The sequence below is a fragment of the Megalops cyprinoides genome, chromosome 2, assembly GCF_013368585.1.
Source record: "Megalops cyprinoides isolate fMegCyp1 chromosome 2, fMegCyp1.pri, whole genome shotgun sequence".
NCBI lineage: Eukaryota > Metazoa > Chordata > Actinopteri > Elopiformes > Megalopidae > Megalops > Megalops cyprinoides.
Genome location: NC_050584.1, coordinates 12792378 through 13080735, shown reverse-complemented (window position 1 = coordinate 13080735; position 288358 = coordinate 12792378). Strand labels below are relative to the sequence as shown.

Genomic DNA, 288358 nt, shown 5'->3' with positions numbered 1-288358 from the left:
TGAGCTTACATTCGATACGCTCTCACTGGTTTGCTTCTCGCGTGACTGGCTAGTTCTCGCCACCCATCCTGCTTATGTACCACAGTGGTGCGGATGTGTGCTAGCGGTGATTGGGGGACCGGTTTTTTCATGTACTTTCACAGTTGCACAGTAAGGTGCTATTGTATACGTTCCCCATACATGGTGATGTCCAGTGAACGACCGAATGGGAACGTCTAGGTTACGTACATACGTACCCTGAGGGAGGGAACAAGAATCACCAATCTCTGCCTTGCTGTGCCCCAACTAGGCGCTCAGTTGGCTCAGAGGAAGTGATAAGGTCACAGCTATTATAGTATTGGGGGCGGGGCCCAATCAGTTGCTGACACTTACCTAGCCATTCGGCCAGATTTTAAGGTGTCTTTGTGATTGGTCAAGCCCGGGTCGGGCTTCCCCCATAGGTTGTGATGTCTCGTTCCCTCCCTCAGGGACCCGGGGTTACGTACGTAACCTAAATGTTCTGCTAGGTGAAGACTGCAGTCTAAAAAGCTGGTTTGCTTTAATAGAATTTGCTTGCCATTTTTCAAAGAGCATATTGTGAAAAAAGTAAATATGCTTTGGTCACAAAAATGTCATATTCAGTATTTTTAGCAGTCTGTTTGAAAAATCGAAATATAATTGTTAATGACCCTTGTCAGACTGCAGTCTTTATCTAAGAGAGCAGTGAGTGGAACGTTTTGCTTTTCCTTGGCAATCACAGGTTTAATAAATTTTATTAATTATTAATTATTTATTAAGGACAATCACAGTTGAAATAGAAAGGGATTTGGTGTACGTAAGCACTAAGTTGACTTGCCTGTGAAATTAATATCGAATGAAATACACAATGCTAAATTGTTCTTGAATTTTGACTGAAGAATTGGTCAATATCCACTGGTTCTACATGTGGAGAAGGGTGAAACATAACAGGTGGCACCTTCATTAGGGTGTAGACAAGCTTTATCCCCTCAGGGATGTGACATGATTGGGGAAATTTCCAAATTAAGACCTTTCATTGGATTTTGCACTCACACCTTGGGTAAAAAAAAAAAATAATTAAATTGATGAAAGTCAACACAAGGACTCCATTACGGGCTGAAAAGAGTAACATCGGCACTGGAGCACAATGCTTGATTTGCCCAAAACTTGCTGTTGCCAAGACAACTGCTCAGGATGCTGCTTCTGGGTTCATTACAAAATGATTGCTGAACCACTATGCAGCAAAGGTAAGTAAGATTCATAGGGGGGTAAGTCACAGAAATGAAATGTTTGGATCCAGATCCGCAGTTCACTTCCGATACAGCAATTACTGGAATATCAGTTTAAAAAAAATGTCTACAATATGTACCCTTCATGTTGTGCAAGTTATGAATTTATATAATGCTGCCCATGAAACATTGTGTTTAAATTGTTTATTCATTCTGCAAGTCACCTAGAAAGGATTCCTGGCCTCCTAAATGGCCTCATAATATATGTAAAAATGTACTCTCTGCAGAGAGACGTGATGGAGCTGCAGAAAATATATCACTCTCCTCCGCTGTGAGACGATTGCTTTGGCTGTCCCTCTCCTGGCTCAAGTCATCTGTTATAATTTTGTCCTCCAGATCCTTTCAGAATGTGATGTAAAATTCTCAACACCAGGAACGTTATGTTAAAAAGGAACAAATGGGAGACAACCAAGAAATGTCTGTTGATTGCGTTCTGCACTCACATATAGAAAATGATTCCTGTATTAAGTTGGCTGTTTTATCAACATTGTTCTTATGAATTCCTTTTTAAATGTACTTTATTTTACTGAACCTTTTTCTAAGCGTGAGTGTTATCCTTATGTTAGTCTGAATTTGAGCACTTACAAATGTCACAATATTTTTTAATTAAGCTGAAACATAACATGGAGTAATTGTATTATGCATGTGGTAACTTCACCCAGTGACTTTGTAATTAAAATGTTCTTTCCAAATGTTTGTTAAAACTGTTCATATATTTTTTGTTCTCTCTTTAGACTGTGAGGACAGAAACATCAGAGGAAGTGTGTAACAGATCACCACATGAATATTTCTTGAAGGCACCATCTCACAGCTCAGACATTTCATGCAGCGGTGGCATGTCTTACTTGTACTTCATGTACATTTTAATTATTAGAATGTTTGGGATAAAATAGTCATCTGGTGTCATTACTGGGGAGAGTAATTAAACAAAATGTGAATTATACCCTGGCAAGTTCCATATATGTATTGAGTTATTGTATCCTCTGAGATATTGTGAAACCCCATCAAGACTACGTGAAAGTGGTCTGCCATTTTTGTATCCCTTTCTTCCTGGTGGCTATTGTTTTCACTAAGCTGGTTCATGGCAACCAGGAATGATTTGACTGCAGTTCTGCCTGAAGATAATTCAATATTGGATGTCCCTGGCTTCAGTGCTTCGCTTGCCTTGCTGCATTAACAAACAGGGGAACATCTTACACTTCTCCTGTCACAAATCCATCTCAGAATGCATATTCTCCCCCTTTGGTAAAATGGCAAAGTCGTTTTTTTTTTTGTTTTGTTTTTTTTTTTTTTTTTTTTTTTTTTTGCAAGGGCTGCTTTTATTCACAACACAGAAGGAAAAATGTGTTTGGTTATTTTATCTCCCTGCTGCTGTACTGTTACCCATCATTCCCCGGTTTATCATAGCAGGCATTGCTATCTCCTTTCATGCTGTCCTTTTTTCTCTTTTGTAATCCCCACACCCACTCATGACTTACGGCTGTTTTAATTCCCCCTCCTCCAACCACTGATCCAAATGTGCATGTGAAGTTATCCAGCACCCCTAACTGCCGGCTTCACTTATTACTCATGGGGGGAAAAGTTTACATGGATTAAACTAATTTAACAATCCTGTTTCCTATTTATAATGAACCACTTGGTTTTTTCCATGCCAAAAATCAAGATTTAGCTTCATAACATAGTGGGAATCAAAGCTGTGGCTGTTGCTGCCGCCAAACTGAATTTCCCTCTTCTGATTTTAAAAGGGAGAAAGAAAACAATTGCATCGCTTGAAAAAAAACTACGGTTCATTAAGGTGAAGGATTTCTGAAATTCCCATTAAAGAGCCATGCATCAACGCCAGCTTCAATTGATTGCATTTAATGAGTACAAATAAATAATGCAGGGATCTTACTTGCAATAGTTTGTGTGCTTTCAAAGTTCCATGTCCTTTAAATATACAGTACAAGCGTGTTACATATTTTTCTTCCTCAGCCAAGGTCCTTATTCATATTTGCTTCTTATTGCTTCATATGTATTGCTTAAAGCACAGTGTCACACATGACTACCAGCAGACATAATGTATATGCAATTTCGTTGCAAAATATGGGTGTCATTCCAAGCTGCCATTAGGTGAGTGGATACTGTGGCACAAAACACAGCTCAGTTGGAAATACTATTGCCTTTTTTTTCATTTTACACCAGTACAATTGGCCAAAATGGTAACAACGGTGAGATTGTGATTTTCCTCTTGACTGTGCTAGTGATTCGTCTAGTGTAGGAGGGTGAAAGGTGATGCAGAAAAATCTTAGGCCATTCCTGACTATGAAAATTCAGTGCACAGTGGTATTTTGGGCACAATACATTGTGTGCATTCTTTCACTGGCATTAGTAACGCGTCATAGCTGATGGAAAGCATGTTGCCATGTCTTCTCTTAGTTTATGATGGGCAGTGTTTGATTAACAATAATAAAGTATGAAAAAAATTGGAAATATATCTTGTGGTGGATACCAGTATTTAAATATCAACGTTTATCATTTCAAAGAGAGCCTTGGTTTGAAATGATCACGAATGGCAGTGAGAGTGTAGATTCTGGAATTAGTTCCCCTCAGTTTCAGAGGAGGAATGTCAAGAAGCAGCTTCACACATCTGAAAATGTGGTAGCCAAGATCTGGCATGCTTGATGTTCAAATCCATTCCAACTGATCCCCCATTCCTATCACTGTTGAAGTGGCTGCCTTTTCATTGTACGATGACACATAATTACAGCACAATGTGGGGTATTTCCCAATTGGCTGTTATTTCTACACTACATGGGTTTGCATTGGCACCCATATTTAAGTCCATGTACCCTGTAGTGGTGTGGGGTTCATTTTTTCAAAAGAATCTTCAGTGCCCTGCATACTGAGACCCCCCCCCCCCCCCCCCCCCCCCCCCCCGGTCTTTTCTCTGGCAGCTAAGAACAGAACCAGGTAAGAATCCACTGATCACACCGCTGGGTTAGAATCACCATCAAAAAGGGATAAAAAAACACTCAAGGTCTTCAACAGATGGTGCTGCTTGTCTCCTTTGGGGTGGAGCCTGCCCCTGTGTCCCCTCTGGTTTCTCCTGGCAGCACACTGGTTCCTGCCAACTGGTATATTCCTCAACTTCCCCAACTTCACCCCAGGTACCCATACAAACACCAGTCACCACAGAAATAAATAAATAATACATAATTAAAGAAACATCCCCAAGCACTGACCAGAACAGTCCCAAGTATACTGATTCACTCAATGCGTGAAGTTCCTTTGACCTTTGAGCTCATGCAATTCATGCAGGTCCGATGTAGTTCACTGACTCACTACTGATCGCTTCGGTCCTTCCACTTCATTCAAATCCTTCAGAACATGATAATATGAATCTCGCTCTAATTTTTGAGTGTGGTGCCTTCTCCAATCACAGTGTGACTCCATCCATAGAGCTACTGTGCTTACCATGTAAAAATGTGATACTTTAACCTTCAATAACTAAACCATATTGCCATATTGTTTAAGTTTAAGTAATTATTGAACTAATACCTTAGTGGTTAAGTTATTAACAATTATTATTAATCATTAATACCTAAGTTATTAAAAAATGTGTCACATTTTACTGAGGTCAATGCAGTTTGGTTATTGTTTGACTTATTGAAATTCTGAAGATTATGGAGGTGAACTTAAAGACAGTCCCTATGCAGTTGATGAAAAATAGACAAACTGGTCCCCACCAAGACTTTAAAATAGCACTTACCACTACATTTCCCCATTAGCTGTTCATGGCATCCCTCCTCCACCCCATCTCCCCCTTTCTTTTCCCTGATTATGATGTCCGCACAGGGGATCAACAACCCTGGCCTACGGCCAAGTGCAGTCCCTTCGTCAGATTCCACTAAAACCATATCAAAGGCAACCTTCATGCTTCATTTGTTTGGAAATTCATACCTACTGAATTATTATTAGGTACAGGCACAGTCAAAAATCCCAACAACCAAGACTGATAACTAAATAACTGCATTACAGTGATGAAGCTATTTACTTAGTGCATTTTGCAACATAGTCAACATGAGTATTGCACCAAACTGGCATAGTCATCACGAAAGAACTATACCAGTGTTATTCAACCCATGGTGAACTGCAGGGTGTTGTGGTGTGCCATTTATATTTACTAATATTACGAATGAGTTTATAATACAGGGAAAAAGTCTCAAACGCCAAAAATTGTTATTACATGTTGCTTGCACACACTCAAAACTTATTTTGCTGGGTATACTCATATAGTTACATAAAAAATCTATGTAAACCAGCAGTTGTCTGTAGCATCTCTGCAGCAATACAAATTAATGGTACTTTGAACATGAACATTGACAAGGAACTACCTAGCATATCTCTGAGACTCTCCTGGACTATATCCTTGTAAACCAACAAAGACAAAAAAAAATCACGTCTGTTTAGATTTTGGAAGGATTTATATGCACTTCCAAACTGGAGAGTGGGTAAGTGAGACTCACCCTTCAGTAATTTAATGCTGAATTTAATGTATTCATTTAATATACTGTCACCATTTGTAAGGACTGACTGGAGGAACCGAGCGAATGAAATACCATTTGAAATACAAGTTGAAGTTGAAATACCCATCACTAGCACCCTGTCATTCACATCCCCTTCAGGAGTCCACTACATCAACATTCAAGTAGTCTGGGGTGCCAACCATATCGATATGCATGTGTAAGCGTGCTGTCCTGTGTCACCTCATGACTCCTATGTCCCCACCTCCATATTGTGCCTACCACATAATGACAGTGATTTGCAGAACAAAATAACAACCCTGGTATGATAATTATCTGTAAACCTTCCTGTTGGTTGCAGTGTATGTGGCAGACAATTGATATAGCCAAGCGTCACTAGAACATCATCAGATGTGAATGAACCACTGTATATGATGTCCTTTAGTAATTTAATGGGTTTTGTCATCTTAGTGGATTTTGTAGTTTTTCTCCACCTGAAGTTCACATAATATAATGGTCTTTTGTTTTTTCCAAATATGCATTGCATAATATTTAGTATAAATATATATACTAGTCACATAAGTCCTACAAGAGACTACAGAAATCCTAGAACTGCCATAGTTCAGCCACAATGATGTGTTTATCTATATTATAAGACTTTAGGGCTATAGTGCAGTAATATTCTGGACTTTCTGGTACTTATTTTCTTTTATACAGAGGTCTTCATGATAAATGTTTAAAGCTGTTATTGATAGGTACATAAATTAGTGAAGTATTTTCAAATGCTAAATTTTATGATTGTGAAAAGCTCAATATTGATGTCATCATAGTCCTGCATACATTTATGGTGATGGCACCATTAACTTAAAATACTTAAAGACTTCAAAGTGTGGCTCCCAACCATCTTAGCACAAGCAGCGTCCATGAAGACAAGCCTCTGTGGCCTTAAAAATGACTCAGACTCAGGCTTCAGGGATATTGTCTAATTAACATTTTAATTAACCCAAAATATTGTTAACCATGGGCCATTCTGTGCGCTTCATCTCAGTCAGAATAATTATAGAGCAGTTAGCTCCTCTGACACGGCCTAAAAAGTGCAGCACTTCACAAAAATATGACCCCTCCCCTTACTGAGACAGCTAGTCATTTCCATCTTTCACTGATGTTCAGCACGGAACAGCCTTAGCCTCACTGTGTCAGAATTATTCTCTTAATTTGGGGCATCCAGAAATGACATATGCTACATTATTGCAAAGATCATTTATAGACTTTGTGATAGCTCGGCCAGTAAATATTTCATGTTGGTTTTCTTATAAACAGCAATTATCTGACCATGGCAAGCTTAATCCTTCAGAAAGGCATTCGTTTGGCAAGACTAGTTCTGGGGAAATTAAAAGGCTAAATATATTACATGCGAGCAGACCATGAGGCAATCAATGGTAAATCAATAGTGGCTGCAAGGATACCAACATCAGCAAATTATGTGAAATTTGTACATGGGTTTCTATTCCGTATAGCATTCATCATTCATTTCAGGAACCACTGAATCTAGTGTAGTGTAAGTAATATTTGCTTCATTTTGGCAATCAAAGTTCTTTCTCTGTATATGGGATGTTACTGCTTCAGGCAAAGAAGCATTTGGATGAGAAAACACCCTGTACTTTTCCCAAGATTTTACATTTACATTTTATGAGAACCCACAGTTTAAGGTTGCTTAAGATGAATGAAGATGCTTTTATTTTAAATGAATGTCATCAGTGCAAATATTAGTTTTGAAAACTCATAGGAGGGTAAATCTATGAAGGAAATACCTAACACCCGTTGAGAATCTAAAATATTGATTCTGAATGTAAACTGTTTTTTTTTTTTTCAGTATACACATTCTCGTCAAGATTCATTACTGACCCTTCATTTTAGGATGGCGAAGGAGCTTAATTAAATTGAATTACAATTCAATGCCCTCCATTTCATTGCAGTAGTAAGAGTAATAGAGGCCATGCTAGTACTGGAGGAGGTAACGCTGGTGGTAGTGGTTGTAGCAGCAGGAATTAGAGCATTAGCAACGGCAGAACAGGTGCTGGTACATTGCAATTATGTTCCGGCAGTAGTCACAGAAGTTGTGATAGCTGTAATAAGAGCACTTTTGCAAGAAAAGCCTGTGATAAACTAGTTTGGTCTCTGCTGAAAAGCTGAGAGGAGAATCAGCATGTTCAGTCAATTTCCTCTTTTCACATATTGTACAATGCCCCTCACTATGTCTCACTGGTGCACCTCCAGTGTCTCTGCTGGGATCACAGCTGCACTTCTGTATAATAAAGGGAGATGGGAATATTCTGCTAATTATGGTCTGAGGCAAACACTTTTGTCTGATGCAATCTCTTGATGAGTCATTATATTAGAATAAGTTTGGTTTTCTGTTTTTGTTTATGTTTTTTGTTATTGAAGGTGGTGGAAACGTGAAACAGCTGAAGAACTAGATTGCGCGCACACACTTTTTGATTGCTTTTAAAATAAAACTCTGTTGCATAAATTGAGCGTTGAAATTTGAGACTTTGCACTTTAAAATAACAGATGGTGAAGTAAGGAGAAGCCTTTAGCCAGTAATGAAGTGTGATATAAAATATGAATTGATACAAAGCTGTGTTAGTGTGCAGAGCACATCTTAATGAGATTGTAGTTAATGTTCTGATGCAGCCCCGTCTCCCATATGACAGAATATCTGTCAATTCTCTTTTGTTTTGCAGCAGAAGGGGCATTTTGTGTTATCAGAAAGTGTGGCCAGTGTGTGTGATTTAATTTTTCATACATTTTACTAGCCTAGAATTATAAATCTGAAAATTAACTTAAATTTCACCACTCAGTCACATTATTGGGCACAATATGTGTTCGTGGAGTTGTGGAGTTGTGGAGTTGGTGTGTGTGTGTGTGTGTGTGTGTGTGTGTGTGTGCGTGTGCGTGTGTGTGTGTGTGTTCATGTATATGTGTGTGTGTCTGTGTTTGCAAGCTGCAATACTTTAGAAGTGGCTAGAAATCTGATTATTGAAATTTCACTTCATTACATACTCATCATTTGATGCTGATTTTAGGCAAATTTTGCACAACTGCCATAAGAATATATTTCATATATATACAGCCCATTATATTTCAAGATCATTGTAAAGTTATTTTGGAGAAGTAGGTGGCTGTACAAACCAGTTGCAGAACATATATTACGTTTCCTACATAGCGGAATTGGTGTAAATTGTACAGCACTCTAGACTGATCAGAAAAGCTGCATAGCTTTCTGCACAGTATGTCCCTGCAATTTGTGGCCAGATTGCATTTGTAGCTGATTGCTTTGCTACTCCTATGAGAATCCATTCTCTGTAAATCACAATACGGCTCCTCAAGGTGTTTCTGAAGAATCCCTGGCGAAACGGATGGCTTTCAAGATCAAAGGGAAACACAGTCTATGCTGGAGCATTTATATTCACTCCAGCACTTTACCTCCGCCTCTCATGATTTCTCTTCAGCCATCATTTTATGGTGGTATTCCTTCATATGTGACATATGAATAAAGCTTTAACCCTTTACATCTTTCTGTAGCAACAATGCTACAAATCTATGTATGTCTTTATTAGCGCTTGAGGCATGAGATGGGGGATATCCATGCCAAGCATATGGACCTTGTGTCAAACATAAACTGCCAGTTGGCAAGTTATGCATGATTAATTAGATTTACAGTGTCTGTGTACAGCAATGGTTTCAATGAAATTTTGCTGGTACATTTCCATCTCATCATAAAGGGTTTCCTCTCTTCATGAACAGTCAGGCTGAATAAAAAAGCCTTTCAAAACACTTTCCAGTGTATTAAACAGTATTGTTTTGTAATTGATCATGTGCATAAAATAGAATTTTACACATAAAATCATAAACCATTTGCTTGGCATGAAAAGCAATAGACATTACAGCGTGATACAATGGTTTGATACAGGTGTCAATGATGAAATTACCATAATGCATGTGCTGTCACTAAAGGCCTTGGATTTATTCAATTTTACATCAAAAAAGTGGAATGAGAGCTTCACTCATCTGCCCATACAAATATACATACATACATACATACACACACACACAGGTATATATAAATAACTGGGGTTGACGTCTAGATTTTTTGTTAATACGTTAATATTTTATTGTTTTTGTTGCAGCTGTTTCCCTTTGTTCTTTGATTTGTTCGTGCTCCCTCTGCTTCATTACCTTTTTCCATTGAAGCATTGAAATTGTTTAAATAGCGAAACATGGTCATTTAATAACATGAAAGGCATCTATGAGAATACGTCACGCCAGTGGGTAGAGCCATTGAAAACGCAGACTTAACCATGGAGTTGTCCTTGTTACTTCGCGTCATTCATTTGCTTTGTGGATGTGTTTCAGCATTTTGCATATCACACATTTATTCATATTAACTGGAGTGCTTTTCCTAGAATTCATACCTGCATTCTTCTGATTGTAGGTCACATTCTCTAAAAATGACACCATGGTGATATGTGGTGGAATATTGTGAATTGGAATTGGAACTGTAATTCACAGGAGGATGTAAGACAGTTTTTATATGCCAAAGGCTCACCGTGACTGCCATGGAAACTGTTAGCCCACAGTGCTTCAGAGCCTAGACCACTGCAGACATCTCTTAGACTCTCTTAGACCCTCACAGCTCCAGCAGTGGTATTTACACTGCTTGCAGCTGGTGTGTCCGCTGTCAAGATCACAAACGTTTCCCCCATGAATGCAAAGGCCAACTATTTAGTCATGTGATGGTATATAATGATGGATTTCTTTTTAAATGTTCCAAAAATGTCCAACACTGTACTTTTTTGAGAAATAATCAAATAACCCTCTGGAAATATATGTAAATACTTTTTAAAAGTTTGCTGTGTGAGACAATGATTAATATTTACAGTGACAGTGAAACCAAAGAAAATGTTGCAGCATTTCATAAACATTTACACTCACAGAGGTTTATTGTATTTAGGCAGCAATGTAACTAACAGAATGGATTTCAAGTGAGCAGTGCCATTTATTACATATGTGTTACCCTTGTTGCTACTCATAACAGAATGCAAATGAAATCATATCAGTGATTCATAATATATTATGACACTTATTGTAATCACAATGACCCAAACAGTTTAATTGTTTTCTTCACTGACAGTAAAACCATTTAATATTTAAACATTAATGGTATCAAAATATCAAAAATATCATTCTGACAAAACCATATGCTAATCAAGACTGTTATGCAGTATTTGTACCCTGTCAACCAGATTTGCCACAAATAAGTTTGAGGAACTGGCTGTCTGGAGCTCATGGTTCATCAGGTACAGGTACATTTTGATTTTGTGCTGCAATAATTTATCATGGGAATTAACAGTCATTTTTGAGTACATGACCTTTGCTTCAGAACAAACTCCCAGTCATACTTGAGAACAATAACTGTAAAAGTAAAGACTACTATAAATGATTTCATTATGGTCACACCAAACAATGTTTTATCTTTCAACATAACTGTCAATCAGCTTCCCAGGCACTCTGGCTTAAGAAAAGAAACATGGAGAAGCAGGGCCGGCCCTGACAGTGTTGGAGCCCTAGGCGAGATTTTATATGCCCAACCCTAAACAGTAAAAAGCCACTTAATTTTCTAACTGAACACTTTAATGCAAGAAATTAAACATTGTAAAACAATATCAATAAGTACAGTAAAAGTAAAGTACAATATATATAATATTAATAAATAACATATTAATTATAAATAATAATAAATACTTCAAGAAACTTTTGAGAACTGTTAACAAGAATACATCAAAATGCAAATAGGCAAAAAAGTGCAATGGTAGACTTCCTTTACAAATCTTAACATGACTTGACTTCTTTGTGGCAGTCATCAATGACAGCATCAAATGAGATTTTCTGACACATCATGGTTGATGCTGATCACTGAGACGCTCTTGGGACATGGTAGACCTCAAGTATGTCTTAATCAGCTTGAGCTTTGAAAAACTCCTCTCTGCAGCCACAGTCACAGGGATAGTCACGGCTATATTGAGTGCCACCCACATGTTTGGGTAGATCTCCTGCAGTCGCTTCTAGTGCAAAAAGTCAAGAATCTCCATGGTGGTCATGTTGGTTGATGGTAGGTCTGGGAAACTTCTCATTTCCTGGGCGAGTTGTTTTCAATCTATGTCTGACTGTCCACTATAACTTAAAGTGCTGCTCAGTGCTTCACACCGCTGCATCAGTTCTACATTCATCATATTAGAGAAGTTCACAAGCACAGTAAACATCTCATTCACCTCGCCCAAGGTCTTGAGCCTCTCCTCCAGTGATATTATGGCCACATCCACCACTACATTAAAAAATGTAGTCTCCATCCTCCTAAGTGCATCGCTACTGGGCTCGTCTGGACATTCCTATGAGGACTGTCTACGTGTGGACCATAGTCTCTTCTCTTTCAGGACAACATCCACATTCATTCCCTCACACAACTCTCTTGCTAAAACGTGAGCTGAAGCAAAGCCAGGGTCTCTGTAGTGAGCCAGGAAAGTTTTTGTTTTTCCAAGCAGGTCCACCACCACATCCAGTTGCATAGAAACAGACTGCATCAGCTTGCTAACTTTTTTAGTGCTGTTGAGAATGTTACACCAGACACCCGAGCAGATGGAGAAACGAAAGGATCCAATTTCCTCTGCCAAAGACTGAGCCTCATTTCTTATGGCAGGATCTGTTGCTTTTTCTTTGACCTCCAGCAGAGCCGCTCTCACTTGTGGGGCCTGGTACCTTACTGCCTCCACACTGTTTACACGGCTCTCCCACCAAGTCTCTGACCATGACTTCAGTGAGATTTTGACATGGTCCTTCATGGCTCTTCTCCTGTTGAAGCTTCAGATTCAAGAAAGCCCATAAAGTGCTCCTTCACCTGTGGCTTGCTACAAACACAGTCCTGATGACAGCTGAGAGCTGCTCTGTGTGGCTTATGTCCGCGTTGGAATCCAGTATTATCAAAAAGTATTTGCAGAGTTTTATCTCACCTACCATTGCCTCCACGATCTTCCCACTAATGGCACTTACCAGTTCATTTTGTATGGTTTTTCCTTGGTAGGTTGACATGTTCCCTGCTCCACTCTCAACCCTCTCTATATGTTATTTTGACACAGGATCAAATTTGACCATTAGCTCCTCTTCTTTCAAGAAGTTGCCATTGTTGGGGTTGTAGAGTGAGTCTGTGGATCCTCTCAGGGCCATATTTCTCTCGGCAAGGGACTGGATTATCACCACTGTTCTTTTCAATACTGCACGCCACCTCTTCCTCTCTGTCTCAATGAGTGCCATTGCCTGGCTGTCTTTTGTTTGACTACTTTCAAGGCAAACCTCCAATTCTTTCCATATCTTCATAGCTTGGTGATGTTCTGGGCTATTTTCATGTAATTTCAAAACCTGAGTGGCATTCTTCCTTCACAAAACAGCTTAAAGTCCTTCTGTGAAAACAATTTACAGCTAAAGCAAAACAGACTGTTTTTTTCCTGGAGTAGATAAGCCAGCTTCTAATTATCTTCTCACCATTGACTAATTTTGAATAAAATTAATGATGATGGCAACTCTCTTTTAGGGAAAATATAATCCCTCTCAACCTGAGGGTGGCTAATTCAGTCCTCACTTTATCAGAGAGGGCAGGGCAGTCTGCAGGATCCAGAGGTGGTCGTTTGACAGACTCGCCAGCAACAGACATAGATTCACAAGTGGAAGAGGAAGAACCTGTGGTCTTCCTAGCAGCAATTGGTGGCTCTGTGGAGGTAGATGAGCAGCTAGCGGCCTCTTCAGCAGTAGTCAAAGTAGAAGTAGACAGAGAGCTTGAGGTCTTTTCAGAATAGAAGAGTAGAGAAGAGGTAGATGGAGAGGTTGGCTCACCTTGTTCACTGGGAGCTGGTTGAGATGAGGTGGATGGAGAGGTTGGGTCACCGTAGTCACTGGGAGCTGGTTGAGATGAGGTGGATGGAGAGGTTGGGTCACCGTAGTCACTGGGGGCTGGTTGAGATGAGGTGGATGGAGAGCCTGGAGTCCCTTATAAATACTTCATTAGAGAATATGTTAGAATATGGAAGACACTAGACATGAGCCCTTAACACAAATTAATACATGCACTGGCACACACCCACACACACAAACACTCACTCAATAGGTTACACTCACTAGTTAATAAAACAAAGGGTTAAAGAATTTTAAATTATGAAATATGTATCTAAAGTAACATATATACTGAATGTGTAGATGATACCTTACACATCATAATGCATTTGGTGTCTGCATTTTTAATCCAATATGAACAATAGGCTTGGCATATATGGATATGTAATACATGAGGAAATGCAATACATTCTATATTTCAAGTACTCTACATGTGTCAAATAGCCTACCACTCATTCCCAAGAACTCATGCACTGTGCACACACACACAGGCAGACAAAATTAAAAAGACATAAAAACCAATGTAAGCAGTAGGCCTATTATGGAATTAAACTGGCTGGCTCCTACCAGACGCAAATTCTATCAATCAGCTGATAACAGGTCTTCTGCTGACATTAGCCGACTAACTAGCTAGCTGGCTAGTTAATCTTTAGAAGAAAAGCTCATTGAAAATAACTAAACATTAATGATGCGCACAATCGTGGTGATTCTTACTTCTACATTGTTCTTTCTTCTGCTCCTATTCTTTGCGTTGCTTTCTGCCTTGTGCGCCTGATAATTTTCTCCTTTTTTTGACTCATTTTGCAACTGCAACTCAAAGGCAGACCTAGACGCTAGTCTTGGAGGATAGTGCGTAATATCATGCGTGCTATCATTGCACTGGTTACATGTATCACGTCATGATAGCAGGCAGTGTTTATTCCTTCATGTTGTCAACTTGTGACTGACAGTTCAGGGGGCGCAGTATGTTTACTATTTTAAGTAAAAGGCTTTTTTTTTTGTTGATAATGTTGTTACTGTATTAGTACAGTACACAAATAATTTATTAATGATTAATAAAATTATGTTTGTGGCATATTCCGCTGCACCAGAAAAGAAAAGCGACACTACTCTGTTGTTGCCATGAGAGGACGCACTTCCGGCCGCCCCCCGGACATTTTGCGCCCTGGGCAACTGCCTATGTCGCCTATGCCACGGGGCCGCCCCTGTGGAGAAGAACACAATGTGACACAAATGACTCATTTACTAGCTGCGTAGCTAGCTGCCATTCATTTCTAGGGAATAAGTAAATACCCTCCCACATGCCCCTGTTTTTTACAACAAGGGGGCTGGTTCTGTTCCATATGACAGCCATTACCCTAATATACCCTATATACTGTATGACAGTTTTTAATTTTTTATTTTTATTTTAAACAGCTATCAGCATGTGTGTAACAGCATGTGTAATGGTATATGAATATTTGTCTGGAGGTTTGGGAGTGAATTTTCAGTGATGAGGTGCTTGGCCCTTTATATTGGCTAGATGGCTTTGATTACTGAACTCTCTGGGAGAGAAGATTTATTTTTTCAATTAATGAATAATAGTCCCTTCAGCAATACATCACTCAAGCAAGGCAGAGAGATCCAAGGCTGCAGAGGCAGCTGTGATTGGATAAAGACAAAGAGGATCTATGCATAGAAGAATGTATGCCCATGAGAAGTGACCAGTGGACTGTTTTCGAAAAAAAATGTTCCCTAAAGTCCTGTTTTCCCCCATCAAATGCAATGATAATAAACATGTTTCTCGGTGACACTAACACTGAATGTTTAACATTGAAATAAATAGTGCATTGCAGGTGTGTTAGTATGTGACATTAAGAGTGTTGTAATATTAAAATTAAGAAGTACCTCCAGCGTTCCCCAATTCAGTGATCACGGCAAAGTCAGGATATGGAAACTAAATGATGAGCTGACTGCATAGACCTGCATGCTCACCACAAAAATTGAACAGAAAATGATGATCAAATAATATTTTGCTGTAGTGTAGCATAAGGAATATACTCACTGACTTCTGCAACATTGTAGTGTCACCCACCAATACAAAATCTGCCTCTGAATAAAGTACCAAAGACTGTACAAATAATTATACTGGAACACAAGCTAAAATATATGTGGACTCACATTTGATATCAACTAAGCATAGCAAGAGAAGTCAGAAGCATGTACAGAGGCAGACAACATTGACAGACACTATGCAATCAAAAACAGCTAAAAGTTCAGTAGGAAATAAGGTAAGATACAGAATAAACATTGTTTGTGTCTCAAACAGAAATGTCTCCCTCAGTTGCAGCTGATTAGCAAATGCCCTCTGTTCACATCAAAGATAGTTGTCTTACCGAACGATAATGAATGACAATAACAGACTTTATCTGTAGTATTGCTGCTGGCTAGCCTATCATTATCATGGTTATGTAAATTAAATATTACTTTTGATACGTTTTGGTAATTGTGTACTATAGAAGGCACTAAATATTTTTTATTTTAAAATGTTGCAGAATTTGTTGCATAATTTCATGAATGCCACCACAGAAATCAGTATATTACATCACAGTAAATATAGCCACAGACAGTGATACCGTGGTCCATACAGCAAGCACAACAAAGCGGAGTTAGCTGTGGCTATGAGCCCTGGCCTATGAATTTAACTTTCACAACAGAGACAGGTAACATGGCATAATGTCTAATCTCAAAATAAACCCACCAAATGTGAATGCAATACCATCATTTGTGTACATTCGCTCAACCACTGGTATTTTGGTATTACTTTTTGGTATTACTCAAAAAGAAGGATGTGAATGTGTGTTCATGTACCATTTGGACCTGTTTCTGACCTGCTCTAACGTTAACCAGGTATGCAAGCAGTTTAATCAGCTTTTGCATAAAACAGCTCACATATGCTACCCAGCTAAGATAGTCACTGACATGTCAGTTATTTCATAAGCAGCTACATCACACTGCTGCCCCTGTCAGAAGTGTTTCATGAGATTAATATCAAATAATGTATTTAATATGCACATTAAATGTGCTTAAAATTGTGCATTTTCAAGAGCTTGTACACTATGTGTTTTTCAGATTGCTTTCTAATTTGGAATATCATATGGGCATATGGGCATTGACATTGTTCACCTTTTCTTTTTTTTTTTTTAGAAAAAGCAGAGAAACACATATATTTTGGGGCCTAACCAGCAGAGAGATATCCCAGATAAATACAGCTATTCACATGCTTAGATTTCACCCTTACCCTAGAGATTTTACCTCAGCATCAGATTTCTTTATTTTGTGATGCGGCACAAAGCATTGAATATTTTCACTTTGGGGCCTGAACACTCAATCAGTTGCAATCACTGTTATGCATGAATATGTTTATTCTTATAGAAGATGGATAATGCTAAACAGATCCTCCTGAAGATCAAGAGCAGAATGGACTTTGTATTGCGTTTAATTATTGATTACTCACTTTGAGTCATTAATTTGATGGGATATTGAATTAACCGCTACCCCAGATGTTGTCGCAATTAACTGCTGATTAAAAGGTATCTATAAAATCTAAAAGATGCACATCTTCAGAGCTGAAATTGGCACACTTGTTGTATAACCTTGGCTGTCTGTGTAGAGGGCAATTAGTGAGTCAAGTTGTACGGTGATGTCAAGGTATCGTTTCCCATACAATCATAATAAGTTGAACCAAAGAGAGACCCTTAATCAATCAGAATAATCTGTGATCACTGTTTTCAGCACATTATGTAAGAATTTTTAATCCATTTGATGTATTCTTTACCAATCCATGGGAGATACAATGACAAAAATTAGCTTCATCTTAGTGCTGAATTTCCTAAGAGGACAAACAAGTTAAATGTGATAAATGTGGCTTTATTCACTGAGGTGAAGAAACCATTGCATGGAGCTGTTTAATTACAACAATGTCATTCAAAATTTACAAGCATGTCAACTTGTGGGATGGATACATGAGGCTTCTGGGAAAATATTTAATCAGTTATCATAGTTGATGGTGCGTAATTTCATATCAATGTATACAACACGCAGGGATTAAATGAGTTGTAATTAATGTAAACATGCTATCATACATCACAAACAATAGTTTGCGGGTGGCTTATTATTTATTAATAGAGGTTCCATGGCTCTGAAAAACAAAAAGTTCCATGTCTAGCTCTGAGCACTTGAATTCAAGCAACAGAGGTAGATTCTTCATTGCAGTAAACAAATCCAGTAATTATTATTCATAGATGAAACAATACAATTGCAGTACAATGACTGGCATCATTAGGAAGCAACAATGCTTCAGAGAAGGCAAACCTGCACAGTTCTGTGTCCAGCACATCATCAGTAGCAACTAATTGTAATTATATTAGATTTTCCCAGATTCGGGTCGCAAAGATGAGTCTGTTGCGTTACATCAATTCATTGCCTGGCACTCATTAATGAAAAGAGACTGAGACTGAAGGGAAAGTGGCTTATGTCTAAGACTGTCTAGGAGGTTTGCTTGCACATAAAGACTCTTCTCACCAATGAAATTAGGTGAAGTGAGGGATAAGCCCACTATGCAGAGGCTAGGCTCGGGCATGGTGTTTGTGCAGTACTATATATAGTACACTGTTATGGTAAACATTATATGGTATTACGGTCAAACACAATATCATGGTTTATTTAGCCATTGCTTTGTGTCTGTAACTGTCTCTAACATTGAGGAAATATAAACCCAGTTCTGATAACTTCACACTAAAGTAGTGTGCAAAACAATTACAATGGGTCCTAATTAAGTTGTCCTTGTTGGTTTTTAGGCTTATTTTAGGCTGCTAAATTTTGAGTATTTACGAGCAGAACAATACTCCTAGCTACATGGGCTCAACTGCAAGTTTTAATTTTAATGCATGATAGAACAGATATGATTGTTCTTAAGGGACTTCAGGTGTGTGTGTGTGGCGTGTATGTCTACGTGTGTGTGTGTTATTCTTGTTTATAATTGTGCATTTTATCAGTGTATTCATTCGTCTTCATTCACTTTCTCAGGATTTTCTGTTATAATATCTTCCAGTGATTGATAATTAATCTTGACTAATAAGTAAGTGCTTAACTGATAATATATTACTGGCATTTGGCAGGCACTTTTATCTAGAGGAACGTATATAGGGGTACAGTGTGATATAGGGGAACACTTAAAAACGATTTATGCTCTTTCCCTTTAAAATTGGCTGTTTCCTTTCACTGTATTCACCGTTAACACATACATTAACTGCATTGCCCATTTGAATTGCCTGCATAATGTTCTATCAAATGAGTATAATAAAATGTAATCTCAAGATGGAAAGATAATCATATTCATTCTTTCCAGTCATCACAGACAGGCTCATCAGAAAGATATCAGGTGAAAGTAGCAAGATCCTGTGGAAAGGTAATTACTGTTCAGCAGACATAATGGGGGCAATTGTGTGACGACACATGTTTAGACTTCTCAAACACTGTTCCTGATCGTTCAGTACACCCAACAGGATATTAGGTTAGCATGCACCTGACCTCAACAAGCATCGCACCCAGATGTGCTACGCACTAACAGTATTATGTTACTGTGTTTCACATATATAAACCTTTCATTTAGAGTGTTTTTTGTGTTATTTGTCAGTGCAGTAATATCAGTAGCACAAATAGAAACTGGTTAGGTTAAATGATAAACAAGGGAAACAAGATGAGAGGAGGTGCAAGAGCATTACCTGATCTGAGCGTTTAACAAACACAATCGCAGAAAATATAGGCAGACAATTTTATTACAGCTGTCTCTCATGTGGTTGCTATTCTCACGGTCTAACATGAACTTCACAAATAAGTTAAAAACCAAACATGAAAATTTACATCCAAAGGGGTGTGGTGTAGTCCAGCATATAAGCAAGCATGCTGTGTATACCTGTTGAATTCTGTTTATTTAGCATAGAGTCACTCATACATAAGACCGCCATCAGTATTTTAAAATGAGATATTGCAGTGTTGTGATCTAATGGTCTTTTGCGATATTATTTGTCATTGTGATATTATTTGTCATCATAAGTCAATAAGTCAATTATACATTTCTTATAATTTACTGCCAGTTTATTGTGGATCTACAGTGATTTCAGAGCAGTTGTTTTGTATACCTTTTTTAATGCTTTAATGTATTGTCTTTGCTGAGAGACAGACTTCCTCAATCTTTTCAATCAATGCAGTCAATACAACTCTGTTAAGCAGGGGATGATAAAAAGGTAATTACTGGGTTTCAATTACCCTGTATTAAGTTTTCCTCTTAAATATCCTCTTCAAACCAAAAGAAAATTCTACTATGTCAAGACCTGTGAGATTCATATCATTACATTGGCATTTTATATGTAAAAATCTAGGGTAATGTGTTGTACCAAAATATGTGAAGTTGTTAGCATAGTGAGAGAAATGTATTGAGAGAGCTCATTATTTTCTGCCTGAAACTGCAAGTACTTTATCTGGATGCAAAGGATGTTTAAAAATAGATTTCAAATGACCAGCCACAAGCAAATAGGTCAGTGTCAGTACAAATAAGACTGTACACTATCAAAGAAGAGCTGTAAAGATGTTTAACAACCTACAAATGTCAAAGTACCATTCCACATTCATGCATTCTTGACAGACATACATCTCTTACTATGTTAATTATGCATGCATGCCCCACTGTGGTTTCCTAATCACATTTTTATTATCTCTTAATTCAAACTCAGGCATGCCAGACCAAAAAAAAAAAAAAAAAATCATAGTCATTCCTTAAAAAAAGAAATGTTTGCAATGGCATTTCTCTGTTGGCTATAAGATATGTGGCATAAAATGGTGGCGTATATAAAGAAATAGCAATAATGAATGACAATTTCACAATAGGCACTTGGAATTCCTCACATCACTGTAAGCGTCTACTCAGTTATGGAATCAGTCCCGAATGTTTTATTCCTGAAGGAGCAGAATCTCATTTTGTATGTATAACTTTGAAAAGGTCAGGCACAGACCAGATGAACAGTGGCTGAACTCTCCTGAACTATTGGGAGACAGGCGAGCGACGGAGGGGGAGTTTTATGAAGAAGACGAGGCATCTTTTTTCCAGAAGGCCACTCGCGGAAGCAAGCTCCGGGACAGAATTAAATTAAGAACATGGCTGGAGGTGAGGGGGGAGGGGGGGGTGTGGGGCTCACTTATTTGAACAGAGACTGCCCATCGTGGTCTGCCCAAAGATCATGCCGCGGCACACTGACTCATAGCTCATCAGAAGTCACTGTATGCTGGTTTGTCCTATAAATTTCGATCAGGCTGCTGAATTGAATCATATATTTTTTATTTTTTTGGTCAGCAAGTCCATTTTGGATTATTTTCCTGCAGAGTCTTGCAGTGTTCCATGGTTTAACGAATGACATTAAAAAATGAAAAGCTTGAAGGTCTATTTAAATCTTGCATGTGACAACTCTTACTTCTTCTCTGAGATAATCACCTTATAAATCTAAGATGACGTTAATACAGTATTTGCCTGACCTCAACGGTATATTTTACCTTGACAAATTCAAAGGCATAGCATACAGTGTTTAGGGGTGTGTGTGTGTGTGTGTGTGTGTGTGTGTGTGTGTGTGTGTGTGTGTGTGTATAGGGGGGGGGGGGGGGTTCTTTATCAGGTGTTAATTTCTAAGTGTCGTAGTAATAACTTGTTACAAAATTGCTGATGTAACTAATCTCTGCAAGTTTGCACTAAGTGGTGAGAGAGATACAAGCACAAACAGTGGAGTTTGACTACTGTGTAACTCTGCAGATTGCACAACATTCGCTGCTCCCATATTATTCGTCTGGATTTAGTTCTTCTGTCATTACAGCTGTAAAAAGTATTTCTGTCACATCGCAAATGTCTGGGTGGCAGATAAAGCAAAGCAAATAGAGGGAGAGTTGATGAAAGTAAGGCATATCTGCCAGAGAGAGGTTAAGCCTTTCATAAATTGAAATCTAACTGAAAAGATAAGTCTGCTTTTTGTATGCAGGATTATCTCTGGAGTGGGTTTTTCATCATTCTTTTAAAGGAGCAGTACACTCAGACAAGGTCCTGAAAATCTTCAAAGTAAAGCTCCTTCTGAAATCGTACTGTTTGTAAGAGCACAGTGGACATGTGGACTTTCTGTTTTCTTTGGATGAGCTTCTGTGTATGATATACATATGATATACAAATTCTAATTGAAGACCCTCTCATTCTATATCAGTTTGCATGACTGAGGTACCATTCTGACCCATGATGGAAATATTTTACCAAAAAGATCTGTCCAGTGTCCTAGAAACATAGAAGTATTAACCCTTCTTTTAAATAACCAAAATGTGCCTTTTTATGTGTTACCAGGTTTTATGTCTTAATTCATACATAAATAAATCACCTATACACAGGCCTAAACTGGTTGCATAAAGTGGAATACACCAAGGGTGAAAAGAGAATTAAAATGCAATTCATGTGTTCATGAGTGTTACTACAAACAATATAACTATCAATGTTCTATTATATATAGTACAAAATAATATGAAAGCTCTTTATACAGTGTTCTATACAGTTTCAACTTCCCTGTTGTCAAGTAATTTGGAATGGCAACTTGTCTCTTGAAATGAAACACAATAAGTACAATGCAATGCAAACTGCAAATGCAAGAAATTTCTAGTCTAGCTAAACACCTGAAAGACAGCTGTATTGAAGGACATGGGAAAGAGTCATGATTTCTTGAATTGCAATTGTGGGTGTCTGTCTTTGTTGCTCCTTGAATATAATACATTAAAGACCTCTTTAACACAATGGCAGCAGTTGGATGCTACAGCTTTAATTAGTCACAATACAGAAACTGATAATATTATTTCAGCTGCTCTCTAACAAAACGTTTTTGAGGGGTTTTTTTTCATATGTAGCTGAATTAAATGGCAAGTGGTTGTACAGGTTGTTCATGAGTTAGAGTAGTACTTCAGGAGATTACATTGATATCCGAAATGTTGATGACATGACAAAGACTTAAAAAGGCACTGAGACACAGGCAAAATTTAAGATATCAGTGCAGCCCTCTCACATTCAATGATAAAAGGAAGTCAATAAAGACAGGAGCTATGATTTGAGTCATGATAATGAGTTGATATGGAGCAGGCATCTCAAAGCCTGTCAAAATCCTCAAGAGTAACTCTGTTAATTGAAATTCAAAAGAAAAGGTTGCAGCTGTATCCTTCACAGTGGTTTATATGGAAGCTCACCAACATAGCATGTATTAATTATGATATGGTTTAACCATGTGTTTGTTACACTATATAGTGGAGCTCAGTGTTCAAAAAGAAAAAGGTCATGACATGATATAAATCTCTGTTCTCTCAAGGTGCGTATGCTGTGCTTCGAGCACCACGTGTTATGAAGGTGCACAAAATCAAAAAAGCAGGGTGACCATGGTGGGTTGCAGAATCAGTGATATATCCTTGTCATGACATGATCAGTGCTTACATCAGTGATGACATTATGCTGTGCTTATAACTTGGTCATGAAGGCATTATAAACACCAAATACAGTGTTAGCAGTGAAACATACTTGAATGCCTTGAAGGATATCCATTCCCTGTGTCGAGCAACTCAAAACCTTCTATTGACAAAACAGACACCAAAAACTGTAGTATTGCTAATGGACGAAAGCCAGTTGGATAAAATGGTAGGGCATTGATTGGAATTAATGCTGATTTTTCATAGTAAAAGCATATTTATTCATTTGCCTGTGGCACTTCACAATTCTGGCATGCAAGTATATGTTTCATTTAAATTCTGGAGAAGATTATTTCTGTAATTTGCTACAGTGACAAGATCACATCATGGAGAAGTTGATTTCTGACAGATGTAATCTTAATCTAACAATTGAAACAAACAAAAAACAATGGCACACAGCGAAAGGTAATTGGTTTTGAGAAAAGAAATGAGCTCTTACACATAAATACAAATAGGGTAAAATGACCTATATGTAACTCACAGAATGTGCCAAATCAAATATTCTGATGAAAAAAAAAATCTTAGATGCTGGTACCATTCTATACTGTCTTTAAATCCATTAGTATCAGTTACTGGTTTTCAAAAGCATGATACAATCGACTGAATTCTAAAAAATAATTTAAAACCTTGTTGGAATATAAACTGACTCAAAGGCAAACTGTTGAACTGTTCATTCTACAGGTCATTTGAATAGAATAATTCATTTCATTCACATGCATTGTTTTATTTAACTATGGTTTAAAAATAAACCTGTGATGATAAGCTGTGATGAAAAAGGCATTATAAAATCATACCTCAGTCAAACCAATACACTTTTCTCATTAATGCTGTGCTAAGGCAAACAGGGGGAGATGACAAATTGTGCACAGGAAGGGGAGGGGGGCTGTCAAACACCAATAAATTCATTGATATATGGTTATACTTTTAGCTTGGGTCACAGAGACGAAATATTTCCCCAATCTGTTTCATTGCCCATTCTGATTTGTTTTCAGTATTGGGTGCCGAACTTATTGGTTAAGCGGCACAGGCATGTCTGTTTCAGGTGTCTTGTGTTCCGCAGGCCCCATTTAAGTAAAACCCTTGAATGTTGAGCTAAGTATTTTGAGTTCAAAAATTACTTTAAAATGCTTTAGGCTGACTGGTATCAATCAATGAGTGGTAAACCCATTAAAAAGGTGTCAGTTGCAAAATGAGATACATTGCCTTTTTCAGTCTACATATTGCAAGTATCAATCAATGATAATGAAGCAATTTGTCTGAACCTAAAAATCTCACAGAAAATGTGTCCATTAAAGTGTTCTGACTGAGGAAAGTTTTTTTTTAATCTAATCTAATATGACATTTTAAAGTGATGTTGGAGAGAGTGGAGAGTCAATGGAGACAGGGGCTGTGATGTGAGTCATATGTATTTGTATTTATTCCTATGAATAAATGCAAGGTTATGGTGAAAACATTTGTATCTAACATTTTCAAATAAATGGAATTTCATTGGTTTGAAAAACAATTTGTTGTTGGAATTTCACATTGGAACATCACATTCCAGACAAACAGAGCATAAAATAATTAAGATATTTTATGCTTTTATAATTTTCAATAAAAAGTACATTCCTATCTGTCTATTTTAATGAGAATTCAAACAGATCTCATTGTCAGTTTCAGGGCAGTGTATATTATTGATGCTGGGTTGAATAGTCTGTATGTAAATTACTACTTTTGATTCTGTAGCCGTGATGAATCCTCATAGTTGATCCCCCAGACAGAGGGTGAATCTTTTATCTTTAACTTTAATATCATCTTAAAACAACTTACACAACATAAGGTTGAAGTTAGCAAACTACTGACAAAAACCTGTGTTCTTTGTATATATCTTTACTCAATTATTTTGAGTCTGGCACCCTGAGGAGTGCTAGCTTAAGGCAATTTATTTCACTTATTTAATAAAAATATTATGAAAAGTGTGCTACATTTTCCATTTCTGTTCCATTGACTTAAGGTACGCTTACAGTGGGAACATAAATGCTTTATGACCAGGCAATACCAAGCTAAATTGATCAGTCACACCAGTCATGTTAACAATGGTGAAGGGTAGCTGGTGCAAGGTTTCAAATTAATGTCCCACCAAATGTATTACTTTAATTATAGTTTGTGTTACAGCATCCCTTTTTGCAACTGTGACGTGATTTCTTACAATTTCTTACAGTCTCTTATGATTTGCCCTGCATTGTACGGAGTGGATTTGGTGTCTCCAAGGAGCAACTCAAGATGTACATGGTCATCGCTAAACCCAAGGTCATAGAAAAAGAAAAGTACCTGATTGTTTCAAGCAGTTTCACCCACATTGTGAAGATCTTTGCAGTCCTGCTTGGCAAACGCTGTGCTGTGCTGCAAATGAGCCGCTCACGTACTGTACGCTGCCCTTAATTTCTGTATCTCGTTAACGTGATCACTGCACGCGCCCGCTTTATCTGGCTGTAACCTGTTGTGGGATTCGGAACAAGTGCGCGACACAAATTAAAGTGGTGTTCAGACTCCTCTGCAGCAGCTGTCAAGAGCCCGGTTACGCACAACACCTCCATAAGGGCAACAAATGACTCGACTCCAGGCGCAATGCACTGCTTATGGAGCTTCTACTGTAATATCATAATTTGTCTCACAGGTCACACGGGCACTTAAAGAAGATGAGTGTTTCTCGGGAGGACATGAAAGCTGTCGGCGGGTGAATAATGACAGACAGCATGCTCTCTGTGACTCGTGGATCACCGGGGGAGCCGCTGCTTCAATAAAATTAATACTTGACCCCTTGCTACTTAGTTGAGTGGAGAGAAATTGGATGTGGACTCTTTTCTGACAAATGGCAGAATGTGAAAAAGGACCAGGTGGCTCTCCAGGTCGGCATGCTTTTGGTTGACAATTCACATGTACCTTGAATGATCATGAAAAGCAGCATTCCTGTAGTGTAGACACGGTACCGGGTTGATGCCCTGAACGTGTTTGTCCCTGGGCCTCAGATTATCCCTTACCCCAAAATGAATTCTGAATGGCTGCCTCCTGGTGGTATCCCTTATGCTGTGCCCAGAGAGAAGGAATAATGTATCAGCATGCAAGTGATGATATCTCACCATTAAGTGGACCTACTTTTTATATGTGTCACTTCACTTTTATGAGTCATTTCAGTGATGGTGCTTTGGATTCTGAAGCAGTATACATTGGGATGTCTTCCCACAGATAGTAGGATTAGCATTTTATTGTGTTTTTTGTGGCTGATGTGTTTGCGGTATTGAGCATTCCTACACTGACAGCGGTAGCCAAGAACGCTGAAGCGATGCTGGATGCCATGCTTCCTCCCTGAATGCTGTGCTGCTAACCTGTACCTGCTGATTCCTTCCAGGATATATGGGAGGCGTTTGCCCCTTCTTCACCACCTGCTGTTCCCAGCTGCTGATCCAGGCCCCTGTGCATTCTCGCCTGGAACACTGTAAGTGCCTCCTGGCTCTTCTACAATTCATCCTTTTTGTGCTGCCTGTCTGGTCTCCTGCTTCTCCCTGATAGACCTTTAACTTTCCATTGTTTTCTAGAGTATTTATCAACAATTCTTTGACTGAATACAAGATGAATTTTAAGATACCTTCTGCATAACAATATGCGATAATAAAAATGATTTATGTTTGCAATTCTGTGTAAGTCAATCAATAAGACCTGCAATTGAAACATGGGTACTTTTCATCATTTACCACAAAGATGTAACAGAAAAGGGCTTTCTGTGCACGCTTAAAATAGCAGACCTGATCGGATTCAATAATCTTTGTTTTACTTGTCTTGATTAATAGCCATTATGCTGTTCTAAACAGTAGTGCAGTGTAGATGGCAAGCAGTAACCAAATTCAGCAGAGCTGAAATAATTCAACGGTCAAATGGTTGACAGTGAAATGACCTCTATTGGCAAAACACAGGTGGATTGAATCAAAACGTGGAATCTGAAAACTACCCATTTCTAAAATCTATCTCAAAATATTATTCCCTTCTTCACACTGATGTAATGTACTAATGTAATAGCAAAGTCTGCACATTGCTTATGCCTGCACAGTGCACTTACACTTTATACATTGACCATTGTCGCTGCCCACTCTGGCAGCAGCAGGAGTGTTTCTGCTGGATTTGATAAGCATATGCCGTTGACAAATAAGGAGTTTTGCATAAGACATAAACACAAAAATGCATAAACGCATCAGATCCCAAAGACGATAATTAATTTAGGAGAATCCAAAGATGTATTGAGCCAGGTTATTCATGCAGCCCTGGAATGACGTTCAGTAAGTAAAAAAAATTAATTACGGTTTCTTTTGTTCTGTGCGAACAATCTTCTCAAATTAATTGCAATGAAAACCATATGCTTTCAGGTAATGAACCATCCCTGTATGTGATATGTAAAACACTGCTGTTCAATGTTCCACGCATTTTAAATCCATTTACTGCTGTGTCTGATTGCTAATGATACATTCATTTTTTTTACAGTCATAGCTCCCCCTGTATAGTCATTTTCAGCAAATGAGTTTTTATTTGTTCTAACAGATATAAAGGTTGTCTGGATCTGTTTTCACTTGTAAATGTGAACCCAATTTTAAGCTGATTGTTTTTGAAAACATATACATTTGTCACTGTGCTTCATGCTTGTTAACAGCATTTCTGGTGAAAATGTTAAAATACAAACTCTAAAAAATGACAAATTAATGCTCAGTTATGGCTAATATTTGTAAGAGTGAATTCCGAATTTTGCTGTTCATACTCCTCTGGCCTTTAGCACTTAACTCTGAAGTATTAAGCATTTATATTCTATCACAGTGCAGTATGTGGTAAACTTTCAAGTGGTAATTTGAATTGCTGAGAAGTGCATTTTTCTAAAAGAACATTTCCTACGCCCTTCCTCTTAAGCCTGCTGTGAGAATGCCCCTGCCCCCTCCCCTCCCCTCCCCTCCTCCCCCCCATCCAGCAGCACTAATTTTTAGGATTTTTTTTTTTTTTTCTGGGTGTCAGCAAAGGATGTCTTAATGCAAGTTGCTACAGCCCATCCCAAGGCACATACACAAGCCCATCTGCAAGACAGTGTTTTTCCCAGGGTGATTTATTTTAGGACTCATTGCCAGCTCTCTCTGACACTCTGTTGCCACATTCAATTTAGCCAGCATCTAGGAAGACAACAGGGGCTGCATAATCGGATGCAGTGCTCTCTCTCTCTCTCTGTCTCTCTCTGTCTCTCGCTCTCTCTCTCTCTCTCTCTGTCTCTCTCTCTGTCTCTCTCTGTCTCTCTCTCTCTCTCTCTCTCTCTCTCTCTCTCTGATGTGCACTGACTTCCCAACCTTCCCAAGTTCTTTCAGACTCGCAGCGTGTATTCATGAAGCCTCAATTGTTGTTCATCGCTACGTGTATTTGTAATGCAAATGATGAAATTAATTAATTCGCTAAAGAGCATGCACACATGTAAGGCTCTGACACTCTTTTGATATTTTGCCAATGTTAAATCTCACATGGATGAGATTCTTGGTACTGGAAAAGGTAGCTAATTAAGCACTCAGCTCCCCAAAGTCAAAAATGCATAGTGTGACCTTAAGAGCCATCGTGATTTTAATTTTTTCTGGTGTGAACCCGATTATTTACTGATGCGCTCCTAAAACATTCGAGGAATTAGCAAATTAAGGCTCCAGCTGTGCCTCTGGTTTGTTTGTCCTTTTAGAACATGTAAACCAATGGTGATGGCTATTCAACAAAATTGTTCATTTACTTTTTAACTTCATTTACTTTTTATCTTTTTAACATACAAATTTAATTTTTAACATCAATACTTGAATATTAATGTGACTTTAAAAAGAAATGCTAATTTTGAAAGTGTATGATATGACATTTGCAATAATATTTCTGCTGTTACATATCTGAGAACAGCAGTTTTGTGTGTGTTGCATAGCAAGTGTTCCTTGCTATGAAAAAGTTTAATATATTGAGTTCATCTATCAGTTTTGCAAGGCTGTTGTAAGCTAATAAAGCCATTGTCATATCCTTGCAAAAAAGGCATTTGTAGCCTGTTGGTCTGTGTTTATATAGTAATGATAGACATTGTTACCTGTATATATGTAATCTTTGATTTCACACACAGACTTTGAGGAGCCCCTAGCAGCAAGTGCTGATCTGTAACTGTAAGTGGTTGCTATAACATAATAAATAAAAGAACACACAGATTTTCAGAGCTTTCAGTCTTGTCATAACCATGCAGCAGCAGTGAAAAAGCACCACACAGATTTTAACACAGTCAATGATTCTCAGTAAAACATGTCTGTTTTATCAACCTCCTTATTGTTTTTCCTGAAGCCAATCCTGTTATTTGTCCAGTTATGCAGCAATATTTACTCTTTCCAGCATAACTATATTCATTGCACTCTGGATGTGAGTTTTGCCTAGGCTGACTCATGTTTCTTTATTTTTTGAGAAGCATTCAGAGATGTGTTTCATACCACTCATCCTAGTTATAGTCCATGCCACATTTCAACCATAAAATATAAGCTTAAAACAAACATTCACAAAGCTATACCTTTTCGCACCACCTCCAGAAAAGCTTGCTTGCTTCAATCACTGGAAGGTTGCTGGATAAAAGAAACTCCACCCTAGTACTGGAGGGGATAGATCTGCTACAGAGGACAATTGGCTGCTCAGTACAAATGTACTGTCTGCTACAATATGAGTGAATTAGCTGTAACCTTAAAGTAAAGTACTATGCTTCCATATTATACACATCAGCCATATACCGCCAAGGGGATTTAGTTTGGTCATCCCAAATGGGTTTAATATGGGTGGCTAAAGGTAGGTACAAGATATGGCTTAATATTCACAGGTCTGCATGCATCACAACAGCTTCAAATGGGCATTAAATTTGTTGAGTCAGCTGAGTGACCAGACAACATGGTTAACACAACTTTAACTACAGTTAAAGACACTGAGAATCTTTCAAATGGATGGGTTATACTTTGTCAGGCTTCCTACTTGGTTGGGCTCAGCAGGAAGTGAGGTGTGGCTTTTCCCTGTCTGTGTGCTGTCTCTCTGGCCTGACTCTTATGTGTAGGCTGGAACAGGATACAGCTGGATCCCTTGTTCCATCTCTCTATACAGTTGGCCTGGTCCTTTCTTGTGTTGCTGCTTGTGTTCTCCTTAGTTGGACTCAGAGTCAGTGCCCTAGAGCTAAAGCCAAATTCTCTTAAATGTCAGTCTAACCGGGTTCCTCACTGAAGTTAGAATAGTGAACAGAGGTTGGCACAGGCTCACACGGAGTCTTCCATCACAAGCTACAAAGACTTGGATTCTGGCTACTTTGTTCACCACATGCCAGGTTACTGTTCAGGGGATAAAGGAAGCACTCACCATTTTATGAGGGCAAGGTCCATTGGTGGATCCAGTGGAAGAAGAGGAGACCTTTCTCTGCACATTTCCTGAATTTTTTTTTTTTTTTTACTCTTATCTCCCTGGTGGAAAGTTGTCAGACAAGGCCAGCGTGTATCAGGCAGCAACCACACACCACTAGTCATACCACAGAGAGTGGGATGTAACAGGGGGTGGGGTAGGTGGTCCTCATTTTATCACACTTTGTTAGGAATACTCTGATGTGGTGCACATAGGGAAGCTGTTAAGCTCAGACAAAGGCATTCCAAATGTCAGGTGTGCTACAAAGTCTATTCCACAAAGTGAGATTCCAACCATGAGTGGATGAGGCAGAGTACCCTAAGATGCACTCCCAGTTCAAATCAACTGCTACAATGGCAGTAAATACTGTGAGGCTTAGGAAATGCAATTCCAGATGGCAGTGGGGGCAAACAGCTGCTCCAAGACTAAAATAGAAGGCCAGGGTAAGGTTCTCCCTTCCCTGGGTGTTACACCAAAACAACACTATACTTTCGCCACACTGTCTGCCATATTAATGATGCAGGACAGAAAAAATGTACAGAAAGGCTGGCCAAGTGAAAGTGTTTACTGGCCGACGGGCTGGGCATTGGACCTGAGGACACCTTCTTTTCCCCAGGGAAGGCTGTTCCTAGTTCCCAACTGTCAATCAAGAAAAACTGGTGCTCCAAGGCCTGGCACTCCAAGTCTTTCCACAGGTGCTCAGTCCAGCAGTTCTGATGTATGCATATATACCCATGCATCTAGGAAGAAACAGACGTGGCTATGGAAAACACAGACACTGCTGCTAAAACAGAGAAGAAACAGCTCACATCTCCCTGGAGTTAGATGACAGTGCTGACCTCATTCAACACACCGTAAAGGTGGGCAGGACTTTGGAATTTTAGCTGTGTGAGCCTTATCAGTACTGTTCTTTGCAACGCTGGTAGTATCTAAAATGTGTATTTATCTGTGACTGTGGTGTGACAATCTTGCCCAGGATTGAAGTATTCCTGGACATTTATGTAACCAAAAAATGTAAAATTAAATGTCCTTGGGAGGATAGCCATCATGACAACAGACGGGTTATGTCAGCTGGGGTTTGCATAAGGGAAATTTCAAAGCAGCAATCACTGAACTGAACACAATCAGGCTCACTCTGTTATTCTTCTTTGATTTCCAAACTGTCATCGCTGTCATATGAGCACGGCAAAACCCACACACACACGTCTATGCCAATAATATCATAATCTTTCAAATAAACAGCACTGACTAAACTATTATTGTGCATGGGAGAAAATGATCTTACAATTCCATTTTAATAAGAGTTGCTTTATGATGCATAAATAATTACTGACACAAATGACCAGAGTTTATTTCCAAGCCAAGGAGTATGAGTCAACCACGGAGAAATTTGCATCACAAGTGCCAAAGGGGGGAGGGGGTGATGTGGGGTGGGGGGTGGGTGCTGATCTTTTACATGGCATGTTCGTTTTCCTGTGTGCTCTGACAGACAGCCACTTTCATTTTTTTGTCGCATTCCAACACCCCCCCCCCCCCAACCCCTCAAAAAACTTCCATTATTTACAAGTTCAAAGGAATATATCAATGGTATTTGTGTGCGTGAGTGAACACATACTGTACATTTATGACAGTATATGCTGCTGATAAAATAACTTATTAATTAGTGAGAGACTTGGTGTTAGCAACTTCTTTTTGCTCGTCTAATATCTCTGTGTCCCATCGAGCCCTACTTATAGAAAATATCATACACATCCTGCTTAATTCAAATCATCCACAGTCTCTCTCACATTCAGAATTGAATGTTTGGAAGACTTTGTCTTTGCAGTCAGTCACCAACATGATGGTACAGATGTACAATAGTATTAATAGTTGGGAACAGGGAGAGTTGGCTGAAGGCTTCCTCTGGCTTTCTCCAGACATAAACCCATTTAAATATATAAGAAAAAAGTAAAAGATGACTCATCAGACCATATTACTCTCTTCCACTGCTCAGAAGTCCAGGTTTTGTGTTCATTATACCAGGTTATCTACAGATCATTATGTGCATTGGCCATGGTTTCCAAATGGCAGCCCTACCATAAACATCAGCATTGTGGCACTCATAATGTACAAATTTTGAGACCGGGACACAGTGGTATACATTCAGTTCTGCAGTAATTTTTGAGGCCATTTTTTGTGGTTTTTAGCAACAACCCCCGTTAAGTGTCCATTTCCTCCCGTCAGAGAGCTTTGCAAACACTGTTCTTTGCTGACACAGTTTTTCCTTGTTTTGTGTATGCCCTAATGACACTGTTCCCCTTGACACATTTATTAATTTTGCCACTTCAGAGTGAGGTGAGTCAGGTGAGCTTATCAATAATACGAGACAACTGTACATTTTACATTGCAGTCTCTGATTGGTTCAGCTGCCTCACTAATGAGCCTGCCAGCTCTTTTTTCTTGGTAATTCGAGTGTAGTATTGACATCACACTTCTGAAGCTGGGCTGTTCTGTGCCACTGTACTGTGTCTTCCCAAAATATACATCCAAATGTATTAATATCTCCTTTAATCATGAAATTATGTCATTGTTTATAATTAATGCCCCTGAGAGAGCACAACCTATTTCTCAGAGGGATATCCATCAAATAAACTGTCCCCAAAAGGACTAAGCTACATAAAATACTTCTTAATGTAATGTAACATTTATCTTTAAAGAGCCTCAGAGCTTTGCCATGCAATACAAAAGGTTGTGATTTTTCTGTTGAAAGGGTTCATTTAATACAGAATTGTATGGAGAAAAAATGACATTTATAAACAGAAAATACAGGGATATACTGTGAGACCATATCTGAATCTTAGTTAAATTCTGTTTTATCTGCAGAAATTTTACCATTGCTCGGGTATCTTGTGTACATGTGTACTTGTCAAGGAAGCAGTCTGGGGAAATACAGATTGGACACAGTGTGGTACATTTCCTTCAGTCACGTGCAAAACAACCTGTATCACTACCGCCCGGATCCTGAGTAACCTCTAAAGCCAAACAGCCTGAATCCATTCTCACTTCCCTTTTATCAGACAAAGACCAGGAAAATTAGCTGAGAAAATAGAATTTGCTACTCCGAGTTGGACTCCAAATGGCCTTAAATACAATTTCCCAAGGTAATCAGAAAGAACCGGAACAATTTAATCCACAAATTCAATAAGAACCAATTGGACCTCTACAATTTAATCCACTGATGCCAGCCAGATGCTTTGACCTGCTCAAACTTAATCAGAGATGTAATCAAGACTAGCAGAAGTGGTAAAAGTCATTCATGAATCAAATGTGTGGCTCCAGAAGCTGCCAGCTCCAAATCCATTGGTAGATGCATTTGATAGAGTCCTCTGAAGTAGCTGTGAGTATGGTTGTGATTAAAATGTAAGACATAAATCATAATATCGGATTGCATGAATTATATAATGCTAATCATTTTAAATGTAAGATGTACTTGTTTCTTGGAGAGACAATTATAACATGAATTCAAATGCAAGACATAAATCATATGTACCCTCTACCCTCTTTTTTTTTTGGTTTAACATTTGTAATTTTGTTGCATGTTTGTCTCTGCATAAAAGGACATTTAAAATTTACATCTTTTTAAAATAGGAATTCACAACAAGAGTGTTTACAGGCCCTTTGATGTTGAAAGAGTCAAAAAAAAGGGGTGCTCGAGGGAAGACGGGGGCGTGATATTCTGAAATGATCAGCAAAATTTTAAAAATAATTTAGGATTCATGTGAGAATGAAAAATATTTTTACTTTAGATAAATAGTGGCTTTCATGATTGCGACTTTTCAGTTTTTTGCAACAAGCTGCCACCACAAATCGTTATAATTATCTCATAAGTACCATAAGGTGCATCACATGGGTCAATGCCATTCATATATTTTGAGTGTTCATTAAATGTATTTCCTTGCCCTGACTTCAGGACAAGACATACATAATTACCTACAATATTATCTTTATGTTTCATGATAAACAAAGAGCTTTTGGGCTGGTGAGTAAACATGGTTAGCCAACAGTGAAATGGAATGCTACCTCCAAAGGGGAACCCCACTGGGGAGGTTTAATGACAAAAAAACAAGCTGTTCAGCCCAGCAAAGCTTTTTGTTTTGCTTATAGCATAGAGTGTGTGTAGCATGTGTCGAGACTGTCTCCTAAAACACTCCAGAGTATCTTACGTCTCTCTTCGAAAAATTGTACGTTTGATAACTGGAACCAGTCTTGTTGCCCTTCTCAGTTCTGAAGAGTTTCTGAGCCAGTAGTATAAAGCAATGTACTGCAATGTGGCAGAAAATAATACAAGAAGCAGCATGCCACAGAAACGAAAGAATAGCACATATGATAAAGGAAGCTCTGAAAAGTTGTAAAATATACAATTTGAAAGTTACATTGTAGTAATCAAAACAATGAGCAACAAATTGTAACAGTATGCAATAACATATGTAATATGTATATTCATAAAGTATAGCATGTCTATAGCATGGTCCCAAATGGTCACTGCTGTTGTTGTTTTAGTGATAGAGAGCTACAGCACTGGAATATTTGGTCTGCAGACTTGCGTGGACTGCAGTAGTAGTTTCAAACAATGAAATGTTTTCTGTGGCACATGGATCCTTATGACTTTTTACAGTAATCTCTAATATGTTTCAAGAATACAATTTTTTTTATGTCCCACAGTCAGCAAATCCTAACATCATATTTCACATTTGAGATTAAACACAATGTGTGCAATGTACACATTTAAAATATAAATATAATGAATTTCAGCTCTCTGGGAAATTATAGCACAATTTTAATCATTTAAAGAAAATATTCTTGCATTACCAGAAATGAACTGACTGAATAATAGAGCACTACCACTAGAATGAACGTATAAATTGAAAGTTTGGTCTCTGAAATATTTATTGTGTAATAGGGGGCTTCATTTGTGCCCTGGCGTCCTGTGGTACATCAACTCAGTTCAGTCTGCAAAATCAGATTAAAAATGCAACTGTTGATAATCTTCCAAACTGATGGAATTCATCACTTATATCCAGTCAGTTCTTCAACTTACACATGAATGAATATTACCAAACCAGAAATACTACAACTACAAGGCATTCTATATATATTAATATATGTTTGCAAATTTTGATTCAAACCTCAGTATTAATGATTCATCCATGGTATGAATTTACCTATCTATTTATCCTTCTTATAATGTATTTTTGCTATGTCAGTACAGAACCTATTTTGCATGATTTGTAAGGTATGATATTGTGCTGATATTTTAATCATTTTGTCCAGTGTTTTATAGGAGTGGCAGGGCCAAATTGTAAGTGTGTATTCGCAAAGGAAAAGGTCAGTTTAAGCTTCAAGTGTGCCAAAATAATTTCCCTCTGCTTCATTTAACTTTTAAATGTCATTTGGGTAAGAGGAGAAGGAATGTGATGCTCAAGTAGAGAGACCTTAACCTTTAAATGCCACCAAACACCTTGTACACTTCTTTTCTATCACAATGTTATATTTGTTTTTCATTGCAAATTATTTTACACATGCTCTTGATAATAAAACAACAAACCTCAACTGAAATGTTTTGCACTCTTGACAACTGCATAAATGTAAGTCTGAATATAATTCTTTCAACATTCTATGAAGGTCATCATAGTTGTGGTTTTGTTGCTTAGCATGTGTAAACCTCAGGGCTGACTTGGGAGCAAATCAAATAAGCCCCACCATATATTACAGGATACAGAGCCAGAACTGAAATCCATAATTCCTTCAGGCCAAAAACAATGAACCATTGCTAAAGGGTCTCACATAATTTGCAAGGGTGAAAGGAAGATGGGCTGAAGAGATGCTTTCATTATTCACAACACAACTCTCAGTCCTTGTCCTCTGATACCATTGCAGCGCACAATGTGATAGCATTGCTATATGCAAAGATTGCGCTGTTTGTGCGGCACTCTCCTGACATGAGATCTACATCTGCTCTTCTTTGTGAGCTAAGGGTGTGATATTTTGAAAGCCTCTCTTCTCAAGTGCTGCTATTAATATTCAGAAAGTAACACTGTGGAGATGTTCTCTCTTTTTTCTGGAAAATTACAACATCTCAAGAGATGTGAAGAAGACCTTCAAATTCAAAATTCGCCCCTATGCTTGCATGAAAATCTCCCATTTATTTTACTAAGATTTGTAAAAATCCTGGATTATTTAGCAAAATAAACATAAACAGGGCCATTGAATAACTCCATATTCAATGGTATTGTCAGTGCTTCAGCTTGAGATGTCTTGCTTGTGTTGTGTTTCTCTGTCTTCCTGTCTGTCAGTGTGGGTGTGCTTTTGTTTTTGTTACAGCCCCATGTGCTCCATCATCCCACCTCCTGCCCCTCTGCCACACCCACCACCTGAAGCCCGTCCTGCTCACCTGTCCAATGTTAATTCGTCATTAGCCTGTGTTTAAATACCCCTCTGTTTTCTTTGTTCTCTGCCAGTTTGTCTCAGTGTGTTACCCTGTTTTGGTATTGCCTGTGGTAGCATAGCTGCTTGTGCTTGTGCTTGTGCTTGTGCTTGTGCTTGTGCTTGTGCTTGTGCTTGTGCTTGTGCTTGTGCTTGTGCTTGTGCTTGTGCTTGTGCTTGTGCTTGACTTCTTTTTTGCCCCTTGCATTACTCTTCCTGCCTGCCGATTTGGAACAATTCTCTGCCTGGTTAGTCTGACTGCTCTGCCTGTTTGGACCCTGATTTCTACCTGTGCCCCTCTGTTCCTGTTTACCCGTTTGATCTCCTCTGTATGACCTCCTCCTGTATTTTTGGATTTGTCTTTGCCTTGTGTCTTTTGGATATTCTGCCTGTTTTTGTGCATCTGTTTTGACTCGACTGTTTGACTACTGTTTTGTGGCTTGTGCTGTCAAATGCCTAGGTTTGCCATTCTGGTCTGCTCCTGGGTCCTTCCGCCTGAAAGCCTGACAAGTATGGACTGTAACATAGCCTATACTTACACATTCTAAGGTCAATGACTCATTACAGTACATAGGTACATTCACAGGTATGTAATGGTGATTACATATCATCCTAGTTTTACTCACTTTACACTTTTACATTACCAGATTTGTGCAAGTCTAAACATTAAAATCTACATGCAACATGAATATTATGATTCATTATGATAATTAAAGGTTTTGGAGAAATGCAATTAGTGCAACTGTTCAGACACAGCCTGCAGTAGCATTCTCAAGCATGCTTTTGTCTACTTGCAGCACACTTGCCAAATACTTAGCCACTGAAATGTTGTGCTCCTCAATCTCCCGCCAAGTGACATTTTATTTCTGCTAAACAATCCACAGGGACCTCCTGCAGATAATGTATAACTAGGGGATTTAGCTTGCAACATGGTGGTGAATGAGCAATGTATGCCCCCTCAAGTGCTGAAACTTTAAATACATTTTCAATGTTAATCTGATATGGGGTGGGGGTGGGGGTGGGAGTATTTCTCTGCTGGGAGTTTTCAGGAGTTTTCAAGGTCTGAAAGTGTGCATCAGGGCTGTGCTGAATGTATTCAATTCATTTTTGTAGTAGGAACTGTTGGAGGATACATTGGCTAGACAGATCATTCACTGTGTCTACATGGAAAAGATGCCTAGGCACTGTTGGATTGGAAAACCCATGGAATTCCTGCCCTAGTTGCTGGTGGAGATTTCCACCCAGAGGCTGTCAGAATCCACCAACAGCCATCCTTCCAGCCACATAATTTTCAGTTGAAGAGATGAATATTTTCATACTACCGTAAATGTCTCTTGTCCACATTGATTTTTGAGGAGTTTCTGCCTTTTCCTGTGGTCAAAGAATACATTTTCAGTTTTTTTCCCCAGTTAGGTCTGGGGTTTTTTTTCTTTTCTTTAAACTCCCTGGGCACTCTCTGCAGCAGTTTAACAATTCACTATATAACAAAACTGTAACAAAATACAATATAACCACTGCATTTTCCCCCCCACATACTTGGCCAGCCCTTTTCAGAGATATTAGCTGGATTGAATGCTCATCTGTTATCAATAAAAGCTGTGCTCCTGCTGTTAAAGCTTGGGGCAGAGCTTACCAAACATTGTTCAGCTGCCTCTGCTGTCTCCATTATGTCATTTGTATAGTTGCATTAGCATGGACAATGTTAAAAACATATTGCTTACACATTACCACTGCCCCCTTTTTGCAGTTGTAATTTCTCTTTGCACTGATCAAAAAATTATAAAGACACAAAACAAACCGTGAACAAAGGCCAAGGTTCAGTACATACAATAGTCCAATAAATAAAAACACAAACTGAAGATGCAATCTTCCCAATGGATATTTGTCCCTTCCTGTTTTTATTCATGAATTTGTATGAATGTGTTGTTTTAGGGCCCAGTGTGATGTTCATTAACAAACTTTGCAATAAAAACTTTGCTGCAGAAAGTTTTTTTTTTTTTTTTTTGTCATCAAGTCTGCAGCCAAGCAGTGAAAGCACGCCCACAAGATGCTACAAGCAAGGTAGGCTGAAAAAAGAAGGGAGGAAGCAAGGACAGAACTGGGGAGGGTTTGGGTTTAAGCCTTGTTTTCTTATATACATTTTAGTCCTTGTTTTACCCTTTTATGTTGGCCTATTTTACCAGTTTTATCTTTTTCTAATAAATGTGTCTTTTGCATATTCCCATTCATGTGTATTTAAAACAACTCTTTTTTTTTGGAAGAAGTATTAGCCAGCTTCACACCAATAGTAAAAAGGCTTGCAAAACAATTGTCAATAATGCACTTGCACTCAGTTTAAAACAGCTCTTTCAAACTTGAGGCTATTTCAGTTCAAGTGTGGACTGTAGATGGTTTAGCATTAACTCTTGCAGTGGTACATTCCAAGCAAGCTATATTATGGAAGTGTCTAGAATTGTTTAAAATGAATATCTGGTGTTATCTAAAATTGAAATTGTAGAGTTTAAGTGCAGTTCATAAGTCTTTTAATGCATGATTTTCACTATGTTGTCTTTGGAAAAAAGAACTATAGGCATGGAATTGTTTTTCTTTTTCAGCTACTTTGTATGAAATGTTCCCTTCTGACACAACCTGCTGTACATTAAATGTACTTGTGCCTTTTTGGCACTAAACTATAGTATTTATTGCTTTTGTTTTCTGTAGTTTTTTTTTTTTACTTTATTCAGTGAAGTTCAGATGTGTCAGTGTGGCAGTAAATATGTCTTCATAAGATTATATATGATATATAGCACTGCTTTTGACTCTGTTCTTTTTTTGGAAGCAGGATCAGTCTAAATGCTTTTTTTCAGAAAGCAATAACCATGATCATCACGTCATCACCTGTGGACCGCTGTGCACAAGCCCTGATTTTATATTTTACCTGTGTTTGAGAAATGTCCTGGAAATTTCCAGAACAGAGTCTGGTAAATGCGCAAGCCTCCTTCAAGTTCACACCTTCTGTTTTGATCAATTTAGATTTGCCTCCTGATTTATAATGACCTTAGGCCCGCAGTAAGAGCAGACATAATTCTTAACCTGCAACATATTGATTACGTCAAGAGTTTGAGGCAGTGGTTTTACAAAGATGGAAGCAGATATGGGGAATAAGTTGGCAGTGTTTATTATACAGCACTCAGCGCCAGATGAAATATGAGCCCTTTGGTTCATCAGCCCTCCGAGGTTTAGCCACCCAGATTTGTGATGCTGACTTCTCCTGCCGAAAGAGTCAACAGAGTCCTTACAAACTCTCAGAACTGTGGCCTTTTCCAGTGCTATTTCAGAAGACAGGTAAACTTTGTTCACTACATGAAACACTATACATTTTATGGGTATAATCCTACAGACAAAGGCTTTTATTGAAAGAGTACCACAGGTAGTGTTATGAAATAGTGGGGAAAGACATTAACTGTATATCCTTTCAATACTCCTACCAGGAGCTGGGAAAACAGTCTGTAATTAATTTGTGACAAGCTTTTTTGGGCAAGTTCTTAATGTTAGGGGAAGGTGTGAGAAAGGTTTTAAAGGTGGGCTCATAGTTTTGTTTAGCTGTCGTGGAGTTATCCTGTTGATACTATTCATGGCTACCTCATTAACAATATTTCTCTGCTGCAGCTTTAAATCAACATTGGTGTGAATTGTTCACATTGGTGAACGCATATCTATATTAAGATGGACACCAAGAATACAGAGTAAAACCGTTTCTGCTTGTCAATGAAGATGACCTTTGGTACCTGATGCTAACACAACAATTAAAGCACTGACAATCTTTATGGCATCTCCTTGGCCTCACTTTCCAAATTCTTGGTGTAACGAAGGTTAAGGCCCATTACCGATGCAAATTACCACTACCCATAAAAACATAAAATTTAGTATTAAATTTGAGGTAGCTAATTCACAGAAGTCAGGTACAGGAGGACTTCTAACAGAGCCTTGTTTGTTTCTGTGGAATCTATGGACGAGTTACGTCACGTCAATGAGTCACGTCAACAGTGCATTATGTATTTCCGAGCTATGTGTCACATAAAATTACATTTTCTTCTTAATGGAGTTTAATACATCCATGCCACTCCATTGCCAACATCCTTAATGTCTTTGTTCACCCTCTGTTTGTGACCTGCTCTGCTTTAAAAGCAGGGTTTGACTGACTGGTAATTAATACCATTTAAAAAGTCATGTTTAAATAGACATTGCTGCAGAGGGGCCAGAAGCTCTCAGATGAGGGTCACAAATTATTATACAGATCAAATAATGGATGCCATTAAACAAGTTACACAGAAAGTCTATTGACATAACTCTTGAGAAAATATTTTGTTGTGTTATATTGGCATAACTGTTGAGAGAATTGTTGTGAATTTACTTTCTTAATTCACATAGCAGGGAACCTCAGATGTTGAAGAATTTACCTTTAAGTATTAAATGTATGACTTGTTTATATGAAGAAAACCATCACATCAGTGACTATAGAGTCTTATTTACTCTGCAGTAACTGAAGCAAATAGATGTGTTCATGTCATTTTCTCTGAAAATAACATTTAAATGTGTACTTTTTTCTGTTGTCTCTGAAAGTAACATTGAAATATGGTCATTGTTATAAATATTTCATGTGCCATTAGTGTTTTTTTCTGGCAGTTTTAAGACTGCTTACATTCACCTATCTGTTGATGGTGTTTTGGACATTTGATTTCGTAAACAAAGCTTTAACATCTTAATGCTTACAATAATTTACAATCCATTCACAGAGATGGATGTCTAAATTCTTCTCCCAGGCAACATCACTGGTTTGCTTTAGACTTTGCTCACCAAGTTACAGCTGATTAATGGTGCAGTGCTGTACAACGTATTATTTTAAAGCTTTATTTTATTTATTTGCTTTACCTTGGGGTTCCATCTGTTAAGCATTCACTACTTACAATTCAATTCATTAGAATGCGTGTTTTATATCAGAAAAGCATCACAATGAGATTCAGAATTCTGAAAGAAATGCTAAAGACTTATTAATGTGCAGATGGTTGTAAAGTTTAGGCAGATGGCACATCAGATTGATTATTCACAGGACTGCCTGTTGATGAATATGATAGTAGGAACGGTTTACACATCCCTGCCACATATCACAATCAACAAAGTGTGTTGACTCGTCCTGGGTGAGATTTATTGCACGCGATCCCGGCAGATTGAACGTGGTCGCCTTGTAAGTTGATTTTTAAATGACAATTTAATTCACTCCGAAGGCATTGTATTTGGATCACCGTGTCCTGTTCATACACATCAAGGGGGGTGGGGGTATCATTAACCACATTTTACCACAAGAGGTTGAGGTTGAATCAAAGGGGCTGAAATCTCTCGTTTGTATCAGTTGTTACTTCGTGACATGGATGTGTTGTACACTTGCATTTAGGACCATTTGGCTGTCTCTTTACACACTTTGGTTTCCACTGACATCTTGAACATGAAATTACTTCAAAAATGTTAATGTAATGATAATGTAATGTTTAAAGCATAGAATGCACAATGTATTCACATGGATTTTTACATTTGCCTACTCTACGGAGCATATGGGTCATTGAAACTTGTTTGTCTTTTCCTTTTACAGAATGTTTGTGCTCAATAGAACTTGTGAAATACTGGAAATATGGAAATATTTATGAGTAGTTGAAGTTAAATTGGGTTAGGCTTGGCTATTACTTGGATGGGAGCCCTTGGGCTAAAATATTTCCAGTTTGCTTCTGGAGTTGGTGTTGCTGGGTCTGTAGGGGGCACCCTTTTCTCTAGGCAAATATATCAAAATGACAAAGTGTTAATGTCCCAGTTTGGATATAAATTCAATTACTTATTCCCAAACTTGAACATTATTCATTTTCCTCTGTGTCTTCATTGCCTATGCTCCTTTAAGTAAGAAATCGATATATCTTTAGTTTTTGTTGTCATTGTTTTTTGTTTGGTTGTTTTTGAAAAATAACATCCAAACTTATTCTAATGCAGGATGCATCTGATTATGTAAAAAGTTATATGTATATATATATATATATATATATATATATATATATATATATATATATATAAAATATTGTTTTAACAGACACTATATGCATACATATGATGCTAATCTTAGCAAATCACTGTGTCATAAAATATTCAGTAAAATCCTTGTCTGAGATTGCACTCTTTGAAAAGACCAGCTCCCATACCATGTTTTTTAAATCTTTTCGCACATGCATTTGTGGCATGGTGCTTGTTAGCATTGGCAGTGCAGAGAGAATTCCTAAAGGAATTTAACTGTTTTCACTAATGGCGGCAACAGAAAATACTCATACATAAAGATCTAATGGGTAGAGCTGGATTAAGTCTTGCAAAACAAGCAAATCATGAAATATTCAAGTATGTTTGTCTGCTGTACACCAATCTAACTACTGCTTAATCTCATGCACATGTTATCTAAGTGTCTGCATTGCAACCTGAATTGAAAAGGGATTACAGCATATAAGTGCCCCTGCTCTGTTTAATGTTTTCAATGTTGGTGCATGTTCTAAAATTATGAAGATCCTTTTTTTCAGCGGTTCCTTTTGCCAATGGACAACTCTTGATCCATCCAGTTTCCCCCAGGGCTGTCATTTTTAGCCACGAGGAAAAAAAATCCCCTGTTCTTTCATCTACAGAATCAGAACATCTATTTCAGTGTACAGTTTTCAATGGCACTAGAAGTGCAGAACTGTATGAGAAAAACAGATTGTTTTGTGAGTTGCAACATAAATCAACATGGCCAGAGCAACTAGGCAGAGAATACTTGTTTGTCCTAGACCTGTCTGTTAACAGCACGGTCGTTTGTGTTTCTTTCATTTGTAAATCTTCATGTTCTGTTCATCTTGATAGCTCGATGCCATTTATTATGAAGACAATAGGCCCAATTTTGATGGAAGAAAGAAACCTGCTGAAACAAACCTGTCAATTTTGTATATTTGTGCAACAAAAAGTTATTATTGTAGGAATATGAGTGTGTGATTATTTGTGGTTTGAAGAGAATTACTTCAGAACATTGTAGCGGGCAGCAAAGACCCCCAATCTTAACCCGATAGAACATGTTTGGGATAAATTGGAATGCAAGATTATGACCAGGCCAAGACAGCTCTCCTCAATAGTGGAGCTTATTTAATGCTTTGAAGGAGGTGTAGAGCACAATACACCTGCTTTCTACCACAAACTGAACACACTGAGGCAGTCATTAAGGCCAATACACTATTATTTTTGTGGAATGAAGTCATGTTTTATTTTTAATTACCCATGTCCCATGGCTTCTGGTGATACTACAAACTCACTTGTTTTATAACACATGTTCTACATTATTTTCATCACACTATGAAATAAAACAGTAAACATTTAATATATAGAGCTGAGGGTTTTGTTTCTTTGAATAGAAATTCAGTTATTTGCTTGAGTAATTTGTGTTACATATTAACAAGAACATGTAAGCATAGCAGCTGTAACAAGATAAAGTTTGCATTCCAAATGCTTGACCACTTATACAAGTCTTCGACAAGCTGTGTCTGTGGGCATAATATGATGGTGAGAATGAGGGAGTCGTGAGATTTGCTAGGGTAGTTTGAGTATATATTTGTCATAGTACAGATGGCACTGCAAAATACCTGGACATTGACTGAATGGACCCCTGACAGTGACATAAAGGACACTGTTGACCGATGATACTTGCAACAGCATGTCGGTAAAATTTATGTGATCTCAGCCAATTTGGAAATACCCCATGGTGTGCTGGAATGACCCAATGGCATACCTGAATAAAGAAACTGTCACATTTTCAACAATAGGTAGGGAGACTGGACAGTGAGAATAGGCTCAACGGATGTGGCAAATATCTGTCAAGCATTCCTAGACATTACAGCAATACAATAAATGGTTAGGGGAACACACATAATAAGTTGTATGTTCCTTTTTACACTTCAGATGTAACTGCTTGTTTTTGTTTGTATTTCTATTACATTCACTTTTGTTCATTTTTATTTCCTTTGATTTTCCTCTTTCCCTCTCTCATTGTGATTGGTAAGCCAGGTCTGACTGAATGATATTCACATTGTGCTTGCTTGTCAGTGCCTTTGTATTTGACCAATCCAGACCTGATTGATTATTGGACTTCATACAGAAGGCGGAATTAATTAGATGATGTGACAAGCCGTGCAAAACAGTTAATCTGCATATTTTTTTAATCAAATGCCCACTGACAAAGGCACTGTGTTTGGCTTCTCATCAGCTTCTATGTGGCGTAAACTCAAGTGCAAAAATGTCTACATTGTGCCCAAAATCACTGATCTGAATATCCAAATATTCACAACCATTCACAACCACGCTAGCCAAAAATGGTTCAAAAATTGCAGTTCTGGCACAGTTGTTATTTTTTCAGACTGCGTTGATGTCAGATTACCGAAACAATTGCACTGCTGGCTGTGGCACTTTTCTGCTCCATCAAAATCAGAGCCGTTATGTTCCTTCATACGGTGGTGCATTTTATTGGTCTTCAGATAAAATGGAGATTTTCATAAAGTCATAATTAAAAAGTGTTTGGTAATGGAAATGTTTCCATTCTATTATTAAACTTGCTGGTTTGTGAGAGTGGATGTATGATGTAAAATGTGAAAAAATAGAACTATGCAAAAATGTACACTATAGTATAAATAGTAGTCAGCAAAAGTAGAGCTATAATTATTTTTCGGAAACATGATGTATGCAAAACCCAAATGACCATGCTGAGAAGACAATCCAGAAAAAGTCTAATTTGCTTATTTTCTTCAAAGTAACCACAAGTGCAGATTGTTTGGAAATGCCCAAACAATACGTGCCCCATTAATTTCTACTAAGAATAAGCTGTTTAGATGCAGGAACCAAGCAATATGTTAATGTTCTGCTTTGTGTTCTGTAAACAGAAAGACCAGAAGACCATTCAAATCCTGTCTCATTTGCTCATATATCCGAAATACATGGATATGGAGAAATGGTCATATGGTAATTTATTCCACAATGTCATATGGTCAGATGAATCCCAGCCAAAACACAGATATATTTTGTTTAATGAATAAAAACACATGTAACACCAATTGCCAGTTTCAAACTGACCACAGCTTAAAAATATACAAATTTAAGCTTTTGTTTGTTTGATTTGGTTTGTTTGTTTGTTTTTATGTGTTTTTTAATCTTAAAGAATATTTTTAGTTCACCACAGTTTCTGCCTTACTCATGGTGTTGTGTAAGTATAGAGAAAAGTAACACTCAAGAGTAAGGAGTGTGCATTATGGCTAGACTAAATTGGGCTCAGCCTAACCACAGTCAAGTGTATGCACACACAGTCACACACACTACCTAATGCTTACTATTCATTCATAACCATTTCAGAGTCTAAAGCACCTCTGAAATGGTACTTGTTATTTAAAGGTGACCTATAAAATGTAGATTGAGTCAATTTTGAATTTCAATGCAATAACTCATTATACTCAGATAGCTGCTGGGAAAATTAAATGTTCTTCTTCACGTACTTCTGAGGGATTTTTATGCCCAATTATGAATCTCAACTTAGTAAGCCCCTTAGAAAAAAATCTTTTGTAATTGTTCAAATTTACATTACTGACTCATTATTGGCTTATTTCATTTGATACACCTCAAATCCAAGGAGTATGTCTGATAGAATAAGTACATCTTGGATACATACTGAAATGACAGAGTGCTGTGCATTTACTAGGTGTGTTGTACAAATAAGATAGAATAGAATAATATTTTTATTCTATTTATTATATACAACAACAACATCAACAAAAACAAGTCATAAAGTAAGAGGATAATAAGATCAAGTCAAGTCAAAAGCCATTGTTTTTAAGATTAAAAATGAATTTAAACTTGTCACAGACTCTGTGATTCATATGTAGAGAAGGCATTATTTATTTGAAGAGCAGCATAAATGAAAAGTAAAATTTTGTTTTGAGTTTGTTTGAGACCGTGCATTTATTGTCTTTAAAACGCAGGAAGGAGCATGCCCATGTTGAAGCTGATTGATGTGCAATTGAACAGAGCCATGAAGAGCCTTATACGTGAGCAGCAGAATAGTGTGGTTTACTCTCAGCCTAATAGGGAGCCAGTGAAGATTAAAAGGGACGACAGGAGTGGTGTGCTCAGGTAGGGCTTTGCTTGAGATATTTTGAAACTGAAGGGTGAGGCCAACATGGGGCTTCTAATAGAAGTACATTGCAGTGATCTAAGTGGGATGTGATGAAAGCATGGGCTGCCTTTTTAGGCTGAAGGATGGATAAAATCTGCTGAAGCCCAGCAATATATCTCAGATGGAAGATGCCTATCTTTCTGAAATGTCTTACTCAAGATACAGGGTGTCATCAAACAAAACTGATAAATTTCTCTCAATAAAAGATGCTTTTACTGAGACATTGTCAACTTCCAAGTGAAAATAGTACGCTTTTTTTTCTGCAAGAGCAGAAGAATGAGCTCAGTTTTGTCACAGCTTTGCCCATCCCTTTTATACCACTCAGGCGATCAATTATGAAAGAGATGGCTAAGACAGCATGAGGTTTTGCATAATGTAGATTTTTGGGCCCAGTACAGAATCCTGTGGGACACCCAGTGTGCAACTGCCGCAGTAACAATGAAGAGTATAGAATGTTTTTGTGTACTAAGGCCTCATTGAGATTTTTCAAAATGTGAATTCACAGAAACCCCACAGGCCTTATTGATTTCAAAGAGGTTTGTGACTGATGGTCATCTGTCAGGACACAGGCACAGAAAGATCCCTATGTTGATATAGCTACTGCAGATTCCCCTATGTTGGAATACATTACAGCACAGGAGGGTCCAGGTCATGAATTATCTGTATTTGTCATTGAAGTATCTGTGTCTGTATTCAAATCCTCAGATTTACGTATTATGAACTGGTAATTACATGTATTCATAATGCCAGCTCTTTGTTGTTTGACCTAAACTTCATGTATAATTATTTCTGCGTACCGCATGGACAGGACGAAAAAGGACAAAACACATGTTTACAATTAATTCAGTGTAGTGACTCAAACCCAAGACTGCATTTTAGTAACCATTTATTTTTCATCAGAATGAATCTTTCCACTAATTTAAAGTCCATATGCTCCTCCTTGTTAAACTTATCTGCTGGATATGAGCAGGATGCTGTATGGATCAGTATGGCAAAAAAACCTCCATCTGACCAAAAGTAACTTAACATTAAGGTTAATGCACATTGAAAATGTACACATGGTATAGGCATGTTGCTGGACATATGCAGTAAACACCAATTTTCTGAGAATGTATTATTTTTGCATATCTGAATAAATTATTTGGATTTAGGTACCTTGTATAGAAAACACTTTTTGTTCTGTCAAATCTCATTTTGTTTCAGTTATTTCAACCATCATGAGGTTAAGGTTTCACAAAGTCCTCAAGGGTAGATTCTGTCTGAGTGTCCCCAGAGGACATTCTGAACTATTTTGCATGCATCACATACAGAGCAACTCTTCTGGGAAGGGTTATAGTATTTTAACATCGTCCAATTATGTGGATAACTTAATAATAAGAAGAACTCTCTATCGAACTGAGAAAAACCTGAAAGAACACCTACTACAGAGCTGTGCCCTAAAAGTTAACATATGTATCTCATTTGGTTTGGAAATGAATTTTAAAATTTCTGGGAAAAAATTGACGTATACTTTAAAATGAATCACAGGGAAAGTGCTAAGGTAGACATACCACGCAAAATGCTGAGAAAAATGGCCCTTGACTGGATTTGTCAGTTCTGGGCTCTTCCAACACAACACTTTCCCTGAGGTTTATTTTCTCAGAGAATCACCCTTGGTGCCCTTTTCAGAAAGGCTGATCATAATCTGGTCCATAACTGTCCCAGCAGTAAAAGGCAAACGTGGAGTGTACTGTCATAACACAATCTAAAGCCTCATAATTATTATTTTGTCCGTGCTGTAGTTGACCAAACACTTGCATGTGTCAAAGTATAATAGATGCATTGTATAATAAGGTTCAAGTCTGGGTCAGATGCTTCTGCAATTTAGAAAATGGCTATGTTCTTGTTCATTTACCCAGCTTTTCCTGAACTCTGAACATCCATGCTATGTTGTATTCATCTGCTTTTTTATGGTTGTGCTTTGTTTGCTAAAAAGGCAGAACAGTGTTACTTATGAATTAACTGAATCTAAAGGAGGAATATGAGTTTTAGCAATTGGCCATTTTATCAGGAGTTAAGACGTTTGACATTGAGGGTGTCTGGTACAGTATATTCTCTCAAGTTCTCTCCAGATCTTTCAAAGACAATACCCTGTCAGTGTCAGTTGCCTGCAGGCACTTCTCTGGTTTCTGTGTAGCCCTTGATACAGTTTCAGTGACTCACAGTGTGAGCTACTTTTGAAACCACTTAAGTGCATATAAAGACATCTTCCTAGAAGCAGTAGCGGTAGTAGTAGTATTAGTATGTATGTATGTATAAATTTATTCAGTATAATTGTGAATCATTGTACTTACATTAAAACCTGGTCTTCAGTATGACTCTTCTTTTATTTAGGTACATGGACTACAGGAATGTTTAATGCAAATGCTAGTTTCAATCTATTCTGCAGGGTATAAAAGACCAAGAAACATGTACTATAGACAGTGATCATAAGACAGAAATGTAGGTATGCATCCATAAAAAAATAGCGTTGCCTAATTGTTTTTTTGTTTTTATTGACAAGTTCTCAGAATAATGTCAAAACATATTTTGGTGACATAGCCATCGTCAATGCGTTCAGGTCCCATAAATACCTCGGTAAACAACTAGCTGATAGCAGTGAACAGGTTTAATCCACACAGTGTCTGCACTCTTTGCTATAGTGTTGGGCACAACTGAGCTGGCTTGATCAGCTGAATTGCACCCACTCGCAATACTTAACACCCATTCAACACATACTAACCTAACACGTTCTAGCACAAACAACTATAGACAGTAATGCTCACACAACCGCCTCGTGACAGGCAGATGCCATGATGTGCAAAACATAATTTTTAATTGTCAGACTTTTAATGATTGGTGCTCTCATACTTTCTACAAAATGCACCCACGTACATTCACTTACCCAATCTTGTTTATCTCATGAATGCATAAATGCATAAATGTGTAATGTGCTGCGTTGAGTGAGTTACCATAACAAATCCACACGCAAAGCAAACATACAATGTTGTAATTTGGTTATAGCACTTTATTGCTGACAAGGGTCTGCTGGTTTTAACGGTGAAAGCATGAATAACATACGCAACACTGAATGCGATTTACATTTTTTAAAATGCACAATGCTTATCTTTTAAATAGAATTTTATTTATGATAGCAACAACAGTTTAGTAGACCTAGTTCCATGTAAACACGTAAAATGTTGAATGGTGATGCCATGGTGCTCTTTCGAGAGGACGTAGCAGGCTACCACCGAAAGTACAGTCTACAGTGGGATTTGTAATAGTTGGCTGCATCATCTAGAATTATCTGCTAATTGGCCTTATTTTGCCGTTAATTTGGTAATTTTAATTAAGTTATTATATAGTATCTTTTGTTAAACTTGATTTGAAGAAATTAATCTTAATTAATGTTAATATTAGTCTTTTTTTTAATTGATTACATTTTGGTTTATGCTTGTGGGCAGGGAAACAGCTACTAGAAGCTGTGTAGAGCTCCCAACTCTGGCACATATTCACGCCATCATATGAGCAAGTTTTCTGCCATAATTCTTTGTTTATTTATTGTCGGTTTGTCAGTTTTCCTGTTCACTGTTCTGTGCTGCTCATTGGAACTGGCACTTGTGAATAAGAATCACGTGTACCTCAGTATTTCACTGATGCACCCCACAGAGTAATGCACTGCAGCAGCTACAGAAGCATGTTCCCTGCGATGTTTCTTTGTGATGGAGCAATGCTGAAGAACACGATAATAACGGCAGCAGCACAATGGTCCGGTTTGTGTTGCTTTGCACTTGACGCTGAGCTCCATTTTGCTTTCAGCATTCCTTTTTCCAGATGAAGCTCTATAATTCTGAGAGAGAGGCATGGGGGAGGCCGAGAAATGAGGCAGTACGGGAGGGGGAGTGGCTCAGAGATGTTCACCCTGAGAAGGTAAATGCTGTGCTGTCCAGCAAGGGCATAAGCATCATCCTTTTTGCCCTGCAGCACAAGGTGTGGTGAGCGATATCATTCTTAGCTCGTTATCAGCATGGCTGGAAATGAACTGCATTTGCCCTGCATGTGAACTAACATCAAATCAGAAGCTGTATTTATCGAACACACAGGTGAAAGCATGGGAGCACAAGTAAGCTGCAATATTGTTTACAAGTATTTCAGTGAGGTGGTGGCCCAGTGGAAACTGTCAACGGGTCAGCTGGAGCTCAGGGTGGCATGAGTTCATTCTCTCCTTCCCTTGCATCAATAGAGTATATAGCAATTATTGCACCAAAAAGCAAGTGAACCATATGATCCTTACCCCTTTCAAGATGCCTGCCAAATAATAAAAAAAATCATTTCATTTTTTATCGTCATTGTTTCAAAAGATATACAGAGACAGAAGCAGCCTGTTTGCTGCTTTTTTGGAGGTGGTTCAGTGGACAACAGAGATAAAATCTTGTCCTAGTACAATAAAAGTAGCAATGACAACAGTTAGGCAGCACCGGTATCGGTGCTGTCTTCTGGAGGGCCATGTCAGGCCTGTCTGGAATAATATTTAGTTTTGCCACTGAGGTTTTCAGCGTGCGTGTTCACGATGAGCATGGGAGAGCTGACAGTCATGCCAGTGATAAAGTGCCATGCTCTTGTACAGACATTATTTCATTACATGTCATTAGTGTCACTTACCAATCAGCTACCTGCCTGTCATTTTCTTCATTTTTGAGGTATGAGCCTGCACAGCCCAACTGAATAATGAATGAAACCCAGGCTTCACCTGGCCACTTAGCTACATCATTTAATAGACGGAGTTAGGTGTCACATTTCGCTTGCGCACTGACTGAGCAGAGGTCCGTCCTGTCTACGAACTGGCATTCACTCAATGTCAGCCCGCAAATTGCCACGTGGTACAATCCACGGTATGGAAGGGGTTGCAGGACATGGCGACTGATTGAGGGCTAGGAGGAATGAGAAAAGCTATTATACTGAGGGCTGATGTCGTACATGCTCTGTAGCACTACTGTCCTTATTGGTTGGGTGCTAAACTGAGGGCATTTTTACCAAAAAAATAATGAATGATCAGTATAGTTTGCAAAATGCCACTTGTGACATGTTTCAGTGTTTGAATGTTAACTTTCAGCCCTCCAAACTAAACAAGTGATATGTTCATTTATGTGGCTGGGACAACATATCAAATTATTGATTATCAATAATGTTGTTGAGACTGCTGGCAAAAAGTGTTTATTGATATTTTCATACTGTGTTCTTAAAAATGTCCTTTCATCATTTGACTCGTTAGAATGCTTGTGATAGTTTTCGTTGATCAGAGGTTTCTGGAAGCTATAACTTGTGAGCTTTAAACAGAGGAAGCTAAAGTCTTACCTTTACATTTATCATTGCTCTCAACAAGTTTTTGTTCATTGGGCTTTGGCTTACAATCTAGCAGTTCATTATCAAAATAATCCATAACAGCTGGCAGCTATTTTAAATTTCTCTTAATTGTATCTTGTGTAAGCTTTCCTTTTTTCCTTAAGTAAGGATGTTGTGTAGAAATTTTGCAAAAATCTACAGATTACCTGTCCATATGTATAGATTTGCAAATAACCAGGGCATGTCAAGGATGTAAATATCACAGACACACAGATGCTGTACTGTTTTTAAATGGTCAGTGATGTTCAGAATGGGGTTTGTATATTTACCTTTTTGTAACATTTCCAAGTTTGTACAAAATACAGGTCTTTAGCTTTTTATTAAAATTGTAGTCTTTGTAATAATGACATAGATATTACTATGATTTAACTCTTTATCATTTAAACTCTCTAAATTGACATGGAGAAAAAAATGCTACAAGTAGGTTAATATACAACTAAGAGAAAGAGACTTTAATTGGTTATGGATCATCAAGCTGACTGATCTATTTGTTTATAAAGCAAAACACACAAAAGCATAGGTGAGTGCAATGATCAGTTTAAAGGTGATTATCCATTCAGTAAGTCAGGGCAGATTGGCAGCAGACTATGGAGTTGTCTAAAAGTGTACATGTGCTTCTGTTCTTGAGCTTTGACTACTACTTTGACTTTAGGTTTTTTGTCTTTTAGAGTGGAGAGTTTCCAGACATCAAAATGCATACGCCTGCTGTTGGACTAGAACAATTAAGCATGGAAGCTCACACTAGAATTTAAGAACTTCCTCAAATTTTACATCAAGGTGAGAGACTTTTTTGGTGCTCATGACAAAATTTTTGCTCTTGAGTGCTCCCATCCCCTCCCCCTACCCCTCCCAGGAGCTTGGGGAAAAGGAAGAAAATCAACACTGAAACGTACTGCACCCTGTGATAGGCAGTGCCCTAGGGACCTATACAGCTTACACCAAGGGTTGGCCCTGGCTATATATTAAAGGTCATTTACGGAATGAATTTGAAATTGAAATGTATATTTTCAAGTTCTTGTTATAAACACCTGACCATGCAAATACCTCAAAGGTTGACTGACCATTTGTTAAGTACCTCTGCATTGTCAAAATAATCTTGAGCTGGTGAAAATGTTGAATATGCATGTTTAACCTTTGTAGAGCCTCATAGTTTTCCTCAAAATACATCAGCAAGACCACTAAGTACACTTGAGGGATAAGAAAAAATACATATTATTATGACCACAGATAAGATGTATTCCTCACATGCATGGTTTTGCCCTCGAACTCAAGTTTCAAAGGAATGTAAAATGCCTTTCTAAATTCAGTTTAAAAAGGTTCCAGATGGACTGTGCTAACACATCACAATTTAATGAAAGGCAAGTGTTTATACTTTCACAAGCTGAAATGTCTTTTAAGATCTACATTTCCATTTTTATTTATTTGTTTGCAATTCAATGGAAAGGAAACTATTGACAACAGAAAGGTATGTAATATGCAGAATAAAATTAACATATTGTATAGGACTGCAGATGTTCTTATGAAAAAACTGTACAAATGTGAACTGCAAAGAATGAAATGTCAGTGTTTATCATACTGAGAAAGGTTTTTAAACACTGTTCTTATGGTCTTGTACACACTTATTTAAAACAGATATAACCCTCTTCACCCCTTTTGCAGTTCAATCCACACTCACTTGCAGCTGCAATTCACTTTAATTTAATTTGCACCTGGTTAATTACTGAATTCCAGTTCAACACCATTGTACTTTTAAAATGTAACTTACGTACAGGGATATGTTTCAAAATCACAGCAGCTGCACAGAACAATGCCAGTGAGAGAACATCTGTGTGTCGAACTGGTTTTCCAAAATTCAGCAGTCATCTCTGGTGGTGTCAGAAAACCAATTGCTTGAGCACTGCTCTTCCAGCCAAAAGTTTCCGCATTCATCAGTTTGATTCATTTTTGCAGCTGAATACATTATTGTCGGAAAGAGCAAGAAAACTGGCAAGCACAGAATTAGTGTTTATGTTGACAACTTCTTCCAGTTGAAAGGGATTTTGGGTAGCTTCGCGTTTTTCTAACTTTCTTGGTATTTAATATGGGGAGACCCATTTTATTGGTGGGGGTCAGATGGGGGTCACAGAATGAGGAAGAGTGCACAATTGGATGTGGACAGCGTGTAATTGTAATACTAAAGTAGCTGTATTAAGGACAGAAAGAAGACTCCATGAGAACACAATTCATTGTGCAGTGCTCTTCATAACAAGGAATGCAGCCTGCTATGGAGTTTTAAACGGATATCCTCCTTTTAATCACCAGACCTTGATGCATCGTTTTTTTCTGCTTTGATAAAAATACCCCAACCTTTCACCCTTAACACTTAGATGTTCTCAGCCCACAAGGTTCCTCTGCCAGCCTTGCATCTTGTTCAATCACCCTGATCGCTGTTCGGCTCCAGCTATCTACCTCAGAGAAGAAATTTGCAGGTGAAATCTTGGGCTAGACCGCTACCCCTCCAAAGCCTCTGGCTGTGTTTCCACTTTGTGTCAGCTTAAATCTGCAGTTATGTGCCATCCTCCACAAACACCTCACTCACCTGCCTGTCCACCAGTCTGCCAGGTCTTGTGCTCCAGATCCTCACACCCACCATAGCCAGCTATCTTCACCTGCTGGGCCTTGTCTCAGTGCTAATGTCAAAATGATTATCTTGTTCCCTTTTTAAGTAGCAGGTAAGTTTTTTCCAAGCACAATGAAACGTGCATGTGTTTTTCCCTCACACTGTTTTTTTTTTTTTTTTCCACTGTTACTTTATTGGGTTTATTTGACAAGTGCAGTGCATAGGCTATTGATCTTTTTGTATATGTGTCAGAATTGGCCAGAAAAGGCTAGTTTTCATCTGCAGTGATAAAAAAAAAGTTCAGAGGACAGGAACAGGATAACAAGCAGCAGAATGCAGACAAGGAAAACCTAACGGAATTAATGAACGACAATCAAAACCAAAAAAACAAATGTTACAAGACTGCATACAGTTAGATCTATGGCACAAAAAGTACAACAGACTACAAAAACAGTACAGTAATAGATCATATTCAAACAGGAGAGAGTGAAACAAATAAAACAACAAATGAAAGTGTTGGATAAAAAAAAACCTTCTATATTTTATAAATAGTTGCAATTATGATAAATTCTAAGCAGACATTATCATTTATCAAATGACCTCCAGACAACACCTCTGCAATATATGTATCTGTTTGGACAAATATAATAATGACCCATGCAGTTTGCAGTCCAGCTGAAAGCCTGAAAACAATAAAGCCAAGAAAGATTTTTGTAAATGGATGAGCAGGAAATTGGTCTGACAACCGCCGTGGCCCAAAGTGCTCGTCATGGTAACCTCTGTCCAGGTGCTGACAGGCTGCTGTGAGAGGGGGGTGTGAGCATTCAGTGGCAGCTGCTGCTCGCTTACAAAGCACCAGCTGCGAGGTGAAGCAAAGGTGCAGGTGGATGACTGAGTCTCAGTCTATTTCAAGACATTCCATGTTTAAGCTCATAGCTGCAATCTCTCTGTATCTTTTGGGCATTTGTCAAGGATCAAACAAAAAAGCTTTTTAGACATCATTTCCCAATGCCCTTGGTGGTGTGTTATAACCAAGAACCAGCTGTCAAAGGTCTTTGAACAGGCAAATCCATTTGCATTTCTCAGAATTTTATTTCTAAGTTGCACTACTTCTGTAACATAAACTTATTGTGAAGTGACAATGCAATAAAGGAAAGTACCAGCACACCAATACGGCACACAGAAACATGCCAATTCAGTACATAAGATGCTTGTGTCTAAAGAGCTCTCAGTGATGTAGGAACCTTCCTTGTGTATTTTCATAGAAAACCCAGAAGATACATTTAACTTCTCTTTTCTTATGTTTGTGTTAAAAACTATTTCTAGCAAGTGAGTTAAGCAAACCAAAAACCAAAAGTCCCTGAAGCAGGAAATAAATTTGCATTTTTCAGTCTTTTAAATGTTATAATTTTAGTGATTTCTTTCTTCTACCTGAGCAAGAATCACTGTAACTATGTCACATTCTTTCTTCATCTAAGGGCGAAAATAGTGGTTTTAGCTTTGTTTGAAGGAAAATTATAACAGAAATCCATAATTAAAGCAGAATATTGCCTTCGCTAAGTCAGCCCCAAATTGATGAGATTTAACTTCAAAATATTGCAGAGATATAACAATGAACAGAGTTCGAATTAATTAAAATAACAATAATTATTATACAACTTCCTGTCACAAAGTTGATGTAATTATAATAATAAATTCTGATACTCAACATGAATGATGTAACATAAACTATCATGCAGGATTTCATTTTGCCTCATTTGCCTAGTAATGATCATAGTAACAGTGAAGTTGCTATGGCTAAAAACTCCTAAATTTGTTTTAGAATAAATAAACTTGAAGTTCCAAAGAAATTTCAGCAGGACCATTTTCAATCTCTATGCAGCTAACAAAACCTAGACAAACTAGTCCCAACCCCTATACCTTTACCAACAGCAACCAGTACATTTTCATTGTGTGGTCTAAGAGACCAAAAATTGACATGAATTGTCTTTGGCAATGAATGATTGAACTATGTATATGTACAATTCAGTGGCGGCTCCTGCCAAATCTCTCAGGGAGGGCAATTGTTGTGATGATGGCTAAGGTGACCCGTACAATGGGTAAATTAACAGCTAGCTAACTTGACACTGTCATATTGCAAACAAAGCGTTAGCTACTTCGCAGCCTGCTAGCCACGTTTTCCACTCATACCAGCTCTGTGAAAATCCCCGGTTATACGATTTCTCCCCCTTTGTAGATACCTGATTGATGTTTAAATTTGGTCTGGGTGGTCCTAATTCTTTAGTTGACAATTTATTCTGATTACTACAATGACTGAATGGTATTTCTCTTAATGACACAATGGAGTTGCTCTGAGTTGAGGTAACATTAGCCATGTTGACCTTGAATGTGACAAGATCGCTGGTTGCCCTGGCGATCCCTACACCAGGTTACGTATGACAAAAGCACATTAGTGCTAGCCGCCCACTCGGAACCCATACAGATTGCATTGCAGTGCCTGCAGTTCGAAAAAAATTGCCTTACCATGACAGTCTATCACAGTGATCTGGGCAATTTTCAACCAGACTGAAATCGCCCGAAAGTTGTGGTACTCCACGGAACACGACTTGACACTGATTGGACTATGATATTCAGAGGCAGGACAAACTGTCTAGAACAGTCACAGCTAGTGTAACACTGTGGTAGGATGTGAAAGAAAAATTCCCTCCCTTTCCCCCTTCCCGCCCCTGGTACAATTGCAAAACAAAAACAATACAATTTTCAACAAGGAGAGATAGTAGAACGCAGCTATACTAGCGAAATAAGCATGTAATATCCTGGTAGATTTCATCACAGTCCCATGATGGTATCAAGACTTTTTTTACCGCAATATCGCGAAATTCGATATATCGTTACATCCCTAGACTGGTCATGCATATCTACTGAACTATAGTTGTAGTGGTGGGTTGGTTTGTTTTGTTTATTCAAACTTTGTGACTTATCTGAGTCCTATCTTACTGAATGGGGAACATTTTGATTTTGGGAGATCTGAATGTCAAGTATTGTTAGAGAAAAACGGATATTTAATTTAGTTGCCTTTTTAGATGGTTTTCCTTTAGGCAACTGTCAGATAAATCTGCACTGAAAGACGTCCCCTTTGTCTGAAAGTACTTTAAAAAAAACTGAAAACTATGTGTGGTGCATTTCTTACAAGTTTTTTATCTAAACGTCAGGGATATTTATAAAGGATGAGCTATACCACTTCAATTTAGCTTTCAGCCCGTCTTTAGAACTGAAAATACATATTATTAAATCTAAGTTCAATATTAAAACGTAAAGCCATGCAAAATTGACATTTAGATGGCTTCTCTTTTAATCACAGGTCTACACTATTGTGCACAGTTCCAGGGTTGATAGTGTCAGCTGGCTAACTAATATAGATCACTGTGAAATTCATTTTAAATTATAGGCCAGTTTTCCTCTTGCAAATCCGTGTGATTTCCCACCCAAGTAAAGTCAAGATCTAAGTGGGTTGTTCTCTGGTCTTCAAACAAATTTCATTACATTCGGGAGCATTTGTGATGTGCCTAAAGGTGCCCATTATTTATCCAAATGGGAGAGTCTTTGGCTTTTATTACAATTGCTGATGGATGACATGATCACTCCCTCAGGCAAGGAAAGATTTCCTTTCTCATAATGTTGTTCAGGCCTTTGAAGGTAAGGATTTTCTCCAGTTCACGTAAGCCACTGTTTTGTAATGGTTGGCGGGCTTTCGAGTGCCATCCATCCACAGGGATTCTGAGCTGGCGTGAGGTATTTACTCAAATAGATACCAGTCTTTATCAAGCTGTGCAAGACCTACAGGTTGTCAGAGGTTGAGTTATGCTTTAAGACAGTCTTGGCACAGCATGGCTCCTGCACTGTACTGGAGAGGTGTCTGTCAATACAACTCCACTTCATGCCCATGGAGTGAAGTGTTCCATCTCTCTCTCTCTCTCTCTGTTACACATGCATAATATTGTGAATGGACTTTTAAAGATACCAGGATTATGGAAAAAAATGACCATGACAAACAACAAATAGTAGTTAATACAGTAGTTTTCACAGACAGCACAAATATGTATTTTCATTGGTGCGAAACTATGCTCTCATACCAAAAAACCTACTGAACAGTTTACTACTGAACACTTTAAAATTTACAATGATTTATACTGTGAACAGTACCAGTGCCTTTTTCTAACTGAATAATTGTAGTGGCTGCAGTTTTACTAAAATGAAATGAAAGGTTGACTTTACTCCCCCATTGGATTTGATGGTGTTTGTATAGCAAAATGCTAACATGTCGTGGCACGGGGTCCTGCAGTATCAACCAAACCACCAGATGTAGCCCTGTTTTTCAGTCAGACGCAGCACCCCACCTCATGCCTGTCAGCAGCCTAGGCACCAGCCCCAGACTCACCAGGCCCTGACTGCCCTGCCTACACCATCACTTTTGCTTTGCAAGCCCCCAAGTAAGCCCCCTCTCCCCAAGTGTTCTCCCACAGAGCCAGGCAAAGCAACAAGGTGCAAATGGTCACCTCAAGGAGTACTGAGCCAACAGGTTTTCAATACACTGATCTGGGACATGCTATGATAATTTAGCTATATGGAGTAACTTCACATAACATGTATTCACCACTGGGCAGATTGCTAAAGACTCAAACCTGATCTCAAACAGCAAAATATATAGCCTTCAGTGGAATAAAGGAAATAACCACGTAAGAATTTGGTTGCTTTGTGTACACAGACATTAGTTGCTGCATATAATTGAACAGTTATGTGTATTGTTACTTTCTAGTATCTGCTTGGGTCATTAAATATAAACTTACTGGGCCAGTTTTATATCCCCAAATTAAGCCTACTCCTGGACTCAAAATCACTTGGAGTGAAAATCTTTTTTAATCAAACATTCATTCACTTGATGAATCTTTGGTTTGTGGGTAACTCTACAAACAAACAGGAACATCAAACAAAAATCCCAGACCATAAACTAGTTGTCGGCATGTGTTCTGCAATTGTTCAATTACTACATCAAACTTTTATCTTTTAACTTCATGTTTATCACTGACCTTGCTTGTTTTAGCTTTCATGTTCTGAGCTACATTTACTGCAGTTGGGTGATGTGCTGGGCTGGTGGTGTAATAAAAATATATTTCTTCTTCCATAGGAGGAGAAACTGTCCTTGACACTGTTCAAACTTTTTTTTACTAGTGATTTATGTTTATATTTTACATATTAATCATATTAATGGAATGGCTTACTATAGATAGTAAGCTACACTGTTCATGTTTTGAGAATCTCTTGACATTTAAGGTAAAGAAGAAACAAATCGCCTAACATATTCTTTGCAGAATTTCATCAGTGATGCAGGAAGCACTTTTTCTCTCTCCCTTGACTGGCCCAAATCCCATAATCAGCCACTGAAATGTTAAAATGCCAAGAATTACAAGAACAGCTTGATAAACGTGTCTTGGTTACCACTGCATCTCTGTTGCAAAAGCCTGTCAGAAAGTGGTGCAGATTTACACTGACAGTGTATTGAATACAAAAAGAAAGCCGTGCTGGTTTTCAAATCAGTTCCTTTTTTCCGGAAGAAATTATATAATTTCTGGCATCCATGTAAATTATGCAAATCTGTGAGACTCTGGCTGCTAACATAAGGTCTGGTGCACACAGTGGTAAAATGCAGTAATATACAATTTTAATATGAATTTCACATTCAAATGTCAAAATTTTCATCTGGCCATAGAAAGCATGATGCAATTGTCTAAGATGAATTTAATACACTGCCCTAGCTTAATGAAAACATCTTTACACAGTGAGTTTATGTACATTAGTAGTAGATATCAGTGCTTGTATTCCTTATCAGGTCAGGTAATATGCAAGATACATTTCAGCAGAATGGAGAATGAAGATGGATGAGAAAGATTAGAATAGACACTCTCCATTTGAAGCTCCAGAATCCAGTGCTATGGCTAGGTAATACTACCTCTTTAAAGTCTGTCATATTTTATATTATCATTGTTGTTATTACATTTAAAGTAATGTAAATAATGTACTAATATACACTAATGTAGTAAGGTTTACAGCCTTTAAGATTCAAATGATATTACTTCATTCATAATACATTTCATATTTTATTTCATTCATGATATGTCTTTTCTGTGGACCAAATTACCTGGTGAAAGACCACAAACCTGAAAGTGGGGAAAAAAAACTCATTGGCTTCTACTAAATTTTTCCTAAATAAATGATATATTAAATGAATATATAAATGAATAAATTATGCTATTTATGTTTTTTTTTCTTGCAGCATCATTAGCATAAGTCAAATGTCATTCAAAAAACTTCTGAAACCATCTGACACTCATTACACTCCACATGGGGCTTCTAATTCAAGCATGATCAAAGAGTGGAATTTTTTCTCAAAGTAAACTTTTTTGAAACAGGCTCCATCTTTGCATGTATCAGCAAAGTGGCCTGAAGAAAGGCATCCGCATTTGTTTGCAAATTCATCTGATAGTTGTTTTTGGTCTGAAAATAAGCACACCTTAACCTTCCAAATATAAGGAAGCCACTTGTAAAAGTGTGAAAGAGTCCTAAGATTTTCACAGTGTGCAATGTATGGTGTGTTTATACATAATGTAAATACAGTCTCAGCTGCATCTACCCAGTTAATTTGTGAAAGCATGCATTTTAAGTATAAATTTATATAGAAGGCCATATGGTGGTCACTTTGGACAGTTTCAGGACAAGACCTTTTTGCTGCATTATGGCTTGACTGTTCTCTCACTCTTGAAATTTCCCTTCACATTCCCTGCCTCATTTGGAAACTTCAGGCATGCTTTGCAGAATTCAGCCCATTATTAATAAACCTTGTGAAGGCAGCCTTTCTTTAATTCTTTATATTATTGCCACCTTATTAATTCTGTCCTTTCCCACATTAGTGATTCTTTCTGCCAGCAAATATCAGAGGAAACAATTCACCCACTGCCAGTTTATGATGAGTTGAACTTCATCTAAATTGTGTTGTTTTACTCAGAAGAACATTTTGGTGGCAAAGCCTGACCTCCCTTGAAAGTTGCTGCTCTGCAATCTCGCCTTTGTTGTTTGGCTAAAAGGGTGTTTGTGATTACGTTCTGTGCTTCATCTCTAATGTAACCAATTTTTCACCTAAATATGAGGCAAACAATATATTGTCTAATGCAATACTAAAAATGAGCAACTGTTACTGCCGCCTGGTATCCCAACCATTAATCCTTGTAGTAATAATGAATAATGAACTGACAAAGGCCATTATGACCTTCACTATGAATCTCGGCACTCGGAATATGACTATTAATAAATTGTTAGTCATTCCAATGGCACATCATTATCCACAATCTAAGCATATCATGCGTGTAAGTAAACAATGAAATATTTAAAAATCAAATCTACTTTCTAATTATCTTAGTTAATAAGATTTCTATTGCCATTTGACTGTAGACATCATAACTTTTTTCATGGCCTTTAATTCAAATGCACAGTGAATGTTCCTACATGTCTTCCCTAATGAAATATGTCAGCTACTCTAGGTAGAACAAGAGAATGAAATGACCTTGGGTTTTATTAGTTTCATATTTGGGTTTTGCAACCCTTTTTCTTTCTATGCAGACAAGAAAATAAGCTAAAATTTCAAGTGATGTAATGATTGCTCATAAAAGTTTGGCCCTAAGCATTATGTAATATCAGACACTGTTGCAAACTGACAGATTAGATAAGTTTCAAAAGTTAAAAACAGTCCTTGTAGTCCTTGTATTCTCTGATACTAATTTGGCATCAGTGCAACAGGATTGTAGGTGGCACAAAGGATGTGATGTAGCTAGCAAACTTGTTAGCAAAACATGAATAACTAAACTATATACACACACACCAGTATTTTCAGGTGCTTATGCTCTAAGAAAAATGTTCCTCTGTATAGCCATTTAAGGTTCTATCCTACTTCCAATAATACTCCTAAAGGTTCTCTCAAGCATTAAAGCATTTAATAAAAATCTTGGATACTATTTTATTGAACCAATTTGTTTCATGCATATCCATTGAATTTCAGTTCTAAAGATTTGCATATAATAGTTACAAGGCTGTATGAAATGGTGCGAAAAAGGCAGCATAATGATGCAATACAGGGAGCTAGTGCAATATCAGCATTATGACACAGCACAGATTGGTACTTGGATACTTGGATACTTTTTGGTTTCAGAGCTTGGCAATAGTAAATATATTCTCTTACAGTGCTGTGCTGGCAGTCTGGATAAGCCTCCTTTTCCATGTAAGGGCCAAGTGAAGAGCACCTACAAAGGAAAAACAGCTAGCTGCCTGATGCATGACCAGAGGACACTAACTCTGAAGATCTGTCCTTGTACAACCTCAAGGGTATTGATTATGCACAGTCCACTGCGGAAAGCTAAACCACAAAGTGAAACTGAAATTTGAAATAAATGACAAACGCACTGTCAGATGCTTTAAAATGTTCAAGACAAAATGGTTTCATGCCAGTTCTTAAGAGAACCATAAAATTGTAAAGATACAAAGCCACTGCTACAACCACTGCTTCTTTGATATGCTCAATTGAACCAATCCAGACATCAGATCACACAGCTGTGACATGGCATGGCATCCTCTCACTTCTGTTATGCCTTATCACTTCTGACATGGACAGTGATCTCATTCGGAGCTGGCAGTCTGTTAGCAAATAGGTGAAACAGTGGAGAATGCAGTTGTGACTGACAAGAAAAGACAAGTCTATTTTTATTTCTGAATGCTCTTTTCTCAAAGTTTTTTTTTTTTTGTTCATATAAATTAGCTATGGCTTCAAATAGCTGGCAGTTTTATTAATGACATATTTTTTTGATGAGTGAAAAATTCATTATCATCTATCATAATTAAATTCTTATACAATAAATTTTAGCATCTGAAAGATGAAAAATGATCACTGGCTGTCAACTGAACCTTTGTTATTCGTAGAACAGCAGTGTTCAGTGATTGCTGAATGGCATGGTGCACACATATACATGCTATCATCGGTGGAATTACAGGGTAAGATGGCATTGTTGCTACAGGAAAATGATGTACAGCATGCACGCCTATGACTACTTGGAAGGATGTTGGCCATCAAGGACTTGTGGACTGAATTATTTTGGTCTCTGAAAAACACTCTTAATTAAATTAACTGCTTGCAAAATCAGAAGCATGCCCCAAAAAAAGTTGCACCCTGACATTCCATTCCTTGGGAATTACATTCTGAAATCTTGCTCTCCCCAGCTGGCTTTGGCTTTTTTTTCATGAGGTCATTAATAGATGAGTTCCTTACACTGGCCAGCAGTTAGGGCATGCAATCGCATGTAAGTTTAGGGAGTGAAAAAGATTTTTCCAATACAAAGTAAAAGCTGTTTAGAAGGTGATAAAGCCATTTCTGTGGAAATCCCTATCTGTGTTTTTGTAGCTATTAAAGCTGTCAGACCCCTGCAGCAAGGTCCACTACACTTTGATTCTGAGTGCAATTAAAATTTTTAATCTAATGTCCATATAAACAAATGATGTAAAAAGAAGAGAATTGAAGGATTCACCCGCACAATTCATGTACACAGAGAGAAGAATAATTACACGTGCAATAACCCACATAAACTGTTACCTCTGGTTCTTTTGAATACTTGTCACTATACTATATCACCGTGATTATAATTATAAAAGATCTCTAAGATTTCTCATTGTCTACTTTCTGAGGTTCACTCCTTTTCTAGTGACTAGGTTGTCTCAAGAAGAAATTTAAGGAGGACTAAATTATGGTCAAGTGAAGCAAATTAAATGTGTTGTTGAGTATCCAGTTGGATTTGTTAATTTCAAGCAGTAAGCAAATGTAAGACCAAGCCTAAATTTGGTTAAACTATAAAGTTTAAACTTTTAAGGTCTTTGACGAAGAGCTTTCATAAAAGGTCACTTTGTCCAGCCGAAAGCACTGGAAATCCTATCTGTCAGCACCATACCACCTAAACGTGGCTCGGGATTCATTCATGCCTCACCCTCACGCTCTGCTAGCAGTGTCTCCATCGTCTACACCACCTTTGCTATTGCCAGAGAAAGGATGTAATGTTTTGCTTTCTGGACCTCTGACTAGGTAGCAAGCTGACAAAGCGGTCGGAGAAACTTTCTGACTGTGCAAGCTATTTCACAGTATCTTACTGTGCCCTGTGTAGAACTCACTGCCGTTTAAACCATAAGGAATGTTGTTGTCAAAGGGATGAAAAATCTTAAATGCTGATCCCTCCATTTAAATGCATTAAAGTACAATATGTGGTAAAATTATTTCCGTTTGTGTGTTGTATAAGTAGGGTTCACACACATGCGCATATCTCAAGTCTGCATTAGCCCCTATGTTAATAAGCTATAGGTGTTTACTAATGCCCTCAGCATCTGTTTGAAAACTTAAAACATAGAAATATCACTGTCATACCAACTACTATATGAAATCATAATCAACAATCAATGTGATGCTCTTACAAATTCAGTACTTGGAATTGGAAACTGAAACTTGCCATTTGTGAAGCTGGCTTGCTACTGTTTTTATTTTTATTGATACACTACTTGTATGTTTCACTACTTCAGGTTTCTGTAATGGGCATGAAAAATGAATTTTGAAAGAGTGCTTGATTAGCCTTGATCCTCATCCTTCTCTAAACATCCTAATACCCTACTACCATGCCAAAGTAGCATGTTTAGCGCCAGTGATTAAAGAAATGCCACCACATACATGCTGTTTATTCTCTTTTCTATTTTTTTGTTCAGTGAGGATCATCACTGAAATTCCATTCAGGAACTTTCCCACCTGAAGACTCACATTTTGCCTTCAAACCTTTCACCTCAACAAAATTGTCTTGTTATTTTCTTCATGTTTCCCTGCAGTTTCATCTGTATGGTTTTTTTAAAGAAATGCTGTGCCATTGGCATTCAGAATTTTTTCTATTTCAGAGAAGGGAAAAATAACTGAGGACTCATACAAACCTCCATAATAAATGCCCCTACAGAATCTTCCTCTATGTTGGAATGGTCTCAAAGTCTTCAGAAATGTAGAAAGAAGAAAAAAAAATTAACAATATCTGACCTTGAACCATTTGGATGACAAAACCAATTTAACTAACATGTCCATTTTATAAAGCAGCAGACCTTGCACCTGCCCATGATACCATTTAAAGAACTTGGCCAAAGACTTTTTAAGTATAAAATTCAGAAAACCTAAAGAATGAGAGAAATATCAGGAGGGTTATTGATCAATAATTCAACTGATATATTTTTGGGACCAGCACCAAAGGAGAATGTTTTCATTATTTTATTCAGTGGATGAGTTACCTCTATTATTTTCACACCTTGTAAAGTCATCAAATATGGCTCTGAATGGATGGCTCAGCAATCAAAGTGTCTGGGTGGCTCAGCCAGTAAAGGTCCTTGTTCCACAGAGTTTGGACCCTGATTGAGGTATGAGCTGCGAGATTCGCTGAGGATGACTGGAGTTCATAGCAGCAAAACACACAATGGGTTTTCATCCACCAGAGCGTGCCGTGTTCTGTTTATCTTGCCTCTGTGGCACTCTTTAGCGCCCTATAATGCACTTGCAAATCATTCGGATGACATCGGTGGAAATGACCTATCCTCTGACTGCCACTCAATTCACTGTGATGCACTGTGTCAAACAATGCGGGCATTCGTCTCACTCTAGTACTCATGCATGACTATAGAGTCAAGCTTACTGTAGTACAACTGGCTATTCCAAAAAATGGGGGAAGCAAAGAATGCAAACTGTTCAGATCAGCACCTCCTGGTCTGCTCCATTTGTTCATAGCTGCCTTTTCAGTAGTTGCACAGAAATCCCCATTCATAAGGTTATCTTTGCTCACAATGGACCCTTGACTTGCTTGTTCTGTTCTTTCCTATCACACCAACAATACAGACACAGAGCTGCATTTGTACGATATAGCCAAACATAGTCTGATCACTAGGGTATACTGACACTCATAGACAAGCGTTTTTTTTTGTTTGTTTGTTTTTTTATCTTATCATTTTGGTAATGTCCTCTCAACCTTCTAACTGTGAAGGCTCGGACAGCTGGATTACGACGATGATGACTACAAAGGTGGACCCTCTCCTATTCTCTTTGAAAGCGAAATCCCACCACGCACATCAAAAGTCAAGAGATCAAGAGGGAAATGATTAAGTTCATGACTTATTTATTTCATTTACGTTGACATTTGCTCTTTTGCCTACTGTGTGAGTATAGACCTATCTGTGAACTGCAGAGTCTCATCTGACAGTGTCAGACCACGTCGCTGATAATCTGTCACCTGGGTTCCAGGTCCAGGTTTTAATGATCGCGACTGAGGCAGAGGGAACTCTTTTATGCATGCAGCTTCACAGGCGTCATTGAATTAATTTTGTAGGAGATTTTCTTTGTTTTGGTATTGCTCTGAAGGGATAACCACACAATTAATGAGCATCCACATTTCGACCCAGTCCCACCAAGATCATTAGACCCTTTAATGATTTTTTTAAACATCCTGCCTGATTTTTTTTTTTTCTTTTGTTGCTTATGCTTAGTGTTTTGCCATGGCAATTACCCTGAAATATGTCAACTTATAAATGACGGCGTGGCATAATGTCACTTTATGACCTTAATCATTATTCTGAAGTCGGTTGATGTTCAGAGATGACCCCACTGCTTTTCCTTGATCGTTTGGGAGTGTTGGGTGGAGACTTGTGGACCAATAGGTGGATTGTTTGATTGTTTGCTGTGTCCATGGAATTATTTTGCAGATTACTCAATAGAAAACAGTGCAGCAAAATAAATGTCAAAAAATACCACTAAATTCTATGACATCGGCAAATTTCTTGAACACTATTTTAAAACTAAAGATATTACGATACGGCTAAAGAACAATGTGTTGTACGCATACATTGCACGTGTGCTCTGTCAATACATATTGATCCTATCATTCCTCATTGTCAAGCAAATCATCTGAATCTAGGAAACCACATTTAAAAACAGGGAAAACAAATTTCTGGGATGATTTTCACTTTTCAGCCATTGTGGACAGGACTTTCAATTGTTCAGTATTGCCCTTGTTCATGAATCTGAGCATCACCGTGATGATGTGGTTTAGCGTCGGCACCGTGACAGTGTACCTGAACTTTTAGCACCATTTCCCTCACTGTTAATACGTTACCGCACAAATGCTTTTATTAGTGCATTAGTTCATTTGCCTGTTTCACCATAAACCCACTTACTTTTGTATTCCATATTCGGTGGTGTAATATACACTACCATGTACATACATTCATAGCATCTAAATGCCTGTCAATGTCTGTCAGTTTTCAGTTTTATTTTTGGAATAAAGGCTTCATTTACAGCTTTATTAAGTAGACGGTAGATCAGTGTTAAATTCTATAGACGTGTGAAGCTGCTAGCTGGTATTATGGCACTACTCCAGTGTCATTTATTTTGTCTGAATTTTGACTGTTTGTTTTTGCAAATCCCTTTTTTGATGCTACTGTAAATACTTTGTCACCTCCTTAGGTCTACTGTATGCAATGTAAATAAACACCTATGTTTTTACAGATTCCAGTGTTTCTAAGCCTTCCAATCACATACTTTAGCCAAGCAAGTCCTCTGCCTTCTGATAGTTACAGATTGAATAAAAGCAAAGAAAAATCTTTCTACCATACCAATGCTATGGGTCTGTTTCTAAATATTGAATATTCCGTATGACCTTGTCACAAAATAAATAATCAACGTGAAACGGTACAGTCAATGATTGTAAAACAAAACTGAGTTCATTAAAGTGTGCAGCATCACGTTTTGTTGGAAATATTTCTCTAATTCAATGGTGACATGCATTCATAGTGAAATTACAGATAACATAAACATGATTCATGCATTTATTTGTGGGTACTGAAATTAAGCCCTTGCAATCCAAATTCAGGTCATTCATATATTAATTTTCCATTCTGTATAATGTTTAACAATAAACATACGCAAACAATCATTGCACTGAAAAGTATGGTGTCACTTTATCAGTACTACTTAATTCCAAGTCAGTGATGGCGAGTTACAAAACCACAGATACCAGTATATATTCACGTGAGGAATCAAACAAACCAAATCAAACTGGAATCTGGTCCAGTAGATTGTCTTATTTGTATTTTAGGCATTTCTGTAAATTATATCAAATATCTGAGAGTGTAATACAAGTTGCGCTTTATTTTGTTTACTTTATGCTGAAAGTTTAGATTAAAACTTTGGTAATGCTATGAAAACAGAAACACCCTCACTGAAATTATTTTGCCCATTTAGGTTTGACTTAGTAGGAATGGACCAGTAAGTAGATAACCATCTGTGATCTACAGTAAAAGTAAGGTTTGTGTTCCTGTACCAGGTTCCCAGCAAAGAAATTCAAATAAAGACCATTTAGTATGAGTGATATAAAAATAATTCCCTCTCTCTCTTACAGTTTGATCAAAAGGAACACACCTTGGGCCTCTTAGGTAAACGCTGTATGCACTACCACAGGTTCAAAAGGATTGTGGAAATTTGTGCACATTCTACCCTCCAGGTACCCAGGAGAACTTGTTGAGATCAAAGGTAAACAACCCTGAAAATCCTATGCGTATCTTGGGTATAGACTTTACATCCAGCTAAACAAATAAACAAAAATGTTTTTTTTTTTTTCATTGACGAGAATTTCTTTCCTTTTTGTTTGTATCAAAGTACAAGATGTTTTGATTAATTACCATTATAGTCATGGCACAGATACATTTCACAAAGCCATGTCCTTATTATTGTATGTATGTATATAGCTAGTGTTTTTTCCTCATTATGAAAATAACATGAAAACTATATGTTATTTTGCTGTGAATCTGCACACTTTGACTTCAATGTTATCCTTCCAGTCTGATACTAATTTAACTATTTAAGGGTTGAATTATAGAGTATATTACGTAACAATCTTCTTTTCATTGGCAGGTAGTCCTACAGTACATTTCACAGTGTTCATTAAGTGAAGTTGATTATTTTCATTTTGTACCCACTTCAGTGTTAATTCTAATCCCATAGGTTAAACATATAGCTAAAGTCACATGGCTGAGCATTTGACTAAGCATTTCATCATCGTCTAGTTTGTATTTTATATGACAGTTTTACCTTCCACAGGGCATATCTCATTTGCCTCTTTGCAGATGGCCTGAAGAATGAATTGCCTATATAATTTTCTTATATATTTGTCATCGTATTATATTGCCCTTGCCTCAATTTCATTTTGTGTGAACCTTAATATAAGATTGACTAAATTCAGAACAGCAGTGAAAAAGTATATAGTCAATCAGAAATAGTGGGGAAAAAATATGCACAGCTCCATAGCTGGCAGTGTTGTTGAGTTCTCACAGTAAAGCCTATAATCAATGTATATATGTTCACACAGAAACACACAGGATTGAGACAGGGGAGTGTGCACAGAGAAGAGAGTCTACCACTGTTGAATTGGTAAACACATCTGAGGGCTTAGTGAAAACCTTAAATGATGTGGAGTCTCATAGGCTAGCTGAGAGCTGCTTATCACAGTTGCTTGAAGCGGCAACATATGTGAGATCAGAGGGAGCTGCAGGGTGTGTGGTGAATGGAGAAAAGCAGAGGGAAAGTGGCCCTGACAGCAACTCGCGCTCGTGCCTTGTCTCTCAGAGGCACCAAACAAATCAGTACAAACTGGTATCACAAGGAAGTACATGCACGCATGCTCATTGAAACATGTATGAAATTTGTTCTCAGGGCTCTGCAAAGTCATGCTTCACGATATGATTGAAACTGGTGGTATTTTAGGCATCTGAATTCTAAAGATTCTACAAAAGGGAGGACAGTCATGTCAGAGAACTGTATTAACACGAGTATTTTTAGAAAAAAAATAATTACACGGATGTTTGGCATTGGGAATGGTTATATTGTAATATGTTGCATATGTTATGTTATTCAGCAGATCACTGGATAAGAAACTGTCGACACTGTAAAAAAAACTTTACTCTAGGTGTCTCAGAAAAGACAATGTTTAGGCATAACAGAGATGAAAAAGAAAAAGAAAGGGGCCAGATGAGATTTTACCATGTTCATGTGATGCCACTTAATTTGTGCATGAAATTATGGTCTGTGTGAGAATGGCCTACATATTCACTTAAACATGCAAAGAGGAATATGCTGGACTAGACTTTGTAATTTAAATACTGCATGTCATATGATGGGACTCAAAGATCACATAGACTTGCATGTCAGAAATTAGGCCAACGGTATAAATCACATCAAGTGTGGTTCTATGGGAGAATGAAACCCATGTAAAAAGCTTGGTCTGACATACCATGTATTTGTAAATGCCACTTATAAGTTCATTGGTGTGCTTTACCTCTTCTGCTGGAGTTTATTTTCAAAATACTCACTGACTGTTTCCAGAACATTTTAAATGAATGTCTCACTCTTACTGTAAGAGATGTACGTTTTAAATAATAGCTGTGAGGTTAACTACTTATCTTGTAGACTATGTGATTAGAGTTTACTGATTAATTAAGGACATTACAAGCTGCTTAGCTATTTCTTCAACTTCAGATATTTTAATATAAAACATTGAATGATTCAAAAATCTATTTCTCCCTTAGATGTAAAAATTGGGAATAGTCTATAGTGGTGGACATTTTGACAAAACCCATTACTTGGATGTCTGTTCTTTATACATTTTAATTCCTCAGTGGCCACTGAAAGTTGAGTTTTTAAACTAAAAGACCATGGCAACAGAGTACAGTGCATAATCCCACACATTGCACTCTTGACAGCTAAATCAATAGCTGAATTACGTTTCTAAAAACACCTTGAGAAAATTACTGACCCATACTGATCCAGGCACTTACTTTACATTTTTAATTTATCAAAGTTTGTATGGATTGCATGGGGGGTAGACAAACCTTAATTGAATGGCAGTATTAATACAAAGACCTTCAAAAAGAGCAATATATATTGCCCTTGATTAGAAATAGGAATGAAAAAAAAACAAAATATCAGCTGGCAAAATGGTCAGAATGCTCTAATAACATTTAAAACTAACTTTAAGAAGGGTGCTTGCTTTCAGCTGGGTATTATGGTGCTATAGTTTTAAGAACATCACATTGTATATTAATATACATTATTGTTGTAACTATTCAGTGACATCATATAAAATTATGCATATCAAACTTTGAAGGTGTTTATGGTGGCCTATGTGGCATATTCTCTGACAGCTCTTTCCATGCCACACAGCTTTGCTATCTGAGTATTAAACTGCGTATTCAACATGTATTCAACATTTGGAAGGTCAGTGGGTTGCTGTTTCAGACAGCTTCTTAAATAGCCTAATAGGTTCTAGACACTCCCATGGCATATGTGATGAATTGTAAAACTACAGCATAAATTACATTTTTTACAAGATATCTGCTAATCAGCATGCCCTTTCCCATCTCTCTTTTTTTACTGAGAAATTTATAGACCTCCAATCCAACAAAGACAAAGGTTTTTAATTGTGTCCCTGGTTGCCCCTCACTGTTTCTGCTGGTTCATGTTAAATTTATTTTATGCGCTTCACAGGCAACCTGATCAAAGCAGTTCAGACACATTATATCATACATTCACTCACACATCATTTTATAGAAGAAGTAAACACTAAAACAAAATATTCAGGGCCAGATTTTATGAGGCTTCGAATCACTGGCTCATCACTAAATTCAAATTCATTGCAAATAGTGCTGTTATATCACCATTTCTACCACGTTAATGATACCAGGTTTGCAGTATTAGTAGTAGATAATTAAAAGCTTTGATTTAATAACTGTTCTGGTCATTACATGGCTTCATCTTGATAAATGATGTAATTTGGAGTTATAAAACTCAGGTGCTGGTGAAAAGCTAATCTCACTGAACAGTTTTATTAATACAGAGCAATTAAAATGTTATGTTTTCAGTGGCATCTCTGAAAAGGTTTTGCGACAGGAAAAATGTTTCTTTGTACAAAAATGTTCAGTCATTTACATCAATGACAATTAATGTCAGAATCCCATAGTTCAGAATTGTAAATTATAGTTTATAGTTGATTCAAATAAGAGGGCTGGTGGTAAATTTCCTGTCTTCAGGATTTTTAGTTTAAAAACATGTAGTTTAAAAATTTAAAACATAATTTAAAAACTATGTTTAAAAACATAGTTTTTTGGGTTTAGTTAAACATAAACTGGAGTACCATAAATTGGTTATTCCGATATAGCCAATATTACAGATCACAAAGACACAGCCAACATACTTTAAATTGTAGCTTTCTTCAGCCCATCAATCTGTGCTGTGCAAATGAATGCAAACCAGAAAGTTTCAAAGCATCTGTTCTGCCATTTTAAGCACAACTGTCAGTGATTGCTGCACCTAAGAAAATCCCAATTTAAAGGTGTAATGAGCTGCTCTCCTCCTCTCCTTTTTGTTTCGTTCTGCTTGAATGTAAAGTGCCTTTTTGAGCTAAACAAAAACATGTCACTCCTCCACAGGAAGACGTTTTGGTGTTGAACATGGCTATGCATGCTCACATGCCCCCTTGTGTAATTAACTACAGCACAGACAAAATACACTTTCTCTTTACTGCCGTGGGCTGAGGTGTTAGAAATAATAAACTAATCTATATTTAAAGGCAACAAAATTTCACAAAGGATACAGATTCTTCTGTTGTTATAAATGAATTTGGATAAAATAAGATTTGACTGCATCACCTGAATAAATTTATTGTGTCAAGGTGTTTAATAATCTAAATGCTGATGCACTGAGTTTGAATGGATGGGTGTGTGTGTGTGTGTGTGTGTGTGTGTGTGTGTTTGTGTGTGTGTGTGTGTGTGTGTGTGTGTGTGTGTGTGTCTTCTGCTTGAAATGACTGGAAAATTTTGATTTTACTAGCAGTGGACTGTATTATGACAGATGTCCATAATAATGAGACCAGATCTGTCACATCCAAAACTTATGATGTTTTAACAAGAACAATTTAGAAGTACTGGCAACATACTGTGTTTAAAGTAATTTATTTAATTAACATACAGGCGACATCTAGCCTATAAAGGTATTTTTTAATGTCTACATTCATATAATGTGAATTGTTTCCTTAAAAGCAGGCCACATAAAATCATATTTAGAAACCTGCTAAAAAGAGTTCATAGCCTATTAAAAATCATATCAATTTTTATTCACCATGTGCACATATTTAGCTTCAGATAAAAAGGTTTATAATGTATAAATGTTTACCATAAATTAAACAGAACAATAATGATGTTTATTCAGCAGCTAACCTGAGAGCATCTAACACATGCAAATGTCTTAAGCTTCAGTGAGCCTTGAATGTTGCCACTTCCCACATTGTTCTGGCTGTGCTTCAAAAAAGAGAAAAAGTCAAATGACTGTCAAGTGACTGTCAACACTTCGTGCTATAAAGGGATAGAATGGCATTATGCGATAACAGAGAACATTTACATTTACATTTACATTTACATTTACATTTATTCATTTAGCAGACGCTTTTATCCAAAGTGACATACAAAAGTGCATATAGTGGGCAAACAGGCACAAGATGTGTACAGGTCATACAATGCAGATAGTGCTAAAGCTGAGCACAAGGTCGGTGTAGCAAGCCAGAACTAATCTGATCTAAGGTTACATATATCGAAATCAATCACTGGGACAATAAAGTACCGCTATACTACCTAGGCAAAAACGTGCTACAAATATAAGGTAAGAGATAGAGCTACAAGTACAAGCCAAGAATCTTAGATTTACAAGGTCAAAATGGCAAGGGTGTCAGCCCAGGTAGAGTCTGAAGAGGTGTGTCTTCAGCCCACTTCTGAAGGGTTAGAGTGAAGGAGCTGTTCTCAGGGGGGTGGGGAGTTCATTCCACCACTGGGGGGCGATGATGGAAAAGCGACGTTGTGAGGAGCGTGGGCCTTTCGTTCTGTTGGTGGGAGGAGTGAGGCGTCCGGATGTAGCAGAGCGAAGTTGTCGAGCGGGTGCGTAGGGTAGGATGAGGTCCTGGAGGTAGGTTGGCGCAGTCCTTTTTGCAGCAGAAAAGGTGAGAGTCAAGGTTTTGAAGTGGATCCTGGCTGCAATCGGGAGCCAGTGGAGGGATCTCAGTAAAGGGGTGACACGGGAGAACTTAGGTACATTGTAGATCAGCCTAGCAGCTGCATTTTGGATGAGCTGCAGTGGCTGAATGGTGCAGGCTGGGAGGCCTGCAAGGAGGGTGTTGCAGTAGTCCAAGCGGGAGAGCACAGTGGCCTAGACAAGCAGCTGGGTGGAGTAGGTGGTCAAAAAGGGCGAACCCTCCACATGTTGAAGAGGAGGAATCGACAGGAGCATGTTGTCTGCGAGATGTAATCAGTGAAGTCCAGCCTGTTATCGAGGGTGACACCCAGACTCTTCACAGAAGTGGAGGAAGTTACTGTGGTGCTGTCGACAGTAGTTGAGAGCTCTTGAAGAGGAGAGGGCTTGGCCGGGATGAACAGCAGATCAGTCCTGTCCAGGTTAAGCTTAAGATGGTTGGAGGCCATCCATCTGGAGATGTCAGCCAGGCATGCAGAGATCTTTTCATTGACCTGGGGGGTGGAGGGAGGAAAAGAAAAGATTAGTTGAGTGTCATCAGCATAGCAGTGATAGGAGAAACCATATGAGTTAATGACTGAACCAAGTGAGTTGGTGTAGATGGAGAAGAGGAGGGGTCTCAATGCAGAGCCCTGGGGGACACCTGTAGTGAGGGGAGTGGTTGTGGAGGTAGAGCCTCTCCAGTAGACCTGAGAAGATCTACCGCTTAGGTAGGACCTGAACCAAGAAAGGGCAGTCCCAGAGATGCCCATCTCCGAGAGCTTGGAGATGAGCAGCTGGTGATTGACAGTATCAAATGCAGAGGAGAGGTCGAGGAGGATTAGGACCGAGGATAGGTCAGAGGCTCTAGCTGTGTGGAGGGCCTCTGTCACCGCCAGGAGTGCCGTTTCAGTTGAGAACTTGGTAATCGTGCAGTTGTACAGTAATGCCTAACGTAAAGTAAGGGCTTTAACACTGCCATAGTAGCTACATGCATTAATATGCATATAAACATCCTTAATGAATTTTACAGACTTTGGCTATAGTAATATAGAAGTATGATCTTATTCCATATACTGCCTCTATATTGAATGCATTTAAAAGTATTGCTTGTTAGCAAGCATATTGATAAAAAAGTAGATTCTTAGTAATTGCCTATGGCCACTCCTATCTGCTTTGATATACATATTTTGTGGGGGTGTGGGGTCAGGCCAGGCAGGGGGTGGGGGCGAGTGTTGTTGAAAGCAACAGTGTGTGGGAAAACTGTGATTACAGCCTTGCGAGTCTTTATGGACTCTCCAGCAACATGTTTAGAGCTATAATTAACCGCAGATTCTCGGTCCTGAGATGGCAGTGCTTATTCACTGGTGACATTCAAGCGCAGTAAAATTAAAAGAAAATTTATAGCCCTTCAGAAGACTGTAGCAATGAAGCCCACGTGAAAAATGTTGATACAGTAGAGGAGAAAGCTAAAAACGTGTGCGATAACAAAGTACAGTGCATAACGTGGATGTAACAGCCTAACATTGTACCCACACAGATACAAACAGTGCATTAAAAAGGCATCAAATACTGTTTCCGAATGCACAGACAATTATCTGTGGTTTCAGGCTTCAATAAAAACAAATGGCTCTTTGCTTTGATTGTGCTGCAGTTTCAAATCAGTTGAGGGTTTGCGTTGGAGAGAGCAATTTATGATTGTCAGATCTGAGAGGATTATTTTGTTCCCCCCCAAAAAAGTCTGTTTGTTCACTGTAGTGATTAGAATGATAATCCAGAGCAATGCATGCTGCACACACTTAGCTGGTTTACAAGCCAAAATGAGCATTAATTTATGTAATGTGGATTTGGTAACAAGCTTGTTATTTCAAATTTTTTTATTGCTATGCATCAACAGTTTGCTGCACCTTGTGCTATTTTCTCCTATTGTGATAAGATAGCTAACACAGGAGATAAATCAACACTAAGGAAGCAAGTGAATATATATTTTTTACCTTATGTGTTTGCATTAGTTAAGGTACATGGTCTTACTATAAACTGCAATCCTACAGAGGAAGTACAGAGCCCACACCACAGACACTGGAATATTTCACATTTGGAATTTGTCCGTCAATTTTTATTTTTTAACACTGGAAAAAGTAAGGAAGTAAAAGATGACTCCCATTCTGTTTTATGCATGTGCTCAGTTTATTGAGTTATGTCATTGAATGTTTTACATTGTTCATTCCCCATTCCATTGCACTTAGCTCAAATAACCAATCAGTGAGATACTTCACTGAATAAATCAATCCCTCTCCCTGTCTCAGACGTTATATAAATAATTTTACTTAATCTTTTAAAGCACAGGTGGTGACACAGTAGAATATGTAATTTCTTGCCATTATAAATCAAACCACAAAAGGGAAGACAGTTGGGCAACAATGGCCCATTGGCCTCTCCTGTTTGTTCTGAAATGCTGGCCTTTGCCAAGTAAGCCAATGTGGAAGGGCATGCTCAGCTTCACACGGGACCCAGAAAAACGGATTACGGTTTATAATTGACAGAGGGCATCAGGATTTGGTTGGATTTGTAGCCATCTGAGAAATCCCTGGTCTGCTATCGTAAACTGACTGACCCGTCTGTCTCTTTGTTGGCCCACAATCAATGGAGGTCCCACCCATGAGAACGATTAGTGTGGCACTGCTCATACATATGTGTGCGTTTAACTGTTTCACTGTCTGGTGGGCAAATACTGTTGATCTTCTAGTTTATTTGTGCCGTGGTCCACAGGGGCACATTGTAAGTCATCAGGACACATTTTTGGCTACAGGCCCAAGTGGATTAAAAAAGTCAGCCCTGATCACATGCAAATTTTGCAAATCTGCCAAAAGACCTTTAAGTTTGTTAACAAATTAATTGATTTGTTCATTTAGATATTTATTGAACATTCATTTAACCAGGTAGGCTGGTTTTCATTTACAGTGGCAGCCTCTGCAAGCAGTAACAATGTAGGTTATGCAATAAAATTAGTGGGTGAAATTAGTCAACAGCATTAAAATTAGCAGCAGGCGATTACATGGAAGGGGTGTCAGACAGGAATAGGTTATTGTGGGTAGTGATAAGGACGACCACAATCACAGCCAAAATAAATTCAACAGTTGGAGGAGATTTGACCCCATTGTTAAAATCAGGGGTAGATGCAGGGCTCCAGTCCTTATCTGATCAATCAAAATTAGCACACACTCTGGTTAGATTTTTTTAAATACTGCAAAGCATTTAAGATTGTAGTGACAGAAGAGCTTTAAGAGGCTGGAGGTATACAATAGGGTGATTTTACATACTAATGGTTTTGTAAATCAGAGTGCACGAGTGTGATTATCAGCTGTGATGAATGCATATACAGCCTACACGTAAACACAGATTGCTGTGCAGGGTGTGGTAAGGTGCTCCCATGGCAGAATTAAGGGCAGAGCAATGTGAGCCATTATTGTTTCCCTGACATCATTTTATTTTAATCTGTGCAGTACTTCACTGTATTAACAAATAAGGGACACAGGTGTTTGGAGAAAATTGTGTGGAGGGAGGGGAAAACAGCAAGAAAAGAGAGAAAAAAACATTGTCTTTTGGAACTGCACAACAATTGCAATTTTCAATGGTACTGTGTAAATCTTGTTTCTCATCTTGATTAAGTAACCCATGACTGTAAAAGACATTACTTTGCAGAAGAACGTTAACACTCTCCTACTTTTCACTCATCAATAGAAAGATTGCATAGGTCCCTATAACCCAATTACATTGAACATTGTGTGTGTGTGTTTGTGTGTGTGTGTGTGTGTGTGTGTGTGTGCGTGTGTGTGTGTGTGTGTGCGTGGTGTTTTACGAAAAATGATGCCCAACAGATGCCCCACTTGTGCATGAAACCATAGTTCTGAGCTGATGACAGTGTGAAATACCAAAACATTTGCAGCTTGTGAGTATCTTGTATGTTGTATGTATCTTTCCGGACCATCAAAAATGTATGCCCAGTATTTTAACCCAACTTTATTTAAACAGATAAAAATTTTTATTTGACAGAAAACATGCACAAGAAGGCAAACATCACAATGCTCCTCAGTGATGTCTCAAGGCCATTTTTATCAGTTCAACACAGTAAAAAGAATAACACAATGTTGCTTAACAAGACAGATCTTTATTTATTACTTGCTATCAACATTTTTATTAGTTCCTGTTGCGGAGGAGAGGACTGCTGGTCTTTAATCATGTGCTCAGTTTACTGTATATGCTTCTGAATGGTGATTAAGGATTATTCACCTCAGGCGGTGGCAAAGATGATGGTGATGATGAGAGAGATGGAAAACCTTTAAACGCTGTGTATTAACATGTGTTGGGCCTGCTGGGTGTACAGGGGGGGATCAAAGGTGTGACAGATCTAAGGTTTCCAGGAAGAAGTGGAGGAGAAATGTACACGTGACCTGGGAATTAGACAAGTGGGAGTACTGTCTAGAAAATGAAGAAAGCCACCTCTTGGGAGCATCTGTGGTACAGAGCCGAATGCGATGCAGTATGGGAATTGCACCAGGGACTTTGGGAGAGCCTATCAGTGAGTTCACTGGCCCCACATTTGCCCAAAGGCTTTACTTGAAATATCTACCATGGAACTGAGCCAGAGAGGTGTAACACAAGATAAGGTATCCATTATCAGAAGTTTTGAGATCTGATCTATATCTGAGCAAATACTAATTATTTTTCATGACCCAATGCCAGCGCTACAAACATTGATGTATTCAGTTTGCATGCAAATTTGCAAATTAAACGACAAACATGAGATAACTGCTTTCCTTTAAAGAATAATATATTTAAATGACAGACAATAAATTAACATTACCGAATACAATTAAACAAAGTGCAAGTATGGAAATATCATTTAATAGCATGCGGTGGGGAAAGTTGGCAGAACACAATAAAAGTAATAATAATTGGAAATGAAACTACTGATGTGGAAAGAAATCAATCAAATCACCCGCTCCTGAAGCGCACAAAGAGAAAGGGGGGGGGGGGAGAGAAAAAACAATGAGAGACATCCATCAGCCGAATGTTTGAAAATTCAGCAATGATGAAAACAAAGCGCATCAGAGGCAGTGAAGCAGTGGTACATGTCAAGTGCTGTGCGAGGCCCGCTGTGGCAGACACATGGGGAGTGTTAATAAGGCCTAGGGTGACAGGGCTTGCTCTGGGTGAGTCTGCAGAAAACACCGCCATGCACAAGGATCCCGTGCAATGAAAAAACCTCCTCCCACTATGCGTGGCTATCACAGTACAGTTCACATTATTAATGAACCACCTTGCTGGCTCAACCGACCAACCAAATGGTAAAATATTCCACAAGCATGTGTGACGTTTGGGTATATAGTTACTTTGGGGCTGTAAGCATCAGCATCTAAGGCTCAAACGGTCTTTCAGCTGTGCCACTCTCAGTGCCGCCCTGGGAAGGGGAGTCATTTTCCATGGACACACTTGACACGGATTCTATCCTTGCGTGAAATTAAACAACAGTCAGTATCTGTCCTCCTGTGTGAAGCTCGCTTGTCCCCCGCCAGTCTGGATGCAGTTGTACTTTTTAGTATTCAGCATTTTTCCCTCCCGCCTGCCAACCTTCCTCTGTCATTAGCGTGTCCCCTTTTTTGCCAGGTTTCACCACTTTAAATGCCAGGGAATCAATATGAATAAGAGATAAAATGCCATGGACAGTGCACAGCGGTGGATCGTTACGCTGTGCAATCTGCAGGCAGGAATATTCCCCAGCTCCGGCTCCCGAGGAGGTAGGACGGAGCAGCGATGATTCAGTGCAGCGCATAAGCGCCGCTATGGCTTGCCTTAAACTGTATTGTTTTCCCCTTGAATGAGTTTGGAGTCTCCCTGATACATCTGAATCATTTTCGTACACATGTCTGCATTGATTTAAATGATGTGTAAAAGAGGGAAGGGGAAATCGGAGTGCACAGAGTGACATGCACAAAAGCCCGCCCACACACAAACACTGCGATTCGGCTCTGTGCTCCGGCTCTTTCATTTACATAATGTTGCTCCAGCTTGCCAGCGGAAAGCATATCCTGCACAGACTCAAAGTGACATGTCATTTGGATGGTTTTATATTTTGTAAGTGCATGTCGGTGTCATCCAGCACTGAGCGTATAGAACTGCTTAACATGAAAGTATAATTAATGGAAATGAGAGGCCTGAACTGAACCCTCCGAGTTAACTTTGAGAAGCATTAAACACGATACTCCGGACCAAAATAATCCCTGGTGACGCTCATCATTTGGATCTTGTGAAATCAACCTTTACGAAGAACAGTGTGTTTGTTTGCCTTTTTTTGACATTACTGTGTAATTTGATTTGAATTTTCAGTTTTGTTGCTAATCATTGACCTTTGATGAAGACTATTATTTTGATTTTGAGGATCTCTGTCCTATTTATGCTTCTTTTAATCTGGCACTTTTCTAAACAGTAATTTTGGAAATAGGAACACAATTTAGAGCTGCTTTGAAATGAATAATTGCAGCACACAGACCTTAATTGAACCACAAATCGTGTGATGCATAAAATGAAGAGCTGAGCATGATTATTCACACTCATAACACATGGAGTTTATTCTTGGAGAAAATGCAAACAAATAACCAGAATTTCTTTTCCCAGAATGGGCACTTAATCAATATGTCCCTGTTTTGAAAGGGCGCATATTTTCTGCATCACTAAGGTGGAAATGGACTTAGAGTCAACATGTTTGAATTTGTAAAGAACAACTCACCTGTGAGGATGGTGTTGCTAATAAGATTATTATGCCTGATTTGAATTGTAGCTGAGCAGCAATACTGTTGGAACATTATGCATGAAAGATCAGACCACTTTCTGCACTGGTCGAGGTGACTGTCTGGAGCAATGTTAACACCAGGGTGTAATGGATTTTTCTTTGTTTGCATCCCTAAAAACAGGTCGTCAGTCGGGGCCCTTGCATCCGGCTCACAGTTGTCACTTCAACATGAAAAATTCAGTTTTGTCTGTGGGCACTTTGTCAGTCACCTAGCCCTCCCTGGCAGACTGCTGTCCGCCGGGTGCAGGGACCTGTCAATGGGCGGACAGCTTGCAGCTGTCAGTCATCATTTCATAAATCATTCCCCAAACTGCCACAGGCCGATTTCACGGACCTCTCAATCAGCAGAGACTCACAACATGATACAGTGCTGCATACTGCTGAGCATGCCATAGGTGTGGTCAATGTGTGATTAAAACCATTTTATATATGTTTAATGCTACTAAATTTCATCATGACCCTTTTAAAGTTAATGTCACTGAGACTCAGCCGTGTGAACAGAGATGATTTTATCCATCTACCCTGTGTTATAAATCACTACTAACCAGTAACCTTAATATTAATGATTTTCCAGTTCTCATGAAAGTTTTTCTTGAACTTCAACTCCTTATTTATGCATGAGCTGCCATAGAAGCTTCCTGAAAGTTGCTGGTCTCAGTTAGTGTGTGCTTATTTACCATTTTTCAAATATAAATTTATAGTAGCATGTTAGTATGAGAAACTTAAATGGGAAAGTTTTTCACAGCACAGGTATCTGGAGACAAACATGTTCAACAGTACTCCCACAGCTTCTCAAGCAATCTTCCAGTCTATCATTATATAAACATGCAACATCATACATCAAAGTTATTTTAATGTTGACTACTTATGAATCTTAACAGACTTCAAGGCAGAAAAACTGGAAGGGTGTGAAATGCCACTGACTAAAAATAAGTTTTATCAACGAAAACAACCATTTAAAGTTATCAGCTACTGGAACAAATACACATCTCTCTGATGAATTTTGAATGAATTTCCAACTATTCCACGCTTGCGCAAACAATTAGCTGGGGTTAGTCTGGCACTGTGCGGTTTTAGTGTGCCCACCACAACAGAAAAAGTATGCTCTGTGTTTACTCGGCAGGTCCAGATTGCTCACAGCCCACTTAACATACCCAATGCAACTGGAACAATGGGATACTCCCTCCTACTGGACACTACCATATGCTTCTATTATTATCACAGTATTAACCTGCCTAAAAGATTTCCATATTCACCAGAAAATACCTAGCTCTCGTTTTACCTGTCCATTTATACAGCACTGTGTTTTACTGAAATAATTCAAATTAGGCACTTTTCACTACAACAGCAGCATTCAATGCTTGAGACCTTCATGTTATAATCACAGTTTCCCCAAGAAAGGGTTCCCTTAGATATTCCTCAGTGCTGCCTTTTTAACCCCAATGATGGGTTTAGATGGTCTGAGTGTGAAGGACACATATGAGACACCAGCACAGACAAACCCTGTGTCCTTCTTTCTATGCAGGGCTAACTGGCTGGTAAAAAGGCCACTTAAAAAAATGAAACCTTTACAGTGGTGCTCTCTAACTCTTAAGGTTTGGAGTGAAATTGCTCAAAGAAATATGTTTCGAGAGGCCCCCTGAACAGACATCTTTTCAACACAGCCCTGAGGCCAAGGACCATTTTTCAGTTTTTATTGATTTTACTTACCTTGCTTTTTGTTTGTATCCTCAAGAAACTTCCATGAGTGAAGACTGGGGACATTTGTTCCCTCTAATTGGCTGTCTTACACCTCAGCTGTCTTCAGATGCCCTGTTTTCTTGGTGCCAATCACACAGCCTTTTTAATAGCACTAACCAGGACGATTCACAGCAAGGGTGTGAATCAGTCGAAGGGGTGTCCCTCTCAACGCACGTTTGTCCTAAGTGAGGGAGTTAGAGCAAATTCCAACCTGGGGAACTTAAAGTGGAGCACGGGTGTGAGGCGTTTATAGATGTTTTGATACAATCTTCCTCAGAGAAAACACAACATAAAATGTGTTTCTGCGGAGGTTACATCCCCTACTTCCTTTCATGTGTCCACAGTTTAAACCCATGAAGAACACAGGAATTCTTTGTTCATAATCCATAGTATGCTCAGATTCATTAGCATGAAAAAATGCTTTGGATAAATATAAGTTGGCGTTGCTGCAACTGCTGCACGTAAATTCTGTCTACATAGTCTTTAAAAATCTCAATTACTTACTGATATATCCGCGTTCCAGCCTAAGTTCCCCCTCCTATATGGATGGAATATGGCTGGGCAAATATGAGCAAATCAGTATCAGTTCTTTCTCGTGTGAGACAGGCATTCATGAGGTGTATGGTGTCTACATGCTTAATGTATTGTGCAAAATACAAGGGTCAAGGGTCAATTCAGAATTGATAAGAGTCAATTCAGTCTTAAACTGCAGAATGTACCATTGTATGTTGCTACGTTTTCAAGAAAACAAGAATTTGTGTGTATAGGCCCATGAATTGAGTTCAAACAACAGCCAAGGTCATGTAATTCATTGGTCCTAATAATTATATGACATTGTATACAAGCTATTGTATTATGCCTTTTTCATTCAAGAATACAATAACTTTTATTGAGACCTGTCTGTTGATGGAATACTGCAGAACCACCAGTCTTTCAAAGACTGAATGCAAGATTTGAAGACGCTCATGTGGTAGAGTGTTGCATGTAAGAAACTGTTTCCAAAGCTTTTAGCTGATATGGGATATTAAGCCAGTTGAACTATAACCGAGATCTGTAAGCAGCTGCTGATATGTTACAGAAATAATGATCTGTAAGAGTTAATAATCCATAAAAACAAAATTACATTGTATTGTAATGTTTGAAAAATACCCAAACAGTGATCAATAAGAGAAACATTGCTGACCTACTCACAGTACCTAAAATGAACAATTATTACATTAACAATTACAATGAAGATTTTCATGTAGCGCCTTCAAAGTGAATAGTTCATTCTTCTTTGGTGCTTGTGTCAGTGGATATTTGTGGAATTGTATACGAGCAAAAAATCAATTTCACTATATAAAACTAATTGAGGGGAAATGACTAAACCTGCCATTTGTAATGAAAAGTATGAGTCTTGTTTACATTTCTTCTGTGTCATTGCAATGAAAAGGGGAAAAGCATCCCAGATAAATGAGACAGCCTTTTTAATAAAGTAGAATTTGCATCATAATTAGATCATTCCTTCGTCTTTTATTTTCAGAAGCGCATCCTAACAAAAACATTATTTTATTTTATTCATTATTTAGTTTTGAATCTAATGCTGTTTGCTTTGAAACATCCTCTTCAAACATTTTAAAGATGTGATTAAAAATGTGATCTGTTACAGTTAACTTTTTAATCAAAAGGTTAATGCAATCATTTTTTAATTGTGTGACAGCCTTGGTTATGTTTATTTCAAATCATTGAGATAATCCACTGTTCTTGTGTATATACACATGATATACATACAGCTATATAAAACATCTGTCTGTCAGATAGCCTAAGTTAAGCCGTGTTATTGGTCGATAGATTTCATTACAACAAAAATGTGATTGCCCAACCAGCCCAAGTCCAAGGGGTACCAGAAATTTCCTTGCATACATTGAAGCTCAAATAATCACACCAATTCCCAATACTCTTTCAGCAACAGCAACAAACAGAACATAAATGAAATACCCAAACATCCTTGTCCTTTGGCAGTAAGAACACTTTAAATGAAGTGTTCTGCTCCAAGTGTTCCACTCTAAAGACGGCATGTAGTTTTGCTTTGGTTCAACCAAAAGCAATGTCCCTGAAATGTCTACACCCTGTGATGCCCAGATATTTTTTGTTTTGTTTTGTTTTTAAACTTGATAGCCACTGTGAACATGTGAGTATGTACTGTCTTGATGAGATATTCTAAAGCTGACTGCACAGAAGTATCGGTTGTAAAGATGTGCAACTCCCAATGATGCTAACCTGAAGGTTATTCTGTCTGTGCCTGAAAGCATGTCTAGGAAATTAAGAAATGTCAGAAATTTGTTTATTTCTCCCCTCAAGAAGAACGCTGTGTCATCCTTACCTGTTTTATTCAGACCTTCGACTCCCAAAAAATACATGAGCTGTCCTGTCAAAAATGCCTTTCATGATTTCACTTAAACAATTGGTTTACAGAACATGTATAATCCTTCCACATTTTGATGCGGAAGCGACGTTTACTCATACAATACATTATGGCACATACTAGAAACAATCCAAATTCATATCATCATGAATTCAGCTGGAAGTGATGTCTACAAGGGAAATTAGCATGCAGTAAGTAATCAGTAAAGCAATTATAACATCTTTTCAGAATGGCTTAATGTGTGATTGCTTGACAGTGCTTTTAATTAGTGTAGTATTCATGGCCCCTTTTGTTTTAAAGCACTTGCACAGTAAGATTATCTGCTTCTTGTTTTAAACTGCAGTTGAATTGAACATGTCTGAGATAAGAAATTGATCAAAGTAATTCTTTCTTATGGTCAACTCAGAGAAAGTTCATTTCAGAACATGGCCTAGGGTAGATAAATATTTAGGTATAGTTTGGCATGATGTGCCTTTAATGTTTTATGGTAATACAACATTATCCATATCATTTTGAAAAATGCATCTGAACAGTATATACAGGGTAAAAATGCTGAATAAATACATCCTGAAAGAACACAATTCCTAAACATAGTTACTGTATGTTATTGACATTATACATGGTATTATACAGGGGTTTCGACATCCAGTTTTACAGTAAAAACTGTCTGGGTTTGGCTATAAATATTGAAAAACTGCTTTCAAGCAAGAATGTGACACCATCAAAAATGATACTTTGTGGAAAAACTAACCACTACAAAAGGTGAACTGATGGTGGTAGGGATTGTGTCATGATGTAAAATTAATAATGATGTAATTATTTGCCATAAAAATGCAAAAGTGCTGATTGTTAACAAGTTACTGTGTGTAGCAAAGGGCGAGAGCAGTCACCCCACCCAGCCTCGGACCCGGGTCTACAGGATAGCAAACTGCAGCTTTGACCGCAACGCCAAAGAGCCTGGCTCGTTGGTGTGGCAGTCAGAGCGCACACTCAACCTTAGTGACAGCACTCTGTCACATGTGCAAAACACAGTCTCACCACAATAGTAGTGGTAAACCATTTTTTTTCCTGGGAAACAATAGTGCTGTCAGTTTTCCATAGAGAAAAGTTTTACTTCTATAAGAAAGTCATTTTCAATGAATTATGCCATCCAGCTGGACTGCATCTTAAAGTGAAAACAAGTAGGACCGTTATGGGCTCTCCACTTTTGGCATTGTCCTTCATCACACTGAGAAAGGCTTATAATCACCCCTCTCTTTGTGCATGAATCACACCCAGGTTTATTGAAGCACTGTGACTCTCAAGCCAAATAAATTGTCATGGCATTAGAGGAAGTAATAAGCATGCAAATCTTCATTAAGCGCAGTCGATTTATCTCATGCCTTCATGCATGGTGGTTGCTCACACTGCCGAATGCTCTGTTTTTATTAGTAGTGGAGCCAAAATGGTCACAGAAATATTCCAGAAATACTCACTTCCCTGTGTCCATCATTCTAGCAACTGGTATTTTACCCTGAAACTCGACACTCCAAAACAAGTATGTTGTAATTTTAAAATGCCAGAATTTATGGACTTCAAAATCTGGGCTGAATTAAATGTCATATTCACTTAACCTAAACTGTTAAGGCTTTTTATTGCAAACAATCCCCAAGTGAATGTAAGAAACAAATAGGTTTAAAAGTAATGTTCTGGCACCTTTCTTTTTCAAACTTTCAGTGAGAGAGAGCATAAAATACATCTGCTGCAAGAGAAGCAAAAACATAATGATAACAGACTCACTGGTTTCATTTGTTTTGCTTTTCTAAGGATGTGATTTTATGCTTTATGTATTACAGCAATTTCACACAACTTTCTCAAGGACAAGTCATATAAGGCAATGTAGCATAAAACAATTTCCAGTAAATGACTAAATGATTTTGGTAAAAACAAAAATTTTCTCTTTATTAATAATGGAACTCTGGTTATGTTAACTGATTATGTTTATTAACTTTGCAGCAGCAGTTGTTTTTCCAAACACCTACGACTGGAGAATATGAAGTCGGCAGTGAAAAATTCACTTAAATTGGCCTAGAATTGGGCTGCATGCCTTTTTAAACCTTCCTGAGGGTGAAAGTTAGAGAGTACACTGAACAAAAGCAGATTGCTACAGATATTTTGACAAAATGTTTTAATTCAACCTTCCAGGGCACCTACTCATCTTTGGAATTCTCTTGTGGTTTTGCAAATGTATTTCCCAGAATCAAAACAACATTTCCCTTTATTGTCTAGAGTAAGCAGTAAAGTAAGGGTAAAAGTGGATTGTGGTATCTGTTTGAATAAAAATAATTTAATTGGCAAAGTTGATACACAAATGCAAACTTGCTGTGAGGTTGCCTAAGGACAGCCTTGTCAGGTACAGATCTATAGATTAGACATGCATTTTCTGTGATTGATAAAAACTCTGGGATCTGGGGAGGGTTGTCAGTGGTGGAAAGAAGTCTTTACATGACCATTCCAAAACATCCAGGTACTTGTTAACACTCTCTCACTTCTTAATCAATGAAAAATTGATTATCACTGTTCGGACATGGAGGACAATGGGAAATTTTACCATTATATCATTACCTTAAGTGATTAAGAGAAGGATGAAAATGGAGACTACATTTGTCAGTTTGAAAGATTTCCTTCAGCCAGAATATGTTCTCACCAGCTAATACATGGATACAAAAAGGGCTCATGTTACACCTCTCAGTCTCACTCCACTGGCTCCCTGTAGCTGCCCGAATCAAGTTCAAGGCCTTGATGCTCGCGTACAGGGTGACCAACAAAACTGCACCTAAGTACCTGAACTCACTGCTGCAACCCTATCCTGACTTGGTCATGATTATGTTCAAAAGGCCAGAGAGGATCAAACCAGTGGCAGCAAATGATTCATCGTTTCCATTTATGCACAACACAGCACACTGTCTCCCTGTCCTAGATCTCCAGCGGTGTGTTTCATGATGTTTGCCATTTGGGACAATTGTTCTCCAACTGGCAATGTTGCCTGTTTCACATCCTAGAGCTTACACAACACAGGGCTGTCACTCTTTCTTGCTTGTACCCCTCTCAAAGGCCTCTGCTTGATACAGTTTCGGCATTAGGGACTTGCACCCTTCTCCGTGACGCGTGTTTTATGGATGAGTCTGGTGAATATTAAAATATGTATCTGGGTGAAAATATGATATGATAGAGAAGGAAGTGGTTAGGAGGTGAGTGAGAGACTTGTGCCCCACCTGAGAATCGTTCATCAAGACACGTTCATCAAAGAAAGAAAGTTTTCAACAGTACACAAGCTCAAATACCCAAAGGTAAAGAACCTCCATGTATGTGCTAACACAGCAAGTTTGTGTATCTACAGCACATGCCACATATGTAAATCAACATATATGTATCTATCACTCACATACCTGGGGTGTCACTGCAAGTATTAAGTCACCGTCTCTGTCAGTTTAAGCTTTTCCTTCTGGAATTGCTTCAATCAAGAATGCATCATGCATGTATTAGTTCACCTGATTGAGTCTGACCAGTCATAGAAAGGTAAAGAGCTTAAAAAATAGCATCTTAGGAGTTAGAATGCAAAAATATGCCTTCAATAATAAATGTAAGACCATCATTTTTCTTAAATTAAATTTCCTGTACTTGAATTGAATCTATGAAGTGAAATATCTACCTTATTTTGTCAGTTGTTATGTTACAAAAAGATGTAGAGCCTACTTTTCAAAATAATGTGAAAATATTACTTGTAGAACATACTCAGCAGCTGCCCACCAAACTAATAACAGTCATAAAAAATATTGTAGTGTAACTCTCGCCAATGATGTAATCCATCTGAAAAGAAATGTGTGTCATGGATAGTTTTGTCATTATTAAGAAATGCCTAAATAAAATTAAATGAAAAAAGCACACTAATGCCCTCTCATGGTGTATATTCTCATGCTGAAGATCATAACTCACAGACAGTGGAAGGCTACAATGATTTAAGAAGAGATTTCAATATAAGCACTATGGCACTTTATCCTTAAGTCTTAAATTAATCAAGACACTTTTAGTTAGTTACTGCACGAACAAAAACACATTTACATTGAAATATAGCTCAATAAGTTCAGTGTTAGAAAAAGGCTGTTTTAAAAGAGAAATCTCTCTGGTGAGGGGGTTTTAAACAGCACTGAATGTTATCATATGTTACAAATCTGTTTCTGACATGAACTAATCATCCCTGTTGCTTGAAATTATTTTTGTTAGATTTTTTTGTCCTATTTCTTTCCTTTTCCTCATCTACCTACACCTGACTAACTAAAAGAAATGTATTTCTATTATGTAGAGTTTCTTCTTGGAGCACCTGCTTTGTGTCATATGTGGTGATTGTCATTTAAATTGTGTTTCTGACCACAGCAATGCTGCTTATAAATGTTCAAAGCCTGAGTTGCCATAGCAATATGCCTCTGTGCAATTGAGAGGGAAGTGATGTAGTACTGCAATAGACCAAAGTGAAAGCCATACTAAGAAAAGCAGGATTAATGTCTGGGTATAAAGGGAATAATTTCATGATTTTTGTATTCATTGTATGTGTGTGTGCGTGTGTGTGTGTGTGTCTGTGTGTGTGTGTGTGTGTGTGTGCGTGTGTGTGTGTGTGTGTGCGTGTGTGTGTGCTTGCATGTGTGGACAACAACACGTAAGCCTTCTGTCAGTTCTCTTATTAATGTTTGCCTTCTTTGTTGTGCTTACAGATATTATCTTCAAGTATTGCTCACTTTTAGACAGATATTGTGAGTTTTCCAGTCTAGGATTTGGCAATCAAAGATGAAGCTTCTTTGTATTTGTTGATTGCTGATTACGCTTTTGACACCACACCTTGGAAAACAGAGGACTGAAAGCTGTGTGTGACAGAGTTCTGTGTGATCTGTGAGACGGTTCTGTACTTCTTACAGAAATATCTTGGTCCTGACCTTAAATCACCAAGCACAGACATTTTTTTCTTCTCACCTCAATTCTGCCACGCTGCAGAGCAGCTGGGTGACTCACTACGTAATGTATACTATGGGCTAAAACCTCATTTAAGACTCGGGTCTGATTTATATTTGGGGAATTCAGGCTGACAGGGAAGTGATTTATCCAGCTCTACATATTCACAGACCTCCTTGAAAGTATCTGCAGCTGTCAAGTAGCACACAAGTCCACACTTCAGCACAGCCGAAACGTTTGGCTTCTTTTTTCGTCATGTGGGATGTTTCATGTGGGCGGATGAAACTGTAGCTGAAATTCAGGTGATGGTGGGGGTGTGAGCAAATTCTACCAGTTCTCTTCAGGTGTGCCCTTCAAAGGGGATGCTGGAGTTTGGCAGTGCTCGACGCTCCTTGATCTTCAAAAAACGACAGGGTTTCCTGGAATGATGCTGCACTTTCCGAAAATTGAATATCATTTGGCTGACAGCCACTCCATATTTTCCCATCATTATTAATTACATTCATAACTGCTGATCTATTGGGGGTGAGTGGCGCTTTAAATTGTTGCCAAAAGAATTTCTTGGACAGAATTGCCCTACACCCTTGACAAAAATAATATTTTATGACATATTTAATTTTTAGTTCATGATGTCAGTATTAATCATTTCCATCAAAAGCCAATCACTGACTGAATGGTATACTCCTGTAAGTTTTGTATTATATATATATGTTGGTACCATCACCAAGTTGAGACATTACGGTTGAATGGTTAATGGTTAATTCATAGGCAGTATAATAGTATAATAAAACTTATTTGTTGAAATTTGAATTTGTTAAAAAATTACCCAAAATATACAGTTTAATTATTCCACAATGTAGTCCTAATCTAATATAATTAATCCAATGAACAGTGCCTGAATTGATTCCAGTATTGTGTTAGGGAATTAAGAGTGTCACTAGTGCTGTCAAAATAAATGTTTTATTGTCTGCCTTGGTTCAGGAGTTTGATTGATCATTGATTCCCATCCTTAATACAACCAATACAGCCAGTCATTCTGCATATTCAATGAACACACACAGTGCACCTTTCAACAGTTTGAAATGAAAGATCTGTCTTTTGCTGTGGTCATGTGAATTTATAGCAATAATGAGAGCATACTGAGACCCACTGATGGAAGACCTCCCTGTCACCATCACTTCTAAAATAATTTGCATGCTTAAAAAAAAACTCTACATTAGCAAAAATAAAACATAAAAAAACAAAAACAAAACTATTTAACAAGAAAAGGTAGCTCAGATAGATCCAATAATAGTGCCTGGTGGGGGATAGATTGCTTTCTTTAAGTAGGTTAACTAAAAGGACATCTCAGGACTTAAGCATGATTTATGGATTCAGGAGAGAAGCCTCAGGAGAGACATACCTTCTGATTTGCCAAAGTAAACTTAGTAGGCAGTCAATGGAGTGTAGGAGAGGAGACGAGACAGCCGCGCTCTTGTACTTCTGTAACTGGACAGAGCAGCCTTAGTCAGCCTTAGTGCCCTCTTGGAGTGAAAATCATTGGTTGCGTGTGACCAAGAAAACCAGGGTGGTGCTCAGTTATCAAAATATGCTACTTTTGTGTGCTATCCAATATTAAGCCCAAAACACAACTATATGTAATACAGCAAAATAAGGCAGAAAAACTTTATTATTATTATTATTATTATTATTAAGTATATCCACATTGCCATGCTATTTTGTTATTCTAATAGCTAGCTCAATGAACATAAACTCACAAATATATGTGGACTATTTTCATGTTATGTACAGTACTTTACAAAACCCAATCTTTCCTGTGAGATTAAGCGAGGTATTAACATGATGACCTTGTGTAAGGGGAACATTACCCAGTGAGGCCAATGAACACTTTTTATGCGGTGAAAGGAACGAGTGCAATTGTTATGGGTTTTTGTTTCGGAAACAAAAAAAAATGCGGTTGTTTCAATGCGCCTTGACCCTCATAGAGAGAATCTATGAAGAGAAAAGCTGAAGACCAAAAGCAAACGACACTCTCACTAGAGAACACTCGCTGCTCAGTGAGCCCAAGATTGACAGCTTGGGCAAATGCAATTCCTGCACAAACTCAAAAGGGCAGGACTGTGAACGACAAGCAAGTCCCCTACATTTCAGCGAAGGAGAAAAACACATTAAGAGGACGTCAGAGTGAGTGACGTGCTACCCTCCCCCTAGTGGAACATTGAAAAATGACATCTTCCTCCCCGAAAATGACATGTCAAATGCCACTGTGGAATATCAAATGCCAATTAAATTGGAGACAATTGAGAGGACTGACATTTAACTCACCCTCTGTCCAGCAAGAGAGAAATGGAGATAAAAAAAAACACCCGCGGTTAAAAGTGAGGTTCCATCTACACTGTACTGAGGTTATAGAAATGACTTGTGCTGTTGATCTGACAGCTGAAGTTTCATTGTGCCTTGAGGTAATAGAAAGTTGCAGTGCTACTGAAAGAAGTTCCGCAGACAAACTTTTCGAAAAACTGAAATCCTATGGGTATAGCAAGGAAAGGACCATTCATGTGGCAAGAAAATCAAGAGGAGATACTGTTACCCACTGCATATCCTCACAGCCTTATAGAGAAATCTGGGGAAATTATCTGTTACTTTTACAAATGTATGTACCATTTTTGAAAATGCTCATTGTTTGTTTCAGTAACTAAGCTGGGTTACCTTGAAATCCTTTTGAGGTTAACTTATCAATAAAATTTACATTGTGGTTCAGGACAGTGGTTCAGGTCAGCTCTCTGTACATGCTTTGAAGCCTCAAGAAGAGATCAAGAAAGAACTGTTTATTCTTCACACATGCATTAGAGATGGGGGACAATATGCGCTGACATCAGAGAATAACATTTTGTGTGGAAAGAAATTGACGTTTCTCAGCTACATAGCTGTTGATTTTGTTTTCAATATGCATACCTACTGCATATTAAATTTTAGATTATGGAGGCTTTATTTATTACTCTTAAGAACAGCAATGCTATTAAAACAATTTTTTTAGACAATGCTGTTCAATCTCAGACAATCTCAGCATAGTACACAGTACAGCTTTGCTTGACAATCCAAACAGAGGGCTTTGTATTATTATTATGTGTGGTTTATTAGGTATAGGTTAACTGGATAAAGCTGAATCTGTCAGTGCTCCCGCCCCCTAGCTATTGTGTTTTGTTTTTCCCTGTCCATGTGCTTTTGTTTTCCTTGTGTTCTAGCACTGCCCCACTCTCCGCCCTGTCTCCGCCCACCCGATCATCCCCTCCTGCCTGCTTACACACCTGCTTCCCATCTCCTCATCAGCCCAGCCCTATATCTACCCTGCTTGTCTCTGTCTTGTTGCCAGTTCGTTGCAGTGTGCCTTTACCTGTCTCGTTCCCGCTGTGGTTTCTGCCTGATCGCTATTCCCCGAATCGACCCTGCCTGTTTTGGACTGCCTGCGTGTTCTGCGATTTTGTTAATAAACGCCTGGACTCTGGAGTTCTTGTGGTCCGCGCCTGAGTCCTTGCCTGTGCCTTGTCAGTATCTATGTACAGAATGATACTTCATACTGTAGATCAAGAAATGTAATTATTTCAATTACATTTTAAATATGTTCAAAAAGTCAATTTGCATTACTTTCTAATTAAATTCAATATGTGAACAAAACTTCCCCAATAATTGCTTCATGGATAACCACATCATGTTTTTGAACATCACCAACATCCACTATATTCTTTAAAATGCAATTTCTCTCCAATCAGGGTGATATTGTTCCATTCTGTTGTCAGAGGCACGCACTCTTGGGATTCTGCAGCTAATTTCTGAAGTGTTCAGCACTGCTGGTCCACATAGCTGTTTCAGAGGAGGGCTCCTCAGCAGCACACAGCTGCAGATGAGGCTTCTTTAGACGATCTTCAATTAGGCTTATGAGTGGGAATCAAGCACCGGCAAAGTATTTGAGAAGGAAATACAAAATCGAAAGTAATCTTGATGGCTAATGTGATTTAAGAGATACAATCTGATTGATATTCAAAATGAAAAAATGAAGGCAGCTTTCACAGTAACAAAAAAATTTTTTGGATGCAGATTCCATTACAATAAGGAAGCTAATAACTGATTGACTGAATGGGCATTTTAGTCAATCAGTTATTAGTTATAAACTACATATAGCTCAGTTTTTCCTTGTGTTGCTCAGAAATATCACCAATAGCTGTGAAGAATGGAGGAATGGAGAAAAATCCATGATAATGCATTGAGACAGTTCACCCTTACACTGGACAGTTGTAAAGATTTCCAGCATAATGAGTCATCCTATGTAGGGTAGTGTAGTCGCTGTAGGATGGAATACGTATGACAGCAAGCTGCTAGTCTGCCATTGCTTAAATCTAGTCCAAATAGGTCTGGAACTACTCAGTGACTTGCCTCATAATACACAGTCATTTGGTATCAATTTGGCGAAATCAATGAAGCTTGCTTATTAGGGGAGATGAAAAACGTTTTTACTGTATGCGCAGTGAAATGTAAAAATAAATTAAAAAGCCACTTGAGAACAAATAAGTAATAATGAAACAGTGTAGGGTTTAATAACTTTTTGGTGAAGGCTGTTCAGTGCTGTGTGATGTGAATTAATTGGACTGGGAGTACAGACCAAAATGAGAAAGGATAACAGAATTCTGTAAGGCTTCACTGTGATCACAGGATGGATGTGATATGTATGAAAATCACTGGAATGAACACATAATCACTCAGCTTGCATTCATATACAGCATAAGCCTTCACCAGAGATTTTCTTATTGTGCTGCATGCTTTAAAGACCTGTTTTCAAGAATGACCTTCATACTGTTGACGGATGGACAAAAACACCTGAGTTCCTTGCCAGCGCTATTGTCAGTTCAGTGCTTGCCTTCTGTACATTCCTTAAGGATATTATCTTCAAGTAGTGGTCATTTTTCTTAGACAGCTTTCTTCAGAGGTTTTTTTTTGTTGTTGTTTTTTTTCCCAGGCTGGGTTTGTCAATTACAGATGATGCTTCTCTGTTCTTGTTGGTTATTCTTCAGACACCGCACCATAAAAATCAAGCAATGCAAGCTCTTTCTCCCTCTCTGCATGCCTGTCTGTCTGTCTGTCTGTCTCTCTCTCTCTCTCTCTCTCTCTCTCTCTCTCTCTCTCTCTCTGTGTAAAATAAATGCAAAATGTGCAGTACTCGCTGCCATAGCCACAGGGAAGAACACAAATCTCCTTCCCTGCATTTAGAAAACCAACCCCAACATATCTTTGAGTGTGCACTGGATTTAGATTCTGTCTTTTGTGAGTGTCAGAAACATTGAATGAGGAAGGAAATTCAAAGGTTAGACAGAGAATTTTCCAGCATAATGTGGAGCAATTTATGTAGCTTGGAGAGGGGCTCTGTTTCTTCTTTGTCCTTTGTAAGATGTGCACTGTCTTTTTCGGTGAAGCACCTGTCACCAGGCACAAAAGATGTGGCACAGAGTGGTGATTATTTGCCTTGAAAACATGATAGCTGCGGATAGGAAGTGACGAGGTCCTCAGAGCTCCTTTCTGAGAGAAAACCTAGGAGGTGACATTAGGTTACTTCAGGTTCTGATGTGTAATGTCAAGCTCAAACATTTTGCTCCAGTTTTCAATGACTTCCTCCTGTCACAGTTGAACATCACAGATGACAGGTTTCCTGGCCTAATGTGACTTTAGGCTGTCGTCTTGCAGTAATCTGCATCAATTTAACAAGCAAAAACATCATCCTTATAAACCTGCCCAGTTTCAACAGGTAATCTTGCTAAAGGGAATCTTTAGGCAAGACAATTTTCCAAAATGTTGTTTAGTGTACTAAACAAGTTAGGTTGTGCATTGTAATATTTGTGGACTTTTCTCATGAGGTAGACATTGTTGAGGTACAGTGTGCTGTCAAGACCCTTCACGTATGGGCTGGCTGCCATTGTTGTTGGATTCCTGGCTAATTTCTCAGACAGATATCACGTCAAGTTTTGCATTTAACACATGCCAACAAAGAGTAAACAATGTGGCAAAATGAATGCGATTCAAGGTTTCACGGGCACAGTAGGTGCTCTTGACCTTCAGTCAATAACAAACAGTCATTTCAAGCAATCTAGTTTGCTGTCATTTAGATCAGATTAGATATAACAGCTCTAGGTGCTGAATGACTGATAACCTCTACTAAATAGAAGCAGTTTCCTGCTTGGAATGTTGATACAGGTACATTTACCAGTTATAATGTGCTTCTTGTTTGACAGAAGTTAGAGAGAGACTAAATAACCTTAAATATATACAGTATGTTTACTTGCTTGCTTGCTTCCTTGCAGTGATTTTTAAATAAAACTGATTTTCATATTAAAAAACCTTCACCTCTATTTTTTCATGCAGGTACTTGTGCAGTACTAGTCTCTGTTGTGCAACTGGCTGATGCTTCAGACAACAAGAAGTTTTGAAATTGACGACAGCAGTTTCGAACTTGCTTAGAAGTGTGAAATGTGTATTTAAAACAAGTCAAAAATAGCTAATGAACTAAATATAGAAAAAGGTAATGAAAGAGGAAATGTTCATCCCGTTTAGGGCACAGTATCAAGGGAGATTCAGGTGCTCACATTCAGTCAAGTTATTATCCAATTATTCACTCTTTAATTAAGATTACCCGTTTCACATTTAACAAGCAAATGCTGAATGCTAAATGCTGAAAATCCTCATAACATTGACGGGCAGTTAGTCTCTGCCTTTTGTCCAATCTTGCCCCGGAATCCTATGATGAGTGCTTGCCTTTTCTTCGTTATCCTTCACAGCGTTCCATGTGGACTACTGAAATAAAAAGCTTCCAGAGACTTTCAAATAGAGCAAAAAAAAAAAAAAAAAAACCAAACCAAATATTACCATCCTTCGGGTCCTGCAGAGGGCCTTTAGGACAGCATTAGTGTTGCTTCAACAATGTTTCCTCAGCAAGTTCAGTGTGAGCGTTAAGCTCTGGGTGAGATGTCTCTTGTGGTCTTTCGCTCCATAAAGCATCCGTTTCCAAGAAAACACTGAAAGTTTCATGACTCACCTTAATGCTACCCAATTAAAATCTAACACTAGTTGAAGTTCAAGTGGTAGATTTACGGAAACGGGAGAGGCTGACTCTTGAGGACGCCTAAATAGTTAGCTGACAATGTCTTCTCAAAGGCTGCAGCCTGTGATTCAAATGTTCTGTGGGCCATGGGCTCTAATAAAAGAAAACAGAACAGTGCACTCTGTCTCTGTCACATTAGAAGTAAATAAGACCAATGGTGTTGAGCAGGAGGCTCAGGAGAGGAGCAGGCCAGCCAGTTGCTGGAGTGATAGTTAGAATGTGTTTGTGCGCTAACTGCCTCTCGCCTGAACAGAATTTTTTTTCTTCTTCTTCTTAAAAAAGAACTCAACCTTTAATACCTGTTGCATGTTTTACAGGGTGATGATGATGGCTTTATCTAAATTAATAAATACAGGCTAAAACGAAGCCAGGAGAGAAATTAGGGCTGAGAGAAGCATATGGTAGCACTATTAAATGCCACTTCACTATCTTTTTATATCTTTTCTTCCTTGTTTACTTTGCATGCCGGGTCTCAGTGCCAAGTGCCATGATATATCATCTCTGAGGTCGGTACTTGCAAAAGAAAAAGTGGAATGCTTAGCTCTGCAACAATGTATACACTGAGCTCAAGAACACCATCGGACGCGGGCGTATAAAAACAAGCGGGCATGCAGTGTAGTCAAGGTTTCATGGATATTAAAATTTCATGGGGTCACTCATGAAAAATCACATCATTATACTCCACAGACTCATTACGGGAGACGGAAAACTGCACGCTTGCAGTTGCGGTTGCGCGTTTGTGCAAGTCGGCCGGCGAGGTTGCGCGCCTCCTGTTGCAATAAAGCAAACCATCCCTTTCGTCAGGAGTTGGTGAGAGTATAGATAACCGTCTACTAAATGAGCTCTTATTACGGAGCGAGTGGGGAAGTTCATCTCAGGCCCCGCGGTCTGAGGCTGACGGCCGTGCAGTAAATAAAGGAAGTGTTGACTGTAAGTGAAGGTTTTCTGTTTGAAGGAGAGCAAGCCGATGCGGTTCGCTGTCAGTGTGATTCTTTTTCCTGCAGGCAACGTGAACACATCTCAGCCTTTCCTGGGAGCAACATATGGTGCAGATGGTTTTCTGAATATAAAAAAGGGACTGGGTCCCTGGTGAGACGAGATTATTCAGGGCAGTTTAGGACCGCCAGTGTTGGATCCCATGTACAGAATAGAGTGCTTAAGTGCCCTAGAAAGTGTTCAGGGTGTTGCCTTCACACTAGAACTGGTAAACTGTAGTGTGTTCATACTTCACACTCATTCACACTCATGCCTCATGCAATCATTCACAGATATTTGTAGCGGTTTTCACACTTTCACAATGCTTTTTTTCATATGGGATCCATGTGGATTAGACTTAAATGATCAACAGAGTGTGACTTGTCCTGAATATTTCAAACAAATGTGCTGGTGGCATTTCAGGCCAGGAATGACTAATATCATGAATTTAAAATATAGTTACCTGTAAGCTGCCATGCGTCAGGGGCATATCTCTCTAGGCTTAGCTTGAAATATATAGATTTGTCCTTAATTTATAGTACAGCTGACCATGGTGACCACTGACCTCTGATCTCCACTACACACACACACACACACACACACACTCAAATGCAAAACATTTCTCTTTTCCTACTGATACATGCGCACCTGAATATTGGGCAATTCCAATAATGATTTCATTGTTTCATATTATACCATGAATGAACAAAAACTGCTGAATTGCAGTTAGAAACGAACACAAAAGAATTCCACTGTCGTCTGAGAATGCATTTAAATATCTAGCACTAAATATTTAACATTAGCATTAATAACATCAGAATATCAGAAAACAGCTGTCACACAAGGTAAATTCAAAAAACACATTGACTGCCAAAGATAGCATGATCGTCTGTGAAAGGCTTTAGTCACATTCCCAGCAGTAGCCTACTGTATTTTCAAAAAGCACCATCAACATGGTCAGACATATAGCTGTTCTATTTATTTCTGTTTATTGTACTATTGTAGCTAAACTGCAAATTAGTTTGTTTCAGAATCTAGTATGCGCAAGATGACTAATGTGAGATCCAGGTTTTACTGTTCACAAATTATTTTTCTTGTTACCTGCACTTGATTGAGTATTGCATTGTATATTGCTGTAAGTCCAAAAGGATTAAACGGCACATAAAAGAAGAATATTTTAACAATGCTACTGTAGGAATGATTCCGTCCCAGTGTTTTTGATCATTGTTGTTTTTGATGATTTTCACGCAATGAGCGCTTCATTGGCTAGAGTAGACAGACATTTTGGCCTGGGCAATAGTCTGAGAATGATAGTCGTTGTGAGATCATTTATTTTCAATTTCTTCGCATTGCTCAAGAACAAGGAATAAATGATTTCCTGCATATTTGCCCTTTGTGCTAGCAACTTCCTCCTGCAAACCCAAAGCTACAAGGGCTTTTTAACCCTGTTATGGTTATCCATAGTATCCATACTAAAGCAGTTGTGGTGAAATACTGTGTTCAGAGGCACAAGGGGAGTTCCCCACCTGGAATTCAAATCAGGCAGTCCACTACTCACCATAATGTCTCTAACAAGTCAGATATACTGTAATTACCACGTAGTGATGTGTCCCTGTACAACACCAAGGTGGCCGAGAGATAAGAATGTATATGTACTGAGATTTCTATCTAAAGTCAAGGAAATTAGAGGAAAGGGACAATATTGGGCAACAGTTCACTCCGAAAATAGAAGAAAAAATCCATATAACAGATTGATGCATGTGCCAGGGACACCATTTCACAGGATAAACTTCAAATAGATGCATAGTCTCTACAGTGACTCTCAGGAAGTCTAAAGTGGTATCTCAGAGTAAAACTGTACATCCCAGTGTAATACCTTTTTTGTTTTAATTAACACTAATCTAATATAATGGTTTAATTAAACTTAGTCTCAAATATTTCTAATTTCTACAAAAACATCTAGAAATGAAATGTACCTTGACTTTGTAATATTTTTTCAGAAATTGTATATTTCCGTTCCCTTGCAGAATGTTTCAGTTATATCCTCATGCGGTGTTTTCTCATATTTTGAATTAATGATCTGGTGAAGCATCTTAGTAAATAGAAAAGTTAATATGTGTGTAGTTAGTCTGCTATTGTTAACTGTTGTTGGGTTTATCAGGATTTCAATATGGCAATACAATACCGTATATTCCCATCATTAACCAACCCAGCTATGCATTAAACAAATGCAAATGAGTGTAGTTCATGTGAGCTAAATGAAGCCATTGAAGCAGATATGCATTTGTAAAAGAGAAGGCAGCACAGCAGGTGGTGCTCTGAATACGTCAGGCTGATTCCCCTTGCAGCTCAAGATAAACATTACACACACCTCTCTGTTGACTGAGTTAGACAGCTCAGCGTTTCCCCCCACAAAAAAAAATAATAACTCTGACTGTGGGAACTTTTTTCCATTTAATTTTTTTCCACTGCAAGCAATGCTGTCTTCAGTAGACAAACACCTATGGCTGTGGTGTACCTATGTGTCTGTGACTATATCTAAACCAATGATATGTGCCCCCAGGGCAGCACACTGTCGAAGTGCAGCAAAAGTGATGTAGGCCGGAATGTTACAGAATGTTCGGAGCTGAAAAGAATGGCAACAGCATGTGATCAACAAACTAGCCATGGTCTTTATTTTTATAACACATTAGTTTCATGTCCACAGCATGGAAAAGGCTGACAGTCACCACCAGCTGACAATTGGCAAGGCCAAAACAGTGACATGATGTGATGTTCAGCAACAAGTAAAGGCTGATTCATATACAGTAGTATCCCCTTCTCAGTAACTCTGATAGCCTTAATGGATTCAATCTGTCCAATGTGGGGGAAACAATTAATGGTGATTGATATGAATAATAAAGACAGAGCAATCCAGATGGAGCTGTATCTTTGAAAAAAGAAATGGCTTGCAGATAGGTACAACAATTATCCTCGCTTTCTCTCCACAGCGAGGGCACCCGGGCTCATATGGCATTGATGAGCCAGTCACTGTGATCTAATATCTTGGGACAAGTAAACGGTCTCCAGGCGTAGATCCATCATGCACTCTAACGGTTATAGTGGGCCAGAGCTGCTCTATACACTGGCTCCAGGGACTGACAAAGCAGGCATTTGTGCTGAAACAGTAGGCCTGTAGTAATCAGTTGATCTCACAGCTCCCCTCAGAAGGGGATGTCAAGCTTTTCTAGTTTTTTTTTTTTTCCAGAAATACTTATGTTTCAGTAGTTTGAGAATCTGTTCATTCTCACTGTAATACAATTACCCTGTTTACCAAATATAAGCAGAAAATTTTGTTTATTTAACAGTGAGTGTGTTAACTGTTAATGGAGCACCTGGTTCCACATAGGTACTACCTGGCTGTTCAAAAGGACCCATTAGTTAAGGTCATTTAGCTGTTTTGCTTTCATTCAAACTGGAGGTGTAGATACTATCACCATTTGTTTATGAAGATGTGAAGATGTGATCTCAAATTTATCTTGACAGGAAACACAATGTAAAAAGGTGTCTTCATGGCTGCTGAATTCAAAACAAGTCTGTGGTTTCAAGGAAGAAGCTTCTCTTTAACAGGCTTCTACAGTGAATATACTTTTGTGAGAAGAGACATCCTCTTACTAACAAATATATCATGTGAAGGTAGGCAGCTAGCCAGCTAGCAAAACTGAATGTAACATGAAAGCTTTTTGTGAAGTACGGTATAAAGACAACATGGTAGGGAAGCAGGTGTGAAACGCATAATAAACTGTCAGAAAATGTCAGAAAGCAAACACCCCGCTATCCTCTACTGTTAATTAGTTCAACAACCAAGTAGCCATTGCTGCCCTGACTAAAGGCTATCACTGTGTTATACATCAGCATTCATATCATTCTGTTGTTCCTAAACTAAGAATTTCCCCAGCATTACACCCAGACTTGGAAGTCACCAAGCACTTTAGCCTGAAATATGTTATTGAGCTATAAGGCTGATTCCTACCCTGGAAGTTTTGTTGTATATTCTATTACTATGACCATTTTGCAATACATTCAATTGCAATACATTACAATTGTTTTCTTGTAACTTTAGTTTCATACATACCGAACCAAAAAGCTTATGCTATCTGAAAATGTTAAATAGGACAGTCAATACTATATTAAACTGTTTTCACCTCCTTATATTTCCACAGAGGTTGTCAAGACTCATTTTAACTATGTCAACATTTGTAAATCTCATGGTGGTCCCTAAGTGCTACTAAGCCACTAATTGCATGCACAGAATATCTTGTAAAACAAACATTATTTCACCTTTCAAGAAATATTAGGAACATTCAGGCTCTGTGGGAAAAAAATCTGTGGTTGTTTCCATGCCTAAGAATAACAGACCAAAGTAAATGAATGATTTCTGTCACATTGCCTTGAATCTGTGCCAATGAAATGCTTTGAGAAAGCTTTGAAAGCTTTGAGAAGTATCTTCTGGTGGATGTAATATCACCACTGGACCCAAATCATTTCACTTATTGTCCCCAGTAGTTATGTTAAACAACATTAATGAATATGTAAAGCAGCCAAACACCCTCACAAACTGAGGGTACTTGATTTTTGTAGTACATTCAATACCATGCATCCCCATCTACCCGTTGAAAAATTAATCAGCTTAAAGGTGAGCCCAAAATTATCTTTTGGATAAACTGTTATCTCATGAATCAAAGTCAACAAGTCAGCTTCAATTCAACTGATGCATCATTCAAGTATGCTAACACTGGAGCTGTGCAAGGTTGCCTTCTATCATCTGTAGTACAGACTCGTCATACACGTGACAGCCATGACTTTGAAAATGTCCATAAATTTTTCAAATTCACAAATGACATTCATGTTGTTGTTGTTGTGTTTATCAGTGTTTTTCCCTCAGAGAAACAATGATGTTACATTCATTTGAAGTTAATTAAAACATTACCTGGTTGAAGGCCTGCAGATCAAAAGCTAAGAAATTAAGTTAAGTAATGAAATAATCAGTTTGGCCCTATTCATGTGTTTGATATGTAGTGTTGAACACTGCATGCACAAAATAGACAAGTCAGTCTGAAAGAAACATTACTTTCCTTTTATATTTTACACATCAGGGCCAGAGGAAGTCCTGGTTTTAATGAATTTGTCAAGGGTTGAGAGCCCTTGATGAGATTCACAACATTAACAGCAGTCCTGAAGCGTCACTAATGCTAAAAATAAGCACTCTGATACATGCCAAATCCCTAGTGAACCCAAGGCCATTTTCACCAGTAAAATGCAGATACAGCTATAGTTTTAATGTAAAATAAGCCTACAGTATATGTGCTGCAGTGCGCTTTGATGCAGATTTGTATCACAAAAATTGTAGCGCATCCATGCAGAATGAGAGAATCTTTCTTTGAGGTAGTAATTATGTCTATATTGAGAAGAGCCAGGATTACTGTGAATGAAACTGATTGAAAATCTCTGTACCATCTTGGAGATAGCATCTCCCTAAACACTTGATTACATTCTGCGGCACTGTTTGTTTATTGAAAAGTCAAGTAGATCAAACAGAAACAGGTGCCCATTTGCATACTGTTTCCAGATTACTCCATCGGCTTTCTTTCAGGGTCTCATTGCATTGCTTATTCAGCGATTCCAGCCACAATGCATATCTTTCACGGACATAATGCAATGGCACACTGTCTGGTGTAAAGCCATCGGCAAGATTTAAAGCAAACACTGGATGGTATTGATTCAGTGCCACAGGTCTTATGAGCTGACTTGTTTTTTTGGGTCTACATAATGTGATGGAACCTCATATTGATCTACATACTACATTACGCATAATGCTTTCACAGCAAGCCTTCGGACCTAATGGGGTTTTCCACATCTGGTAATGAAATTTGGTGACATTTGGCCTGCAAAGGATTATACAGTGATTATACATTAATATTAAGGTGTACATGTTTTGTCTAAGGGGGTGGCATGGCTTGAAATGTTGGACTCTCACCAGGGTTTTTTTTTTTTTTGTTGAGCTCCATAGACATGTCTAGGCTTTACATTAATAATAATATATACTAATAAAACCCTTTATAAGAATGGAGAAGGGGTTATTGCATAAATGCATAAAAGCCTCCTTGTTTGTTTAGTAGAACTTACATATAGGTAATTCATACTTCAGACTTTTCAGCTTGAAAGCACATTTGTTTTCTGTATCAATGTTACTGTTTATACAAGGCCAAGCTTGAAGGATACGTGGAAATCATGCCACGCTACCTGAACTGAGGATAATATAATTTAATCATGCCTCTACACTAAAGCACTTTAGTCTGTTTAATATTAATAGTTATAGTGAACATTAAAAATTAATGTTACACATGAGAACACAGCAAGTGGCTTACATCTATGATAATCAATATATTTGAACATCGTAAAAAAAGAAAAACTTCTGTCTCTTCTAATTAGAGAATGGCTGAAACTTTGAAGGAAAACAAGCTATGCTAAATAGTATTCACTTTAAATAATGAATACTAATGCTTTGTAGTAAAAATACATCCTAAATCTCAAGGGGAAAAATCTTCATATTTTGATTGGGGCTTTATAGGCATTTTCCTATTCATGGGAATGCATGGTTTTAACTGATTAAATCCCCTCTCAGGGTCAAACCTCTAGTCAGTTTCTGTTTTCAGTTGTTATTAACAACATATATTTTTAGATTCAGTAAAGCTAGTTTAATTTCTGTTTGGGTTGTTTTATCTCTGAAAATGTTTAGTTGTAGATTTTCTGTTTTTTTGCAACCCACTGTATCAATAAACCAAACCATGGGTAAAGATTTTAATGGTGGGGTAAATGCTACAGAGTACACAACTGAGACTATGCTAAAACCAGGGTACACCTCTGTGCAGTCAGCATGTGTCTGATTTTTAATTCTCTGTCTCTGTGTAATGAATTAACAAATGTTGATGCTCAAATAAGCAAATATCTTTTGAAAACAGAACTCATGATACTAATGTATGATTCATTGTCTGTCACCGTCTTCAGAATGTAAATGGGTTATATTCGTGTAGGCTGCCACCAGCTGTTGTGGATGAATGATGAGACAGATCTCTGCGCTGTCAGAAAGCCATTTTTTTTTATCCAGCTTTAGCACTGGGCGAGACACCATGCGTCCTATCCTTCAGACACTGTGCAATGGTGAGGGTATTGACCATTCAGATACGATGGCATTGTTCTCGTTTATGATTGACAGATGACAAGGGTAGCTGCATTTAATGAAACATAGGTCTCCTGCATATTCGAAATGGACGGCCGATTTATAATGTGGAAGGACACTTTTGAAAAGGCCAAGGTGGAAAAAAAATTAAGACATGCAGGCAAAGTAAAAGGCGGTTCATTTAGGTCTTATCCATGAAAAGATGCTTCAGATAAAGGAGAGGCAGAGGGTTCTTCAGACCAGGAATTGTAAGACCCGTTGGTTTTCTAGATGGATAAATTTCTGCAGTTAGGATGATCTGCTTCTTAGTTTTAGCCTGAACTCCGTCTGCATCTTATTTCATTCTATCTAACACGTAGCTGCACTCTAAATGGCACAGAGTGTCTCTTCAACATTTGACATTTCAATATTCACCTATTCGATATAGAAACGCCAATCTGGGCTTGCGTGCATATGATCAGTGTCAGCTCCCTCATCCTAAGGACCACCCCTATGAGCAGTGTGTCTTCAATACATTTATTATAATGTGTTTCTATTACGGGCATGGTATGATTAGTCAAAATGTTCAGAGAGTAGGTTCAGGTGGGCAGAGGGCAGACTGTTGGAGCAGGCCTTGGTTTAGAACGGTCTCATTCATCATTCCACCAACAGACCCAGTAGGACTCTACAGAGAGAGCAGAGAAGGGGTGTGGGAATGCAGAATACCACACATACAATTGTCATGTGGATGCCAGTTACATTGTAAGATATTAAGTAGTGGGTGGAGTTACGGTGTGGTCCATTCCTCCAAAACCTCAGAAATGATTAATTCACTTCCATTCCGATGACACATTCAATTATACATTCATTGATTATTACACTCTATGACTGGCTTCAGAATTTTGCGCACACACGCACACACGCACACACACACACACGCACACAATACATTTTCAACACATTTTGAAAGGACTGTTTCACTTGATATGTTTATTTTAATCTCTTTACCCCTACATAATATATACTTTTGCGTTCTATACTTGAGCATTGCCATTAGTTATTTTATCTTTAATTGTAGGTGACAATGACGGAGAAACAAAAAAAAAAACATTATGGATGCATTCTGTCTGAGGCAGATGAGGTAAAGTAATCAATCTTTTCTTGTCGTGTTCAGCTTTAGTTGCACCCAGTCCCAACCCTTTGCTACACCCCCACCCCCATCCCCCCAACTACCACCACTCCCCATTTTAGCCACTTGCTTACGGTGTGTGTTTTCGTGAACAGCGAGGAATTCCTCTTCAGATAATGTCCTTTATCAAAGTCAAAGACAATCAGTTAGTGTATTATGCCTCTACCATGAGACTTATTGTTTTGCATAATAATAAAAAAACAATAAGGCTCCATGCCTTCCCGGTCCGGAGATTAATGAAGCTCAGTATGGGTCTGAAATGGGTGAGTAATGGTTGGACATACTAGATAATTTATCAGATCTAAAAAAAATTTTGACATGTACTGCATTCTGATTCTGTGAAATGTAAATTCTGCAGATTGGCCCATAAATTTTTGAGTAAACAAAGGACTTTCACACACAAATTTGAATAAACTATGCCTGCCTGGTTTAATTAAAGCTACAACAACATTTAAGCCCCACAAGGTTATTCATCTCATCTTGTAAAATGTAGGAAAGTGACCTACATGACACTTCCTGATTAATTTTTAAAATGTAGACAGGCTTATTTTGTCTATAATGAGTTACAATGCATTTATTGTTAGATCTGTTACATAAGTTACTTATATAAAGGGAACAAATATTACATCATACATCATTTGCTTGTGCAGTATTTTTGCTGGTTTACCTAAAAGTAATATTTGTGCTATTACTGATTTTTCATCATCACTGACATTGCTTGAAGTGACAATGTCACTCAGCTAGAATCCAACCAATTTTGAGTCCAGTACCAATTCCATCAATTACCCCTCATCTCAGCAATGGCTTATATACATATGTCATATGTGGATGCAACATTCATTCAACTGACATGTGTTATGGGGAAAGTTTGCACATCAGTGGAAATATATTGAACTGTATGTATCAAAGTGCTCATTTAAAGTATGACATGAAATTGTTTCAGCCCGTGGTCTTCCTTATGCTCACAGCCGACTGTAGAGGAGAGTAGAAGGAGCCGCTAGCAAAATATAATTCTCATTACAACAGTCATTTGGGTGCTAGCCAGCCCCCATTCTTCATAAAGTACTTCTGGCATTTATATTTGTGTAACTACTTAATGTTTTTACTCCTTACTTGTAATAACTGAACATTGCCATTTGCAGGCTGGTGACACAAACTTGCTTTCAGCCAGTTACATTTTCTGTTTTATTTGGTCAATTTAATGTCTCTAGTTCTTGCTTATTATTTGCATTCATTTGTTTTCATTAGTTTCATCAGGAGTTTAACGTTAACAGTGCATCTCAAAAGGAAGCTGGCTAGCTAGCATTAGACAAGGTGAACAGTCATTTTGACTAGCCTAGGTATTGTCAAAGATTTAGTAGAGTTTTATCTCGCTAGCTCTTTCTCTCCTTTTTTCGTAAATTGTTGAAAAACCTGTTTGCAATTAGGATAACTGTCTCATAGCCACCCAACTAGCTTGTCAGGATAATGCAATTAGTTAGTGTTTTTAGCTATCTGGTAATCATATTGTTAAAATGAACAGGTCAGGTAAAAGATTAAAATTGTAATTCTTTCATCTGCCCTGTTCTCCATGTAAGTAACAGGCATTATACATTTGGTAACATGTCAAAATAATTCAATGTGTTCCTATATAAATCGCACAGTGCAACCAGCTTTGCCTATGCAGGGTACAACCTGCAAAAAGACAATTTTCTGTTGTCTGGCACAGGTGTAGGTGAGGACAGAGAAATACTGTCAGGCTGCAGAGTTCTGGGTGAGTTGTTTCGAGTCATATAATTTTTACAGTGAGGCCAGACCACAAGGAACTGCAGTAGGCCAGGCTTGCTGTTACAGAATTGTTCAGACACTGTGATGAGGACTGATAAAATAAAAGCTAAATTATTTCAGGTATTTTAAGATGACAACTTGTCAACTAAAAAGGAAGGGACAAAGTATATCATGGTATGCTCCACTCATGAGAAGTTTCCAGAGATTGAATTAACAGTAGTCCAAAATATTAATAAAGCAACAGCAATATAGCAACTGAGGCCTGACACTTTATCTCAGGGTAAAAAAAAAAACAGTGTGAGCATACGAATAAGACTCAGCCAACAATGATAATAAATGAATATTACAATGGGTAATTTTGAGCTTCTTCCATGCACATTTACAAAGTGATCAGGTAAGCCTCACCTTTAATAATTCCTCTAGTAAATTGCTGCTCTAAATGAAACTCTGTGTTGCTGTTACTTTTATCTATTCAGAACCTGACCAGAGAGGATCAGAAGTGTTCAAGTCGCATATATTGCGTGTGTGTGTGTTTATGTGAATGAAAGTTTAGAAGAATTAACAGATGGTGATACTGTGAGAAGGAGATTGGCAAGGTAATGATACTGAAGAATTAGCTAGATGGATGTATAATTACAATGATCGATTGAATCAAAGAGTAATAGCGTCTACACTCCATTAAATTAATCATGTCACCCTGATTTGTTTCTAGTTATTAAGAAAGGGTGACAGCAATTTAAATGTCAGTCAAGGGATAGGAGGACACATCAAGAAAGGAGGCATTCCTCCATCGTTACTACTCATTTAGTGGTACTCAAGTGTGTCTGGTACAATTTAGTTGTCTCTATAATTCAAGGAGAATTATTCAAAGGAACGAAGAGTCCCATCCCAACCTGTATAGCTAGTGGGTGCACCAGCCTCATGCCACTTGGTCAAAAATGGGCTTATTTTTTGTACTTAATGCGAAAATGTGGTTTGTCATAGCATTATTTAATAGTTATCCCAGCAAGTGATCTTGTATTTGTATGGATGAAGCTTTTATCTCCATAATACATATATATAGAGTATGAAAAAAAATCTACAAAGAAATGCAGTTAATACATGAGAATTTTCAACCTCATTCATGTCACAAGTGTAAACTGCTAACCTCTTGTATATCCCTTTTCTGCTTTTCTGCCTGCCTGTCCTGGCTCTGTCTCCTCTGCCCTAATTTTTCTTGACCTGTCAGCTGCTCTCGACATGGTTGATCACTCTCCCCTCTGTCTCTCACTGACCTGGGACTCACAGCACCACATCTTGCCAAGCTCTCTCTCTCACCACTTTCTGATTTCCTTCTTTCTGCTGCCTCCCTGACCATAACCCTCTCTCCACAGGTGTCCCTCATGGATATATGCCTGGTTCTCCCCATGTCTGACCACTGGAAATGCATTTCTTCCCACCCGATTGATATTCAAGTTTTAATCCTGCATCCCCAACTACAACATTGTAGGTACTATGGTGGACACATTGCATAACTTAACCTTCTGTTCCACACTACATTTTTTATCAAATTAATTCATTTGTATAATAAATGATAAAAAGTTCTACAGATAATGTAGAGATGAATATGATAAGGCATGACTCAATATATTTAATCACACTCCCCACAGTACTATCCGTATTCCCAGCTCCAAAATTGATGAGGAAGCCTTTCCTATTGTACCAGATGCTATTGTAAATGCACCATCTGCATATGTTGAAAACCTGAAGATAATTCAATGGAGAAAGTTGAAAGCAATGGGCCATGGATACTTCCTCGTGGCATATTATAGTCTTCAAGCTGTTCCTATCCAGCAGTCCCATAATGAACTTTTATTCTGCAGTTCCCTCATATAAAATGGCGGTAGGTTAAAACAAATCAACACTTCAGCTAAGAACCACTCTATTTGAAGTAGCCATACAGTAATATATATATATATATATATATATATATATATATATATATATATATATATATATATATATATATATATATATATATATATATATATATATATATATATTGTAGCGCCATGGTTAACCCCCCCGACACACGCACGTAGTTGTCGGTGTCACCATCCCTGTCTGTGCAGGTGTGTCATTCCCCTGTGTGTGTGTCAGTCACATTTGTTGCATGGGAAATTAGCCATTGATTGGGGGGAGGTGTCAGGGTGGGAATATTTAGGAAAATTGATAGGTCATTGGTTGATTGAGGAGGGTGAGAGAGCATTTTTGTTTTTGAGGGGAGTTCCGGTTGAAGTTTGGGGGGCGAGGGGGACGTTTTCTTTTTGTTTTTGGGAAGAAGAAAAAGTTAGCGACACCTCCCAGTACCCACTTCTAATTGTAAAAATTAAAGGGAATAAACGACTACTCCTTCTTTTTTTTGCAACTCTCTGTATGTTGAATTTATACATAAACTTTTACAGGAAATTCAAATATGAACTATTCACTATGTGAAGATTAATTCCAAGAATTCCAAAAAAATATCATTGAAAATACCAAGAATGTACCATGCTGTCTCCCTTCCAGATCAGTGGTTCTTGCAATGAGTACTTGGTAGAGCCAATTAAACACAGTTGCTGAGAGAGAAATTGAATCATTTCATAAATTTTCCCATAGAACTCATTTAAAAAAATGAACTCTGAATTTGGCACTGTGCTGGGAGGTGACATTACACCTGTGAGACTCCAATTAGAAAACGCCAGACACAAAGACAAAAAGGGCTGGATAGGCCTCTGGGGTGTTTACTGAACTCTGCAATGACACACAGAACAGAGAAACACAAAAGACAAAGAGGGAAAAACAAAGAACTAAGGCACAGATTATGACTACTACAAACGAAAATGACTGTGAAGGGGTTTGGGTCACAGGCAGACAGTGCTGGAAACCCCCTCAGGCAGTTGGTGCTGGCCGTTCCTCCCAGAGCAGACAGGCACAGCCAGTTCCTTCCCCCATCTGAAGAGGAAACTACAATAGATAGAGGGAGAAAACGAGAGGGAATCAGGAGACGGCAGAGCTTTAAAATGGCCCGTTCCCCCCTAAATGCTGTAACGCCAGAGCTGCCTTTTGAGGAGCCACGATGATGAGAGAATCGGCCGCAGCTGTGTGATGAGCAGACGCCTGCTCCAGTGTGAGGGGAGCACCAAGGGGCAGGAAGCTATCCGTGCTGCTGTGGTGGGAGAGACCGGCTCGGTGGTGCTAAGCACACAGCAGTCACTCATGCCCCTGCAGCAGGGCCATGCCAATAAATACAAGCTCTACTCCAAATGTAAAACTTTATGAATGTACAAAGCATGATTGTAAAATAACATTTTACATGGCGCTACATGAGAAGTCTTCTGAATGAATAACAGGGCCCATAAAAATATATAACACTATGTAAAGATGCTTAATTTGGGCTTTTTGTACATTAACTGTACATTAACTGCACATTAATGGCATTTTACATTGGCTTATTTTTACGGTGTATTCTTGCATTTCCCACAAAGCATTATGCTACATTGATCTGTACCTTTACCCTCTAGTTCTCTCTGCAGTATATCAGTCATGCGCTTTGCAGCCGGAGCCTCATGTGCCTGTACAACTACAACTACTAACTATGGAATATTTTTTTATAGTTCATGACATAGTTCTGCATGACACGTTCACCCAGACCAAGCTGCCCGAGTGTCAGTTGGTTGCTGTTGAAGCTCAACTTACCGCCATGTGGATTTTCCGATGGCTTACACGGACAGCACTGAACAGGGGCCGAGCGTCATCCCGCTGTGTTTTGGCATGGTGGCACTGTGAAAGCCTAAGGCCTCCATGTTTTTTTTCTCCCTCTTTAATCACCAGCTGGCATAGCAGGGCTTTCCATGATCTCCAAATATGTTCTACTCCATTTGCAGTGATAATTAATCTTAAACTGTTCTGTCAGGTTGCTGTGCCCTCATGCCTGGTTAGGGCCGTGCTCCAATTATTTATAAAATGTCCACACTGCCAAGGAAGAACATTAAATCACTATATAGTGCAATCAATATTCTGCCAGTGATAAAATCTCAGCCACGTGATAGATTTTATGGCTGGGGCAAATTTACCCCAGGTTCATTATTGACATAAGTATTAGTTAATGAGATAACGGTATACATAATTACATGTTTGTCATAATGGTGAGCATTCTTCTGAATCTAAATCATTTCACATTTTAAAGATTTGAAATAATTCTTTGTCATGAAAATGCATTCAAGTCATACTTAGCTGTATTGTGTTACAGAACAATATACTTGTCACCTGAACTCAAACCAGTCTTGATCGCACTTGGTACAGCTCCATTAAATTATTTGAATGCATTTATTTTATGAAAAAAGTATGACCAGACAAAATATATTCTTGACACTGTGTATTGTGTTGTAGGAAATGGGGGTCTGTTATCTCAATGTCTTGTACATCCTCTGATTGCTATCAGTGCTGGCACCCAGTGTGGCGTGGACACTACAAGAGCGTTTATTCCTCCACGGGAAATACTGTTCTACCTTGTGCACACACAGCTCAGCGGGTGCGCAAGCCATGGATCCTGACAATACGCCCGTGAATATGGAGGTGTTCTCTTGTATTCATTTCAGGTCAAAAGGGAGGCCAGAGAACTCCACACATGTTGTTAGATCTTAGAAAAGTCTGACTGGCTGAAAGGTGAGGTGCACTAAGGTGCATTACAGTATATAATGGTTTAACGCACTCGTTATCTCTACCAGCTAGCTTGTACCTCGTCTGGCCAGCCATTGAAACCTGGTCATGCAGCGCTTCTAATATTGCGTTTTATGGGTTTCTGCTTGAGTTGCACTCTACCTCACTTGTAAATCGTTTTGGATAAAAGCATCTGCCAAAATACATAAATGTAAATGTAATGTAAATGTATGTAGGGTGAAAGCTTGACGTCTGGTCCTCTGACCGTTCAGGGAGCTGCCATCTCCGGCCATACCGTGTCGCAGTCCAGATCACCACAACTCCAACCAGTTCACTGGCGCGGCGCAATGAGGACGGTACCCTCTCCATCTGCTGTCATGCTGGAGCGGCACAAACCGTGACACGTCACTGCGCATAACGATGCGCCAGTTTGTTTGGCGAGCCTCTGTTGGAATGTCTGTCTGCCCAGGCAGGGCATACTGTCCTGTGCTGTTTATTCAGCTTTGAGCTGGCGTGTGTACGATGGACCGCAATGCCTGTTAGGGCATTCATGGATCCGGCCAAAGCAGCACCCTGGTGTCTCTGCGCTGTTTTGGGAATGCAGGAAGAAGTCAATCCTGGCAATGCCTCAATCAGATCAGGCGGTGGTGAGTTGGCTGGTCTGGACGTAGTCGCTAAGGGGCTGAACTTATCTAATGCATCATGACCGCGGACGTGATATTGTTGACTGGTGTGCACCGTAGTGTCTGGTATTCCTGCCCTCAGAATCCCAGTGGCTGCTTTATTCTACCTTTGGCAGGTGCATGGTTTTTTCATTCATAAGTGTGAATAATATGAATAATATGAATAAGTACAAGTCTTGACTTGATTTTTTTTTTTTTACCCACAATCCACAGGTGCACAGCTACATTTCCTTGTCTTTATACAAAGATGACACGCTACAAATATGCACATGACTAAGATGAGTTTTTTTAACAATTTATCAACCCTCTAAAACTTGGTGAATAGATGATCCACAGAATCCCAGAAGAGCTGCCACAGAACAGTGCACTTTTAAGGTCAATCTGAGCAAGACCGTGCTTGCTATGACAGAAATGTATGCTCACACATAAACATTAGATGCTGCAATACAAACAGGCAGTGGCTGTGCTGTAATTCTGATCCAGAATCTAGCAAAACTGCAGAACAGTCATGATGTCATTATGAATAGAGCCAAAAGAGAAACCCAGAGGACTATAATACAACCATTTCACCAATTTGCTGTTGCCTGATTGTAATACTGCCAGTTAGCAATATAGCTATCTTACATCTAGTTTGGATGATGATGATAGCTAGAAAGCCATTTTAGTAGCTAGATTATCTTTTCTTTGCAGAGAGGTTAGTGTGTATGTGTGTATGTATATCATACAAGATCCAATAAATGACTCCTGTAATGTACTAGCCTCATCTTAAAATCCTGACTGAATGTTATGAGGAGATGGGGAAATATTCAAATAGCTCATGGATAGCCCCTACATCTTTAAGATTAGACCAACAAAGACTTCGCTTCCCATACATTCTGAATCAACCTATGGCAAAGAACAGAGATGGTAAAAATTGTACTGTAATTAATTTACAAGGATATCCCTTCTCACAGTCCTAGTGTTAGCGTATTGTTATAGGGCTTATAAAGATGCTGGTATGAGGAAGGCATGCTAATCCATTCAGCCTGACAGGCATTTGGCGTGTCATTTCTCTAATAACCAGTTGGTGGATGGTGAAGTGTCTGAAGCTGTTCCTTTCTTGTCAGCAGCAAGCCTGCATATGAAATCTGATAGGGTGAGATTGATTCTGCTGATAGACAGATGCGACATATGTCTGACATTACACGCATGCTCCTCTCCACCTGAAGGCAAACACGCCACTGTACTGATGTGCTGAGACAGTCCTATACCTGTCACCATCGCCTTTACCACCTGCTCCATCACTCCCAGTCATTAATTAACAGTTCATCTTTTACACAAAGAAAACACAGATCCATAACCCTAAGTACGATTCTCTGTTGTTTTAGCAGGAAAAAAATGTTGAAAAAATGGTGAAAAATACATTTACGATCAATTACCAGGACGTAAATGTGAAAAAAAAGTTAAATGTAACATTGATGATTGACTTCATATTAATTTATACAATCCAGAAAGACTTTAGATCATGATATGAAAAAAGATTAATAGTGTAATGGTTTCATTTTATAGCAATGGTAATGTTTCATTAAAATCAGAGGTTTATAATCACATCTTGTAATTGGATTTCATTTTTTAATCCATGAAATATATACTGAGTCACCTGGTGGCAAATGAAGCAGATTTGGTGCCTTTATCATATGAAGCGGATACCCCAAACACAGTATGGCAAAGGCAAGGGACAGTGCTTCTTTTACATGTACCATGCTGGATAATTGCTTGGGGGAGGGATTAAACTATTTAAGGTAACAGAGGTACCAATGTACAACGTCATCATTAGGTGTTAAATTTATTTAACAACAGGTCATGTTCAGCAGTAGTGTTGCATAGCCTGCAGCTCAACGTAACAGAGCCATGGGTGTGCGAAAGCCCCGGTCATTCTTCAGACCCAGGTGACAGGCGATCCAACCAGCTGCATGTGTCATAAACCTCCTCCTGGAGGTCTCCTGTCCAAAAGTGCAGACCCGCACAGCCGAATCTGCACGCCTCAGCATCGGCAGCAGAGACGAACGGCGCTCACAGGTGGCTAGCCTCCTCCAGCACCACTGATGGCGATCGAGCAGGTCAGGGCGCGTGATACATGGCCCCCCCACCGCTTGGGTTCCGTACCAAACAAATTAGCCCCCACGAAGGAGCGTGAAATTGTTCCCTTCGGGGAGGTCCGTGTCCGTGGGCTCAGACAGCGAGACCAGATGGAGGAGGGAGGGCATGTTTTCCTTCGGTCTCTGCGTGGACCGATGCCGCACATGACTCTTTAATGCAACCCTCATGTTGAGCATGAAATAACCTTTGATTGTCCTGCTAGTGCTTCTCTGATGTATGCAGCGGGCAACATGGTGGTGGCACGTACAAAGCACCCCCAGGGGTGAAGCTCTGCAGATTTCAGGCCTCATCAGCGCAGGCCAGGGCACGCTGTCTCCAGTCAGAAGGCCCAGTACCTTGGCCTCTCCCATCATTTATTTACCTGGCTTACACCCTTATCCAGGGCAGGTTTCACAGCCTGCATTTCACATATTATGAATTTATACGCCTGGATATATTTCGAAGCAAGTCAGGTTAAATGCCTTGCTCAGGGGCAGAAAAGCTGACCTCCATCCCCCTGCTACCACAGGGATTTAAACACGCAACCATCTGCGTACAAATCCAGCTCCCTATTTCTCTCTAGTTTGCACCACATGAGGTCAAGCAAAGACTGTATTTTAAAATAAACCTGACATTTTATAATGTGGCGAAAAAATATGTGTGTGGACAAAGCCATGATTTTGCACGATTTTCATTTTGACAATATCCCGATGCACACGCAGAACACAAAGCTAATTACCGCAGAACGAGTTGCCATGCCGTAATAAAGACTTAATTTAAACAGGGAAAATGAAGTTTCTCTTTCAAACGGCGTAAAGTGTTTTAGTAGCATCAGTCCCAGAATCACGATATCTGAGATAGCAACAGCTGCAAGTTATGAAATGTTGACGAGTTTGTTTGGCTGAGATAAAGTACAGTACAGGTAGCTCTTTCTATGAAGCACAATTCATTATGAGTTTATTCATAACATATCGTAACACATTAATAATATGCTGAGCCTGAAGTGTACCATTCAGCATGTATGTTTTTATCAAAATACAGCATGCAGACTTTAATTGTTGATTAAGTGTTGTTGCTGGCAATACCTGTAATTGATAGTTTATGATATGATGCGATATTCTCAAGTACATCCGAGTGTTGCTTAAGCGTTGTTTCACCTCATTAGTCCGAGAGGTGATTGTGTACAGACAATGAAGCAATTTAACTTTCTGGACTGTCAACCCTAATGAAAATAAATAATTGGTGTGTTGGAGGCTGGATTAAGTCAACGCATCTTTAGTCGCAGCCAGCAATATGTAACTGAGAAAAGCATTACAGATCAAAGTAGAGCAAAATCTGGAGAAAAACAGGAGTTGCAACACTTTACCTTCATTATTCATCATCTTTTTGATTTTTTTTTTTTTTTTACTGCAAAGTCCACTGCACCAGGAACATGAGGGCACGTCAAAGTTTCGTGCAGATCACTCAAACCGACGTCAGGGTGTGACACAGACATTCTGAATGTGCAACAATACTTCTGTGAGTTCCAACATGCAGAAATAAAGGCATATAATTGCTTCATTGTTTTTTAGCATCATCAGCAACGTGTGCAAAATGATTCTCTCTCTGAATAGTTGTTTTTTGTTTATTTCACACCAGTTAATAAATCTTAATGGTGCACTGCTGAAACAAATAAATGTTTTGAAGGTTTCTGCAGCTTTTAATGACTTTTATGAGAGGTACCATTCACAGCTGTTGACTCCAGCTGACAGACAATAACATTTGTTCAGTTCTTTATTTGTTTCCTTGTCAAAACATGGAAGATGTATCAACTGAATTACAATAAGAATGCACTCATTGAGTTAATTAGTTCCAAACATGATTATTCCAGCCTGTTAGAACTGACAACAAGGTTGTTTTCATGTTGCCCATGATATTTTAAAGTGTTTGGCATCTTGGTTGATAAGTTTTGCAACAGCTGTGACCTTGACAAATATGAATTAAAAACCTTTGTGCTGTATTACTGTTTATAGGAGTGTGTGATCTGTTTTTTCAGTGTATGCTTTCCTGCAGCAACTGATATCTTCAAAGAACTAGAATACAGTTATTATATAGCATCATTATCATTGTAAAACTTTAACAGTAATGAGCCGGTTCACATGTTTGAACCAGAAAACCATTACAAAAAAAACTTGTTCATAAAACAAAAAAGGCCACAGCAGAGCAAAGCAGACATTTGTGAATACTGATAGCAAAAATAAGTTTTAATGTTGTAGTACTAGTCATTGTTATAGTAGTTGAGACCATTGTGGTAGTGGTTAGAGATTACACTGACAGTAATGGTTGTTATGAATGCATTTAATAAAAAGAGTAAAACAAATAAATGAACATAATTAAATTAACAAACAAATATAATTTTCAAAATCCATAAGCTTCAGTGAACACTCCCAAGCCTTGCATACCTTTGAAAGATTTGAAAAGTATTTTCTTATTGCCATACAGTTTTAGCACTCCCAAAATCTAAAAACAAAGAGGAAATACATGTATAGGATTACAGTCTCTTTGTTATGAGTGAGGATATTGCGTTTGTTGGGACAGGCTATAAATACCTATATTTCTTTTTTTTTTTCTTTGAAGGTGCTCCAGTTTTATTTTAAACCTGCTTAATGCATGTTTCTTTCTCTGTACTGTTGATGTTTTTCCATTCAAAAACAAAATGAAAACAACTGCAGATATGGTTGTTTACCACTCCCTGCGCTAATTATCTTGATGGTATCACAATGAGGTGACGCCATCCACCTCCCACTCTCTATTCCAAAAGCTGACTCGCTCTACATATCAGATGAAAAAGGATGCACCACTTGACTCTTCATAATTAAGTTGCCCGCTCAAGATAAATAAAGAAATAAGCCACGTTGTCTCCTGGGGGCTTGAGCGGTGATTAAAATGTAACTGTCTAGTTTGTGGAATAGCACGTCTCTGCGCCGGTGGAGATAGCGTCTCAAACAGTGGAATACAAGCAGGCCGACTGGGAGCAGCGGAGGGAATCATTGCAGAGAAACATGCAGGCAGCATCCACCCTTTTGCCACCATTTTTCTCTACAACATTTAACCACCAACCCCCCACCCCCCTGTGCTTGAGAGAATACCATCATTAGCCAGTAGAACCCTTCAATCGAATCCCTTCAGCCGGTCGGTGTAGAGGTGAAGCTTGGTCTCTGACTCATCTCTTCACGATGTATAGGAGCCCTCCAAGCATCTGCGACATGTAAAAGAAAGACAGCCTTTCACACACCTCGGGAGAAAAAAAGGATATTTTCCTCTGACTCACCGAGCGTATTCATCACCGTGGCATTTCAGAGAACAGCAGTAGACTTGTTACTGCTAATTGTGACATCAGGCAGTGAAGGTGACGTTGAAGCACAGAGTTCACGGAACTGTAATTATTCGCATTCGTTTGCAACGTGATTTGAACCCGGTTTACAGTCCAAAAGCAGTGCTTGTGAAATACAGTGCTGCTGAGAGGAAGAGATGAGTCGTAGGGTAAAGAAAAAAGCCCACTGATTGCATCTGTCGAATTGGGCTGATACGTGTATCACATAGCGGTGTTCTGTTTGATTCAGGGAATGTTGAATAGGTGAAGTATGATGTACTAGCAACGCAGCTGTAGGTTTTCCATAGGGTGCTTTTGGCTCAGGCGCACGCATATTCTCTGTTGCCTGTTCAGGCCGAACCCTGTTCTAGTTCTACACAAGCAGACGGCTGAAATCCAAACCCTTTCATTTTATCACGGCAATTTAATTATACGCGGTCTCTCTAATCTTTTCTCCCTCTTCCCTGTCACTCCCTCTCACTCTGCTCCTTCATAAATATATTGAGATATCCACTATATATATAATAGGAGAGACAGGGCGAGAAGGAGACTGAAGAGTGAAATGAAAAAAAAAAACAGTAAATCAGCAAGACAAGAAAGGCCACACTGCCCCCTAGTGGTGCCTGGTTGTAACCGCTTGGGGTAATGCAACATTGAGGAGCTGCACAGGGGAAGTTGTTGGAGTCAAGCACTACACAGTACAACATGGCAGCCCGACTGGAACCTTGTACACAGGGTCGCAGACACAATGACACTATGTCCACAGTTTCGCTAGACCAGCCTTTTAAGCCTGTGTAGTCATAATTTAGAGAACATTCTGTCTCCCCTCCACCTGTCTGCCTCTCTCTTAAACATTGCCTTGATGTAATGTGGAACTGGGGATGAATACAGTGTCGACTGCTTCTTTTCTTGGGCAGCCATTTGTTAACTATAAACATTAAAAATAAACAGAGAAGGGAGTGTGGGGAAGTGTGTATAGAAACCATATAAGGGTAAATTATCCTGGGCAACAAGGATGATTATTCATTGTCACAATGCATGCTCGTAGTGTGTGGTTGCAGTAGCTTGTGTGTTCTGGGATTTATCTTCTTTGCAAAATACATTAAGAATAAAATCAAAAAGTTTTGGAAATTTAAATGCTGAATGTTTAGCACCCACCCACCCAATAAGTCTGCTCCATTTTCGTGGCATGAAGATCAGCTGAAGAAATTCATTTATGCACCATTATTGCCTCTGAATTCATCATACTCATCTTTGAATTCCAGCAGATGTTCACTTCTCATTGCTCCTAATAACAGAATGACATGAACAGGTTTCCCATGGTGAGATCTGAATATTTCATCATCAAGCCAAAGCAATCAGCTCCTTCTCACAAACGTCCCTGTTTCATTAAAAGCTACACTCAGGTCTAATAATTTCATCCTTTAGAAATTCTGTTGTAATTTTCTGGCTGCATTATATGCTTTTTTTATTGTCGAAACCCAGCAAATAATGAAAAATCAAGTGCTGAGATTTTTTAAAGAGATGGAGGCGAATCACCATTATGATTAGCGCTTCTCATCGTGGCGGTCTCTCCAGACCGCAGCATGTTCACCTCACTCATTTGCAGCCTCCACGTTTTTTTCTGAGGGAACAATTACAGATTTGAAATGAAATATGAATACTATGCAAATAGGGAGTGACCGTAACTGATTGACCATCGGTGGGAGGGAAAGTAGAAGCCTTGGTAAACACAACCATCTTCGAGCAACATGTTGGCTTGTGTTGTATTTTGATTCATCACCACGAAAGGCTGGAGCAAAATAAGTATTGTACTCTACTGGGTTAGCTTCCTGTTCTGCTGGATCCCCCATTCTTGTGATAACTGTTTTTACTTTCAACTGTTTGTGGCAGAGAGGTGGGTGCATATGGAAACATTTACCACTCTCCTTTTCTCTCTCACACACACACACACAAACACATGACTATTTACATATGACTATCTATTTGTTGATCTAAACAAGATCTGTAGAAAGTGTCCATGGGGTAATGGGTTGTGGAAATGATTATCGTTGTGTAGTTATTACTGTAAAATGTAGATCACAACACAGGCACAAGAATAGCCAGTCCTGTCTATTCCCTTATCAGTGAGAAGGAAGTGATACAGCAAAGTCATTCTACAACCATTGCCTTTCAGTTTTAAACATTACACTGTTCAATTTTAAGTCAGAATTGTTCAAAATAGGTTTCAATTTGCGTATTTGTAGATCCTGAACATGATTGAAAACAGTATTAAAGGGACTGTACAATGTCACTATTACCTCATTAATAGACAGACACCAGAACAATTTAGGCCATCACAACAAAAATGTATGTACAGAATAGACAGGAACACAGCAATTAAGCATCAAGCATAAAAACCGTGCAAAAATAAGGCTGCAACACCTTTTAGCATGCACATAACAGAATTAACTTCAGTAAATTCAGGGTAAATTCAGTTAAATTCAGGGAAAATATTTCATAGAAAATGATGGACAATTTTCGGTTCCTGAATTTTCTGAATCTACTCAATTGAAATGGAAGTGACCCTAACTCTTGTTCATAACATTATTTTTCAGAACACCATCTTTTTGCTGTGCATGAAACTCTTGTTGTATAAAATAAACTTTGGGGAGAACATGGCATTTTTTAACCACTTTACTCACCTTTTGCATATGTAAATTTCAACAACCATTTCAAACCCTCATATTTCTTCTCTCCCTGTCTGTTCTCTCCCAAGCAGTGCAAATCTATCCCAGTATCTGCAACACTGAGACAACCTCAGTCGACAACATCTAGGATAGCTCTTTTAACATTAACTGAACATGATGCATGCTGCCATATTATGGTCACACCTGAAGAGTTTCAACTCTTACAATACTAATGTGCTCATAGAGCCTAATAAAGATCTACATGCAAAATTACACAGCAAAATTATGCAATTTTCACAAGGTGTCAAATGTGACAAGTTCAGTGGTATTGTTTTGGTAGGGAAGAACCACAATATGATCAGAGGCTGTCGAACATAGATCTTGTATGTGAATCTTTGATTAGATCATGGACTGAAGATTCACAGAAGCGTTGCCCGTTGACTACTTGTGTCCAAAATTCTAGACAGACAAGATATGCACACACTCAGGGATGTTGAACGCCAGCCAAACAGCAGTGTTCTCAGAGAGAGTCTGGTGGCAAAAGTGTGGAGGCTGGCCAGAAGGGAGATGCAGCAGTCTAGGTTGGGCAATGCAAGGGATTCAACCAGCAGCTAGAATATGCAGGTGGAGGGAAAAGGGTAGATTTTTCTTACATTTGGAAGAACTTGCGGAATTGTCTTACCAAAGCACTGCTCTGTATGATGGAGAGCTTGTCACTGAGAGCAATAGCAAGGTTTTCATCACTGTAGAAAGGGAATGGTGCTGAACTGTCCAGAGCTATAAGCAAAGGTCCTGGGTAGATGAGGGGTTTGCCAGAAGACCTGTCTTAGATGTACAGTGTTGGTGGTGGTGGTGGTGGTGGTGGTTAGACATCAGATGGAGATCTCAGTGAAGCATTGTCTCATGTGCGTGGGGCTGTGTGTGTCAAAAGAGGGAAGAAAAAAAAAGAGTTGGTTATATCCCAAGGGGCTCAGGCAGCACATTATTTGGGGCGGCACTGTAGCATAGTGGTAAGGGGCAGGGCTTGTAACTGAAAGGTTGCAGGTCCGATTCCCCACTGGGGCACTGCTGCAGTACCGACCTAACCCAGAACTGTGTCAGTATACAGTATACAGTATCCAGCTGTATAAATGGATAACATGTAAAATTTGTAACCTATGTGATTTGCTTTGGATAACAGCTTCGGCTAAAAGTGAATGATGTAATGTAATATTTGCTCTGAACTCAGGCTGAGCCTTATAGCCCAGGTTTGAAACCAACCATGTCATTTGCTGACAGTGAACGGCCTCATTCCACTGCAGATAGGGGTAGGTAGGTCAGCCAGGGTTTCCTTGTCTCACTGCTCTCAAGCATTCTGCTGTTCGTCAGACACCAGCAAGTCGCACAGATGACATCAGAGCAGTAGTGCCTATCCAACAATGAGTGCCTGCTTCACTGTAATGCACTGCTTGACTTGAAGAACAAAAAAAAAAAACCTTTGGCAGCAGGACAGTGTATCTGAGGATTGCATTTGTCTCGCCTCAGCGCCTTAGTACCACAGCAATCCTGCACAAGTACAGAAGCTGTCGCAGTGAGACGAACCTAGAATACAATTAGAGATTACAAAATTGGGTTGCATAAGGTGAAAAAAAGCATAAAAAGGAAAACCATGGGCAGAAATAGTAGGTCACAGCGATTTGGAGAGTAGAAGGGGACAACCCTTGTTGAGAGAGCACAAGGAGTTGGCATGGAGCCTCTCGAGGTGAGTTGGTAATATGCAGTCACACGGGTAGGGGGCAAAGGACAACTATGTCGACACTGCAGAGAGGTCCAGATGGATCACTAAACAGGACGGAGCCTGCTTTTGTGGATTTCTCAACTTGTGAAAAGAGGCACGTCTGTGGAGTCTCCAGCCCTGACACCAGGCATATTAGTTTATGGATCTGTAGGATGTTCTGAAAAAAGAAACTTTATAACTGCATAAATACTGCATATTAATATGTTTTTTTGAAGGTAGAGAAAATGCAGAAGAGAGGCTCTGTAGTATTGAAAAAGAGAAGGCTTGGTTTGGGATGTATTCCTGTCTAAAGTTAGGAAAACAATCCAGGTGGGGAGTTATTATTGAGAGAGAAGATGAAGGAAAGCATTCCCCAACTGAAGGTTGTACAAAGAAAATACACATTTTGACTAAAAGGTGGGGGTGGGTGGTGTTTGGCTGTGCCAGCTCCATGGAACTACCAGACCATTGAAGCTGTTCACCTCTATCATGCTGCAGCTTTACTTTTGTATTCTTGATGAATACAGCTACCCCCCACTGTTCTGACTAAGGTGCCTGAATGAGACACGTTTAAAGAGGAAATTAGATTCTGTCAGTCGGAAAGTAAAACGAATCAATCGATAAATTAAAAACACCAACACCTCCAGCCTGGTCACGAAGGCTCACCAGCGCCTCTTCTTCCTGAGGACACTGAAGAAAAACCATCTCTCTTCAGCAATCCTGGTGAACTTTATCGCTGCGCCATCGAGAGCATTATTGACCAGCAGTATCACAGTCTGGTATGGGAACTGCTTGGTTTCAGACCGCAAGGCTCTGCAGTGGGTGGTGAAGACTGCCCAATGCATCACAGGGTCTCCGCTTCCAGCCATTGAGGACATACAGAGGATATGCTGTCTACGTCGAACATCATCAAGGACTCCTCCCACCCAGTTCATAAACTGTTTGTCCTCCTGCCTTCTGGGAGGCACTTCAGGAGCCTCCAGTCCAAGAACAGCTTTTTCCCCACAGCTGTCTCCTTATTGAATTCTGCTCCCCGCTGACTTCCCTACACTACTATGCACATCTCATTGCCCCTCACATCCTCATCCCCCTGGCCGGGACTGATTGTAATACATTTACCATCTGCACTACTAGAAGGTTATCTGCACTTACAGTAATACTATAACTTCACACAGTTGCTTACTGTAGCTTATGCTGCACTATTCTTTGACCCATTCAGAGCTACTGCACATACCATCAGTCTGTTATTTGTAATCTGTAATCCAGAACCATTTTACATATTATACAACTGTAAATATCATAGCATATATTATATACACTGTATGTATCACTGTATATATCTATCTGTAAATTTGTCCATAACTACTGACCTCATAATGTGCATATCACATTGTATATATCTATCTGTACAAAAAATGTCCATAGCAGTCATCTTATACTGTACATACATATAACTGTAATATATCCTCTGCACTTGCTGCTTACTGCACTTCTGGTTAGATGCTAACTGCATTTCGTTGCCTTGTACTTGTTACATGTGTAATGACAATAAAGTCGAATCTAATCTAATCTAATCTAAAAATAGCATATGTTATAGAACACACACATAAGATTTACAAAGAGAGGAAGATAATTTGGAGTAACATAATCAAAGCTGTTCATCTATCACTTGTATATCATACAGTATATCGTTTCTTATATAGTCGAGATAAACAATCAGACACTGCAGAACCTCCCTCTTTAATCTTTAACAGTAGCGTGGTAACATGTTGTGACTGCACCCCTTTTATGCACGTTGACAGACTGGCAAATACACTGACCCAAACACAGCACTGTTAGGATTTTCTTTAGAACGTTTTATGGAATATTTTTCAAGGATATTTTGCCCTAGTCTGTAAAACAAGCCATTAACACAAGATGGCGTTATTGTTCAATTCTGTACAATGGATTAAAGAAAAAAAAAAAAAAAAAAAAAACAGCCTCCTATATGCAATCTGTTGTCTGCGTTGTAATATTCAACGCTACCAACAGATGGCATTGCGGTTCTTTAAGGCTTGTGTTAAACGCGTTGAAGGCAGTCGTTCAGAAGTAAATTTAAAAAACCAGGAATTCTGTCTGAAGGATGAGGAAGTATTGAACTCTCTTGTGTGTTGTTGGAAGGGATGTAGGTCATGCATGTATGTCATGCATAATTGCTTTTCAGAAATAAATAAAACTTCCCTCAATCTTCTATGTAGTATAATTAATGAACTACATCGGGGCTCATTCCCATTCTACTGCTTAAATGTCAGTGTTGTAATAGATTATTGAAAAGTCCTGGACGGCCTGAAGCTTGTACTTAACTACGTCTGTCCCCAGATAACTGCAACAGCTTATTGGCCTGCAGACAACCGTTGCCAGCTTTCAGTACTGCATCTAACACTGGGATGGTCACTGGGATAGTATTCAGCAAAAGGTCCAAACTATGCTGTCCTCTTTGTGGAAAATTTCATTTACATGCGGCACAAATGATTTGTTGTGATAAAGGTACCACGATTACACCATTATCACCAGGACTAGCAGTATTGAGAGAATTTGTCACATTTGCTATTTATGTCCACAATGAATACAAATACTCCACAATCCAGCAAATACTATTTAATACAGAGGTATCAACATTAATCCAAGCCCCTGTGGAGACTTTTCAGAAACTCCTGTATTTCTGTTTTAAATGTGGCTGTAAATTGTTCCACTTTCACTGCTCTCACAGAGTTGAGGGATGTCCCTTTTATGAGATCCCAGTTCAAGAGGACTGAGCACAGTGTGGGGCCACACTTTTATACACTATTGTAGTACAATCCTTTTGTATACCCCAAGAACCCAAATTCAGTATTAATGGCTTTGTCAGTTGCTCTGGTACACATGAAATTCGCATAAGTAAATCTTCTTGGTCTTGCTTGTGTTGTGAAGACATCACATCAGCTGTAACACCTAAGTGAAAATATGTATTTTTGATGCTGTATGAAATCAAAGGATCTGGATTACCCTTTATGTACCCATCCTGTGAGTTTTGGTATTGAACATAAACTTTAAAACGTTTAAAGTAAAAACAGGGGATGTGTAACTTTTGTTTTGTTCTGAATATGCTGAGGTGAAGGTTAATGTTTTCGTGTCTTATAACTGCCATTATTCTTGCATACTTGTTTGTTTAAATAAACATCTCTTGTCTTAAAGGCCGATAGGCTTTATGTATTTATTTTATTTGTCTGTTGTTGTTTAATGAAGTCTTCAGTCAAGAACAGAAATTCATATTTTTTATGACTGCTCTAATGGATGACAGTTATGAAACAGGTGTGTTATGACCATCTCCTGTGTTAGTGACATTGCATATGCACCAGCTACACTAGTGATGAGTCTGTGCCCTCATCTTGCTAAATTTGTTTAATACAAAGCAACATTGAAATGGATAGGTGCAAACATGTAAATAACTTGTGGGCTACCTCAGTAGTGTGGATATTTTCTTCATTTTTTTAAAAGACCTCGAGCTACCAGCTCACAGGATCGGTCCACAAGTTTCATTTAATCATGCTAAAGGATTGAATGAAATGATTTATGATCAGATCACTGTAAGCTTAGCATCTAGGATCAACAGTGGCAAGGCCCAGCTCAATCCCTCTTCCAGGTTTGGATTTATACACAGAGAGGCACACCAAAGAATATTTCAGAATATGAGTTGGTCATATTACATTTAACCATGTCCTTCTTTTCCATGCAATGATTGCATTTCAGCACATTGTATCACTTCCTACATTCTTAGCTCACCTACTGTAACTAGCATGCCTAAGGAATAATTTAATAACAGTTACATTTAATAATTCATTGCCAGCTTGCAGCACATCATTTATTTACCATCTGTCTTATATCAACCCATTAATGTGGAAAATTGTGAGCATAGTGGTGCCATGGTGTTCATGAATAAAGCAATATCTTTTTTTCCTGAATTTTACAACACTGAGTGCATCAATTTCTTTAACATTGCAAACAATGGAGAGTGGTTTGGGCTTTGGCCAGGGATTGATTCAGTTTATTTGGACTGCCACTTTTTTTTTTGTCCTGTGGGAGTTCAGTGTTTCTGGGCTCTGTACCTGGTTGCAACCATTTTTACTCATTCATTGATGTGGTGTGACCAAGCTCTCTGAAAATCAGTACTTTGTGTTTCCACATCAGCACTTTTCTGTGTTCATTTTTGTACAGGGATCTGCCTTTTCCCCTTGACAATACTGGTTTCATTTTTTCCCATAAGGGACATGAAATGATATTCTGGATCATATTTCAAACTGTACTATCTGCTAAGAGAACCATTAGTGTAGAGAAATTGTATGTGCACTGGCTTTCAGGAGTCTTTACAAGTTGAATGTTCTGGCATTGATTTTTAATGTGCAAGTTTTTTTTCAATCTCTCAGTAAGTAAAAACAGAGATGAACATCCCCATTTCATTCTCTTTTGTATCCTTCAATACTTCACTCTTGCATGGATATCTGCATACCTGTTAGTCTCTGCTGTAATCAGCTGAAGCAGTTCATCATTTAGAAAAACTCAATATCTCAAAAGATTGTGTTTCAAACTTTGGTGCCCATTGTGGAGAGTTACTGAGGGGTCATCTAAATGGATGGGAGGAATATAGACAACTGGTCTATTTGTCTCTAGAGCCTCACTTTCCAAAAACATACTTTCTTATTCATCACTGTCTTCTCCGTGTCAAAAATATCAGTATTATCAAAGTCTTTCTAAAGTCTTTTGGCATTTTTGAATTCAACACTTCATACACAATGTCAGTACATTAGACTATACACAGGCTATAAACCTGGCAAATTAAGAAACCAGCTAGCATGCTTTTTTCTCTCTCTCTCTGAAGTAACAAATAGGCATAGACTGAATCGTCAAGTTTCAAGAGAATATGATCTGCGCCGAAGTGGTTAATGGGTAGGTGACTCTTTTTTTTCATTAGCTCTCAAGCATTTTGTGTCCAGGCCAATGGTTGACACACAGGTGCTGTGTCAGCCATCCGCGAAATCAATGGCAAACCTTTTTAATTAAAGATGCCGGATGAATGAGGCTGATCCTCTAGAACGTTGACAGCAATATAATACCAGCATATGTGATTTGAGGACGTCGACAGAATTCATGATGCTAAAGAATGATGCTGTTTTGTTAGACTTAAGCAGTCCTTCAGTCTCCATTCAGCTCCATGTTTTCATCTGGAACATTATTCACCAGCGTTTCAGTGACGCAATTTTCGTTGTTCCTGCATCATCTAAGATCGCAAATGGGAAGCAGGCCTCTACACCATCAATATTTGCCCAGCAGTTGAGAACTTGGCTGCTGTTTTAATGATGGCGATGTGAGCACATTCACTTACTTCACATCATGTAAAATTCAGGCTCTGCATATTCCCGCATCCCCTGTTATGTCCTGTGATAAAACAGGAAGTCAATCTCCCTCTTCCTGTACCATAGATACATAGATATATGAACTTAACATCAAGAGTCCCCCTGGCACTCTTTCATAACCCTGTGAGAAGAACAAAATTACTCACTAACACAACTGTAAACTTCAGCGATGTAAAAACAAGACATTGCAAACTTTATAAAGATTCCATTACTTTCTGGATGAAGGCAGTACCAATCTTCAGTCTTATAATGCTGAATCATAAAGTAAATAGGAAGGAGACATTCATTGGTCTCACAAAAGGATTACTGTCACACCCGCATCCTAATATTCTTTTTCTTCAAAGTTCCATCAGCAAGCTGTGCACAATTAATTTGTCCCATTTCTCCTTTTAATAAAAAATGTGATAATTGTAAAAATGCACTTGCAACAAACAAATTTTGATTGCTGGAGTGGTCTAAAAATATACAGTATTTTTTCAGCTGGTTATTACTTTATGAATCTACTAGATAATGTGTCGCATTGTGTAATTCATTCCCAGTCTAATCTCTTTGAAGAACAGATCTGACGCTGCCTGGGTGTCATCTTCCTTCTTGCCCTGGAAAAGAAACAATTTAGCGATACTCACGTTTGATGAGTAGTGTTGATGGCAAAATGTGAGTGCTTTGGGAAATCCTCACTTCATCTGCTACAGTATGAGTGGTCCCCCAGGGTGGTAGAGCCCTGGTATATTAGCCAAATCAACAAATCAAGAAGTAGACACACTGTAGGGTCTGTGGGATCTCACATTTGCTAAGCCTTGAAAAACTTGATCACCTCATGTGAGGAATAATTTCCCCAATTTTAGGCAACCCCAGTAAGCCTTAAATCAAGAGTGTAGTCTTAGGGCCTTTTCATATTAGGTATGATTGCTTCGTACTGCGCCTGAGTACGATTTCCCCCCCTCTCTACCCCCCCCCCCCCCCCCCCCCGCCGCTCAGCTTTCACATTAGTAATGTTGTTCCGTACCTGAGTACACTTATCTACACACTCCGATACAGCACCTAGTTGGTTTGCGATCCGAAAATGAACACAAACAAGAAGAAGAGTACACTTCACATTCACATTCTAAATAGCAGTCCACTTCCGTGTTTTGGTACAGTTGGTTTTCACACCTGATGCGAACCGTACCCGAGTACATATGAATCATACTCGACACCACCTTTTCAAGTGGACCCGGGCACAGTTGATCCGTGCCCGGGTGCAGTACACAGTCGTTCACACTAATCAAACGAACTGGACTTTGGGGTAAAGTGTACTCGGATCTAGGCCCGGGTCCCTGATGTGAAAGCCCCCTTAGTCTTTCCAGGATGATCTTGCCATGCAAGGTCATCTGCATATGTATTAGATTAACTCTCTCTCTCTCCCTCTCTCTCTCTCTTGCTGTTTGTAGTACCTCTGTCTGTCTGTTCTCTCTCTCTCTCTCTCTCTCTCTCTCTGTCACTATTCACTCTGTCCCTCTCTTTCTCCTTCTTCTTGTAACACTGGTGCAACACTTGTGTACACTTACACACCACAGAGCTTCATACATACAGTCATGTTAGGTGTTAACAGGAAATATTTACCACAGCTGAGAGAGAAAGCCCTTCTTTATCCCATCTGTGCTTTCGTAACCCCTAATGCCTCCGCGCAGAATTGCAACTGTGCGCTGTGGGCACACACATCAGTCAAGGCGGCTGCCTTTCATTCTGTCATTCTTCTCCTGTCAATACAAAACAGATATCACTCACCTACCCGTCTATGTCATCTGTCTATGTTACCTCATTCACTCGCTTCTCCCACCGTTCGCCTTTTTTGGATCGTCCTACAGTTAAACTGATCAGTAAAGTGTGTATGTGTACAAACAGACATATAAAGACAGAGAGAAAGAGAGAGAAATGAAGGAAGGAAGAACAGGAAGCAAGGGGAACTCGGGAGGACGGAAGCCCTGAATGACGGCTCACATGACCTGACCCATGGCCTACTGCTGTCAGCTTTCAGGAGATAACAAACTTTGAACCCCTACTCTAATCAGAGAGGCACCAGCTGAAAATGAATCCTAAATTAAAGATGGAGGAATGTCACTGTTACAATATTTAGAAGGTAAAGGGGATATAAAACACATACAAAGCAGAGCAAGATATCTTCGCCTGGGCACAGAACTCAAACATCAAGGACATGCAATGGGTGTGATTCATTTTTCCCATGGTTAATTATTTATGAGTGAAGAATATTACCATAGATGTTATGTAAAATGTCCCTCTGTCACAGAAATCTTCTGGCAAGCACAACTATAAATGAAGCAGAATGGAGATCATAATTCATGATCATCGTCCAAAGAAGAGAAATATAATGACACAGCCAATCTGTGCAAATGCCTCAGGGTTTCAGTTTTAAAGCAGCAGGTACATAGTAATTCCCATTTAGGATATCTCAGGGGTAAACCACAGAGGTACAGTAGCGTACCTCCTGTATAGCATTGCACAGGATCTTTGCCTTTGAACTCCTGCTGCTCTCTTCCTATGCTCTGTATTATTCCTATTAAATCAGTCAAGGCAAACATCACAGCAGATTGGAAACTGCACTGCAACTGCACTTCCTCCCTCCTCGAAAACAGCAAATACAATCTTAGCTATCATCTCCTCTTGATGTAGAAACTGCATTTCTGCTCTGACTTTAAAAATGGCATAGCTGTGGAATGGAAGTTCTTTGAGTAATTTGATACAAAATCCAATGCAGTCAATAAGATATTCTTTTCAGCTTCTAATTGGTTACTGTTGTGGGAGACTAATGTTTAGATGAGGTTAAAAGGAAGATTCTTTTTATATCAGAAGGCTATTTTACAGCTCTGAAGATAAAGTCGTTTATTACTTTGTGGAGAATTATGTTTTTAACCCGGCATTAGCTGCAAAGTTGCAAGATGTGCACCACTCTTGCTGATTGTTGTCACATGATTTGCTTCAGATAAAATAAATAAATAAATAAAGCTGTTAATGTCTTTATTATGATCTCACTATTATAATCTGTTGATTACGCTGTTGATTAGCATCTCTAAATGCTGAAATGCTGGTTCGATAATGCTGGTGGTCCTCAATACAAATCGCTTTTATTGAAGGATTGTGTATGTGGCCATGTTGCCGCGTAAAATTCATTTTATGTTTACCAGTATTTACAGCCTCTGCAAGCCCTATTGCCCCTGTAAATGTCGTGCCAAGCCCGTCCTTTTCAGTTTTAGGTGCAGCATCTCTTGAAGAGACAACTTCTCACGCTACTGCCTGACATTTTTCTCTCCCCTTGATAGTAAGAAAGACGCGCTGGGGGCAGCAGAGAGACCGGATGACAGCGGCACATACGCAAAGACAAAGCCTTCCATTGGCTGTAGCCCTCCGGTACCCAGAGAGAGGCAGGAGGATGGAAAGACGAATGTAGTACTATATACACCGTTAGTATGTGTTGTTCCTGTCAGGATATTACACACCAATGAGTATGGACTAACTATAAACCTACTGATAGGTATGATAGTCAGTTTTGGAATTTAAGGTTCGCAAAGTGGAGTATGATTCACAGACAGGTGATTTTATCCCAGGTAGGTTTCGTTGTTGTCTTTGTTTGACGATGCGTCTGCACGCGTTAACTACTAGTCTTGAATGTTGCAAGCCAGTGTGGTCAAAATGTACGGAACGTGCAAGAGTGTGTGTCTGTTCGTGGAATAGTGCGGTATAGCGATGGAATGAGGTAATGCATGAGCGTGTTGCGGCAAACTAGAATCGTCTATAACACATCTACCGTGGTCTTTGAAAAGCGACACCGTAAATCTTCGTTTGTGTTTAGCCATGGGGTTCTTAACTGACGCTGTCAGTTCATGCTGGTTGTTCTGTTGCAGCACCGTGAACAGTCCGAGGAGAGTGCTTCCATGTATTTCTTTGTGTGGGGTTTCCCTTAAATAATCCTGTTGCAGATGGCCCCTCGCACTGTATGGGAAGTGGACGTGAAGCTAGAGACGTGGAGCTAAAATAAACCGCATCCGTACAACAACAATAGTAGTAGTAGTAATAATAATAATAATAATAATCCCTTGTAATTCGTATACGACCCCAAAACCGACTAACAAAGCAATAGGGAACCCACAAAGGTTCATTAGCTAAGCGAGTTATGATTGATCCCTTGACTGTAATATTGCTCAGTCGTATTGTTCTCTATGTAAATTATTTAGGAGAACTGTATATTATCTTTGTGTCCTGTTCTGATGGCCCGGTTACAGTGTATGGTCCACAACGTGCATTCTCTCCAGAGAGTGGGGGATTTGTTCCTAGTAGCCTACTGACTGACACACGACATTCGGCCAAGTGTCAAGCCGTTCTCCGTCGCCAGGATTGCTGTGATTATTTTCATTCAGGAAAGCGCGGTTATATTTATTAAGCAAATACGGCCCGCAGGCCACCTCAGCAGAACAGGTCCAGAACCAGTCCAGATTTTCTAGGACAAGGGAGAAAAAAGGACTTGTGTTTCTCATTCTGAATGAGTATTCACTGTGTATGACAGAGCAGTAATTAAGTTAGGAAATGCAGAACCTTGCAACGTTATTCAGGGAATCAGAAAGTGTTAAAATGTTAAATGGTAAATATTTACATAGGTAGCTATTTTTAGGAACGATTCAACAATGCTATAGATTGTTCTTGTAACTATAACCTTGTATAACATTTCATTATGGCAAAGAGCTCAAAGTACACTGTGGCCTAAATGGCATAATTCTTAAGCAATTTGGGGAACATTTTATTTTTGACTCCGGATATTTGACTCATTTTAGCTGTGACCTTGCAAATTGCTGGCATTCTGAATAATTTAGTGTCGTCTGTTTTTAGGCTCATGCCACCTTCATTTAAAAACAGTGAGTCATTGTGCTGGATGAAGTTACACTGAGCTATTGGCTAAAGCCGTATGAGTGCCAAGAGCAAGGGGCCTTCTGGTGGTTAGGATGAGATGGCAGATCGCGTCCTTCAGTCATCATTAAGAGGGCACCATGTGATCAATAGTAATGTACTTTTTAGGGTCTTTTGTAGGGTCCAGTGGTGTCTAACTGCTTTGCAGCATGCAGAATAGGGCTTCACTGTCCATTGGGGGTGCATTGACACTGATCACTTCAGGATATATTCTCCCAAATATATTATATGGACATGCTGTGGATGGATGCCGTATTTTACTAAGGAAAAATGTCACAAGAATCAAATTGCTTCGGAAGGTCTGGATGTGAGGAGATCTGAGATGTAGTGCACTGTGACAAACTGCCGGTAGGGTCGAAGAGCACAGACATAAATATGTACCTATCAATATTGACCAGTGATGACTGCTCTGATGAAAAAATGTCATCTTGTCATTGCTGTGTTTTTCATTTTCAGACAGATTGTCTGATTGAGATCATGTTCAAGGTATATTTGTCGATTTGATACGTAGCCCATCTTCCACTCCACGCCACAATTAATAAATGTGTTGAAAAAAGCACTTTACAATATATGCCTGCAGAAGAGCTGGTTTTGGCAACTCTTCCTGGCAGCAATTTAGCAATCATGCAGAGCAGCATTTTTTACAAAACAAATTTGTCTGAAAAAAAGTCACCCATTTGTAATGACTCAATAATTTTCAAAGGTCACATATGGTTGTTTGTGAAAAATTAATCACGCTTCAGTTCCCAGTAATATTTATTCAGTTGTTCCAGGTTATGCGTTAAGTTAATGTCAAGGCCTTTGAGAAAATGAGCCATTTTCCTTTTGAAGGAATGGTCTTACCTCAATCGCAGGGCATTTGATTGGATAATAGTTATGTGGTGAAAATTCTCAGGGAAGACATATCTGTACAAGGGGGTGTGTGTAAGAATGGAAAATCTAATGTATTTATAGTAATATAATGTACCATTAACATTATTGCTCACATGTAAACTGGTGACTGTCAGTAATCATTAACATACTGAGGCTTCAAAATCATTGTATTAGAGTCTATTTTTGCCTGATGATGGCTGATTTATGCATGTCAGTTATCTCTAGGAAGTCTGCACAATGCTCATATGGATGATTTTATTACTGCCCCCCCCCCCCCAAAGCCATTATTATTATTATTACATTTTTATGATTATTATTATTATTATTATTATTATGTAAGTCTACTTGTCTTTGGAATGTGTACAGCTTGCTCTCAGGTACAGTAAATTTTGACTTTGAGAACCTGCTTTGTTTTTAAAATCTTATTCTGCGTTGAGCAGCTGTATCTCAATTAACTACGTAATTATAGCACTCACATATGAGAACACCCCACATCTTAATCAATGACTACAGATGTTTTGAGTAACTCCACTGAACAGTATGTAGGCCAATTTAGCGAAGAGTCCAATGTGCATAAGACAACTTCTGTTTTTATTACTGCATGCTGGGTAAGATGATTTGAGGATATTATGGTTTTCTGTAAGCTGTCTGTAAAAAATACAATATTGTCATTAAGTTTGAAACACTCCACTGATATATTACTAAGGATGTAAATTGTGTCTATGTTTTACGTATAAGAGCTGTTGTGAAGCACCCCCAAAAATTAACAGCTGTTTGCTATTTATGATGTTGTGATCAGGTGGATAAATTTGATTCAAAATAGCTGAGTTAATTTCATGCAGCTCTTTATCATTTTGTTATGTGTTGATGGGATTTGACAGACAGATTGCTAATGTATTTGCCTAGAGGTTTGTTCCACACTGGTAGTTTATTACCGAATTATGTAAAGTTAGTACCAGGTCTTTGGCTTTTTATTTAGTAGTAAATGATTAATATAAACTACCTACCTTAAACATGCTGACATATATTGCCCATAAACATACACCACAAGGCTCCTCCATTTCCTGAAGCAAAGCTGCGTTTTAACATAGACATTACCCCAAAATACATTGCACTGCACATTGTATTGTACCTTATGCATTCTGGTGCACTGGACTAGGTGGGGATCCCACTATATGTAACTAATGTAAACTAATGTGTAATGGCCTTGAACTTCCATGTATGTATATAAAATCCTTATTCTAAGAGATATTATAGTACAATTCAGTGTTGAGACAAATGCCACATCAACACTGTTGAGAGGTATCGACTACCATCTAGTTCTGCTAGAAGGTTCTTTTTAAGGTTTTACTTTCTGCTTTTTTGTTGCCATGGTTTAGCTGTGTTATTATGTACAGATTTTTTTAAATTAATTGTTTGTTTAATAGCAACATAATAAATAAGAACTCACCTGTCACAACAAATGCACATAGAGGCACTGTTTGTGTTATCAGCTCACACCAGTGGTCTGTGCGAGATTGTGGGAGGAATTCCATGGAGACAGTTGGCACTGAAAAGGACAGCCAGCAAGATCCAAAATATGGAGCACATGCAATATTAATATGATTTATGCAGTCTGTGACAGAAGCTGTGATGTCAATAATAAGAAATGATTGTTTGTCTTAACATCTTTGATTAAATGCGATCTTCATTAGATTTTAGACAAAACAATAAATAGGTGACCTACATTATGCTGACCTAATTCTTACGGGGATCCAAAATAGTGTCGTCAGTCTTACAATATTGTTTAATGGCTTTTTTGTGGATGCACTTTTAGGAACAGGGGCTCTAGTGTCACCTGGACTATGTGGTTTGTGTGTTTGATTTTAGTTTTTAATATTGGAAACCGAGAATTGGGTGATAGAAAGCTTGCTGAGAAAAGGTTATAGGGACAGGAATGACTATATGGCCAGATCAGACTGACAGGGAACCTAAACCAACTGAGACAACCAGCATGAACTGACAACATCAGGTAAGAACCCCATAGCTAAACACAAACGAAGATTTACAGTGTTGCTTTTCAAAGACCAAGGTAGATGTGTTATAGACGATTCTAGTTTGCCGCACCTGATTTTGATGGCATCTACGTCTCACAACCCAATCACGGACAGCATTTGGACTCCCACTTCTTCCAAAGTGTCTCAGCTGTCTTGACAATGATACGATGTGAACTGTGAAAGGCAGGGTCTGATGGCAGTCACAGCCGGATCAAGGGGAGGATTGGACTAGACATGCAGTAATGGATTTCATTTCAAACTTTTACCATTTAAAACTTTTCAGCTTTTAGGTGATTGAACCCTGAGGAAATTAAACAAAACTGATTATGTTGACATCATTACTAGTACTATACTAATCTAAGATTTCATTAGTTCATTGGTGTGCCAGTTTTTTTTTTCTTTTAGTTTGCTACTCCCAGTGCATATAGCAGTGTAACACCAGGCTTTAAATTCACATCCTCTAGTGAGTTGTTGGATATTAAAGTGCCTGATATTTCCTGCTGGAAGGTGGAGGAAACACTGGTCATTAACAGCAACACTAAACTTGCACTCTCACAAAGAGCCGGCGTTGATTAGTATTGATTCTGTAGCGACCATGCTGGGACTCAGCACCTGTGTGGGGGAGTCAGTGACCCGCAGTTTATTGATTCAGCTAAAATTGGAACTTCCACGTAAAGCTCATTCAAACTCAATAAGTGGCACATTCTGACAGGAAGGAAGGAAATAGGTATTGATGAGTGGGTGTATTTGTCTTTATATGCACATTGAATGTTTGAAGAATTGGGCAAGTCATTTGGCCAAACCAGGAACTGCTACTTATATATTTAACGAGTGCATGCTTGAAAGTTCCTGAGCATGTCACACTATTGTGCAGTTGCCATTAGGCTAAATGTGGTTTGACATGTGAAGACCCTAGAGGCTGATGGGAAGGCTGGTGCGTGTGACTAACTGAACACGCAGCAGTGGGATTATAGATTTATATGGACTGGTACACTGTCTGTACTACAAGGAGGACTGGGACTGAATTGACTGGAGGGGGTATAGGACACTGGTACCACAATCAGCCATAAGTTGGATTGATCAATTGGATGCTGGACCTACAACAGAGTGGTTTGGAGTTGGCCTGGATTTATGGATTGCAGTGGTTCTTTGTTGGGGATAGAGATGAGAACAGAGAGAGGTTAGAAAAGGAAAAATGGGGAAGCAGTTTTGGAGTGAGAAGTTTTGTGATGTGTAGTGAAAGAGTGGGAACCTTGAGTGGTTTCTTGTCTCTGAACTTTTGTGCTGAAACCAAAGAACAGTGCAATTGTGGTGCGTGCCCTAGTGTATCAGTCTGCTGTAAGCTCTCTATTTAAAAAAAAAAAAAAATAAAAAACTACCTTCAAGTAAAAAAGAAACACAAAAATGTTAAAGGCAGCAGTTTTTACATCACTGCTTTGCTAATTTGGTGATTCCTGGGGGCCTTTTCTCTTTACGTCTCGCATTTTTCCTTCTCATGTGTCGAGTTAGAGCCAGTGCAGCTGTAAAGCCTGATTTTCTTCTCACATCAAAAAGCACAACAGGACAACTGCTGTAGAAGTGAGAATGCACTTAGACAGGGACACATGCTCCAGTATCACAGCTCAGCAAAATCACAGCTTAAAGGCTAGTTATGTGTTAGAGTGGCTGTCGCTGTTGTGAGTACGATCGACACCAGTACTCCACCATAAGCCTAAACCAATCTGTGTCTGTGTGTTTGAATGTAAAAACATTTGCAAGTACACTAGAATTAACATTAGCACATTAGTAACATTAGTAGTAGAAAACTACTGGCATTAGAATTATGAACTTATTCAAAAACAGGAGGATTGTTCCATTGATGCACTGTATTTAAATGGAAGTACGAAGTACAGTACGTTTTCCATTGAACATGATTATTGAAGCCCTGAGAACATACATAATGTCTAAAAACAGGCCATAGAGAAAGGAGGATAGTTTAACATTATCGCAACATTCATTATGTACCACAAGTAACCAATGACCAAAAACACATAAAAAAAGTGTCTTAATAGTTTGCATCATACACTTGGAAACTGAGGCCTCTGTTCAAACTAACACAGTGTTTCTTGTCCTTAACAAGTAAAAGAGCTATGCAAATTATGTGTTTCTCATTTGCTGTTTTTTTTTTCATTAATTTTGTCAACCCCCAAGCTTGATATTCTGCACAAGGAGGTAACAAATGAACTCCTGCTTACATTTCTCTTTCAGGACACAGCACAGTGTGATTTGATGGGCAGAGGCGTAGGTCAAGAGAGAACACAAAACAAGCTAGGGGCAAAAGATGATACCCCATGAAAAGCTGCTTTTGAGTTGACCTCCGACTACCGAATGCCTGCCCGTCCGAAAAAAAAAGGAATGATGCTTTTAATAGTCTGCCACGGCACCTACCCACAAACTTCCATGGCTATTGTGTTTATCTAAATGTCCAATAAGCCAGGTTCCACTACACATGGGAGCTGCTTACTGTCACAGGGACCCTTATTTGACATCTACTTCTTGTAATTCAGAAAATCCAATTCTGCCCTCCCTGAAACCACTGAGTCAGAGTTGGCTTACAGTCACATTACAGACTAAAGGACAAATTGGACTCAGTCTGGTCCTTTAAGCTCAGCTGAAAAAAGACATACTAATGAGACAGCCCTAACAATGAATAATAATAATTCACGCTGCTAATTACTGTTTTAGAAGCTGCAGTTAAGTAAGAACCCTGGGTGGACAAGCCTCAGCAGACATGGCCTTGTAATCAGCACCACCTCCTTAACATTCATTTTCTTGCTTTGGGTGTAACGCATAGTAGCTGCAGTCGTATATGATTGCCTACTGCCCGCATTTACATGGAATTATTTCTCAACTGTGAAGGTGAGAAAGAGGTTAGTACCGTTCCCAGGTAGTATTAAATTTGGGTGGTGGACTAGGCGAATCCTGGCTCAGTCCTGGCTTTGTCTATATGAAAACTATCACTTTAACCAAATGTAACTGGTTTGTCATATTTTGGATCGCAAAACAATTAGAATTCACTCAAAGCAGCAACATATTCTGAACTATTCCAAGATAATGTAATGCAGTTTGTAATGCAACTACAGTTAATGACCTGTGGTGCCTGTTGTACTTACATCTGTTACTGTCCAAGTAGGGAATTATTGATTGGTCTCCACTTTGAGCAGAAGTATGAACAGTCTGTTACTACTAGTTTGTCTTTCTCATGCCTTCCCAAGCAGCCCCGTGTATGTGTTTGAATGTGGTACCATGGGAATAAATTATCATTGCTGCAGGCAAATTGAAGCACCTGACTCAACTCATTACCCTTATCGGCAACGCAGCGTGCTGCAGTGCTGAAATTAATTTCAGCCAGAATTTTTGACATTTTTTGCTGTAAAATAGACAGGAAGGCAAAGAAGGCAAAGTCAAGGAAAACGTAAAAGCCATTGTTGTCAGTCTGATGATGATGTACAATTCATGCACACGGAGGGATGCACAAAGTGAAATCAGAGAAGTGCATAAAATGGGAGTTTGCCTGGTCCAATGGTAATTTTCATCAACAGTGCATTTCCCCTCCATGTTCCATATGAGTAACTGACTAGATAAAAATATAGTGATATTACAGTAATGAAACAGAGGAACGTTCATGGCATTGTATTTATAAACAACCTGGTTTTCACATGCAATGAAAGGTTTGTTTGTCACGTGATGTCTGTCACGTGATGTGATTGGGTTACCTTCATCCTGTTTGCTTGAGTGGTTTTAGACTAATGCAGGCAATACAAAATGCAGATGGGTGCCAAATGTAAATGTGTATGTATTGCAATCACAGCTGAGGGAGTAATTTGATGTCTTGTTTCTGTATTGTCATGTTTGACACTTTTGTCTGTCTATCTTCGGCCTCATCCATCCTTTGCCAGTCTTGATCGCTCTGCTTTTAATTAGTGCCTTCAGCATTGATGAAGTGAAATGATAGTGCTGTGGGCAAAGACAGAACCAGCTATACAGGAATTTCAACAATGTACAGGCAACACTTGAGTGTATGGAAGACCTGCTCACAGACATAGAAAGAGGATTCTCTCTCTGTTTGGTAGCAGTTAGCAGCTGCCTGTTTAGAATGTGTTGAGCGAGTGAGTCATTCAGCTACATCTCAGACTGCCGTAGTTGCACAGCAGCTAACACTAACCTTTAGACTGAAAAAGGATCGCAACAACTGCGGTAGGATGGAGGCAGCAGCAGCTGGCTTTATTTCATGCCAGATGATGATTACTATTGTTCTGACTCCGGGTGGCGTTGCTCACTTTGCAGGCTATATTTACGCATTTAGCTTGAATGCTAGTGTTTGTTTGTTTGTTTGTTTTTTATTGGAAAATGGTGATGTGATGTGATGATTGCAGGTAATGGTCTTACATGCAGTGGTACAGTAAACACGAATTGGTTGCTCATTTGGAGTTCATTTCAGCTGTCCGATATTGTCTGTTGCTCTGGCAAATTGGCTTTTAACACCAATCAGTTTTGATGCATTTTGAATGAACTACTTCAAAAACACGTATTGTAGATTAAATTTTTATTTTTTGTGATTATAAAGTAAGAGTTAAAATGCCTTACAGTGGCATCTGATGTAGTGGCTGTGAGAGAAATATGCTGCATAATTTGTGATTAAAAAGTGCACGTATGAATGCATACACATGGCCTGAAGCTCAGCGCTGCAGCAGAAGGTATCTCAATGTGGTTCCCCATATACTTGATGGCATTTATAACAAAAGACTCTGTAGCGCTCCATTTGTTGGCCGTAGCTGAGATTCAGTGAGAAAAGACGTAGAAGATGCAGAAGCCTTCAGCTGTTTCCCAGTACTTCTGTATTCAGTTTTATCTGCGTGTTTCATCCCTGGCATTGCTTCTGAGACCAACCCGCACTTGCTCTGAACAATTCTGGGAAAAAGCAGACCTGTAAAGTTGTAGGACAGAAGAAGTAGTGTGTGGGTCCAGGCCTGGCATGCTGTTAGTCTTAGTGAAGACAATGATGTGGGAGACAATAAGAGACACGATTCTTGATGCTATGGGGATTGTGGGGATGGAGGACATTACAGGGATAGTGAAATGCATTTTCTGTGCTGTCATTTCATCCAAAATATGTTATTATATATTATATATATAAAATATAAGTATTAAAAAATGTAAGTTACACATTACAACAGACTTAAAAGCACTCACACCGTAGAAAGGAAGAGGATGAGGAAGGAAGTACGTTGCATGGAAAGGTGGGTCTGTTTGAAATAAACAAAGTAAACCTTGCTCAGACCCATCCTTCACATTTTGTCTCAACCCACGAGAAAAGCAGCATCCTATTTCACTTTGTTAAAAGCAAGTTTTCTGTGATAGGGCCCAGCCTCGCCTTTTAACATTGCATGTATTGACACTTTAAGAAAGGAGGGTGGTGCTAACCGAACTGAAATGAACTACCCGGTTTGTCTTTGTTACTAATGCAACTGTAATTAGCAAAGGAGCAGGTGAGAAGAAGCTGAGGGAGAGGGGGCCTAATTAGTTGGCGTCCATCCTGCTAACACAATCATGTTCAGAGCACAGTGAATTGAATTTTGCTCTTAAGCAGCCAGTGCAATTACGTGGGTAATTATACCAGTGGTCACCACTGTGAGAATAATCCTGTGCATTGTCTCTGGCGATGATGCGTTGCCGTTAAAACACATAAGCAGCCATGTATGATAAGTGTGTGATCTGGTTAATGAGGTCTGTGGGGCATTCACCGGGCGAAAACATCACGTGCATCTATAGTGAAGCATTTGGCGGTATGTGGTGTGGATAGTGCTCTCCATAGCTGTTACCAATGAATAGTGTCTTTGTGTAGTGGCTGTGGGGTTTAATAGCTTGCAGGGCTGTGGTGAGGGCCTTTTGTCTTGTAGAATTTACTTGAATTATTCTTCTTATACACAGATGCATAAATCGATGTTGAGTACAAACTGAAAATATTTAAGTTGACCTATAATAGCAGCCTTAAGGGTTTGTCCATTATTACCCCTGGCTGGTTCTGGAACTGTGAGTATGTATGTATTTATATGTATCTGGAAATATGTGTTTGTCCATATGGAAACATGTTTGTATCTCAAAGAAAAGACTAGTGTGTTAGGTCATTAATTATGTATCATGGATTTGCTAACTAACACAAGCAAACACAGGATGCCAGCTTTTCAATATCATATATTTGAATCTATATTTTAAATCTATGCGCCTAAATTAATGTCCCTTTTTGTGCATTTTTAATCAGTGTGTAATAGGTAGATTATAACAGTTAGATCTGTGATTACAAAATGACAAGCTACAACAGACAACTGGAGAATAATCCCTAATGTTTTATTAATGAACAAGAAATTAAATGTAATTAACTCTTTTTCAAGTGTAAATACAGAGACAGTCCATTTTCCTTTGCAGAAATCAAATTAAAGCTCACCCAGTCATCTCAGTACAACTCCAGTACAAAACATCATTAAACAAACAGAAACCAGCAAAAATGCAGTGTGAATATAAATGTATTTCACTGATATGCATCAAGGTTGTTTACCAAACCAACTAAAACTGCACCTAGTCAAACCAGACTAATAAAATTAAAAACTAAAATCTAATATACTTCCAAGAGGCTATTCAGGTCAACTATCTTGTCTGACGTTTGTACATCCAAAAAGTAGGTCTTTTTTGTTGTCACTGTCACAACTTTTGTAATTAATGTCTTCGATATCTATTTTTACCTCATAATATGTGTTCTTCATCACTGTCTCATTTATATAAAAAAAGTAATCCCAATTGTGATGCCAAAAAATCACCATGCTTATATTCAATTCATTATCTGAAAGAATGCACAAAAAGTAAACATTTTCATGTTTCAGTTTTTTAATTATACATCTTGTCTTATCGGTCTGTACCCTGGAGTTGCTTACTAAGACCCTAGCACCATAATGGCTGCATTCCCGGCATCAGTGCAGCAATTCTAAAATTAAACAGGCAGTTTATTCAAGGTATTGGCTGGTGCACAAGCAATAGATATAAAGCCAAAACAGTTATTTGTTGCATAAAAAGGTTAACATATCTATGTGTGTGTGTGTGTGTGTGTGTGTGTGTTTAAATCTAGCCTGACCCAGCCTGAACATTACATTCACCCAATCAGCCCAAACACACAGCCTAGTGCCAGGACTTGTATGGCTCTGATTGCGTACCAACGCTGTTTTTGCATGTGTGCCTGCATCTGTGCGAGTGTATATTCAGGACTGTGCAGTTAGCTCCCTGTGACCAGTATTGCCCTTTGAATTCTCTGGATTTCCGCACAATATCAGTGGCTAGGAAGGAATCCCTATTCCTGCTGTGCTCACTTAGGCCACAGACGATATCAGTAGATTTCAGATGACAGCTGGTAATACCCTCTACTGATTAAACCCCCATATCACAGCCTGAAATGTGCCTCCTGCCCCAAAAGACCAAACTCTGTGGAGTCCATTGCTAAAAATCCCTCAACCGCTGATATTTTTCAAAGTACTGAAAGGGATCTATGCTTGTTCATTCAGCTGTAGGTGTGGTATGATGGCTTACATGTAATTTCTTATATGTTCCAGGTTTAGTTGTGCAGCTGTGATTTAGTTCAATTCTGTAGCTGCTTAGTAAAGCTCTTAATCACGATCTTCTCAGTCTGCATATTTGATCCTGTCAGTTTTGCTAACATGTTGGAAAGCAGCCACACGGATTACTTCAGATTTATCAGGTTTAGTGTAAATCAGACATTAAAAAACAGATTTCGTGCAACAAACATGTTGGTGTCAAATGTTACTGTTGATGAGCTGATGAGTTAAAGATATCTTAACGTTTGTGAAGAAAAAAGTCTCATTTTTATTTTTTGAGGTTGTTTTTTGAAGGAAAGGGAAATTGAGTTGAACGGTTGATTAACATCAATCACTTTGATCACTTTACAAATATTACATTTTTCTTTTAAATAGAAATAATGCCTAAATGTTACATCACAGTGTTTGTGTGGCCATCAAAGCGTCCCCCTGATGCACTATTTTGTACCCTGTATTACTAAAACATATACCTTCTTAGATGCAAGAGAGAGATCTGAAAGGAAGTGTTATACAGCAGCCTTCTACCTGCAGTCTTATGGTTGCAGGCAAAAAGATGGATCCATGCACTTTCACTTTGGCATCCATCCAGCCATCCATGTGAAAGTGGCCATCTCCTGCAGCTCTGTGCATTTTCTGATTGCTTTTGTCTTCCTACTTTTTATTGGCACGTTGCCTCTAAAATAAATGGACTTTCCTGAACGGGATGCCATTTGAGGTCGCATATATGATATGATGAGCAAAGTGTCTCCTGCTGGTCTGCACGGTGCATTGAGTAGCGGTTATGCAGGGCAAACAAGACATGATACCCCCTCTGGTATACTTCCCACCAATCCAGCATGCTTCCTGTAATATAACACGGCAAGCAAATGGACATATGCCACTGACCAATTCTGCACAAGGTTCAAAACAAGCAGATGCCAAAGTGTTGATTCCCACTGCGTCAGATGTAGGATAAGTGACCAGGTTCTGCAACAGATGTGTTCATTTATTTGTTTCACTCTCACAGTTACATATTGCAAGTCCTTCAGGCTATAGTTTCCTTGTAGGGCCCATCTCTTAGGGAAGGTTATTATTGGTATGTGTTTGTATTCAATTATGTTGTGTCAAGTTTTTGTGTGTCAGAAACATAGACAGGACTTACGTGTTGGTCCGGCTTCAGGAGATAACCTCTATGTTTTAAAGAGTTAAGTGCAGACATAACTCCATGAAAGGTTTAATGCAACTAGCTTCATTCTCCTTTTCTGGTTTTTCTACCCCTTCTGCCTTTTTGAGCATCTGGTGGTCCTCTTTGTTTCCCCATGCTCTTTGGTCACCACAGAGTAGCCCTTTTTGGCTAATTCTTCATTTTGTAGAGTTGAGTCCGAGTTAAGTGGCTAAATTAACTGGCCTATTTCCCCACCACATACGGTTTAGGAGCTTGAGTTTCATTATGGATGAGGGGAAAGGAGGATTCTTTCCTGTATTTCAGCCAGATGTGCATATACTCAGGGTGTTTTCAGTAATTAGTAATCAACCAAACTACATCTAACACTGGAAAACTGAAACTTGTTTTGTGTGTATTGTAAAACATCACTTGGATGTGTGGATATCTGAATGCTGAGGAGCAGAACATCTCTGTGGTCTTCCTTCTCTGTTTATGCTTTGGCACTGTGTGAAGCATCACAGAAAACTGTGACAGATTTGCATTTGTGCTTTCCCTTGACTGGGGTGGCCGTGGAACACAGCGCTGTAATATCAGCAAAGCTGATTATGTAACAAAGACCAGAAGTTAATCTCCCCAAGCGTTGCTGCTTCCCTGCAGACCCTCCAAATGTTCCACCTCAGAAGGTCTGCCCTCCTGAATTCTGCTAACTCCCCGCCAGAGAAAGACTGTCCCTGTAACCTTTACAGGGTTCCCAAAGCAAATCTGGCCTGGAGTAATCCAATTTATGATTGTCGCACTGTGTTTCCAGACCATAATCGCACAGCAGTTCCATGGGTTGGTCTGCGAGTCTACTGACACTAGATACAAGACTACTAGATTCTTACCCTGGTGTGGTAGAAACTGGTTGGTGCAGAAGGTACTGTATGTCAAGCTAGAGGAGCATTTTGCCAGCTGTATTTGGGATGCAGGTATTCAGTGTAGTAACTTGGACAAAACTGGTAGAAGTAACTTGAATTTCAAGGAAATTAAATGGTCTTGCCTTCACTGCATTCATTTCTTTGCGAAATCTACTTTTCTCTGTAGATACTGTAGATTATCTTTGATTGAAAATTGAGCAGTAAAAATCACAGACTAGACAGTGCTGTATCCAGCTCCAGGTTTAAAACCTCAGTACCAGAAAAGGTCAAGAAAATTTCACTAAAAGAAAGTACTACACTTATTGCGGCATTGTCGACAAATTTTTATTTCACGGCTCGTGAGTCATTGCTCTGTTCACACCACTGCAGATAGTGTTCATACATTGCAAATGATGTAGGCTAGTTCCCAGAATAGACTGATTCTGACTATTCAGCAGGACATTGGTGAGCAGGGGCCAACTACAGAGCACATCTCTTAAGACTAATGTGATGGTTTCCCCCATTAATTAAATGTCTACTGAAACAAACCGAGCTACTACTGTTTCCAGCCTTTCCTTTTCTTTTTGAATGGCATTAAATCCTTACCTTTTGCTAATGTATCTCCTGTTGTGTTAGTGGAATTGCTCACAGAATGTCTTAAATGGTGGGGATTATGAAAACATGGGCTTATTAGTCTAACATGGTAGAGCTTTACAGATTCCCAGTTTCTCACATAGATGGACTCTTTGGACTTGAATTCTGATGTCTCTTCCAGTTGCTTCGGAGTGATTGATCTGATTGTAAGAATTAACTCCCTTACAGACCTATGGATCTGTTCTGTCTATGGATTAGATCCTGATTAGACTTTCAGCATCCACTGTGATTATACATTATGGAGGAGGCTTTACTTTTCTTTACTCACTGGAAACGGTTTCATTAATTAGTTAAGGCTGTTTCATGTTTTTTGCTTTCCCAAGTCCCAAAATGCATATATATGATGAGCACAGAATAAAACATGAAAATACACACTGCAATTCGTACAAGCTCACAGGGGGAAACACATGTAATGGAATGATCCATTGTCTTAATTATGTCTGATGTTGATGAAATAAAAGTCATAAAACTCCTGAGAGTTGAGCTTCTTTAAGCCACATCATCAGGAAGATCTGTTGAGAGAAGGTTGTCGGAGTCATCCTCAGATTTCTTACAGCACAGTTCCCACGGTAACTTCACTTTATCCTTGCTCTGGGTTGCTGAGAAGCAGAATCAGGACCCTGCACTTTGCACTTTCTTGATTATCAATTAGGCCAGTTAGGTTCCTATTAATTGTACAAATAGCTTGTAGGAAGCTTCAGAGCAACCCGGCCTGTTGCTGACACTGAACAATGTTAGTGATTTAATTCAGATAGCTGGTCTTGCCATTAATGGCAAACACATGGTGAAGGATGTTTGATAGGGGTCGTCACTGTGTTGGATGTGAGTCAGTAAAGGGTTTTTTCCCCTGTGTGTTATGACAATGTGATGAATTGCCATGCACGGCACCACTGTTGGAGTGTATGCAGCATGTGAAAAAGCTAATTAGTAAAACCCTTCAATGACTCAGGCATTTGGAGCTTTGTCTCAAAATCTTGTATTGTGCTGAGCATCTGTCCCCTCCCAAAAAAATATTGACTTGCATCTCTGTACCCTGAAGGAGCCTTCCATTAATCAGAGGAATATTTACTATCACTGTCAATAGTGTGCTGGATGTCTAGTGTAACCTGAGGAACATTTGCCATCATTTGCAGTACTTCTCTGCATCTCATGTGCAATGGAAAGTAAAATGCATTTGGTGTAAAAAGGCTTACTGGCCAAGGGTTTTCCGGTGATCGCTATTTCTGAGTAGGAGCTGTCGGAACGCTATGAAAGGATGCCGATGGTAGCGGCATGCAGCTCTGCCCTGTTCTCGAGCTCAGCTTAACTTTTTTTTTTTTTTTTTGAGAAAGATCCACATTGATTAGTCTGAGCTGGGTTTTCCCTAAGATAATCAAGACGTCCTTAGCTGCTACCAGCATGAGTAACATTCAAAACCTGGTGAGCCATGCCTCTCACGTGCTGCCTAATTAAGTTAAGTAATATTCAGGGAGAGCAAGAAGTAGAGCAGGCTTAATGATTTCTGGGTATCCTAGGATCCTTTACATCATTGCAATTAACATTGTCAAATACTGGCACAGCATGAAAAGAGTTCACTGGCTGGTTCACTGTTCAAGTCCCAGCTGTGTGAATACTCTACAGGCATCACTGGGATGCCAAGCCACCCACTGCAGTGCCTCACCTTAGTCTGTAGATTGTCATTCATTTTGATTATATTTGTGCCTAATCATTTATGCCTCAGTCTGTGTCAGCTATCACTATCACACTATCACAGCCTGCAAATGTGCTGCTAACATACTGTGACAAGTATGACAGTAATGCGGATATAATGTCTGAAGTTCATGTTCTGTTGTGACTGCGCATACTGAGTTAATGACCCGTCCATTAATGAACGCATGCAGAGCTCCTCATGTATGTGTTTAAATGGATGACTTGTTTGTGTGCACCTGGGATATCTCTTTGAAAAGGTACCTCTCGTTCACGTTGTTGTTAACATTTCATACTTCATACCTCTGTAAAATAGTTTGGATTATTTTAAAGGTTTTTTTGGAGCAATATAAAAAGCGTTTGAAAATGCACCCAGGGAAAGTGTTTGGCGGAATGTACCAAGCACGCCCCAGGCAGATTAACTAGGCGGATTCGTAAATGCTTGGTACATCCAAACGAATATGTTCTCTGTTCTGTTCTTTTTTATTTTTCAAAGAATACCCTTTGGTGCCCTGTAAGTTTCCTGGCTTGAAAAAAAATCTCTGGCTTGATTCTTTATCGAGTACTTTTATCTGTTAGCTTGGGCACTGTTCATTTGCTGGCTTTCACTTTTTGATTCACTCTTGTTATAAACAACATGTGTTTCTTATCCTGTCTAACCTTTTTTTTTTGCAGGAGTTTTAATTTGGCGAACATGTGACCATCAGATGATGCGCATGCAGCCTGTCTGTCTTTATGTATGTCTGTTTCTGTGGCTGTTATCATGTCTGTGTTTCCACTGAAGCTACAGAATAGAGAATGTTGATCAATAGCCTCACATTGACAGACAGGGTCTCAGACAGCAGTGTCAAGGGTCTTGCCTACTGGCTTGCAGCTTGCCCTTTATGTTGAATATCAAATTTTAATGAGTTCTTTTTGGGATATTTTAATAACATTTTCCATTTCATTTCAGATGCTGCCAGGCTCAAATGCTGTTTTGTAATGTGTCCAAAAAGACTGCCCTTGACTGAATTTGGGAAAATTACAGGCAAACTGCAAAGCATTAGGTCTGAGTCAGGGCCCTAGACCATTTCAGGAAAGATGACATGACGTTATGTTTCAAACACAGTCATATGTAACTGTCAGATTAACACATGGTTTCACTCTGAACTTGTATGACTTGTGTTTGTTTTTGTTGGTTTGTTTACAGCAGCGGAGCAAGTGAGGGAATTCTTTTGACATGCATATCGGATACACTTAGAGTAGCCCACACACACAAGGAAGAACAAATGTTTTAACGGGCTCTGTGGCACTGTATCCAAGCTCTGTTGGAGTAATGTCATTAACTCTTCCTCAGGAATTGGTGTGCTTTCAATTGACGGGTCATTATGCTGCTGCACCTGTGTAGTGTTAAGGTCAGTGTCCTTTTTTTCTGTATACTACACACCCATCCCATTCCATCAGAGCACCAGGTTCATTCGTAATGGAATGCAGAGTAGGAACAGGCTAGTCCCTATAAATGCATACCCACCCACCCCACCATCCACCCTACTGCCCTGTGAGGTCTGAGTCTCCATCGTGTGAAGTTTTTACGGCTGTGTTGTGTCATTGCTGCACCCCTTGTTCCATCATCATTCATCATCATCGTGGTTTATGTTCAGATCCTCACGCCTAAGCTGACCTGGACTGAACTACACACATCCAAATCAGCCGGAAAACCTGGGGCTTCCGGCTGGCAAGGTGCTCATCTTGAGTGCAGACTGAGCCCCGTGGTCTGTTTTCAAGACTGGCCTTGTCATCTGCCGGCATTGACCAGGCGCCCCCAATGGCAGAACAAATTTGCTTTGTTCTGTCAGGATTAGGGGTGGGTAGTTCAGCAAGGGGTTCCTAATGTCTCCACTTACAGATGCCCTGCAGTTTGTTAGGCATCTGAGAGTTGCTTGGACGATATCAGTGGAACAGCACCTATCCTCCAGTTGGCGCCCACTTCACTATGGTGCACTGCTTAGCTTGTAGTGTGAAAATTAGCCATTGGCCGCATCATGTGAGTGAATGGCAGGATTGCATTTGCCTCAGTTCAGAGCTCATACCCAAATGCAGAGGTTGTCACAATGAGATGAGCCTAACGTACAATTAGCAATTCCAAAACAGTTCAATAAAAGGGGAAAAAGAACACAAAAGCCACAGTAGCCACAAAAGAGTGTTAACGATTACAGTAGTACAGCACAGTCCTGACTAGGCAGGTTTCCAGAGCAGAATGCTTAAATCTGTGCTGATTCCAGTCAGTGTGCATCCGCTATCTAAATATGCCCAAGCATCAAGACAGACATTCTGAGGGTTGGATTCATACTGTATATTGTAATCGTCTCTCCCTGTAATTAAATTGATAGTGCTAGTGTACTGCATTTTGTTTATAAGAATTATACTGGAACAGAATCATTCCAATATAAGCTGAAATTGTAAGAATGTAAGAATCGAGCTATGGACATTTCTTAATTAAAAAAAAAACAAGTGTTATGTAAGCATAGATGCCCATTTTATTTACTCTTAATTCCACTTTTAAGAACCGATCATCAAAGAACCAAACCCTAGTGGTGGGTAGTGAGAACCAAAGAACCTAAAGAGATCAAAGTTTGAAATGGCTGGAGGATAAAGCCAACCCTTTGCAAGATCTTTTTTATGTCTTTGATGTGTGAGATATGAACAGAGCTGTATTATACTAACATTTTAGTGAGATCATGCACTGAAAGTGTGCACTCCTTCTGTGTCTATTTCAAAATGTCCATGAGTATGAGTGTGTTGCCTTGCAGAGAGCCCAAACTGTGTTATGTCTACTTTCGTTGCTGTTGGTTCTCCTCCACAAACCAACACATGGGCTGTATTTCAGCTTGGCATTCTCCTCATGAGCATAAATGGGACACAGAACACAAGGACTCCAAACTCAAGTGATCTACAGACTATGAAGTCAGCATCAGACCAGTGTCCTTACATGGGAACGGCAAATTGACATTGTCAGAAAGTAATTTTAATGAATCTCATGTTGTTGTTACATGAGTTAACTCGCTGAGATGCTTTTCAGGTTCTTTCTGCTCCACACCGAAAGGTGAGGGGTGTAATTCACAGGGCATGACTCGACAAACGTATGGATAATACCTCTAAGTAAGTCACTGTGTGCAAGTGCGGATCAACACTTCTCGCTAAAACAGCGTGACGGTAAGCCATTGCAAAGCTGGATCAGGAGCACACAGTCATTTAGCACAGGAATTCCTAAACCTCTGCCATGGGGGTGGTCTCTGTGCCTCTATCTCAAATCAGTTGTGGCTGGCTTTCTAAACAGTGCTACCATAAAATCTTCTTTACTGAGCTGGACCTGCTCAGATGAATTGCTTGGGATTCCTAGAGATCCCATGCAGTTTTTTTTTTCCTTCTCATTAGAATCTTAATCAGAAAGTTCTACCTGAAACGTGCTGCAAAAATAAAACCTGCAGGCAGCTCTGCTTTTGAGAGCCTCAGTTCTGCACATATTTGGACTCAACAGTGTGTGTGCTCACCATCTAGTAATTTGTGGCACAGAAGTTGATTTTGCTATTGGATAAAGAGCACGATCTACTATCTGAAATTGTGTTTCTTTTTTTCTCTCGTCCTGCCAAAACGAATAAAGCTTTTACCAGCATGTTTTTAGCTATTTGTCTGCAGAGTGAAGTACGTGAGGTCTCCATAGAGACAGTTGTATAAACATCAGATCAGCAGGGTTTACAGTATTCTCCCTGGGTTTATTGTTACTCGTGTGCAGCTTCAAAGCCCCCATACACTCGGAACGATTAATGCTTGTGAGCACCGCCCTGTGCCCCGTGCATTCAGCACAATTACACTAACGTCTGCGCTCGGTATTTAGCACCAATAAATATGCTAAATATAATCTCCCGATATGATCTCTGTCAATCCATATTAATGTATGTGCCAGCGACAGCGCAGCACACTAACCAAATTCACATTAAATAAGTGGGAACATGACATTTTTTCTACACTTGTCTTCACTGAAACATCATCTTTTGATGACTTATTTTGTATGTATGTGAATGTTCCCCTGGCTGGTGGAAAGATATGTATATAGCATGACACTGTACTAGCAATATTTTAAACAAAACATAAAAAGCATTGGGCATTAGTTTAGCATTAGTTCTTTGATGTCTGATTCTGAATCTGAAACATCTGGCTATTATTTCCTTTCTGTGTCTGTATGTGTCAGGGGGCAGCACTTTATTCAGGCCATTGTTGTTGAGCCTGCGTCCAGTATTCCGGGCACACGGCAATGCAGGAAGTCATGCACGACTTATTCTGTATGAACTGCCTTCCCCGAGAATTACCCTAGGAAGCGATTTAAAAGCATAGATGCATGGATAGATTTAATGTGTAGGATTTCATCTGCCATGGACAGGGAGCGGTGGGAGGTGGCAGTACTGTTACTCTCCTCGCCGGAGACAGCTGGCTGCTAGACCAGTCGCAGGGCAGTGCGGACACTCGCGGCTAGGGGGAACGGTAAGTTTAAGCAGCTGCGCAGTATTACGATGCGGTCAGCACACAGAGGAGTCGACTGCGCAGACAGACGGAGTGATAGCGACGGCATGGTGTGAAGAGAGATCAGCTCGGCCCTGTAGAAAGGACAGTGTCAGTGGCAGCTGTCTGTGATGGAGCATGCAGCGCAGACAGGGCTGCTGTCACTTCCAGCGGACAGCGTCTGCCTCACGCCACTTGTAGAGGGATCAGGGTGTTGAGATGGGGGGTCTCAGTGCTTGCTTCTCTCACGACGCTGTGTCTCTGGAAAACAGGCAGAGCGTTGTGACTCTCTCTCTCTGACACTGAGACTAGAGCTCAAACCTCAAAGGAGAGCCGATGAGTTTGTTTCCTCTGCTGATCTGTGTGAGGAGCCAACTGGGACCCAATTCATCTGCTGTGCACTCACACACGCACACACACATGCGCACACACAGGCATACACACACAGCCTGCCGACAGCTTGCTTGTACATAACTGTTATTATGAAACTGACATTGTTAGTATAATTGTCGTTACTGATGCACTTCATTAAAATAATAAATAATAAATAATAAAATAAAAAGTACATATACTCAATGCACACGTTCATACATACTCATGTACACACACACACACATACACACACAGGAATACAACTAAAACAATTTCAGATTACACCAAAATAAACGGTTCACTTTTATGCAGTGCAATGAGGTCTGATTCCAAAAAGAAACATTGACATGCTTGCCATATAGCATGATATAAAGGGGTGAAGAAGCTGGATGAAATGGGAGAGCTATTTTTGACATGGAATGACAAAAAACTTGACAAAAAAGCATCACCTCAGTACAAACCAACCTGGCCTGTATATGTGCCCTTGTCTCATCTTAACCCAGGGTGTGAGGTAGCGTCTCTCCTGTCTCATTTTCACACTGTGTGTGAGGTAGTGTTTCTCCTGTCACATTTTCACACTGTGTGTGAGGTAGTGTTTCTCCTGTCACATTTTCACTCTGTATGTGAGGTAGTGTTTCTCCTGTCACATTTTCACTCTGTGTGTGAGGTAGTGTTTCTCCTGTCACATTTTCACTCTGTGTGTGAGGTAGTGTTTCTCCTGTCATATTTTCACTCTTTGTGTGAGGTAGTGTTTCTCCTGTCTCATTTTCGCACTGTGTGTGAGGTAGTGTCTCTCTTGTTACATTAGAACCCATTGTGTGTTGTAGTGTCAATCCTGTCTCATGTAAACACCATGTGTGAGGTAGTGTGTCTCCTGTCTCTGGGCCAGGGGCGTACAAGTCAGTGTACCTACTCTGAGCCCTATGTGTGAGATGGGCAGGGGAAGTCAAGCTTCCCAGTCAGCCAGGGAAGTTCCTCTGGCTCAGCCGTCTCTCACCCTTGCTGTGAGGCTGGAAGCAGAGCTAGATGTCTAGCAGCCTGTGGGTGTGCAGAGAAGCCAGCCAGAAATGCGCTACAACAGCATCGCAGCACCCCTAGCTCCTCATAGGGAGACAGTGAAAGAATTATCATAGAGAATGAAATCAAAGTGCAAAAACTGTTGAAGTTTATTTGGTATAATTTATTAAAGTTGGGTCTTTATGCTACCTGCCTTCTACAAAGAAACACAACAGGCAGGGGATTCTCTGGCATTGGTATTAATGTGCTGCACAGTATTAAAATGGCCCACTGTGAAAGGCGATTCCTTGAAAGAGAAAAATTATTCCTGTGTTTGTATCAGCTCTACCCAGTTATAGTGGTTTCCCGAAGAATCAGTCTTTCTGATTGGCTGTTCAAAGCACCAGCGTGGGTAGCATGCAGGGATGGGCTGTCCTCAGTAGAGGGTTATGAGAAACAATCATTCCTCAACTGCTTAGCACAACGACACAACCTATGTCACCCCCCATCAATTTGACATCGTGGCACCATGTTCACACCACTTCAAGATGAAGTGATCAATGACTTCTTCACACCTCGGTTCAGTGGAGCCGTGCTGTCACTGTGGCAGGTCCCCACATGTGAACTTTATGCTACTGCTATTTATTGTCCATATACTGTAATAAAATTTGTTCAAAGCCCATCTTTACAGTCCAGTAATGTGCTGCGCCGAGTGACAGCTGCTTTATGTAATTGCTCTGACTGTACCAGGGCTGTTTACACATGTACACTTGCATATTTCAAACCATGCAAACAAGCTGCTTCTGTACAGATCATTAATTATTGCTCAAGTGTAAGAAACATCCAAAACTGATACTGGTTCACTTATCATTAGTGCTGATAGGAACATTCTCATGGTGCATGCTTTAGGAGATGAGACAGCCTGATTTATAGTTTAATCTAATGAGTATGTTACACAATCACCTCACTAATACACCTATTAACCTGTTAGCTGTGTGATGACTTCCATTACTCATGAAGAAGGGAGTCCGGCAGTTATAAAGTGATTAAATAGCATGTTATTCTGACACTAACTTTATGGAATACCAGAATGGCCTGCAGCGTCTTGGTGTTCATCATACGCTACACCCCACAGTTCAGAGATGGCTTGGCATGATTTTTTTTTTTAATCAGATGAGATCAGCACCCTTTTTAGCATTAACCAACACTTTACCGCACATCAACAGCACAATTTTGTTTAAAGAACAATTGTTTCAGTTTTATATAGTTGAAAACCTTTTCATCAGTATATTGAACTGAAATGAAGGTTCGTCACGGATCAGTGAGGAAACTCGTATCCCGGCTATCCTGTGCGCTAATAAAGCAGAGCAAAGGTACTGCTTTATTAGCACTGTATTTCTGGGTTGCAGTGGTCCCATTTTTTTTTTCAATAAAATTGTCTAGAAATTACATGCTTCTGATCATTTCAGCTCATTTGTAACTACTTGGAACTGCAGCTGAATACCAAATTTGCTTTGAAAAAAAAAAGCTTCGATTTGTCTCTCGTTTTCAACTGGCAATCACTTCAGTGAGGGGCCATTTGCTCCAATGTAAAAGATAATTTACAGGTTGGTGCCCACCAGGCTAGCCCTCTCTGCTGTCTGCATCAAGAGTTGATGGCCTATGTTCTCATACCAAATCAAGCATGCACGCAAGCTATGCTTCTAAGTTCAAAGGCAGTGACTATTTGAATGCACCCAATGTCATGTGTGCCAGATAGTGTTAAACTAACATGGCACCTAGCAAATCTCTACACCTTTCTTGCATGTAAGTGGTAGAATAGAAGATGATAGGCTAGAATGCAAAGGCCATATTTGAAAGGGCTCATTCTCAAGTGCCACTGCATCTGTCTGTTTCCAGAGCTGTTTGACCGAAATGTGATCTTTTACTCCATCTTTTCATAGTAGGGCTAAGCCAGAATAGTTGATTATTTTATTATTCAGGAGAACAGTAAGCATTTAATCTGACATCCAGTATCTATGTGCTGCTCTGTCCCCACCCCTCCTGCTTATGGTGTGTGCTCTCTCTCCGGCTCCAGAACTTGTACCAGAACAGGTTTCTTGGGCTGGCAGCCATGGCCTCTCCCTCACGGAGCTCCCAGAACCGCCGGCGCTGTAAAGATCCTGTGCGTTACAGCTACAACCCCGAGCAGTTCGCCAACGTGGACATCCGTAATGGTGCCCACGAGGCTATCGGCATCCCGCGCTCCAACAGCGACACCGACCTGGTGACCTCCGACAGCCGCTCCACGCTCATGGTCAATAACTCCCTCTACGCCATTGGCCAGTCCCAGGACATCATCATCTGCTGGGACATCAAGGAGGAGGTGGATGCTGGAGACTGGATCGGAATGTACCTCATTGGTGAGCACTGGTGCTGCCAATGTGCCCCCTTTTCCTGTACAGCAAAGATCAGTGACTAGAAACACAACTCTGGTACTGTATCTTGGCTCCCCTTCCTAGTCATAGGACTTAAGCCTTATTGTATTTTGCAGCTATTATTGAGCCTTGACACAAGTTAGGTAGTTTGTAAATTGTTAGCATATAGTCATTTTTTGCTTTTGTATTTAGTACATTTCTAATTTTTTTAAATTATTTTAACTCTTATACTGTATTCAGTATAGCATTGGTTATATTATATCAGTGTTTCTCAACCCTCTCCTGGAGTACCCCCTGCCCTGCATGTTTTAGATCTCTCCCTGCTCCAACACAGCTGATTCAAATGATCAGTTTGTTATTAAGCAGCTTCAGGAGTTCATAACGAGTTGATCATTTGAATCAGCTGTGTTGGAGCAGGAAGAGATCTAAAACATGCAGGGCAGGGGGTACTCCAGGAGAGGGTTGAGAAACACTGTATTATATCACTGTGTGAAGGATTCACATTCTTAGACGTAGATTATCATTTTCTTTGTGGACTGTTGTTGATGTGGTCTTATTATGTGTACTTTTTCATCCTAAATAAGAGTCTCTGCCAAATGACTAAAGGTAATGACAATGTTAGTCAACCGCGCTACCCACCTAGCACCTGCAAATAATGGGAGCAAAGGAGCTGTATTTCTCACAACGCATTCTCTGTAGGCTGTTTTTGCATTTTAGAGTTATGTTCTGATAGTGATTTCCATAATTTTTCACAAAAATAAGTGCTGAGGAATGCGGCATCTCAGGCTAAGGTGGAGATTTATTCTCCGTTCGCGGTGTAATTTTTAGGCAGCTCACACCCTCGCATCTCTTCTCTGAGATCTTGCCTCCGGCAGAGCCGGGCCCACATGATACAGCAGACTCAGGCTTGCCATATCTTCACAGATTTTTTTTATCCGCTCTGTGGCAACAGTCAGCACCGCTGCGGAGACGTGTGGAGCTTTTGTGGGGATGCGGGTCTTTTGCGGGCTTTGTAATGACATTACAAAGGTGTGCTGTAACTGAGTGATTGAATGTGGTCAAACAACACAGTTCATTTAGTTTTATCTCTGATTCTGTAAATAATTTCCACTGTGGGGGAAAAAAAGTGTAACAGAAGAACACATTTGTTTTTGATATTACTATCAGATGCATATTGCCTTTCGTTATCTTTGATAAATTGCACCTCATACACAAGTGAGAGTATAACCAATGTTTTGCTGTTCATATAGAGGTGGAATAAAAATGCAGATGAGGGAACTGTCTTGTGTTTGTCTTCCTTCTCAGATGAGGTCTTGTCAGAGAACTTTCTGGATTATAAGAACAGAGGAGTGAACGGCTCCCACAAGGGCCAGATTGTGTGGAAGATCGACGCAAGCTCTTACTTTGTTGAGCGTAAGTGCACCTCTCAGAGTGTTTACACTGTGCTGCGTGTCTCCCACATCAAGCAGAAGCCTAGTGATTCACACTGCGTGCTGAGAGTTATCAAAATGGAATAATGCATGGAATTAGAAATGTTCACACAGCACAAGCCCCCACACAACACACACCACAAAAATAAGAAAGAGTGTTCCTCCGTGGTAAACCACAGGAATGCGTTGTTTACACCAATGGTAATACAGGGTTGAAATGCACTAAGCTTGGATTCTTAAAGGCACCGGGGTGGTCTCATGAGAAAATCAAATGCAGGGAAATTGCCAGAATGGATTTCCCAAGCTTTTATAAATATGCCCTGTAAATCCTGTTGACTTGTTGTGTGCATGTTCTATGCAATTAAAACATTGCCTAGAGTTCATTGTTAAGCATGTACTGCTCCTTTTCCAGAAGATTTTAAATCATGCATGCAGAATCTCATGGTATACTGTGAAATCGTTTCAGTAGAGGAGCATTAGCTGCCCTTCAATTTTATTTTGTGGCACTGCATTGACCATCAAAGCTTCAGATTATTATATTGGCTTTATTTGGCCAGTTTGTTGTGGATCATGGCCTCCCATTAAATGGGTGTCAGTGTGATAACGGTTGTAGTACATAATGTCTCTTATGGAGGTACAGTACTGAATGTTGCTTTTTGATGATAAGAGGTTAGTACAGGTTACAGGTCTAGATTTTCTGTCACAAGATCATTGCAGTTTATCTTCAGGACGTACATGGTTATTGGAGTACCAGTCATCTGTCTCTCATTAAAAAGGAAGCTCAATTTGAGACCATTTGATCTATCAAAAAAGAAGCCTGTCTGAAGAATACATTTCCATGGCTCGACTCTGTCAGCTCATTTAGTTCATGTAGATATTAAAATGCAATATTTTGTGCCTAAAAAATGAGCACTTGATTTTTTTGCTAACATATATTGAGAGTGTTTTACACCATTCACTAGTTCATAAAAAAAGACATTAAGACTTCTGTTAATGAACACTAGCGAGTGGGCTGGCGTTACAAACGGCTGCAGAATTTAAAGCAGAGCAAAGGTACTGCTTTATTAGCACTGTATTTCTGGGTTGCAGTGGTCCCATTTTTTTTTTCAATAAAATTGTCTAGAAATTACATGCTTCTGATCATTTCAGCTCATTTGTAACTACTTGGAACTGCAGCTGAATACCAAATTTGCTTTGAAAAAAAAAAGCTTCGATTTGTCTCTCGTTTTCAACTGGCAATCACTTCAGTGAGGGGCCATTTGCTCCAATGTAAAAGATAATTTACAGGTTGGTGCCCACCAGGCTAGCCCTCTCTGCTGTCTGCATCAAGAGTTGATGGCCTATGTTCTCATACCAAATCAAGCATGCACGCAAGCTATGCTTCTAAGTTCAAAGGCAGTGACTATTTGAATGCACCCAATGTCATGTGTGCCAGATAGTGTTAAACTAACATGGCACCTAGCAAATCTCTACACCTTTCTTGCATGTAAGTGGTAGAATAGAAGATGATAGGCTAGAATGCAAAGGCCATATTTGAAAGGGCTCATTCTCAAGTGCCACTGCATCTGTCTGTTTCCAGAGCTGTTTGACCGAAATGTGATCTTTTACTCCATCTTTTCATAGTAGGGCTAAGCCAGAATAGTTGATTATTTTATTATTCAGGAGAACAGTAAGCATTTAATCTGACATCCAGTATCTATTATATTGTTCCTACATTCTATATCCTATTATTTCATTTTTCCCTGCTGCGTAAACCGTAGGTAGTAGTGTTGAGGACTGAGAGCAAAGCTAGATTTGTTGTTTCTTATACCTGTTGTCAGCTTAGGTAGTTAGTGCCTTGAACGTTTAAAGGGGTGTTTTGATGACCTTACTTTACGGTAAAAAATATGGTCAAATAAAGTGAATGTGTGATTTCAAAACTGCACAGGAATGATGTATTTATATGTACTGCACATTCTCCTGTTCTGGCTGTTACCAACTGGTAAGTGGCTAGTCCAAGTTTCCCTGGAGAACTGTGAGCTGTTTTCTGTCAAACCACAGGCAAAGTGGCAGAAGCGGGCCTCTAACTATTATGCCATTGCACTGCATTATATGTGTGCTGTACCTGGACATATTTCACACCATTCCTCAAATGCTGACTCTAGGACACTTGGTTCATTGTAAATTGTCATTGAGTGTATAAGGGGATGAAAATCACTGTTGTAACTGTCATATCAGGTATGTTTTTTCCAATTTGTTATTTGTCTTAGGAAAATGATTTGATTGTGCTATTAGATGATGAAACTTACAGCCTCAGGTACAGTAGAAATATGAAATAGAAATCATTCATTTACATTGGGCCCAAGATTCTAATCCTTTTGTGAATGGGTTACCATACAAGAGAAAATTCCTATGACAGTGGCATGTTCATGAATACAAATAGACCATTTTATGTAGGAAATAGTGCTCCATTAGTCATGTGACAGTGGCCCAGGTGTGGGCTACGGATACTGAGAGGCATGAAAACTGGAGCAGGAAAAAACTGTGCCATTCTCTCAGCCTCCCAGGATCTGTTACAACTCTATTTCTGCGATGTGTTATGGCACGAGGAGGCAGATTTATTTAGCAGGGTTAATTCACGGGGGAAATCCCACCTCTGAGAACACCCATCTCCTCCGTCTGGATGTGTTTGCTATCCGAGAATTAGCGCCAGCTTTCTTTGTCTCCACATCCCACAGTCTCAACACTGCCACTGTTTTTTGTGTCCTCACCAGCATGGTAATGACAACAGTGGTTAGCGGTGGCTTGGCCCCAGCACCTCTAGAGAATGTTTTATTGTGTACTGATAATCGTGCACATAGGTAAAGTAACTGCTCTGCTGTCCAACACAGTAATCGAAAGTGAAAGGCTGAGTGCAGTCTCCTCTGAGGATCAGTCAGTATCCTCTTCAGAAAAAAAAACATAGGCAGGCACAGGCTTGTTTAAAATGGGTTATGTCTGCCTACTGAACTTTTCCATTTAGACATATTTATCCCTCAGGTGCTCTGCTGGGCACAAAGCCCTCCAATATGATATCATCTAGGGTCTGTATGAGCAGTAGTGGAGGCAGTGCACCTCTAACTCCAAGAATCTCCCCTGGAATAACTGCACAAAAACAGTATGCAGGTTGCCAAGATACATGATGACCATTCCAAGCCACAGTGCATAAGCCTACTCTCCAAGCACCTTGATTTTAGCGGAAACGACACCCACCAACCAGCAAGCATTTATCCCTGCAATGTCAATGTGTTTGAAACTGAATGTATTTGGTATGTGTCTGATACTCGACCACCCTCTACAGAGTCAGGTGTTTGTCTTGTAAAAAGAAAGACTAAGGTTATACGGTCATTTGCTTATTTTTGCCTTTCGCGGCATACGGGTCACACATCAGCAATGAACATGTACTCTCAGTGACGCATTGGATTAACATTATCTCATTGTCAAACCAGCTATTGTCTGGCCACAAGTGTCTGTGAGATTCAGGACAGTGGGTCATGTATGTGGAAAAAATAATGACTTGCCCTTAATCTCATCCCTCCCATCCCCCCACCCCCTTTTCCTTCCTTGCAGCGGAAACGAAAATCTGCTTTAAGTATTACCATGGCGTGAGCGGGGCCCTCCGAGCGACCACCCCCAGTGTAACAGTGAAGAATACCTCTGCACCCGTGAGTCCTCATCCCTCTCTCTTACTGTGCTGGAGGACTGCCCATGTCAAGGGGAGGGTCAAGTGGAGGGTCAGGGCAGAGGCTAGGGGAGTCAATGGAAAGTTCAGGGAAGGGTTATTTTAACTGTGGACTTTAGCTACGCAGGAGCTGCAAAATGTGAAATGCTAAGGACATCTCATTGATAGCGGGCTGTAGCGTCTAAGGATGAGGTTTTTTTGCTGCAGTCCACAATTGTTGGAATAGGAGGTGTTTATGTTATTAAGTGTATTAATAGGGATTAAATAAGGCTTATTTCTTTGTAATGTTGAATGAAATCGTTGCATAATTGATTACTGTCTCATTTGTAATTGTCTTGTGAATTCTGTAATTATAGGGGTTTTTTTTTCCTGGAATTATTTTGTAGATATGAATTCTCACACAATGAAAATGTATCTAATGGAGATAGTAGAGGAAGCAGTTAGCGTGGGTATTGGGTACTTTGGCTTGGAATCTGATGAAGGGATCACACTTGGCCATGATACTGAAGTTGTTGACCCCTACATTTGGACATTATATACAGGGAAAAAAGGGACATAGGTTGGAGCAGAGAAACCGCTGACAAGGAGAGGAAGTGGTAAGCAGAATTTTTACTGTCGTGAATGGGCTCAGCATGTCTAGATTTGATGAATAAAATTTTGCATAAGGATCTAAAAATTCTCACCTTGGACACTGGGCATTTGGAGCTCTATCCCCAGCTATGGCCCTCTGTACAAGAGTCAGACTGTATGGTCAGATCAGATCAGGCAGAATCAGAAAATGAGATATCTGTGTTACATGTTCATGAGCAATGGCGAAAGGGAAGTAAGGCTCTCAAAAGCTGGGAAAATCGTGATGAAGTTCAACGCAGGCAGCAGAAAGGAGAGTGGCGAGATGCTGTGTTGACTGTGTGGGCACAGGCGTTTCGCTCAACCTCACCCTCACCCTCTAACATTACAGTGTATTACATTACAATGCATGCATTTTAACAGATGCTCTTATGCAGAGCAAAGGATGGAAATCTTGACGTGTACAGTAGAGTTGCTCAGTGCCAGCTTGGTTCTCATGGTGATTGTGCTACACTAGTCCTCTGTTGTCAGGATTGTTCCTCTGATAGGCTTACTCAGGGTTCAAGGTGAAGACACCGTAGAGTCCCCTTCACCCTGATAGCACTTAAAAGCAAGCCATCCTACTGTCTAGAAATGAGAGCATATTCAGAAGAATCAGATGTGGAAAAGCCATCAGCCTCGGAAGCATTTTCCACAGTGCTTATCAGATGAACCCTCACAGTAATTGAACAGTCTGTCAAAGGAAGACGGCAGTGTTGAAAGTTTTTTTTAAGTGTCGAGCGGTTTCTCCCATCTGTCTGGCTGCTTGACAGCTTGGATTAGAGCGAGATTACTTTAGACCTATTAATACCACTCTTAAGGGGTTTCTTAAGGTTCTCATTTCTAATTGCATAAGGGCTGCTTACCTTAATACACACTCTGCATCACCCTCTCGCCAGCACTGCCACCTCCCCAGAGAGCAGTTCTGATTGGCTGCAGTCTTCTCAACCAATGCCTCTGAGCGAAAGCAGAGTGGAATTTTAAAGGGATGAGTGGTTGTCTGTTCATGTTTGGCAATTACAGGAGGGCACCACACACCACATGGATTCATAATATTGCGTATATCCCACCATTTGGTTAGTGAACACACCTAATAACCTGCCCATTACATTGCCATGAGGCGCAAATGTAAAATGCTTCATTATTTCCTGTGGGTGATGCCACTGTGCACTGACACGGAGCAACGCCTAATTTGCCCAATTTGCTGTCCTCTCATATCTAGAATTTGTAGGCTTTGGAGAAACACTGTGTGCACTAGTATTACATATTTGATAATGAGGGCTTTTGTGATGTGTCTTAAAGCATTAGTACTGTCCGGCTGCGCTGTTCTGCAGCCCCTGATGCCTGCCTCTGTCCATTAATACTCAGACTGCAGTCCCACATTAGGTTGATCCAAAGGTTTTGTCCATAAGCTCTCCATAACTGAAACAAGATCTGTAAGTAAATGCTCTCAAATTAGATTTATTCATTCTTAGCCTAAAAGGAAGCCTTTCTCTGCAAAAAAAAAGGCTAGATAATTAGCTTGCTCATCTCCTGTGATCCACATGTAAGTAATGTCTTCTTTTCGCCATGTGTTTGCAAACCTATTTCAAGTTTCATGCGTTGGTAAAAAAACAGATCACTTATGTGATTGAATTATTCTTCTTATTATGAATTGATCACTTGCTCTTCCAGTGCAAGCAAAGATGTTGTTATGCAATCCAAGACCACAGCCAATACACAAGGCAGCACAGTCAGGGGTATTTTGCATTTTATTTTTCTCTTAAAAATTGAAATTGTACATGCATTTGTATTTCAGAGATCACTCCCTCTTGACTTAATTTTGAACATGAACGCTTTCAGCTGGTCGTGAGGATCTGGGAGCAAAATCGGAAGTCAGGATCATAACTATTGCAGCCAGCAGCACATCACTCTCCTCCTGATTCACTGCCTCAGAAATGCTAAGTGGGCCCTATCTGATCTAAACATCGCTGTGCTATCCCTGGGAGCCAGTGCAGACAGAGTGTGGCGTCGCGTGCTAAAGGGGGAGTATCAAGTGTCAGACGAGCACACCTCCAGCAAGGAGGTTTCACTCACCTGAAGATGGATGTTACAGACGGTGTGTGGCGAATGCCCTGGTGTAATCGGCAGCCGGCGCAGTGTGATTTATTTGTCCGGGTGACCACCAGCTCAGATCAAGGGTGAAGCGTGAAGCGCTCACCTGGACATGCTGACTGGTTAATGGCTGTCTTCCCGGTACTTCCTCATCCAAAGTGATGGGCTTGGTCATGCTGTACAAAAAGGGCCACTTTGTCTGGTTTTTCGTAATGAGTTTTGGGGCAATCATCTGCTGACTCAAGAGAGGAAGCAGTATCTCCATCTGAGAGAGTATTCTACAAAGTGCTGTTTGGAAAGACTGGATATGTTAGTTAACTATGTACCATAAAAAAATGTTCAACAGAGTTAATTTGTGCTCTCGCTGAATAACAAGTGTTTTTCCAGGAACTGTACGCAATTTGGTACTCTCTTCCGACCAACAGTTTCCGTGAGTGTAAAAGACAGATACACTGTCAGATACAGATACACTGTGTATGTAGTTTGGGTAACATTGGATCTTTCGGTTAGCGCAAATGCATGACGTCTCTTTATATGTGTGTGAATGGCCATTCAATATATTGCATGCAAACTTCCACTTATTTAGGCTTCAGAGCAGATTTGTCTTGTGTTGTATAGAAGGATTAGAGCCCAATGTTATTCGGGCAGAAAACCAGCCCTAGCAAAGGGAATACATTGCACCAATTATCTCTTCCCCTCTTATCGCAGAGGGCATTTTATATGCCTGTTTTGCATAAAATAAGTGTATTTTATATGCATTTTGTGGGTGTGGTAGCAGTCATAGTTAATTCTCTTTGATGCTTTCCCAGGATGTTGACAGCTAATTGCAGTTCCAATCAAGGATTTGGGAGGAGAATTCACAGACAATCCCTTCACAATTATCCAAATCTAGACAAACCTGTCCTGTCTACAACTCTACAAATTGCACTTACTACTTCTGCATCAGCTTTTCACACATCCCTTCTCCACCCCATCTCCCCATTTCATGCCCCTGTTTATGGTGCCCACAGGGGAGGTCAACAACCTCTGCTCACAGCCAGGTGCAATCCCTTTGTCAGACTCCAAGCCAAATACGGTACTGCCATAACCACATCAAACACAATCTTCATGCTTTCATTGTATGGAAATTCATATCTACTCCATCATATTTTATGACAATGTCTGAGATGTAGCATTGTACGGCCCTGTTTGTACGGCCATGTATTTATTTCTCATTATTTGGTATAGTGTAGCTGGCTTGTGCTCCACAGCTCTTCCTAAAAACCCTAAGTAAACAGTTGAAATATCTGTACATAGTGGAACCTGAGGGCTGAGGGTTTAGGAACTGAAACAGCAGGGGCCCTGAGCCAGTTGTGTGCAGCCCTGACTGTTGAAACAAAAATGCATTTACTGATAACAATCAAGGATTAACGCTGTATTTAAATGTAGTTGTTTTGTTATGTCAGTCTGTAGATGAGGCTGATCTCTCTAAAGCTCTGTTTGGACGATGTGGTGTGTGCAATATCAGTAGGGAGGGCAGAGAGAGTCGTTCATCCTGTAGACAGCACTTTAAATGACCAGTATCATGTTGTTGTAATTTTAGAGGGTTTGTTTTTCTTTGTCTTCAGTACATTAGTACTTCTTTATAAAGTTATGGTTAGTGTGCACGCATTTGATGTTTCCTTATGTAAGCATTTGAAGGAGAGACATACAGGGTGAAAGACAGAGTGTGTGTGTATGTGTGTTTATCTTTGTGTATGATGTGTGTGTAAGTGTGTCTGTGTATGGGTGTGTATGCGTGTGAGTGTATATGTGTGTATGTCTCTGTACATATGTGTTGTAACCCGGTGGGAGAGCGAGCCCCATGGTAACAGATCATGCGCGATAATATCACCCAAGACCACAGCAAATATGGTTTGTGCATTCTTTCCAGTGGGTGTTTGATGGAGGAAAAATCAGGCAAACAAGTCCAATACAAGGAAGTCCAGCAGACAGGTCCAGGCCAGGCACATGTCAAAGCACAATCCATGTGTTTGTGTGAGTGTGTGTGTGTGTGTGTGTGTGTGTGTGCGTGCGCGTGTGTGTGTGCACGCATGCACGCATGTGTGTGTGTGTGTGTGTGTGTGTGTGTGTGTGTGTGTAAAGCTCCTCTCTGAGCCAGGTGCTGACTCACCCTGCTGCTGTGTAAGCCTTTCACGTGGGTCCCGGCAGCCAGCATCCGCACTGCAGGGGAGATTCCAGCCTCCTGCTTCCTGCACTTTTCTATTATTCTGATTTTGCTAAGTGCAGTGCACATGTCTGAGAACATTCTAACAGGTCAGTTGCTTTAACAGACCTCTTCCCTTCACATAATATCTCTTCATTTACAAAACAAGGGTCATGTGGTCAGTTTTAATAGATTGGCATTCAGAATCAGTGCGCTGCTGTCTGTGTTTACAAATGAGAAAAATGACAGTATAGTCAATAAAGCAGAGGCAAACAAGCAAGTGAACAGTCACACTACCATTTAAGAGTAGACAGTATTTGCAAAAGGAAGTCGCTCAGATACTCCAGACTACTCAAAGATTGATCTTGACCCGTTCCTTTGATGCGTGTAGCAGCCTGGCTTTGGAGGGGATCTCATTGCGTACACAAAGCAGGCCTCTTTGCATGCATACGTGTCTGTCTGAGAGAAGCAGGCATTGTATTTCACAGCAGGTGTCCTCAACTCTCTGCCGTCTTTTCTACGCTTTCAGAAAATCTCTAATCTCTGTACTCCCATGCCCAGAGGGCCCTTGAAAAGAGACAGGCATTATGCTCTGAGAAGCGTGGCCTTCACACCGTGACTGAAATCATACAGCTCTCAATAAACACGTCGACACCACTTAATAAAATAAAATCACTGTCAGCCAAAATCACATTAAATTTTGACACTTAAATGTTTGGCCACATGAGACATACAGTATCTCATCCTTTCACAGTACTTCTGCCATTGGTTTTCTGTATGCCTGCATACACTGAACTGTACATATTCTTGTAAACATGTTTTGTCATATGAATATGAATAAGCCCTGGTCAAGTAAAATGATATAGTTTCTCTTTGTGAGGACATCTAGCAGTAAACAAAGATTTAAAGCATAATACAGGCACCATGCAGGAGATTTTAATCTGTCCATGTTTGTCATTAATCTGTAAAGTCTGGTTGTTTTGAAGGGGAACCAGTGTTGTTTTTTTCTGTTGTACAGTCATGGAAAGGATTTGCATCTCATTTTGTGCAGCTGGTCAGAAAACGTGAACTTGATTTTCTCAGTATGTGGTTTTTAGTCTGTGGTTCCAGAAATGTTCATGAAAATCCTTCATTAATCTTAATAAATCGGGTTACTGTACTTTGTTTTGGACATGAAGTAAAAGGAATCCTGTCTGAGTATTGACATAGTTACAGCTTACTTAAACAAAGGGTAACCCATCTCAAAGATGGTGTTGCTGAATTCTGAGGAAAACGTGTAGATTAAGTGTATTTAGAAATGGATGGAACACACGTCCCAAATAATACATTTAGATTTAAAGAGATCAGTTGACGCAATTGATGACACACACACACTTTATTGACCGAATGACAGCTGGTGAGAGAGGCACTGGTGAGAGACGTGTTAGTGAGAGATTCTGGAGGGAGAGGTACTAGAGACAGAGATGCCGGAGAGAGAGGTGCCGGTGAGAGAGATACTGGAGACAGAGATGCCGGAGAGAGAGATTCTGGAAGGAGAGATACTGGAGACAGATATGCTGCATGTGCTGGTGAGATAGATGCTGGAGAGAGAGATTGTGGAGAGTGAGATTCTGGGGAAATAATCCATGGCAAAACAGGTGTTGGTGAGAGAGATATTGGTGAGATAACTGGTGGCGAGAGAGGCACTAGTGAGAGATGGGTTATGGGCGAGAAGCTGCTGAGAGGTCTGGTGAGTGAATCACAGGTCTTCCCTGTCAGGGTGCTGCAGATGTAGTTTTCCTCTTCTGAGAAGACCACTCCCCTGTGGCTGCCTGCTCCTCGGGTTCCTGGAAACAGGATCAATTGTGCCCTAATGAACGTACTCTATTGATCCATCCGTTTGCGGGGCCTGGTGTAATGGGCCTTAAGTACTGCATTCCTGAGGAGGAGGAGGAACAGGAGGCCCGGCTGATGTCTCATCTCTCTCTCTCTCTCTCACCCTCTCTCTCGCTCTCTCATCACACACATTTTTCTTCCACCCAGGTGTTCAAGCCCATCACCAGCGAGGAGGTCACTCAAAGCCAGGGAAACCGACGGCTCATCAGCTTCTCCCTGTCAGGTGAGTGTGTCGCGCGTCCTCCCTTGGGATGTGTTGCAGCAGCCACAGAGGCACGCTCGCAGGCCGGGCTCTGTCAGGATCGCTGCGTCTCCGCGAGTAACGGGCAGTCAGTGTAGCTCAGGGGTCAGGCCTTGTCCTGACCCACGTGCCGTTACTGTTCCACCGCATTATGTAGTGTGGGATAAGGTTTGCTGAATATGTTGCAATAGTGTGTCATTGTTGTAGTCATTGGTGGTGGACACACAGGCAATAAGAGAAACTGGGCACAGTGTATGGGTCAGAGCACATGCAGGGTGCACACTCTCTAATGCAGTAGCATCTACACCCTGCTGTGGCAAAAGTATTTTTGTTTTCCAGTGTTCTTGACTTTCATTTAATCGTGTGTCAGCAGCATTGGATGTATTAGTCAGTTCTTAAAGCAAGTCAGATTTTTAATTATTAACAGCACCTTAGGCCCTTTTTATAGGCCATAGAGCTTTAACGGACCAGGAGTTTGAAACAGTGGCCTCCATTTCTCAGTACTGTGTTTCTCAGCATTGCTATGATGCTTGCAACCTTCACTTTTCAGCACTGTGTTTGTTTCTCAGTATTGCTATCGTGTTTGCTCCCTCATTCGTATGAACCTGCGATGGAGCGTTTGTGATGGTGCGATAAACTGACAATACCTGTTTTATATGAGGCTGGCATGAGCTTATCATTGCCCTGAGCTATGCTTGTCCTTTGCTTTCTAAAAAATAATTTAAGTGCTGAATAGCTGCTTTCTCCCGAAACACCTACAGGCTTTTCCACATAACCCCGCATCTCAACCGTACTGAGTCAGTCCTCTCAAAATGGAGTTACAAAACAGGACACCAGGCCCCTGGACATGTCATTGTTCTTATCCATGTATGATCTTATGTAAGTGTTTGCATCTTAAACCCTTCCCCTCAAATGTTCAGTTACCATGCTGACAGAGCTGGAGAGTTCTCCTTTGCATCTTCAAGATTCCTTCGCTGTTTACTGTCGCAAGTGTAGTCACAAGAGTTACGGCTTTTGTGAACTCCAGACGGCAGGTGCTGAAGGTGATTTTAGGAGTTTAGTGAGTTGGAACACACTTTAGCAGTAATCTGTGTTTTACAGGGTGACATGCCAAGCTCCTGTGATTTTGGGAGTGATTTTTTTAAATGTTTGTCTTGGCTGGTATACACCTGTCTAGATCCTCGGTTGTGGGTTGTTGTTGCTGTACCTGTTTATTCCGTCATGAGTATGTCGTTGTCACCTGAAAAATTAAGCATGCTATTAAGTGACAAGAGAGTATTGCATGGAAAAAGTAATACTGGCTGTTAGAGGTCCTCAACACGAGTCTCCACTTCGATGCGTGTAATAAGCTTCAGACTAATTTTGGAAGGCTGGAATAAAAAGTTGGGAAAAGAAACTTTGAGAGGATTGCATTTATTGCCTATTAAATGGGCTGAGCATCCATGATGCTTAAGTGAATTTTTCTGAAAGAAAAAATTATGGCAATTCGCTTCTGTGCCTTTGAGTGCACAAATAAGCATGGGAAACCAAATTACATGTAATTTTATGGATTCCCTGCCAAAAGGAGAGATCAGTGGGACTCAGCTGTTAACCATAAAGACTGATTATCGGCGGCAAATTCCGCTCTCAGCCAAGGTACAGTAGATTGGGCAGCTAGTGAGATTGTCTTGATAACAGCAGTCATTGTACAATTGATTAATGTGACATTGTTAACTAGTTAATGTCATATGGTTGTATCTGTCATATCATTTTATCATAACAGATTTAGGTTTAGATTAATATTTTAAAATGCTAATGCTTTAGGGTAGTGTTTTATTGTAAGATCAAGATCAGGCACGATGAGATATACAGCATTTTGGTATGATTATTGTCTTAATCGTATTATTATTAATAGCCATAGGTGCGCTCTAAGAAGTGAGGTGGTGAACAGACAATAAAAGAAAAGACAAGAAGAGAGTTCAGCTATGCACTGCAGGCAATCCATCTCTCATGGCACAGCAAATGCTGTGACCAAGCGATGAGGCCGAATATGTCATCACTCAATTATTTGACTATGACATCATTGACTGAGTACTGTTAAGAGGCTGCTATTTCAAATGCTTATTAATTAACAAGAAAAATACAAGAAAATTCTAGATTAATAGGCTAATCATCACTATGCATGAAGGACAGCCCAAAAACCTGCTTCCAAAAAGATATTGAATCTGCCTGAAATGGCATACACATTTACCATTTTACTATGGTAATATATAATATACACACACACAGAGTATATGTGAGTCTGCAGTAAGTCATTATTTATGCCAAAAGAACTGGAGGCTTATGCAGTGCCTGGGGGAACTGTTTGAGTATTCGATCTGAGGAGCCGTAGAGTATTGGAATATCAAATTCAAAATGCAGATCCCTAGCGTGACCGAGTGTGCGCAGCGGGATGCCTCTGGCTGAGGGGGAGCGTCACACATATCAGCAGGTCCCCTCCTTTGTCGCCCTGACTGACACGCAGCAGCTGTCCTCTGCTGACGCTCAGCACTTTGCCGTCCCGAAGGGCCGAGGTGTTCCTGACCTCATGAAGGCTCATTCTTCTTCCAGCTTGAAGTGGCTAGCTCTCAGGCTACCCTGGTCCCGTCACCCCTCCTGCACACACACACACACACACACACACACACACCTTTGTCAATATGACCCCCTAAATCTGATCCATCTATTCTGTGCATTTGAATTATACAGATGCAGTAGATAGTTGCTTTTGATTAATGTAATTTTCCTCAGAGGTCCCATTTGACTACATTATGCATTTCATCAGTCACGTTGCGCTGAGCCTGAGAGGCAGAGTGAATCATAACTCAGGGCAAGTCTCCTCAGTTTTTCCATGCATTATTTGTCTATGTTGAGAGGAAGTGTAGTTACTGGGCTTAGAAACTCAGACATCACCCTCAAGTTGAGGAAGCGGTGCTTACAGCAGTTGTGTCCCACACCACTAAACCAGACAACTCCAGAAATACAAAACGTGTGCATCCTCCAGATGATGAATCTTCCTTATTCCACACTCCCACAAGTTATCTATAATTCAGACACAGAGCGGAGACAAACAACGCCCTAGCTGATTTGTCACATGCTCTGAAACAAAACTTAGAACAATGCATTTTTGCAAACTGTACAATGTACTTAACAGTTTTGTGCAAGGCAATATGTATTATTGTATGTCATCTCTTACTACATGCTTGTCATTTAGGCATATCTTGAAGTTCTATGAAACACTAAATTCATCAAATGTATCTGAAATAACCGCTCCAGAGTTTGCCTGTTCCTGCGGGTCTTGATGATGGGCTAAATATTTTTGTCTGACAGTATGGAAACAGTTTTTTTTTTTCCTACCGCCCTGCCTGTCTCTTTATATAATTTATTCATAACCACTTTCCAGTGGAGGCGCAAATCTGCTTTTAGCATGGTGATATGAAACATGCAGAGACAGAGCTGGATGCACAAGAGCGTTGGTGTGACTTCCCTCTGCACTATTTAAGTGTACAGCAATGCTTTGGAAACAAAGGGCAATAATACCCTGTTAATTCTAAGTGAGAAGACAGACAAAAGGGCTGATTGCAGTTGAAAGGGATGACGGCAGTGTCGGCCTGCATCGGAAAAAGGGCGCTCCTAGCCTCTGTTCGTGATTTATCAAGGGGTCCGACGAGACTCCAGGCAACAGCCTTTTCTCACAGCGTGGGCTTTGATCAATGGAGAGTCACAAGCGAGAAACAGATAAGCATAGCCCTCTTGTCTGTCTCATCAACCAAGGACCACGCTGCCATCCACCACTGAATAAGCTACAGCACAGATCTTTAAGCGGTGAAGCTTCTTTACTGCATTCATTATTGTCAATTTGCAATGGCTGAATATTGAAAGCGTTAGACAGATCTCCGCAGATGTGCCTTGTGCATTTCCTCTCTCGTAATTACGTTTTTTCCTTTGTATAGCTTTTTCATGTCAATTTTCTTGTGTGTTCTGAGAAGTTGGTTCAGGCTCTTGCCGTGATAAGATTAACCCCTCTTCCTAAACAATAGCCTTGGAATTACCGTTTTAAGAGGAGTTTTCATTGTCGGTAAATATTTTACATATACTCCATCTCTGTTGATGAAATAATGTATCAGGATCAGCTGAGTAGTCTCGTACACTCTTCAGTGTACAACACTGTGTTCAGTTGTTAGGTTAATCCCAGAATAAACAGGAATATACTATAGATGTGGCTTCCTTACACCCTCCAGAAACATCTAACGGTGATTGCAATGAAGAAGCTATTTGCATGTTGACACTGTTTTTACCCTTTGAAATGACAGGTGACATCGTTTTTACAGTATGCTGAAAGGATGTACATTTCAATGCTACGGTGGTTGCAGATGCTGTTTCCAAGGAAACTGCTTCAATGGCTGTGTGTTAGTAAAGCCTCTGTCAGAGTTCATCTAAATGAGCAAGCCCATGGGCACGGTGGGCAGTGCTGGGTAAAAACCCATAGCCCCCTTAATCTGTAGTAAGTCTGACCTCTAAAAGGCTGCATTTACCTTCCATGCTGAATCTGTTGTGCCAGCCTTTGACTGCCCCCCTGGGGGTGTTTAGATGTATGCTCATGCCCTGCCCCTCTCCCCTTCCCGGCAGATTTCCAGGCTGTTGGGCTGAAGAAGGGGATGTTCTTCAACCCTGACCCCTACCTGAAGATCGCTATCCAGCCCGGCAAGCACAGCATCTTCCCTGCCCTGCCCCACCACGGCCAGGAGAAACGGTCCAGCATCGTTTGCAACACCATCAACCCAGTGTGGCAGAGAGAGGTGAGAGGGGTAGTCTGGGGTTTCTCACGCTGCTGCTGAGCACATCGCTGCAAGGCAATCGTTCCTCACGTGGCTGACCTCAGTTCAGTTCTCTTCAGTATCTTTCAATTTGTAAAGAAAAGGTGCTTCATGTGTGGGTTGTGCAGGCTGCCACTGTCTGTGCCTGAGTTAGGATTATGGAAGGTTATCTGGAAGACTCCATTGTGTCATTATCTTATGTGCGGAGGTGTCATATCTGTGTGAAGGAGTTACTTTGCCTCAGGGTAGTTATTTTATGTCCTTGGTCAGATTCATTGATGTAGTAGTTACTAAGGTAAAAGACAGCCTTAAAGCATTCTGATAAAGGCAGGCAGAGTTTGAGTAGAAGGCTTTCGGAAGGTCTTAGAGTGGTCTGGACATGGTTGACTGGTCACATATGGGCTGGTTGTAATGAGCTCTCTGATTGGGGAAGCCCCAGCTGTTTGCTCACAGATTGTCCCACCAATGGGACCTTGTGGTTTATTCTCTGGGATTGATTTCTTTTCCCTGTGCGATTCTTTCATAGTGGTGCCTTGAGATCTCAGTAAATTGAGCGGTGCTCAATAATTCCCTTAAGTATGATTTATAGGAAGAAAGGAGTTGGGAGTGAGTTTTCAATCAGTGTTTGCATAGATTATCTGGAGCAGAGCCGCTGTTGAATGTTAAGACAAAATTGGATAACAATGTAAGAGGCAAATGACTCAATTGCAATTGATTCCTTTTCTTTTGTCTTCATGTAAATTAGCATAAGCCTATGACAACCATACAGTCTACTCATCTGTGATATTTCACCTTCTAGAGATGAATGTTGTTTGTGTTGTTTTAGATTTTTGGGTGGGGTTTGGGGTTTTGCCTATTTTACCTTTGGATCCCTCCACATTGCAGACGGGTTTTTGCTGTCATACTCTTGAGCAGCTTTGTCTCGATGACACCAAGGCTGGTGCACTGTAGAAATAGAAGCCCAGGTGTCCTGCTCGACATCATGGGAACTTCACAGTTAACTCATGACATTTGGGATCAAATTTGGGAATTGGAGTTAAATGCAGCCCATTAAAGAAATGCTCCTAAAAGAATTCCTCATGTCCAGCTTAGCTACTCAAATAGGAAAAAATGTTACATTGTTGGTACACATTGGTATTTGGTACACATCCATTTTTGAAAGAACAGAGTCAGTTTGGGTTAGAATGCTTTTTTAATGTACTTGGGTTTAAGAATATGGGATTCTTACATCTCCTAGCTACCAGTGATTCCAAAAGCATTTAACATATAAACTTCATATGTGTGTGCAATCCTATTTTCATGTGGAAACTATAAGGTACTTCAATAGTGTGTGAAGTAGCCGAAGCTGACGCTGGCAGTGTCTGAGGGCAGAATGGTAATTGAACAAAGTTTTCAAATTGAACAAAGAATTCAAACTTGGAGTACTGGGTTGAATTTCTCTCTTCTGCTCAGAAGACATCCCATTTGCAACTCTTTGTAGTTCTCTTGAATTTTAAGCATTTGTTTTTGAAAGTGGTTTTTCTTTGACTCTGAGATGTGCCTTCGAGCAGAAACTTAAAAGCAGTGACCCAGGGGATGGGTGTTCTGTGGTGGTTCTCTTTTGCTCTTGGACAGCACCCTATCAAATCTGACTTTAAACTGAAGTTGCACTATATGCATACTGTCTTCGTTCTTGAAATGTACTTTCTGTAAAAGCTCTGCCTGTAGATAGTAATGTCATCTGACTTCCTGTTTTTATTTGCGTCCATATTTTTGTGTTCATATTGTTCTAAAATGCAATCCATTAGCACAGTGTTATTATTTACTAGATAGTTATTACTTACTAGTTAGTCTTTGGTCTGCAAAAGAGTTGAGCTATTATTAGTCTGCGTGTGAAACATGACTGGACAGTTGAAATCTTTGTGGTTTATTTTTTGCCTAACACCATTGCCAACAATTTTGTTACCAAGCCAACCAAGCATCAGATGAAACTGTTTGTGTTAGTGTTACTATGTTGCATTAATACGCTGAAGAATTCTCTCATACGCAGACAAAGTTTGCTGGCAACTTTTAATACTCTAGTTAAAAAGAGTCATAGAAAGAAATAGTGGCCACGCTTTCACAATTACCCTGTCTCTGCTATTTAAATATAGTGATATCTTTATCCCTTAATACTCTCGGTGACAGTCTCACTGTCTTTGGATGAGTTGTAGATGTGTACAGAGCAATCTTGGATGGGGTTGTCCAATGGGATGCCCTGATGTTCCCCATTGATCTTACACACACCTTGATGGAGAGATTGTTGTGACACCCACGGCAGTACCAAATCTGTCATCCCCTCCATAACACTTGTAAGGCGTCTCCAAGACCAAACTGGTGAGATTCAAAGGCACGTGGGGCCACCATGATGAAGTGATAGCAAGATCTCTGAAAACACTGTCAACCTGTGACTCAGAAAAGAATGAACCCACCCAAACCGAAATGACACTTGATCCATCAACAATTGGCTTTCATTAACTATAGAGAAAAGAGGGTCCGTGGTTTTGACAGATCATAGGTTCCTTCAGGCTACACGTCAGCTTTTGGTGTCAGGATACATGCATGATGTCGAATGTCATTGATGGCTGCTCTTCCGCAGGACCGGCTTGCTTTGATGAGTCTTCGCAAAAGACAATCCTTTATGTCCTTTATCAGGGAGAACATTGGGATCGATACCTGCCCACACAGCTGGACTATTATTCTTGACTGATAGTAAATATTATTTGGGGTGCTGCGTGCCTCTGATTAAATCTGCACTGCTCATCATGTGAGTGATTTGCTGGAGAGGCAGGGAGATTACCTCTGATGGCAGCCAGAAAACAGGTCAAGGCACAGGGAGGGGAATAGATGGGTGAGGGAAGAGGGTTCATTTTCTTTTCATCTCCATCTTTGCCTCCTGAGCGGAAGGAATCCGCTGGGGAACCGGCAGACTTATTTTTACATGTGACTTTAATGAGAATATTCCCGTTTCCCCCCTGCTGGGCTTGTGTAGCACGTCCAACACCACCCACAGCCCGTTTTGGCTCCTGTGCACGCCTCGCAGGCCGGTCTTTTCCTTGTGGTGCAGTGGCCCCGGCCTCATCTCTGCGGGGTTGCTTCTTTGGTAGGGATTCAGGTAAACTTGCAGTGGCACACACAGGATCTAAAAGAAATACATATGACTCTTACTAGCTCCATGGTATGGGCGTGTGAAAGAGGCTCAGGGCCTGCTCCGCTTTCACAGTAATGGCTCCCTCACATGCCTGATGGGGCAGTAAATGCATGGGGATGAAAGTACCACGTGCAATCCCAGGTCTGTCTCCATGGTGATGGGCATTTGAAGGGTTAATGTTACAGCGGTGAAAGGCGTGAAGCCTCGCTCTGTCTTCACGGCGATGACATCTCAACAGGGTTAATGTCACACTAAAGCACAAGGGCCGGAGCGGGAAGTGGAAAGCAGGCTTTGTGTTCCACGGGCACATGTCTCCCTTGGGGGTTAATGGTGCTGTTAAGCGGAGGAACAAGGGGCGGGGTCCCAGCTGTCTCTCCGTGGCGATGGGTCCCTGTGGGGTTAACGATGCAGTAACGAGCAAGGCCTGGTGGTCTCCACAGCGATGGCTCCCACTCAGGGTTAAAGGCGGAGCGATGTGACGGAGCAGGAAGAGCAAAGCTTGCGCTGACGCGGTGCCAGGATCTCCGTGTTTACACCAGTAAACAGGGGCTTCCTGTGGGAGCGCAGAACCAGCGCTCAACCCCCCCCCCCCCAGCTCCCCTGTTTGATATTCGGAGCAGGCCTGCCCTTCGTTCTGCAGCGGACTCAGATACAGCTCTCACGGCAAGGGCAAGGGATTCCGGGAGCGCATCAGCAGCCTCCCGCAGCCTCCCAAACAGGCAGGAGCAGCCCAGTTCTTACCTCTATCACGTATTTACAGCTGTGGCAGTACGTTTGAACAATATACTTCTCTTGCGGTGTTTTAGGGCTTCACTGATGCAATTTAAACAAGTTATACCTGCTTGTCTGTTATCCATCACTTGGAAAAGGTTTTGATTGGAGTTCGTACGCTTTTGTCTATTATTACAGCTTTGTTTCCTTGTCATCCTAGTCATACTGTGTCTCATTATCAGCATCCACTTTATCATTTTCCTAATGGTAGTACATTTTTAATAATGGTATATTTAAGTACATTTTGTACACCTGTGATAGCACAGCTTTTATGAGCATACACATACATGTTTTCCCAAAGAACACTTACGATGAAAGGGTGTTAATGAAATACTTTAACAGCCCACTTATTTAAATTTTCAGATGGGGCTCTGAATATTTTTGCTTGCATTATGCATTTGTACCGCCTGTCTTATTCTGAATGGTGCCCCCCCGGGAGCTTCCGGCAACTTCATCTTTCTTTTTTTTTTTTATCTTGAGTGTCTGAGTATTTCCCAGAAGAGGAGACTCTTGTACATTGTTTTAAGAATGACTGAAATCTTTTGAAACATCATTATGTAAGTATAAGAGATATAACCTCACTAATAATCAGAAGAGTCCAGGGAGCAGTATCCATGGAGGCCATCTCAATGTTGGAGTGTCTGTGTGTGCGTGTGTGTGTGTGTGTGTGTGTGTGCGTGCAAGCGTGCGTGCTTGCGTGCGTGCGTGTGTGTCTGTGTGACAGAGGAAATGAGATTGGAAATGCACTGAGCTCCACCAGCAAGGGAGTCTGAGGTAACGGGAGCGATTCCCACTCATGCTTAAACCCATTTGTAAAACGTCTCCTGTTCCGGCTCTCCTAATGGCCTGGGTGCCGCTCTCTCTGCTTCACGCTCACCGTTCGTCCCAGACCTTTTTGCCCCCTTGGAGTCCCAGTCTCACCCCTGTCATCGGGCTGCAGGATAGCTGACAGCTCCCCAGCCGGGTGCGACCTCTCTGGCTGTCTCCTTCGCAGCACGCGGTCCCATGGAATGCCGGAGTTATGACATCTAACACAACTGGGCCGTGGCAGCATGTTCTAGTTTAGTCTGTAACCCTTTGGTGCAGCGGGGGGGCAGTGGCTGTTGAATCGGGGCCGACAGGCAATGTGTTGCTTTAGCACGGGAGTGCTTTTCTTTCTCTCCTGTGCTCTGGGAGTTAGCCTTTCCCAGGAAGGTTAGAGCTGCAGACAGATGTACTCATGAATCTTGTCTCCTCTAAACAGGTTGTTCAGATGTACCAGGGTTGAATATAGTTGCTTTTCTGAGGGTCGATTTGCGCTCCTTGAATGAATCATTCACTTGTGTTCTGAGACAAACCATCATAAATTTTGTTTGCTAACCACAAGCGACCTGCTGAACTCCTTAGATGTCATGTGTATTTTCTAGAATGGCCATCCTTTAGCTAATGATCGTAGCTAATTATTCCTTTGAATGATATTGGATGTGTAAAAAATATCATCTTGTTGCCTTATGGTTTCCTGTGAGGTATTAGCAACTTCAACAACATTTTCCAGAGGCAGCCGTGGTTCTTCAATGACACTTTTAATTGCTAAATGAACGCACTTTCTTAGCCCTTGCTCACGTAACTTAGTTCATGCTATGTAGCACGCGTGTTACATTACATGGTTCCTTATGTTTTCAGTAGCGTTATTATGCTTCTCATATTTTTCACCGCTGCATTTGCTATACTTTGTAACGTTAAATCACTGTTTCCTCCTAGCTAACGTTAGCTAGAAATTTTCCAATCTAGTGTTCTAATCACCGGCAGTTTGACAGTACGTGCAAAAAGGTTAATTTCAGTTAGCGCTGCTGCGGCACATCATCCAAACAGGACAGCATTTCGCTGTAGATCAGAATGGTACAGCTAAGCACTGATCTTTGGTTCTCCTCCAAAACTCTTGTGCGGATCTGTTAGACAACTGCAGCTGCCTGCAGTTAGTAAGTGCAGATCCATTTAAAAAAAAAAAAAGTTTAAAATCCATCTGTAACTGTGTAAGTTCGTGTCAGATGGGAGTCCCACTTTTCTAGTGCTCTTACTTTCTGAGAGTTATTGTCTTCTTTAGAGAGTCGTGGCGGAATGGACCAGAAATCGGAATACATCAACAGGAACGAGCAGGCTGTTGGAAACAGTCCTGTAATTTGTGCACCTCCGGTGGCGGCCTCCCTGTAGCCAGCGCTGCTATGAAATATTCATCAGCGGATTAGTGCGAGCGGCAGCCAGTGTGGGGTAAATTAGCCCTCCCTCTGCTTGTGCAGACATTGCTCCATAGAGAAAAGTGAGTCAGAGGGCAATGGGGGCAACTTCCGCCCGAGAGTCGCGTTTAATCGAGCTGCTGCAATTGCCTTGTACAATACACATCTCCCTGTCTGCCCCAGACGCCTGCTCCGCTGGAACTGTGTGGGGCTGAGCAGAGCCGTTTCTTAGCTGTGCGTGAGGTCAATGCTCAGTAGTGGGCCCTGTAAGATGACAGTGAGTTGGCCTGGAGCATGTTCTGCTGTTGAGGATGGAGTGGCAGATCTGAACTGGAATAAAAATGTGAGAAGGATGATTGTGCACATTATGAGCGCCGTCTTGCATCAAACATTCTTCAAAACGGGCGAAAGTATCGGTCACATTTGTGTTACACGTGCAGCACTGAAGTATGACAAGCCGCTCATGTCACTTTGCACTCCTTCTCCCGGGTCTCTCCAGGATAAATGCCAGCGCGGAGGTGCCAGCTCGATGACCGATTTAATGATTGTCGCCTTGGATGATTCCCTTTTCCGCATGTCATGTGTTCCCTTATTGCCAGAGATGGACAGGGCACTGTGTCTGTGTGCACAGCAGACTTAGCCACAGTGTGCTGTTCTATTCCAGTAGTCTCAGTACCGCACAAGATGAAGTGTAATGTATATATAAAGACAAATGGGCACAGGGATCAATCAGGGCATGACCTCACCCTCACCGCGAGTAATCCCTCTCACTTTAAACGTGTTTTACAGATACACCCCCGTCACACTTTATCCAGTCTGGCGTATTTGCAGCCTCTTTGTCAGGCGCATTTTTCCGACGCTTTTCAGCTCTCCAATCTAGCATGGGGAATGCGTGCTGTGTGCTGCCATTTCGCTGTCAAACAGCTGATAAGAAGCTCTCCATTTTCCTCTGAGCACATGCAGCATTATTGCGGTTGAGAGGGCCTGTGGTTTGTCCTGCCATATGGGATTTTGGAACATTTATGAAGTACAAATTAAATTGCTTTCTTCTGTGAGGATATGGAGCAGACTGTGGTTATATTGTTTTATTTCATTTAGACATTTTTGTCAGCCGTGATCTTTTGGTCCACACCCCAGTGCAGTAGGTGGCAGTATGCACCTCTGATATGCTTTGTAAATCCACCAAAGAAGAAGAAGGCCTTATATTCTAGCCCTTTATAAGTCCTCTCTTTAGCTAATGGTTTGCTTACTTTGTGACACTTAGTGACAATCACAGACTTAGCCACAACAGCCTCTGGCTTAACAGTGCCTGTTAGTCACTCTCTCACTACCGTAGTTAACATGCTGATGTTGAATTGCGCTTAACGTCATGCTGAGAGTGTGTTGTTTTAAATCCCTTGGGGGTGATTGCGGGCATGTTAATTATAGTAATCGGGAGTCATTCAAACAAATGACAAATGTTATGCATTTGAAAACCTGCAACACGGATCAACTTCCACCTTTCTCAAAGCAGCACTGTCCTCCCTAGCGTTGCCAAACAACTGAAGTTGTTTATCCAGGCAGCTTGTGTCTGCAGGCTAATGCCAGCTAATGTGCAACATATTTTCACTGTTCTGTAGTTCCAGAGCGCCCTGCGAGCTGGAGAGGCAGGGAATGCTTGGTTAAACTTAAGTCAGACCAATCAGACAGGGCCTTCTAGCCGGGCCCGTGGGATGGTTATGTGAACGTCCTTTCTTCAGTGCGTGAGGTGCTTGCATGCCATCCACTGATCCTTTCTAATGCTCTCTCTCTCTGAATCCTGGCTCGTCGATAGACACCTCTGCCTCGCCCACATTCCCACGTTTCTCACTGCCCACACAGAGACCTGAAACGCTGCAGAGCTGTAACAATATATAAACCGCATACAAGGAAAACGGTGTGTGTGACGGCATGAGTGGGGTCATAGCAATGGTAATAACAGTGTATTACAAAGCACTAATGCACCTGTGATTTCACCTTCTCAATGCAGATCAGCTGTGGAAAACGCATGGACCTGGCATTTGCTCAGAAAAATGTGAGCAGATCCTAGTCCCTTGCACAATAAAAGAGTGGAGAGCCCTATATCTGCCATTTATACTACGGAACATGGAACCGTAATGAGCACATAATTCTGTGAGATATGACTGAACATTGACTTTCTGGAAAATTCTGGAGGTGTTAACACCAAAACTGGATTGCATGTTCAATTTAATGGATAAGATGAGTTGGCAGAAAAAGACAGAAAATAGAAATAATGCAGATGGGGATAATATTGGACGTTTTCACCATTTTGGAGGGATCACATGGATTCAAGGCACTGAGGTGAGAACCACCACTGTAAATTGGCAAGGTTTGACTTTAGCTTTTAATTGCAACGATGATGATGAATGAAGCGATGGTAGTGGTAGTGCAGGGTGGTGTCAAAGTTTCTGTTTTGCAGGTATTAAATCAGGTATTTTATTAGGCCAGGCAGGGAGTTAGTAGTCACTTCTCTCTGGTTTCTTCTTATTTGATCACAATGGCACAGAAGGATCAGCAGAATGTGTAACTCATCTGAACTGAAGACAAATCTGCACCTCTTGGACCCCAGCTGCATAGTATAGGTATTGCAGGTACTTGCAATTCAGACATCAGCAGCTTGTGCTGGGCAAAAACTGATGCTTCAGTTTTTTCCCATTGTCATAAATCAAAGATCTTTGCAAAGCATAAATACATGAATTTAACATTCATACTTTTTGTTGTTGTCCTCCTGAGTATATTTTGAATTTTGGCAACTGTAGGCAATGGAAGTTCTAATCAAAAATGAAATACTGCAGAAAGTGAATTTGGATTTGTTTTCATTCTCTGGTCATTCACTCCACTGAACTAAAAAATGCTTATCATCTGCTGAAGTGGCCATTTATAATGATTATTTCATTTCACACTTTTTAATTGCCGATCTATCATTTACTGAATTACTTTTGTGTAATAAGACAATGCTTTGTGAAGGCCCAGCTGTATTACATTCCAAAAGCCTGTTTGGCGATGATTGCTGCTTCAGTCATGGCTTCCATGATCACTTGACCCTTATTGCAATGATCAATGTGACATGAACTCCACATAAGCTGTGTATGTAGACACCACAGAGGTAGCATTTGTTAAAAAAAATAAGGTGAAAACCCCAGTCTGGCACAGTTCACACATCCACAGGAGAGAACAGCCTCAAGCCATACCTTGTGTTGTACGGTATGCCTCTCCCCCCTGCGGGCCAAGGTCATTTTAGCTACATTGTAGCTTCTGATCTGACATGTACACAGTGTGCCATGCACAAAACAGCCAGATGACTCTGTTAACATCCAAGGAGATGGCAGCTTATTATGGGATGTCAATATCTGCCAAAACACATATTACGGGAACAGGAATTGCCTCGGGGGATTATTATTTTAATTGTTTCTCTGTTGTTGATTTTGGTCTCCAATCTGTTGTTTTGTTTTCGTTTCCTTGTTTTCTGTTCAGAATTACAAAATTACAAAATTCTGTTCAATTGAATATGTCCCATGGATGTTTTGGCGCATTGAACATTGTCAAATGTGAGTTGATAGCTTTACTGTTTACATGTGGTATACCGAAGATGCACTTAATTATTAAGCATGAAATGATAAATAATAATGAATTATTTTGTCCATATGTCTTTACAACATTTTACAACAGTTTACAACATATAGACAGATTGTCGAGTTCTGCCAAACATCTTCGAAGACTGCATGAGTGCCCAAGAGCCATAACTCTAGTGTTTAGAGTCAGGGTTTGAGAACAACAATCGGATCAATAGTTTTTACTGCATGCTGAAGTTATAAAGTCAACTGAACAAGGAGGAGAAAAATAATGCAAGCAATTGTTGCATTCACAGATTGGCTTGCACATTTTTTGCATTTAAAAGAAGAAGCTGTAATTTTCAGTTACCGTTGACTGCTGAGGATGACAAAGCTGCAGAGTGCGAGGAGGTAACCGCTGGGTGCAATTTACTTTCAGCTGGGCAGGTTCAATTTGCCAAGGATTGGAGGAGAGGACATTAACAACAACAGTAAACAAGTATGAGGGCTCTGTGAACTGACTTACATTTAGTTCTGCCATTGGTAGACAATGAGACAGTGCCGCATCCAATAGCAGGTATCATTAGCTCTTCACCTCAGAATCACACTGGCTAGTAAGAGCTTCTCACAGCATTCTGATCACCTTGTGACAGTAGTACATCATATGTAATTCCATGATTCCTCTTCCAGTTAGTCCTTATTCGATAGGCAGAATGGATTATCTTTAGCTGTGATGGAGACTCTATGTCTGAATAGTAATCGTTTGAATAGCAATAAAATGAAAGAGAATGAACAGAAAAAGAAGGCATCTTGTTAGGCTCTACTAAAGTACACTCTTGATAAAGGTCATGTTTTACGCACATTACATTCAGAGTAAGCGCACTCATCCATGACTGAGGGTCGAGGAGTTTTAAGGACCATGGACAGCGCTCGATCTCAGCTGCCAGACTGGCACCCTCAGAACCATGGACAGTTACCAGAAAAAGTGAGAAGAGGACGTGCACTCAGTGAATCTTACCAATGCAAGGTTACAACGGTAGCCAGTGATATAAAGTAACTACTCCCTGCTGTAGTAGTTTTCACATCCCCCAAATCTTGTGGTTGTCTTTATGGTGAGATTTTGAGTGGGCTTTCAGAATCGCACCTCCTTTTCTAAATGCTGCGGTCACAGGGCGTTTACTGTTGGTGCCCTGACAGCGTGTATCTCCTTCAGCGCTTCAACTTTGTGTCTCTGCCCACGGATGTGCTGGAGATCGAGGTGAAGGACAAGTTTGCCAAGAGCCGGCCAATCATCAAGCGCTTCCTGGGCAAGCTGTCCATGCCGGTGCAGAGGCTGCTGGAGAAGCACGCCATTGGGTAGGTCACCCAGGGCCGTGCAGAACGACGCACCATGCCGGACATGGGAGGATTCCGTCTGTGCGCTTAATGGTTATGGACTTAATGCTAGATTCCTTTTCAAAATATATGTCAAATATAAAGAACATAATTCATTTATCTTTGGATTGTTATACAAAATCTTTTGTCCATTTTGACCAATTTTATCAGTTTATCAGCAGCTATATTGTATACTCTGTCTCTGAGCATAGAACACACAGACACACACACACACACACACAAAGTGCAAGTAAAGCTAATAATCAATTAAATGTCACCAGCCTTGTTCCATAATCACAACACTGTTCTGCTAATTATATCTACAAAGTGCCCTGCATTTAATTAATTGGGGATCTGATTATCTTCATCATAGTGTATCTGGAGTTACCAGCAGAAAAGGAACACATGTACACACATACAGACATAATGTTGAATCCTCTAATTTGTTGTAGTTCTTCAGCTTTGTTACCTGAAATTAAAACTGTTTTTCTTGAATGTTGCATGATTTGTCATCGTGCCCTGTGTGTAACCTTTCAAAATATGTTACAAATGTTCTGTATTTATCTTACATGTATCTGACTTTCTTTACCCCTCCATCTCCTCCTTTTCCTCCCTCCCTCTCTTGTTGTCTCTCTCCCTCCTGTCTTTTCTTTTTCTCCCCCCCATCTCTCTGTCTCTCTCTCTCTCTCTCTGGGTCTCTCTGGCTCTCTCTGCAGGGATCGTGTGGTGAGTTACACACTGGCCCGCAGGCTGCCGACGGACCATGTCAGCGGACAGCTGCAGTTCAGATTTGAGATAACATCCTCCATTCACCCAGGTTCCTGAGATTTTCTTTTCTCTCTATGCGTGTGCCCTCCTTCATTCAAGTCACCAAACTGAATGAAAATATTAGGATCAAGATGATCAAGATGTTTGCTAGACATGGACCAAGGCAGAGAGGGACTTTTAGTTTTAGGAATGATACATTCAGAGTGTTATTTATTTGCCCTCATCTCTGTTAATGTTTTCGTCACTCCTTTTACTTGGCAGAAACATAATAAGCTGCCTTTTCTCTAGACTCCTTTTTGGTGATTTACAACAGAATCAGGCAGACCTTCAGCCAGCTGTGAAAATGGGATGCATCCAATGAATTCACATTTACATTTAGTCCTTTTGATACTCTTCTTCCAGAACAACTTACAAAAGTACATTTCATAGGGTTAGGCAATTAGCCAGATACTGAAATATTGGTGCCATCCTTGAAATCTAGTTCCATTGTGTATTGCCACAATGGGATTAAGAGCTGTAAGGATGTACAACCTTGAGAACATTAAGCTTAAAACATCCCACTTTAAAACACGACATGTTTGTATCATCACTACATGTTTACAACTGAAGTAATGCCACTGCAAAAGCTTGAGGTGCTGCCAGCCTTTTATCCTTTAGATTTGAATCACAATCAATTTCACAGCTGCTAGCTGATATTTGTGTTAGGAGGGGCACGCGTCAGAGTATGGACAGCCCAGGTGGGTTTTTAGTCTGCAACAGAAACTGACAGATCTTGCAGTTCAGATATTAGTGGGGAGCTCATTCCAAGGGGGGCAAGGATAGAGAAGGGCTGTGACCGTGACGAGTAACACCTCCAGGAGGGAGCTGGTAGGCATCAAGAGGCAGTGGATGAAAGTGGTTTAGCAGGAGAGTAGGGTGTGATGGCAGATTTGGGGGAGCAATTATTGTTACAGTTCGGTGAGATAGAACCAGAATTTCAAATTTTGTCCCATCCGTGACAGGTAGCCTGTATAGACAGATGAGGAGAGGTGTGACATGAGAATGGTTTGGCTGATTATAGATCAGGCAAGCGGCTGCATTGTGGATCATCTGAAGGGGTCTGATGACACTTGCTGTGGGGTCAGCCAAAAGATAGTTATGGTAGTCCAAGAGCCATAGATACACATAGCCAGTAGTCTGGAAAGTACCAAGGCTTGAACCAAGAGTTGTGCTGAGTTAGTCTTAAGAAATGGATGGATTTCATGGATGTTGTAGAACATGACTCAGCAGCTCCATGTTGCTGCTACAGTATTGTCAGAGAAAGACAGGTTAGTGTCAAGATTCACCCCCAGGTTCCTGTCGCTCTGGAACGATGGCATAGTCATGACGTTGAGGGAAAAGGAGAGCCTACAAAGTGATGAGTTTTCTCGAATGTAGAGAAGTTTGGTTTTAGAAACATTGAGTTTGAAATGTTTGCTGATCATTCAGTTAGACATATCATTGAGGTAAGCACTGATGTGTGAGGCAGTATTCTTGTCAGTGGACGGAAGTGACAAAAAGAGTTGTGTATTGTCCACACAGAAATGGTGGGAGACATTTTGGCAGGAGGTGACAACCCTCAGATATTTAGTGTAAAGGGAGAAGAGGAGAGGACCAAGTGCAGATTGTTCAGTGGCTCTAGTGGTGAGGCAGTGAGCCTTAGAGACAGAATCATGCCATGTTATTTGTAGGAAGATTCAGAAAGGTGGGACGAAAACCACCTGTGGGCAGTTCCCGCAATGCCTAGTTCAGCCAGGGTTGCAAGGAGGTCAGTGGTAGTCAACTGTAGCAAATACAACAGATAGATCAAGGAGGATTTAGAGGAGAAGGAGGTAGCTCTGGAAAGGTTGAGAGTAACATACATTGCAGCTGCATGAACCAGTTTTCACCAGCCCTAATTTTAATACATTGAGGTCAAACCCTGCTTTATCCTCTGCTACAATAAATGACCAAACCGCAAGACTGAAATGGCTGATTGGAGTAGACAATTGAGTCACACAGGCTTTCATGGTTCAGTACACTTTGTGCTGTAAAATTACTGAAAATGCCTCCCCCAAAAAAGCAGCGAATTATACTGAAAAGGTGTGCACTCAGGCCTGGCAATCAAACTACTTGCTCAGTGCAATATGAAAGCAAAATGCTGCCGCACCATCCCTGTATCACGCTGTGTCAGCACCGAGTGTGGCCTGCTGATGTGTGGCCAGGCAGTGAGGTGACAAACTCTCTTTGCTCGCCAACAGATGACGAGGAGGTGTCCCTCTGCACGGAGCCCGACTGTGCTGTCGCCCCAGAAGAGCAGGTACAAGGCCAGGACATGGACCCCGCCCGTGAGCTCCCGGCTGACGACGCGCTGAGCGTGGGGCCGGAGGCGCCAGAGCTGCCTGTGGATGAAGCCTCCGCAGATACGGCGGCCTGCAGCCCCACGGCCGACGATCCCCCCGCTGAGGTCGCTGAGGAGGAGCCCGGAGGAGTTCCGGTGGAGGAGAGTGCAGAGGAGGCCACAGAGGAGCCAGCTACACTGGCGGGGGACGGTCAAGAGAGCGAGGTGCCACCCGACCCACAGCCTGAGCCCGAGGGCGAGTGCTCTGTCGAACGGGCGGAAGGGGAGTCAAACGAGGCGACGGCCGAGGGGGAGGGAACAGACGCGGCCGTGGAAACGCCGGCCGAGGTGGCACAGATGGAAGACGAGGGGGCCGGGGAGGAGGAGCAGGCCTCCGGGCCGCAGCAGGGGGAGGAGGAAGAGAGCGAGGATGGGGACTGCTGCTCCTTGCGCATGAGGAACACCCAGAAGCGCAAGAGCCGGCCCTGCTCCCTGCCCGTGTCCGAGCTGGAGACAGTCATCGCCTCGGCATGCGGGGAGCCGGAAACCCCGCGCACCCACTACATCCGCATCCACCACCTGCTGCACAGCCTGCCCTCCGCCCAGCTCAGCCAGGACAGCGAGCCGGACGGGGCCGACCCCGAGTCCGAGGAGCTGACCGTCAAGCCCCCCGAGGGCAAGGAGGAAGGGGCAGAGGACAGCACCTCGGAGGTGGTGTCACAGACCCTGGGGACGGACGACGCGGGTCCCTGCTGCCGGAGGACCCTCCCCCGCAGCCTGTCCATCGAGCGCCTGTCCGACCTTAACCAGCTCCTGGAGAGCGAGCAGCCGCCGCTGGAGACCGAGGGCGAGGTGGGGGGCCCCGGGCCCCCGGGGGGGAGCGAGTGCGACCTGTGCGACAACTCCTGCTACAGCACCTCCTGTTACAGCACCTCCTGCTACAGCACCTCCTGCTACAGCAACTCGGGCTACGAGGGCCGCAACCGCTTCTGCAGCCACACCCGCTTCTCCTCGGTGGACAGCGCCCGCATGTCGGAGAGCACCGTCTTCTCCTCGCAGGAGGAGGAGGAGGAGGAGAACAGCGCCTTCGAGTCGGTGCCGGACTCCATCCAGAGCCCTGAGGCCCGGGAACCCGGTGACGGGACGAACCATTGGCTGGGGCCGCAGGAGGGGAGTCCCCAGGGCAACGCTGACAGCGGGGAGTCACCAGTGGCAGGGCCCAGCAACAGGGCCGGAGGTGAGCTGCCAAATCTTTCACTCGGATGGCTTTGGTGAGCAATCTGCTGCACTGATATTCTGTGTGAAGGATACAGGTGCTTTAATTCTCTTCTGTACTGCATGGCCGTTCAACACCAATTCCCTTCATTCCTCCATTATGAATACTTTTATTTCATTGTCATTTCTAATAGGTTATCGTCAGAACTCAATATCAAAACATTTTTGCATGAATAAAATGATCCGCGAAAATAAAGATGTGAGCTGTAATCAGTCGATTATCTCACTTCTTCGAAAGCACCATCGTCTGAATGGTTAGCGAAGTGGTTTAACATCATTACTGAAACCAAGACCACAGCTACAGCTGTGAAAGGTTCAGTAACCAATTAGTCAGAGAAATCAGGGGCTTGTTGTTTCTCTCCCCATAGATTTGTGGTTGATATCTGTCGCTGCGTGCTAATTAATTCCCCCGAACCCCTCGACCCCGTTTAACGAACCTGAACAAAGAACGCAAACCACCCTAATTAATATTTCTTTCCCTTTAAATGCCATCTGCTTTGCTGACGGTGTAGGGAACCGCTGTGCTTTGCACTTCTCTCCCTTAAACAGCTGCTTACATCAAAGCCATTCACATAGCGAGCCCCAGCTGACGCACATCTCCGGCCTCCTAAACTGGGGCAAAAGTAGGGGGAGCTCTCAGAAGAGCCATTCGGGGTATTTACGTTGGTCGCTCAAACGAATAATCTCATTACGGCCTGACAGTGGCACTGTGGTTAGCCTCAGCAAATAATCGGACACTTTGTGCCTTTGTCGGGTGAACTCTGCCCTTCATTTGTTAGGTCAAACAAACTGGCCAGGGAGTGTATGCCTTGAGCCTTGGTCAGAACGGTGGAAAGGCGTGACAGCATCCGAGATGTCACAACGCACCGTGAAGTGGTCTGCACAGCACAGTAGTGCGTGGATTCAAACGGGATCCCTTCTGCAAGCAAAAGAAGCCCTAATCGACCTGACAGGGTGTTTTTGAAGTGGTTTTGCAATACGTGTGTTCACAGTCAGCAAGATTTACCTTCATCATTGTGCTCAGCCATATTGCCCACGAAATAGTCTTGTTCAGTTAGTTTGCCTATTGGGTGATCTGAGTTCAAAGATGTTTGCCTGAAATGCCGAGAAGCATTGTTATGTTTTTTTTTTTCAGTTAGACATGCAGAGCATGTGAATCTTTTAAAGTAGGTCTTTTTGTATGTTGATTCTCATTAGCCGTACTGTGCAATGTAGGCCACGGAGCATTGTCATGTTTTGACAGGCTTTTTTCCCTGCTTCAATCAGCAAACATCAAAGGTCCTGAAATACTTTTTTGTGCTCATTTTCCATGTGCTTCAAAGTTAGCTGGGTCTAATTAGAATTTCTATTGCCTTTTTGTCTGAGCTAATGTCACCAAGGCAACGGCCTATCTCATTGTCACAAAAAAAACATTACAACATCATGTAAAGACGCTAGAAGCTGAAAGCTGAGTCTTATTTGAAGTTAAACGCGTAACGAAGTGGTAAAATTTTCAGTCGCGTGTATACTTCATCATCCGTCTTCCAGAGCGCACATACAGGCAGCTGGGCCTCACCGTCTTTATAGAGTCGTTACACCTGATAAATCTGTTTTTGTGTGGACCCGCGTCCTCTTTGGACACGATGCAGCAAGCCCTGTGTGGCCAAGAACTCTCGGTAAACCCATCCAGGCAGAACCACCCGGCGTCAGTCCAAGCTCAGCAGCTCAGCAGCCCCGCTGGCTTTCACCACCAGGAGGGAGGCGCAGTTTACCTGACATTTAACAAGGAGCTCCGCTTTTTAAAGACACCCCCCCTCCCCCCCCCCCGACCAACACATGTAATAGGGCGAAATGACAGGCTTGTGATTTGTTTACAGCTGAAGGAGCCGACGCAATTAACGCCAGCTCGGAGGCACGGTGTAAATCTCTGCAATATCTCTTGTCACAATAATAAGAGTAGATTTACTTTCGCCCTCACCCCAGCCAGGAGATTTCCAAAAATAGAACGGCATTATTAAATTTCAGTCATCCAGCATCTATTCTGCAAAGGTAATCACTTTTTTCGAGCTGTTGATTTATCTCTCCGTATCAACAAGCCATTGACTCCACTTAAGAGGGAAAAAAATCATTCTACCAGCGCTCTGAGACAGATCTCAGAGGGGGAAAAAACAGAAGACAACGTATCTTTTGGTAGCTTCATTTTTTTAGGTGTATGTTTTTTTTTATTTTTGTCTTGATCCAATTTTTGTTGGCTTACAGGCTCATTGTTTTTTTTTTTCATGTTTATAGGCGATTGCCCCTTGCCATGCAGTCATGCTCCAGTCAGCCAACTTCCTGCTTTGCGACCTGATCCCCACCATTACCCAACTATTGACGAACCGTTGCCACCAAGTAAGCTTTCCTGTGTCATTGTCCCCTCCAGTCAGGACTCATATCCACCTCACTGTGTTCATCAAGGATGGGGCCACCCCCTGCCATCCTGTCCACATGTGACCATGTCTGTGAGGTCCCCTGCGGGGGGGGGGGGGGCATGCATACATGCCATGTCATGTGCCATCATTGGAGGCCTGTTGTTTCCCTTTCATTCCACCTGCCCAGTCTTTGGATTCCGTTATTCCCGATATCTGAGGGGTAGGGTCAAATGCCACTAGACAGGGATGTGAGTTATGATTGATTCTCTGAATCAGGAGTTCATGTCTCATCTCTGAAATAGATTTGATTTTGAAATGGAGATGGAATTTTTCCCCCGTTGTTACGGACTCTGAGGTTTGAGTTGCCTTTAGATGGCACAATATGGTGGGAGTAGGTTGTATCCATATTGTACTGTGCTGTAATGTGCAAAACAATTCATTTCAATATATGCATTTCATTTCAATATAATACCTTACTAAACTCTATAGCACAGATTGGTCATAAACTCCAAGTCTCCTTGGTTGTGAAACTTCTTCTTGAGAATTCTTTCATAATTACAGATGAGTGTTAATGTTCTACTTATTACAGATTCAGGTGTAACCCAAGGGGAGCGAAATTGTTTATGGACATGTGAAATTATTATCATACTTTTGTGCTGAAATAAAGATGTTTTCACAGACACACATTGGGACCTAATGATCACCCTGCATTTTAAACACCATTGTAGTAGTCCTCTTCACCCTTTACTGCTTAGGGAAAGTAGTGTGTCTAAACCTGCTTCATTTTTATTTTTGCAATATTCATATTTCTGGGTAAGTATGGTAAAATAGAAATAAGGTGTACGGTGTACTTATCCTGTTTGCCATTATCTTTCTAAGACCAGTTCTCTTACCTAGGGAAGAGGGATGGCAGAATCTGTAGAGAGATGCATTTCTATACCCTCAGAGTAGTGACTGTACCTCCCTGAGTTTTCTGTGGGTGGAAGCTTTAATGCTAAAAGATGGCTCTGGGGTACTCCTGCCACTGCTCACATTATTTAGACCCACAGCTCTGGAGTTGTGTGTCTGCGAGTGAGTGAGTTAGACTTAGGCTTATCTTTCACATCTGGGACCTGGGCTCTCAGTTTCCATGGTGACAAGCGGTTGAGAGGCAGAATAGGGACTGTAGTCTAAATTTATAACAAATGGACTTGGAAATGATCGCAATGCAAATGCTGGGACGGGCCCTGCTCAGTGGGCCCGGAGCCCCCGTCACTTCAGACCCCTTCCTTTTCCTGCCAGAGACCTGCCTGCGCAGACCTTCCGAAAGGTGAGCAAGGCCCGACGCTCACGATCAGCTCCATGACTGTCGGTGCCGGCTTAGAACTGGGAAGGGCTGTGTTCCTGTTTCTGCGTCTTTTCCACAGCGGAAACCACTGGGAAAAAAAAACAAATCACCATATGAGAACGATGCAGATTTTGAAACCGCAGAAAAAAAAAAAAAGATGCTGAAATCTTGCAGTCGCTTGTCAACCTTCGTCTAAATGTTTTATAGCTATAGTTTCTTTGTTCCGCTGTATGCAGGGATTTTTTTTCTGGTCTGAGGCAATGACTAATGAGTACGAACAGGCCCTGCTTTTCTGCATGCTGCTGTGTGTTGGTATTGTGGCTTGGTGCAATGTCACATCCACAGTGGTCCTGCTGAGCTGTGGGTTTTACAATGGAACGGGCACCCAGTCAAAGGGCTAAAAATAGACGCTGAAAATCAGCTCAGCAGGGAGTTCCTCGTGGAGATCTGATAGCAAATGCCCTGCCACTGAGAGGAAACACCTCCAGCTTTTAGAATTGGCCATCAAACGGGTGTAGCTGATGTATTCTTGTCTCTGTGAACCTGGCAGCACACAGATGTGATTTTGGCGCATGTTATAATTCTGCATAAATGCATGGGGATTTTTTTCAGGCGTGACTGATTTAAATGTGGCCCATGTGGATAGAGCCATCAATGTGAAAATGCCATACACAGGCATTGTTAAAGAGAACTCACCGGTAAAAAACAGACAGCCCATGTAATAGCCACCCCCAGCATCATTAAAGAGAGCTCACTGGTTAAGCACAGACAGCCCAGGTGCAGCGCTCAGCCCCTGGGATTCTGCGGTATGTCTGAATCTGTGAAAAACTACTATTGTACTGCCTACACAATAATAAAAAGGCAGTTGAAGACCACTCAACTTACAGTCAGTACATTGTTTTCTCAGCAGCACGCCACCTGACTACAGCAAATAAAAACCTACCTCATGTGCACTTTCACATTGCACCGATGAAGCACGAGCTGTACCTCAGGTGACTCTGCTGTTGACTTAATACGGTTCTGATAGGTAATAAAAACATTAACGGTGTATTCAGTTCCTTGGTTGCTTTGCCAACTTGTATTTCTGACCGAAATCTCCCAGTGGCTCTTTTCACTCGCTTTTAGTGCTCCCAGACTAACTGCTGTGACTATGCGGGCTCTGTGTGGATTCATCACACTCATGCTCATGTTGTTCTTGTGAAATATTTAACAGAGTAGAGCAGGGGTACTTAATCTTGCTCCTGCAGGGCTCCAAGCCAGGAAGTTTCTTTTCCACATTAGTGCTGAAGCATTTCAGTCTCATAATTAATGTCTTCCCTGAAACTACTCTTTTCGGTTCTGGGCTTTGTTCGTCATTTTAAAAGAGAAGGACATGAAGGAATTCAGCCCTTTAGGCTCAGAATGTCCATCCCTGGAACAGAGCGTTACACTGGTTCTAAAATTTTGCCTATTATTTGATGTGATTTTCTGGTCCCAGATGACTGCCATTAAGTTGATAAAGCCCATGATCTTGAAGTTGCAGTGCAAAATGTGTAGAACAGAAATAACATGCTGTCAGTGTGATGTAAAAAAGAGGGACAGAATTAATGTAACCGACCGTTAGTAGTTACTGCTCTCCAGTAGTGGTCCTCCCTCAGACCTGGCCCCATTGAACTGTATGACTGGCTTTCTCCTCACAGGTCTCAAACAGCACGACCTGATGTGCTAGGTAACCGTGACCTTCATGGTTGTTCTGCAGCACAGTGGTATTTTTTTCGCTTTTTTTACTTACAGTCTGTGGTGTGGACAGGACCACTACAATAACAAGCAGTGCTGTGTGTACACATTACACATACCCAAGCTGTCGTCAGGGATCGAGAAGGCAGGGAACGTTCACTTATGGGTCTTACGCACACTCTGGTATAGAACAATGTGAAGCTTTATACACTATGAATATTTGTTAGCAAAAGACTTGGTTATTGCTTAATTTATACGCAACACCCCTTAAATTGTGTTCATGATATCACCGTATTGTTAATAAAGACGTACTCTTTTTGTGGCGCACCAACGACCGGTGGTGAACGGGTCAGAAAAAAAATTTACATTTATTCATCCAAAGCGACTTACATAGGTTACAGTTGTTTACAGTGTTATCCATTTATACAGCTGGATATTTACTGAGGCAATTCTGGGTTAAGTACTTTGCCCAAGGGTACAGCAGCCGTTTCCCAGCGGGGATTGAACCAGCAACTTTTCGGTTATAAGTCCTGCTCCTTAACCACTATGATACGCTGCCACCCAGTCCTACTTAAAAGTATATCTGCTTATCAGGGATGTAAGATTATGAGTCCAGTGGGAAAAACATACTTCTCCCAATAACAAGATGGGGTTCATGAAGCAGATGTAAAATTATCATCTGATTCCCTGAAGTGCTCTTTTCCTGCCCCCATAGCCCAGAATGCACCAATTCATTGACAGGTGAAGTAAGTTGCAAGGTTTCTCACTTTTTCCTCATTAACAACACCCAGCAGCAGTCTGTCTGGCAAAGTATCTGTGTCTTCCACCCTTCTGTGACTTAGTGTTGTCCCCATGCCTCCGTTGCACGTTGGACTGCCAGGATCGTGGCCCCCCTCGCCCCGTCTCTGGCGATCGGGTGATAAGGAGCTGCCCCAGTGACTCGTACTCCTTCCCCGACCCCCCTGTCTCCCACATGTGCAGACTGGGAGGCGCGGATCGACAGCCATGGCCGGGTGTTCTACGTGGACCACATCAACCGGACCACCACGTGGCAGCGGCCTACAACCGCCGCCATGTCCAACGGGATACAGAGGTCCGGCTCCCTGCAGCAGATGGAGCAGCTCAACAGGAGGTGAGGGAGACAGGAGGGACACGTGTGAATGACAGAAGGTGACAGACAGCGAAAGGGGAACAGGGGGGGAAACTGTCAGAGTCTGTAGGTGAGCGTAGGCCAGAGGATGCCGCAGTCACCCTGCAGCACCTAGCAGCCTGCAAGTTCAGGAGAAATGATTTATAGCCACTGATGGACAGTGAATTATGTAAGTTTGATCATTAAACTCAGGATTCTGTGTTATTTTCTGTAGAGTTTCCATGGTAGGTGGTGTCAGTGTGAAATCTTTTTGCCATCTAGAACGATGTGTTAGACTGCAGTGTACAGTGCCTCTGCAGTAAACACAATGAATGTTTGTGACATACTGCCATCTAGAGGATGCACAACAGAATGCAGCCTCAAAATGCATTTTTTTCAGGGTGTAATGTTTGCTGACAGGGGAAAGGATTGCCTGAGGTTTATTTTGCTGTCTTTTGAGGGTATCACTTGACTCGTGGCTGGCTGACTCACTGCTCAACTGACTGATTCACTGCTTTATTTTGTCAGTTTAACCTTCATTTCGGGTATCTATCCTTCGCATTACTTTGTGTCGGAAACCTTGATGTTAGCTGTAGATAAAACACTCTTTTCATCCCATTTCTGTCCCTTTTTCTAATAAGGATAGCAGATGGTGGTTTTTAATATACATACCTGTACGTGCATTGTACAGTTTCAGGTAAACTGCTCGTACACAAAGGACTATATGACTTTAGGACTTTTTGATCTCATTGATATAGTGAACATCAATTACAGTAATTGCTATCTTGCCTCCTGCATTTGAAAGTGTTGTTTTATGAACATCAATGTCACCTCTACTTCATGGCTGTCTAAGGTAACATTGCAAACAGCAAAGAGTATTTTTGTGTTAACTTCCATGTGAGTGGGTTCTATTTTATAAAGTAAGGGTGGGTGTATCATACAGTATGATGAGCTTCCACGCCAAAACCAACCAGTGGAAAGGGAGTAGGAATGCTGCCCACAGAACTGAACACTGCTCTGCCCATTGTTAGATCTTGGCAGTGGCATGAATGTAGGGAGCAAAGTGTTTTGTTCCACTGAGAATCGCCTCGCCATGCTAAGAGTACTAGTGTGTGAAAGTGCTTGGATACCCCCGCAGAGTCTGAGTGTTGTCGTGTATGCTTAAGCCTATCTGAACATGGCTAATCCGGATATTTTCAGCCGAATAAGGCAATTAAAACCCTAAGAAAGTATGATTCTTAATGCGATCCACCCTACGCCCACAGCTGAATATAGCACACTCTGTTGGTTTGTAATGGGCGGCAGGTGTGGTCGTGAGCAGCCCGGCTCTCTGTTTTGACTGCTCTCCCAGCCAGTTAGTTTGCAGTCAGCATAATTTGTTAACTCCAGATTCAGCGCGCATATACCTTCTAGGCATGAGCTCATTTTTTCCCAGCCCAGACCTAATTGTGCACCACTGGGGAGTCATCATGCGCACAAAAAAACCCCTGAAGAAATGAGATTCAGGACTCAAATGGCGTTAAATGGATTTCCTATTAAATTTCACTTTTCAGTGTTGTACGTTAAGGAGGGGAATCACATTATTATGTGCCATTGGCAATGAATAGTTCTTTCTTGGCTTTAAAAGGAAGTCCTTCTATGTATCTTCTGACATGACTCCATCATTAAGACAACCTCTTCATAGACTTCATCATATTAGCATCACTTATACCATTCAATGTGTAGGCCATTGGTCCATTACCTCATACCCATGGATTCCTGCTCTTATGGTGTGATTGTTGATTTCCTGTACTATATAGCCAAGTGGAAGTGCATGTTCTTAACATGTACTTTACAGTGTTTTACCGAAAGGTAATATGAAAGAATAAGTTAATGTGTGGTATCAAAATGAATATACCATTAACAGATAAATGCATGAAGGCCTAATTAGGCTAACTTCTATAATTAATGTATTCATTCGCTCATCCATTTTTACATTATTCTAATAATTGACTCAAACTTTTCTACAGTAGATCTAATACAGTCTAGTAGTATCGCTGCCATCTTCTTGCTTGTATATCTGTGGAGGGGCAACTCTAACAGACCGTTATGTGAAAGTGTATCAATAAACAAAGTGTAGTGGTTACAGTAGGATTTAACAAATCTGTACAACAAAATTCAATATGGCATATTACACTGCTGTAGGTACAATATGTGCATTCATGGATCTAGTAGATTATTATTATACCACCTGAAGTGTCCTTAAAATCACTTGCAGTCCAATGTAAACCATTACATGTCAGTATGCACTCTTGTGTGCTAAGACAATTGAAGGACAGTCAGTCCAAGTCAAGCCTCTCTGGTACACCAGTAAAAGAAAACTGTTAGGGATAATATGTTTGAAGATTTTGTTTCAGCTGCCGAATCATTACAGTTTTTATTTAGAACAAATGAGACTAAACAACACTTTAGCATTTCAGATTGGATTTCAGAAGGATGATAGTTCACAGGTGATACCAATAGGAAATATATTTGAATATAATATTTAGTAAATATATCTACTGAAGGTGTTATTTCACAATATACTGAAATTACTGTCATTTATGAGCTGTACTTTCTGTAATCTATTAACTAGTTTTTTTTTTACTTCTAATAATATAATTATTATTGGTCGAAGTAAACATGAACATAATTCCTGAAAATCACAGACTGCTAACAGCTACCTGACATGGACACTGAACTTAATGCCCCCTAGTTTGCATATTTACATTATTTTGGGGTACAGTTACCCAAAATGTACTGGTAAGTATCAGGGATCCCAGCCCAAAGGTTGTTGGTTTGATTCCCAGGTGGCCCACTGCTGTTTCACCCTTGGGCAAGGCACTGAATCAGACTTGGCTTGGTAAACATCCAGCTGTATAAATGAATAACGAATAAAAAATTGCATGCTATGTAATTTGCTCAAGATAGGAGTGTCTGCTAAACTAATGTAGTGTAGCTACCTAAACAGCCTGAGTGTGCCATGAATAGTCTTTCCGTTCTCGTCTTGCCAATTGTCCCAGTGAAACCAAAGGCGTCGGCAGCACAAGTCATCAGTCATGCAAAAATAGTTTCTTCAAGCTTGCAAGTCAAATAGTGAATGCTAATTCTTTCCAAAAACCAATGCAAAGCAAAGCTGAAATTTAACTCTGAAACCTGTAGGGGGACTTAAGTTTAATTTTTCATGCAGAATATCTCATAATATGAATCTCAAGATTGTGACAGAATTCAGTATTCATGGCATGAAAATTCTCCAAGCAGTAATGCATTCTTAATGAATTCAAAATGGAAAAAACTATGTTTTATTGTAAAGAACACCTTGTATAAGTGCAATAAAGTAGGATGGGGTGTTGGCTGCACTGGAATAACTTACAGCCAGGGGTGTATGCCCAACAGTGTGTGGCAGTTATAACCAGCATGGCCAACACCCTGTTATGCCTTATTACTTACAGCAGCAGCAGTCTTGTGTGGTAGTCATTTGGTGTGGCAGTTATGTAAAAGTCAGGTCTGATCTGATCAGAATCCTAGAACTCTGGTGTATGGGTTTGAACTCCTGACCTTCAGGGTTGTCAACTCCTGGACCACCAAAGCAAACTGCACCCTGATTTTCAAAAATGAGTGCTCTCTGGCAATGCAATCGTTGGGATCCAGCACAATAACCATTGGTAATGGTTCAGTGAGGGAGATATAGCAGCCGTCATGGGACATATTCGTTACTGTGGTAGCAATTTTATGCCATGGAATGTTGCATAAAAGGCTGTTTTGTAAGAGTTAGCACTGTATATATTGGAGTGGCATCTGCTTTGAAGAATCTTTAGCAGTTTTCTACTATTTTTCCTAAAGTAATTGTCCTCAGAGTGGATAACCTTGCAGATTTGGTGTTTTTGTTTGTTGATGTTTTGAGAAAAGGCCTTGGTTGTAGTCCCTTGCTGTAGAACCCTGAGTGAGTGATAATTCTGAACTTCCTGCCTAGGTACCAGAACATCCAAAGGACGATGGCCACAGAGGACGGGAGCGGACGGAGAAGTGAGCGAACAGGCAGCATTGACATGGAGACAGACTCCCCCCCACAGGCCAATGGTACAAACCCCCAAATCTCATGAAGTCTGAGTGGGCTGGTCAAAGGAGTGAAGGATTTTAAAAGGGTAGAAATAAACCCCAGAGCTAAATTGGATAATGCCACTTTTAGTTTTCCCATCCCTCAGCGCAGGGTTAATGCCCTCTCTGTGTAAGTGACTTTGGTGACGCTCTGTGATGTATTGTGTCCCCTGTGCTGGTGGTGTGCAGAGCTGAGGAGGGAGTCTCCCTCGTCCCCGGTCAACACTCAGAAGATCACTCTGCTGCTGCAGTGCCCTGCGGTCAAATTCATCACCCACCCCGAGTTCTTCACAGTTCTCCATGCCAACTATGTGAGTAGCCAGCACAAAGCAGTAATAGTTTTCTCACATCTCGAGGCATCTTTGACACTGGCAGTGTCTATTTAGCCCTAAGTTTATGCACTTCACTTTTCTACTGTTCTTTACAGTTTTCTATTCTAGGACTTGAGTACTTTTTTCTTCAAAGTTGGAGGAAAAAGTATATCGGCATTGTACAGCCCGTTGAGGAAATGCCCCCCCCCCCCCCCCCCCCAAATAGGAAGTTAGCCCAAAACAGCTCAGAATGGCAGTCTCAGATGCTATTTTGGGAAGTGACATTGCTGCAGTCCCACCTGTCTGCCTGACCGCAGTGGCTTCAGCTCCTTGCCACACCGTCATCAAGCTGACCTCAGCAGTGTCTGACCTGAAAAGCAGCATCTTGATATTGATAGGTTTCTTATTTCATTCTGTCACAGAGTCCACAGAGCTCACCATCTATTCCTAGATTCCTAGAGGAACCATGAGATCTAAGCAGGGCAGAGAGATTCACAATGGCCTATTTAAAAACTGCATGTACTGTATGTTGTGGTGCTATATATCTGAGCATCGATTTCCCTAATTGGAATGCCTGGCTGTTTCTAGACAGAATATTTCAACACGCTGCCGTGGTCAGTAAAATCCAGTCCCTTCCCACATACTTTTGGGGGAACATGTTGTTTGTATTGGAAACTTATTGTTTCCATATTTGTTTTCAGTACAGGGGCATGTTAAAACCCAAAATGCTTTGCTAAAAAATGGTAAATCAGAATGTACCACCTAAAGACATGCATTTTAAATGCACACTCTTCCTCCGTTGTCTCTGTGGCAGGGTGCCTACCGGATGTTCACCAACAGTACATGCCTAAAGCACATGATCCTGAAAATACGCAGGGACGCACGGAACTTTGAGCGCTACCAACACAACCGGGACCTGGTCACGTTCCTCAACAAGTTCGCTGACACACAGCTGGAGCTTCCCAGAGGCTGGGAGATCAAGACTGACCAGCAGGGGAAGGTAGAGAACCTGGACTATGATCTGACTCTGCTGACACTCAATTGTAGATGGACTCCCACACTTTGCCCATCAGAAATCTATGCCTATAAACACATGTGTGTTGTTTTCTGTTGCACCAATGTAAGCAGAGTGGATCTCGTCACTGCATTAAACTTAGTTTATCACATATTTAAGCAGAATAGGAAAATCATATGAAATATATTCCACCCTGAGTGATTTTGTGAGATTTTGCCATTGTCAAATGCACAAGTGCCTACAAACCTCGGCATCTCATTTCTCTGCCAGTCGTTTTTCGTGGACCATAACAGCCGGGCGACGACCTTTATCGACCCCAGGATCCCTCTGCAGAATGGACGACTGCCAAACCACCTGACCCACAGGCAACACCTGCAGAGGCTACGCAGCTACAGTGCTGGAGAGGTGAGCGGGGTCAGCAGGGGCTGCTGATGTAACACTGGGGCCTTAAGCATTCCCATTAGCTGCTTCATGATGCTAAGAAAACAGTTAGCCTCTCTGAACTCCAGGTGGCGCTGCGCCGGCCTCAGTCACCTGCAGAGGAAGCCTTGTTTACAGACTCATGGTCAGGCGGTAATTCCTGACCCACCACGCTTTCCTGTTGTTTGATCTCGTGTGGATGCAGGCCCTGTTAAATGTGTTCCTCATTATTCTGAGTCGTTCTGTGTGTTCAGGCTACGGGGTTGTGCATTTTATCATGCTGTCCCGCCAACCAGATGGAAGAATGAAGCAAGCGGGGTGTGGGAAGGGAAACTGAAAACTCTACTGAAGCGTTTCAAACTCATGTTTCACACCAGATAGATCAGTAACGCCAGCCGCAGCGCTTGAAATCAGAATGAAAATCTGAAAAGCGTGTATGTCCAGACATTTTGGTACTCTAGTATAAATGAAATATTAAAATGTTATGTGCAAGTAAGTCTGTATTGTGTGTATTTTAAATGGCATATAGGCTTTGTTCTCAAAGCACAGAAATGGCCCAACGGCTCCCTGTCTGTTTACGAACCACTTTGTTGCTGTGATTTGGCAGGCGTCTGAGGTGTCCCGGAGTAGAGGGGCATCCTTATTGGCAAGGCCGGGAAACAGTCTGGTGGCAGCCATTCGCAACCAGTACCACCAGGACGCAGTGCCCCTAGGTCTGTGAAAGAGTTTAATTTTCTCTTCCTGTTAGCATCTTGGCTACCTGTGCACTGCAGGTCTTGCATCATGTGTTACTCTGGTGTAGTTTAATATAGTGTGCTGTATTTAGTAATATGCACTTCATTCTCTTACAGCCAATGGACTGATGGTAATAATACATGGAAAAAAGGACTGTATATATGTATGCATATTTGTAATAAGGAATGTATGTCCTTGGATATATGAAAACTGCACCCGGATCTAGTGATCGGTGCCCCTGCACCGATCATCTTTGTTAGGCCATGTTTTGGAGCAGTCTGTCACAGTCTCCACTGCTGCAGTGGCTTCAGCACTCAGAAGTTTTCTTAGTGTTCCGTGGGCATTCCCCAAGCACACCGCCCTGCTGTGGAATCCCCGTGCGAGGAGCGGAGTGTGCGTGACTGTAACCTCCCTCCCGGAGCCCCAGGGCCAAACCCAAGAGATCAGCTTTTAAGGGGATCTTGTAATTACGCCAACAGCAGGGCCTGAAATGGCTGGCCCGCGAAGGGAGGCTTAGCCAGCCGGTCTGCATTGTGCTCAAAGCGCCGGCCTTCCCCTCAAGAATTCCGCGTGGCCTCAGAAAGCCATCTCCAGCAGAGCGGGCTGAGATTCAGGCTGTAATGATAGGTCCCAGAACACAGAGGACGCCGCCCCGCTTCTCGGCCATCAGTCTGCTTGATGGATTTAAGGGCTGACATGAGCTTATTGAATATTTATGTATCTGTTTAAGCAAAGTGCAAAACCGTAATGGTGCCTTACATATGTTTTGGTGTATGTGCAGATGTTCATAACCCAGGCATATAATTTTGAGATACGGCTAGACTACAGTGGGAACATTTTTGCTGTGTGGATGAAAAGATGATTAATGGCTATTGACCATAAAAGCATTCATATTAAACCATACGTCAGCAGAACAATGCTTAGAATTCAGATCAGTCCTCCAAAACGAGGATTAATCTTTTTCTCTTTATGCAAGTATTTCTGTGTTGAGAGGGCTATTACTGTACTATTTTCCTGAAATCAAGGAGTCAAAGATGAGGTCCATTGCATCCATGTTCTCATCTCTGGCCATATTTTACAACATTATAAAAGGGGAAATTAATTACACATGGGGTCTCATGGGGTCAATGATGCAATCTCTCATTGCCTTTTTTTGTGTGGCTGCTTACAGCTTATAATGACAAGATCGTGGCATTCCTCCGCCAGCCCAACATCTTCGAAATGCTTCAAGAACGGCAGCCAAGCCTTGCCAGGAATCATGCCCTTAGGTGAGATAAATGCAGAGCCTAAACGCCTTGTACCTTCACTAACACAGAGTAAATGGAGTTCTCCTGTTCTACAGTCTGTATGTAAATGCCATCGGAAGGCATGGTCCACAGTTACTCATGCCAGTTATTATGTTTGGATTACACCAGACATCTGTTTTAACGTGTGAGAAAAAAAACCCACAAAGGAATCACAGTACTAGTTCTTCGTATGTGTTCAAGAATTCCGCTCTGTATTCAAGGCATAACTCTCAAAGGCTGAAACTCGGCTATTATCCTAAAAGCATTCCACGGCAGAGCCTTCGCTGTGAACTCTGTGCTGTCAGCAATTGGATCGCGATTCAATTAGGTGAAGTGCACTGCAGATGAAATTTCAAGAGACTCTTAGCTGCGCTACTTTTAGAATTAGTGCAGGACAGATTTTTTGGGGTGGATTTTAAAAAAATGGAATTTGTGTGATGTGATGTGGTTTCCTTTCGGGCTCAGGGAGAAGATCCACTACATAAGAACAGAAGGCACACACGGGGTAGAGAAGCTGTCATGTGATGCAGACCTGGTCATATTGTTAAGGTAGGCTTCCTTCACATACGACTTCACCACTGCAACCAGCATTATGTGTTATGGGCCTTCTCTTAACTGATATCCTCTGCCTTTTATGGACTCTGAAGTTCTTTGGATACACTTCTCTGTACAGCTGAGAATACACAAAACTGAAAGCTAAGCAATCCTGTGTGCCCTGTCTCAGTCTTACATAACATATTTGTTTATTTGACGCCACCATTCAGAGTGACATGTGTATTGTCCATTCATACAGCTGGAGCAATTAAGGTCAAGTACGTTGTTCAAGAATATAAAAACATTGGTCCACCTTTGGGCGACCACACCTGCTCTTTATACAGCACCTCACCACTGCCCATAGTCTGCAGTCTATCTGTTCCTTACGAGCTTCAGATTGTCAATGTGTGTGGGAACAGAGACCTTTTACTGCCACGGCAACTTTGCAGTGCGGGGAGCCAGCAGGCACAGGGCAACACGCGGTGAGGCAGACGGTGTTTACGCCAGCGCCGTTAGCCTCTCGCCGGATTACCGTAAGCTGGAGGCTGAGGGCGGATCTCCTGCCCTATGACAGATCTGTGGGCCTCATTCATTCTCCTGCTGCCAATTGGATTATTGCATCAACAGGGCTCCTTGCCTTACGCCGTATCCACACCTGCATGGCATGGACTGCAATGTGACTGCCGTAGGCTTACAGAGAAGTCTACAAACAGTCCAAAACGAGTCTGATTCACGTTTGCTAGATCTGCCTGCCGTGTTGGTATCTCGGTGTGGCGTGACTTTTATTTAATGTGCAGCAAGGGTGTGACAAAACAAAATGTTTCTAGCACTCATGTTTCTGTTCTAAAGAAGATCATCCACTACATTTTGTCATCATAGTATAAGCTCCTCTTTCACTAATTAGATGTTTAACACTGTCCTTTATGACTTTGGCAAATGCACTAAGGCAATGCACTTACCTGATGAATTTTGTTGGTACAAAGGATTGATGTAGCACCTTCCATCCCCTTTCAAAGGTCTTAAAGTGTTTAGTGTAGTAGGGGACATACCTCAATTCTCATCCCTCCCTGGAACTGTTCAGAGAGAAATGACACATTGCTTTACTTACACGGTGGCCAATAAAAAGTTGACCCAATGATGGCTGTGCTAGTCTGCAACCCACTGCAACCTACTGCAATACTGACATTCAAATAACTTTCATGTTTGATTCAATAGCTTTTAATTCACCATGATTCTGTCAGTGTTTGTACTATTCCTTCAAAAATTAGTTTATATGTAGATGCTAATATATTAATCTTTTCGTCTTTATTTAAGTTGGTCTCAGGCTTTGTGTATTACTCTCCTGCGTGGCAGGATATGTATGTGTGTACATATTCAAGGTAAGCATGCTTTGGTGTTTTATCTGTGATCTTTGATGGGTTTCATGTTTCAATATCTGATCTTTCTGTCCTGTCACTAGCCTGTTTGAGGAGGAGATCATGTCATACATCCCTCCCCACTCCTTTCATCCGGGTTACAGCTTCTCACCCCGCTGCTCCCCTGGATCCTCGCCCCAGAACTCCCCAGGTGGGCATATCTCAGGTGTTCAGGTTGATATGACTAGCTGTATGTGCTTGATCACATCCCCCCCCCCCCCCTTGGATTTGAATTGAATTTGTAAATCATGGCTTGAAATTAGGTTTTCTCAAAGCAAATTCACTCTGTTTCTTTTAAACCATAGTGCCTGGAGTGTGCCTGAAGTTGTCATTTAGCTGGTCTGCTCTTTTTGTGCTGACAGAGTAATTTGGACTCTCTGTTGATGGCTCCCATGTGTGCATGGTTACCTTCAATGTGTCTTTCACAGACCCAAGTAAAGCAATTTGCACGAGTCTCTGCTGTATCACAGCGAGCATCATAACAGTGGTTTTGAGAACAGCAGTCAGCTTGTTAAATGGTCTTGATGAATTTCTGAGATTAAATGTAAATTTGAACACAAAAGAGCTAAAAGCAGAGCCCCAGCAGGGGACCAGTAATTGTTCCACATTTTTTTTCGATGGATGTGACCTAATAAAAAATCTGACACAAAGTCTGCTTGTTTTTACTCACTCTCACACGAGTCTCAGGCCTGTGTAAATTGCGTTCATATCCCTGCTGTGCCACGTCCATTAGTGGCTCCAGACCTTCGCTGACGGACATCTAAATGGATATGCCGTGGTATATATTGCCATGTGTTATTTCACACCTATCTTTGTCCCCTCTGAGGGAAGTGTCATGAATTTGCCCTCAGTAAGTGCTGACAATCTCTGTGCCTCTGAAGCAGCGGCGGTGCGTGTGTTTGTCTTGGCAGGCTTACAGAGGGCCAGAGCGCCTGCTCCCTACCGCAGAGACTTCGAGGCCAAGCTCCGCAACTTCTACAGGAAGCTAGAAGCCAAGGGCTATGGACAGGGGCCAGGAAAAATCAAGTAAGTGTGTGTCACGGACAAGCGCCCCTCATCGGTGACAGCGTGATGGCAGGGTGTGATGAAAATGCCAGACTGATCGCATCACTGGAGGCCCTCATTGTACCCACAGAGGCTACTGTTGATGTCAGCAGATGAGATGTGTGACTGTAGTCTACTCTAGAAATTTATGATTACTTCTCGATCACATTTAATAGGTTTCAGCTCTGCAATAACAACTATGGAAGCTGCTTTCATGGCTAAGTTAAGAGATTCTCATTCAGTCTCACTAAACATGAAGTGTTTGGAAAGTGTTTGAGGCTTCGCCACCACTGCACACAAGAAGAGGCACCGGGGCCTGTGATGGTGGGCACAGGGGTGGCTTGCTACTAAACTGTGCCTGTTGCAATGCATACTAATCTTCTCCATGTTGTTTCCTCACAGGCTAATCATTAGAAGAGACCACCTGCTGGAGGGGACTTTCAACCAGGTGATGGCCTACTCTCGCAAAGAGCTCCAGAGGAACAAGCTCTATGTCACCTTCATGGGAGAGGAAGGGTATGGTCCTACCTGTCTACCTGTCACCTTGGCTAGTAAGCTTAACAGATTGTCCCTTGTCGGGGTGTGAGGTGATGCATGTCTAGTGACAGTCCTTATGTCTATCCCACCAGGCTGGACTATAGTGGCCCGTCGCGGGAGTTCTTCTTCCTGCTCTCTCAGGAGCTCTTCAACCCATACTACGGCCTGTTCGAGTACTCTGCCAACGACACATACACAGTGCAGATCAGCCCCATGTCAGCCTTTGTGGAGAACCATCTGGAATGGTACGGTCTTTTTTCTTCTCGCCCCTGCTCCACCCCGACATTTTTCATTTTGTTTGTCTTTCTCAGTACTCATAAATCAGCAACTCTGTCTCACAGGTCCTGGCTGTGACTAACACTGTTATAACTGCATCACATGCTAGGGGCCGGCTGCCCCGCCTGGCCACACCAAGCACAGGGAACCTCAAGGTTATTCAAACAATGTTGGTAGTGACTCGGTCTGTGTGCCGTGCCAGTACAGTAGACCTTGTCTCACAATTTACATGTTTGCTTGAAGCTGGCTCCACTCTGATTTGTGGGTGTGCAAAGAGTATTGACTTCTGTCCCAAGCATGCCCAGAGGGTTAGTAGAGCAGAATACAACATTCCGTGTATTGTTCTAGCAGCCTCTGCTGGCCTGTCTTATCTGAGAAAACAGAGCCTGGTTCACAGCCTTCAATTCTCCAAAGTCGCACGCACTCCAGTCATGTCCTGTAGTTGTATATGCTATTTGTTCAGTCAGGTTCCTCTCTCTGTTGTACCATGTAAAGGTAACCACAAAGAAACATCAGATAAACAGCACAAAAAGTGCATGACTCTTTACTCCTTCTGTCATTGTAATACAATCGGCATGTATAGGCCAGGTAAGCATAGTACTGTACCAGGAACCAATGCAATGCAATGCACTTTGCCTCTTCATGTTAGCCTCAAGCAAAAACCAGCAGGTACTAAAATCATTCAGCCACACATCAAACTCTGAAACAACAACATGTTTTTCTCAGCCTCCGCCATTCTAACAATCAGCAAAAATTCAGACTGGTGGACCATCATTCATCGCGAGAAAAAAATGCTTAAAGCAATGAAAATTCTTTTCTGACACGAAACGGTAACCATAGCGCCACAATTAGCTTGACTCTGGCGGCTAGACTGGAAACAATGAGGTTAAGGCCCAGAGGGCTCGGCCACTCCATCAAGTCATTAATTAGCAGGCCCTGCAAAGAAAGCAAATTAGAGTGATGCCAATTGTGCCGGCTGTTTTTACAGCCTCAGAAATTGATGTCCTCTGTCACAACTAGTGTTTTCTCTCAATTACTCATCTCCCTTCTTTGAGAGAAAGGCGTTTTTCATTTGCATGTGTGTGTGTGTGTGTGTGTGTGTGTGTGTGTGTGTGTGTATGTGTACATATTTTTTAAACTTATGAACATAGTTAAGTGAACAGAGTTGTTTAGCAGATGTCTCAGAATGTAAACACTGATGACAGCTTGGAATTCTATGTCAAAGCTTATGCAGAAAAACAACAATTTGGAATGTACTGAAGAACATATGAAAGTTTTTAACTGTGTAGCAGTGTTTTGAGTTCAAGGCAGCTATAAACTGAAGTCTGTTTGGAAAGGAAACATTTCATTTTGTGCCTGTTTTTAGGAGCTGAACGTCATCTCAGAGCAAGTCCTCCTTACTTAAAAACTACTGTTAGCTGAGTGTTGCCTCTTTTATTGTGGAATCAGCATCTTCAAAGTACTGTATTTTCACGCCCTGTGAACTGGGCCCTTCTCCTTCCAGAGCTGTACACTCTTACACACATCACAACAAAGGGTGACAGTTACCTGTTGGGTTATCCATGTTTTTAGATCATGTAAATGGTTACATTTTGGATTCCCTTGTTTGCCCTTATATAATTTCCTTGAGCTGAGGTCCAGGCAAATCGCTAATGTGGAAAGGAGTCCAGTGGTGTCTCTGATGAGGCAGTGCATTGACGTGGATGTTAGTGTGGGGGTGGTGGCCATTGTGGGGCCCTGTGGAGGGGAATTCCTACAGGCCAGCATTGAGGAAAACCCACAGAGTTTGCGGAGTCTCAGCACTTGGCGGAAAAGGTCATGGAGGAAAGGAGGACCTTCGGCAGGGATAGTGTGCTATCTTTGGATAATATGGTTGTGAGGGCTGATATCCAGAATGAAACCCACTATATCTCTGCAGTTGCCTAAAACATGTCTCTGTTCCTGTCTAAAAGATGACCAGATGTTACCCTTATGTCATACAAGCATACATTTATTACTGAAGAGTGATCATTGCTTAGTGGTAATCATTCGTACAGTCGCACCGGTGTGATTAGCGCTTTCGTGAGTACGGTCAAACCGGTGTGATTAGAACACTGATTGGAAAAATTCTAGCTAACTGTAGCTTTGAGGAAACAGTGATTTAATGTTATAAAGTATAGCAAATGCAGCAGTGAAAACTATGAGAAGCTTAATAATGCTATTGACAACATAACAAACCATGTAACGTAACACGCACGCTACGTAGCATAAAATAAGTCACGTCCAAAAGGGGTAAGCATGATGTGTACATTTGTGTCCACTTTTTGAAATAGTACATCTTCTATGCTGTTGGTTGAGTCCCAAAGTAGTGCTGACCATAAAATTTACTTAATATACAATGTCAGTCTTATTATTTTAAGAGTCTAACTATATGTTTCTACTTACATTTTCAGAAGCCTCTAAAGATAAGTACTGATTTTAAGTATTTTAATTGATTTTAAGATAAGATTTTCAGCTCATCTGTGTATGTACTGAAATGATACATAGTTGCTGGGCTTGTTGAAATTCATGAGAATTTTGATAGGAGTGACTTTCAGTCGGATCAGTTCAGTGCTGAAGTTCAGGGTCACAGAATCAAGAATGGACTCCAGATCTCTTATTGGAATGAGAGAGAGAGAGTGCCACGTTGGTGGGTGTGTTCCTCTGCTGATGGAGCTGGAGCTGCCAAGGCTGTCAGATTCCTCTAACACCCTGCTGGCTCTCACTGCGACCACTGTGGGGTCTATCCCTGCTGTCCCAGCCTGCCAGGGAACAGGGCCATGGTGCAGGCTGGCTGCAGAGCCTGGCATCAAGGCCGGGCCTGGGAACCCTGCAGAAGGAGAGCGGCGTGAGCTGGGAGTGGCATGACCTCCCACGACCCAGCCTTGATCAGTCTGTTTCCTTCATTTCCGCTGTGCTGAATCTCTTTGCCCGACGAAGACGTATCTCTACGAGTCTCAAAAGAGCATCATCATTCAGGGGTTGAACAGCGGGATTCTGGAAAAATTTATGATGTCATCTTTTACACAGAGGTGAAGCATGTGAGATGTTACATTCTCAGCATGGGAATACAGCCAGCACAGGACAAGTTCAGGAGGTTAAAGCGTGCTGTGAACGCAGTGCTGGATATCTTCTCAGTGGTGATGGAAAAGTGGGAAGGAGGCAGAGAAAGGACAGTGGGGGCAGTGATTGAGAAGCCTGCTCCGTCTCTGTGTTCTGCAGGTTCCGGTTCAGCGGGCGCATTCTGGGCCTGGCGCTGATCCACCAGTACCTGCTGGATGCCTTCTTCACCCGACCCTTTTACAAGGCCCTTCTCAGGCTGTGAGTGAGCTCATCCCATGAATCTCTTTATTATACCGCCGAAACCTGGAAGCCCTGATGCGCCCTTTCCTGTCCTTGACAGAGAACATAACATAGCTCAACGAACCAGAATCACTGTATCAGATGAGTGCTCTGTCAAGCATGAATGTCAGTGTCAGGGTCAGGTACCCCTATCAGAAAGCTTATTCTGAAATTAAATAGCTTGGAGTAAGCATTTTAAATTAGCATATCTAAATTAGTAATTAGCATTCTGTACACATGGTTTGTTGAAGTAGTCAGGCAAGTGCATCTAAAAACCTATATGCATATCTGGTATAGTTGTTTCAAGATATCATGAGTTTGTGTAAGGTAAACTTTCCCCAAAGCTGCTCTGTTAGAAAAAGCTATGTTGTACCTCACAGACCAACTGACCTGAGTGACTTGGAGTATCTGGATGAGGAGTTCCACCAGAGTTTACAGTGGATGAAGGACAATGACATCACAGACATTCTGGACCTGACCTTCACTGTGAATGAAGAGGTCTTTGGTCAGGTATGGTTCACCTGGGCTTGGGCTGATTTCTAAGTTAATTTTGGATACGCTTTCTGCTCTGCATCCCAGTGTTTGCAGACAACTAATGTGATTGGGTTAAATAGCATAACATATCGTCAGTGAGCGAATAGCTACAGTTAAACACACAGCAGAGTGCATTGGTTAAGAGCCCAAACAGTTTTAAGGTTTCAGAGAGCTCAGATTTTCAAAATTGTCTGAAAAAGGGTGAAATTATTACGACTGCCATTACCACTATTATAACCTGATCTAATTTCCTGTTATAGGTTACAGAGAGAGAGCTGAAGTCAGGTGGAGCTAACATCCAGGTGACAGAGAAGAACAAGAAGGAGTACATTGAGCGGATGGTGAAGTGGAGGGTGGAGCGGGGCGTGGTGCAGCAGACAGAGGCACTGGTGCGAGGATTCTACGAGGTACTGAGCACCATCCCATCATGCACCATTCCCAGCTCTCACTTCCTGTCATTTCTGCCTTATGTGTTACCAGTAAAGCTCATACGTACAGTAAGAGCTGAAAACACATTCATAAGCATGACATAAACATTCATAAACGCTTATGCCTGCTGACATTTGACTGAAATAGACTGTGTTATGTCACTGCCCATATCATAATTTACATTATTATAACACTGTGATTTGGCATGTCAGTGCATTGCCACTTTTGACCTTATCGCAGTACACACACATAGTACTTTGCTTGGTGCAAGCGTTCAAGAATGTTATGCATTGTTTATGGAGAGGAGAGTTAACATATTGATTATCGTGATGTTTTTGTAAGTATTATGCAGAACCCCTCACAGAGAGTAATACCCAATATTCTGGCCTGTTCTCCTTGCCCAGGTGGTAGACTCTCGCTTGGTGTCTGTGTTTGATGCCAGAGAACTGGAGCTGGTCATTGCTGGAACAGCAGAGATTGACCTGAACGACTGGAGGAACAACACCGAGTACAGAGGGGGTAAGTGCAGAAAAACAGCAGTGAGTGTAGAAGAAATATTTCACATTTGCAATGTCATTGAAGATACATTGATGATACACAGTAGACAGTGATATTCTACACTTAATAATGGTACCGTAAGATTTTTCCTGTTTCATATAAACATATGTAGCATATTTAGATGCATGTGAAGATTGGCATTCTGAAGTGTTTCCAGTGTGCTTCTGATAAAAGACAATCCTAACTTTCATCTGTAAAGTTGTCATAGTTTGTCACATTACCCTGAAGAGGCTGTACACTGGATAATGAAAAATATGAACTCTGAACTCCCCTTGCGGTTGTGCTATTTAGTGCAGTTCCAAATCCAGATTTTACGATACCCCATTTATCACCTCACTCCAGTCATTAAGATTTTTTTCTTACTAAATCTGGTTTGAGGATAGTTTGTGTACCTTTTATATGGCATGACCTGCCTGACATTGTGAGAGGTGGCTTGATGTCAGGCTGTGGTGAAGGGCCATAACCCAAAACTCCATGGGTGTCTCAAAGTCATTATCCACCCCAGGGAGGTGTGCTCTAGGTGCCAGAGACCTCATCTGGTTTTTGTTATCACTGCACTGTTTAATTGCGGTTTGTAATTGTGCTAATTATCTGCTCAATTAGAGCCATTTAACCCCTTTCCAAGACCCCAGCTGTGGAATATTTAGAGAGCTGGAAAATCTGTTAAATTTCACCACAGCCTCTAAAGCAAACATCAATTTGTTTCAGACGAGCTCACAATTACAGACTAACTTGTATGGAAATTTTCAGCAGAATGAAAAAACCCTGAGACTCACATTCTATAGCACTGTCTCAAATGGGGGAGTGGTATTTTGAACTCAGTACCCACTGTTTATTAAATTTCTTCCACCCATAAAAATATAAGCTGGGGAAGTCCCTTCCTTCCTTATTAATTTTTTTTTTTTTTTTAAATACAGCAGTCAAATTTCAGGGCAGTGTGCAGATCAAGTCTAAAACGTTCTAAGGGTAACTGTAGCCTAGTAATTGAGTACACTGTAAAAACAGCTTGGGAAAGTCCGTGACTTCTGCTGCTTTGTCGTTATTAAGGAAAAATAACAGCACTGGAACGTAACCAACACCCCCAGCCTTAGCCCAAGCCAGCGCTTCAAGACATCAGTGCGGTTATTCCCTCTTCTTGGCTACCATTTCAGGGTACCACGACGGGCACATTGTGATCAGGTGGTTCTGGGGGGCGGTGGAGCGCTTCAACAACGAGCAGCGGCTGCGGCTGCTGCAGTTCGTGACGGGGACCTCCAGCGTGCCCTACGAGGGCTTCGCCGCTCTGCGGGGCAGCAACGGCCTGCGTCGCTTCTGCATCGAGAAGTGGGGCAAGATCACCTCTCTGCCCAGGTAAGGCCACGTCACGGCCACGCCTCCGCGCCACCACCGTCTTCTCTCACACTAAAGGGGGAATATACTCTGCAATACAGACCTCAAAAACAAGGTGCAGCACGTGCTCCTGTAACCATTTGCTGCATATATGGCTTGGCCATTTTTGACTAAATGCCAAAGGATTGAATCATGTTGCTGCTCCTTTGCAGGATTTTAACATAAATCCAAAAAGGCACAAATTTGTATGCGAGCATAGTGCCTCCTCAGTTTCAGCAATGCTGTCCGGTCACTAACTCAAAATAAGGTTTTTTATTTGTGCTGGAAATATCAAACCAAACAGAAACGAACCATGTGGATTGTTGTGGTGCCGTGTATGCTATTTCGTTGCACCCCCACCGTGCAATGACAATAAAGTCTATTCTATTCTATTCTATTCTATTTCTTTAAAACACAAACTGCCACTGTTTGTCTAGTGTGTTGTGTATCGTTGAAGAGTTAGCACCCATGATTTCACTCAAGGAGAGTGGATTTCCTCCTGTAAGGCCAGCTTCATTCACAGACACAGTCCTAGCGTGACTCCATATGTGTTTGTATTCTTCTGTGGTTTTGTAGAGCTGCTGTGATCCAGCACAAAATTTACCACTGCTCTGCTCTGGTCTTTCTTAAAGACAGAGGATAGCTGTTTTTGTTCACCGTGACTGAGTTAACAAGGAATAGATTGTTTTGTATCCCCCAGTTTCAAGCTGTGAGATGTTTAAGGGCACATTGGCATTGTCTTTCTGCTGTACCGTGCTTGAAATTTTTCAGCATTGGAACAGGAAATATATAAAATTATTCAAGGAACAAATAGTGCCGTATAAACCAAATGCAGTTACTGTAGAAGATAATTGGAAACAAAGAGCGCAGTCCGTCACCACACAGAACAAAGGCAGCAACAAACAATGAAATATTTGCTTTTTTCAAGAAAGGGAAATAAATGGGAACCACAAAGGCTTCAGTGTTTTATTCAGATTCCTTGCATGTGAAAATAAATGAGCTTGGTATGTAATTGGGGATAAAATTGTTGCAAGATGTTGTCTGGACTGTAAACACGGAGGAAGCAAACATACTGACAACCTGAATGGAGGATGTTCCAGAACGGCGTCAGCAAGCTCCCTGCACTGAATCATCAGACTGTGCCCTGTACCGAGGGCCGGTTCTGTCTTATTCTCTGTGTTCTCACAGTGGGAACAATTGTGCAGGCTTATATTTTCATCCGGTTGAAAGGGAACTTTGTTTGTGCATTCCCGGGGTGAAAGGACATTTTCTGCCATGGGTTCATGCTGGGATATTTACAAAGAAATGTGTTGATAAATATGTTGCACAACTGTGTTGCCTCAGCTGTTGAGTACTGTATCTCCCCTCATGATATACTGTAGAAGATTGTAGCTTAAAAATGTTTGGAATGTTACATGCCAGGAAATGATACCTGCCAGCTCTGCACTGTTTTTAAAATTCCATGAAATTTCCCATCTACATAAAGAAAAGAATAAGCACCCAAAGATCTAAACATTTTCATCTTCTAAACTTTTGGTTTTAATAACCAATTTGAAGTGATGGAAGAGTCATTAAGTTTGTGTCCCATGCATGGACGTACAGATCTAGGCTTAGTGATGCCCCTCTTGAAGCTTTACTCAGGGTTTCAACTGTGACTTCCATCAGGGCAAATGTGGCTAATTTGTGTGAAAAGAAACCCTGTCAGGTGTCTGGCAAAAAATAAAGTACAAATGTGCAGTGCAGGTTTTCAATAAGTTGAACTTAGAATATAAAAGTTAGAAAATGCATTTGCACTTGAACTGTATATGAATGTTGTCAAGACTTGCAAAATATAGTTATGTTAATTGAAATAAAAAAAATACATTTTCAGAAATAATGCAATTTGTTGTCAGTTAAATGTTGATATGGCCCTCCTGTGACATGACAGTACCTGTAGTGGCCCCAGGCCAATTTGAGTTTGAGACCCCTGTTCTAAAACTTCATCACTAGATTGCTAGCTATGGCATATGGCACACAATACAGACCTTTCAGAATGGTAGAAAGGAATCCAAAAATGATCAAATAAGCAAACGTTTTGCTTATCTAGTCATTTTAGAGCCAGGTCTACCTTTCTCCTTAACTAATCTTCAACTGCACCTGAACAGTGAAGATTTGTCTGTAAATAATTTCACTCTGTGGGAGGCGGTGTATTGCAGGCCTTAGGCAGTTGTGTTAATTGGCCTCCACTGTGTCTCATCATACATTGATTGTTGTAGTTTAAATGCAAGTGTGTGATAAGGCTCAGGGGCTGCCCTCAGTGGTATCTGGGGTGCATAGAAGTGGTTTAGTGCAATGAAGCATTTTTAGTGACGGCCATTTTCCTTTTTTTTGTGTGGATACCTGCAGATTGTTCTTACTCCTTTTTTGTTTTAAATGTGTAATTAATCTGTTCCTTCCTGTTTGGCAGAAATGTGTTTTGTATACAAAGCAGCTTTTTCACGTTTTCCTTTTCACCCAATATGAATCTGGGGAATCTGGCTGGGAGCAAGGGTTGATTTTTTTTTTCTTTTTATTTAAGTGTTCTGGACACTTTCTTTCTGCCCAGAGTTTATTTTTATGCAATCAAGCTCAGATAAACTGCCACAGAGTGTGTAAATATGAGAGCGGCAAAGCTGCTTTAAGGCTATACCTCAGCATTCAGATGTACAAACATACAGGTGATGCATACATGTCTATAGCAGTGGAAGCTGGAGGTGTCTCTGACCACAGCCAATGTTTTTGCAGGGTGTCCATGTGTTTGGTTCTGTCTGCTAAATGGAAGGGCTGCCCAGGCAAAGCTCATTGCTGCCTGGGTCAGTCATATGCTGCAAGTTTAATTTGGCCATTGGGCTTCACTTCATCTGTCTGAACAGATGTAGATCTCCTCTCGTTGAAGGAGAAGAAGTCCAAATGTCTGTAGTAATTTGATTTTAGATAAATAGCTTTTAAGTGAGTTTAACTGATACATGAATGAATCTCTCTAGGGCTAATTTATTTTCCTATGTCTCTAATGTGATTTAAAATAAAACAGAATTTTCACACATAAAAACTACATTACACTATTACTATAAACAGATGGACATAACTGCACACCATTTCTTGTCTAGTGGCATATACATGGAAAATAATTGTGAATGTGTGGAAAATAACTGTACTTTAATCATTTCACCATTCCATTTTGTATGGAAAATGTATGTGTAAACATGCCAATGTTCTTTTCACTGCCATTATTTTATAATTTGGTCTTGATACTTATTTAATTTCTTGGACATTTTATACCAATCATAGTCAAGCTCCTATTTTCAAGTTTAACAAACTATTTGCAGAGTTCATTAGTATTGGATTGATATACATTTTCTCTAAGCATGGCACGGTGTACTGATTTTCACCTCAGGTTTGAGATACTAGACCTTGGCAACCAGAAGAACATCTCATCTGTGGTGAACCGTGTCAGCAAAAACAAGCTGCTCCCATCTCCTCTCCGCTCTGTGAAGGAGAAATATGTGATGTTTATCATTGCATAGTGCTGTGTCAGGGAGGTGGGGGTAAATAGCGGCAAGGTGAGAGATGGCAAGGACGCTGCTGTGGACTGGGACTCTCACATGACCGTACCCCTTGATAAACGTGTTTACCTATCAAACAAACGAACCCTGCTCAGGACATGAGTAAGCACAGGGCTGCTACGAGCTCTCACAGAAAACTCATAATGTACACGCAATGTAGTGTTACCCAGTGCCTCTGTGAAGACTTCATTCTCAAAGTAATGTGAAGTAATGGGTGTTTGAAATGTTTTTGGTGTGAAACAACATACCATAGAATAATGCATAACAGTCTAATGCCAGTGAACACTTCTTGTTTATTGGCATTGCTCACTTTTTTCTCCACCCAGATTCTACACATCTACAGAGTAGCTTAGGCAGTCATTTCCGGATCATTTTTCAAACAAATGCCATATGGGTAGCAATTAATAGATGGCTGATTTGCTCATACTGAGACATCCAGATCCTCAGCTTCCTCTGCCTGTTAAAATATGGCTCCAGGTTTTCTGACACATATCTGTTCTATTTCAGGGCGCACACATGCTTCAACCGCCTGGATCTGCCACCCTACCCTTCCTACACAATGCTGTATGAGAAGCTGTTGATAGCTGTGGAGGAAACCAGCACCTTTGGCCTGGAGTGAGCGGAACTGACTTCAATTGTTTGAATTGGTGACTGGAAACAAATTTGTTTTTTTCATACAAATATGATTTTCAAAAGACAATATCTGTTTTTTACAATATGTATATGAGTGATTTAAACATGTATGCATGTATAACTCACCTGATGTATAGTACATTCTAAGGGGGCTTGCACAAACCAAGATGTATGCAATAGCAAATACCTGGCTCCAGCCTATTCAATGCATTGACGCGACCCCCATCCCCAAGCCCATCACTCCATGCCATGCACAGCGCAATGGTCCATCTCCCCTGACCGAGGCCACGGCCAAGGCTGACATCATCACAGGAAGTGACATTCATGAACGCCTTGGTTCCTCCTGCCATTTCATAGCATCACGTGAATTCAGCACAGCTGCTGAAGAATGTTCAGTGACTACAAACCAAACAAAACACCTTTTTTTTTGCTGTTTCTGTATGATTTTTCTTCTCTACAAAAATGAACATTTTTATTTGCAAAACATATTTTTAACTTGTACACTGTATTTTTTTTAGCAATGGCTTTGCATCATTCAGCAATTACTGTCCACTGGAAGCAGAGCTTAGCATGCAGTGATTACACAGAGGGTAGCCTGGACAGAGATGTATGTAAAGGTGGATTCAGTCACCCAAGTGGTCACCCTGGAGGTCACCAGCAGGACTGTAATCCTCTCTCTCTCATACATGTAGCGCGAAATGAAAAGAAGAGGACATAAATGGCTACTCCCACAATGACTTTGTGAAGTAAGTCCAGTGTTTAGAATGTGTTGGAGTGATGAGCTAAGAGAACAGACTCCTTTGTAATTATATAGCATTGTGGGGGTGGGCGCTGTGAGGACTGTCAGGTGTTCTGCACGATGCAGTTGAGTGAAGATGAGATTAGCGACTTAAGCTCAAAGCCTTCACAATCACTCTTGGCTGAAACCTGTAATGTCATTTAACCCCCAAGACTGATCACATTTTCACCAAAAATAACACAAGAGTATAAATTGGCCTTGCCGTTTGCCTCTACGAGGGAGGACTTCACAGAAAGCAATCTTTGGTACTCAAAGTAGGTTTTGATTCTCACTATGAGAGTTGTCATTGAGAACAGGAATGATTGCTGGCCATAGTTGTAACTGTTTTAATAATGTGTGTGAAGGATCAGCCATCTACAGTAGGTTCAATGCTAGCGTTATGAGGTATAACGTGATTCTTCTACCATTAACTACTTGTAATTCAGAGAGGTTGAGGGTTGGAAGCAGGTGTCTCATTTTGGGATTTAAGTTGTGATGCAGTACTCTGAGCTTAATTATTGCAGTTGACCACAGAAAATGTGTACCCTTCATGTCTTATATGATTCTACTATTTCAACAATATGTTTACAATTAAGTTATTAATATACCAAATTGTTAATACACCAAACCATGGGATTCAAATTTTTTAAAGGTTTCATCCACTTGTACCCATGAAGGAGACCTATAAGAAGACAATGCACACAAGGAAACAGATGTTAGCAATGGCTCAATGGCTCTCAGCAGTGGCTGTACCAGATGATACAGCAAGTGCTTAATAATCTCCTTTGCCTCTCTGACCATAATCAGAGAGGCCACATATACTATTGCTCTTTTTGTAAACACGATTAATGTAATTATAAATGTTTACATTTCTTTGTTTTTTAATAATTCTTTTTTGATGTTAAAGGTATTGTAAAAAGGTTTCTTTTTTAGAAACACACTGAAGCCAGGAATAATATGAATGTTTGATTTTGTAAAGACTGCAATGTTTTGTTTTTATATGATTGTGTATTACGTGATGAAATATTTTGAAAGGGAATGTGTTTGTTTTTACTTTGAAGTTTTGATTTGAAGATTCTTGGATCATTTTAGAGATGAAGCTGAATAGGAACCCTTTTTCCAATATTTAAGATCTCTGTAGCAAACATTCAACGGAATTAAGCAAAGGGCAAATCAGGGATTTGAAGGAATTCTAGTGAAAAGAAGACATTGGTATTCAAGCATTGCACTGGCAGTGCACTTTGCCCATAATTTTGAATAGCAGTTTTATCTCTTACCCATTTTTCCTTAACTGAGCTCACCCCCAAACCCATGTTGCATAAGAAAATTTGAAAGTGATGCTTTACTTTACTCTGCTACCCAATGCTAAGCATGTTGTGGATAGATTGAACAGAGCCCACAGTTTCTCAGCTGTAGGGTTGGGTGCAGGGTTGCTTCTTCAGACAGAATAAATCACACTAGAACCCCTCTCTGGTGCTGCATGTGCATGGTAGATGGGTCCATTGTATTAACACCCTATATTGTTGCCATGATGTACACTGTGACTGGTACTGGCAGCAGACTATGCATACTGCAGTGTACCACAGTGTGCTGATTTTCGGCTTTGTGTTGATTTCAGTAAAAAAATATGAGTGAATTATCTTCTGAATCCTGATATCTTCCTGGTTCAGATGCTTCACGGGAAACCATGCATGTCCAAGCCAACTGGATGTCAAATATTTTTTATATGGTCTGTTTATGTATGCCAATGTCTTCCCTTTCCTTTTGGTTTGATTTTATGTTTATTCATGTTAGCCAGTTTCTTCCTGCTGTTGTCAAATTTCATGTTCATGCTCAGTGTTGGTGTTGGCAGATTATTACTGTGACCTGCAAGTTTCCTGTGTTGTGTTCAAGGTGCTGAACTTTTAATTACATTTGGTAATGCCACAAACACAAAGCAACTTACAGCAAATATAGTTAGACCTTGACCCCTAGATTTTTTTTATTGTGAAATCCATGTTAACATTTGACTCAGTAGACTGCACATTTATGTTAGAAGTGGGAATTCTTAGCACACGAACAAGGTGGCAAAATGGAAGTGCATTTACAGTAGCTATGAGATATATTAGAAAATCAGAGCTTTTACAAAGTATTCAATGCTGAGAAAGTCAGGAATGCAGTAATTTTACACTGGAAATTATATTTCAGAGGGAACCATTTCCATATACTTTTATAATATTTTTAATATATTTGTTTTTTTTTTTCAGTTTAGTTTAACTGCATTCTATTTATACTGCCCTTACCATTTGCGCACTGCATAAACAGCATCAGCACTGGCAAAAGAATAGTTGTCGTATAATAAATTGTTGAAGTGATTGAAACAGGTTGATGCAAGGCCTTGTTTAGACTGGAGACCTCTGTGAATGATTATTCTACCCCTTCAGAACAAAAAAATGGCAAAAAGTGACAGAAATGGTTTGAAAACTGTGGACATTTCTATGTTTATTTCACCACCAATTCTCTGATTTTGTCAAAGCATTTCTTTTATTTACACAAGTTTCTCCCAGAGAAAATTTTGTGGAGGATGTGTTCATTAAGAGACAGGTTCACATTGGTGTAATAACAGGTCACTTAATTCTCAGGCTGTGCTTTCTATTTATCTAATCATACCACTGTAGACGAATGTCAATAAACAATCACTTTGTAATGCACTGCTTGCAGTTAATTTCCCTCATTTCCCAGGAAGGTACTGTATGCACTGGACTCAACCAAGGGGCCGTTTCTGCTAGATTGCCATGAAAATACCAAGCAGCATTTTGAAGAGGTTTAAGTCTCATGCATACAAAAAAAAACACAAAAGAGTGTGCAGGACAAGGCATTTGAAAATTGTATAGTAAGATTTATGACCCTCCAGAAGAAACACACTAAACAGGTGTATGGAAAAAGAGGGCACGACGTTGATTTTGAAAAGCTGTCTGCCACCCTTTAATAACAAGAAACGGGTGACACTAATAAAGCTCCCAGTGTGACCCACAATCAATATATAAATTGTTTGAATTTATATAATTGATATGTAAATTGATATCTCTTGTCCTGGTTCCTATCATCAACAGGGATTCAGGTGGCTGAGCGGAAGTAATTAAGTGCTTCCAGAGGTCTTGCAGCTTTTATAGCTAGTCGAGTAGGTTTGATCACCATCAGTAGTAGTAGTAATTGTAGCAGTAGTGTCAGTAGTCCTAGTGGATTAGGTGATTGTATTCATCTGGCCAATACTAGCAGCTTATTATGTATGTTTATAGCGGACTGTCTGTCATCTCTGCTCTGCCTCCTGGGGACGTCTGGCCGTCGCTTTACCGCAGGGGTGCAATCCTCAATCACGTCTCACGTATGGTCTGATCCCCATGGCGGTGGAATGAGCTTTCCACAGTGGTTAGAACAGTGGTGTCTCTTTCAAACTTCAGACCCACCTCTTCAAACTGCATCTTGGCTCCCATAACCGATCATGCTGTAACAATTAATTCAATACTCTCTGTGTGGCACTTCTGGTTTACTATAGTACTGATTTGAACATTGGCACTACAGCATGCTACTGATGTTCTGATTATTGTAGCGCATCAGTTAACTCGTTCTTTGCAGTGTGACGATGATTATTGCAGCTTTGTGTTATCCACTGTTGCTTTTGTTCAAATGTGGTCTTCGGTTTTCTGTATCTGAACCGATGGTGATGTACCCTTAATATATGCCCTTAAGTACCTTGCTTTGGAAGCCACTCTGAATGAGAGTGTCTGCTAAATGAGTACATGTACAAACACAATTTTCACACCTGATCATTACAGATTTTTCATGTCAGAAAGGTATTGGGCAGAAAAAGCACTTGTAGTATGTGATGTTTGGCAAGCTTCAGTTTGAATGTGTGCCCTTGCATCTGAATTTCTATATCTGTGGAAATACTATTGCCTCAATTTAATAAAGAAGCAATGAAATGCGAACCACTTAACATGCATTAGTGGCATTTAAGTGGTTTTTCAGCACTTTTCTTTTTCACCAGCAGAGGGCAAGGTGGGTTTTCATACTCAATGACTGCAGGCAAGACCTTCACACACACTATCGATGCAACAAAACACTAGAGCAAGCATGAATCACAGATCAATATTTAAACAGGGGTATAGATAAATTCAGTCTTGAAGAATATATGTATTACTGCAGGGGAGATGTTCTGCACGATTCTCAACTGGTACTGTTTACGCAACACACAGTTATGGACAGTATAGCATTATGGTGAATGTGCTATGTAGCTGACAGGTGATGGAAGATGAAGATGAAGTACTTAATTGAAAATGTGTGGCCGATCCCGTAAGAGGCATCCCTGGGCCTCCCCTCATCCCATGAGCAGGCGGTGACCCTGTGATTTATTATGTACGTCTGATAGTCACCAAGTTATTTAAAGTAAATAAGGCTGTTTTGGCACAGCGTCTGCTGTAGCCTGCAGATTTGACTTTGCTGTGTAGAGTAGTATTGTGGCTCCACCCCATCTGGCGGAATAGATTGTCAATCAAGAGCGTTTCCATGGTAACGGATGGCAAAGTACGAGAGCGGCTGCAAGTAAATCTCGCTTCGCTCAGACGGCCGGAGCGGGTTGTAGTTGTTGTACTGGCTCGGAGGTTGCGTGGAAGCGTTTAGTTAACTAGCTAGGTAGCTAGTTAAAGATTGTTAATAGTGTCAATGAAAATAAAAGGCAATATTCCTTCTACAAAAAGTTTCGTAAGAAATGCGTTCAAGTTTCGACATTTCTAGTTAGTTCGGTAAGGGTTTGTACACTTGGTTTGTGACTGGAGGTAAGCTGCAGTGTACAGCGTCCTGCGTGCTCGATCATCAACACGAACGTCAACAGACTTTTTCGACAGCCTGGACCGAACCGGCGTGATGATCCCCGAATGTCCCCGGACCACTGAGAGCAGAAGCCGCACACGATGCCACGGTGCCGAGCCTGTCCAAACCCGCTCCGGGTTGCTTTGCGAGATAAAAACTCCTATCAAGACCGAGCCATTTAATGAACACTACAGTCTTATCCCCGGCAAAGAGCTTGGCAGGTAAGTCTGAGTTAATCACGGCAGTAGCATCTGCTGGCAGTAACAGTTGCTATAGCTGCTAGGCAACTATTGATTTCTAACAGTTCCGGAGAAAGTCCTGCTTGCGAACTCTTCGAACTCTTAATGTTAAAACAACCTTTGTCTCTATTACCGTTATGGAATGCCTCTCATATGAAATTGTTTGAGCATGCTTTGTAAGTGTTAGGTTTGTGAGCCTGTTACCTAGCTAACGTCAATGACACCTAAATGTAAACTTTAGCCACAGTTAACTAAAAGTTCCATAGGCAAACGTTATCACAAGCAGATAGATTTACACTGGTATGTAGACTGTTCGCTACAGCTGTAAGTTTGTAGTGTCAGTACGAGTGATTCAGTGTTTCCCTTAGTCCTTAGTCACTATTTTATTCAGCAGTAGCGATTTCTTCAACGTGTTGATGTGTTCTCTGCATCGTTGTCATTTCAAGAAATTGATTTAGCCCAGTGTTTCTCAGTCCTACTCCTGGCGGCCCACTGTCCTGCAGGTCTTCTTTTTATCCTTGCTCTACCTACCTGACTGAACTCATCAGTGGCACTTTTGATTATCTGAGCACACCTAATTTAATCAAGCAGCAAGGATAGATAGAAGATACGCAGGTCAGTGGGCCGCCAGGAGAGGTCTGAGAAACGCTGAAATTTTAGCCAATGGGTTTGCATTGATAAATCTGGAACAGGTGTTTGCCACTCCCTTGGATCTATACCATTTGGTCTATATAGTTATTCATTGTGGCTTTTCATTTTATGCTGATACAAGGAGCCGTAGTCACTGTTCAAATGGCATAGCTACGTGTTTACTCTTTCTGATTCTCAAGTGAAGTGAGTGCGTTTGAGCGTCAGTGCAGTTATTCGCTGCAGGGTCTTGATCAGAACAGTGTTATGCAGTATTGTACTGGTCCGACAATTTCTGTCGATGTTTACATGCTTTTATACTGAAATGAATCATCTTTGCCTGGTCGTTTTAAATGGTTAATTTGTACTTTAAAATCAGCACTGTATCTTGAGCCGAACGTTAAGTATTCCACACACAACAGGGTAGCTGCCATACATCCTTCCAGACCTAAACACCAAACATAGTTGTGCACGTTATTTTTTGTTTGTTTCTAATTTGTGCCTGAGAATGCTATACCTTATGCTCATGTGTGTACGTGTGTCTGCGTGTGTTTTCAACAAGGTCAAGGCTGACACCTCTGTAAGCTTGGGTTGTTACACATAACTGCCTTCAAACACTCTTCTGCCATTAAGCTAAATCAGTTTTGAAGATGAAAGCATTATTTGGTGGTACAGTGCCAAACCATGCAATGAATGGATCATGAAATGGAAATAGCCTACAACACATTACAGTGACAAGCCACATTATGTAGTGTGGAGTCATCACCCCCTCCTCTCTCTCTCTCTCTCTCTCTCTCTCTCTCCCTCTCTCTCTCTCTTTCTCTCTACAAAAAAGTTTGGTACAATAGTTATATTGAGTTCATATTTGACATTTTGACCAGCTGTGTTGCAAGTTCTAAGATCATTTTTGGAATGAAAACTGAAGTCCTTGAATTTGTTTTGATTTAAGCAATGTGTCTAATTCAAAACAAACCCCCAAGTTCTGAAATTGTGATTTTCACCACCATTTCATGAAAATATTTCAAAGTGCCCTCATAACAGTTAGGTTGTTTCGTTTAGTATATAAAATCAGGTCAGTAATGACAGTGGTTTAGGTTTAGCTGTTTCTGGATAAAGTGCTTGGAGATCTGTGGAAAAACTGTTGTACAGATGGAGTGAGTGATTGTGTTTGGTGCAGGACCCCAGTATGTCTCTTTTTTAAACAGCTGTAATGTTTAAAACATACCTAACTGCAGTGAAGGCCCAGCAGCTTAAATGGTTTGTTATTTTGTCCACATGTGCAAATTAAAAGTGGAAAAAACTGAATATGTAAACTAGTAACTATAGAGCTGCTCTTGTGTATGACTCTTTAAATGTGCCTGTGTTTTTGATTCTTTGCTGAGGTGGTTGTCCCTGGTGTTGTACAGTAACGGTTTCATTAAAATCATTTCTCACCGTGGATTTCACAGCTGCTTGCGAAAATCATTAGACTTCATCTTAACCCTTGCTGTCCTGCCAGAGTGGAAAGAAGCTAATTCATACCTCTACAGTGTATGTACTTAGTGGATAGAAATATAGGCTGTCAATCCATTTCACATGTTAATAAAAGTGGAATTCACTTGCAGGCAGTTCATGTGAAACAAACAACTGCAATATGTGTTCACAGATGTGAGGGTGGTATATCAACCGCACTGAGGTGAAAAAGTTGTAATGTGACCAGCTTGCCAAAAGAATGTGAAAGTGAGGACAGAAAATTAGCTTCATCATTGAGTGTTTTTTATTTCCCTCTCTTGACAATTTATGAGCCCCATCAAACCGTACCACATCATTACTCACCACAAAAATAACAAACGAACACCGCTTTTAGTTCAGGGGGTAGCTTTTGCTTTCTTTGGGACCACCGTGCTGGCTCCTCCCCTCCCTCTCTCTAAGTGCATGCTCCCAGTACAAATAACATTAGTGTCGCCATCCTAAAACTGATTTTGTCAAATGTCTAGGGGCATGACCAGTCTTACAGATCAGATAAGAAAAGGAAATGCAATGAAGATTAACTCAATACAGTCTCAGGATGGCTGTACACAGGTGCATAATTTAGCACAACAATGTAATCGCACAGTGGTTTTTCTTAAAACCTCACAGCTACCTTGTGGTGGTGGTGTTCTGTTGGTGATAACAAGAGTTTTGACAGCATCATCATACTACCTTACTCCATTGTTCTGTCTGGTTTGCCACTGAAAAGAAAACTGTAACCCCTAATGGGGAACTTTAAGTTACTTTTTGTATTGATTCTAGCTTTTTTGATTTTAGCTCATGAAACATGAAAAATTTTCTTGTTTAACATGTATATTGTTCATTAAATATTACCAGTTAGACTGCCAGCTATTGAAACGCAATGCCTGGACATTTGTTAACATCCATAACCTTGACACTGAAGATAAGCATTTAATGCTGTGTATTTTGTCATCCAGCATGCAATGGCACTGAGGCAAAACAAACATTGTACCGACCTTTCTGAATTGCATGCTGTTTACCCAAGAAAACCTAAGTGTATTAAACTACTCTGGGATTAGATTAAACTGATAAGAACTGCGTGTGTTCTGTTCCGCGGGAAAAGTCATCCCTCACCACATTTGCCAGACCCATTCAGGGTCTTTCAGATATGAGTCAGTAATGCTTTCAGTCTTACAACAAGACGGGTAACATCAAAATACTGCCTCATCAAATGCCAATCAGAATGGTTTTTGGTATCCTGTATTTAAGGCTCTATAGTGTGTAAGACTAGGAGAAACTGTTACAGTGAGTGAATATATGGGCCCACACAGGCTCATGGGATGAGCATGATCAGAAAGCAAGTGGTTGGTGATGCTGAAGGGCTCTACAAACCAGGTATCAGCTCCGGCAAAAAGTAAGTGTAGGGAAGGGGCAGTAATCGTTTTCTAAAAACAAGTTTCTAAAACCAGAAACAGTGATACTCTTTTTCTTAATTCCAACACTGTGCCAGTTTTGTCAGGTGTGGCATTTGAATTTGTTATATGACATTTCAGTTGATTTGATTGCCCCATAGGTATTGTACATTGTTTGGCTTTTAAAACCTGAACCTGCATTAGTGAAATGACTGCTCTTTGTGCTTACTTAGCTCCATTGCCTCTCCCATTTCAGAGTCACTCAGCACATAAACAAATGAAGGAAACACCCCACATTGGGAGCTTAAGTTAAAGCTCGAACTGCTACAAGGTGGGCTGTTTGGAGCCTCTCTATGGGCAAAACAAAAGGAGAGAAGAAACAGACGAGTTAGCCAAGGGCAGGACAAGGGCAGAATGAAAAAAGGGACAGTTATTCAAGTAGCCCAGTCCTGAAGCTGTGGGCATTGAAGCACCGATCGCATTTTATGTTATGCACAGTTAGATCTTCCATTGTTGTCTGTGGTCCACATCAAATGTAAAGCAAAATAGCCAAAAAAGCCAAAAAAAAAAAAAATTTAAGAGTGTGCAGAGACCCATGCCTCATTGAGGGGATAGCACTGGTATTGTTGTTCCTGCTGTGTGTTTGCTTAGCGGTCAGCTCACGCGTGACAGCTACATCACAATGACGTTTTCCTGAGAATGCCTGCCTGCTGTCAGTGTGGCACACTATGTTCACAGTCTTTAGGGATACACAACACACTATTACATGTTGATAACCGCATCATCCTCCCGGACATAGCGTTGTTCTAAAAACGCAGTAGGTCTTGTCGCAAACTTGTGGCAGACATTTTCTCTGAGGGCAGCCACAGTTAATGCTTAGAATTCCCTCTGTGAACCATTTCCCTTTAAATTGAATTACATGTGTACACATACTTGGCAGAACGTACTAGGACTATGAATTGCTTCTCAGACACCACGTGGCCTATTACTTTTAGCGATGCCAATTATTCAAAGAATTCAGCCTAAAGGACATCTTAATAAAACAGTAGCCTACATGCTGTCAAATGGGAGCATTATTGAAAAAAGCGCACGTTTATAGGGTTTATGAAATTAGAAGCTGAGAAGTAATAGTCCAGTCATGGTAATTTGACATTTGTTTTTTATAAGCCGTTATTGGAGACTCTGCTAGTTGTAGAAGGCTGATGAAAGCTGACCAAAAGGAGTGGAAGAAACAACAACATGTAATGTTTTAATCACATGTGGTGTGATCAACTCACAGGCTTCAATCAAAATTCAGTGAGAGTTTTAAGATCCTGCCGGTGCATTTGATCCTTATGGTTCATGCTAAATCTACTCCAATACTTGATGTGGTGTAAAATGAATTCCCTGATGATGAATAGAAGTGTGTTGTAGGCCTGTTTTGGTTTCATGATTTAATACAAAATCCTTTAATAAATGTTCAAGTTCAAGTGTTCTGTTGAACTGTAATGCATTGCATTGAAATACCAGGGCACACTCATGTCTCATGTCTCAACTTCTGTCTCATAGTGTAATTGAGGACGGTGTAAATTTAACTATTCAAAATAAAACTGGAATTACTGACTGCAATGAAGCAAGGCAATGTAACGTTACTTTCTTTGATTTTTTTTTTTTAGCGTAATTTTTTCAGCATTTTAAAGTTGGTCTTCATATGGAATGAAAACATTTTCATACAGACAACAAATGAACTTCTCAGTGAAGCAAGTTCAGCTCTTTGAAAGGTCATCCCTTTGATTAGTAGCTAAATTAATAGGATTTATGTGTTAATGTTATCAAATGAAGCAAATAAAAAGGTCTGCTGGTATTTTCTCTGAATGTTTTATCTGAGGTAATAATTTGTCTTTGTCTATTCAAAATAGGTACAGCATTGCTGAGAATGTTGCTGTATAGCTTATTGATACACTGCTAACTATACATAAAATATCAAGAAAAAGATGTTAAAAGTTCTGGTGATATTGGGGAAAAACTAGTAAAAATGTCAGGTATTAGTGACTGAAGATATGTTGTTGATTATTATCCATACCCTTTAAACCTAATGAAGAGACACTACAACAGTTTGGGTGAACAGGATTACTACGGTGCTTTTGAACTGATTTGTCTGGATTAGTCTAGGATGTTAATTTCTCTAAATGCAGTGATTAATCAGTTTGCTCACTCAAATACTGGACTAAGGCTACTTCTGGTCTGATGGGTAGCCAATTAGTCTGCCAAACCGTCTGAATTTTAGAAGCAATGGGACATAATCCCACTGACAGTGGATCTTTTTTTGCGTTGGATTATTTTTAGTTGAAAATACAAGTGGATGTTGTGCATGTCCATGTGTTTGTGTTTGTTTTGGTATGTCATTCTGTGTGTCCTTTGCTAGGTCTGCCGGTGTATGTGTGTGTGTGGTGTGTGTGGTGTGTGTGTGTGTGTCTGGCCGTGGGCGGTGTACCTTTGACCTTGTGATCTGTTTAATCAAATCGAGTTGTTTTAAGTCCAAAACCTTCTTTGCAGTTGTGTTTGAACAGCTTTCTATAATAGCTGATGATAAGGTTCTGAGAGTGAATGAATAACAATGACAAATACACCCTTCAGCTTAAAGTCATGTTACTGTTATTTGTGAAACCGAAAACAAACAGTAATTCATACATGATTTATGTCTTGTCTATCTTTGGAGCTGGTGGATAACTAGTAGTTGTATAAGCATTACAACAAACCATTGGATCAAGACAACACTAGATCTGCTTGTTTTTTCTAATGTCACTGAAGCAAAGTTCAGCCACTAAATACACACCAGAGCTAGCTACATAGAAATATTGGCTGGCAATAACAAATGGGGGAAAAAAACAAAACGGTGGCTATCATCTTGAATCCTATATTAGCCGTTTAGTGAAACTGATTACGCCCTCCACTGCAGAGGGCAAGTCTCTCAAAAGTAAACAGTCCCTCAATGCGAAGAAGTGGCAGAGTCCCAAGCGCAGGAGATTTTTCAATGCCCCTATGTGAACAGTAAGGCACTGTATGGGCCCGCTTCCACTTCTTGGCTCTAATCCCCACTGGAAATACTTTGCGAGCTTCAGCTCAGGGCTGCTTCTCTATATCCCACTCAGCAATCTTTGTAATCGGTGTAAGGATGAGAGTCAGTCCAGCGTATTGCTGCCTCTCACAGTCCTCACATGGAACACAGTCAGTTGTGTATTTCTCCGCTGCACTGGAGACCGGTCTCCAGTTTCCAGAAATAAACTGTTTCCATGCTATTTCGAATGATACACGGATTCAGTAATAAATGTGTTACCCACACCCCCTACATTTTAAAAGTAATGAGTGAGCCCATTGGGAAATTGGAGCATTGTGTTCAATGTTATTACAGCTTGATCATACAAGAAAAATACAAGAAAGTATTTTGAGAAATATGGCATTTGTTACCTTAGGGTACTGCAATGAATGTGTTCTTACTGCATACCACCACAATGATGTATTTTTTGTGCATATTGATTACTTCTCAAAATGTTTCTGTGAGTTTGACTTTTGAGATTAAGGCTTTAAGATGGGGTAAACACTTCACACTTAAAATACTGAAATATTTGCCTGAGCCTTTAACCAATATGTTGGCTAATATAGTAGTGCAGCATTAGAGTGAGGCTGACTGTACTGAAAGGGGAAATAATGCTTTTAATGTAAATTCAGGCTTCAACAGCTTTGAAGCATTCATTGCACAGTGTAGCGAGGCCTGAACGTCTTATAATGACAAAGACTGTCATCGATAATTAAGAGAGCACACAGACTGACACGGTCACCAGGTTGATGAGAGGCCGAAGCAATTTCTGTGGGGCTAAATTTACTGCAGGCAACAGGGCGACACGTTACTCTCACCCAGCGTCTAATGCATTTTGTCATCAGCTGAAAATTTCTCACCCTCCTTTCAGCGATCTATTGGCTCGTGTGGGGTCCGGTTACTGGATGGGCTGTATGCGCCTGTCGGCTATGCAGCGCGGCCCCTTCGCAACCCCCCGCCCGCCTGCCCCCCCCCCCCCCCCCCCAGTCTCACAAAAAGGACCCCTGTGTTTCACAGCCTGGCAGGATACCATGACATCATCGCTCCACTTTTCACACTGTTTGTGTCTCAGGCCGAGCCAGTGGCAACATCTGCTGCGCTCCGCGGAAACAGGGGAGATGTGTCAAAGCCATGTTTGTTATTGAGCCCATCCACAGAGCCCGCTCCGCGCTCCCATCAAAGGTTTGGGTTACACTGGGCGAGCCCATCACACTATACTTCCTCTCATCTGAAGGAATCTAATTAAGTTGATTTAGCTCCCTAAAAAGTCAAGGTCACTCTCTGCCACAGCTGTTATACTTTTCAACACAAAGCCTCACATTTCTGGCCTAGATTTAATTGTAAGTTCAGCCTAACCTTTTGATGTGAGTGTATTAAAACAGGTCATTTAGAGTGGGATGGTTTTAAAAAAGGATAAGTACTGTGTTATAATATATATTTACAGACTATTCCGCAGACTGCTGACTTTAATGTTTCTATTTTGGGAGCCTCCACGTTGTGTCACATGTATCGAAATACACTGAATTAATAGCAGACAGCAAAGTCCAGCCTTTTTTTCCCCAAATGCATAGCAAGACTTGAAGGCTTGTATTGTGCGGGATAACCGCCATGCAGAGGGAGAGCACATTGAAAAGCCACAGGCAGTTTTGAAAAATGGTGTGCAGAGATGCAGCTCAAATGATGGTTTTTCCCAAGGTATTCAGAAAATGCCTGTGTGCCCAAGACCATGTGAAAGGATGACTTCTTGCCTGGGTGGGTCACATGTCAGAACTCATTATTCCCCAATGTCATGGGCATGCAAAGTAAACAGGTCTCCAGTCTCAGCCACGGAGCCAGTGAAGAGCTCCAGGCTTTTGTGAAAGGGCCTTGTCACAGCTGCGGCCGTCTCCCCCGGTTGTTCTTGTTCAGTGGCTGAGGTGGCGAGCACTTTATTTCTAACCACTTTAGCTCTTTCTTCACAGCTGCTGGCTGTTGAATTCGCGGGGGTTCAGCAGAGCCCATCCAGTTCGTCAGGAGTATTTCTTTTCTCCCAAAGTGGGGCACATAAGAGGGCTTCCCAAAAATCCTGGTGATTAATGCCCCTCTTTCAGAACAATGCTTATTTTGAGAGGCTTGTGTGGAATCGTGCCTCTGTGAAATTTAAGAATTGCAGTAGAATGTAATGGATTAGTGAAAGCAGACCAACACAGTATGATGAAAGGGTTTGTAATTCATATGCACGTTAATTCCCTTTTCCAGAACAGAAATGTACAGACCACTTTTCATGAGAGCCAATTAAAATAAGGCATAAACCATAGCCTGAGGACACTGGAGTTGTGTTAGGGCTGTTGTTCATTGACAAATGAGCTGGTGTCGGAGCTCTGACGGTGGGGTGGTCGCGTTCTCTGAGGAAAGCCGGATGCAAGCACGTTTTCACGTGCCCTTGAGGACAGCAGCTGGAGAGAGCAGAATGCTGCCAAAGCAGCTCCTGAGCTTAAACCCCTCCTGTGAAAGGACAGCAGCTTCATCCGCCGTTAATATCCCCCTGCCCCAGTCTCCAGATTGTCACCGGCCTGACAGATCGCACTTTACAACTCAGCAACACCACAGCTGGTCTTACTCATAAGAGTATTCTTGGTCACTTGTGCAAGATGAGATGACCTCCAAGTGTCTGCACTTCCCATTTTCTTGTTTACTCTCATACTTGAGGAAGAGCCAAGGCTTTGTGTCACTGAGGGGGCTGCTATTGAGGGGTTGATGGTAATGCCCTTTACCACACATGTGATATGTCTTGGGCCCAGATGGTTCGATGACGTGTTTCGTTAGCATGGTGATTATCTCACTGTTGGAGCAGGTGGAATGAGGCTGTCTTAGTTGATTGGCAGTAAATTAAGAGATGGGTATTGATGCTGAAGGCATTTGTCAGGGGTTACTGAAGTGACTGGAAATGGGGTGTGTCATAAGCCCTTTAGCATACCATGTTTTTTTCTCATGTTAGTGTCAGGGCTGATAGGGATGCCTCATAGATATAATCTTTCACATCATCATGCAGTTTCAAGGGGCCTCCAAGATCTAGGCCTGCGTGTCCTAGGGAAATTAGTCCTGTGCTTGAGCAGTAAATCAGTGATGACATGACTGTTCATCATTTACCAGGAGATGCTAATGAGTTACATGGTTCAGTTCATGGTCCGTTGTTGAAGTGCAGTCCACTGTGCGTTATTTCTAGTTCCTCTGCGACAGCCATTCTAATTCCCTTTGTCAACATTTATCAGGACAGCTTTATGCCTTAGAGTGACCCATTGGACTCTGTCTATCTTTACATGTTTAATAATTGGTCTGTTGTACTGGACATAGTGAGATTTGCTGTTATAGGTCAACAGTCAAAGCAATTTCTGACAGAATCTATTGCCTAGCTTGAGTAATCTTTCAAAAATGCTGAGTTTGTAATAAATTGAGACCTGTATAGAATAGGCCAGTAAAAGCAGGCTATCTGAAATCTCACCCCACACAGTTAATCAAAAGAGACAGGAAACATTCATTCTTGACATTCCTCTTTCATGGTAAAGTATATAAACTGCTGTCGAAGGGAATTTGGCTTTCCTTGCCTGTTCAGAATTTCAGTGAGGCTACTGTATGGAGCCCTTTCACAGAGGAGGAAGAGCTCAGATTTTGGCAAGCAAACAACACTGGAGCAAGGCCAGTGCACCATTATTATATTAAATACATTTTCAGCCTGGATGGCTGCCACCTCAAAAATGTGTATTGAAATAAAGCTGTCCGTTAATTTCAATAAGAAAGGGACAGGAAGCTTGGGGCATGACCAATTATGAATGGGACATTATAGTTAATAACAAATCTCAGGCACCCGATAGAAGGCAGTTCTTTCAAGTGTCTCACAGTCAGGAAGAATTAAGTGCCTGGATGTTGATGATAGTCTGCAAATTTAGTTATTTCCCATTTAAATGGCCTTATGCAGACAGCCATCCTGTTATCTGGTATCTCAGATCATACTGCTGTACTGTTGATAAAAATCGACGGTGATCTCCATTCAGCACTGGTGTCACTCACAGGAAGATCACCCACCCAGTCACGTCCGTGTGTGTGTGTGTGTGTGTGTGTGTGTGTGTGTGAGGCCCCTGGCTTAGGAAATTTGCTGATACAGGCGAGTGACAAGAACACGATAACGTCATATACCACTGCTGGTAAAATAACACCTTTGCTGTTCATGACCTGTACAAATCAGTGTGTACCAGCCATTGATGTTACACTGCAGATAGGGAAATTTGTCCGGCCCTGCAGTCTGTGCAGCAGCTGAACCTCTTGATTTTCAGAATGGGCAGTAGTAGGTTCCAGGCCCCGTCCGGCACCATGCCGGCATTCATGTGGTAGCAGAGCCGATTTATATGACTTGACGAACCCCATGCAGAATTAGATCGGAGGCATTCTGAGCATTTTACTTCAAAGCCCGATTACTCACAGTTGGTGAGCTGCAGACATGACGAGACTGCCGCTGGGCTTTGATTCCACACCCATATCCTGCGTCTCGCTCCTGGAATTGGGCTTTTTTTTTTTTTTTACATAAGGAGATTAGTGCCTTTTCCTGCATTCCTTCATTCCTTTCAGGTTGTAAGAAGTCAGTCTTGTGGCAGCACGGGCTGGATTAACAATAATTCGAAGGCAAAGGGTCTGTGTGTCATGTTGTCAAATACTCTGCAAGAAGATTAGGCTAATTTTTTTTTTTTTTTTGCACGTTTAAAAGGCACAAACCACCGCCTTGCATGGAAAAGCATAAATCAGACTGATTACCGGGGAACCAGGTTGAATCTAGCAAGTGCAGGAATGTGTGACTGTTCCCCCTTTTTTATCAGCCAGGATGCTGTAGCTACTCGGCAGTGAATATTCGCCTCTAGGCGTTTGCTGTGGTGGCACTGGGTCAGCTGATATTCAGGAGAGCACTGAATATAGCCACATCAAACTCCCAAAGTCTGTCTGCCTGTGTCTTGAGTCAGTCTGTTTGAGCTCAATGGGTCTGCCTCTGAATGTGAAGTGCCTTTATCACTTTCTCACACTCACCTTTGCCAGTACACCTCAGGGAGGGCTGTAATGGCCTTAGTGGCTTTGCTTCAAGATGGGAAGGCTTGGCCCACTGGCAGGTGTAGTGCTGTGTGTGGGTAATAGGATAATGGGATGGGTCACTGACTACCTTCTCGCTGTCACACTCCTCTCACGCGATCTGTCCAGCATCTCCACACTCAGATAGCCGAAGAGTTAATAATAATAATAATGGATGGCTTCAGTTCTCCCATGCCCTTGGAAGCACAGCTTCTGTGATTATTGGAGCCTGTGGACACTTCTTTCAGGATGCTCAAGAATGCCCAACCCAGAAAACATTTTAAAGTATTTAGCCTATATCAGCCCACTTGTGTTTTTATGGGTGCAGCACAGGCCTGGGACCCCTTCCAGTCCTCTTCTGGATTTTAAGGAAGTTTGAGCATGAACAGAAGAATAATGGTTTTCATGCGAAAGAAGTGGGAGGGTCCCAGCTGCGGGCTGTAAATCTGCGCAGATCTGGATGGAATGAGTTTGGAACGGAAGGGCTCTCCATTCACCCTGAAACTGAACCCAAATGCATACTTCCATGTGTAAAGAGAACAGAACGGCATTATGGGAAGGAGTGGTGCCAGCCTGGTTGTGTGCTTACGTTAATAAAGTGACCTTGTCGCTTCCTTAGCAACTGCATGACCACCGTACTTCAATGGGTCCACTGGTGGCTTCCAAACAATGATGTTTTATTATTTTTGTTTTTGTCTTGATGTGTATTGAATGTGGGAAAATATAGAAAGAAAGATGTGGAAAGAAATTACATAATTTCTTGCTAATACAGGCACTCCACAGTATGAGTGTCTTAAAGATGTTCAGTCATTAAAATAAGTGTCAGTATGTACAGTGTATAGTAACTCTAACACTGAACTACTTTATTCAAAATCACCACAGTGAGCATTGAATTTTGTTGTGATGAATGCAGTTCAGATTCCCAGGAAGTGGCTAACAATGATGAAAAAGATTTTTTTCCTCCCTAGTGGCTTCCTTTTGGTTGCATTCAATAAATAAAGGAAGCACATTTTGATTGCATTGTTTGTGTGTCTAATTAGATGATTTAAGGAAATGCAATTCCCCTTGATTGATTGTTTTTTTTTTTTTAGAATAACACCCAGGCCACATGGCACACAAAAAATAAATAAAAACTCATTTTAATTCATCAATGTAACAAATTTACGACCCTTACAGGGATGTTAGAGTTACCTCCAGGTACTGACACAGCAGAGCAGGAATTAAAATGCTCATTCTATAATCGTTTTAGTGTTCTGCAGTAGCAGTCATTCCAACAAATGGTTAGTGAATTACCTAAGACTTCCATTTAATTTCATAACATTGGTTTCTGAACAGTACAGAAAGATTAGTTTGGCAATTTACATAATTTAGCTAACATGGATAACATTGCAGTCTACTGATAGCAAAAAAAAAAAAAAAATCAAGGATGTAATTAATTCTATAAAATTTTACTAAGGTAAATATACGTATTACTGCATTGTGTATAGTAAAATTTGGAAAGGTTCTGCAGGCCAAAAATTGCCATGAAGGTCATATAGCAAGCTGCTGTTGTTTCCTTTTCCTTGACCTTAATTGATGAAATAGCTAATGTAATATGCACTGTAACAATGACGATTGCCAACAGATGGTACAGGTTTTTATAATCTAAGAGGAACATCTGTAGTTTTTTAGCCCACCCTCACCTCCTTCCAGAAGCTGCTCCTGCACTCTGGTTGGGAACTGTTGGATTACCGAGTCACCTGACTGGTGATACTGAAGAGCTTCAACAAAGCGGCGTGTGCTGTCTGTGTCCGCTCTGTCTATGAAAGCATTGGTGCTGGCGCAGAGGCGATGAATCAGTCCGTTACTGTCGGAATGTGGGAAATGTCAACCGATGTAATCATAGGAGCGATGTTTACGGTACGTTTCACCGGCAGAGTTTGTTTACAAAGGGGAAATCCGTAACTCCAGCGGGGTGATTTTTTTTTTTTTTGTACGCCCCTGTCATTTTCGCCGCAGTAAAATTTCCGTTGGGATCAGAGCGGTTGGGTTTGAAAAAAGGGAGGACTGTTTTGAGTGCAGTGGCCCGGGACGCGGTAATTGTGCTCAGATGTGACCGCCCTCTCACATGATCTGTTTGTGTTTGCCCTCTCGGCTCATGGCCAGCACATATTCATCGAGGTCTTGTCACCCTGTGACACCTAATCCCACCGATTCAACGTGGCTTAAAGCCTCCAAATGACAATTTTTCCTTCATAATATTGATTTTTTTTAATGCACTGTTGTTTGTTTTATTTCTTTTTTTCAATAATGAGGTGCTGTTTTACACTCCCACTCTTGGGAAGGCTGCCCATAGCAGTAGTCATTTAAGGACATGGGTACTGTAAAAGCAATTTATTCCAGTCTGGTACCACTCCTGCCTCTAAAACTTAGTGGTGATTGCTGTCTTATCCCTGAGCAAAATGGCTACAGTAGACTGCACAGAGCCCTCAGAGTCACCACTTAGGACTCGCTCCTTTTCTCTTTGCTGTAGGGTCGGGACTGTCGACTCATCCTCAGTGCATCACAGTTACAGGGTCAGCATCACACCATCACAGGACAGTGCACAGGAAACTAGCTGGCAGTTCTCTCCTTTCAAACTGCAGTGCCAGTTCAGCTTGCTTATCCAGACAAGCATAGCCATACTCAAATGTAAGTCAACAGTAAAGCTGGGGAGCCACCGATTTGTCTTTTTCTTCTCACACCAGACACTCCCAGCGCTGTGGCCATGGTGTGTCTCATTGTTCGGTGTGTGGTTGGGGTACCCGAGTTCCCCGAACAGATTGAGGGAGGAGCATTTTATGATGCAGTGCTACCAAGGTCCATTGTTTTGGGAGACGGGTGGGAACATGAAGGCTGGGCCCAGGATGGTTGCTCAGAGCTCCTGTGCCGAGGAGGGAAGTTCAGGTCTTCTCTCTGGGGGGAACCCCACATGGATGTTTACAGTAACTCTCTCAGCAGCTTGGCAAACGTTAAAAGGAAAGTAAATGGCCCCTCTTCTTTGGTAGCGCTTTGTCCAGACCCAGTAATAAATCTGCTATGTATACGCTACTTCCTCAAAGTGCAGTGGTCAGCACTGTGTTTATTGTCCACAAGAGTCCTCTCTGCACTCCAGTACTGGTAAATCATACATAGCACATGTCTAGCGATTAACCAGGGATTTGTCCAGTCATGAACTTTTCAACGGTGGTCTCGTATTTCTCATAACTTTTTGTGGGTGCAGTCGATGTTATTTTCCAGGAATTTAAATCATGTTGAAAAATGTAACAAAATATTAAAAGGAGAGAAGAGAGTGGGTGAATGTTTTTTCCCCTGGATCTCAGAGAAAAATGTCCCTCAGCGTATACTCTATTAAATGGTTTTCCATACAGTTAAATGAATAATTCAAATGTTAGTGCTTCTAATGTAGCAGCTGTTGTATGACAGCATCAATATCTATGGCGGCGTCCTGGCTCTCAAAGGAGCCGGTTTTTGACGCCAACCCGTCGCGGATGTTAGCCTCACACGTTGCTCGTCAATGCCTCATGTGTGGGGCTTAGTACAACGGCTGGAAGCAGGAGTAAAGCCAAATCTTAATGCTGCGCTTCTTTTCCGAGAGGCCCTGGGCACTGCGCTGGCAGCGTGTTTTCTACACCAGTCTGGGCCGCGCACCTTCCAGCCCCAGAAGTGGGTCACCGTACAAAGCGGACGGTTGTATGGGCAGAAAGGCCGACTTGGTTTGGAGATGACTTCATCTGGCAGAAATGCGGGGAGACAAAGGGATGTTCAGCTCCAATGATAACAAGTGTGCCCGTCTCCCCCTTCCTGTCCCCCCCTTCACCCCCAGCCCCCAGATCAAGTCTCCTCACTCTATGTGATGAAAGAACCCCTCTGAACCGCCTTCGTTTGTGCGTATGTGTGTGTGTCTCCTATTGAGTCGACTGAAAACAATGCGAGAATGAGGGCCCTCATTGGGCTTTGAGAAGCAGATTGTCTGATAACCTGCTGTATTCAGTCATGTCAAATAAAATGCGTTACAACTTTATGGGCGTGTTATATTTGACTTAAGTATTAAACCTGTCTGTTTTATTTCCCTGTTACTGATCTGTTGACATGAAGTCTCAGCTGTGTTTTGGATCGCCACCACTTCTACAGTAAATGCTCAGCGCTTCTCCACACCATCTGGTTTTGCGAAAGTAGCGGCCTCTAAACCGTGTCTGCTTTGCATTTCGAACTCGTTGACCATCTGCACTCCGTCTCTCGTGATCCTACAGGGGGAAGTTCGCTGTGGTGAAGAAGTACGTGGAGAAACGCACGGGGAAGGAGTACGCCGCCAAGCTCATGAGGAAGAGGAGGAAAGGCCAGGACTGCCGCATGGAGATCGTCCACGAGATCGCCGTGTTGGAGCTGGCCACCGCCAGCCCCTGGGTCATCAACCTGCACGAGGTGTACGAGACGGCCAGCGAGATGATCCTGGTGCTGGAATAGTAAGTATCCGCAGGGGCGCCTGGGAGCCACAGCCAGCTCAAGCACAGCTCACCGGACACCGCAAACCTAGCGAGGACGCTTAGCGAGAGTCGCTCTGAACTCCAGCTTAAACAGCGCTTTATTAAACAAGTTCAGCTGCGCGGTGCATGCCTTTTTTGCGAACAGGCGTTGCTAGGGCCCGGAGGATGCAGGGCACGGCCAGAAATAGGTCCCTCTGTCATTTCAATTTCGTTTGAATGTGGTCTTCAGTTTCACCCAACAGAGGCAGCTATTCAGCAGCTCCCTTTCAGAAGTCACACATGTCTGAGCACATTGCTTGTCTCCCCGGTTTAGACGAAAATACCAGGCGCTGACCTAGATCGATCGCTGAGGGAAAACAGCCGTAGTGACCCTCTTCACCATTAAACAGGGGGAAGAGGTGGGGCCCTGCCTATTCTCAGCCACTCCTTTAGGCAGATGGAGCCAGTAATCCAGCTCAAAAGCCCAGCGCGACATCCCACATGCCTCGCCTCGCTGAGCAGGGGATATTTCAGAAACGTGCCAGATGACGAGCGGGATGCAGAGCCACGCCGCTCCACGCCGGGGCGAGCACATTGCGCTCCCGCGAGTCACGTGCTGACAGGGAACTTTGAGCTGCAGCGGTGGGCATTGTTATAGCTCTCGGAGCACTGCGGTGTGGCGGCCATGCACACAGTGTGGATGCTGTGTCCCGCTGTTGTTCAGAGGCCTTTAATATCAGCTTTTAAGGATTACTACGGCCTCCATTCAGGGCTTTGCTGGATTCTACTTAGAACTCTGTGCCCCTCATCCTGTACTTACAGGCATAAATGATTTATTAATATATGGTTAACATTAGTCTCATTTCTCTTTCTCCCTGATTTCTCATTTGGACCCCATATGAACCTTGAACTGGCATGTTAACATAGGGTTATTTTATATTGTATATCACCTGTAGGAAGTGATTCAAGATTCAAGAAGTGATGCTGTGTTATTTATTTAATGGAAGCTACATCGGTAATATACATGATTTTTTTAATACAAACATATTTTTAAATGGCAGAGCAAGGCCAGCATGTTCCCTTTCATCTTTTTGTATCTGTGGTCACCTCTGGATGGCCTGTGAGTGACCCGGGACTTCACTGTCCCGAGAGCACTGTCCGGTGTGAAATGACTGCTCAGCAGAGTGGGGAAAGGTCAGAGGAGGTATTTTCATCTGCCCCCACAATGCATAGAGCCAGCCAGGCCATGGAAACTGATGAAGTTCTTTTGTTTGGAAAACCCCTGTGCTGAGAAGACCGCCTGTCCAGGGACATGGAAAAGAGGGGATCCCATTCGTGACCCCAGTCACACTCTGTGTGTGTGTGTGTGTGTGTGTGTGTGTGTGTGTGTGTGTGTGTGTGTGTGTGTGTGTCTGTGTGTCTGTGTATTTGTGTGTGTATGGCAGTGTCTATGCCTGTGTGTGTATGTGCATATGACTGCATGTATGCCTGTGTGTGTGTGTGTGTGTGTGTATGACAGTGTCTATGCCTGTGTGTGTATGTGTATATGACTGCATGTATGCCTGTGTGTGTATGTATGCCTGTGTGTATGTATGCCTGTGTGCGTATGTGTGCGTATGTGTGCGTGTGTGTGTCTGCGTGCGTGTGTATGTGTGTGTGTGTGTGTGTGTGTGTGTGTGTGTGTATGTATGTATGACAGTGTCTATGCCTGTGTGTGTGTGACTATGTATGCCTGTGTGTCTGTCTGTGTGTGTGTGTGTGTGACTGTGTATGGCTGTGTGTATGTCTATGTGCTTAGAATCCCTTGTCAGGCCTCCCTCCCCTGAGCTCCCATTTCCAGACAGTCTCAGCGAGGCTGATTCGGTAGAGCGCACTTCACGCTGGACGGGTCTCTGTAATTTTCTATTTACCCAGGAGTGAATGGCATGCGCTGTGGGACCCGATTCAAATCCATCATCAATGCGTTGAGCTGGCCCCGTAGGGGAAGCCCAGCCCTGGACCCCCCTGCAGAAACTGACCGAGGCCAAGTTTACAGCAAAACACTAAACAAACAAGATCTGAGGCTACAAAAGAAACGGCTACATTGTGGGAGAGCGGAAACAGCCTTCGGTCCACCTAGCTCAGATTTGGTGTGTATTTGCGCACCAGATGTTTTTCACTCAGGGAATTGTAACAGGGGGATTTAGAATATAACGATGAGTGTTTCTCCGCGCACAGCTTGGAAGGGAAAGAGAGCAGAATAAACAATCTAGGCTGTGTGACATGTTTTTTTTTTTTTTTAACCCAGCACTTTAATGTTTAATTGCTCAGTGCTATATCTGACCTAGAAATGGGTTCTGCTGCCGTGTGTCACGTGTTTACGGCAGGTACTGCTCACAGCTGTCACATGTCGGCCTGCTCCACGCTCTCATTCCCACTGTTAAAACACAACATGCGCTAAATAATGGACAAGTGAGCCAATAAGCAAACAGACAATCAATGAATCATATGTATGGGGAAGACAAACCAAATAATTCACCATTAAGTCCATTGAGTCATTCAGTTTCTTTCAAGCCATTGAGTTTTGAGTCCATTAACAGTGTTGGGTTTCTCTCAAGACGGATGTAAAAGGAGAGTTTGCTAAAAACTTCAATTCGAGGTGCATGTATGAATGTACAAGGAAACATTCCTGTGTATTTGTTAAAGGAGTCTATTTTAAGTGGCCAGGACTTCCAAGCACGTGAGCGATGTTCCAGGCTGGTGAGACTTTGTGCATATACAGCTAATAAGGTCTACTAGTTCTCCCCCAGTGACCACAGCCATTCACAGTGTTACTGAAGCCAAGTGCTGTGTGTCATGCGTGCAGTGTTACTGAAGCTACGGGCTATGAGCTGTGTGTGCAGTGTTCTTAAGCTATGGGCTATGAGCTGTGTGTGCACGGTGTCTCTGAAGCTACGGGCTATGAGCTGTGTGTGCACGGTGTCCCTGAAGCTACAGGCTATGAGCTGTGTGTGCACGGTGTCCCTGAAGCTACAGGCTATGAGCTGTGTGTGCACAGTGTCCCTGAAGCTAGCACTTTGAAGTGAGCGTGCACAGTGCTATTGTTTTCGCATGCATGGCCACTCTTCTGTCCACCTATTAATGCTACAGCAAATCTGCTTTTAATTAAACCGTAACAAGGCCCGGGGCAAGAGAGCATTAGGGAGATCACTGATTGCTCTGACAGATTAGTATCGTAAACCAAGTGCAAGGGCATTACTGCGGGCCTTTTGTGTCGGGCAGCGCGGCATCATGGTTCATTCACATGATCAGAAGTGTGTCTTATGTCCTCCGAATAGGCTTTGAATTGGTCATCATGCTGGTCATAGCACAGCCATTTTACATGCTACCCTGGGCAAAATGAATGAAAAGAAGAAACCTATCCCAGCAGAGACAGTGATATTGGCATAGCAGCAAAGGGAGACATTCAGTGTGGAACTTCACTGCCAGGGCTTTCTGTACTGCTCCTAATATCTCAAATCCCGAGAAGTAGGAAGACGTTAGTTTGATCACCCTTTTTTTCTGCCGTGCTTGTCAAACGAGCGGGTCTTTGAAAGGATTTATGTGTTCCTGTGGCTGCGATTTTGCACGTTGCCATGTATTAATATTTAATCTGTTTTAAATCAGTAATTGCTTGAGCACTACCAGTCTTAATTCCCACAGCCCACCATCTAATCTGCCGTCTAATCCAAATGAACTGGATTCTGCACTGAGGAGGAGGCTATTCTGCCTCACTGTCTGTAAACTGAAGAGAGGGGGGGAAAAAATGAAATTCATTGAAAAAGTAGGACTCATCAGAAGATTGAAATGATCACCAGCAATTGGCTCTGTCAGTAGTATTCAAAGGGCCTAATGGAGCATTTCTTTTACTGAGGGAAGTAGAGCGGAATGCGTTTTGCTTTTATGATGATCTAGCACGTGAAATCAGGGGAAGAAAGCTGGTTGTAATAAGCTCCCAGTCGGTTGCGGATGCCTGATGGATTTTTTTTTTTTTTTTTTTTTTGGGGAGGGGGTATCGGGTGGTGGAGGTGCTGCAGGCTGCAGCTTGGATAGAGCCGGTCGGAAATTGCAAAGCACCACTGGAGCAATTAACTGGCAGCCGACAGATCCGAAGCCCCCTTTTTCCAGGAGGCGCAGTAACGCGGCCTCATTGGGCGGTGGGCTCCAGCTGGGAGTTCATTATGTCAGTGTGCTCTGCTCTGGCACGTGAGGCCCAGGACCGTGGCTGCCGGCCGAACGGGCCGGGGGGGCGGGGGAAGGGGGGGAGGAAGGGGAAAGGAGAGGGAGGGAGGGGGGGCTGCCGCTCCATCGCATTAATCCCCGGGCCAGAGGGATGGCCCTGTCCAGAGACACACTGCAGCTCCACGCACACACACACACACACACACACACACACACGTGCACACCATGCACTTCGCCTCCCTCATTTATTGAGGGCTTGTGTTTTTATGGCCTCAATCTTTTGCCAGCAAAAGAAGCCGAGCATTACAATGCTGGAGGTCCCAGAGACTGGGAATGAAATCAGGTCACCACGACGGGCTTGGATGAACCCTGGATTCCGCTGGATGCAGTGGGATCGGAGATCAAAGAGAGATCGATGCCCTGCCACAGTGTGGGATTGATTTAATGGGTTTGTGGCACATTCACAGTCTTTTTTTTTGTATGAAGACTGAAAACCAGCTGAGGCTTTGAGACCAATGCCATTGGCTGTGTGAAAATGCATGGAAATTAATAAATGTGCAAAATGGTGATTTTAAGAATAATGGGTTATATTTGAAATTCTGGCACATGTATTGTTGCTCAGGAAACTTTTGCTTTTAAAAAACAAACACAAATGTCAGGCTAAAATTTCAGATTTTGTTTTTTTAATACAGCCTACCACTCTGCAGGACAAACATGCTAAAAACTCAAGATTTCAGTGGTACATGAAATTATGGAAGAAAATCTAAAACTCAGGATGCCATAGTGTGAATTGCAAAATTAACTGATCAGCATATCCTAGTGGTTGATTAAAGGGAATTTTCACCATACAGCAAAAGTCCAAGGTACAGTACCTAGACAATATGTAGTAACACTATACATGGTGCTCTTTAAAACTAAAAGATGATAGAAAGGTTCGACAGTATGTTAAAAAATAGATAGCTGTAAAAAAAGTAGTTTCCAGTTAAATTTGGGGTTCATTTAGGCTAAATGTTCATTGAACATTGTACACTGAAAATCTTTATTTTATTTTTAGTTTATTTTAAGGAAAGTTCTTTTCGTTTCAGCTTTTAACAGTAAGCGATTAACACGCCTAGTAATCACAACGTCCCAGCTCAAAGCACTGCAGGCCAAGTTAATAAAGTTTTAATATGATTGATATAAAAAGGGAACAAGATGATTCAGCTACAACGTCTCCTTTTATTCCACTTCATGTCCAGCGTTCAAGTGAACGCGATGTTCGTATTAAAAAGAACCCATTCCAGTCCGGCTGCGTTTTAGACACTGATGTATTCACGGCCATTAAAATCCAGTCCTAAAAATGGCCCTTTTGCACTTTTATTGTTTCCCGCCCGATTAAAATCCAATCTGGTGAGCACAGGTTGTAATGTGCTTTAGACCCATAACACGCGCCCCGCTGTGAGCTTTACGAGCCAGAGTCACCGTTTTCAGCATGCCGCCTGGCAAGAATGCGGACACTTCTGGCAGCCGGAGTCTAACGTGAGCCACAACACTGGAGGAGGGGTTGCAGGAAACAACCGCAGCTCTCAAGCAACGGGGAAACCACAACCGAACAGCGAGCGGCGTCCCCAGCAGAAGCCCCCGCTCACTGGAGTGTAGTAAGAGTAGAGATGGACACACAAATGCAAAGTCAGTGGCATGCGTTTTTCGCAGGAGAAGGCCACCTTCAAAAAGATTGGTACTCTTTGTGTTGTTTTCGCCCCGCTTCTCGCAGAGAGTGCTGAAATCAACCAGCCGTTGCACATTAAATATCCCCCTGGACCACGGAAACCTGGAGGGTGAGCTGCAAAGTTAATTTGATGCGCGAGAACTCGTTTCAGAGAACCCTCTCAGATTCAGCGGTCCCCGTCGTGTGATTATCTCACCACACCTCTGTTTTCCAACATACTTCAAAGCAGACAGTTGTGATGCTTTTTTTTTAATAAGCTTATGAGGTAGACACTGGTGGAAATGTGCCTCTCTTGTGTTCAATGAAATGCAAACCATTTTAATGCAGGACGAGGGAGGTAGTTCAGAGACATTAATTGTCTCAAATGTCCACTGCTGACAGAAAAGGCCAAGCACACTCAGAAAACATTGTTGTGTTGCAAACTGTTCTCTTTGTAACTGAGGGTAGACATTTAGTCCAGACAGGATCTCTTGTATTTTGTATTGTGAATCTTGTTCTTGTAGAGGAAGTGGAACAGCTCTTAGAGTAATTCTGTAATCACAGAAGCAATTCAACTGAAACAGAACCCTTTGCTCTATTAACTTCAGTTCATACATCTTAAAAATAGATGGCTGCAAAATGTCCGCCCCTAACACTTGACCTAAAAACTTATTCCCAGGGGAAAAATTGCAGTGCCATGAGTTCCACATTGAGAGAGAGCAGAGCTGTCTCTCACGTGGACCTCATGCATTTCTGGGATTATGAAAGGGTCGCCCCCAAAATGAATTTGCGCAGTTGCCGCTGAGACGAACTTGTATCCAAAAAACGGTGACCTAGTTATGAATCTGCCAGATTTCTTCTTTCCTCCTCTACACTTTGTGTTTAGACTGTTACAGGCTGGCAGCTCTCATGCGTAATTACAGCCTGCCAAAACAAAGAGAAACGTTTGCGTTTTCAGCGTCTTGGGAGAGCAGGGAAGGACAAAGCCGTTCAGTAAACTGTCAAAAAACCATCAGGAAGCGTTCCACATGCTGCGCCCACTGCTTCACGGCAGTTTAATATTTCAGTGCCTGTAGGCTTTCAGTATCTTTGCACAAATTACTGCCTTATTCCAGTCCAGACAAGCACCGTGTTTGGGATTTGGCAAAGTGATCAAATGCAAATGTCAGGCTTTAATCTTCGGCTGTAGCATTTTGTAAACCCAGAGCCGCAGTTGCTGGAGTAGCGTTAGACATAAACTGGCACGCTAATTGAACACGTGTCAGAGCTAAAGACCACCTTCAAATCAAGACAAAAAAATGATCTTGAAAAATAAACTTGCCAGGCGGGAAAATGAGTAATGTGGGGTAAACACAAACGCTGCTCTTACACGTGCTTTGGAGGATACTCCCTCGTCCCCTCAGTCTGTTTATCCTGAACGTAGCGCTACTGAATGGCCCCACAGACGGGAGCAATCTAACAGTCAGAGTCAGAACGAGGAAGCTCCTTCAGGGTAATCCCATACAGTCACTTTCCAGCAGCGCATCTCTGCCCGCCACTGACACCCTCAGGTGATGTGATGACACTGCAGGGATTTCCTACATCCCCATATCGTGGAGCCAGCGGGCAGTAAACATAAACTTCCTCAAGCCCCACGCCAGTCATTTCCCGTCCTGTTCCGGATGGAAAATGCAGAAGCCCAAGTGCTCTGGTGCTAAGAGTCTTCAGAGAGCTCTGCATGTTAACTCTCCCCAGTCAGTGCCAAAATGAGCTCAGATTTATGTTCCCAAGAGACAGCTGGTGGGCCACAGGTCTGCCTTCCTCATACTTCATAGTCACATCCTTGCCTTAACCAAAAATCATCTGTTTGCTGTAGCGCAAGCTGGAGAAGTCATAACAAGCGTGTGCTTGCTGTGCCAGGTCGCATTCATGCATGTGCTGAAGGGGTGCATGAAAGGCAGGCATTATGCAGTATAAGGCAAGTTGTTTTCTCCCTGCCTCACATGCCAGTGTAGTAACCGCAGCCACAAATGTGACTCTCATTGAAGGGCTGGCTGGGGATTTGCCTTTGTGAAGGTTGTGAAATTGGATTACGGCCGGCCTACAGAGGGAGCGGTGACCCTGGCTTACCCAGAGCATAATCCCCACACCAAGCGCAGCCCTACCCATGGTGCACAGCAACGCTGGTGCCTGAGTAGTGTCTTCTCCAGGACCCATTCTGTGGACTCTTTCAGTGTAGACAGGCAGACCTGAGGAAGACCATTTCTATTCAGTCAGACGCTTTTCTGTAATCTACCGTGACTCTAGAGGTGTGGTTTCAAATGGTTTCAGATGGTCAGTTAAGGTTGTTAGAGCATACTGAGCTTGACTGCCTAAGAGACTGTGAGTTCAAATCTGGGTTTCATCATTAGCCAACAGTGACCAGAAACCTGCAGCAGTGCGGTGCGGATGGGTTATTTCAGTCAGGGTCCCCTTTTTGCACCACTCAGTAGCACCCTCTAGCCAATCATGGGGTGCCTATGAGTTGATCAGATGACATTGGGTGGGGGTCTGGCAGTCTGGGATTTGTAGTGTGAAAAACAACTGTTGCCTGCAAGTGAGTGTATCAAAGGATTGCTTCTGAGCTGCTGTGTTAGTGTAAAGCGTGCTGCAGAGAGACGAGTGTAGTGTGTCCAACTGGCGTTTCCAAGGCCAGGGTGAAGAGGGGGGAAAGCATTAAAAATAGGTGTGTCACTCTCACTCACCAACTGACTCACTCAAGTGACTCACTCACTCCCTCCATCACTACAGGGCAGGAAGGCCAGCAAATTAGTTGCAGCTATTGTACAGTGCCTTTTTTCCTTTTTTAAAACTCCAAATCATGTATAATCTTTGATTTTTTTTGCAAACCATAACATAAGAATGTAGGTCAAGCATTCTTCACTGTTCCATGGTAGCTTGTAAAAAGTCAAATTTAGGCCATGATTTCATGACACCAGTAACCGGGGAGCTTTTAGCCATAGCTGTTGCCCCAAGTGGGTCCTGGGAGCTTCGGCGTGCTTTACAACAGGGTCAGACATTGAAACAAAATGTTTTTTTAAAAGTCAGCTTTCTCCCTGGATAATAACATACACAACTTAAAAGCATGCTTGGCATTCCAGGAGGTTCATGGACAATGGTGATGAAAATATCAGTCATGTATTTTCCAAATATATCACTTTCACAGTATAAGAAGCTTTTAAAGACGGAGGATGGCCTTTAAAGCGAAATGTCACTCTGCTGCTTTCCCCGGACGCAAAAAAATCAATGGAAAGCCGCACAAGAAGGCAAACAGGCTTTTAAAGGCAGTTTTTCACTTATTGTAATTGTAATACAAATAAAAAATGTAAGTGTCAGTGCTGAGGGTGTTTCACTAAACGGGTAGCATACCTTGGAGAGAAGCCCAGACAATGGCCTGAAATGTGCGATCTCTCACACCCCCAAGATGCCATTGTGGTAATGTGTTCACTCCTTATCACGCACCATGGCTTTTTTGTTCCCCCTGGAGCTGTGTACAAAATACAGCAGGGAAATGCATTTCTTTTTCTGTGATCAGACCTCATTGCAGATTCTGCTTGTGGTACACAGAGGAAAATGCTATGAGACGCTGTCATGCGTAAAGGTTTTTGAAGCGGTTTCAGGCTGCTTTCATCCCGCCCGCTTCGCTCTGCAGTGCATACTGACACGGCCGTGTGTTTGTGTTCGTGCGTCCGCAGCGCAGCGGGCGGGGAAATATTTAACCAGTGCGTAGCGGAGCGGGACGAGGCCTTCAAGGAGGACGACGTGAAGAGGCTGATGAGGCAGATCCTAGAGGGCGTGGCCTTCCTGCACAAGAACAGCGTGGTGCACCTGGACCTCAAGGTGAGCCGGAGCGCACGGAGACACCTACTCCACGCACCGAGACGCGCACGCAGCTTGCTGGACGCATACGCCGTCGGGTCAGAGCTGGTTCATTGTGCTGCACGTGCCACTGACATGTATACTGAGGGATGAGTAAATGCTAGGAGAGACTGGATGCGCGAGGATCAGTCAAGAGCAGGCAGCACAGCAAATGACCCGTTCATCCTAATGTTTTACAGTGCAGCTGGATTCTAATGCCATCTGTTCCATAGGCTGGAGAGGCCCAGAGATTTTTTATCTCCGTTTCCAGTTTTTAAAATCAGCAAACCAGACTGCCGTGATTCAGTCAGCTAGTTGTTTCATGTTTTTTTTTTATTGTTTTTGTTTTGGTAAATGAAATGCGGAATTACTGCCTTTGTGTCTTCCACATAGAAGGCTTCCACTTGCCATGCAAACACATAATTACCACTGGGTTCTAGATAAATCATAATTTGAACCGGACCAAACCAGATATAAGACACAATTGCCTGTGTGATACAGAATTAGAATGGTTTTAGCAGAGCCGTCAAATGTGCGCCATGCCAAACCAAACAGAGCTCACAGCTGCAGATCCGTTTTCAGCGAGGGCTACTAGCTGATCGACATGTGTTTTTCATGACTCCGCAGCCCCAGAATATCCTCCTGACCAGCGAGTCCCCTCTGGGCGATATTAAAATCGTAGACTTTGGGCTGTCCCGAATGGTGAGCAGCAACCAGGAGCTGAGGGAAATCATGGGCACTCCAGAGTACGTGGGTGAGTGCAATATCAAAAGACTCCATTCATTGTGCTGCTATATAAATATCCCATTAATTATCGACCTGCATACAGCTTAAAATAGGCACATAAAAGCTCAATGCATTAAGTTTCAGAACATATTGTCTGTGAGGATTTCCTTGTATTGAATTTTGAGTTTTAAATTGTGTTCTTGTTTGCAGCTCCAGAAATTTTGAATTACGAACCAATAAGTACAGCAACAGACATGTGGTAAGACAAATATTTCGTAAACTTTTTTTATTTCTGTGTTTCACTGTAATTAAAACCCAGTGAATACTGAAATAGACCTAGTAATTAGAATCAGATCATTGCTTTTCCAATGGTCATTTCAAAAATAAATCCTCGAAGCTCTGAAATATTTTTATTAGAGCCATCCTGCCTGCCACATAGTCCACATCCTGCCCAAGTGTGAATCCAGCCAACGCTCTTCCTCCTCCGGCATTGTCCCACCCACATCAATCCCTTTGGTACACACTTTTACCAAAGCAGTTCCCTATTGGCTAGCACTGGACTTGCAGCCAATCATATGGTCTGCGTTAGCTACATCCAGTGGGAGTTTGATCAAAGTAAAATCTGCAGGCAATATGTGGATATTTCTTAAATCAATCATTTTAAAGAAGGGAATAGGGTGATGAAATCCACGTAGCTTTCGGGGTCAGCCACAGTAACTGGAGTCCAGCACCTATAAGAGTAAAGCAGATGCAAAATAACAATGATTTAATACCGTGACAAACACACATGGTGTAGAAATGTGAGAAGAACCCACTCTGTAAAATTGTTAGCCCAGATTTGTTTTGTTATTGTTTCCTGGGTATCATTAGCCTTAGCATCCTTTTATTCAGCTGATAGAGGGGGAATTCTGAGAATATGAACCTGTGATCTGAACCTACAATCTCCATGCCTCCGAAGCACTAACCACTTGTCTACATCACTGCTCCTTCTAATAGTTGTGGAGTGGACAGCTGCCACTTTTATAGATAGTCTTTTAATGGCCCAAATACTGCTCCACATTACTTCTCTGGAGGATACTCATAAAATAGCCCAACCTCTGCTACTCTCAGCTACTTACATAGATGGTCTTTAAGTGGATGATACTCTGCTACACACACACTCTCTTACAGATACTCATCTCCCTCTATTGCAGATCCACAGTTCTTCAGTGGCCCAGCCCCTACTCCACACTGTTACCCATGTGTATAATCTTGTGTATAATGCTACATAATAATAACAGTATAATAACTACAAGTAGTGAAGCTCTGTTTTGTTTTCTTTCTCTGACAGCAGTTTGTTTCTCTGACAGGAGTATCGGAGTGCTGGCCTACGTGATGCTGACGGGAACCTCTCCTTTTCTGGGAGATGACAAGCAGGAGACCTTCCTCAACATCTCCCAGCTCAACATCAGCTACACTGAGGAGGAGCTGGAGGGGCTGGGGCAGCCTGCCATCGACTTCATGAAGTCACTGCTCATTAAAGAACCACAGTAAGCACAGAGCCACGCTCATATTTCACCATATTTCACTGTCAGTGGAATGCACCCCTCCAGCACTGAGACTGCGTAGCCAATACTGGGCACATACAGATAAGGCCTCGAATCCCATTCCAGTTAAAAAGAAACTCAGTCCTTGGACCCTGGTGTGAGTGGCTGTGTTCATGTTCAGAGACCGGACCACTGCAGTTGTAGGACACTTTATGACTGACCACGTTTCTGTTCACAGTGAAAGGGCCACTGTAGTTATGGGACACTTTATGACTGGCTGTGTCTGTGCTCACAGAGACCAGACCACTGCAGTGATAGGACGCTTTATGACTGGCTTTGTTTCTGTTCACAGCGAAAGGGCCACGGCAGAGGCATGTCTGCAGCACCCATGGCTCCAGCAGGAGGTTGAGGGGAAAGAGGAGGAGAAGGAAGGGGAGCAGAGCGCCGCCGAGAGCTCCACAGAGCCGAACAGCCCCGTGTCCCCCACCGGCAAGGAGGAGAAAGAAGAGGAGGAGGGCCAGGTGACGGAGGAGCTCATCGTGGTGGCGGCCTACACCCTGGGACAGTGCCGGCAGTCAGAGAAGGAGGGCATGACACCTGACCAGAAGGCCATCTCCAAGCGCTTCAAATTCGAGGAGCCCTTCAGCGCCCTGCAGGAGGTGCCTGGAGAGTTCATCTACTGAAGCCCGGGAAGTCACACTACAGACGTCTCTCTCTCTCTCTCTCTGTAACCCACCTCATGATTTGAACTTGTAAGCCAAACCATGTCATTATGTTTTTTTTTTTTTTAATGTGCTGCTTTACTTTCATGGGTAAGTTACAACAGACTGAGCCTTGCCGTGTTTTTCTCTTTTTTTTCTATCTGGTGCCATGCTTGAAATTTGAGACAAAATTAAGTGGGCCGTGAATGGAACCGCTGTGGTTGGTTTTGTTTTGTTTTGTTTTGTTTCGCTTTGTAATGTTATGTTCTCTGTTTGCCATCTTATTTCTAAAAGTGTATATTGTTTATGTCTAAGAGTATAGATTTGGTTGGGGAGAGGAGGTAAATATATGTATATAAAACAAAAGCTAATATTGTTTTAAGAGTATTTTTAAATAAGGTTTTTAAAAAAGCCATTGCACATATTTGACCCCGAACCGTGTTTACGGTCAGTCCTTGGGTTTGAATCTCTAAAGCAATAATTACATTTGCATTGTACACTTTTAATGTATATGCTGAGTAAGCTTTTTTTTAACTCACCCCTAGGCTCATCAATGTGTGTTTATCCAAGTTTGTCTCCAGATTATAGGTCTTTTCTATGGAAACAAAGTTGAACATGAATATCTTTGACACTGTAAATAAATATTCATCTCCAAAACCTCAGTAGTCATCTTGATTTAATGTGTTTCTTCACTGTGTTCAGCCAATATATCATACTAGGCTAGAAAAATGTATTCTGTGGACACTCCCTCAAGTTCACAAAAAACGCCATCCCACTCACCAGGAGTACGAGTACTTAATAAACAGATTTCATGAAAGTGAAAAAATGATTAAAATGAACTAGTGAATATTTTTGTCATTAAAACAACCTTGGGAATTTATATCCAAACAAGACCCAAAATAAAAATGTATTTGCATATGGAGAATGCATTTTTCCCCTTTTAAGTGGTAGATCTGGAAGCAGGTTTTCTAATAACTCATTTATTTGTGTAGCAGGTGCCCTCTAGGGAAACCGTTTTTATCATTAAATATATTCAGGGATATTTCATATACTATCTTTCTGGATATTGACTGAAGCAAGTTACTTTGCTCAATATCATAATGGTGGTGGCCTATCGGGGAACCGAACTTGCCTGCAAAATTAAGGTTACCAACCATACCATAGCACTATATTATTGGTATGAATATCTGGACAGGGTATCTTTTTACTGACACTCGGGTACAACTGCTAAACCAATCCATATAAACACAGTAATAACAGCAAAATACACTACTGGATAATAGTCCTTTGCTTGTACAGCATCACACCATGTATGTGCGTTTGTAGCTGGGAATGGGTGTTTGTAATTACCCTCATCTTCCACGTTAAGCAACTATGATTAGAGAAATTAAGCACTAATACTTGCTCTGCAGGCATTTCTGTAACAGTGCCAGCCCTGAAGAACATTTGCAAACAAGAAGGAATGTGACAGCTGTCTAGTGACACTGACAGCTGTGTCATCGGGTGAGGATTAGGGAGGGTGGCGGTCTGCGTGCCAGGCAGCGTGCGGGTGACCCCCAGACACGGGTTCTAGGAGGATCTGCCAATACCTTCTCCCTCCTTGCCTTGGCTCCCGTCATCTTGCGCGCTCTCTCTCTCTCTCTTCCTCTTGCTCCCTCCTCGCTTTCTCATGCAACCCTCACCCTGTGTCACATTCGATCAGCTCTAAAATGGAAGCGGGACATCAAAGCGAAGACGGGGAGGAAGGACAGTAATAGCATGAACCTCCATAATGGTGACTCTGCCTCTGATCAGTGCGGAGTAAGTGTACTCAAAGCATTCTGTAACAATTCTGGTCTTTAACGGTATTGGCTCGAAAACACATTCCTCTCCAACCTAGCGTCTGCCAAATGAATAAATGTAAATGTATATGGAACGAATAACAACGAAAGGAACACTCTTTTCCTCAGTCTTGTCATATATTATTAATACCCCTGTGCTAAATCTTCTAATAAGATTGTGTCAGAAATTTAATTAACTACGCTATACAGAGAGAGAAAAAATATGGTCATAAAATTCAGTTAAAACTGAAACCCTGAAGTAATACAACTGGTAATTTAAACTTGGAATAATGTTAAATGAGAATAATATTTTTAAATCTGTCAAAAAGTTAACTTTTTATTTTTAAAAAAAAAATGTGATTATGAGACTTTGAAATTGGAGCCTGAGCATGTGAGGTTTCTGGGTTTAGGTCCTGCCATTGTGGTTTTGACATCCTTCCTCTGTAGCACTGAGCAGGTTTTCTGGTGCTTTGACCTGACCGCTGGTGTGGTCCACACGGCTGCATTTCTCTGTTGGACGGATGTTGTGGACCGACAGGGGTGGAGCTCCCAGACTGTCTGTAGTTGTGTGGTAAATCTCCAGATGTTCTAGCAGCCAACTGCCTTGCACAGAAAAGGCAAATTGTTCTTCGTAGCACAACACCATGAAGACAGGTTCACTCAGCCTGTAATATTACTATAGTACTAATACATTCCTTTACATGAAGCACCTTCTCGAATTTCAGATTGAGCTCACATTTTGATGTCTATTTCGAATGGTGACCTCTATAAACTTGTTGAGATATACAGCTTTCATTTTGCAGAAGTGCCCTTTTTTGACAGAGGATCAGAAATTCACTTCACAGCAAATAGTTTTCATGTGTTCACAAATATAACAGAGTTAGGTCTGCTGTAGTTTTCATCCATATAGCAGACCAGGAGATGCAGTTAGCACACTGAGTTAAAGAACTATCATGAGTCACAGTTTGAAACCCAGAGCAGACCAACCCCAGTTAAAAGGGTGTCGTGGCCTAGATATGTGGAGACAGATGCCTGTCAGTCAGCTGGAGTTTATAAGGGAGGAGGTGTGGTGAAAGCAGAGAGAGGCACACGTCTAATATAGAAGGTGATGTCACCCCCCAGTGTCCGAACAAGAGCATGACTGGTTTTCTCAGCAGGGGATCTGGACCTTGGGACTCAGTGCACATATCATATTGCTAGCTGTGGACATATAAAGTGAAAGAATCTGTCAAAACTCACAAAAAAGACAGAACTTAACTGGAATTCTTGCAGGCTGTCATTTTTCATCTTGACTTATTTGTCTTCTAGTGATCATTTCTGTGTTCTTATGACGTTTTAAACGTGAGAATAGTTGACAGTTCACCGATGGAAAAGGAACACACTGAGTGTTTGTGCCTTGGGCCCTTCCATGATTATACAGTCAGGAACTTACAGGTTCACCACAGCCTCATGCATAGTTTCTTTCAGTCCCAGCTGGTTTCCATTTAAACTGGGATTACAGAATTTCCGGCGTCTGCTTTGTCACACTGCGGACACGCTGTGTCCTCAGATACCGCCAGGCTAGGATTCATACATAATCCTAAGGGGCAGCAGGGATTCAGTTTAATTTCAGGGTATCCTCATAGTAAACAGTGTTTCTTTGGCACTTACAGATAGCTTTAATCAGTCTGAAAGTCAAAGTATTGGAAAAAAAAGTGTACAGCTAACACCAGGGCTGTAAATAGAAATAAAAAAAACAATGCTTTGTTGGCAGATTAAAAAAAGGTTTCGTGCGCCATTGGTAGTCTGACTTTGATCTTGTTGCAGGGTTTAAAAAAGGCAACATACTCTTTGGTATGGTTACCCAATGTGGTGATCTGTGTCTCATGGGTTTCAAGCTGCAATGGCAAAACAGTAAGACTATGTGGTTACAGGATTCCCTTTTCTATTTTAGCGACTGAAGCAAAAAGGATCGTTTTATTTTAAAAGTGTTTTATTATCAGTACCAATTACTGGTCCCTCAGTGGTGGAATGAACTTTCAATGGGGGCCAGGACAGCGGAATCTCTGGCCATCTTCCAACACAGACTGAAAACCCACCTCTGCATCTTGGTTCCACTTCAGGCCCCACCCCCTCACACCTGCTTACTTGTATAACTTGTAGTACCTTCTGTTCATTTATGTGTTGAAGTGCAATGTGTTTTGAATTCTGTGATCAGGTGACTGTAATGTATGGTAGTGTGTGCACTTAGCTTCCCTTAGTTTGTAGGCTGTCTAGTCAGGTTAGCACAAGTTAACATGTGGCAGGGCTTGAATGGTGTTATGCTCACACTCACTGGTCAAGGTGTGTTGTTAGCCTGGTCTGACACTGTTGCTCATTCAACTTGAATGGATACACTTCTGTTCTTTTGTGTGGACGTTGCTCTGAATAAGAGCATCTGCTAAATGGATGTAATGTAATGTAATTTATGATTTTTTAAAAATATTCCTAGCATGTTGAGAGACACTTGTAGTCTAACTTTCAGAAACATAATTGAGCCTGATATCGTCTGCATATCGTCAACCAGTGAGAACATACCTGTACACTCAAATAATCAGTGTAAAGACATAATATATTTCAATGTAGTGCATCCGCTACCCTTAACAGCTGTCATAATAGTCCTAAAATCTGTTTCACAATTTATTTCCCTAAGGCAATCATTTTACCATTTGTTAATCAGTCTATCAATTTTTCCACTATCCTGTTTACAGTGAAATACACTATTCATTTGATTTTACTGCCATCTAGTGCGCAAAAGGTATACATTTATTCATTTGGCAGACGCTTTTATCTAAAGCGACTTACATACGTGACAGTTGTTTTACAATGTTATCCATTTATACAGCTGGATATTTACTGAGGCAACTGTGGGTTAAATACCTTGCCCAAGGGTACAGCAGCAGTGTCCCAGCGGGGATTGAACCGGCAACCTTTCGGTTACGAGTCCTGCTCCGTAACCACTATGCTACACTGCCACCCACATATACTGTCACAGGTGTGTAAAATGTCTTCAAATAAGTGTGTTCAGTAGATTGCTGACATTTTGCTTTATTTCTTTTACTTAATTTTACATGATAAACAGTGTCTGGCATTAATACAGAACTTGGTTCTCTCATTTTGTTTAGTTACTTATTTCATTAAAGCTTACTAATTAAAGCTTATTAACAATGAAAAAGGCTGTAAAAAGAATAGCTAGCATAACCTGTGTTTGAGTGTGTGGAAAACCAAACAAAGCCTACAAGTGGCACCAGGCAGACCACCCAATCCAAGGTAGCAAAGGTTGAACCCACTGACAATGGGGATCTCCTTATGGGTCAGCTTCTTGTGGGCTCAATAGCCACCAGAGCCACAGCGGTAGTTTGTTCAGTTTAGGTTTATTTTATTTAATATTAATGGCACAGCAGAGATAGCCCAAACGCCAGGGTCATGGAACTGAGCAGGTGACTCCCACAGACAATGCTGCGAATTCTCAGCAAGTCCCAATACAAATAGCATATTCAAATGACCTTTGGTCATGGTGGGTGCCAGTCAAGCCAGAGTATACTGGTGTCCCAGCTAAAACAGTGTTTAACAAATGTTTAAAAATTGTGTACACCCCTGACAAATTTTGTATGCTGGGTCTCCCCATCCAGACTGCACTCAATTAGTCCCAACACCTCCATTCGGTTCAAACTTTCTGCCATGCGTTTTTCTCCCCCCTCTTCTGGTCAGTAGTTCACCTACTCACCTGCTTACCTGGAAGGGAGTCTGTCTCTGACTGCATGGTTACATTGTAGCATGGGCCAGATAAAACCCAAAACAAAAAGTGTGCATGTGCATGAGGGGTTGTGTGTGCCTGTAAATCTAACAATCTTACAAAAATCTAACAATATTGAGCGATATTATAGGAAGAATGTGATAAATAGGAAAAATGTGCAGCAGGACTATGAGCACAGTCAAGGTAGCATCTGTGTTAAAAATTCAGTGCATGAAGCCCCCGAGTACAGAATAGCTAGTAGAACATTAATGATTAAGCATCATGTTAAAAAAAAAAAAAAAAAAAAACAAGAGCAACACTACTTTACATCATACCAGCATGCACATACAGTACTGTGTAACAATGATCCATACCGGCAACGCTACCTGTTAGTTTTTGCTGCTCTACATAAGAGTAATTATTTTTCAGAGACTCTGTTTTGTTTTGTTCTCTCCATGGCAATCCCCTGGCCCCATCACTTTCAGAAACAAAATGGGAAAAGATTTATTTCTGTGATCACTGCTTTAGAGTCTGCATCTGGACCTACATCCTCTCGAGGAACATTGTAGAGCGTCAGGTAGCCTTATGCTCACGTTAAATGTATTGACATTGTAATATTCATAACAGCTCGATTTAGAAATAGGGAATTTTCCATATTTAAAGAGATGTAAAACCTCTTTGTCTCAGAAGTGTTTTCCTGCAAACTGTTTTAGGCCACTAGAGAACTGTCTGGCACACGTGATGGATTGGGGAGTAAGGTTATTACTCGTTGTAACAACTGGAGTCGTTACACTTCGGTACACTGGTGTTTTGAATGAATCAGGTTTTGTATTACATTACGACTGCAGCACCAAACGTGACAGCTCCTCGTCTGCTGTCTTTCAGTCCACTGGTACCCCTTCGTTGTCAGCGTGATTAGGTTATTGAATTCATTATAGTGTAACAGTTTGCGATGGGTTTGGTTTTACATTCCAGACACAGAACGGTGAATGTAGCGTAATCCATTTGGAAACCTATCCATATGGCTGACAAACGAATTAATATGGGTTATCGCACCGGCCTCGAATCTTTGCCTGTCAAACACACCGAGTTAAACTTTGATTGGCTTAAACATCCCATGTGACGAGTATAAACCAATCAAGTTTGAATGCGTTGAATTTGCAACAAACAAAATGGAACTCGCCTGATCTGTGGTTGTGGCGCGTAAATGTTATCTTTGTTGTTTTTTATGTAGCATACAACACGCGTTAATCTATTATTGGCTTGGATGCAACATATGGCGTTAATCAAAGGAAAAAAACGCACTGTAGACGAACAAAACAACCGAGTCATCTCTTGTGTGTGCAGTCTACGTCATGTCTCCCGCTGTCGCATGTGCGAGCAAAGGTTGTAGAGAATTAAAGATCCGTTACTGCTAGTGTAATGTTTAGTGAAATAGTAACGTGTGTCTGACGCTGAGACTGAGTGGAAAACAGCAATAAAACGAATACATCAACCTCAGATGAATTAAGTGCACGTAAAAAAGCCACTCTACTCGTTTTAGACGGAAACGGTGCGTAATCTGCAGTTACTGTCTGCAATACAGTACCACTGGCCTGCACAGTGAGAAGAGTAATGGCGTGAACGAAAAACGTAATTCATGTCTAGGATTACAGATCTGAATATGCAAAGTACTAAACGGTCAGTTGTAATGATGTCGTGTTCACATAAATACATTGGTTTATTTGGTTGTAATAAATGTGGACAGGAGGCTATCGTTAACTCTGGTTACACAAATCTCGAGAGAGAGCAGTTACTTAGCTTGTCTTGATCCACCATCTTTGGCCAGAGTTATGAAAGTTCTCCCGAATTAGTTATATCACTACTTGAGACACGCGTTGGTTACATTGAGTTGGTCACAGCAAGGCGAGGGTAAGTCAGGTCAGCCACACAGATGCGATCACCGATCTGAGGCAACGAAGGTTAAATATACCTTAAACTTGCTTTATAGTCTATTCTTTAAGCCATCGGCGGAATGTCGCTATTTTTCAGATAAGTTCCGCCGGCGAGAATCATACCATTTAGCCGTTTTGCAGCGTTTTTTTTATTCCAGCGGATCAAGGGCTTTCAGCTTCCGCATCTCTAAGGTACCATTTGCAAATCCATGCGACATGTTTCATTGTGATTCAATTTAAATGATTGTTTCTGTCAAGGACTTAGTCTCTTATGAAGCTAATGTCATATTTCGCACCCATGTGATGTCAGAAATTTGTGTATGGTAAACATAGGCTACTAAGCTTCTGCTGTATTTGCAATTTGTACGTAGTCTACTGTCCGGAGAGTGGTATGATTTGAATGTCAAATGTTCACAGTGATAGTAAAAAGACATTTCACAATATTTGTAAACTCTGCGGCAGAGACATTTCTTTCTTAAACGCGTTGGTATACAGTAGGCGGTGGCATTGTATGTCTTAGCCAGATAACATAATCGTTTAGTGCCGTAGCTTCAGTTAACACTCCACACTACATGATACTAACGTTATGCCAGAAGTAACGCGTGTACATGTGTTTTCTGTGTAAGACGGATTGGTTTAGTCTAATTGTAACTCTATTTAAATGCATTGTGTCACAATATGTTAGTGCAAGTGATCTGTAGAAGACGAGCTGTAAAAAAAAATTACATTTTCTCTTTGGGCTGTTGCAGTATGTAGAATTTCTGGTGCACTTGAGATTAGGCACACATCTACTGAGCAGGCTTTTTTAAATGCATTCTTGCCTGTGAACTGGAAATTATTAATGAATGATCTGCAGAAAACTGTAGCCACCTTTTCTTATAATAAATTCATGACAAATTTTAGGCACCTTTTTTTCTAGCACTTTTTTTTTCCCCAAAGTGAATAAAATGACAAATGTTTTCAGATATAGCCGCAGCATGTCTAAAATCTCATCAGTACATGGGACACTGATTAAACACATCATGCTGAAAGTTCCTTCTCCATTAGTAATGTGTTCTAAGGTGGGTAATATTATGACAGGGCCTCTAATACACCGATGTTGGTGCTGTAGCAGTCTATTTTTAATACAGTTTTCCAGGTCGTCCATAAAATACTTAATGCAATTCACAGTCATTCTTTGGTAATGCACAAATTTCAATATGTCTGTCTGTAATGCGTCCACATATTTAGGCTAATCAGCTTTTTTTTTTTTGGCGAATTCAAATTAATCCAAAGGCTTATTTGTGGCCACAGGTTTTACAAAACCATGAAGTTGCCATCAGTACTTTGTTTTCAACATAACATTGCATTGATTTTGCATGTGTGTGTGTCACAACCCTTACACACCAAACTTAAAAATATAAACTGACTGAAAGGCATTGTGCAATTATCTTGTTATTGCTCAGTCTTGGCGGTCAAAGCTTTCTAGGAGGAATTGCATAGCTTTGCTGAGGTAAGCTATACTGACAGTGGTTAGAGACAAATGGTGTCACATTTCCAAGGGTGTTTTGGGTTTGGCTGGACGGCGGTTGGTAAAGTCGTGCACATCATGTGCACACATGTTTGTGTGTCTGCTTCTGCGCAGGTGTTTGCCTGCACTTTAGTACTAGAACACATTCGTCTGCATGCATTGACTTGTTTTTCTTATTACTTGGGGGAGGCATTTTAGGTCAACACTAAAGGTAGGCCTTAGGACGACCGGTCTGTCAAGCTGGAGCAGGAAACCATGTGTATTTTTCCCACTTCCTTCAGCTTCCTCACATGTCCTGTCTTGTGGTCAGAATATGAGATCGTGTTTCAAGGGGCGTGTGCCCCTCGCCAGTGACTCCTCTGACCACGTCCCTATGTGTGTTGCCCACCCCAGGGAGAATGTTTGGCACAGTGGTAGTGGGGGTCGGGACGGCGGGCAGGGTGAGGATCCGGGACCTGCTCTCCCCCCTGCCCAGCAGTGCTGCTGAGAAGATGACCGTCAAGGGCTTCGTGTCCAGGTGGGTCACCTGCCGCAGTTATGGAAACACTTCTACAGCACAAGTAGCAATATTTTTGAGCTAACTGCATGTATGCCACAATGTAAAACATCTCCCTTACTGAAACTACATTGAACAAATATCCAACTCCGACACTCTTTGATTGTTAAGCTATTAACGGAGGAGATTTGAGCCCAGTTAATGTTTCCAACACTGTCAACACCAGCTGGTTTTTCCAGTACATTATTTAATTATTTAAAATCAGTGCTGTTGAAAAATGACTGGGGGGAAAAATTCATGTGTGTGGTCAGAGAGTTCACTGTCATACTCCACAGGAGGCCACTGGAAGAGCAGCAGGGGGTGAAGCAGATTCCCCTGGAGGAGGCCCTAGGCAGAGAGGACATTCAGGTCGCCATTGTGTGCACTGAGAACGTGTCTCACGAGGAGTATATCCGGTATGCTCGCAGTGTGGCCTGGTGCTGACAGCTGTCACCTCATATGACCCTGACCTTTTGAAAACAACTGGAAAAAAAAAAAACTTGTTGGCTTTGTTCTGATCTTGGTTAGCACTAACCTTGTAGCTCCTAGTCTATATGAAGGGAGGGTCATGTTGTACTAGCGTTTACTAATGTCTGTGACGCTAGCCTGTTACATTTTTACTTTTTTCTGTGCAGCTGAGTCATGTGTGCCTTCCACCAAATAACCACGAGGTGGCAGCAAAAACATATTTTATATTGTACATCTGCACACAGTTCTATAGTAGATGCTGTTTTGTAGAGCATCTGTATAAACAGTATTATACATTAAAATGAAAACAGTTTAACTGAAACAAAACAATGTGGCAATCAACATAATGCTGTAAGCACGCTTGTCACAGTGAAGTGAGGTCTGTCATGAACAACTTGGTGGTTTGATGTGTTTGATGTAAAAATGTAGCAAATACCTGTATGGGAATTGGGATCATTGTAGAGTCCAGATTGTAGAAGTTTATTCAGCAGCGTAAATTACATTATGTGGTGCAGGGTTTCCATACAGTACTGGTTCAAAGGTCACACCCTTTTAGGAGGAAAAGTAGAAAAGTAAGGCAGCTGCCAGAGTGAGACTTGTGTGACAGAATTTCAGACCAATTACTCTTAACTCAGTTCCTTTTACTGGAGGCAGTACATTTTTGGGGCATGACATTCAGAAAAAGACATGCGTTGCCATTACCTGTGAAAATGCATTTCGAATAATTACTTCAATCATAGTGAGGCGTTATCAGAAGGAGTTTGTGCTTCATCTGGTAACGGTCTTCAGCTCAGTTTCTGGACTGACTCCTTGAGAGCAAGGATGCTTATTATATGCGTCAATTGCAGCGCCTCAATAGTGTGGTCTGAGCTGAACATCTTCTGAGGGATCTTAGCCTCAGATAGCAGTTTCCAAAGTCCAGCAGCGATACAGGTGACAAACAGAACGTAACGCCTGTGCCTGATAAACAATGGTGTTTCATCGCCTCTGGATCTACACTGGTACACTCTGCATCCGGAAGGGTGCAAGCCCTGTATTGTGGGTAGCTGTGCTTTTGGCTGCATGGTTGTACCTCATTTTTAACCAAGATAGACAAGGGCATGTTCCGCCGAACCCTAATGGGGCTCGGAATGATTTATACAGGAGGATAAAAAAACATTACCGTAATTAAATAGCCCAGAATTGTATTCATCACTCCAGAGCGTGGAAGGGAGTGGGAAACAGGCCTCTGAAGAAGGGAGAGTTATTTCAGGCCCGTCTTAATGAAGTGTTTAGAACATTATCATGATTCACTGTCAGCTGTTATTTGGGCTAATTATCCCCACTGAACACCGGGAGATGTCCTTCACACAGCAGATACCGGCGGCCAGAGCCGTTCGGGTAAAGCGCCCTCGTCATACGTTGAGTTATTCCCATGCCTGCTTTGCCCCTGCCATGAAAAAAAAAAACTCCAAACATAAGACAGTCCAGTTTTAGACAACCACTGCAAGACAGGACGCAAGTCTGGCCAGATGCAGGCGGCTCCTTGCACAATTTAGATGCTAGGTTGACGTGATAATGGCGCTTTGAATTGTGTAGCATGTCTCAGTTATGGATCTGAAAGTGTTCTGCATAATTGAAGCAAAGCTGTAGGCCTACCGCCGATGTTGTAGCACCCACCTGGGCGATGCATGGCATCCCATGGACCAGTTTCCCCATACATCAGCTGCAGCAGAAAGGCAAAGAGTCATTGAGCCAATTAAATGGGGGTATGATTAGGTGGCCTAATTAAAAGAGCCAGACTGGGAGCTGAGCCAGGACGCCGGGGTAGAACCCTTGTCTTTGCAGTAAGTTCCCTGGGATGCTTTGAGGACGCAGGCCAGAGTCAGGGCATCAGTTCTAAATTTTGCCCAGAGACAGGCCTGCTCGCCAATATAATTCACCTTTTGCCTCTCATGCTTCTACGGAAGCAATTTTTCACTGGAAAAAAGAACTATTTTTTAGTTATTCTTTATACATGTAGGGTACATATCTTACAGATCTGAGAAGGACTTTTGAGGAGCAGAAAGGAGAGATTGGGGTTTTACAACAGCAACAAGAGAGGTTATGAATATTAAAATCATACCTATCCACTCTGAGGAGAAGGCAGCTCAAGTGATCTCATAAGTGGGTTGTCTGAATAAAATATCAAACTTTTACTGTATCAAGTGAACCAAAGCATTATTAGACAGAGTGAGGTAATGTAAGGAATGAGGAAATATAATTCTTGCTTCTCTACCTAATTTCATTTGGTCAGATCTCTAACATTGTTTGCTTCCATCTCACGTGCGAAGTTAGAAAATAAACAGCCAGAAGCTAGTAGTGTTATACATTGCACTCCAATTAACTAGATTTGATTTCCTGCAGCGCCGTGATGATCCCAGTATGGCTGCGAAACAAAGGATGTGGTTGCAGCTGTTCTGTTCACAAGTAACGGCTGTGCCCCCCCTCCTTCCTCTTGAGCACAGGAAGTTTCTGGAGGCTGGGAAACACGTGTGTGTGGAGTATCCCATGAGCCTGAGCTACGCCGCCGCCAAGGAACTCTGGGAGCTGGCAGAACAAAAGGGTAAGCAAGAGTTTCACATCCACTGCCAGCCACAGAACCACTGAAAACAGCGCCACAGAGATTGCCCCTGCTGTCGTATGTCGTCAGACGTGACCGTTTGTTGGTGACTTCTGCCTGCCTCTGATGTCTGGGACGGCTTTGGGACAGTTTACTTTGCTGTAAGAGCATTCTGACTGAGTGGATAAAAGTCTTTGATGTGGCAGTCTCTGCGTTTGATCGTCTAACAGCAGGAAATACTCGATAAACTGTGAGGTGCTTGCGAAATGGGTTCAACTGTGGGAGCATAACTGCATTCTTACACTCGAAGCCCACAGAGAGAACACAGATGTGTTTCGGCCATGTTTTAGCCCACTTGTGGCCATGTTTCAGCAACTTTTTTGGCAATTGACTATGGTCTGTGCAGACAGTATTTTAATGTTGCCATTCTGAACCAACATAAAACAGCTCATTTTCAAACAAACTCTTCTGTCTGGAACTGATGCAGTGAAATTGCCCGGGGCTCATCAAAAGAGAACCATACTGGTTTGGATCTGGTGCTTCTTTTTGCTTTGAAGTGGGGTCAGCCATGTTTGCTTGGCCAGCTCATCAGATTACATAAAATGCGGGCTGAGGGGCTCGTTCCAAGTGTCAAATATCTGAGAATAATGTCTGTCCATCCAAGGCGTAGATGCACAGTGTTTTATAGTTGGTGGGTAGCCCATGTCCACCTACACCATTGTGACCCTCCCTCTTCTACTGTTTGGCAGGAAAGGTGCTCCATGAGGAGCACATTGAGCTCTTGACAGCCGACTATAAGCAGCTAAAGAAGGATGTGGCCGGGAAGAGCCTTCAGGAAGGAACCCTTCACTTCACAGGTGAGAACAGCAGGGCGGGGCCACATAAGGAGTTTGGCCAATCAGGGTAAAGACTCTATACCCTGAATCTGGGATGTAGGGAATGGGGGTGTCAGCTCCCTCCACAGCTCCCTCCGCACCCCTAATTAAATATGGACGCTAACCTGTTTGTTCCCCCACAACCCACCATACACCATAAACATATAATCTGAAGTCTGCACATCACCAGCAACTCTGTGCCATTGAGCCTTTGAGCCTACCCTTCAAACCTGCATGTTTGGCTGCAGTTTGCCATCCATACTTCAGGTCAATCAGGTGATGCAGGATGTGAGGCCTAGGATGGAATCAGCAAGCAGAAATCCCTAGTTAGAGATTAAAGATCATGGTAAAACGGCTCGGCACACAAAAACACTGCACAAGGTGTGTGGTAAAGACTGATAAGAAGGATATGAGGAATGGATGAGTCAGGCCCTGGCAGCTATGAGATCATGAAGGAGAGAGTAAGTTGTGTAGGCCCTGTGCAACCCTTCCCAGATATAGCTGTGTTCAGGTATGTGTTCCACCGCTCGCTCCAGATTTAAGCTCGTGGAGACGCCACGGTGCTTGTGATTCGCTGAAGAAAAGAGCCGCTCTTGATGTTCATCAGTGAATGTTAATCGCAAACCCAAAATTATTCACTCACGCAGAGAGGCACAGCTGAACTGAAAGGTTTCAATTGCACAGTGTCTTGTGTTTTCAGATATTGAAAATTGAAGTTTAAAGCACTCACTGATTGGTGTACCAAAACAGTGAAGTAACTGAAAGCTTTGTGTAATGTCTGGAGATATTTAATTTTCCTGTGTGATTTTGAGTGTTTTGGGTTTTTTTGAAATGGGCACCAGAGTTTTTCTTGATCATGGTTTACAAAGCATGAGTCAGAAGCTGCCTAATACTTCCAGGATGAAAGATCACTTTTTAATATTTTCACATTCTAAGGATCAAATTGAAATACACTAAATGGACAAAAGTATTCGGACGCATTCTGACCATTACATTGTAATGACATTGTATTCAAATACATATACTTTAATATGCAGTTGGTCCCCCTTTTGCTGCTATAACAGCTTCCACTCTTTTTGGAAGGCTTTCCATAAGATTTTGGAGTGTTTCTGTGGGAATTTGTGCCCATTCATTCTGTAGAGCATTTATGAGGTCAGGCACTGACGTTGGACGAGAAGGTCTGGCTCGCAATCTCCGTTCCAGTTCATCCCAAAGGTGCTCGATGGGGTTGAGGCCAGGGCTCTGTGCGGGCCAGTCAAGTTCTTCCACACTAAACTCATCAAGCCATGTCTTTATAGTCTTTGCTTTGTGCACTGGGGCACAGTCATGTTGGAATAGAAAAGGGCCTTCCCCAAACTGTTGCCACAAAGTTGGAAGCATAGCATTGTCAAAAATGTCTTGGTATGCTGAAGCATTAAGATTGCCCTTCACTGGAGATAAGGGGCCTAGCCCAAACCCTGAAAAACAGGTGTGGCCAAATACTTTTGTCCGTATAGTGTATTTCTGACCTGATTCTGAGGTATGTGTGTGTGCGTGTGTGTGTGTGTGTGTGTGTGTCTGTCTGTTAATGTGCTCTATATGTGACTCGTATGATGTGGATCATTCAGTACAGCAAAGCTTGTTGCAGTGTTTGATGGTTTGGCCAGCATACGGCCTCCTTGTTATTGATGGGACTGAGTCCGTCCTTGCTCATTACAGCCGCAGCAGGGGATGCCACTGTTAATGCATATAAATGTGCTTTTCCAGAGCTGCCATAAATGAAGCATAACGGCCATTATTAACCAAATATGCTGCATGAGATGAATTGTTGTGACACACTACCTGACAAGAGGACATTTTTCAGTATCCCCCCCCCCCCCCCACTTCACCCCCCCAGTAGCAAGTGGTGTAATGCATGACTGTATATCCAAAGACATATGCTGCTATCATGCTACTTTCTTCAGCTTCCCTCTAAACATTTTCATTAGAGTATTGCCACAGGAGTTTTAACAGTACACGTCCAAATACTCCAAAACACCACAAAATGTCTTACACGGAAATGGCTTGGTGGTAGTCACTGCTAACTGCTACACAAGGCATTTCCTATCAGAATGTACTGTAAACAAAGTCATGTCGAAGGGACTTAGAAATTGTCCAATTAACATTTGTCACCAAATGTTTACTTCACATGGTACACTATATGGCCAAAAGTATGTGGACACCCCTCCTAATTATTGAGTTCGGGTGTTTCAGCCACACCGATTGTTAACAGGTGCATAAAATCAAGCACATAGCCATGCAATCTCCATAGACAAACCTTGGAAGTAGAATGGGTCGTACTGGAGAGCTCAGTGACGTTAAACATGGCACTGTCATAGGATGCCATCTTTGCTACAAGTCAGCCTGCAAAATTTCTGCCCTGCTAGATCTGCCCTGGTCAACTGTAAGTGCTGTTCTTCTCAAGTGGAAGCGTCTAGGAGCAACAAGAGCTCAGCCACGAAGCGGTAGACCACGCAAACTTACAGAGCAGGGCCGCCGAGTGCTGAAGCGCGTAGCACATAAAAACCGCCTATTCTCTGTTGAATCACTCACTACAAAGTTCCAAACTGTCTCTGGCTGCAACATCAGCACAAGAACTGTGCGTTGGGAGCTTCATGAAATGGGTTTCCATGGCCGAGCAGCTGCACACAAGCCAAACATCACTATGCGCAATGCCAAGCGATGGCTGGAGTGGTACAAAGCACGCCGCCAACGGACTCTGGAGCAGTGGAAACGTGTTCTCGGAGTGTTGAATCATGCTTCACTATCTGGCAGTCTGGTGGACGAATCTGGGTTTGGCAGATGCCAGGAGAGCGCTACCTACCGGAATGCACAGTGCCTACTGTAAAGTTTGGTGGAAGAGGAATAATGGTCTGGGGCTGTTTTTCAGGGTTTGGGCTGGGCCCTTAGTTCCAGTGAAGTGTAACATTAATGCTACAGCATACAAAGACATTTTAGACAATTGTATGCTTCCAACTTTGTGGCAACAGTTTGGGGAAGGCCCTTTCTTGTTCCAGCATGACTGTGCCCCTGTGCACAATGCAATGTCTGTAAAGACATGGTGTGTCCACAGATGCTCTTTTGGCTGAATGGGGACAAATTCCCAGACAAACTCCAAAATCTTGTGGAAAGCTTTCCCAGAAGAGTGGAGGCTGTCATAGCTGCAAAATGGGGGGGGGGGAGGGGGGGGCTGGGATGACAACTCCATATTAATGCCCATGGTTTTGGAATGGGATGTCCAATAAGCTCATATAGGTGTGATGGTCAGGTGTCCACATACTTTTGGCCATATAGTGTATTTTTCTGGCAGATGAATACTACTATATGAATATTTGCTAGGGGTGCTATGAAAAAAGGTTTAATTTATTTATTATTACTTACGAATTAATAGTTAAAACTAACTATAATTTTTGTTCATTATTGCATTTGTAAGGACATTAAGCATAAGTTCGATCAAAATGTCTTTGAATGCATGTTTTCCATTATCTTAATCAGGTGTGTGCAAATTTATGACTGGTGCTGTACATTGTGGTCTTCCTGGTGCACACCATTTTTTTCCATCTGACAAAGAGTTCCCATAATGTGAACTGTAAATTTTTTAACATGCTCATCCCGATTATTAGTTTGTATCTGAGGAAAAAGCAAGAATTCAGGAGCAACTGAACTGTAGTGCCATGAAATATCCTGCAGAGGGCAGCAGAGTCCAGGAGGATGACTTCTGTCTTATGGGTTCATCGTGTTCAGGCACACACACATATACACACATGTGCACGCGCACACACACACACACACACATACACACACATACATGGCGCAATAGTAAGTGTGCAGGAGAATGCAAATAAGGTGGTAAAGGCTCAAGGGCTTGCCGACACACTGTCAAACACCACCATGAGAATGAAGTGAGAGACAGGGTCTGCTGGTACACACATTGACTCTTGTGCTACTGTAATAATCAGAATGGTGGAGTAGACTTTCTGTCGAATGCATGTTATTCATGAACACTTGAGCAAATAAATGCAGAGGTCCATGTATCATGGTTGGATTAGTCTTACCAGCCATTAAGGCGCTCTCCTATTGAAAGCTTTTGAATTAAATCTTATGACCAGAGATTCCTGGACCAGTTCATTCCCCTGAAGGACTCTGAAGGAGGTCTGCTCCAGTCCTTGTTAAAAATGGAGTAGATAACAGAAATAGCACTGAGGGCGCTGTAGGGGAAAACTCAGTAAGTAAGTATTAAAAGCACAGGATGATGGAAGACCTACTTGTTGGGTGATTCTGGTAATTTGTATGTTTGCTAGAAGTCAGCAATGTAATGCCATAATTAGAAGGGAAGGTCATTTTAAAAATCATTTATAGGTAATTTCCTAAATCTTTTCCAAATTAATAAAAGGGTCCTTAACATTGTCAAGAAATCGGCCTGGTGAGCACTTAGCCACATATTATCTTTATCACTTTATCTTCCAGTGAAAGTCTTTACCCAAGTAGGAAGTACAGAGCAGTAGCACTTTTTGTAGAATGTGTCCTGATCCTCTTGTATCCTCTTGGTTCATGTTCCACAGGAGGGCCTGTGCCGTCCGGTTTTGGGTTCATGGCCTTCAGCGGCATCGCCCGCCTAACCTGGCTGGTGGACCTGTTCGGAGAGCTGACCGTCACCTCTGGCAGCATGGTGGAGGACAGGGAAAAGCAGCACATGAAGATGACCGCACAGTTTCTCACCCAGGAGCAAAGGTCCATTCTAAGCCATCCAAGTCACTACACACTCAAGGACCTTTTGTTCAGAATACTGATGACAGTTTTGGCCTGTGAGCCACACACACACACACACACACACACACACTCACACACACACACACTCACACACACACGCACACACACACACTCACACACACACACACACACACACACACACACAGTCCCTCTTTTTAAAAACTTCGGTGGACTAAGATGTATAATTGAAAGTTCTTTGAATAATGTACTTTGTATACTGCTATACAAAATTCTCTTAATAGGTAATATAGTGCTTTTGAGATTATATTACCTCCATCAAAGTCTGTCGTAACTGAAAAGGACCTCATTATTGTCCAGAATTGGCAACTGATTGAATTTGATGCAGGATTATTTGACCGCATGCTACTTTCAGATCAGCTTTCATTGTATTTTTGACAAATTCAATTACTGAGAGCCAAGTCCACATCAAAATGTCTATCCTAGTCACCAATCAAAACTTACACTTAACTTTTTCATTTATGTCAAGGAATTACATGTGACCAAAGGTATTGACAACGTGATTCTAGCTCTTGGGAATGACTGTTTGAATGACCATACATCAACGCGGTGTGGCTTGAAAAATTGATGTGTTATTGAAATGTCCCTGGAGACTGAATAGACAGCGGAGGCATTTGCTGTCACATATTACACAGCACAATTACCTTGTATTGTGTGTAGCCCCAATCCAGCTCACTTTTTCACTATGAGAGTGTTTAATCACATGCCAAGAATGAGTCGCACAGGTGGTCATGGTGACCTTGTTTCTGGGCATTGTCAGCAGGCAGCTCACCTGGATCGAGGAGAGGGGTCCTGGGCTGGGCAGGATGAAGAACATCAACTTCCGCTTTGACTCGTGCGCCATGGACCGGCTGCCGGAGGCCCCCCGGGAGCCCGTGGGGCTCTTCATGCAGGATCTTAACCTCTTCGGGCAGAAGCTGTTGGGGCAAGTTCCGCCAGAGCAGCTGCGGGCAGAGCGCAGGCGCGTCCTACACTGCCTGCAGCTCGCAGACCGCATCCAACAGCTGTGCCAACCACCAGCACAGGGCGGCGTCTAGACGGAGCCCGGCTGCGCAGCTGCATCCCCAGCTGCGCAGCCAGAGCCCGTCTGCGTAGAGGGAGCCTGACCCAATTTATCCCGGTTCTGTCTACGCAGATGCATAGGCGGGGCACCCAAGCTGAGGCTGCCATCCATATCACCGGCAGTAATGAACTTTACATATTTCCTGCGTGTTGACATGGCACTCTGTTTCCCTAATGTCACCCCAGGCAGCTTGGAGGGTTGTTCAGTACCGCACAGCTCTAGTGTTGAGCCTTTCTGAGATTATGCGGCAGTACACTTTAGAAGTTAATTAGACTCTCTGAGACGCACAATTTGGCAGGAACAGATGTGGTCAAAGCAAATGCAGCAAAAACTCTGGTTTTCTTAGAGAAATTAAAAAACATTTAAATGTCTGACTAAAACAACTAACCAGTAGTATTCATTGTTGGCAAATCTCAGTAAAAGTGAACAGATTACTTTGTTACTGATTTATTTATTAATCCATGCATAATCAAGTCATTTGTCTTTTATGGAATTCTTCTAACCATTTTTGTCTTAGGTCATTTTGTTATATAATGTTTTTGAAATGGAGATTTTCATAAAGCACTAAACATATTGTCTTTTTGAGAGGGAATTGAAGGGAAAAAAAACAGAAAATCCAGGGCCAATTGGGGAGAAAAACTGGAAAATTATTCCTGGACCCCAGGAAAAAGGCATTGAGTAACTCATGTAAAATAGAGGCAGTTTACTGTCACAGAGATGGCTTGGTGGCCTTAGGGGACCTTTATTTCTTAACACTGGCTATAAAGATTGTTGTTTTTTTAGTTAAGACCTAAAAAGTTAAGATTGTGTTTGACTCCCAGACAAAATTTGGTATGCTGCTCCATAATTGAGGGGCTCTGTGTATCAAGTTTCTACCACCAGATTTAGTTTTTTTCTATTTTTGCAACCAGCAATAAGGTAGCCTCAAGGTTTTGAGTAGTTTTAGAAGAGGTTGGACTCTTGTAAAGATAAAGAGTGAAGAAGTGTGTGAGAGGATGAGTATATCACCTTTTATTTGTTCTATTTTTTTTATCAAAACTTGAATCTAGGTTTTATTTTCCTTGATTGAAAATTCGGACAATATAGATGATGGAAGGGTATGACAGTAGTTAAAAAGACTGTCAGAAATGAGAGAATCCCTTTGGTTTTGTTGAGGGTTGCTTGCATTTCACTGTACATCATCTTTGTTTAAGGGAATGTGTGTGGGCTGTATGCCAAGGACCACGTTTTTCTGACTGGCTTTTTCATCCTGAGAGTTGCAACGAAAGGCTGTAGAAACCTCACCCCCATGGCCAAATTAGCAAGGTTGCTGTCAGCTGGAATACTCATCAGGGTTGGCCCTCTTCAGGGTTGTATTTTCCTCCCATCTCTGCCAGGTTTTGGATAGATTAAATATACTTATCTCGTTCATGATCATTTTGTTCAGAACACTTTATTTTACTGTTTTTGTGCAGGTCGCACATTTAAGGGAAATGATATAGCTTGTCAAAGATGTTCCGGGTAAAACTGAGACCCCCCCCCCCAGTCCTGAATAGGCTATTAAAGTGGTCTTGCAATGCGTTTTTATTACACAACAGGAATTCAACTCACTGAAGTAGTCTGTTCTGATAGCTTTTTTCATATTTTCCTGAAAAATAAAAAACTGACACAAACAGAGACAAAACGAAGAATTGAATATTTATGGCGATTTTATTCACCAGCACCAATGCTACATGCAGGTTAGTTGGTTAGTAATTTAGTGTATAGAGGGTGCATGGGGGAATAAAGGCAAACAAATGCCCGTGTTTGGATTGTAAAGGTAGATGCTGTCCTGTCACTCAGCCATCATGCTGACCAGAGGCCTGTTTCATATTTCTTAATTGGTAGCGTAGGAGTCCTGTCTCTAGAGTCTCGCAATCTGCCTGTGACATGTCAGTCTGCTATGGCTGACAGGTGGTGGTGCTGTTCACAGGAACCTGATACATTTTGAAGCATTACACTGAAAGCATTTTGTTCAGGCTTTATTATTGCCCTGTCTTGTAGCCTCATATCCATCTCTTTCATATTGTGTAGTGTGTGCACATTCTGGATATGCATTTAATGTACTGGAGTTCCAGACAGGACACTTGACACCATAGCCATGAGCAAGGGTACAGTTCAAATGGGTTAAAAATGAATGACATGTAAACTGAATTGTAATCCACTCTGTATGTGCTAAGTAAATATAACCTGCATGTATAAATGTTTTACTGTGTTTTATACAGGGACCTGCCTGGTTATTTCCAAGGCACTCCCAGCCTTTCATTACTCTTGTCTCATCCAGGAATCATTTTCAGTGAGCCTCTGAATTCACCGCGACGTCACCACACGGTGCTGTGGTCAGAACACAAGCACTGTGTCACAAATGGCAGCATCTATACACTTAACTGTAACAATTTCCATACAGGTCCGGTCTCAAACACCTGTGGAGAAAACCAGTTGCTACTAGCGGACGTTTTGAAGAAAAACACGTATTATTTATGTCGTAGTGGCTTTAGGTCTCTGTTTGTGAGGCTTTGCGTTTCCTACAACTCCTTACTTAGTACCTGTTGTACATCTTGTGTGATCTAATGCCATCTGAAAAGCATGATTTCGGATGAAAAAATGGGTTTAGGAGCAGTGACCGCTGCTGCTCTCAGCTCCATTTCTGCTTTCTGTGGAACAGGAAGGCATTACATTTTTGAATATCCTTGCAGAAGCACTGGATGTGTGCGCAATAACTGGTTGACTAGAGTCAACAAGACTTTACAAGTAGCAGTGTAGTTTCACAGTATGAGCGATAATGTTGTGCTTGATACATGTACATACCAGCTGCCTCAATTACTCAGTATTCTGATATTTTTCGTTTTGCTTTTTGCTTGTTTTGTTTTTGTATTTTTGCCTAAAATGAATTACGCTTGTTCAACAAGTTTGTGCTTTTTAATTGTAATGACATCCTTATTCTGTGTTCTTTTCTGCAGTGGGAGATTTATTCAATTATTGGCGCTTTTCAAAGTGATAGAGAGTAGCTGTTTACATATATGAGGTCACACATCTGTTTCTTTTTATACCAATTCAAATATACAAGCTTATAGACACTTAATGTGCTTCCATACAATATGAAAATGATCAGGCTTGTTACTCATTGTAACCTAGAATTTACCCTACCATCTGTTTAAATTAATTTGTGCTAATGATTGATACAAATTACGTGGGCCGTTCATTTGCAATGAGTCTGAAACTTGTTTTGTAAAAAAAGTTACATTTCTTAGATGGCAATTTATCAAATGCCTTCATAACAAAATAAACATTTATGCTCCACTGATTTTTTTTTCTTTTGTGAATTTTCTCATTTAAATCCTTCCTCAAAATAAATCAGTTGTGGTAATCTAATTTCTAACAGATTCTTTTCTCCTTTCTGGGAATTTCCAGACTGAACACACTGCTCTATCCCTGACCCTCATTTGCGTTTGACTTTCTCTTCACTTTCTGTCAGTCTCTGGGAAACCCTCTGGGATTACCCACCATGGAGCCTGTCTCAGCGTTAAGGTGGTTATTTACAGAAATATGTGGGTGTACACATGAAGATTAGATTATGTAATAGAATGGACGTAAAAGGTGTGCTGAGTAATAGAATACCCCTAAAAGGAGGGATTGTCAAACTGTACAGATCCCTTATGCTTGTGTTGGTAATTCACCATTTTCATACACAAGCAAGCTGGTCTTGGTTCAATACAGCTTGAGCACAGACTGCTCTCCCGACACCTTCAGTTTGGCTGGTGAGCGGGTTGCATTCCCCACAATTAGCCTGTCCGAGCTGCAGGGTACTTTTCCTTAGCAATAGCTTTGGCACGCCAAAGCTTTCCCCTGAGCATGAGTCATAATTCACTAATCTAAAGTCAGTTGCACCAGATATTTAAAAAAAAAAACCAAAGAGGAAAAAGTAGCTGCATTGTTATCGCACCATCAAAATCCATATCTAAGACATTTGTTATTGATTATTTCTTATTTTATCAGTCTGGGATTCAGAGCAAGGTTCAAGGTTGATTGAAGTCACATTAAAGTTGTATTACAGGGGCAACAGCATGAGCATAAGTGGAGAATAGCCAGTAAAACAGTGCTAAAATATGAGCATGTAAGAGTCCTTGATTTAGCATAAATGTCATGAGTACAAGCTACCCTGAAAATCCACATATATGCATTATACATCTGTGTACATACAGCCTAATAGTGATCTCAAAGAGTCAAGTTACTTTGCATCACACTACATCACTACATTCATCATGCATTGGTCATCTCCAGGTGACTATAGTTATCCTGCTTTTTTCTTCTGAACCAAATGCACATTTGATGGTTACAAGTCTCACACCCATCATGCCAAAACCTGTCTGAGACCATGAAGAAAAATATGTAACTAATTTTAGAAACAAACACCTTGTCACTGCTTTCCAAACAGAAAAAGTTTGTTGTTACATGTTGCTAGGTAATTGTTCTCTCCCACGGGGTTTTTGTTGCCGTCCGAAAAACATCACGCGGGAGTGAGGCAGAAAAGAAGACATGCACTACCCCACCTCTGAGGCAGGGGGCGCCTTGGAGCTATTTTCTCTATTTGAAGGTTGGAAGCAGTGTCAGGTGGACTCAGCATGGGCTGTGGATTGCAGCAGAGAAGCAGATCTGTTGCAGTGAAGGATGAGATCCCTGATATTCCAGCATTGCTCATATCTTACGAAATTACTTGCACTAGGTGTGAGATTACGTTATTTATATCCATTTACTTAGTCTGCATGATATTAGAAGCTGGAATGATTTAATCCTTAAAGGAATCTACTTGTTTATGTTGCACAGAGAGAGGAAATAAAGTACTGTAAATAAAGGAAAATCTTGATGTGATATTGAATGGTAGTTTACATGTATTTCTGAATTTCACCATCTAGGTCTGTAAATCTAATATGTAAAAATGTTCCTGCAAAGTGAACAGGCCAGTTACTGTAACACTAAATGCTTTCACGAAAAAAAAAAAAAAAATGCTTAGGCTTCTTCTTTCCAATGACATAAAATCCATGGCTTTCATGAGTTAGACGTCTGCTGGGGTGATTTCTAAATCAGTGTAAACTTTTTTTTTTTATCACTTTGTCCCGACTTTCCCATTAAGGCGATGTGTGTCCTGGTTTTCCAGCAATTCAATCACACATCCAAATAGCTAGTGCAGCACCCCGCTTGACATCTGCCAAGCCCATCTCCAAAAGGCAGAACTTGCCATCCATTACCTCATAATTGCTTCCAAATGACACATTGATTTTTTTTACATACAGTTCCACTTTTATTCATCATCCTCGCATATCTGTCCTGTGAAGAGTAAGCACTGCATTAATAACATGTCAAAAATGCATTTTCCCATTTCTCACTTGCACCATTTTGACTTTTTTTTTTTTTTACACTGGACACAAAGACAAACAAAGGCTTTGTACATACTCAGTGCTATTTGCATAATAAGACTGGACCGCTGGCTCATGGGAACCCCTTCAGCATATCAAGAGGGCAAAGTACACAGGCGGTAACGTCATAAGCTGAAGTTTGGTTTCCACAGTGTCATGTTTCCCAGAATCATACTAAACCAGGATGGCTTTGGACAATAAGTCCCATAGTAAACATTTGTAGATACATTCCATTTTTACCGCAGTTGGGTTATTGTTATTCTGTTATTGTTACTTATTATTATGTTATTAATGTTGCTGTTATGCCCGTGTGGACATACAAATTCAGATCTGAAAGGCAACAATAAGAATGTGAGTAAACACGCATTATGCTGAAAAACAGTTCTATATCGTAACAGTGAAATAGTAATTCTTTTAGCATACACAAAATTCTAATAACAACAAAAAGTAACAACACATAGCAAAAATTCTAATAATTGCCCTTACATGAAATACACACGACAATTCTTGTATTGTCATGCACTTTCATATTTTCCTTCCTATCATTACCATGACAACCAGCATATCACACTATACTGATATTTCCAGCAAAGTTCTCAGAAGTGAATTAATCTACCTAAAGTGAAATTTTATCGAGATTCCACTTGGAAACCTGCAGGTGATAACTTGAAACATTCTGGCATTATCCCATGAGCCAAATGTACAATTAAATTCTCAGATCATTTTTATGGTGTTGATTCTAATGGGAACTTAAAAGCTATCACAGCAAAGAACTAATTATACAGCCAGATAATGGAAGAACAAAATGGATATTTAATCAGTAACCTTGCTATGTGGCACTAGATTGGGTATCCAATGCCATCTGGGCAACACTTGGAAAAAAACACAAAGACAAATAGAAACATAAAGCAGGAATTCTTTCTACTCACACAAGCATAAATGCAGTCACAAGAGGCTGTTTAGGCTATATTGAGAATTCAAGTGGAGACACAGTTCGCATACTGTGTGCTTTCCTTAAAATGCTATTTAAATTAAATGGAATGCAGTGTAGTTGTCCATACTGATAAATTAGAACATGAGCAGATGTTATCTGGGGGGTGCAATCAAATCAACGAAACAGTGTGTTTAATTTGAATATGTTTCTTGCAGGACTATTAATAGTCTCAGGCATGAAAGCTCTCTTCAGTCTCTACGTGGAGAAATGTGTGTAATTGTGCAAGTGCGTGCATATTGTTGATACAGAAACGGTTTGATACAGGGAAAGTCAATGACCCATATTTTCCCTTCTTGTGCTCTTAGGATGCAACTATCCACGGCTAGTTTTCATTCCCTTATGGGAATGCGGAGATTGAAATGGACATTTAAGTGTCACGATCAGAAAGGTTTCATTATTTTTTTTTGAGAACATTTTTAAGCAACTCCGTGCATAAAGATATTCCCCTCATTTAGCTAAGGTAATCACCTCAGGTTCCAGTGAAGGTTTAAGCTTGGTTAGAGACTCATCTCAAATGGTGGGTGCAAGGAAATGAGTGAATTATTGAAGATGCTTTGGTCTGTAGTAATTTTGTTCGGTTTTCAGCTCCTGACTGCACTTCCCTGTGAAAGTGAAAATAGCGACATTGTTGGATAACAAAAGGAAAGTGAAAGAGACATTTTCTCAAAACAATACAAGTGTGTTTCATTTAAAGTGATTTTTTTATATGACTCGGTTCATAAATTATGTTAACATTAACACCCTGTGGAGTTGTAATTCCTCAGTAATGGAGCCATTTTCCAATGAGGGGTGCTGATCCACTTTTAGCTGAAGGAGGCTAGGAGCTGTTTGTGGTGCTGAAGTAGTGTTTTTTGCCCTCAGGACTGTGCAGCTGTCAATTCAGGCTCTGCATCACTACCTCACAGCAAAAATATGACCCATAAGAACCCAAAAATAGAAGCATTCATCTCATTATGACAGTGCATTTCCGTCAAAGAAACTTGTGCAAAACAATACTTAATACATAATTTTACATAATACTGTTAATTTCAGTGTTGACTGGAGTTGTGTTGGTTTGTTTGGAGACAATGAAACGCTTGCTTAAAAGCCATCACTCAAAGTGAAGGACAAAGTTTCAAAGCAGTTCGATTGAATGCCAATCAATGTGCTGTAAAGTCTTCAGACATTGATTAGACATTCAGGTGGAATATTCCAATAATTCATTAAACATGGCTAATATCGAAAAGGTACTATAAGGGGGAAAGTCTTTCTTAAGATGACACAAAGAGACAAATAGTAACTCATTGGCTGGTTGGCTTTTCTCCTTTTTGTTTAATGGTTGATTGAGTGCGTGCATATCTGATTGACAGAAGGTCAAGTCAATTCTGTGAGGGGCAAGCACAATATTCCAGGGCTAGTGAGACATACGGTTTCTGCTTTTCATCATATACATCTTTATTAGAATCTCACATGCACCCTTTGAGTCGAGAAAACATGGATTTTCATTAGATCTCTGTGTATATTAGAAATTCTGGGTGTGTGACAGGCTCATTTGAATAAGGTATGGGAACAGGAATGAGATCCGGGGTCCTCAGTTGTGTTCAGCTCAGATTAACTAAGGTCCAGTTAAACTGTTAATGAGCGATAGTGTCAGGTCTGGGCAATGGTGTAGTGAGGGGGTGTTGGGAGAACTCTGGCACTGGTGTTAATTGGTAGGAGTCATTCACGAGCACACACAGGTGGCTGCTGCAAATAGAGTCTTTCATTTGCATCCCATCACATCCCTCAGCAGCCTGCAGTTGCCTGGCAATCATCGGGAGAGAGCATCACGCCATCTGCTTGTGTTCCAACACACGCCGTGACTCATGGAAATAAACTTAGGCTGGTGATATTGTGTACGGTGTAATGTTTTTTGACTGCCGGAGAGCAATGGGAAGGCTTTTCACCAAAATAGTACAAAGAAGCAAAAATCATATATACAGAGTGTAAAAGAAGGCATGTCATCAAACATCAGAATAAGATATATGACTTTATTACTGTTACTGTCAATGAATGAATGTACTGTAGTGTGGCAGAAGCAAATGTGGTTTAATCCACATGATTTGTATGAGATGAAGTGTTAAAGTATTTTTGTAATTCCTTGCAGATTTTTGCAGCTACATTCCATTACGTTTTCATTTGACCTCATCTGAATTCAGTGTTTCTTGAGCACATCTACTTCATTCTTCAGTACACAAGCTATACTTTACATTGGTTTGCTACAGGACCTCATCGGAAAAATGTGCTTTTGGATCTTCATCCTTGCGTCTGGATGACATGTAACATGAAACCAGTTAAGGAATATGGTGCTGATCATCCTTCACCTAAGACAGAAAACACGGGGGTTTGGCTAAAGAAACCTCTCCCAAAATCCTCGGCGACCCTCACTTTGGAGCCTGGACGTTCCCCCTGCCTGACTCTTAGAGAAGCCGTCCCCCCGCCTCTTTCCTCAGGAAGGTCTGTTCTACAGCTATGCTGGGGACTGCTCTGAGGGCGAGCGAGAGAGAGAGAGAGAGAGGCACCCAGATAACAAGCGCAAGGATTAAAGTGGATCTTCTCCAGTTGTCAAGAGCAGAGGCCATTTTTTTTCCTCATTGATCTTAGCTCAGGGAAGGGAGACAGGGGAAAGTTCACAGCTCAGTGCCACGTCTCCTCTGTTTGGTTGCATGTCTTTGTTGGGCTGATCGTGGCAGATGTATTTTTCTTTGTCAAAAATAGCATGTAAGATAGCACCTGCTGAGTCCACATGCAGTGAGTACGAACATACAAAACATTCTGTGGGGTCAATTCCTTTGAGTAGTTAATATTTTATGATATTAGCCTTTCGTACAGATAATGTATAATTTACATTAAGAATGAACTGAATTTCCAACCAAAGGATTTGTGTTCATTGCAGGTGAACATGTGAGATGGGCATGCTCTGCAGTATGGGTATGGCTTACATCTGGGCATTAGGATGAGGCTGTTAACACCCCAGCCAAAAACAACATGGATTTCAAAGCAGACAGAAGTAAGAAAAAAAAACAAGTGGCATCGGATATTTTGGGTGTCTTCTGATTGGTTCAGAAAGCTCCATAGTGATGGTGTGGAAATTCTTCTTCTGAACCTTTGTTGAAGGCTACAGTAATTATCCATTGTATTAACTGCATTGCAGAAGTTTTATCTCCGAGGACAATTGTTTCAATGCGTTGAATCAGAGGACTCTTCAGATATGGCTTATAACACTTGGCAGATACAATGGCTTGTGTGATGTGAATAATTCAGTACACAACCGCAGCTGAATAATACTTTCCCCAAAAATTTTCGTCTTCTGAAAGAGTTCAAGCAAAGTGCATTGTCATTTCTCATTTCTCTGCTGTGTGAGCTTCCTACAAGGAACCTTTTTTGGATTTTTTTATCACCGAAACGGGTGCAATGCAGGTCTGTAATAGCTAACAAATTCCTCAAGAATTATGCAGCTATTACATAACTAAATCAAATTCAGTTCCACAAAAGCATTATCCCTAATAAATTCTGACAAAGCTGTGACAAAATTGTGCTTTTGGGGCCTTGATTTCCCTAAGATAACACAGTTTATTCTGAATGTGATTGTTTTTTCTTTAATTCCAGATGCAGAGGTCAGAGATCCCGGTGCACTATTAGACCCAGATCTCTCTCTAGAATGTAATGTACAATACACATCAAGAATAGCCTTTTGTGTCTTAAAAACATTGAAAAACTGCTTTTAAATACACACACTTCATATCTCTCAAAGATGCATTAAAATCTCATTCACACCCTAAAACATGCATTAAAAATCCATCCATGCTTTCGGATTGTAATAGCTTCATCACTTAAGTGCCTTAGTGTCTGGTACTTCAAACTGTATTTTGTCCACTCGCCTATCAGTACAGAACGCTGTTGCAAAGGCTTTGAAAAGAACCATACACATCTCCATCTCCACCTAAATCTCTATATCCACATCTGCATCTATCACACGCACACACAAACTCCAGTATGTTTTGCTGGTGTTACAGATACAATTAGTATTTAAGAGCAAAATCCAGTCCCAAATGCTTGACCTATCATGTGTCCTCCAAACTGTTATCAAATTATTTTATCAGAGGGGCTGAGATGTTATGCAGGGTGACGTGTAACAGTGTATGAAGAAAAATGCATGTCCATTCATTGGCCAGTCCCACAGAGCTGTCTATTACATTTTCAGCAAGTTAGACTGGCACACTCAACCAACCCTCCAACACAGTAACACTGTCTCTTCATGTAAATTTCACATTTTCTCGCCAGCTATGCAAATCACCATGTGTTTAGTGAAAGGCTCTCCACAAATGTTATACTTTCACGAAGTCGTACGTATAATAAGGCCCTGTTTAAAATGTGTCATAGCAAGAAAAAAAACAACACATTATCTCATTTTTTAATATCAAGTAGCACTATTAGTTTCAGATTTCGCTACATGAAAACAAACATAATAATCTCATCAACTGGATACAAAACAATGCTTTTATCAGTTCAGAATTGAATTACTACCAATTTTAGAGTGGAAATACAGAATAGACAGACATCTTTAAATTATAAAGTAGTCCTGAAATGACAGGATGATGACAGGTCTAAGGATTCTATGACATGTGTGACAAGTGTCTGAGGATCTAAGGATCTCATCACAATTTGTAAAAATCCCAGCATGCCTCTTTAAAATTCCACTCAGTGACATTGTGTCATGCTGAGTTGGCACAAACAGGCCACCGGTCGCAAGTGCCAATCGAAACGTGAATGCAAATTAAGTAACTGGATGGATTACAAGGATCTGAAGTGCTTGCTCATCTCCTGATATTTTCAAATGTAACTTCATATTATTCCATTTTGACTTTAGTTTTTGACTTTCACACATGCACTGTGGTGTTTTATTGGAACTTTTGAATGTTTTATGGGACACTCAGAGTTGACCGAATGGCCGCACGGAGTTGTGTGTGAGTAGAGCGAGAACTATGTGACACAGAGTTGATTCTAGCCTTTCATGGAGAACAAGGAGATGTGAGCCAAGGTGGCCATATTACGGCTCTCTACCTACAATTCAAAAATGAACGTGGACTTGCTGACATTACAATACATTACATCATTTAGCACACGCTCTTACCCAGAGCAACTCATATAAGTGCATCATTATGCTAAGAGTAGTTATTGTATTACAAGATAATAGCTTGAATTGGAAATGAATAATGAAATTGATTAATTTTTGATTATGGTATAATCATCACTACACAGATACATAGTAGCTGCTATAAATATAAAAAACTGCATCTTGAATCCAAGCATGTCAGTTCTATTTATCTACATCAGAAAGTTGTTGTTTTTTTTTTTTACCTTTTAAACATCAACAGAATGTATTGCCCTGGCCAACCACTTTATGCGATAAGCACAGCCATGACTGCCAATGGCTGAGATCATTCTCCCACTTGAACAAATACATGTACCTCTACAGCACAGTATAAACTCATCCTGGGAACATCTAAAGTTCGTTCATAAGCACAAAGGTGCCACTGAGTGCTACATAACTACCCGAAACTAGCCTCACAGAGGGCTGTTGGTCCTTGCCATCACTGTTCTATCTTAAATTATTAAACTGGAATTTTGCATCACCCATCCACACACCCGATTTTTTTTTCCCAAGCTGAAAGAGGTTACAGGTTAGAGGCGAGATGTTAAAATCACAGGCAGACATTGTATTCACTACTGGCCGATGAGCACGTTTTTATTTATTACAGCATCATAGCAGCACACAGCTCTAGAAACAGAATTCCATTGTTCCCTGGTTCATGTGGGCATATGCTATTTACTTATTTATTTATTTTTGTTTTTAGCCTGATATTTTTGGAGCATAAGGAACACAGCCTCTCGTGGTAATCCTAGACACAAATATGGGTATGCTGGCAAAGAGCTTTGCATAACACCTCTGGCTGCCAGTATTGTAATGGCTACAGAGATGACAGCACATTTCTGTTGCATAACTGTTACATAAAGGGTCACTGGAAGTCTCTGTTGTAGGATGATTTTAGAAACAGTTAAAGTAATTAACAGTTGGCACATGACAAGAAAGAATGAAATGAATGAAGAAATGTTTACAGTGTACTACTGTTGAATATGTCCTTCATGTTGGCCCTTTCAAATTAATGTTTTGGCTGGAGGGACAATTCTATTTTACTATGAATGTCATGTTTCATCCTTTTCCTGGTGACTCTGCTTGGCCTGCTTATTCTGTAGCACTGTCTCCTTTCCCCAAACCTGGGAGGAACATGTGAACATGTTAAGAACACGTTTTATAGGTTATCGTGCAATACTCTCTCACATTCTCTACTGCTGTGTCTGGCTATTTGTGCTCATGTGACCCCCAAGCAGAATGTGTAATATCTGTTAAATTATGAAAAGTACAGAAGGGATTACTTTTTGCGTCTGCCTCAGTTCTCTCCTGTCTCTTATATTTCCCCTATTCTCTATGTGTGGTGTGAAGGTATCACTCTGGTGACCTCAGCCAGTCAAAAGGCACTGGGAAAATGCACTTCTCTTGTTATTTCCCCTGAACATAGCTAATAATGCTAACTCTGCCTTCAATCACATTTTTCTACTTTCAGACAAGGAAATGGTGGCCTTTTTTGTTCATCAATACAAGTGGTTACACCAAGACTTCTCATTCTGAATCCCTGTCTCCATACAGGGGAAAAGAGCATCTGAAAGCCACAGTCTTAACCCCATTCTATTATTTACATTATGTTTAATCATCTTGCACGCTGCCACTGAACACTCAAAAACAGAATGAGGGAACCTCTCCAATAGGATTACACTCTCCTGAGTTCTCATTCACGTCAGTCTTTATTACAAAAGCAGATCATTTCCAAGGATGCGTGAAAACATGGAGATTGCAGTAGCCCAATATTGGCATTTGACAGCCTCATCCAGGAAGTCAGAAATCATGACTTTCACAGATTGAGTTACGTTTTGTGTTGCTTTGATTGTTTCAATCAGACCAGCTAAATGGAAGTCAGCTCAGTCCAGCTCAGTATGTGCAGTCCTTTTCACAGCTTTGAGCACAGCAAGGCTCAGAATCAGTCATCAAGCAGCAGGAGCACAACAGAGGAATCATTCACCTGCGGGAAATGTTCAGCTTGGTTGTGGGGTTAATAAAAAGCTCTGTCCCCCACACTGAAATTATCTAAAGGATGAAAGACTGAAGCAAAGTGGATCGGGGGCAGTAAGACTAACACTATGTGCGACTTGTAATGAACAGAGCTAACAATGACATAGGTTGCCTCTTTGATGACCATTGCATGTTCTTCCTCTGTCACGGTAAAAGTCTTAACTGCAGTGTATGTTTTCGGTCCTCTGTTTATAGGGATATCAGTGCATTGCCATCTTACGGAACCATGTGGTCTTCTACCAATTTGAATATGGCCTACATTGCCTTCCATCAAGGGTTTGACACATAACAATGTTGGCCATGCCATTGGAACTGATGAATTGTAAGTTGGAAGAGGCTTCAGCACTATCTGCTTTGTAAGACCTGTACACATCTTGCCCTTGTGCCTGTGCCTGTTTGCCTGCTATATGCACTTTTGTACTTCGCTTTGGATAGAAGGGTCTGCTAAATGAATAAATGTAAATGTAAATGTTATAAATCTCACAATAAAAAAGAATGTTTGGTCAAAGAATAATTGTTTAATGATTTTACAAAACTGGACATATTCCTGTTGCCATAATTTCTTATGCATTTGAGAGGACAAATAC

The 288358-nt window shown here is 40.9% G+C and overlaps 3 protein-coding genes across 5 annotated transcripts; all 3 read left to right on the top strand.

Moving 5' to 3' along the window:
• The first annotated feature begins 134193 nt into the window (after positions 1–134193).
• On the top strand, positions 134194–220452 carry LOC118772437 (E3 ubiquitin-protein ligase HECW1). The gene is made up of 29 exons (XM_036520761.1): positions 134194–134269; positions 151889–151946; positions 158534–158858; positions 160179–160286; positions 163892–163986; positions 170911–170986; positions 175652–175821; positions 186796–186938; positions 187673–187773; positions 189983–191299; positions 193606–193707; positions 197752–197902; positions 201891–201997; positions 202205–202326; positions 203141–203326; positions 203612–203746; positions 204369–204474; positions 205668–205764; positions 206248–206331; positions 207776–207882; positions 208643–208757; positions 209178–209291; positions 209405–209557; positions 212829–212927; positions 213329–213458; positions 213743–213889; positions 214316–214430; positions 215621–215819; positions 219926–220452. Exons 2-29 carry the CDS (start codon positions 151920–151922, stop codon positions 220035–220037), a joined length of 4743 nt encoding a protein of 1580 aa, XP_036376654.1. The 5' UTR covers positions 134194–134269; positions 151889–151919; the 3' UTR covers positions 220038–220452.
• A 5071-nt stretch (positions 220453–225523) lies between these two features.
• stk17a (serine/threonine kinase 17a) lies at positions 225524–254998 on the top strand. Its single transcript, XM_036521920.1, has 7 exons — positions 225524–225898; positions 241864–242076; positions 251677–251821; positions 252467–252593; positions 252776–252824; positions 253915–254094; positions 254444–254998. Exons 1-7 carry the CDS (start codon positions 225732–225734, stop codon positions 254772–254774), a joined length of 1212 nt encoding a protein of 403 aa, XP_036377813.1. The 5' UTR covers positions 225524–225731; the 3' UTR covers positions 254775–254998.
• Positions 254999–262230: 7232 nt separating this feature from the next.
• blvra (biliverdin reductase A) lies at positions 262231–276665 on the top strand. 3 transcript variants are annotated; one of them, XM_036521362.1, is made up of 8 exons: positions 262231–262277; positions 262398–262492; positions 264204–264327; positions 264642–264761; positions 267300–267397; positions 268144–268251; positions 272850–273018; positions 273839–276665. In XM_036521362.1, exons 3-8 carry the CDS (start codon positions 264209–264211, stop codon positions 274110–274112), a joined length of 888 nt encoding a protein of 295 aa, XP_036377255.1. In that variant the 5' UTR covers positions 262231–262277; positions 262398–262492; positions 264204–264208; the 3' UTR covers positions 274113–276665. The 3 variants fall into 3 exon arrangements, with proteins under 3 accessions (XP_036377255.1, XP_036377256.1, XP_036377253.1); XM_036521363.1 differs by having other exon boundaries at positions 262240–262286; XM_036521360.1 differs by having other exon boundaries at positions 262268–262492.
• Positions 276666–288358: the final 11693 nt, after the last annotated feature.

What these genes read in the sequence shown, in the direction of transcription:
- blvra (XM_036521362.1), top strand. Translation starts at nt 264,209, where the DNA reads ATGTTTGGCACAGTGGTAGTGGGGGTCGGGACGGCGGGCAGGGTGAGG. An exon ending in GTCAAGGGCTTCGTGTCCAG is followed by an intron (nt 264,328 to 264,641) that starts GTGGGTCACCTG and finishes CATACTCCACAG; the next exon opens with GAGGCCACTGGAAGAGCAGC. An exon ending in AGGAACCCTTCACTTCACAG is followed by an intron (nt 268,252 to 272,849) that starts GTGAGAACAGCA and finishes CATGTTCCACAG; the next exon opens with GAGGGCCTGTGCCGTCCGGT.
- stk17a (XM_036521920.1), top strand. Translation starts at nt 225,732, where the DNA reads ATGATCCCCGAATGTCCCCGGACCACTGAGAGCAGAAGCCGCACACGA. An exon ending in GGGCACTCCAGAGTACGTGG is followed by an intron (nt 252,594 to 252,775) that starts GTGAGTGCAATA and finishes TCTTGTTTGCAG; the next exon opens with CTCCAGAAATTTTGAATTAC. An exon ending in CTGCTCATTAAAGAACCACA is followed by an intron (nt 254,095 to 254,443) that starts GTAAGCACAGAG and finishes TTCTGTTCACAG; the next exon opens with CGAAAGGGCCACGGCAGAGG.
- LOC118772437 (XM_036520761.1), top strand. Translation starts at nt 151,920, where the DNA reads ATGCTGCTGCACCTGTGTAGTGTTAAG. An exon ending in TGACGAACCGTTGCCACCAA is followed by an intron (nt 193,708 to 197,751) that starts GTAAGCTTTCCT and finishes CCACATGTGCAG; the next exon opens with ACTGGGAGGCGCGGATCGAC. An exon ending in CAACACCGAGTACAGAGGGG is followed by an intron (nt 214,431 to 215,620) that starts GTAAGTGCAGAA and finishes CTACCATTTCAG; the next exon opens with GGTACCACGACGGGCACATT.